The sequence below is a fragment of the Microtus oregoni genome, unplaced genomic scaffold (assembly GCF_018167655.1).
Source record: "Microtus oregoni isolate MIOR12 unplaced genomic scaffold, Mior012 000032F_ref0000030, whole genome shotgun sequence".
NCBI classification, from domain to species: domain Eukaryota; kingdom Metazoa; phylum Chordata; class Mammalia; order Rodentia; family Cricetidae; genus Microtus; species Microtus oregoni.
Window position 1 is genome coordinate 6,869,342 of NW_024543091.1, and position 288,358 is coordinate 7,157,699.

General features: G+C 41.2%; 2 protein-coding genes across 6 annotated transcripts; one reads left to right on the forward strand and one right to left on the reverse strand.

Moving 5' to 3' along the window:
- Positions 1-443: 443 nt before the first annotated feature.
- On the forward strand, positions 444-136,037 carry Impg1 (interphotoreceptor matrix proteoglycan 1). Its single transcript, XM_041679368.1, has 18 exons — positions 444-525; positions 836-925; positions 20,713-20,943; positions 29,083-29,249; positions 29,510-29,538; positions 31,931-31,995; positions 40,047-40,150; positions 42,916-43,068; positions 49,949-50,007; positions 55,146-55,166; positions 56,875-57,119; positions 58,739-58,815; positions 59,731-59,809; positions 105,806-106,338; positions 109,458-109,677; positions 127,359-127,554; positions 134,108-134,174; positions 135,832-136,037. Exons 1-18 carry the CDS (start codon positions 444-446, stop codon positions 135,907-135,909), a joined length of 2,496 nt encoding a protein of 831 aa, XP_041535302.1. The 3' UTR covers positions 135,910-136,037.
- A 6,531-nt stretch (positions 136,038-142,568) lies between these two features.
- Myo6 (myosin VI) lies at positions 142,569-275,404 on the reverse strand. Of its 5 annotated transcripts, XM_041679383.1 has the most exons (36): positions 275,222-275,404; positions 222,229-222,370; positions 218,513-218,582; positions 214,463-214,536; positions 211,842-211,971; positions 204,416-204,521; positions 202,343-202,398; positions 201,784-201,881; positions 200,958-201,122; positions 198,429-198,509; positions 194,620-194,800; positions 191,209-191,353; positions 188,519-188,676; positions 187,191-187,282; positions 185,802-185,874; positions 183,500-183,627; positions 180,212-180,307; positions 179,756-179,929; positions 175,618-175,656; positions 172,546-172,639; positions 167,497-167,627; positions 167,326-167,403; positions 165,476-165,605; positions 163,098-163,188; positions 162,215-162,365; positions 160,582-160,790; positions 159,055-159,133; positions 157,523-157,683; positions 156,474-156,500; positions 156,044-156,073; positions 153,324-153,362; positions 151,790-151,893; positions 150,733-150,864; positions 147,786-147,812; positions 144,837-145,055; positions 142,569-144,328 (listed from the first exon to the last, which is right to left on the reverse strand). In XM_041679383.1, the coding sequence occupies exons 2-36, from the start codon at positions 222,343-222,345 to the stop codon at positions 144,129-144,131; spliced, it is 3,885 nt and encodes a 1,294-aa protein (XP_041535317.1). In that variant the 5' UTR covers positions 222,346-222,370; positions 275,222-275,404; the 3' UTR covers positions 142,569-144,128. The 5 variants fall into 5 exon arrangements, with proteins under 5 accessions (XP_041535317.1, XP_041535318.1, XP_041535319.1 ...); XM_041679384.1 differs by lacking the exon at positions 147,786-147,812; XM_041679385.1 differs by lacking the exons at positions 156,044-156,073; positions 156,474-156,500.
- Between the last annotated feature and the right edge of the window lie 12,954 nt (positions 275,405-288,358).

A 288,358-nucleotide genomic window follows, 5' to 3' on the forward strand; every position in this document is an offset into this window, starting at 1 on the left:
TTCTAGGACTAGATAGATGGCCCAGCAGTTAAGAGAGCTTACTGCTGTTCCAGAACTCTGCATCCATATCCGGCACTCACAACCACCTGTAATTCCAGTTCCAAAGAATATGATGTTCTCTTCTGAATTCAACGGGTACTGGTGCCCATCTGCATCCATCCCGCTGACATACACATGTAATTTTAAAAAAAATCAATATTTTTCAATATTTTTTCTTTGAACAGAGTCGGTAGAAGGCAGGTAGTTGCTCTTTGCAGGCCTTACAGAATTGTTTTGAGTCCTCAAATTTTGGTTCAGAGCAGATTTAAAATGAAATTTAAAAACCACCTGTATGTAATACCAAATATAAAATCTTCTAGAAAGCAGATTGAGAGGAGAATGGAGACACTCTAATGTCTGTCGAGAACAGCCTGTGCTAAACACCTTACACTCCAGGAGTAGCAATGAAGCCCTCAGCAGCACTCAACTCTCAGTATCTTCTGCTTTTGGAAGGACTTCCCAGAGCTCTCTGCATCGCTATAAAGGGTAAGTGAGAGGGAATTTGTCTGAGAACATGGTGGCATTCTGGGTCCTGGAGCAGACTGGCAGATATTCCTCCAGGGGTCAGCAAAGTAAGGGCTACTCCCCCTGGCCCCTGAGCAGGGATTACACCTGAGGGGAAGATAAGAAGATTATTCCAGACCCAGGACTGCTTCAGGATCTTAGCGAATTAGCACCTGCTGTAGGATACCAGGGAGGTCATCCACACTCAGCAGGCACCTAGATTTAATGATTTCCCATATTTCAGTCATTTTGTTTCCTTAATGTGATTTGGTATTGTTCTGTGATCTTTCAGAGCTATCGGTGTACAAAACCAGAATGCATTTGGAAACGAAACACGCTATCATTGTTTTCTGGATTTTTCTCCACGCTCAAGGAACCAAAGGTAAGTTATTTAAGTGTTTGTATAGTTTTCAATTTTCTTTTCTAAATCCAGGCTTAGCAGTGTGTGCCTGTAATCCCAGCACCTTGGAAGACTGGGTCAGCAGAATTGAAAGTTTAAGGCCAGCCTGGGCAATTTAGTGAGACCCTATCTCAAAAGAAAAAGTAAAATGAATGATGATACAGCAAGTGGAAAGCCATATAATCATTTTGAAAAGCTCATAATACTGTTTAAGTATTAAAAATGCTTGATGATTATCTGATCGAATAAACGATTATCAGAAATAAAAGTCTAATAACTATTTTATATTATTGCACAGTTTTAAATGCAATTTATGTAATAAAATAGAAAAGATGAATGTAGCTTATTAGTTGTTCTAAAACATTTAATGGCAATTCTCATCATTAATAACAATACTAGTAGGCCCATGAAACCAATTCTTCAAATACAAATGCAGAGAGTAGAATCTAAAATCGAAATTGATGTTAAAGAGGATCTTGATGAGATCAAATATATTTCTTGCCGGGCGGTGGTGGCGCACGCCTTTAATCCCAGTACTCGGGAGGCAGAGGCAGGCGGATCTCTGTGAGTTCAAGGCCAGCCTGGTCTACAGAGCTAGTTCCAGGACAGGAACCAAAAGCTACAGAGAAACCCTGTCTCGAAAATTAATATATATTTCTTGCCTACACACAATTAAGCTAGAATCACCCCCCCCCCCCCCCGAAAAGCAGCAAGTGTCGTTTATCTCCAGTGTGCAAAGCCATCAGTTTGGGTGTTTGGTTGGTTTCGAGGTTGTGTCAGTTCCAGGCAATGTCAGTCCTTCTGCAGCCCTTCAACTGAGTCTGAAACTAAAGCAAGCTACAAAACAGGTTGATTTGGGAAGACAGTGCTTTCTTCTGGAAACCCGTTGAGGGACGTTTGTCTGTCTTAAGGACATGCCCAGTCACAGACACTCCATCTTTAGAAGTGGTTAGAAAAAAATGTTCGATTTTTGTTTCTTTAAGGATAAAATTAAAATATTTGGGCAGTGTATACTTTAATTGAAATCTGGTTTTAAGGTGTCTAGGGAATGAAGACATTAATAGTTATGTTTGTAAGGTGTAAAGCACCTGTGATCCTGCAAGTCATTGACAAATATACGACTTCTCAGGGGCTGGAGGTGGACATAGGAAAAAGAATCTGGGCAAAATGTGTACCAAAGTTTCCTTCATGTTTGGCTACCTAAAAGCAATTGGAGGTTAAAAAAAAAACAGGGGGTTGTTTATCTTTTCTTGCAGTATCAATCTATATAAATGTTTAAACTTACTTTAAAAGTTGTAATTAAAAATAAGTGATAATATTCCAACATAGTCTGAGCTTTATCTGGTGAAAACACACTGGCTTACCTGTTTGATAATCCTGACCAGACATATCAGCTCTGGGTTATGTTTATTTAATTATTTACACTTATTGATTAAACTTTTTTCTCACTTCATATACATCATGAATCAGCTATCACACACAATTACAAAGAATGTAATCATACGTAGCTAGTTAGTTGAAGCTATTTGTCCTATCCCTACCTCTGCGAAGCAGTGTGCTCTAACTATGTAGGAAATTATTTAACATGCTTCTAGCTTTGGACTCTTTTATTCCACAAGAACTTCATATATTTTGATAAGTGAGTTGTATCTCAACTGGAGTTTCTGTCTTCAGCTAATCTGGCTTTCTTTTAGTGACTCTTTAACCACCATGAGGATACTTACCTAAAGACGACTTGGGAAGAAAAGGGAAGGGTTCTGTTGTGATATAAGGACCTATGGGATGTTGTACTAAATTCAAGTTCCTTTATGAAGACAAGACAGCAATTGTAAAAATCAAAAATTTGTTTTTCTTTTTGTCATAAAAATGGATTGGTTTTTTGTTTGTTTGTTTGTTTGTTTTACTTTGTTTTTGGCAACCAGAGAGCCTCATGGGTCTGACTACTTTCTCAGCATTTATGTTACGGTTGCATATCCTGGAGTTCCTATGGTTCTACCACAGTGGAAATGGGGGTTATCTTTGACTCTTTTGCCTGATTTTGGACCCTTTTTCACCTATTGGGTTGCCTCATCCAACCTTAATATGAGGGAATGTGTTTAGTCCTACTGCAACTTGATTTGCCATGACTGGTTAATATCCCTGGGAGGCCTGCTGTTTTCTCAAGAGAAAAGAGGGGGAGTAGATCTGGCAAAGAGGGGATAGGGGAGCTGGGAAGGTAGGAGGGAAGAGAAACTGAGGTCAGGATATAACATATGAGAGAAAAATAAATTTTTAAAAATCTGTAATAAAAAAACAGAAAATAAGTTTTTTTCATACAGTTTTGATCATGGTTCTCTTCCCCTAACTCCTCCAAGATCCTCTCTACCACCTCCTTTCCCATCAGAATCCACATCTTTCTGTCTCTGGTCAAAAAATAATATAAAGGCCTCTAAAGAATAATAACAAAATAAAATGAGATAGAACAAAAGCAAAACACCAGAATAGGATAAAATAAGCAAACATATGGAAGAAAAGGAGCCACAGAAAAAAGCATAAGAAACAAATATAGACGAAGAGACACACACATTCACACACATAGGAATCCCATAAAGACACAAAACCATAAGCCATGATATATATGCAAAGGACCTGTAAGGTTACAAAATAAGCAAATAAATACATAAATGCCCTGACTTCCACTACATGCAATTTTATATCTGGTTTTTGGCAGCTTTATTAAAATGCATGTGTTTCTATATTACTATCTAGGTTTTGACTAGCCTTGCTTAAATGCCTACATAATGCTTCAATCGTTTTGGCAAGGTTTGCTTTCTTAAGTACCCAGCAAAGCAGAACCAAGTGTTTCTAATTATGTTATTACACAGAGGATGGCAATAAGTACCTTTGTATGTAAGTTACTTATTAAAGACTCAGTATAAATTCACTAAATAATATTATTGGTTCAAAAAAATATGAAAAGATTATGGCATTTGACTCCTGTCAACAAATAGCTTTTAAAGAGTTTTCTATACCCTCCAGTGAGTTTTTCAATTTCATTCCACAGTGTGTTCACCATGTGCTTAAAGATGTCGTAGAGACAAAATACACTCAAAAGCATACCTGTAGTTCAAAAGGATTCCTTGTAAGCCTTGCAGATTTTTCATATAGTTTTTCCACAGAAATAAAGAAAAATGGACGGGGGGGTGGTCTTCAAAATGTTCGCTAGCTGAAATTGTTTTAGCACAAAAGACCATTCAGTGTTTCAAAGACGAGTTGCTTCTATAGCATTAAGGATCCCTGACAGAGAGGGGGTGCAGATTCGTCTGACATATGCAAGGCACGCGTGGTGCACTCACCTTTTCATTTCACAGAAATAATTTCAATTCATCGCCTGTGACATTCAGTGTGTGGGAGGAAGGGGAGAGAAAAGCTTCCCTTGGCAAGTCCTAGAATGGAAATGGTGTTTATCTTAGCACATACCTTGCGCATCACATTTGATTGCATTAAATGAAACCTTTAACTAAGTTATTATTAGTCCACCAACGTAGGATAATTATTTTAGTTGCTGGAAATGTCAGGAAATTTGCATTGGAAGATACTCCACTCCTTGGTAATCCTGCACTACTGGGAACACTCTCATTTCATAAAATGATCCGGGAAGGCATTTTGCCTCCTTGGAACTCTATTAACAGAGAGCGTAGCATCATTTGTACTCCTGAGATGGCCTCCCTGTGGCAGTCACATTAACATCAGCTACCGTATTCTGTGTCTGTGTCCGGACAGTGGAACTCAAAAAGTTTCAAGGAAGACCTGCTTACTGTCCCTACTATCAAGGCTGTGCAAGCTGAAGGGGCTGAGGGTCAGCTGACCCAACAATGGTGGCACCTTTAAAACTGTTTACAAGATGATACGCTTGCTTTAAAAATATAAGGCAATAGATGCTGGCTGGCCCCTCACTTCGGAACCACTGATCACACTAGAGAACCACTGTACGTGGAAGCTAATTAGAGCCGACACCACCTGCTGTTTTGGAGTCATTGTAAACATCCATTCTGTTCACGGGCACTACTCATCCCTAGAAACTCAGATGCTATGGACCATGCTGCCGTGATCATTTTCACAAGTTTTATGCTGCTGTCAAATGATTCATGTCAGAAACAAAGTTTGCTTTCTTAGGACAGTTTCTAGGTTTCCATTATACTTCAGTAGCTGTGTTTGCAATAAGCATAAGGAAAGAACTGACCTCATTGTTGTACAATGAAGCCTCAGGCTGTTGAGTGACAGGTCTCACCCACACTGCCTGTTCTGGCTTAACGATAGGGCAGACATTTGTGCAGCTGTGCAAAGGGAGCTCAGATTTCAAACCCTCAGGAGAATTAATATAAATCAGTCTTTTGGTTTTCATTATTGTTATTGTTTTAGGTTGGTTGGTTGTTTTTGTTTGTTTTGGGTTTTTTGTTTGTTGGGGGGTATTTGGTTTTGTTGTTGTTGTTGTTGATGATGATGTTGCTGTTATTGGGGGAGGGTTGTGTGTGGATGAAAGGGAGAAAAGCTTCCAACCATGATGTGAGGTTTACCCTTCCAAAATGGACAGCCTCAGCAACCATGTAGCCTCAGGCTAAGAGTTTTCCACCCAAGACTAAATTCCAGCCTCACACAACAGGCGTGCCCAGTCAAGTGAGACTATATGGATGAGGGAAGATGGCATGTTCTTTGCTCTAGGCCTGCGGCAACCTGCACACAAAGGACATGTCACAGTGAGCTGGCAGGCATGACTGGCATAGTCATGGTAATGAGAATTCATTCACATATGGCGAGCTGCAATGCACCTTGCAACTGCAGCGTGCACTGCCGTTGTCCTTTATTGAGAAAGCTCTTTGCTCTGTCCTTTACTGCCAAGCACAGCTCAGACAGGAAGAACGTGAAAGAGCTAAGAACAGTAAGGCTGCTTCTAAGCATGGCCTTACACACACAGCCACGTAGCTCCCCATTTACGGTAAGTCAGTTTTGAGGAAACAACGTCTTTCCGTGCGCCTTTGCAAATCCATCTTAGCCCATTCTCATGTGGTTTTCTTTGTTTGTCCTCCTCCAGTTTCTTCACCACAGCCACTATCTTGTTCCCTATTTGTCCCAGAAGGATTAAGCCAAGCTAAGGGGAAAGAAATTTTGTGGCGAGAAGTCCAAACCTCAAATTCATGAAAAGTTTCTACATCAGAAGGGCTTTAATTTCACACATGCATTGGGCTAATGTGCCTGACTTCATGGTTGCCCTGCGGCATTACAAACAATTTGCATTCATTCAATAAGGCTGCGCTACAAGACAGACTGACACTGTGATTAACTCATGGCTTGCTCGGATCAGTTCAGGCCTGATCAAAACACTTTGCTGATAGTAACCACGCTAATAAATTTAGCTGTGACTTAGCCTTGCGGAATTATCGTCTAAGAGCTCACAGTGGTCTTAATTAGTCGTATTTTTTAGGAGTTCAGTGGGTACCAGGCAATGTGCTCATTTGCAGCTGGGAACCTAAGACGGATGCTAAGCAACATTCCTAAATTTATCTGATGTAAAAAAGATCAGAGCTGTGACCAGTCCTCTCTTGTGTCCATTTAGTTCAATGGTTGCTTTGCCACAACATGAAGAGTGGAACTAGTGGGTTTATTATTATTATTATTAATTCAAAAGCTGAATTTTCTCTTTTAAAATGAGCAGGTGGTTCTGAGTCATTTCTATCATCTGTTTTCACAACTAATCTTAAAAGGATGGTCACATCCTTCAGGCCCACTCATGGGCACATTCCTCAAGTCCACCTGAGGGTCACATCCTTCAAGTCTATTCTGATTGCGATATACTTCAGATTCACCCTGAACATGAAAGATCCTACCTTGGGACTCATTCTTTTTAAAGAATTGCAGTGTTTTGAATTCCTCAAAGAACAGTTCATAGTGCTATTTTAAATGCCTACAATAAAGTCTCAGCTAGTGCTAAGTGACTCACTTACATTGTGCCAAGGAGCTAAAGGTGGTGACTTGCCTGGAGGTATTAACACAACAGAAACAACTCTTTAAAACTCAAAATAACAGGATCCCTCCATCAGAATGCAAAAACTTCTCCGGGTTTACAATGTAGTTTTACTTCTGGAGATAGGAAATTCTGAAGTATTTCTTTTTAGTAATTTCTTTCTCTCTGCTGGAGTTCGTCAGTGTGCTTCACATGACCCCGATGCTCCAGACATCCCTTGCATCCTTCTCAACAGTCTTGTTCATGAAAGGGAAACTTACACTGACCTTCCAACCCATTTACTTCATTACCTCTCCTGGGAAAACATGTTCACCTTCTCCAGCTGGCCGTTGTTAGTAGAGAGGCCCACAATGTAGAAGACTTCCATGAAGTACACGCATGTGCTATTGCCCTATCTGGAACCAATAAGCTATCTCATCTTCGTGCTGCCTCTTATAGCCCTTAGCTTAGCAGTTCTCAACTTGTAAGTCATAATCCTATTGAGATAAAATGACCCTTTCATGGGAGTCACCTAAAACCATCAGAAATCACAGATATTTACCTCACAATTCATAACAGTAGCAAAACTACACTTCTGAAGCGGCAGTGAAATAATTGTATGGTTGGGGATCACCACAACATGAGGAACGGTATTAAAGGGTTGCAGCATTAGGAAGGTTGAGAACCACAGCCCTAGCCCAATTATGTTCAATCCTCCCTTTTACCCTGAGCCTTCAGCCTGCTGCCCCTCTTCCTCAGAAGCTGAGGTCACAGAGCAGTTAAGAGCAGAGTCCCTGAAGCAGAATGTGAGTCTTCCCAGACCAGCTCTGTTGCTCACTCCATGACCCAAGCAAACTGCTCAGGGTCGTGTGTTACTCACTTTTACAGTTTCCTCCTCCTACAAAACAGGAGCAATGACTACAGGGTCCGCTTCAAAGCGCAAAAGCTTTTAGCGCAGCATCTGCCGCAGCAACACTCACTAAAGACTAATTCTTAACACCACTTTGATGACTACCCCTTGCATCATACCCTCCTACCTGGTGAGAGGACTGATGTCATGACCTGTCTCTTCCTACTTCAAAGCGCCTCCGAATCCACCGACGGGCCTCCCATTCTCTTTTGTTTCAGGCAGAACTCAATCATTTCCAGGTTGCGCTAATGTGATTCTTGCCTACACCCTGTGTTTTCTAACTCCAGTTCCCCTAAGGCCTTATCCTGACATTCTCCCTTTTCTGGGCTAGTGCTCATCTAATGGTTTTCAGTAGTGGGGAAAGAAATAAGATCAATGCCAGCCTCAAGCTTTGAAGGTCCTGATTTCACTGGTTCAAGGTAGGCTCTAAGATGGAATAATTGTTCAAGCTATCTGGGTGGTTCACCTATACAACCAAGTTTAAGAAGCATGGCTTATTGATTTTCTGAAAGAACAAGCACATAAAAAAATCTGCTGTTTTTTATCAATCATATATTATGGCTTTTTTATTCATGACATACTACCTTCTCCAACTTCAAATTTAAAAAAAGAAAAGAAAAGAAAGATAGAACTTCCAAAGCCTTTGCAATGCATAAAGAATAAATGCCATGAGAGAAACTAACATGACCATGTCATAACAAGTATCCACATCCCTCTTTTGTCAGGACTATCCCTTGTACTCAAGAAATGAAAAATAAAAACAACCTATACGTCCATCAGTAGATGAGTACATGACAGAATACTATTCATCTGTACAAAGAGGAAAACCATGACATTTGCAACCACAGGGAGGAATCTGGAGAACACTGTGCTAAATGAAACAAGCCAGGCGTTGAAGTGTATATGTTTAGTGATCTGTGTGAAATCCAGAGGTAGATGCAAAACAGCAGTAAGCAGAGGCTGAGACATTTGGAGAGATCAGGGTAAAAGGAGATATGATTCAGGGACAGGACATAAATTTTCTGTTAGATATAAGGAATATATTTGAGAGACATAGTATGTGACTAAAGTTAAGATAACCTAGTTCTGAAAATTGCTAGAGATAGGTCTAAATGGTAACTATGTATTGTATTATGAGTTACCAATATTTAGTCAATCCACAGCATATAATCCTCCAAATACCACATTGTATATGACAAATACAGTCTTAACTGTCAGTTTAAAAATGTAACTGAGAAATAAATCCCCAAAATGTCATCTGAACACTTTATGTTGGGCCTCCTTCTTCCTTTCTAGTCCTACAGGCAGTTTGAGTTCCTGCTAGAGTCATTGTTTTATATAGGTCTTCTTATTGAGAAACTCACACCAAGGTTACATAAATCATTCTCATATTTATTTGTGTGTCATCCATAAATGTCTCCATGTGGGTCAACCCTCTTCCTTGGAAAGAACATTTTCAGGGAACCAGAAACAAAAGAAAGTAGAAAATGAATAGTAAAGTAGAAATAAATGCCTTTCTTTCGTTTCTTCTTCCTTCCTTCCTTCCTTTCTTTCTTTTTCACTTATTCTTTTTTCATACATTACATCAAGACTGCAGTTTCCCCTCCCTCCACTGCTCCTAGTCTTTCTCCTTCAACCTCCTCTCCCCCAGATCCACTCCATCTCTACTTCTTTCAGAAAAGAGCAGGCCTCCCAGGGATATCAATCAAACACAGCATAACAAGTTACAATAAGACTAGGCACAAACCATCATATCAAAGCTGGACAAGATGACCCAGTAGGAGGGAAAAGGGTCCTGAGCACAGGCAAAAGAGTCAGAGACAATCCCTACTCACACTGTTAGGAGTTCCATAAGAACACCACACTATACAAACATAAAATACATGTAGAGGACCTAGTTCAGACCCACCCAGGTTCCATGATCGCCTCTTCAGTTTCTGTGAGCCCCTATGAGCCCTGCTTAGTTGATTCTGTGGCCCATGTTCTCGTAGTGTCCTCCAACTCTCTGATTCCTACAATCCTTCCTCCCCTCTTCTGTGAGGTTCCCCTGGCTCCACCTAGTGCTTGGCTGTAGTTCTCTGCATCTGCCCCCATCAACTGACAGATGATGCCTCTCTGATGATATGGACACTGGCCTATGAGTATAGTAGAATATCATTAGGAATCCTGGGTCTCTGGGCTGTACTGCCTCTGGTTCCTAGCCATCCAGGCAGTGTCCTTTTCGTGGCACAGGCCTCAAGTTGGACCAGGCATTGGTTGGCTACTCCTAAGGTGCCTTTCTAAGAGTTCAAATGAATGTTACCATCACACAACCATCCTCAGAGACCACAGACCTACAAAATTAGTAAGATTGTCCATGAGGGTAGAGGCTGAAGTGAAATCTAAGAAATCTACTCAAAGGTTTTTCCAAAGAACATTAATAGTTTATCTTGCACTTCCAGTGTGCTTACCCATGAATGATTAGAGTTCTTAGCACCAAACCAACATTCTAGGACAAGATAAACAAGATCGAAGAAGTGAATTAAAAGGAGCTATGGTATTTGTGTCTTCTACAGAGGGGTCAAAGCCTATGAAGAGCTAGTCCCACAAGCTGAGATTGTACTCAAGAGGTAGCTGACCTTCATCTCATAGCACACAAAGGTCAACTCAAAGGTGCTAAAACCTTAAAAGATTTGAAGTATAAAATTATTGGAAGAAGGCATAACAGGAGACTCCTTGACCTTGTCTTAGCAAGGATTCTGATTTGGAAGGGGTCAGAAAAAAAATAGGATTACATCAACTTGGAAAGCAAAAGGAACAAGAGATTAACCTATGAACTGAAAAAAAAAGTATTAGCAAACCATACGTATAAAATAGATAAATATTTAAAGTTGTTAATGAACTTATACAACTCATTAGCAAAAAATTTTAAAACAGGAAAATGTCTGAATGGAAATATTTCCAAAGTCACTTAAATGACCATCATGAGGAAGAGCCCAACATCTCAGTGAGATAATACTCTATAAAAGTCCCATAACTGTCAAAAGAAGAAAAGACTTAACAAGTGCTGGTGAAGATGTGGAGAAAAGAGACCCTGATAGAAGGGTAAACTGGTACCAGCCATGAGAAAAACAGTACAGAGGTCAGGCAATGAGAAAAAAACAGAATTGCTGTAATCCAGTTATCCACAATAGCCAAGGCATGGACACAAGTTAAGTGTCCATCAGCAGATGAATAAAGAAATTGATAAGGAAAACATGGGAGATGTATATCACATTGTGACACAAGTTTATGTAAATGCATATGCATATATATATACATATATATATATATATATACAGCCTTTAAAATAAGAACCTACCATTTACAACATGAATGAATTTAGAGAACCACTAGGATGTATGTAGGATACAAAAAATATTGGTGGTTTCCAGCGTCAGAGGAAAGACTCAAAACACACAAAATTGCAGTTCTGTGGTATGAATTGGGCCAGAGGTCTAATACACAGTAAGATAAAGTAGTTAATAATTTTGTATTATATAAACTTTATTTATGAATACATTTTACATATTCTTAGCACAAAGCAAAAAATTAAATAATAACTCTGGAAAAAATGATTATTTTCTTTTTCTTGACTGTAATAATCACTGCACTATATATATAACATTTACATTTTGCCTCTTAATTATTTATAGTGGAAAAGAAAATAATAAGCAACAAGCAGTAAATATGGATAAATCTAAATAATGTTAATAAATAAAGCAATAAATAATGCATGACAAAGATGTTGTTAGAGGAGTACCAGACATAATTTTGCTTGGCATGGATATACTGCATGTTCATTCTCCTGTTGATGAGATTCGCTGTCACACACAACACTGGCATAAACTCCCTTGTCTGCATTCCCTCACACAGGCAAAAGCCTCTCTTGCAATGTGTCCCTGGGAGGAGCTGCTGAGACAGAGATCTGTATAGTTCCATTGCTGTAGTGAAAGCCAAACTGTTTTCCTAAATCTGTACCATTTATAAGCCCAGTTGCAGCCCAAGAGTTCTTTTTGTTCCAAATTCCTGTCCACATTTGGAACTGTCTGGTTTATTTTAAATTTTAACAAATAAAATGTCTTATTTTATTAAAACTAATGTGAGGGGATGAAGTGGTGTAAATGCAGCTTCTCTTGTTCTTTAAGTTTGCTTTTCTGGTTACTGATGAGATCTGCCGTGTTTTCGTGCACTGGCTCGGTTGTTTGTCCTTGCTGAGGAAGTACCTGCTCATTTTTAACTAGGATGTTTGGGTTGTTTGCCTTGTTAAAAAATATCTATTTATTTTAATTTTATATGTTTTGCTGTTTGGCCTACATGTGTGTAAGGGTCCTCTATGTGTAACTGTGGATCCCCTATGGAGCTACAGACTATTGTGAGCCAATATGTGGGTGCTGAAAACTTGAATCCAGGTCCCCTGCGAGAACAGCCATTTTTCTTAAGCATTGAACCATCTCTCCAACCCATCTTTTTTCATTGAGGAATTTTTTTAACATTCCTTTATAGTCACTTATCTTTCAAATATTACCTCAGTTTGTAGCATTTTTTCTACTCTCTCAAGGATATTCTTTCATGAGCAAACACATATGAATTCCAAAGCCTTTTAATTTGATGTTTGAGGTATTATTGTGTTTGGTGTTGCTTTGGTTATAAAGTCACAAAATTACCCTCAAATATTTTCTTAGAAAGTTGTTTAAGGGCTGAAGAGACAGTTCAGTGGTCAAGAGCACTGGCTGCTCTTTCAGAAGACCCAAATTTAATTTCCAGCACACCTAAATGGTTGTTCACACTATCTGTAACTCCAGGCCCAAGGAATCTGATACCCTCTTTCTTACCTCCACAGGTACCAGGCACATAACTGATGTACAGACGAACATGCAGGCAAAACGTCCATATAATTTGTCTTCCCTCTCCCTCTCCCCCCCACTCTTTCATGTGTGTGTGAGCACATGCACATGCGTGCGCCCACAGACTGATGCAAAGTAAAATAATTTTTGATGTTCATAATCATTTGTTTTAGCCTCATATATTGGGAAGTGTCTGCTCTCTTCTCTGCTCTCTGTCTCATCTGTCACTATGTGTCTGCCCAAGCTATCCAATACAGGTTATTACCCTGGTCTAAAACAACATTGCTGTAGCTGGCACAAGCTTCTAACTCATGCATAGATATTCTGCAGAGCACATTTTTCGCTTTGCTTTCCTTCTATGGAAGTGTTTAAGCATCTCTTGACCGTAGCTCTTAAATAGACATCCCTGTGATACCTTTAGACATTACTTCAACCTGCAGGTTTTACGATGTAGTAGTTTTATCTTCTAATAAAAGAATTTTCTAGAGATGGAGAGATGGTGGCTAGAACATGTATTGCTTTTACAGAGGACCTGGGTTTGGTTCCAAGCGCTCATATCAGGTGACTCACAACCACCTGTAGCTCCAGTCTGGGAGAGCAATGCCCTTTCAGGCCTCCTTGGGCTCCTACACATATGTGATGAATACAAATGCATCTCAAAAAAAAAAGATTCATAGTATGATTAAAGGTATTTTCTTTAACAATAACCACAAGAGTTTCTCAGTGTGAAAGGTATTGCTGGCTCTGCCTGGGGACTGTTTTTTCTTTAATTGAAAGGATAGAGTTATTGCCAGTTCTCATTTTTTTAAAGGAGTCTGCTAATTCCATGAAGTTATGACTATTACTTTACCTGCAAATGAGGCCCTTAGGAATTAAGTATAAAATATGACTTCCATCACAACTGGAGAGTGATCTGCATTGGAATATGACTGAATAAATAGTTGATAATACTTCACAAGATTTGGGGTATTTTTTTTTCTTTTTAAACACCCCTTTTACACACTACAAATAAATAATTGATGATTTAGCTTCTTACATTCCTTATGTGGTACCAAAAATGACAATTCCCAGGAATCGTCCCCACCCCCCACCCCTGTCACACCATTGAATGCAGCATCTTTCGGGGTGATAGACTCTAAAGGAAGACAGGATTTCAGCCTCTGCGTGTACTGGCCTGAGAAGAAAGAGCACATCATCCAAGCCACAGTCATCACATCACCTGTCACCTTCACACAGACACCGCAGCCTGGTGAAAGCTTCGATGACAAAAGGAGCTTTTTCTGAACACTCTAGGGTCTGTTCATTTCACCTACTCTTCCCAGTTCTGACTACCAAAACTTCTGATGGCTTCTCCCACTTAGTTCCTACGGTTCTCACCTGGGGATGAAAGACCAGGAACAAAGAAAAAGATGACCCCACCTCGAATTGCCTTCAATGCTTCTTCTTTGATATCGTTTAAGAAAGTCCAAGCTGGTCACAGCAGTCCAGCAAGAAGCATCTGATGACATCATGTTAGAACCCTGTATCCTGCTTTTCATTTTTTTATTGATAAAAAAAATCATACAATATATTTTGATCATTTTTTCCCCTTCTCTAATTTTTCCCAAGTGTTTTTTCGTCTGAAGCTGCCCCATCAAAGTTTCAGAGAGCTTGAATGCACAAAATAGGGGCTTGTGGTTTTGGTGACTTCTCCATCTCCAATACCTAAATCAAGAAGTCTAGGAGTTTTTCAGACAGAATTAATTTGAAGTAGTCCCTCAAGTTAATCGGGTGACACTCAAACACTTAGCCGCTTCCTAAAAACCCACTGATAATGCCTAGACATAAGTAAGCTGAAGAGATAATACAAAAAAAAATGATATATATAGTTGGATAATTAGCTAGTCAGACTATCTGTCATTTTTAATGGAAGTAATTATGAGCAAAGACAGACTGGAGTGATTCCACAATTTCTCTCTGTTGTACCCACTGCTGGGTCTCCTTCCCTCTTCCTGGAGCCACTGTTGGTCCAGGCTTCTAATCATTAATATTGTAGTAAGTGCACAGATGGAGCCAGCATTGTGTGAGAAGATATGTGGATGTGTTAAAGAATGTCAAAAAAAAAAACCCAGCTGCTGTAAGAAGCCCAGGATTCCTACCCTCAGCTTCTAAATACTAGCCAGTCATGTGTGAGACATTCACTCAGACAGCTGGCAGTTTTACCATGTTCCTAGCCTTACTCGGCCTCTCTGCTTACTTCATCTCAGCCCCAGCGTTAAGCCAACTCCTTACACCTGCAATTAACTGTAGTGGATAGTGGTACCCCATTCTTTAGAATTCCATACTGGCTCATGTGTGAGCGGAAAGGCTGTTTTTCAAGCTTGCACATGCAGTCATATGAAAAATTACGCAGTCATATGAAAAAACATCTTACAACGTTTGCTAAATTGAGTAAGTTTAACATTCACTCCATGAAGAAGCAGCACAATGAAGCTATGAGACTAGAATACATGTGCCCTTACTTGAGAGCCAAAGGCATTCCCAGTTTTTAGAGGTTCACTTCAGCACCTGAACTGGAAGTCATATGCATGCATGTGTGTGTGCATGTGCGTGTGAGGACCTCAACCAAAGGTTCTATTTTACAAGACCTCAGAGGAAGCCAGCTATGTACTTCACCTTGTCACCACGCTCAATGACAAGTGTCTTCAGAGTGATTTTCTCCTTTTTCAGGGCTTAGAGGAGTCAGTAAACTTTGAGAACACCCCTCACATTCCCAATACGCCCAGCCTTGTCCCCTACTAAGGAACTAGAGAGCTCTCACGCATTTCATTCTAGATCTAGTTGTGACAGAGCTCTCTGAAACATTTGCTGCTTCATTTCATGAATCAGACAAACTGTTGAGTGAACCTGGACAAAGTCTCATGTCTTCTAGACACAAAGAGGAAGCTGCCTTTCTTCTTCCTACCACTTGCTTGCTCTGACTTCGGTTCTGTTCCTGCCCACTTACCAGCACGGTATGATTGTAGGACCTCTGGCTTTACACCTCAGGATTCCCAGCATCTCACTTAGAGAACTGTTTCTCCCTCTCTGTTAAAGTGCAGTGGGGTAAAACGGAGGCTTGAGACAGGTACGTGAACAGAAAGAAAATCGTTACCTTCTGATGTCCTGACCACTTTCCTAATGACACAGCAAGTTAATAGATAAATCTAATTTCATAATAAAGAGAAAGATAATGCAGTCCCTCTAAGTCTTTGAAGGAGAGTCAGTGGGAAGTGCAATTGCTAAACAAGTGCCAGTTTCAACAGTGAGAAAGGTTGCCATGACATTTTCACAAGTTTCACAGGGGGAACGAAGGCAGCATCTATGCCATGCATCATTGATAATCCGCCTGCATGCTGACAACTGGAAATGCTTAGTTACTCCATAATTCATTAAAGGAAACAACTGGATGCTTCCTTAGCTTCCATCATTCTTCCATTCTGTCATTTATACCCACATATTTTGACACTCAGGTCACGGAGCAGGACTCTCATTGTATAGGGCTATTGGCAACTGGAGGGGGGAGAACAGAAAACACAGAAAGTTGTAGAAGCCTTCATTCTCTACATGACCATTCAGAAAACAGTGTTTAACGTTGAGACATCTTTCCAATCGGATGATACATATTCAGGTATATTGAAAGTGAGATGTATTTAACTGCCTTTGCTCTTTGGAAATTTGGTTATGCAATTAAGAATCTACTAATGAAGGAAGATGACCTGGATAAAATGGATTCCAAAAAAACAAGTCTGGTATTTTGTAAAGCCTGACGCCCCTCGCTCTTTTCAGTGACTTCCTTTCTAAAACCTTCCCATTACTGCTTGAGGCCTGCACTGTCGTCAACTTTATCTCTGTCGAGTTCTGTTCTTCAAATGGAGACTATGTTCTGTCTAAATTCCAGGAAATTTTATCTCAACTCCCATTAGTTTATTCATTAAGACACGGGTGCTTTTCCCCGAGGAAAGCATAATGGGTTTTCTAAGTGCAAGCGGCTGCTGTTTTCATTGCAAGGTAGCTGCAGAAGCCCACTCTCCTTCCTACTCCTGTTATCGCTGCTGCCTCTGTATGTATAATGCAAGCCTATTGTAGAAGCCTGGAGGAATGGACAGATGAAAGCATTTCTCTAGAAGACTTTGGTAAGGAGTAGCCCACCAGCCTTCAGATTAGCTAGTAGACATCCTTGTGCAACTCAATTGGAGAGAGTGCCTATAGAAAAAAAACAATATTTCTTAAAATCCCTATGTACTATTGAATAATTTTGAACACATAATCAAGGAAGATACTATTCTATACACAACCCAGAACCTGAAAAGAAAATTTGTCAGCAGTAACTAAAAACCAACATTCTGTAGGCAGCAGGGAAATGAGTCCTTCCGTGACAGGAAAATGACAAAGGTTATCATGGACTCCAGATGTTGCAAAATATTTGTTTAACTATGCAAAGATGTGTTGCAATTATGTAACTATATAAAGATGTGTTGCTGTTTAACTTGCCTGCCTAAGGCCCCTGATTGGTCTAATAAAAAAGCTGAACAGCTAGGGAAGAGGTCTAGGCAGGACTTGCAGGCAGAAGAGTAAGTAGGAGGAGGAATTTAGGCTTGGGAAGGAAAGAAAAGGAGACAACAGGGGCCAGACAGTCAGACATGGAAGAAGCAGGAAAATAGTACACACAGAATGAAAGAAAAGTAAAAAGCCCTGAGGTAAAATGTAGATGAATAGAAACAGCTTAAATTAAGTTAAAAGAGTTAGTGGGACAAGCTTAAGCTAAGGATAGGCATTCATAATTAATAATAAGTCTCCATGTCTTTATTTGAGAACTGGTTAGCAGCCCAAAGAAAATTATAACTAAATCCAAGGTCAACCTTGAGGTCACATGGCATTCATCTAAATTCTGCATTGGAAAAAAATGTCCTTGGTTTCAGGGTTTCCTTTACATTAGGAGGAGATGTAATTGTGTAACTCAAACATAATTATAAAAAGGAAACAAAAAATAAAAACATAAAGAAACAAAAGGTCAAATGCCCCTGCAATAAAGTAATGTTTAAAGTCATTGTTTATGTTTATTGATAGGTTCTTTAATTTATCTTTCTATATATTTACAATCTTCCAAGTATGCCATAGCCATATTGGTTTGAAGAATCTGGTCAAGTACAGAACATAGTAGCTAGAGAGAAGAAAAGCCCTCCACAACTGAAGCTTTTGTGCTGACGGTTTTCCTTAGTCTGCTAGGACTGTGGACATGCTGTTCTCCCTTCCCACCCAAGCGTTTTCATTCATTTCATGAGAATCTCCCAGCTCAAGCAGAACCTATCTTTCCATGATAATCTTAGCTCTTCCCTCAACTAATATTAATATCCAACCCTTAGAAGTGATCACAGGAGCTGTGTTTTACAACATTGTATCTCGATATGCTCCAGTCCTCCCTTATCCATGGTTTTGCTTTCTAAGATTTCAGTTTCCTACCAACCAGTCCACTGTGTTTAAATGAGCAGATGTATAACATGGGAAACAATTTCAAAGTTTCGATACACAAGTGCACACAAAAGAGCTTTACTCCATCCATCCTGCTCTGTTGTGCTGAGGATGCCAGGCATCTGTTCGTCAAGAGAATCCACACTGTATATGTACCTACCCTTCAATCAGTGACTCTTGACTGTTGCAGTATTCCAGTGTTCTTGCTCAAGTAGCACTTATTTCACTTAATAAAGCCCAATACCGGCAATTCAGACATGGTAGAGAAAATCCAGAAAGTGCTTCCATTAAGTGACAAACAAAAACATCTTGACCTAAGGAAAGAAAAAAGCAATCATGTGATAAGATTGCTAAGACCCACATATAGTAAGAGTAGATCTATGAAAGAAAGAGAAATTTTCCCTGATTCTGCTCTCATACCTCAACACAAAACTTAGAGTCACTGTATGTAAGCGATTCTTGTGGATTTAAATGTAAAAGATGCAGTGTGGTTAGGGTACGGTTATATCAAAGGTTTCAAGCATCCATTGGTGGTCTTTGAGCCTGTCTCCACTGCTCACATATATAAAGAACTGCTGTATCATGCAGATTGCAGCATCACTGTGAGGTGTCGCATTAGCAAACAAAGTACAAACAGCACAATACACTCATGACTTCATCACAGTACTAAAATTGAAAAAAAAACAGAATAAAGAAAGCATGAAGAGAGAGGAAGAGGTATATGTGGTATTAGAAACCTCATTAGTGACAGGCAGTGTTGGTGCACATCTTTAATCCCAGAACTCAGGAGCAGAGGCAGGCAGATCTCTTAGTCGAGGCCAGTCTGGTCTACAGAGCAAGTTCCAGAACAGCCAAGGCTACACAGAAAAACTCTGTCTCAAAGAAAAGAGAGAGAGAGGGAGGGAGGGAGGGAAGGAGGGAGGAAGGAAGTACACAGATATACATACAGGCTACACACTTATACACATGGTATTAAAATAATAAATATTTTAAAACTACAATAACAGTAAGTTCCAATCTTCTGGGGTTATGGCTTTAGCATGAATAACGCCCTGGGTTTGATTCACATTTTTATAAAAACTGGGTGTAGTAGCTTCCACCAGTCATTCCACTCAGGAGGCTAAGGCAGGAGGATCAGAATTTCAAGGCCATCCTGCTTACATAGGGAGTTTGGACTAGAAACCTTATATCAAAATTTATTTTTCCAGTCATTTATTAAATATGCTACCTTTTTAATCTTCAGGTATCAACTGATTTGCATTAAACTTTTACCTATTTTCTAAATATTTACATCAATGAAAAATATCAAAGTTATGGAAGCACACCCAAATAATCTTCACAAGCTCAATATTCACCTTATCACTTATGAGGCAATGAAGAGAATCGTCTTACTTGAACTAGCTGCCTCACTAGAGAGCAACTTCGTTAGCCCTTATGGGATCGTTTTGGTCGTTTTGTTTTTACTTCACTTAAACATGTAACATTCATGTTTCAATTCCTTTTATTCTTTCTTTTGTCATTTTATTAAACAATTTGAAACCCTTAGAAAGGGAACATTTAGGTTGTGTCAGTATGACCTGCCCAACAAAAAATCCTTAGACTGGAGTTCAAATTCCCTAGTATCAGAGGTCTTGCCCAGCACTGATCGGAGAAGAAACACAGACAAAGGGTTGTGGCTTAAGCAATAGCTATAATATTAACATAGACAAGATGGAGAAGAATGCTTAGCTTTGCCCCAGTATTGACTGATCATCTTCCACTTAGCCAAGCCACCAGTTTGACTCAGGTTGACTCCACCACGCAGGCTCAGAAATACTTGGCTGATCCAGGTATTCCCAGGCCAATAACATATCCCATGACTATTAGTCTTGGTCCAGAAACACTGTCTAACTCAGACTGCCTTAAGAGACAAGCTAATCTTCAGCACGAACAAGGGGAAGAATGTTGCTCCCTGCTCACCGCCCCCACCTCTGCCACTCATAAAACGCCAAGCTTCCTGTGTGAATGCTGTTAAAGACCACCCATGCCCTCAGTCAGATCGCTACCTTCTGAACCCTGACCTCCAGAAATCCTAGGGCTGCCCATTAAAGGCAGGCGGGCTTTGCTGTTGGGGTTTTTCTCTGAGGTTTTCAGAAGCACTCCACTTCCTCATCAGGACTACACCTCTGGGTACCACAGTGCTTTCCCATTCCCCGCCTTGAGTAGTGTCCCTTGAGAGGCTTGAGCACGGAGTAGGGAGTGAGTTTCAGAGCGATGTGTAGGAAGTGGTTTTGATATTTGTCACTTCCTAAAGGCAAGGTGATTCGAGAGGTTGGTAATAAAAATACATATATACTTGACCAGCTCATTAGACTGTTCCCTTATTTCTGAAACTGCCTTGTCATTGACGTATTGAAGTTGTCAGCTGTACAAGTAGAAATGCCATAAACCAGAGGGCTTTTGTTTATTTCATTCATCTATCCACATATGGAGCCTGTACACTTGAGTATATATATTCACCATGAAATCCACTTTTCTCTTACAGATACGTCCATGCAAATATACATTTCTGAAGCTAAAATTACAGAAAAAACTCCAGGAATCGAAACAATAGAAAGCACAACAAAACTGCACAAAGCATCAACCATGAGACAAATATTCAATTTGGCAAAGCTTCGAACCAAAAGATCAGCGCTTTTCCCAGCTGTTAACATCTGTCCACAGGAATCCTTGAGAGAGATTTTAGCAAGTCTCCAAGCTTATTATAGACTGAGAGGTAAGGACAACAATGAGACCCATTAGCCCTTTGTTCTGTTTATCCTCTCTCCTTCTCACCCACAGATAGCTTCAGCCCCTAACAATTCAAGGTCTCTCATTCCTCCACGAGAACTGTAGACATCAGCCCGTGAACATGATAGAATAATGGGCCATAAACCTACAAAATTGTGATGTTTCTGGGCACTTAAGATTTAAAGTAATTAATTCATCATGCTACATGAAACTATTGGGGCCCTGGGAAAATCATTTTTTTAAAAAAAGCCTTGCTGTACAGGATTTAAATGTTTTGCTTTTTCCAAAGTCCACTCTTGAGTTTTAATGTTCTTAAGAAGTAAAATGTCTATGACAGTTGCAATCTCAGGAAACTGAGCAAGCTGATTTATGATTTAGGATTTTTTTCTTCAAAAGAACATTATAGCCCATATCCTTTCTCTTTCAATAATAAGTTTGTTTACTTATTGTTGATTCAGGAAGGAAAATACACGGAAAGTTTAGAAACCTGGAAGCAGGGGCACAGAGGGGACCGAAATTACAAATGGCTTCCATAGTATTTTATACTTAGACAACATAGCAGGGAGCATTGCAATTCTTGAAAATCATTAAGGAATTAAATCCACAAACAGCTGCCAGCAGCTGTCCTGCTCATTTCATTTACCTAAAATGGATTAAGAAATCACATGCTGTAGTACTTTGAAGGGAAATGGCCCCAGAAGGGAGTGGCACGATTAGGAGGTGTAACCTTGTGAAGTAGGTGAGGCCTTGTTGGAGGAAGTGTGTCACTGTGGAGGCAGGCTTTGAGGTCTCATACAGGCTCAACATACTGCCCAGTGTCTCAGACCACTTCTTGTTGCCTTCTCAAGGTTTAGCCAGCACCTTGTCTGCCTGCACACTGACATGATGATAGTGAACAAAACTTCTGCAAATGTAAGCCACCTCAATTAAATGTTTTTCTTTTATAAAAGATGCCATGGTCATGGTACCAGTTCAGAGCAATAGAAATCCTAACTAAGGCACAGGGCTTCTCCTTTAAAATAAAAAAAAAAATAGATTTTTAGTTGGTGTTCTGTCCCCTAAGTATCTACAAAAGAGCCAAATATTTTGTCTCTCTGGGCTAAGATGTTCTTGCATGTCAAAGTTGAGTGGACTGTCATTTTCCCACCCTTACAATCCCAGATGTTTTAGTTTCTATACCAAAACATGCATCTTCCTGCTCTGTTGAAAGCTGAGTTACAGGAGCAACTGGTTCAGTTCTAGCCTGTGTTGGGATGGGTCTCCTGACAGTTGAGAACAAATTTGTAGTCCTGACATCCAGAGAACCTCTTTGATGTCTACACCCATCTGTAGGGGGCAATGGGACTCAATTCAGACTAAGAGTTCTTATTGAGTTTTGTTTTAATTTCATTTTTATTTTACATTCCAACCACAGTTCTCGCCCCACTCCTCCTCCTGACCCTTTCTCCCCTCCTCCCAGTTCATCCCTCACTCATTCCTCCCGACAAAGTCCATGGCAAGTCAAAAAGTCAAATAGTAAGTCAACAAAATCTGACCCATTAAGTTGGGGCAGGACCAAGCCTCTCCCAGCTGCATTAAGGCTGAGCATGGCATCCCACCATAGGGAATGGGCTCCAACAAGCTAGCTCTTGCACCAGGAATAGACCCTGGTGCTACTAGCAGGTGCCTCAAAAATAGTCCAAGCTTCACCACTGTCTCCCATCGTCTCCCACCTATGGAGAGCCTAGTTCGGTCCCATGGAAGTTGCGCAGCTGTTGGTCTAGAGTTCATGAGTTTCAATGAGCTTGGTTCAGCTGTCTCTGTAGATCTCTCCATCATGATCTTGACCTCCCTTGCTCATATATTCCCTTCTCCCTCTGTTCAATTGAATTCCCAGAGCTCAGCCTGGGGCTTGGTTGTGTATCTCTACATTTGGTTCCATCAGTTGCTGAATGAAGGTTCTATGTTGATAATTGGGATAGTCATCAATCTGATTACAGGGGAAGGCCATTTCTGGTTCCCTCTAGACTATTGCTAGGAGTCTTAGCTGGGGTCATCCTTGTGGATTCTTGGGACAATCCCTCACACCAGGTTTCTCCCTAGTCTCATAGGAGTTCTCTCTATCTCTTTCATTGCTCTCCCACTCCATCCCTCTCCCCTTTGACAAGTCAGTTTCCTCATGTTTCCATCTCTGATTCCCTCCTCACCCCATTTACCCAGGTGATCTCATCTAATTATCCTTCCCTGGGCCACCCATGTCTCCCTCTTAGGGTTTTCCTTATTTCCTAGCTTCTCTGGAGTTGTAGCTTGTAATCTGGTTGCCCTTTGCTTTCCATCTAATATCCTTATATGAGTTAGTATATACTGTGTCTTTCTGAGTCTTGGTCACCTCACTCAGGATGTTTTTTTTTCTTTGTTTCATCCATGCCCCTGCAAATTCCATGACATCATTGCTTTTTACATCTGAGTAATACTCCATTGTGTAAATGTGCCACATTTTCTTTATCCATTCTTCAGTTGAGGGGCAGCTAGGTTCTTTTCGGGCTCTGACTACTGCGAATAATACTACAATGCATGTTGTTGAGCTAGTGTCCTTGTGGTATGATTAAGTATCCTTCGGGTATATGCCCAGGAGTAGTATCTCTGGGTCTTGAGGTAGATTGAATCCCCTCATGCTGATTTCCAAAGTGACTGTACACGTTTGCACTCCCATGAGCAGTGGAGGAGTGATCCCCTGCCACCACATCATCTCCAACATAAGAGTTCTTATTGGGTTTTAACTAAGGGCTTCAAAAATAGCAAGCCCTCTGTTCCTACATGTCTAATTGTGTGTGAGGGTAAAAGGGTATCTGCTTTCTGACAGACATCTTAGCCATGGGAAAATGGAAAGTACTTAAAAGAAAGGCCCAAATCATAGACATGAGAGCTCTAAGATCCTAGCACATTCTCTTCACAAAAGTTTCTAGTAAAATGCCTGCTGAGGGATATGGGAAGCAAACATCCCATTCATCAGCAATGCAAAGAAAAGACAGTGATGTGTGTATTATTTACACTGGGTGTGCCTACACATTGATCAGCTAACAATGCCTGCAAGTTCGCTCGTGTGTGTGTGTGTGTGTGTGTGTGTGTGTGTGTGTGTGTGTGCGGGCACACACACACAATTACTACTTACTCTTTTTGTATAAAATCTAATTCTTCACAACACTGACATATAATTCACCAGAGGTATTTGTGGAATACACTATTGCTATGCCCAAACTTTGAATTCTGAATTTTAATGCGTAGCTCTTTATTGTTGATTAGGTTTGCCTCTTTCATTCTTGTTCCCCTGAACAAAACAAAACACTGTTTTTCTCGCCACAGCAAATGACAGTCCATTATCTTTATGGCTGCCTCTGGGTGATATGAAATTTTACTATTCATCAGTGTGTGTTTCTTAAGTCTAAAAAAATGGTTCACAAAGAAACAAGAAACCACAAAGCCATGTTCCTTTGATGGAGTGACCCACTTACTGTCCTCATCACTGCCTTTACAAAATGGTCTGATGACATCTTCCAGCAGACTCGGGGTAGAAAACTCCCCATTCTGACATCAAATAGAAATAGCGAGCTCCCCACCCCCCTGCAATACTTAGAGCACCACAAGTGCAGTATAGAGAGCTTTGTGTGGAATCACTAAGACCCCCTTCTGAAGCACAGATGCAAACAGGGAGAGTTTGTTTCTGGCAGTCTCAAGGGATGCTCCCTCAAAGATGATGACCCTCACCTTCCCCACCACCCTGCAGCCCAAGGCTCTCCTTCTCTTTTCCCTCTTTGCTCTTATTCAGTCCCAACATCAAGTCATAGTTTGGGTTTTCCAGATAGCTCAGCAGGCAAAAGGACTTGCCACTAAGCCTGAGGATGTGATTCGCGTTTCCAAAACCAATATGGTAAAAGGAGAAAACAGACCTGACTACCACAAGTTGTCCTCTGACCTCCACACACACACATACACACACACATACACATACACACACACACATACACACACATACACACACACATACACACACACATACACACACATACACACACATACACACACACACATACACACATACACACACACATACACACATACACACACATACACACACACATACACACATACACACACATACACACACACATACACACATACACACACATACACACACACATACACACATACACACAGACATACACAAACACATACACACATACACACACATACACACACACATACACACACACATACACACACACACACACACACACATACACACACACATACACACACACATACACACACATACACACACACATACACACATACACACACACACATACACACACACATACACACACACATACACACACACATACACACACATACACACACATACACACACACACATACACACACATACACACACACATACACACACACACACATACACATACACACACACACATATACATACACACATACACACACACATACACACACATACACACACACATACACACACACATACACACACACACATACACACACACACATACACACACACATACACACACACACATACACACACATACACACACACACATACACACACATACACACACACACATACACACACACATACACACACACACATACACACACATACACACACACACATACACACACACACATACACACACACACATACACACACATACACACACACACACACATACACACACACACACACACTCAGAAAGAAAACTCATTAGCTCTAGTTTTGACTGGTTGCTTTCTTTGTGGCTGTGATAAAACCCCTGACAACTTAAAGCAGGAAGGATGTGTTCGCTCTTGGAAGACAGAGTCCATCCCTGCAGGGAGGATGCTGCAGTGGAAGAAGGGGGTGCCTGATAACATTGCTCTCCCATTGGGAAAGCAGAGAAAATAGAGTGCTTTGGTCCCTTTCTCCTTCACACAGCCTGAGACCTGAACCAAGGAAACGGTGCTTCCCACATTTAGCGAAAGTCTTCTACCTCAATCAAGTTTAGAAAAGCTCACAGACATGCCTACAGGTTTGTTTCCATGGTGATACTGAATCCTGTCAAGTTGATAATCATGATTATCATGATTAAACACCATGAGTTTCATCCTTAATATGAAGGTCCTTATAAACTGCAATGCCCCTGGCAGATAAATCATTAAGTAGCTTCCTTGGGCTTCAATAATAAATGATTCTTCTCTCAGTGTCTTTATGAAAAGCAGGTACTGATGTCTATGGGGGAACGTTCAACAAGGGAAGAGGGAGGAAAAGAATGACACAGACTCCATAAACAAAGTTCAGCCTCAGTCTCCCTGTGTGACAGGGCACTACCTGCAGAGATCTGTCTTGAGGCTGCAGAGCACTCGGGAAAATGGATATACACACACAATGCACACACAGAGGCATGTATGCATATATATATACATATATATATACATTGTACACATGCATACATATAATATACATACACATACACATCTAAGAAGCCTGCAAGTTTGAGTTTAGGCTCAACATGGAATAGCTCATAAGATAAACTCAGAAAAAAATTAGTCCAAACCTTAAAGTAGACTAAAATAAAATGAAAACAGTGTGTGTCCAAAAGCAACATGCCCAAGGCTGTACCTATCTGGTCATGAGAAGGGACTTTTGAATCATGGCTTCCCTGATGTTTATGGGTATTATCCATGAAAGGCACTGATACTAAGCCTCAAAGGCAGTGACAGTTTCTTTTGTGGATTATTGCATCTCTGAGGGTGGTTGGGTAGGGTTTGAACTAAACTACCAGGTACCCTGCGGGGAAAGGCCTCAGCAGACAGACACATCCCTAAAGACAGATGGGGCATAAGGGCTAGGAGGTCAGCAAGGGCAGTCAGTTTGCTCAGACTGGACCTCCAACTATCAGGGTTTGGACAAATCTGCAAATTTCCTAGCGCATTTTTTCCTTGAGTGCTGAGGAGATGAAGGTTGCTGTGTGCTCCAAGCAGCGGTGTCAGGACTCCACTGTGGTCTTGGCAGGCAGTAGAGAGGTCACATTGCAAAGCGTATTTTCTATGTGGGGCTCCTGCCCTGCTTTCCTGTGGCTTCACTCAGAGTGAGAGGTGAGCTGTGTTGAGTAGCAAGACTGCTCTCTTACTGCCTCTGGGATTTCCTGTGAAGAGATCGGCTACCCTGAAGATTCTGGTCAGACGCTGCTGGCTAATGGTCTGGGCTTCCATTGATCTGAAGTCCTCTTTGCCTCTGAGAACAGGAAGTGTAGAAAAATGCAGTCATGGCGTGAGTTGGGAGGTGGGACGTAATACACAGGGGTAAGATTCCAAACTGTTTTTTTCTCATCTTCTTCCTCTTAGAATCATTAGTCTTTACAAAGTCAGATGATGTCAACTTCTCCACAATTTTTAAGACGAAAGTAAATAATTAATGAATAATTAATGAACAATTATGTTACTGACAGTGAAAATCTGCCGATATATCTTATTAACCTCCAATGCTAACATCTCATCTATGTACCCTTAACACATTGTTCAATGGACATCTCAAGTTTTCCATCATTAACTTAAATAATAAGGATGCTGCTTTTGTTGAGCTAAATATTAAATATTAATACTTAAAATAAGAGTCAGAACATTCTGTGGTTCAGTAGATTCTGCCACACCCTCTGATTATTGAGCCATCAAGTTCTTTTAGCAAATAGATTAACCAGCTGTTCTTAAGAGTGGGGTGCGTGGGGGAGCACTGGGGGTGTGGTTCAGTGGTTAAATACTTCTCTGGCATTGGTGAGCTCTGGGTTCAATCACCAGCACTGTGTGGGGAGGTGATGGAAGCTGAATGGTGACAGCAAGTTTTCAGAAAACCAAACTCTGAATTAGGTTGTAGGGTACAGTGGTAGAGCCTGCCAAGCATGGCCAATGTCTGTTCAAGAAGTAGGAAATGCCACATTTCCTGCTCCACACACCCACATTTCCTTTGCATATCTCTTTGAATCTCTTCTCTGTGTAATTTATGTTCATGCTTTGGTAAGATACCTGCCCTCCCTGGTACAGGTTTCCATGTGAATGTGAGGGCCATCCATTCATACCTTGTTCCCCATTGTCTTCCCCTAAGCACATAATAGGTGCTCAAATGGTTTAGGTGATTTAATTTCCATGGTCTGTTGTCTGAGTTTATTTCTCTGGCATTGTGATAAAATACCCAAATAAAGGCAATTTAAAGTTATGCATTGGTTTTGGTTTTGTTTGTTTGTTTGTTTGTTCATCAATGTGATATAAACTAGGGTCATCCGGGAAGAGAGTACTTAAGAAATACTTCCATTAAAAAACTGGCCTGTAGACATGTCTGTGGGGCATTTTCTTGAGTAATGATTGGTGTGGAAGGGTTCAGCCCACTGTGGGCAGTGCCACCCTTGAGTAGGTCATCCTAGGTTATATAAGAATGTACGATGAGCAAGTCATGGGGAAGCAAGCACTCTTCTATGGCCTCGGTACAATTCCTGCTTCTAGGTTCCTGCCCTGACTGAGTTCCTCCCTTGGCTTCCCTCAGTGATGGGCTGTGAACAGGATGTATAAGTCAAATAAATCTTTTCCTCCCCATTTCTCTTGGTCATGATCTTTACCACAGCAATGAAAAACAAATTAGAACAAGGGATAAAGGGTTTATATGGCTAAATTCTATGTAATAGTTTATCATGGCAGAGATGATGGATTTGAGAATTATGGTCGCAGAAAAGGACTTAAGAAAACTGTTAATATTATGTCCATGTTCAGAAGAAAAGAGCAATAAATTAATGTGTGCACACTAGTACTATACTCAGCTTCTCCATTTTTACTGGATCCCAGTCACTGAATGGTGAGCGGGTCGTTCCTACCTCAATTATATAATCAAAATACCCCCCCACAGATATGCCCATTGGTCAATATGATGTCAACAAGACAATCCCTCCTGTCCGTTGACAAATAACACTGACTATCACAGCTACAAACTGCTGTGCCAGTGTAAGCTTGAAACCACTTTCTGTATTATGAGACTGTGCGTTTGTGGGAAAGTGGCTCTCCATTCTGTACCCCTAACTGCTGTGTATTACAGTGTGTCAAGAAATAGTGTGGGAAGCCTATCGGGTCTTTCTGGATCGCATTCCAGACATGGAGGAATATCGAGAGTGGGTCAACATCTGCCAGAAGGAGACCTTCTGTCTCTTTGACATTGGGAAAAACTTCAGCACTTCCCAGGAGCACTTGGATTTACTTCAGCAGGTGAGCCTGCACAATGCCGCAGCAGTAGCCAGGCCTCCGGCCCCTGGCCCTTTGAAATGGTCTCCAAGGCATGAAAGTTACTTGACAAAATACTTAGAGCAAGCTAATAAGACAGGTAGGAATTTTATTTCTGCAAAATAATATTGCACAGGCAGGTTGAAGTGGAGGTGAAGTCAGAGGGAATGAAAATAGACTTTAGCTCTTCAGTTGGCATTATCTCTGGGTAAAATTACTTTTTATCTTTCTTTTTTTTTTTTCAGAGAATAAAACAGAGAAGCTTCCCTGGGAGGTAAGTACCCAAAATAGAGTTCGGGATGTTCTTGACGTTCAAAAGATCATATAATAGAGTGCAACGAACCTACTGTGCCTTAATTATTTGTCAGCCACCAGGATCTGTTTAGGCTGTGCTGATAGACAATGTCTGCATATACTGCACTGAAGATAAATGCACGCACGCAGGGAAAGGGGAGAGACCCGACAGACTGAAATAGATGTTTGTAGGACAATGGAATTCCTCCCTCTGTGATATACATCTACTGTGTATCTTCACTTAAAAGATCTACAGCAATTAAAAGTTTAATTTTTAGAATTTACAGCACACTGTTAGTTACATCAGGAAAATACGTAACACGATCAGTAAGCAACCTGAATTTTGAACTCTCGTTTGGTATTCTGTAAAGTGTTAGTATTTCTCAGACTAAATCACTGAAGCACTGAGCTACATCCTCAACAAGAATTGAATATCAAATAAGAAAATTTAGCTACACACACACACACAGAGAGAGAGAGAGAGAGAGAGAGAGAGAGAGAGAGAGAAGGAGAGAGAGAGAGAGAGAGAGAGAGAGGAGAAAGAGAGAGAAGGAGAGAGAAAGAGAGAGAGAGAGCATTAGCTAAAATGATTAAAGAAGAGAGATTCTGTTGCCAAATTCAGGACTCACAACTCACACCCAGTTGATGACATATTAAAATCATACACATTTCGGCATATAGGCTACAGGAAATACTTCGAAATGCCTTTCACGTTTGTTACTTTATTTCTTGTCTCTTTGCCACCAACCAGTTCCAAAGCTGTCTGCTTACTCTGGGGGGGGGGGGATAATAGATATTCTGACCTCTAATTTTTTTCCTCTTATAACTATGTTTAGATTAATAAATCTGAAATATTTCTTTTGTACGTTGAATCCTGTTTGATTCCACTCAATATATTCCTGCCTTGCCCCTCATTGCCTTCTGCACACCCCAATTTCTGTCTCTCCACCCCAAGTCTGCACACAAGCAGCTGCATGGTAAGGACTGCATCCATGGCATCTCTTGGTCTCTGGGTAGGACCAACCAATGAAGAGAGCAGAATGGTGTATGGTGTGTGTATGTGTGTGTGTGCACATATGCATGTGTGTGTGTGAGAGTGTATGTGTGCATGCATGTGTGTGTGAATGTATGCATGTGCGCATGTGTGGGCAGGTGTGCTTACCTGTACTATACATGTTAGAGGCTAGAGGTCAATGTCATTGTCTTCCACCATCATTCTCTATTTTCCTTTACTTTTTAAACATGGTCTCACTGAAAATAGAGTTCTCTTTTCTGCTAAGTGGTCAGGCTAGTGAGCCCACTAGATCCACCTGTCTCCAACACCCAGTGCTGGGATTACAGACTCATAGCTCTGCATACATATTTTATGTGGATTCTTGGGCGAGTATGGGGGGAGTCCAAGTGCAGATCTCATGCTCTCATGGCAAGTGTTTACCCACTAACCCATCTCCCACATTCAAACATCTATTTCTATTGGTCAGAGAGCATGACAGAAGAGCTGATACTATATGAAACATTACACTTTCTAGCATTGTGGAAACTGTTGACCTGGCAGAGGTGTATAGCTGGTGGTATTGTCTCTGTCCAGTCCAGATTACTCTAAGAACAGAACACTGGCCATTTCTTTACATCTCTGTCAACATGATCCACAGAAAATTATATATTATGCTAAAACATAGGTCTTAGAGAAACAAATCTTTCCATTAGAGCCAAAAGCTTATCACTCCCACAATTCCTTTCTGCTGTTTCCCATCAAGAAAGGGCTGGTGCTGAATATGCAGACGGCTCTGACCCTAGAAACTCTCCCACATTGCCATCCAAGGATCTGAAGTCTTACCCCCTAACTCTCTGGCTGGCTATCACTGTGCACAACTGTTGCGAAAAGAACACAGACTTAGCAATCCTGTGCTATTCTCTCCCGTTCCTTTAAGCCCAGCCATTCTTTGTTGGGCAAGCATACTCACAGGAGTCTGAGGTTTGGAAAGAATATTCCGATGTCCAGTTATGTCATCCATTGCCTTTTATATCAGTGTATGAGCAATGGGACAATAGGAAGTAGGAGTCATATTAAGTTCCGTTTTGCTTACTGTAGAAATGGCCCCCTGAGACCACATAAAGCCAAGAGGCTGAGAGAAAGACCAGGAGTCAGGCATAAACATTACAAAAGGTTGTTTGAATTTTTCTACAATGATATAGATGTATATATAAAGAGACATATTCAAGCATCACTGCAGTAGTAAAAAATAGATAAACCTAGACTAAAATATGCTTTTTCTCTAATATTTAGTCTAACTACTGTGGACAATCTCAAATATAGGATTCCTATCATTAATTACTCTTTACCTCTTCTTCCTTTTCTTTTGTGCTAATAGAAAAGATGAAATAGCCCCAGAGGAGACACTGTCAGAGCCTACCAAAACCCCTCTGTTATCCACAGGTAAGCTTAGATCTCATTTCATGTTCTCCCAACTGTTAATTCAAAGCATCATGAAGAAAGTATTTACAAAGCACTCCTTGACAAAAGCTGGTACAATTTATGGTTAACTTTCTCATTTCCAGAAGTTTGGGTTCCCTTGTGGAATATCTATGTACATAACAAATACTGTTTGGTCAATACATTTAAGCCTAAATACCTTTCAAATCACTAATTTCCCGATGGACATTGCTAAATCGAAAACTGGTTTCTGGTACTAGTGACATCACTCTCTGGAGAGTGTTTGCCTAGCTTGAGGCACTGAGTTCAATCTCTGCACTAAGGGGAAAAATAATACAGAATTTCTATTTTCATAAATTTTTCCCAAATGTCTTCCTGAACTGTTATTATAATTTAAATAAGTCACTGGTCAAAATGACAACACCTGTCTCAATGCACATTTGCAAATACTGAATATAAAGTTTTAGCTTTACGTTTTTAGCATTTTATTAATGTGTTGGTGTGTATGTCTGAGTGCAGGCATGTACATGTGGTGGTCAGAGGGTAACTGTGGAGTGGGTGCCCTCCTCTCTCTATCATGGGCTCCAGGGATCACACACAGGTCGTCAGACCTGTACAGCAAGGAGCTTTAGTTGTGGGCTCCAGGGATTACACACAGGTCATCAGACCTGTACAGCAAGGAGCTTTAGTTGTAGAGTCATTTCAACAGCCCTGAACATAGAATTTTAATGTTTCCAAGAAAAAGAGATATTAATTTTCTGTTTACTAGATGTTTGAAATTTCTATTTCATGTATTTTATTAAGTCAGTCTTATCATTTTCCCTCATAATTTAATAATACTTTTAGTGAGGATGATGGATGGCACATGCCTATAATCCCATTACTCAGGAAATTGAGGCCAAAAGATCAGGAGTTTGAGGCCATACTGTGTACCAAATATAAAATATATATCATATGCCTTTTAAAATGTTTATTTTATTTTATGTGCATGAATATTTTGCCTACATGTGTGTACAAGTACCACATGTATACAGTGCCATTAAGAGCTTAAAATAAGGTATTAGATCTCCTGGGACTAGAGTTACAGATGGTTGTGAGCCTCCATTTGGGGGCCGGGAACCAAACACAAGTCCTCTACAAGAGCATCAAATGCTCTTAACCACTTGCTATCTCTCTAGTCCCATTTTATACATACTTTCAAGTATATAAAACTATTGAACTTCTAGACAGTATTTTTTTCTCATTTGATTTGATTTTTAAAATGTTAATAATGTTTTCTAAAAAGCAAATTTTGGAGCTGGGGGATGGAGCTCAATAGAGAGCTTCCCTAGCATACATAAATCTCCAGGTTCAGTCCACAACATGACTTACATGGATGGGGCAGTATATGCCTATAATCCCAGTGCTCAGAAAATGCAGGCAGGAGGGTCAAAAGTTCAGAGTATTTGGCAACACAGTAAGTTTGAAGCTATAGTCAGTTTATATAAGATCTTGTCTCGATTTTTTTTTTCAAAAAAGACAGGTGAAGGATGTTCCTTTAAAACTGTGCATTTAAAAAAACAGATTTTTAGACAATGATAATCAAGTTCACATATTTATTTCCTGACATTCAGAGGAGTTTCTGGGATTTCATTTTTATACTTCTTCTAAGTCAAAATAATTTACCATTTCTAGGCTTACATAGCTAATAATGCAGAAAGGCTGGTTCAGTTTCACTTACAAAAAAATAGTGAGATATTCTTTAACAAAAAAAATCAGAAAGTTGTGCAGTTGCTAATTCCTCTTATAAATGATGAAATTTGACCTGTGATTCCTAATATCAAGATGTATTTGGAAAAGTATTGTTTACAGGAAGCATTTGTTAAAAGACACTTCATGCTACTTTCTTTTAGACAGTAAAAAACAATAAAATTAATAGCATTAAATTTTGTTTTTCTGATTTTTAAACAGGATGTTTTATCTGCTAAGAACCTTCATAGCAAAATTAAATTCATTAAATAAAGACTAAATTGAAACTACTTTTTATGACTGGGGTAGTCTCGGGATTTGCAGGTGAAATCAGCAGTACTCAGACTCCTGTGGAAACCACATGGGCATCACTGAAGCTTCAGTCCTCACTATGGCCTCACTGACAGCCACTTCATTACTATAGAGGAAAGGAGGACAACCAAAAGGGCTAGTTTTGAAAGTGAGTTTATCCATTAGTTTGGGGTGAGTCTGTAAGTAGTAATTAACCCTCAGAGTATGGCTGTAGTTTGTGCCCAGTGACTTGAGTACACTGGCTGAGGTTTAGCTATTAAACTATACATAGCCAATGAAGAGGACTAATACCTCAACCCCACTACAACCTAATCCCAGTTGAACACTCCAAGTACTTCAACTGAAGACTATCAGTAATCCAAATATCCAGCCAATGACCAATATCAGAGATGCATGTGTTTCACTGAAGAAACATATGAAACATGACCATTAAAATTAAAGTCAAATAAAGGCACCCTGTCTTCTCTAAAAATTTCCAATTCCATGGTAATGTATTCTAATAAAAGTAAGTTAGGTGAAACCCAACAAAAGAATTCAAAGAATGGTTATAAGAATGGAGAATTTGATCAGTGCGTTTATTTTCTCTATGGTGTCCTCAAAAAGCCTGGGATAAAACCAGACTCGCAAACATAGCGGACAATGAGGACTACTGAGAACTCAAGAACAATGGCAATGGGTTTTTGATCCTACTGCATGTACTGGCTTTGTGGGAGCCTAGGCAGTTTGGATGCTCACCTTACTAGACCTGCATGGAGGTGGGTGGTCCTTGGGGTCCCACAGGGCAGGGATCCCTGATTGCTCTTTGGGTTGACGAGGGAGAGGGACTTGATTGGGGGAGGGAAACAGGAGGCGGTGGCGGGGAAGAGACAGAAATCATAAATAAATAAATAAATAAATAATGGAGAATTTGGAGCTGGAGAGACAGCTCAGTGGTTAAGAGCAGTGACTGCTCTTCCAGAGGACCTGGGTTCAATTTCCCGCATACACATGGTAGCTCACAACTATAATATCCCTCTGTACGCTGTGATTACCATTGAGAAATAAAGAAACTGCTTAGGACCTACAGCAGAGTTATAGGGGAACAGAGCTAGGTGGGGAAAACTAAGCTGAATGCTAGGAGAGAGAAGGCAGAGTCAAAAAAAGCCATGGAGCCATTGCCAGAGACAGATGTGCTGAAACTTTGCTGGTAGGCCATGACCTGGTGGTGATACACAGATTAATGGAAATGGGTTAAATTAAATTGTAAGAGTTAGCCAATAAGAAGCTAGAGCTAGTGGGTCAAGTGGTGATTTAATTAATATAACATCCGGGAACTAATAAGCGGTCTCCTTACAACAACTGTCTGTATCTCTAGTTCCAGGAGATCCAACACCTTCACACAGATGCCCATGCAGGCAAACACCAATACATATAAAATTTTAAAAATAAAATAAGAGTGGATAATTCAAAGGAAAGCTTAAAAACAATCAAATTGAAACTATGAAAATAAAAATTTTCAAAAGATCAAATAAAACCTCAGTGGAAAGTCTTGCCAATAGACTGACCAAGTGGGGGCAGAATATCAAAGCTTGAATGCATAGTTATGAATTATAACATTCAGACAATGTGAGATGTTGTCATGAAAGAGAACAAATAAAACATGTGAGACACCATTAAAAATGAAATTTATGAATCATGAACATAGAATCAAGAGAAGTAGTGTGTGTGTGTGAGGGGGGTGATAGGAAATACAACCGATTATAATTATAGCAGAAAATTGCCTAACTCTAAGGAAAGAGATGATGATCCAGACACAGGAGGCATTAGAATGACAGATACAAGATCAGAAAAGAACCGCCTATGTCAACAGTAGAGTTAAAACAATAAGTCTGCAGAAGAAAGAAAGAAAGAAAGAAAGAAAGAAAGAAAGAAAGAAAGAAGTGTGAGAGAGGATTAACAGTCAAACAGAAAAGCAAACCCAGGAAAGTGGCAGAAACTCTAAAAGCAAAGGCATGGAGTGATGTGTTCCATGCCCTGAAAGACAATAGCTGCCCATACACATTACTATATCCAACAAAACTGTTTTTCATAATTGAAGGAAAAACTAAAAATATCCCATGATAAACACAAATTAAAGAAACTAAGGACATGAGCCAGCCCTCGAAAACTACTACACATTGAGCAGAGTAGACCTATGAGGCCATAGAAAAACTAAACCACATGTAATAGTAATAAGCCAAGGAGGACTGGGAAGGCTCCACATATCACAAACACAGCAGAATAACAGGAATTAATATCCATATATCAATAATATTTCTGTTAGTAGTTTCAATTCTGCAATCAAAAGACACATGCTAACAACCTGGATTTAAAAACAAGGACTCTTCATTTGTTGTCTGTAATAAACACAATGACAAACCATACTTAGGGTGAAAGAATGGGAAAATATATTTGAAACAAATGGAACTAGAAAGCAAACGTGTGAATATATAAATATCTAACAAAATAGACATCAAGAGTAGTCAGGAGAGATAAAAGAAGTCACTTCTCACTGATTGAGAAAAAAATCATCAAAATGATATTACGATCTCAAGCATATGTACTCAAAACATCTGATACCTAATTTTATAAAAAACAAACATCATTGGATATAAAGGTGCAGATTGCCTCAACACAGTTACAGTGTGTGACTCCACTATCCAGCTCTCATACAGAAATGGGTTATTTAGACAAACGACTCAAAAAACAACATTATAATTAAAATATCATATACTTCAAATGGACATAATAATCATATACAGGATATTTTAACAAACACTACAGAAGCCATATAAGCAGCCACAAAGCTTTCTATAAAACTGACGCTTTAGGATCCAAAGCAAGTCTTCAAACAAACACAAAGAATTGTGCTATCTAATTACAATGAATAAAACTAGAAATTGATTTTAAAAAAAACTACAGTGTGTGTGTGTGTGTGTGTGTGTGTGTGTGTGTGCGCGCGCGCGCGTGTGTGTGTGTTTTGTGGGATATTTGATCACTCAGTGAACCCCAAGATTGCATTCTTTCCCGGAAAAACCTGCTTCTAGCTGTGGTGTGGTTCAGTCCTATCACACACCTTTATCCAAGAGCATTCTGCTTGAATGGTGTAAACAGGATTGAATAAAGTCAACCATAGGTTATGAGGAAGAACAAGCAACCAGTTGACAGGAAAAAAACATACGGAGTAAGAGGAAGTCGGGAGGACAGATAGAGAGCGGCACAGGAAGTAGAAGCAAGGACATTCAGTTTGTCGGGTTTTGTTTGAAACAGCAGAGGAGAAAATGAGTTTTTTGGGGGACATCTGTAGAGGAGGAATATCAGCTGAGAGCATTCTCGGCCTCTCTGAGCTAGCAGGTTTTCACTCCAGCATCTGGATTCCAACTCTTCATTGGTAAAATCAAACAATTGAGATTTTGTTAAAAAATAACATGTGTGTGTGAGTGTGTATCTGTGTGTGTAATATGTGTGTTAATTGCATTGAGCAGAGTAGACCTATGAGGCCATTATTTCACTGAATATATATTAATAGTTGTTAAGAAGAATGACAACTGAATTAACCGGAAAAGAGAAGTAGAAGACCAATATTCATAAAAATTAATGAAGTTAGGTCATTTGCAGTACAATGGATACAACTGGAGATAATTTTATCAGACAAATTAACATAGTTTCAGAGAGACAAACATCATGTTTTCTCTCATTTTCAGTTCCAACCTACCACAGAAGTTAGGATTTGGTGAGAAGTATTACCAGGCACCTTAGGTGTGAAGCAAGAGAGGATAGTCTTCAAATGTACTAAAAGATGAGACTGTACCCTGATAATTGGTCCCAATATTTTTTCTTCATGACAACAAACTAGAACAATCAAATAGGAACATTTTTCATCTAGTTTAATTGCTAAGCTATTTTTATTGGAATGAAAACGAGGTATAACCAATTTGTTATAATAAAGTTTGGGTAGTTTGAATTGTTCACCCAGGGTGGAGTGTCGTGGAATATTACTTTACTTTACTTTAGCTATGTAAATATGAGTATTTGTTTATGTTGCCTTTGTTTAATTATGTAACGATGTGTTGCTGTTTTACCTTTCTGCCTTAGACATCTGACTTATCTAATAAAAAGCTGAATGGCCAAGAGCTAGGCAGTAGAGGGATAGGCAAGGCTGGCAGGCAGAGAGAACAAGGAGGAAGAGGAATCTAGGGCCAGGAGGAGAAAATGAGGGAGAGAGACATGCCCAGGGCCAGCTAGTCAGGCAGTCCCAGAGAGAAAGACTTGAAGTGGAGAAGTAGAATATGCAGAATGAAAAAAAAAAACCTGAAGCAAAATGTAGATGAAGAGAAGAAACAGGTTAAAGTAAGTTATAAAAGCTAGTGGGACAAGCCTAAACTAAGGCTAAGCATTCATAACTAATAACAAGTCTCCATGACATGCTTTGAGGACTGGCGGCCCAAGGAAGCCAGCTCCATGAAGAATTTCTCCAGCTCAAGGGCTGGCAGCAGGCTGTTCAGCTACAGCTATAAAGGAAGATATCAGAGATACCATCCTTCCTGATCCTAATCAACCAAATGACAAGGACAATTTTACCCCAAAGTATCACCTTTTCCAAACTCTGTCCCACAGTAAGGTTACTCTATGACTAATCATAAATTACTGTGTATTTAAAATGAATGGTTTTGATTCTCACGAAGAAATGATAAATGTTTAAGGAAGGAGATGTAGATAATTTGACATTACATAATGGTGGCCTGCAACAATCTGTAACTCCAGTCCCAGGGAGTCCATTACCCTCTTGTGACCTCTGCAGGCACCAGTCACACATGAATGCATAGGACATACATGTAGGCAAAACACCCATACACATGAAACAATAAAACAAATTTATGTGTGGGTGTGTGTGAGCTTTAAGTCATTTCTCCAAATAATTCAATAAGACCCACAATTCCACACTAAGTGCAAGGACCTCATAGAATCTCACAGAGCTAAAGAATACTTTTAAAAGTTCTTAAGGGGGAATGAAGAAAGAACAAATTTTTTAAATTGATATATCTTGTTTCCTAAGGCTCAAAACTAAAGCAATACATACTATGTTTTTTGCCCAATATAAAGGAAAGCAATTTCTGACTAAATATAAACTAATAATCATAACACTATTTTCCTTGAACATTTCTAAAAAATAATTATAATCTATATTAGAAATAATAATACACATAGGTTAAAATGATTTACTCTTTGATTAGAACCTAGACTCCCATTACTTGGTACTTTTAAATGTTTCTAATTTTTTCCAGGGGTCTGAAATGATTTTTGATAGTCGTTTTAAAAGGGATGCTTTACAGGGTGTCTTGTGGGGTTGGAGAGATAGCTCAGTGGTTGAGAGAGCATGCTGCTCTGACACAGGAAGTAGCCTGGGTTCATAACACTCACATGGTAACCCACAGCCCTCTGGAACTCCAGCTCCAGAGGGGCCAAAGCCCTCCTCCGCCCTCTGGGAGCAAAAGCGCACATACATAAATAACTAAAAAAGAAAGAAAGAAATGAAAACTCAAAGGGTGATTGATGGCATCTTACTGTTTTTTCATCTCTTGGAGTCCATAATCTAAATTTTTAAGCATTAAAATTTACTGACTGCCAAAGCAACCTAGACTTTAAAGACCTGGTTAATGTTCTCAGATAATGTCCAAAAGAACAGATTCTATAAAAACACTTGTCTTAACATCCTTTAAATAATCACAAAGGGAAACATTAATCAAGTCTCATTAGATAAATCATTTAACTGTACAACATATAGTGGAACCCCAAATTTTGGTCCCAGAAGGAATAACTTAATGGACCTTGAAAGTATGACCTCATAGTTTGTTCAAAGACATATGTATGGGATCTTTGAAAAGTGAGTTCAGAATGCATTTATCTGACATATGGAATTGTGGAAATTTGACCTTGCTCTAATTTAAATTCTGTTAGTTTTATTTTTGTGCCTGAAATCTTCCTAATTTCTACAGATGTTGCCAGCATGTCGCGGGGGCCCTTCCCACTCCCTCTTGATGACACACATCTCAACGAGATTCTCAATGACACTCTCAAAGACATCCAGAAGCCCACAACAGTAAGAAGTTTTGAGTTGCTAATTTTTAATGCGTGTCTGATCTTTTCTTTTTGTTATTTTTTCTCCTATTTATGAGTATGTGATGTGTATACATATGTGTCTGCATGTTCACATGTATGTGGGTACATGTGTGCTAGGATTATAGGCAGGTTTCTATGCACTTTTGACTTTTTTATGGATTTTGGGAGCCAGAGCCTCAGTCTTGTACAGCAAGCCCTTAACAGTTAGTTGTATTTCCAGTCTTGGGGAAAGGTGAAAGGTTGGGTGGATGAGACACTCAACATTCTTATACTGTGTTTCCATCACTCTACAATCTCAGTGACTTTATTGTATTCACTATTATTACTGACTGAGGGAATAAATAGGTTGAGGATTAGGATAAAAATTGGGGGAATTACAAGAGGCAAGCAAAAACCCTTCTCCCCAGTACAAAACAGATAATAGTGCTTCCCAAGAATTAAAATCAATCAATCGCAATCACTCACACTCCACTAAAATATAAGCCTTGTTGGTAGCAAGAGTCAAGTATTAGTGTCTGACACGGACAGTACAAGTACATCAAATGTATCAAATCCTCCACATCAACACAAGGGAAAACAGAAACAGTGGCCTAAGGCTAAGAGATTCACTAGTCACCGCATGGGCTGGTACAGCTGTGAGAGTAGAGAAGCACTGATCCTTCCCAGAAGCCTAGCTCCAGACAGTGCCGAAGCAGAGAACATTGCCCTCATTGCTCATGAGAAGTGGACTTGGCAGTGCAGAGAAAAACAAGCCAGAACTCCCCATCCTCTGACTGTTGCTGCAGCCACGCCTACTCTCCCCTGGAATCTAAGAGATGTTTTCCCCTGCCTCCATCCTTTCAATTTCTCTCCAAAGTGCAAGACAAAATGAGGGCAAAGAACTCCATCTTACCAGCCCTGCATGAGAAGTCCTGATGAGCATCCTGCTGGCTATTCTATGTGTCCTTCAGGCAAGATGGCAGTAGGTACAGCTGAACTATTGCTGTGAATAAAAACAATGTGCTTTTCTGGAAACTTCTGCCCCACCAACAGGCAAAGTGCTATTGGGAAAAAAAAAGTTTTTTATCATCCAAAATATTTAGCACAAAATTTGTAGGACGCCTAGTCTTTGTTTCCTCTTTCTTTGCATTGTGTGTGTCGCATTTCCTTCGATATCTGGTGTAGGTACCTCCCTCTGTGTAAATATCCCCACACATTTCATCTGACATCTGCCATACCCCTGATGAGCAGCCTCTACCGTTTTTATCTATGCTCCCTTCTTTCACTCAGCATATTTTACTCAAGTCAATGATTTGCCAAGACTAGGGATGTACATCAAATATCCCAAGATAAGCAAGACAGATCCTGCACCAAAGAACATGTATGCAATTACGTATGACAGAACACTCTGAGTGCTATGATTAAGGGTGACTGGGACGAAATGATAAGCCAGGACAGGTTATAGGAGGTACATTCCTTACACTTGCATACTTCTTAAGTTTAATATATAAACAGCTTCTTGTTTTGGCTTTGGGGCGGGTGGTTGTATGGCAGAGAATTGTGTGGACCAACAAGACTTGCAGATAGAGAGGAGATAAGAGGCAAGTACATGAGCAGGTACCAAACAGGAACTGCAATGCCAATCAATGCCATGGAGTTCAGGGGAGACGAAGGTTTCTAGACTCCAGGTAGGGGAAATAGGATTTCAGACAAAACGTAGAATGAGTAAAATGTGGGGGGGGGGGGACAGAGAGAGAGGAAAGGGGTGGGGAGAACTGCTATGGAGGTGGAAGCATCTTAAGACGACTCTTCGGGAGGAGAAAAGCAGAAGAATGTGGCCTTTTATTAATCCAGCAATCCGTGCTGCAGAGTGAAAATGAATAAGACTCTGGGAAACATTAATTGTGCAGAAAAAGAGTCTAGGTTCTAACCACAACTCATAGGGAGTCTCTGAAGGCACTAGGTGAGGGATATTTTTTAAATCTGGTTTTTTTACTTGTGGACTCTCAATAGAGCAATCCCTCAGAGTCCAGAGGAGGAGAGAATGTGAACACTGAACCAAAGGGTACGGATTCCAGTAAAACCTGAAGAATCATCAGTGAGCTGTTAAACAGAATGTGAAATGATAAGGGAAAACACGTTATATACCTCCAAGTTGCTAGGAGAAAAGATTCTAACGTTTTCAACATACACCCAAGAAGATGCTTTTTTTTAAATTTGAGGTGCTGAATATATTAACAACCCTGGCACAACCTCTCCAGATTATAAACATGTATCAAGACATCACATTGTACTCTATAAGTATAGACAGTTATCATGTGTTATTTGAACATATGCTGAAGCTGAATGATAGCACTGGAGGGCAGAGGCAGGAGGATCAAGGGTTCAAGACCAGACTTAACTATATAGCAAGTTTAATAATAGCTTGGGCAACAATGAGACTCTGACTCAAAATAAGTAAAACAATAAAATCTGAGGACTGACTGAAATTCAAATCCAGCCTGGACTACAGAGTGAGACTGCCTCAAATAAGTGCATAAAGAACCAACCCAATGGAGCGCCCGTAGTGTCTTTCTTTGTCTGTCACAAAAATTCAGAAGCAACTCTTTATTAATAGGATTTCTAGTCCAAAACTGCTTGGACCTTCACAGGCCAAGTCTTGATGCAATAGCAACACATATTATGTAATATAGTGGATTGTGTGTGGTTTACCTTAATAGAGGCCTTTTTGGTTTTGTGTATTTGTTTTTGTTTTCTTTAACCTAGAAAAGCAAAACAGAACCCACTCATGTGTCTGAAATCTCACCAGAAGAGAAGGTGGAGTTCAGCATCTCTCTGCCAAACCACAGGTTCAAGTCAGAGCTCACCAACTCTAGGTCCCCGTACTACCAGGAGCTGGCGAAACAGTCCCAACTGCAGGTGAGTGGACCCTGCCTGCATACCCACACCCAAGTCATGGCACTGACTGGGAGTCAACAGAATATTATGCCTCCTTTGGCTATTAGCTCCAACTTTTTGTGACCAGGCATCCATTGTTAACCATACTAAGTTCTAAAATATTCGGGCAATTGTCCAGACCAGCTTTTCATAGGTCAACGTTATTTATGTTTAAATTATCTTTGATTTTTAGTAAGCTTCTAACTCATTTAACTAAAATCCATAAATATTCTGTATGTGTAAATTGTCATTATGGTAATGCCTCATAAGTATACACTTTTCCAAAAATTCATCAAGGTGTATATTAAATGCTTTAGTCTTTTTGTATGTCAATTATATATCAGTAAAACTGATTAAAATTTTAGAAGATTAAAATAAAATGATCACCTATGCACTAACTAGAGAATCTAATTATGTAAATTTTCAATTCAAAATGTTATATTCCTATTAATATTTCCACTCCTGCAATTTGAAAGAAATCTATATTTACTACCACATCACTAATGCTATCTTTGCAATTTGATGCAATTTAAACATCTGACCTTAAGTAGACATAATTATACTGTTTATTCATCAATTACTAGAGCAGGAGTTGATCTAAGATAACTTTTCTGGCATTGAGCATTGTCTTATCTCTTTGTCTTTGGCGGAATTCAAATGGTCTTTAACTCTCTGCAGGATAAATCTAACTATGTTGTTGAATGCAGCATATGAATGCTAGGAGCAGCATGGGAAAGGGGGTGGGGAGACAAAAACGGTTGCAGACATGACCAGGGCTGGTACAAAGTGTACACCTGGTATAGTGAGTCTGTTACAAAGACGCCAAATCCATAATGATGCACAGAACTTTCTTCTTTATTTATGTTATTTTATTTATATTTTTTAAAAGAAAACAAACTATCTTTTTTCATTATACATACCAGTTCAAGTTCCCACTACCTCCCCTTTTTCCATTCCTTCCACTTACTCCCTACCTCACTCCCCATCCACTCCATAGAGAGGGTAAGGCACAATGCTTTGGGGAAGGTCCAAGGCCCTCCTTGCTAAGTCCGGCTAAGCAAGATATCCGTTTAAAGAGAATAGGTTCCCAAAAAAGCCAGTACAAGCAGTAGGACTAAATCCTGATACCACTGCCAGTGGCCCCTCAGTCTGCTCCAGTCATGCAACTGTCAACCACATTCAGAGAGACTAGTTTGTCCTATGCTTGTTCCTTCCATGTATGGCTGGAGTTGGTGAGCTCCCATTAGTTCAGGTAGACTGTTTCAGCAGGTGTACCCATCGTGGACTTGACCTCTTTGCTCATATTCTCATTCCTCCCACTCTTCAACTAAACTTTGGGAGCTCAGTTCAGTGCTCCAATGTTGGTCTCTGCCTCTGTTTCCATCAGCTGCTGGATGAAGGTTCTATGGTGGTATGTAAGATGGTCATCAGTCTGGTTACAGGGCAAGGCCAGTTTGAGCACCTTCTCCTCTATTGCTTAGGGTCTTAGCTGGGGTAATCCCTGGGAATTTCTCTAGAGCCAGGTTTCTTGCTAGGCCCATAATGGCTCCCTCAATCAAGATATCACTTTCCTTGCTCTCATTTCTGTCCTTCCTCCATCTTGGCTACCCCATTCCCTCAAGTTCTCCTCCTCTCTCCCCATTCTCCCTTCCTCTTTCCCTTCCACCTTCCCTTCTCCCTCCTACCACCATGTTCCCAATCTTACCTGTTTTGATTTTCCAGGTAGATCTATATATGTTTTTCTTAGGGTTCACCTTTACTTAGCTTCTCTAAGATCATGAACTATAGCTTCAATACCTATTGTTTATACCTAGTGTCCGCTTATGAGTGAGTACATACCATATTCATCTTTTTGGGTCTGGGTTGCCTCACTCAGAATGGTACTTTCTAGTTCCATCCATTTGCATGCAAAATTCAAGATGTCATTGTTTTTTTACCACTGAGTAGTACTCTAATGTGTAAATGTGCCAAATTTTCTTTATCCATTCTTTGGTTGAGGGGCTTCTAGGTTATTTCCAGGTTCTGGTTATTACAAATAATGCTGCTATGAACATATTTGAAAACATGTCCTTGTAGTATGATTGAGTGTCCTTTGGGTACATATCCAGCAGTGGTATTGCTGGGTCTTAGGGTAAATTGTTTCCTAATTTTCTAAGAAATCGCTATATTAATTTCCAAAGTGGCTGTACCAGTTTGCACTCCCACCAGCAATGGATGAGTGTTCCCTTTACCCCACAGCCTCTCTAGCAGCATAAGCTGTCATCAGTGCTTTTGATCTTGGCCATTCTGACAGGTATAAGATATAATCTCAAAGTTGTTTTAATTTTCATTTCTCTCATGGCTAAGGATATTGAGCATTTCCTTAAGTGTCTTTCAGCCATTTGAGATTCGCCTGTTGAAGGTTTTCTGTTTAGGTCTGTACTAATTTTTTTATTGGATTATTTGTTCTTTGGATGACCAATTTCTTGTGTTCTTTGTATACTTTGGATATCAATCCTCTACCCAAAGTGGGGTTGGTGAAGATCTTTTCCCATTCTGTAGGCTGTCGTTTTGTCTTGTTGACCTTGTTCTTTGCTTTAAAGAAGCTTCTCAGTTTCAGAAGGTCCCATTGACTAGTTGTTGGCTCTCAGTGTCTTTGTGACTGGGGTTGTCCTACAGCGCAGTCTTCTGGAAACATTTTCTCAATTGAGGCTCGTTCCTCTCTGACAACTCTAGCTTGTGTCAAGTGGAGATAAAACTAGACAGTACAGTAAGTATCATTTTGTTGGAGAAGGCTGCTTGTTCGTTCCTGGCTGCTTAGCCCTGAAATAATCACACCGAAGCTATATTAATTAAATCACTGTTTGGCCCATTAGTTCTAGCTTCTTATAGGCTAACTTTTACATATTAATTTAATCCATTTCCATTAATCTGTGTATTGCCACGTGGCTGTGGCTTACCGCGTAAAGTTCCCAGTATCTATCTCTGGAGTTGGCTCCATGGCTTCTCTCTGACTCCACCCACCTTCCTCCCAGTAATCAGCTTAGTTTTTCCCACCTACCTAATTTCTGCCCTGCTATAGGTCCAGCGCAGTTTCTTTATTCATTAATGGTAATCACAGCACACAAAGGGAAATCCCACATCATCATCTCCCATTTAATGGATGAGGAAACTGAAGAACACGGAGACAAATTAACATCCCTAGCCAACACAGCCAGTACCTGGCAAAGAAAAGATTCCAACCCAGGTAGTCAAGCCTTGCTCCTTCAACACTACTGTAAGGCTTTCTATTTTTCCCAATGAATGTTTATGTATAAAGGGTAACTGTTACATCTACCTAGTTACCCTCTAGTCCTTGAAAAGTTTACTAACAAAGAAACCCATGTCTTGTCCAATTCTTCTCCAAAGAGTATCACATCAATACTGCTGACTCTTTCAGCAAAGTCTGCCACTACGGATGGCATAGTCTTCTGTAGCTCCTGTCCCCTCACTGGCTCCTGAGCAGGACCCCTGCAAAAACTGCCTTAGAAACCCAATCAGTGTGCTCCACCCATAGTCTGTATTAGTAGTCATTTGGGCCTAATTAGAAATTAATGGACAGTGCTTTGCAGCGATTTAATTTCCACAATAAAACTAATGAGCAATTTAGTACAAATGTCAAAAGGAATCACTTGGTTGTTGTCCGAATGCTTTCTCCTGTGCAAACAATCAGTGAAACTCAGCTGTAGCTATTTTTTTTAGCCCGTTAGCATGCATTCTGGCAGAATCAGGGAGACCCCTGTGCATTTAGCATTATTAATAAGGTTAAGTGGGCACTTAATTAGCAATTTAGTGGCTAGTGCTTCATGATGGGAAGGCCCCCGCTAGATTACTTAGCAGAATTAACTGAAGGCTTTTGTCATCATGTCCCTAGACACCATCTACATCCTGTGATGCAAAGCTGATTCTTAACCAGACTCAGACAGGTTCACAAAGAGGGCATGAACACACACACACACACACACACACACACACACACACACACACATCTCCTACATAAATGCTTTTGTTGTGGAGCACTCCAAGAATGGAGGGAAGATTGTTATCATTTATAAACAGATGGTGAGGGAACCTGTCCCATGAAGTGCAGCCACGGGTCCCCAGAGGCCTCAGTTGGTCCCCTTGATGGGAGACCACAGCAAGTGAGGGACAGACAGATACGCCATGCAAAAAGAGTTTGGGTGTAGAGTTTATTTAGTGGGTTGTAAGGGGGGAGGGAAGGAAGAAGTAGGGAAAGGGAGAAGGGAGGAGAAGAAACAGAGATCCTATGCTTGCCTCAGTGGAAGGTGAGGGTTGGGAGTGGACTGGGCTTGTCTCTTAAAGGGACAGGGTACCCAGGTGACAGACCAGGCCAGCAGATTATAACAAAGATAGCCCCTCTGAAGTACCAGAGGAGCCTCCACACTTCCTCTAACTGCTTGCACAGTAGTCTAGAGTCTCTGTGAGGAAAATACTTCAGAATCATTGTGCCTTGCTCCAAACTCTATAGCACACACTTGAGCCTTCACCCCCCAAATTCACTGTGGACCCAAAGCTGCTCTCACAAGACACAAGTGCAGGCCTGAAGGATGTACAAGGACCTTTCCTGTGTGCTCCCAACTAAAGCCCAGCTCTGCAGAACCTAACCTCTCCTTTCCTGTGCTTCTTCTCTGTTTAGCTCTTTACAGAATAGGGGAGAGACACAGAAGCTTATTTCCCCAGGCCTCCTTCCCCCAACACCACAGTGGGAACCCTCCATCTGCCCTCCTCTGGTGAATCTTTTGAAAAAGCTGTGTAAAAGCTGGGTCTGACCTTGTTGAATCCACACTTGGGGGTGGGAGGGAGTTGTAAAGGGGGGTGGGGATTGAGACACTCAGGGAGCTAGTAACCAAGGTAGAAAAGTACAAAACAAAAAATAATAATAACAAATTATAAAAGTCACTAACTGAGGGCCAGGCATGCATTGCTTTTTTTTTTTTTTTTCTCATACCTTACTGGTACCCTGTGGCATGGATAGCGTCCCATTTTGATCAAAAGACCATGACTCAGATGAAGCAATAAACTCAGGAGTTTGCACTAGAAAGTAATAGCACCAATATTTAAACCCAGCCCTGTGCAGTATCTTCTTATCACCCAGACTAAGCCGCTTTCATCGCCAGAGTTCCTATAGGTTCAGGAAATGAAAACTATTTTTAATATTGGCACAAGAAAATATAATTAGAAGGTAAATCAGTCTGCTGGAAAAAAAATTCCGTGATGCAGCCCAAAAGCCCCAGAGGAGATTGGGGATTATCTATCTGTGTATCACTGCTACTAGTCCTTGGTGCTGGAGCTGCAGAGTGGCGGTGGTTTCAGACACCGTGACAAAGCAGGGGCATGTTGATGAGTCTGGAGAATGAAGAGATGAACTCAACTCATCAAGCAATATTGTTAATGTTGTGTAGATAGCAATTCAGGGCATTCCAAGAGCAAGGGAGATAAAGACAAATAAAGAGAACTCCAACCCTAGACCAAAGGGCATGGACCTCCTAGAATTTAGATGGTACATGTCTGGAACTCTCCCTTTTCAGTAGACAAAGGCTCAGTGGAAGCATCCAGTGAACAGAACACGGAGGATGCTGTGTTGTGGGTCGAGGGAAAACAATCCATGGAGCTCTGGAGAAATAGAAGTGCATGGGTCATCTTCAGTTCACTGGAAGGCCAGCTATAGGCCTCTTGTAATTGAAATAACAACAGAAAGGAGTATGTCTAACTTTTCTCTCACTGTGGGCACCATGACAAAGGCAATTTATTAAAGAAAGTGTTCAGTTGGGACCTTCCAAGCTTGTCTGACATGGGGGAGTCTGGAAGTAAAGACTGGGAGAAGAAAATGATCCTTGTATGGAGAACTGAAGACTGGGTATAAGGAGATTGATGGATCATTGAAGCTATGGGAGAAAATCAGATTTCCCTTCGGGGATGGGGATGACGATCAGAGAGAGGCAGGGATGGAACGACAAGGCTAGCCTCGCTTGTCCCTGGTATCCCACTTGAGCCGGACAATTGTTAGCTCCTTTAATAACTGGCTTTGCCTTCCTCTCAGACCCTCTTGTCTTGTAGCCTTCCCCCAGGAAAGCTGAGATGGGCCAGGTTATGGAAGAAGTGAGTTGAGAAGGCTGGGGCTGGGAACTTGCAGTGTTTTAACACTTAAAGAAAGACAAAAATCTGACGGAACATAGAAAACTGAAGAGTGAAAAGGAAAGAAAAGGAAGTCAGCCAAAGAAGGCCACTGTGGAGGAATATTTAGAGAGAACTACCCATTCCCTGGGAACCTGGAGGCTCTGAGATGGAGCCTAGAGAGGAGCCAGGAAGACTGTTCTGAAAACAAGCCTTGCTAACAAACACATACTGAGGAAACCTGTGAAATTCACGCAGGTCTAAGAACAAATCTAATCGATCAGCTATTTTGCATTGAATACCTTTAGTGTTATATTTTCCAAATCCTCTAATTCAATTCAGGGAACATCATTAGTTTCTCCTTAGCTACATAGACAAAAAGTGGTATTACTCTACGTAGATGAAAATGCTATAGTTAAGAAGGTTCCCTCCAAATGCCATCTTAAAGATATTACATATTTTATATAAAATAAATATTTCAAGCATCTCAGAGCTATTCGTATATAGCTTTTAAGCTAATAGCAAAACACTCTGTGGGCTTCAGAAATATCTGTGAATGGAGGGAGTTGGACATGTTTTATTTCAGCTTTCCGTTTCAAATGTCCCCTAACCGACTCATCAAAATTGTTTAGAGGTTTCGTTTGTTTGTTGTTTGTTTGGTAACATCTGAGCCAGAAGCACCAATAAGTACATTTCTTTCTCTCTGCAGTTGCAAAAGATATTTAAGAACCTTCCAGGCTTCGAAGAAATCCATGTGCTAGGATTTGGGTAAGTAAGAGAATTAGACTGTTCTCATCTTTTAAATCACTTCCTCCCTGGCCTGCCTTAGAAGTGACATCCTGAGGATTAGAAGGTCCCTTTTCCCTGGGTTGTTTAGCTGAATCTAGTCCTGTAGACTGGATACTTCAGAGACAATGGAGTTCTAATTAGAACAGAAAACTGAGCTGCTGGGGTGAGAGCTTAGGATCTGCAATGCTGCTCCCTCTGGAAACTGGAAATCCTGCCCTCCCCAGAGCACCTGGCAGTTGTCCTTGGCAATGTCATTAGCAAATCTCTGAGAAACACCTCAGTGAAGACAGATAAAAACGTGTGACAATTAATTGCCTTCTACTGGGTTGCCTCATGTCCTCCCCAAGGTCAAATCCCATCCCTGTTGGCATAACTCATGTTAGCCAAAAGACAGGTGAATCTGAATTTTTTTTTAAGTAGCTTTTATGGGGGGAGGGATTGAAGGAATGGAATTCACAGGGGCAAAAGCAAGACTTCACAAAATATATGGGTTTTTTTATTCTATTAGTGTATGGACTAAAGCAATGTTGTATGGTTCAAAAAGTAATGACTTGAAATGTTAAGCAGATAAAATAATGCCGTGTTAAATAAAGCCGGGTGGCATCACACCCCAGCGGAAGCGCGTCTGTAGCCATCTGCACTCGATAACGCAGGTTCACGGGTGGAACAAAAATTTTTGCTTCATTTAAAAATTCTCCTTAGTTCAGACATCTTCAGGCAAAACCGCTAGCTGGCACTTTTTAACCATGTGCTGTGGGGCGCAACAACAGCCCTGGCAGAAGCAGGATGAACTTCCACGCCTAAGGAGGTAGGAGGTGACTTGGCAAGATCAGGCAGTGGCCCTGCCACTCTACCTGGTCCTGGAGCAGAAGGAACCCTGGGAAAGAGCAGTTGGTGCCTGGAGATGAGGGCTTGGGAGATGTGAGCAGCTCTGCCTCCCAGGGCTGTCAGGCCTCCTCTGATTTGCATCACTCCAGCAGAGGGAAACACTGGACAGGGAGAGTGATCAAAGATGAAAGTCCTAATATTTACCAAAGCAAACTGGCTTAGCTCTGTGTCAAGATCCGCTCTGCGGTATGCGACGTGCAGTCAGATGGATGAGCGGATAATGAAAGGCGATAGGCTCATATTTTGCATAGATGGCGCAGTCTTCGGGATAAAGTACTACAGTTAAAGAGCCAATTTTTAATCTACAGCTTCAGGAAATTATGGAAATGCTTCTCCTGGTGAGTGATTAAATGTGTGTTATTTCCTCCTTTCAACAAATGAAAATCTAATTGTAAAAAAAAAAAAAAATCTACTTCAGAGGAAAATCACAATGTTGGGCAGTGAAATTTTCCAAGGTAAAACTTTTAAAGAGGCATGCCTGGAAACGGAACCTTCCCCAAGTGTTTGTCCCTGTAAGGATTTATTCCTGTTTCTGCCAAATATGCTTAGAAAATAAGTTTAGTTGCATTTTTGTCAATAGTTTTCCTTCTGTTATAAGGAAAGTATGTGGGCTCCTGAGTTCAATAAATAATATGCTTCTGAGCAGCCCAAACCTCTGGCCATTGATCCCAATGCTGGGGATATTGTCGAATTAACTTTCTATGAAGGATAGTACTTTTGTTCCGGAGCCAGATACCCACAGATGAGTCAGCCCTATCAGTCACATACCTTGTCTTTCCTTTTTACCATTTATAGAAAAGCTTCTTTATGACTTCACAAATGGCTTGATAGGAACAGCCTCACCTGATTCTCTCAACACAACCGGAAAATTGTTAGGACCCCATTATTACTACAGTTGTACGGATTAACAGTTAAATCACAATTTAGAGTTATTGCTTCATCCCAAAAAGCAAGTGTGAGGAACTTAGCAGTCACACGAACTAGTGGAGTAGAGTACTTCAGTCTCGTGCATAAGCTTCCATAGCATCTCTATCTTTAATAGCCCCAAACTGGAACCATCAGCAACCAACCATCAACAGAGCAATAGACAATTCCAGAATGTGCTCAGTCTAGACACTTTTCTTGACAAAGAAATAACAATTTTGACATATGTGACAACGTGAATGTCCCTCAAAATAGCTGTGCTGAGTGAAAGACCAGACAAAGGTGCATTACGTTCTATTTATATTAAATTCCAGAAAACAGAAACTCATCTACAGTGACAGAAAACATAGCAGCAGTTGCTTGGAGATGGTGAAGCAGAGTGTGAAAGGGAAGGATCACAAAGAGGCAGGATACAGTGTTGACGAAGGCCAATGTGCTCCATGCCTTGATTGTGGTGATAAACAGTTTTTCTTTGAGATTTACATTTGCTTGTGCAAGGTAATGTCAACAAAGCAATTTTTAATTGGCAGGAATAAGGTATTGGCCCAGGAAGTATGGCCTCTCTCCTTGATTTCATGGGTTACGAATTACAAAGGAGCAAGAGACAGGCCATGGATGGATGTCTGGTAGAGAGGCAATCTCTCCTCACAGAGCAGTGCTGCTTCAAAGGACAGCAGGTTCTCCGTGTAGGCTGATTTTTCTGTCCCAGACAGCTCCCAAACAACCACATGGAGACTTCTTATTAATTATGAAAATTTGGCCAATAGCTTAGGCTTGTTTCTAACTAGTTCTTATAACTTAAATCAATCAATTGTATTAATCTACTTTCTTCTACCTCATGGCTTTATTACCCCTCCTCTGTACTATCCATGCTGTTTTTCTGGTTTCTCCATCTCTGGCTGGCTACTCTGCCTTCTTCCTCCCAGCATTCTCTCTGCTTCTAAAATCCTGCCTAGGCTATTTGCTGTTCAGCTTTTTATTAAATCAGTCAGACTGACACATATTCGCAGAGTACAAAATGATTATTCCAGAAAGAACAAGTCTGTAACATATCCACTGTGGCCGTGTTGTATCAAATAAGTGAAACGAACTTGTAGCTCAGGTAGAAATGCCGGTGACATTAATCCTATCACATATATAGACTGTCTTTATTAGTAACTGTCATTCAAAACATAGAGAACACTGAATATAGCTGAAAAGTTTTGGGGACATTATAAACCTCTCTGTCAATGCAATAATTCAAATCAGACCAAATCAAACCAAATTAGAAAAAGCCCAGGTTTAATGGGTACCAATGATCCTGAGTGGCTTTCAGGCTCCCCCTTAGCCCCCCCAGAGAGGATGTGGGGAAGGAAGATGGAAAACCATGTGTTTTTCTTTGGTGGGTAGTTTAAATACCCTACGGAAGTGGTCTTGATCCTCTATGGGGAGGGGTGACCCTTTGGCAGGCTTTCTTGGAGGTGGAGTCTGGACTAAGGCAACTCCCAAGGGAGGGAGCTTGGGATGAACTTCTATCCAAACATTCCAGAGTCTTTGGATATATGGGTACCAGGGGCTGGGGTGACACTTCCAACCAAACATCCCAGACTGAATGCCAAGGGTTGAGGTGAACCTTCCACCCAAACAATAGCTTCTAAACTAGATTCTAAAATGTATTGTTACACCCAACGTTCAAAACCTCAAAACACCACCAAGAGACTAAATCTAATGCTAAAGCAAAGAGTCTTTAATGCGAGTTAACTGTCCATCTGGAGGAGGAGCAGCAGAAGCAGCAGCAGCAGCGGTGGCAGTGGTCAGGGGCAGAGCACCTAGGCCAGGAGCAGCAAGCAGAGCAGGGGAGACCCCAAGTAGTGTGAAGAGGGTTTTTAGTGTCCAGGCAAAGAGGAGAAGGCTGGAGGAATTCCAAACCTATACAGTTACAGACTTGTGATTGGATGCTCCCTATGGGGTGAGGAGTTGCCTGCTGCTGATTGGCTCCTCCCATAAAGGAGGAGGAGCCATTGGGTTCAGGGGTCAGGGAGAGGTCACGCCTCTAGACTGAAGGCAGCTACTTCTCTGGGCTAAGGTCCAGAAAAGGTCATGGCCTGTCTCTAGGCTAAGGTTACTACTACTCTCCTATTTCCCTGGATTGAGGGTCAGAAAGGTTATGCATCTAAACTAAAGATTACTACTTCCTTACTCAGGGAGTGGTTGGTTTTCCCTGCTCTGGGATTGGTTGGTTTTGTGTCAGGGGCAGAGGTGGCTCTGATTTCAGGGCCAAACTGTGTTTCTCTGTTCCTTTTTATCTTTTAGGCTCTAATTTTAGAGCCAGGACAAATTCCTTTAACAGGCTCTGGTTCTAGGAACAAAGCGTGTTCCTTTGACTCTGGTTTCAGGGTCAGGGTGTTTTCTCTGGCTCTGGGTTCAGGGATAAAATGTTTCTTTCACCGGCTCAGGTCCCAGATCCAGGGTGTGTTTCTTTTACTGACTCTGGATTCAGCGCCAGGGTGTTCAGGGATTGTACTAGAACTATGGATCTGCTAGAGCCTGGGTCTCTCAGTGTCTGCAATTTTGGTTCTCAGGTATACACCAGTAGATGAGGTGACAAAATGAAACCAAGGTTCAGGAGAGACAACCCCAAGTTCAAATCCTGCCTCTGCTGGGTCCAATTCACTCTGTCTCCCTCTGCTGCTGTAGTGCCTGTGAAATGAGGATTCTGTTATGGTAAACATTAAATAAAAATACACATGAAATGCTTGGTGCATAGCACCCTCTCCGCAAACGGGTGTTGTTTTTTCTCACAAGTTTTCATGGTGAATCGAACCAGTCCCGGAAAGGGTAAAAGCCATTCAAGAAGAAATCGGCAAGACACTAGTTCCCAGGGTCAATCTCTGACAAGTTACCTCTGAGAATAAACAAATCCCTCAATGGCATTCAGGAAGTAAGGAACCTGTTTGCAAAATACTTTTTAAAAACATCCTGGCAGTTGCTACCCAAATATAAGATGCATAGCATATATTTGCAGCCTCTTTGAAGATATCAACTAATTTTAAAAAAAAGACAGTAAATGCACAGACATCTTTGGACTAAGGCTCAAACCCTGATCGGAAACTGTGTGTAATGACATTTACATCCTGAGACCCATGATTCTTCAAGATACCATTCAAAGTCTGGTAGCACTTTGTATGCTTCTCCAAAGCTCTAGGCAAACACGAAGGACAACATACAAGCATTTTTGTGTATAAAATAATACACTGATTGCTTAAATAAATCTTATCAAAATTCTTTCTCCTTTACATGCTTTCATGGTGTGTGATGAAATGAAGACCAAAGAAAGAAAGAGATGGGTAATTCTGATTAATTTTATGTTTTAAAATATAGCATACTTTCTTCCACAAATGTTTTGGGGTGGGGTGGGGGGCTTTTTTGTTTGTTTGTTTGGTTGGTTGGTTGGTTAGTTGGTTTTTGCTTTGCTTGGGTTTTGTTTTTTTTTTCTCCAGACATGATTTCTCCATGTAGCCCTGACTGTCTTGGAAATTTCTGTGTAGACCAGGCTAGTTCAGAGATCTGCCTGCCTCTGCCTCTGCCTCTGCCTCCGAAGTGCTATGATTAAAAGCATGCGCCACTATCATTCAACATAAGTTGTTTTTTTAAAAATAATTTCACATGTAATACCTTGAATAAGCCAATATTTTTGGTATTTTTATTTAACGGAATTAATTATCATTAGTAATTTTTGAAACCCTCTAGTCAAATTACTTTGTGAGATTACCAGGTAACATTGACTTGACCGTTGAAATGCATTCTATTAAAAAAACTACAGCTCTAATTAGAAAAAAATGTGAGAATACAGATGTTTTATGCCAGCATCATGATTTAACTAATTCTAATATATTTGCAATGGGAGATTGGCTGGCTGCCTTCACACTCATGAGTACATCCAACTGAAGCTTAGAATAAAGGAGAGAAACCAATTTGCTCCTCAGCCCCAAGGTCAGTTTGAGGTGGGGAAATGACCCACTACACCTTGGAGAGATCAGTAATGAGAATCTGGCTTTGGTTCCTGCAATTGACTAGTGAAATAATGAACTGTAGTCGCTGACTGATTGTGTGGTCTGAAGAGCTGCCAAGAATACACATTATCAGCTTCTGAGGCCTTTAAAAACACTTCTGCACTGCTCTGTGTAGATTTATGGCGTGAAACAAAAAGTAACACTTTATTCTCAAGGACAGAGCTGTAAAGAATTTTCTTTGGGGTTGCATGCTGAAAGATACTGTATTAATAAATACAGTAGTAAATACAGTTAATCATACATTGTGTACTGCTTTCCTTCCCCTTTTCTTACATCTTTTATTATTTTGTTTCCTTGCATTTCAAGTTTTTCGTCTTTTTTTTTATTTAAAAAATATTTTGTGGCCAGGTGTGGATGGTATGTGCCTTTAATTTAAGCACTTGGGAGGCAGAGGCAGGTGGATCTGTGTGAGTATGAGGCTAGTCTGATCTACAATGCAAATTCCAGGTCAGCCAGAGCTGTTACACAGAGAAACCCTGTCTCGAAAAAAACAAAATTACTTTGTGAAAAAGAATGGAAGATAAAAAGGCCTTAAGAACTGAAGATCCACTTGGTCATAGCATACATAGCCAGTCATGCCTCTGCTACACTGTGCATGCTCTTCCATAGATCTTAAAGAAGGTGTCTTGTAGAAAAGGGGCCAATTTATCTCTTTCTGATTGGCACTGCATGGCTTTAAGACCACCAAGAACACTAATTAATTAACGATGAACCATTAGCCCTTTTTTCGTAGTATGGAACCAGTTTACAGTCTCTTTTCAAACTAGACTTCTCCAGGCTTTACTTTACTTTAAAATGATGTATCTGTCCATATGCTAAATTTTTCCATATGCTAAATTTCTGACAAATATTGAAGTGTTCTAAGTTGCATATCCTTTAAGAGCCTATCAGAAAAGAAGTTAAATTTTCCTGAAGGCTTGTAGCAATATAGAAACTCTCTAGTCTTGTAACAATGGATTTGGATGTCCTCTACTCTCCACAGTTCAAGCTCCACAGAAATACAACTTACGGCCATCTTTAAAAACGACCACAAGGAAGTACAAAGCCCTGAAAGCCATCTCCTGACCCTTGACTCGAACACAATTGCAAGGGAAAGAATCCATCCTGGAACCATAGAAGACAAGCAACCAGAAATCTACCTCCCAACTTTGGACCTCAAAAAACTCATCCTCCAGCTACTAGATGGAGACCATTCCTTGGATGTGGGGACGATTCAGTTCAGTGATGGTCAGTTGGTAATGCCGTGGTTCTGAATTTATCCTCATTCTAACAGAGAAACTAGGAATGATGATGTCATTTTAACTTAGGCCCTGGAGAGTCAGTCGTTACTATGACAGGTACATCATGGATAGTACTATTTCTGTCTCTCTTCACTCCCTCCTGCGTTTCATCTAATCAGCCCCTGGTGATCACTTTGCACCAAAGAGAAGTCTCAGAGCACACTGTAGTTTCAGTTCAGTCAGACTAATGTGTTCAGTCAGTCGGGAGAACACTTGGAGACTCCCATCTATCTGTCATAGATTACACATATCTTCTCATCCAGTTAACTGTCAGGCTTCATAAGAAAACAGATGGCATATTCAAATGAGGATAATTTGAAAAGAGATAGAGGAACTGACCATGAAAATTTCTTTAACTCAAAGAAATGGAATAGTCTCATAAGGCTATAAGTAGCATGACCTCACTGCTACTTCTAGGCCTGAGAGTTGCCCAGTGACGCAACTGACCCCAGGGAGGAGGGTAAGGAACCACTGATACAACCCCTATAGGTCAACTTTCAATGGGTCCAAAGACATAAACAGGATAATAAGACATGCTTGAGACCTTTAGAGGATGCTGCAGGGGGACCCAGGAGCCTGAAACTCAAAGATACTGCAGCTAGTAGAATAGATAGACAACGGAAAGGCCATTTCAGCACAAGATGGCGTGAAACTGCCATTGTCTGGCACTTTTGTCATCTGATCTCGATCAACAAATCATTATCTCTGGAAATTGGGAGGGAGGTTATGGAGCCTCTGAAGCAACAAGCAAACAACTTCAGAACAGTCTCCAAGACGTTTGTTACTCTGGGCTTGTGTCCTTGTTGAGCTGTTGGGGTGTTCTGAGAAGCAGAAGGAGGGATGGAGTTGAACTCCGCTGATGCCCCTATTTTACAATGTTGATACTAGCCAATTCTTTCTTTGCCAGCTAAGTTACAGTCTTATCCCCATTTGCCTAGCCAACCAGCCTGACTACTTGATCTGAGTCTGTAGACAAAGGCTGGGGACCCTAAAAATCTCTAAACTACTATTCTTTTGTAATTGTTCTTATTATGTAATTGGCACATCATAATTACACACACTCTTAGGCTATAAAATTATGATTAGATACATGTGTATATCACATAATGATCAAAGCAGTGTAATTATTACATCTATCACTTTATTCTGTATCATTTCTTTGTGATGAGAAAATTCAAAACTCCTCTTAAAGCAATTATGAAATAAACAATACATTATCGTTAACTATAATCACCCCTCTGAGCAATATAATCCCAGTACTTATTCCTTCTGTCGACTTACACTGATCATTGTGCCCATTACCCAACCTCTCCCACTTTTTCATCCTGTTCTTAGTAAGTCCCCTCGCACAAGCATGCAAGATGCAGCCCTGGAACTGCCCTTCAGTGGGCCTCATTCAAATTAGTGACCATTAGTCTGTAGCTCCAATGTCGTAATGCAGTAATAGTAGTAGTATTCCTTAAGAATTGACTAGTACCACATTTTAGGAGCTTACCTGGTTTATTGCCTAACTCATACAAGAAAAAAAGAAACATTTTAGCCTTGTGATTTTTTTTTTCCCCTCAGAAGTTGCTGGCTCATTGTCAGTCTCCAAACCTGCCATCCAATCAGGGCTGCCCACGCCCCTTGCTGACATCACTGAGGTAAGTGAGTTTCTTGTCCTTCTGTTTAAAGCCCTCCAGTAAAATAATCAGTTTCACAGACGGAATAGAAGAAAATACTCTTTGCAATGCTATGTATTTTTGTGCATAAAGCTATGTACATAAACTTTATGTTTTTAGGTCTGTAACTGGGAACCCATTTCCAATAACTACATTAACAAAAATGAATTCACATTGCATTCCCAGTGTTATAAAATTCAGTTTCCTTGGATTCAGTTAGATATTTGCTTCATTTTGAGTCAGGTTGTGCTCTATGTTTAATAAGACACACTTTGACTTTTTTTTATTTTTGCATTCCTTTATTTACTGGAAGAAGAAGAGGAGACACAGGCATGCCCCAGCAAGCGTGTGGAAGTTAGAGGATAAAGTGCAAAAGCTGCTTCTCTCCTTCCACTCTGTGGGTCCCAGGGATTAAACTCAGACCATCAGGCATAGTGGCCAGAGTCTCTTCCTGCTGAATTATCTTCCAGCCAGATATAAAAGATTTTTATGAACTAAAATGACTAATTAAAGCAAAATATAATACTTAACTTTTATTTTTCAGGAATACTTTTATAAGTTTATTTTTAATTCCTATGAGCTTACCAACATTTCTATTTGTGGGAGGTGGTAGAACAAATTAATATATTGGAAACTAAAAGAACTTGATGTAGTAGTCATTTTTGTATTTAACTTAAAGCTCTGTCAATTTCAGTGTTCTACGATTTTTACGGGAGTGTTCATAAGCAGAAACTCTGAGTCAGCCCCATGCCTTCTTTGCTCCATAGGAAAGTCATGCTGGCAACAAAAATTCTTTGCTTAAATTTAAGTAACACTATTAAAAATGTAAGTATAACCCTTCTCATGAACAGAGAAACATCCCCTCTTGACATCTGTCTTTCTAAATTCCTTCTTCAGTATGCTACCCTGACTCCAGAACTTCTGCCCAGTGAACCTGGACTTGAGGCAGTGGACAGAAAAGGACCTGACCTGCTTGGTGAGTTTCCTCCCGTATAGTCAATGTTTGATGACAACATTCTCTGACGACCATTATGCTCTTCCTCTAACCCCTGAAAAAGTCTTCTCTACCCTGAAAAAGTTTGCCTCACCAGTATCACAACACTGAGGAACTTCTGAGGAACATGAACCCCTCTAACCTATCATCCTTCCCTCATGTCTAGTCACCAAGCCTCCCGGAAATGCTGGCTCCCCTTCCTGGGTGTAGTGAGAGGTATGGAAGCCAAAGCTTCACCTACAAAAATCTCTTCCAGCCTTTGAAACAGAGTCCATTAAAACAAAGGAGCTCATGAGGCCTAAATCCTTGACCCAGGGGTGTGGCTACAGAGGGTTGAACGTTTACTCCAGTACATCACCCATGCAAGCCACTAACAGTCTGTCTGTTCCCTCTTAAGTGCTTCCTTGTGTCTCATTTTCGAGACAGAATTTCTCTATGTGACTCAGACTCCTGAATGCCAGGCTTTCAGACATGATCTACCCCAGCTCATGTGTGCTTTTTAGTGTGAATTACACAAGAAAATCACCAAACACTGACGTCTTATTGATTGATTGTTTTCCTTTAATAGTTATTTTTAATTTTTACTATTTTGTTTTCTTAGAGCCAAGTTCTTATTATGGAGCCTCAGCTCCCAATACATAGAGGCTGGCCTCCATCATGTGGCAGCCTCCTTTCCACTCTGTAGGTTGTCTGGTGACACAAGTCTGGAGGTCTGAAGTTGCTCAGCTGGCACTGCAGTTCTAAACACAAACGCCTCTGGAGCTGTGTTATGGCTGGGCTTTCCAAAGGTGCTGTTGCTTTTATAGTTGGGAGGACTCCTTATGAAATATTTCCTTGGTGCTAATTTCCTCATCAATTGTATTCAGCAGGTAGGTAGAGAATCACAAAGCATGGGGTTTCCAAGAACGCTTGTATTGCCATGATAGCAGAGCTTGCTGTACAAACTGAACATAGTTTATGTGGTTACTGACAAGAAGGTCTTCATTTCACGGCAGTTGTCTGTCGTATAACTAAAATCAGTGGCTAAGAAGAGTCACTTATTTCCTGTAGATCTGAAATTTGGGCAGTGGTTGGTGGAGACAGCTCTGCTCTACATGTGCCAACGGGCAGAGTTCAACTGGTACGGAAGATCCATTTTCACGGTGACTTTGGCACTTTACTGAAGAATCAGTGCCTAGCCAGAGCTGTTCGCTAGAGACGCCATTCCGCAGTATGTGGACCTCCCCCACAAGGAGGCTCGGGCTTCCTCATGGTTTTCTGGCCGTGTTGACAGAGGCAGTATTCTGATCACTTGTGAGTCCAGGAACATCGCCATTTCTCTTCTTCTGATATCTAAGCAATCACAGAGACTCAAGCAGTAAAAAATATAGGTTTTAATTGTCAATGAAAGAAGTAGCAAGGAATTTTGGCCTTTTTATAATCAACCACTATAGGTAGATTTTTCTTCCCGACCTCCAGCTTCGAAATAAACCACAAGGAGACTTATTATTAAATATATAGGCTCGGCCATAGCTTAGGCATGTTCCTAACTAGCTCTTATAATTTAATTATATATATTATATATAATCTACATTCTACTACGTGGCTTTTACCTCTATCCCTTTCTGTGTGTCTGACTTCTTATGAATCTATCTGGCTTCTCCTCACAACTCTGCCCTTCTTCTTTACAGCATTCCCCTGCCTCGAAAATCCTGCCTAGCTATTGGCTGTTTAGCTTTTTATTAAACGAATCCAAGTGACATTTCTTCACAGTGTACAAAAAGATTATCCCACAACAAACCACAATGGATATCAACCATCATTTTGACCTTAAAATCATCTGAGAGTTGGTTGTATATAACAAAACATAACTTTTGGTAAAATGGTTAATGCTGTCTCTATATTATTTTCTTTCATTATAAGAACAGAAACACTTATAAAACTGGAATTTTAGGTAGACTAATAAAAATTATTATATATCTGTGACAAATGCATTATTATACTTTCAAGTTGCTTTACTGTTCTTATATAAGAATACAGCATAGAACACTAAAGCTCAAAAGATTCTAAAAAGCTAAAAAGATAATTTGGTTAAGCCTCTGTGCTTCAAAAATGAGGAAAGCAAAGCTAGCAACAGGAAATGATTCGCACAAGGTCAGGATCAGGACCATTGTTAAGTTTTCTCCAGACTATACTGTATTTGCCTGGGAGCAGACGTATTCTTTAAAAAAAAAAAAAGTTATTTTCACTCTGATCAGATATCTCAACAGGAAAAAAAAACACTGGCTGTACTAGCTTGCCAACCTCATTTCAATCCCTTAGACCCACAGAAAGCTGAAGCAATAGCTCAGATCTGTAATCCCAGCACTCCTATGTGAGATTTGAGGAAGAGACAAGAGAATCACATAGAAGATCACAGGTCACGTAGTGTGGGGTGTGAAAAGAGACAGAAACAAAAGAAGCCCTGCCTCAACAAGATGGAAGGAAAGAACTAGAACTATCTCCCAAACATTGTCTCTGGATCTCGCTGCACTTATACAAACACAACACACACACAATAAAAATAGTAATTTTTAGAATATCTTTATTTATCATCTGATAATTTCATATACTCACATGTATATGAACATGGGTCCTCTACAAGAACAACACATATGTAGCATCCCAGATACATGTATATGTAGTATCTTGATCACACACATCCCCAGTTGCCCCTTCCCATTCCCTTGAACATTTTCCAACACATTCCCTGTCAGCTTTTCAGTCAACCTGTGCAGACCTTGTCTGCTAGACCTGGCAAATGAGGACCGGAAAGAATGGGGCAGACTTCAGTAAAATGCTGCCGACAACTTACTTCAGTTTCAATGTGCTTTTATATACAAATGAAACAAAGAAATCAATGATCTAAGGAAAGACTTTTGAGCTCAGAAAAACATGCAAATAAATGGCAGTAAGCACATACTACATGTTAAGAGAGCAGCCTTTTCCCAGAACTTCTCAGGACAGAGCAATTTAAGCACTGTGCCTGGCACTTACTATAGATTACATCTGGGAAAGCATGAGATCAGGGCCATATCCAGATTCAGGGCACACTGAGCAGACTGAGGTCTGTAGCTATGTTCTGCCTCCAACAAGAATAAACATGTCTTATAAATTGGATGTAAATGTTTGTCACAAGAAGCAAGAAATCGTGTCAAAGAAAAATCCAGGGAACAAAGTGCACCCAAGATAAAAAGGCCCTCTGCCTTACTTCCTGGAGCCTCTCTCACTGTTCCCCAAGGCATTGATCACCATGTGTCATTCTTTTGACCGTGTTGCCACAATCCTCCTCTTACCTTCATATCCTCTTTTTGTTTCTTTTCTTTTTTTAATCCTACTGATTTTCCTTAGTGCCAACTGCTAAAATGTTGACTCATCTTGTTGGCTTAATCCTGTGCAGGTCTTATTCAGGTAACCATGGCTGCAGTGAATCCAAGACCACAAGGCCAAGTCAGTATCCCACAGCATCCTCTCCAGCATCCTGCTCTTGCTTTCTTTCCTCCTATTTTCTGTGATGTTCTCTGAGCCTTGGGGATAGAGCTGATATAGATGTCCCAGTTAAGGCTCGGCACTCAGCCGTCTCTTATTCTCAGCACTCTGACATTTCTGAGTCCCTGGATTAACTGCTACCCCCTCAAAAAGAAGTGTCTCTGGCCAGTGTTGAGAGAAACACAATCTATGACTCTAAACATAAATATTTAGAAGGCAGTTTCACAGCATGACTGTTTAGCAAAGCAACAGTCCACTGGGGTCTATAATCTTTCCAGTCATGAGATGTTGCCCAAGATATGGTCTCATGAGTGAAATCCTTCCTGAGAAGCAGGTCTCATATTCGACCAGAAAATGTTTCATCGCCCCCATAGCCATCATAGCACTATTGCACCAGTGCACTGGGATAGTATTTTATTGGCTTGGTTTCTTGAAAATTTCTTGAGTTCTTTGAATATTCTAGATACTAATCCACTGTGAAATATATAGCTAGGAAATTTGTTCTTCCATTCTGTAGGCTGTCTCTTCATTTGATTGACGGTTATCTTTATTACACAAAGCTTTCCAATTTTATGAGATCCCATTTGTTAATTGTTGGTCTTTTTTCCCCTCCTGAGCCATCAGAATCGTATTCAGAAAGTCCTTACCTGAGTCTATACCTTGAAGTGTGTTTCAAACTTCTCCCTATGACAGCTCCAGGGTTTAATTATATTGAGGTCCTTTTAAAGTTTAGTTTTAAGCAGGGGGAGAAGTAAGTGTTTCATTTTTCTAAACGTAGATATCCAGTTTTCCTAGCACCATTGTTGTTGTATTTTCTTTAGCATTTATTTTGGCACCTTTGTCAGATATCAGGTTAAAGCAGCCTGGGGTACCAGCTCCCAGGACGGCACTCAGGGTAGCAAAAAGAATGCCTTCAGAGTAGCTGGGACTTAGAAAAAAATTCCTCTCTATCTGAGGGATAGACTTTCCTATCTGAGAGTAAATAAGGAAACACACATGCTTTCTGATGGTAACTTTCTCTTTTACTTCATCTTGAAAATCTCTCTGTCGCCACATAGTTACATCTTTTTACATACAGCTACATTATCTCCCTTTACATACATACATCTCTCTTCTACATAGCCATACATCTTTATACATAATTACATCTATTTTACACAGCTACATTCTCCACACAGATACGGACCTTCACACTTCTTTACACAGCCACATCTTGCTCTACACAGTTGGATTCTTCCCACAGCCACATACTTGTAGATAGCTATACATTTCATCTACATGGCTCTCTCACCATACAACCACATCTCTTCTATACCCATATCTCTCCTACACACTTCCCTCTTCAATACAGCTACATCTCTTCTCTCTTCCTACATTTCTCACACTTCCCTCTCTGCCCATTGAGCTATATCTCCCTTTCAGCGTGCGCACACACACACATACACACACACACACACACACACACACACACCTCACATTTCTCTCCCCTACAGCAAAGCCTCTGGACAAATATGCGTCACCTTTGCAGGGTCACATAGCTCTTCTTGAGTAAACAATAAGAAACAGAGCCATGCTGGTCACACATTTTTTCTCAGGCTAGGGAGGTCGCACTGAGTGGGCATGGTGAGTAGCATGTAGCTCTGAGAGGTCAGGGTGCCCAGACAGAAAGAGACATTGAAATTCAGAACTTAAATACTAAACAGTTAGTTGGCTCAACCTTGAGGTTAGGAGCACATACAGAAGGTCCATGACTGCAGGGGTTTTGTCTACCAAAGTTACTTCATGCCTGACCTTGAATCAACAATAAACACCTGGAAACTTGACCTTTTGAATTCATGCACCAGGGGCAACCAGTTTGCTTTGAATTTGTTCTGAAGTCTAAAATTAACTGTCTTTTTTTTTCTGAGAATACTATTACTTTCCTTTGTCTATCTGAGTAAAGAAAAATATCCTTGTATAATTTCTGTTCATAAGAATTATACAAACCGGGCGGTGGTGGCTCACGCCTTTAATCCCAGCACTCGGGAGGCAGAGGCAGGCGGATCTCTGTGAGTTTGAGACCAGCCTGGTCTACAGAGCTAGTTCCAGGACAGGCTCCAAAACCACAGAGAAACCCTGTCTCGAAAAACCAAAAAAAAAAAAAAAAAAAGAATTATACAGATTAAGCGGAAATCATCTTCCTGACCAGTAGATGGAATATTTTAACAAGATAAACACACAAGCAGTGAGAAAAATACCCATAGCTGTTATTAGGGAAGGAATTTTTTATTCATGAGAAAAGTTACAGATAGAAGCAACCAGTCAGGGACCCCATTGTCTTGGCCAAGTGGAACTCCCCATCAGAAAGTTATTCATCTGGTTGGTCAACCTGTAGAATATTAGCTGTCACCCGTGGTACACTCTCAGTGGTCTCTGGTAAAGCCATTTCTACCAGCAGCTCTCAGCATCAGGTGGGATTGCCTTGTGACTGGGTATTCCTGTCTATTCCACTGATCAATGTGTCTGGATTTGTGCTGAAATGTGTCTTTATTACTATGGCTCTATACTATAATTTAAAATCAGATATAGTGATACATCCAGCAGTATTATTTTTGCTTTGGGTTGTTTTGGCAGTATGAGGGTAAGCACTCTTAGTCACTGAGCAATCTTTAATCACTAAGGCACATCTTTAAGAGTTTTTTGTTTTAAATTGAGTATGTCTGTGTATGTGTGTTGTGTTGTGTAGTGTATGCACTGATGCTCACAGTCAAATCTTCCTGGAACTGAAGTTACAGGTATTTGTGAACCACTCAACATGGGCCTTCCGATTTGAACTTGGGTCCTCTGTAAGAGTAGCACATGTTCCTAACCACTGAGACACCTCTCCAGTAGAAGTCTGGTTTTTTGTTTTTGTTTTTTGTGACTGCTGAAATATCATTGGTTGTCATAAATCTGTTTAAATTGCTTATTTTATCTTGGTTTAATATGACTAAGTCATATATATCTAGAAATTTCTCTATTTATTTTATATTTTTCAGTTATATGAAATAAATGGTTTCAGAATAAGAACTGGTAATTTATGAAATAGAGTAGTACCTGTTTTAATATTTCTTTTCATCTCTAATTCAATTAATTTGAGTCTTCTCACTTTCTTTTGATTAGTTTGGCCAAGAATTATCAATCTTATTTATCTTTCTAAATAATCAACCTTTGCTTCATGGATTCTAAAATAAATACCTTTCAAAAATTATCTTTAAACTTGCGTTGCCCTAAAATTTTAAGTACTTTTTTATCTCGCTATTCTGTACATTTTTGTAAATAACCAACCCTTCCAAATCTCCATTGGGTCACCTGCTAGGCATCACAGGACCACAGGCTAGCAGACTTGTTTCTATCTTTACTTTACTGGACATTGCTAGCAAGTGGCTCTCAGGGACCATATCACCATGATGCTCCCTGCACTTATTTTGTGAGTGTGTGTGTGTGTGTGTTCTGTACTCCTTCTTGGTTTCCTGTACTCGACTTGCTTTATGTTCTTTTGTGTGTTTATTAAAATCCTGCTTCATATTAAAAACACATGGTGACTTGAAAACATACACAATACAATCAGGTTTTGTTTGAAAGAGTCAAAAGGAAAAACTGTAAAATCACCACTTTTGCTGAGGTGGTAAAGCTTTGAAACTAAGTGAGCACTGTGAGTGTGTTTCACACCACTGAATATTCACATTAAATGCTTGATTTTTATATTGCGTTATATTGAGCTTAATCTCAATAACTTGTTAAAGAAGTCAGATGACTGTAGACAAAATCATATTTAAATAGAAATCATGTTTGTCTGAAATATGGCTCAGCTGGTAAAGGACTTGTCTGGTATACACAAAGTCCTGGGTTTGTTCTTCAGCACATAATATAACTGGATGTGGAAGTCTGGGGTGTATGATACACTTTCTAAAATCAAGCAAAAAATGGACATCATAAAGTTCTCTAAATTTGCCTGAGGTGGTTTGTAGATTTGATGCCAAGTTTCTGAGCAAGCTGTGCAAGAGGAAAAACATAATCCATCACGTAGTTTGGATCTGCACACTTACAGCATGGAAACTGCCTTCTCCTGAGAGTCCTCATCAAGGAGACAGTCTGGATCTCATGAACCGTGTCCTATTTTCATCAACATCCCCAGCAAGTAAGGCCGGCCTCAGGTGTTCCCCTCATGGCCTGGGCTGGGGATCTGCAGTGAGTGCCAAGCCTACTTCATTACAGCAGAGGGAGATATTCTGACAGTCTGTGTAATTCAGTGACTGATCTCAGAAGGTCTAGAGGAGGGAGTGCACTGCCTGGCTTTCAGTCAATGATCTGTAAGTAAAATTATATCTCATAACTGGGCGTTTGATTAATATTGAACAAGAAGAATTATATCTGCTGACACGGGCCCAGTGTGCAAATATTCTTATGTTGCCAATTAAGGACAAATCCTTGTACATTCATCACCAGCCAAGCTGGGACTAGCAATGACAGCACTTAAAGAGAAAGGGAACCTTTAGCTAGGAAACCTTCCTGGTAAAAGGATGCCCAACCTGTCTACTCATAGAAACACATGGAAAAGAACAAAAAAGAAAGTCACAAAAGTTAGAGAGTGCTCTGAGCAAAACCAAAGCTCACACCCATCATAAAACAATCATCTCTACCAAGATTCTCAGAGAGAAATCTCTGAACTGAGAAACAGTATTCTGTCCCTCGTTCTGACCTCACCATCACTAAAAATACCACCCGTTGTCCTGAGTTTGCCCTTTCTGCCTATAAAATCCTGTTCTCTTAGCCTCATGACCTGCTGTCTGTCCCCTAATGATGGGGACTCTGATGAGCTGCCTGCAGCTGTTTCCTGAAGAGTGTTCATCGAAATCACCTGCTCCTTGGCTCCTCGACAAAAAGTCACATGCTCACCGCTCGGACATAGTGTTGAAGTGATTGAGGTGCATGTCTGGGATCTGTCCCACACTGAATTCGTAGAGCGAAAGGATGTGTTCTTGCTCCTTTTCTGTAGACTCCTGAGCAAAGCAGTGTCTCACACAGAACTGCGGCTTCATGACCCTTCGTCATCGCTGTCCATATTGTCATCGTTAGTCTCAGTCACCTCCTGAAGGACAGTCCTTCTTTTTGCCAGTCCTCTTGTGGGGCCACAGACCCTCTCACGTACTGAACAACATTCCTTACTGGTAAACGCTTTTGTCCAAATATGAATGTTGAAGACCACTGACCAGCTCCATCTCGTGCGATTTAAGAACACCCGTGCTGATGATCGTGGATGGAAAGCTTGAAATTTGTGATAAGGCACTTTCCCAGTCAAAAAGAAAAAAATATTCACCTATCCTGATGCTCCATCAGAAAGGCCAGGCAAGGGCACCACTTAGCTTGCTCTACTTTAAAACAAAAGGACCATAGGGAGGTTTGAAACTTTCATAAGAAGATTCAGTGGAACCTTTAAGCCACTGGGGTCAATATTTTTGCATTTCTCTATCAGAAAGTATGGTCTTCTTGAATGAGTGAACTATCACAAATTTTACAGAGCTAGGGCTGTGACTCGATGGTAAAATTTATATTTCGCATGCCCAGGGCCATAGGCATGATCTGAAGCACCAAAAATAAATAACTAGCCTGATTCATAGAGATCTGTAAGAGAAATGCCGTCTAAAGGGAAAAAAAGGACTGCCGTTCTGCACGCATGCGCAATTACACTCCATCCCCGGATACCATCTCCACAGCGCCCAGAAGATGAGAAGTAAATTGAAGTTCTTCTAACTCCCAAACACCACACTTCTAGATTTGACCTAGATATCAGTGAAATAGTAGTATTCAGGGGAAAATCAGCGGCAAATGTACTGGCCTGCCCCAAATTGGCTTTTCCTAAGAAAATGCTTATTGCGGCTCTGTGCCCTCTGCTGAGCTGACATTCTTCGTCTCCCTCTCCGACTCTGCTCTCCTGTCACGTGAAGGTCAGCAGTCTGGGCCTCCCAGATCATTCCTCTTCGCCTTTTGTAGAAGATGAAAAGGGAAGGAGGAAGTCACTGCAAGTAGACTGAAGGCTCCATCTCAACTAATCAGCTACACCCTTTCTAGAAACTTCCTCTAGTCAAACGACCTTGACCATCCCTTGCTGTCCAACAGTGCCACACCCGGACTCCCTGAGATTCTACTTATGACTACTCCTAATTTATTTTCCAAGTTGTGGCCCATTTTCTTACAGAGTAGTCTATTCACTCTCCTTCCAACCTTGCTGAACAGAGACCACATTTTTAGGACAAAATTCTGCTGCTTTTTCAGGGACAAAGGCTGTTAGGGACCACTGTCTTTAGCCTTTCTCTTTCTTCCACAGTGACTCTCCTTCAGGAGAGCCACTCACACACGCACGTGTTCGCGCAAACACACACACGCGCACACACACACGCACATTCAAATGATTCTATGCATCAGTTTGCAGGAATTCTTAGACACTTCATCTCCCATTAATGCCATCGTTTCTCTTTCTTTCTTTTTGTAGAGTACCCTTTTCCTCCTCCCATGCAGGTTAGGAGACTGGTTCATCATAGGTAAATTCCAGAGGCTTTGTATGCCACAAATGCGCAAGAACGGAACAAAAGAGACCTTTATGATTTCACTTAATTTGTAGCAGCTTCCTGGGCTGTTGTCCATATTTATACATTTATTAAGTATTTATTCATATATTTAAGAATGCATGCTTGGAATGCACAGACAGAAAAAAGTGAACAAAACAGATAGAACTTATAGCTCAAGGTTTGCTTCCCCTGAAAACAGATCATAGGACAAGAATTCTATTGTACTGAGTTTATTTCAGAGCTGCTCCCAGGACACTTGATGAGTGGGTGGGAAAGTGAATCGGAGAATAAAAGGAACCAAGACAGAAAGTTATCCTGAACTACTGGAACTGAGCACTGGTGTGCTAATAAATCATAATGTTCTCAACAACAAAAAGTGCTATATGGAAGCATAGGAAAATTAATTATAAAAATTTTATAGAGCCAAGCTTGGTGGCATATGCCTGTAATGCTGGCACACCAAAGGCTGAGACAGAAGGATTGCCAGTTCCCTGATCATCTCCATCACATAGTGAGACGCTGTCTCAAAAGAAAAAAAAATTGATGATAACTAGTTGCATACAATTTACAAGTAATAATATCGATATAGTCTTCATTATCAGCCTGCATCACTATCGGTTGCTAATACAGTAATGCTTAAACTCAGGTAAAATAGCAGGAAGGCAGCAGGAAGGCTGAAAAGTAGTGGACAGTGTCTGGGGCACTGGGAACTAACTAGCGGAAAGCAGAGCGTGTGTCATGTTGAAAAGAGTAAAGAGACCGAGGTGAGCCAGAGGAGTCAGAAAACATTAGTGAGCCAATGATGAAAGTCTGGAAACACAGAGCGTTGCCAGCCCTGTCTGGCGGCATTAAAGGGTTTGGAGCAAAGTGCTGGCACATCATATATGTGTTTAAATACCTCGTGGCTGTGTGAGGAGAACAAGCCAGACGTGGGCAAAAACAGACAGACAACTGAAAACATCCTAACAGTCATCCAGGGTAACAATCTTGATGTCTAGACTTGCATAAAAGGCAGGGGAGAAAAGTGAGTTGATCTGAGAGATATTTGTGAGATAAAACAATTATGAGAGTCCTGGGCCTTGAACGGACTCAGCAAGGCAGGCTAGCTGAATGGGCTGTCATCTCTGGGCTTATTAGTGGTAAGCAGTAACCTAAAACAACAGCTACTGCTCAACTCCACAGACTTCCCACTGCCCATGCACTGTGGGCATCCATATCGTGTCTGTCCACTGCCTCCTTTGAGTCCATCCTCAGGGACTCCAGCCTTTACTAGTCAATCATTATCGCCACATCGATCCAATTTTGTTGGTTTACATTGTTTGTTTGTTTGTTTGGGGGGGTTTGAAGACAGAGTCACACTATCTATAAGGTCCAAACTACCCTCTCTATTCTCTTGACTCAGCTTCCTGAGAATTACAGGTATACACCTCCATGCCCAGCTTATTGGTTTACATTTACATAAAGAGAAAGATTGACAAGTACCCATTCTGGTAATGCTTTTAATTGATTTTGACAAAGACTGAAAAGAAGTCATTAACTGCAGGAAGTAGAATGGGTGAGCAGAAAGACTCCTAGAAGCCAGGCTTCCCCTTCAAAGCCTTTGCAATGCTCTTACAAAACTACTGTAAATCCACAGCGCTGTAGGGCTGCCTCTAACGATACCCTAATTTAGTCATTGAGCTCAGTGGTCCAGGGGGAGCTTGCTTTGTTGTTTCCATTTTAATTTTGTGTGTCTGCTGTCTTTTAACCTTTAGTTTAAGCATCTGCAATCTAGCCTTCTAGTCTCCTGCAGTAACTACTAACGTGCTGCAGGAGTCTCGTTTGCATCTAACCCTAGCTGACAACCAGGGCCCGGCGACCATGCACTCCCAGCACGTGACACCTCTGCACACACTAGACAAGAAGATGCATTGCTACCTTACCAAGGTCTCCGCACATGAGGCAGGAGGCATGCATGGCCTTATTAGGCTCTCCGTATGCTCTCTACATGGGAGCCTCTGTTTCCTTTCCTACTTGGAGGCAATGGAACACTTAGAATAACCCTGCTGAGATGGTCGCTGGTGAACAGATTCATGACAAGGGAAGTGACTCTACATAAATAAACTTTTATATGCATCACAGAAATTAAACCATTATGACAACTTCAACAGAAATCTTAGCTTAAAAGCATGCTATACAGTTACTTCGTGTTCAACAACTGGAAAGAAGTTTAAGGTTTACCATAAAGCTTAAGGAAGAAAGATTGGCATGTTATTACATGGGGAAAATATTGAAAAAAAACTACATCACTGTTGCTATAGCCTGAACATTTGCAGCCAACTATTTAAGTTTATACTTGGAAGATTAAATCTCCATGGTGACAATTTAGAGGTAGAGTCCTTTTGGGAATGCTATATCCTCAATTCTGAGTATGCCATGACCATTGCCTTCTTGAGCTCTCCGTAGCTTATTGCCCACAGGAGACCTTCAAAAATTGGGCCCATTGTGGGTGTGGGTACTCACAAGACTCCACTCCTCCTCAAGAACGTATAGACAGTTAACTGATGCTAAAGGGAGGGGTTTACCCTTCCCTGAGAATATTTAAGTGGTTAACAGTTTTTGGGGCGAGACGGACTATTTCTTTTTTTCCATGCCCATGCTCCTGTAAATGATCCTAATTGAACTCATAGAATCATCAAGCTAGACTTGGATATCTTATCTGGAATGAGTAGACGTTGGTTTGTTCATGTCCCCAGGAAATGTTCACACAACCAGAAGTAATCTGGTTATAAAGACAGGTCAGCAATCTCTCTCATCACCCCACCTCCTCCCTTTCTGTCTTTCTATCTCTTCTCTCTCTTTCCCTCTCCCTCCCCCATCCATCCATCCATCCTTCTGCAAATCAGAATGTTTTCCCTGGATATTGATTACACTCCACAATGCCAAGAACTTATGGCCTCTGATGTTGTAAGAAATGCATTTCTGCTATGTTGCCAAGCAGTCGGGTATACTGTCAGGCCATCTAACAAAGACTCAGTCTTGTCTACAGAGTAGATTACACTGTTGCATATGCCTGTAATGTTTCCAAGGTCCAGATTTGGGTGCTAATTAGAACTTCATGCTATAGAACTCTTCATTATAACAATGCCAGAGACTTCGACTGGCTGATCAATGGTCACAGAGAAAGGGTAAAGGGAAGATTGGGTTAAACTGGACACGATGCACTTTTCACCCATTGCCTTCACTGGAGGCTAACATACAGGAAATAGTGAACAATGTAAGATTTGTATCAATGAGATGTAAAGACATATACAGGCAAAGCTTGTGTGTTCAAAGTATCTTAGGTGAGAGGAGAAGGGAAAAAAGGAGAACACAGTGAAAAGGATGGATGCACAGACGTGGGCTGGAAATGAGGACAGACATCGCTGATGAGACGGAGAGGAGCTGCCAGGTAGAACCAGTAGAGGAGCAAGAATGCAAAGCACTGAGGGGGTTTTGGAGAAGAATGCAGAGAACCAGATAAAGAAGAATTCAGATCAAGCACAACCTTAGAACAGAAAAGGGAGGACTGGCGGTGGTGGCGCACACCTTTAATCCCAGCACTTGGGAGGCAGAGGCAGGCGGATCTCTGTGAGTTCGAGGCCAGCCTGGTCTAAAACAGCTAGTTCCAGGACAGGAACCAAAAGCTACAGAGAAACCCTGTCTCGAAAATCAAAAAAAAAAAAAAAAAAAAGAAAAAGAAAAGAAAAGGGAGTTTGCTTTGGATGTTCAGGAAGTAGAGAGTGGTAACAGTGGGGCTTAGGGAAGCTAGAATGGCTTCCATGTGGTGGGTGGATGAAGGAGCGTGGAATAACTTGTCCTGCACTTGCTCTGGGTGAAAGCATGGACAGGAAATATGTAAGATTTTCAAAGAGTTTGGATAAGGAAAAGACAAGTTTGAATAATGGTGGATGGAAGAGGGTGAATCAGAGAATCAGGTCACCTGTGTAGAAGGGGAGACAACAAATTTCTTCCCGCCCAGGGGTTAAATTTAATGGATTATAATGAAGAACAAATTCTCTGACAAGCTGGAAATCTAGGCATGAGTTTTACTTGTTGCCTGCGAATGGCAGAATTCCATTGTCCAAGGAGCTCAATCTCCCTTTTGTTGGTTCGACTGAGTAGATGGAAAGGAATCGCCTTTCCCCAAAGTCCATCAATTTAAACTCTAATTTCATCTTCCCAGAAACATCTAGAATAATTGTCCAAATATCTGTGTATGCTAATGTGGCCTAATCAAAATGATACATAAAATTCATCAGCACAGTATGTCTTGAATGAGCTCAAGATAGCCAGTAAAGACAGTTTGTACATCACAATCACAGAAAAGATGTAAAGGCAGGATTAGAACAAACAAAAGATCAGAGAGTAATTCAACAATTCATCTACTGAGAGGAAAAAGTGGCTTTGCCTGATGGAACAACCTTGGCCATAGCTAACGATGTTTGTCATTAATGGAGATAGGTGTCAACACTTAGGGATTGAAAAAAAGTCATTTGCTAAGAGGAGGCAAAAAGTATGCTCTCATCAGGGTGAGAAAACAGAAAGCTGTCCAGAGGAAAGCCAAGCCACAAAGCTGGGCACTTCATGTGTAGTCCAATGTTCCCCACCTGTCAATTTTCATGTGACCATCATCGGACCTGCAATTCTACAAGGATTACTGCCCTGAGTCTCTTAGCATGATCTGCATCACATAATATCAGGATTAGATGAGAAAGGAGGTATTTTTTTTACCCATTTTGTTCAGGCTATGAAATACCAGTCATGTACTTAAAATAAGTTTAAAAGCAGAGATCATAGGAAAGCAAAGTTGCTTTGGGGCCTGTTATGGAGAACTACATAAGGTCATGTACCATATGGTTGACTTCAAAGAGGAGGCACTACCATGAGGACAAGTGTCCTCCTCTTAGCAGTCCTACAAATGGGAAGAACAAAGGCATTTATGTCAGGTTGAGGAGCATGGACCAAAAAAAATCCATGAATGGTTTCCTTTCTTTTTAAAGTTTTAAAAATGCAAAACACATTTATGTAAGCATCTACAGATTACAAGTTACACACAGTGATTAATTATAGAAAGATTATACACAGGCAACTGAGCAACTCCCTGCAAATGTCATAGACACTTTTGCCAAAGCCATGCATGGGTCATGTCATCCACCTGGCTTTCAAAATGTAAATGTCAGAAAAAATGAGATCTTTGTCTTTCAATGCATCTCACTAATCTAAGAGCATTTAGCACACTGTGAACACTGAGTGAAGCCAGTTGAAATTCAACTGCCTCCCTCTTCTCACTTGGCAAGAATGGCAGAGAAGCAGCAGCTCTCCATTGCTTGCTGGCAAGTCATCTGTGTTGCCAGAATCCACCGTATATTCATTGGCTTTATCCTCTTTGAAATGTTAAAATAAGTACTAATCCACAAGACTTTAATGAAATGCTTGGTAAATATCAGCCAAAGTCACCCTTCCCAAAACTCACCAGGCTTCATTCACAGAATGAAAGAACAAATGAAAGCATCTATAAAGAGAAAAGCAAATACCACCATTTGTATCTAGAAGTTGGTTTGTTTAGGATAAGCATAGTTTTGGGAACGGGGTTAAATAAGAAGTACACATATATCTAAGGTACAAAGCATGGTTCTTAACATACGTGAGAACAGTCAGCTGGTTACTCTAAGCAAGCTAATTAAGATTTCTGCTCTTAGGTTTTATGTGCATGCGTGATAAGCACACACGCTCTACCTATGCTTGGAATTCATGAAAAGTTAGCTCTTAAGCTTTTTAAATCAATCATTCTGCAGTATGGCACATTTCCCACTGATCTGGGGCTTTCCATGAAAGGTTGCAAGGTCTGTACAATTGTATATTTGTCACATTTTTATATGATCTTTTTGTGGATTTCTTCAATTTTTCAAAGCTGGGGTATCTCAAAATGGTGCACTAATTTTTTTTGAGTCATCAATAAACACTTATTTGCCTTTGGTAGTGTACCAACAAGGGACTGAAGTAGCCATTTTACCAGAGTTCAGATTGGTTAACCAATGAATGTACTGGGCTTACTTATAAAAATATAGGTGAAAGGGTACTCACTGAAGTGGGAATGATCCTCCCCAAAAAATATTGCCAAAACACTTCAGCCTGGCATGGATGATGACTTCCCTAAAGATAAATAAATGGAGTTAAGCCTACCCTTTACTAAACTTCCACAGCTTGTATACCTGAAACTGCTCAAACCACAGGCAGCGGGAGCAGGATTACACAGGGCAATAGTTCTCAACCTTCCTAACCCAGTTCCTCATGTTGTGGTGAGCCCCAACCACCAAATTAATTTCATTGCTACTTCATAACTGTAATTTTGCTACTGTTATAAATCATGTTTTAAATATTTGTGTTTTCTGAAAGTCTTAGGCAACCCCTGTGAAAGAGTCTTCAAGGCCTCCACACACACGGGGGTATCTACCCACACGGAGGGGTGGGGGTCTCTACCCACAAGTTGAGAACCGCCGACACAGAGCTTGGAGGAAAGTGTGGAAAGAAGTGTCCAAAATCTCAGATGAGAGTCTAATGACTCTTCCCACCCCTTGCTATGAGGGAACAATGTGGACCGGCCCTGTCTTATAAGGGTCTCGAGTGAGGAGCCGCAGCTGTTATGATTGCGATCCTGATAGCTGCTGTACTTGGAGGACAGATTCACAGCACAAAGGAACTCAGGAAAATTCCCATTTTCCTTTAAGCATCTTCAGTGTGCCAAATTTAGGTACACAATTCCTCTTGTGATCAAGTACCCCCCCCCAAAAAAAGGAATGTTTAAGGAAGTAGGCAGTAGATGAAAGAAGAGGAAAAGATTGTGAACTAGCAAAAATAAAAACAGAATAGTTCAAAGGATCTTTCATGGCGAGACATATATTAGAAGCAGAGGGTGTGGGAGGCCGAAGAAGAGAAACCATACATGCTAAAGAAACTGGAAATAAAGCCTGAGCATGGTGGTGCATGCCTTTAATTCCAGCACTCAAGAGATAGAGGCAAGTGAGTCTCTGTGAGTTCAAGGCCAGGGTGAGTTTGAGGCCAGCGTGAGTTTTGATGCTAGCATGAGTTCAAGGCCAGTGTGGTCTACAAAGCAAGTTCCAGGACAGTTACATAGAGAAATCCTGTCTCAGGGAGGAAAAAGAAAGGGAAGGGAAGTGGAAGGAAAAAAGGAAGGGAGGGAGGGAGGGAGGGAGGGAGGGAGGGAGGGAGGGAGGGAGGGAAGAAGGGAGGGAGGGGGGAGAGAAGGAGGGAGGGAGGGAGGGTTGGAGGGAGGGAGGGGGGAACTGAATTAGGCCAAGTACTGAGCAGGACATCCAAGATTGTGGATATATCCATGCTGGGAATGGAATTTCCTACAAGGGAAGCTATGACTTGGCTGTGACTTAATAATCTCCCTGTGAGAACCAACTTCAAAGAACATTTCCTTTGGAAACTAAAGTATGGAAGAACACACACTCAGTCATGGAGGAAAGTCAGAATTCATTAGCAGATGTCCATTCCCAATGCACACTGGACAAAACTAGCTGCTGCTACTCCATAGACCTCTGACTTGATAATTCTCTCATAAACTGAACTGGTGATTTTAGAGTTTCTCTAGGAGGCTATAAGTGGCTTCCCAAAGAAGTGAGAGAGAAAGCAGTTAAGCAACAACACGAGTATCAGGCTGAAGTCCAAAGGCCCTCATCATCTCCCTGGGAGATGACAAGATGAAGAAGGTGGGAGACCTTTGGTAGCGCTTGTTTGTATTTCATCCCAGGTGAATCTGGTCCTATAAGGCATCCCTAGTGGCATGACTTCCTTGCTGGGAAAAGAGTTCCTTAGGACTAGCCAAGGGAACCTGGACAGCAGCAATGCTGCTGACCCTCCATCTTTATTGGCATCATGTGGAATGGAGGCTTCAACGCCGTGATCATGTTAATTCCCCGCTAAAGCACTTTCCTGAGATTTACATGCTTTATTTATGGAATAGTTTGACCGCTGTTCATTAAATATAAAATGTATATCTCCTATTGTTTTGTTATATATGAAAAATAGATCTCCTATTTCCCATTGCTGCTTGTTTGATTTTTAAGTTTGTAGCCTTCATACATAAACTATTATATTTCCCAGTTCATTTTCCCTGGGAAATCTCATTTTCTGTCCTCGCTGTTAACTTTTTCTACTTGCTCCTTTGAGACATATGTTAGGCAAGATATCCCCCTTGATATTTTAGCATTTTTGCAGTCATATCTTTGTAATAGCATGTGTCATCCCTCATTGTTAGTAACTCCTCTACTTGGTAAGGACAGGTTGTCTTGTGTCATTCATCCCCTGTACTTAAAGCCCATTTTTTTAAGCCTTTCTTTGCAAACTCATGATCTGCCATGAGGCCTCTCTATCGAGAGCCCCAGCTGGGTCTGAGCCTTGAGTAATCTCATCAGTTCTAGGTCCATTTGCCCAGAATTGGGTAAACCTAGAATTTTCTATCAGACTTCATTATATAATAAAATCTACAGGGAGGTCTTTTTCAACACCCTAGAGTCTTCCTGTAAAGATTTCTCCATCGTTTTCTTGACATTTGTCCTCCCCAAATCTCAGCATACCTTCTGACCTTGTGTGGTATGAAGCACCCAGGGGGAGAGCCAAGTTAGCGTGCTGGGAGTGAGACCGCAACCTGGCCTGTCCCGGTTAAGAGGTGTCATGCAATTATTCAGAAATGAAGATAATATTTAAATGTGGTATTTCAAAAATAAATAAAGTCAGTGCAAAGAATTGATGATACAGAACTAGCCAAATTGTAGGTACAGATATCCTGTTGCTTGTTTCACGGTCCTGCTGCAGTAGCAACAGTCCTTTCCAGTCTGCTCGCAGCTTCCGGCCCACAAGGGCCTGCAAGCAGGCTTATGACGGTTGCCATGAAAGCAAACAGATTGGGCATCGTGGGGCTTCAAATATAGTCATTTTCTTACTGTGCAGATTTTATTAACATTTTTATTTTGGGTTCAAAGTGTGGAAAGCTATTTTGTTAAGTGTCTACAGGAGCGCACGTTTCCTGTATAGCTTCAGGATATAATCTGGCTCCATAGAAACAGAACTGAGTCATGATCCCAAAAATCTGTCCCCTCTAAGTGGAGACTTGATGCTTAATAAGGAATTAGTAAGGTGAACTGTCCCACATGACATTGCAAGTGGTATTCATGAAGACGGCGAAGTTATCACTATAAGTCACTAAAACATTATGTTAGGTGAGAAAGATATTAATCTTTCATGTATTCACTGAGGTAAAATTAGTTTCCATGACGTTCTCTTTTCTCTTCTCTAATGACTTCAATCAGACTATTTAAGGCTGTAGTCTAGTCTTATCCCACCTGGAAAACGCTGGCCACCTGAGCACACTGCCTGCATTGGTAGATGGTTCTGCCTGCGTCTCTTGACTTGCTCACCAGCCCAGCTCTGGGACCTAGCCCACCATCATTCCTATGCCTGGGCCAGCGTTTGAAAGTCTCTTTCTAGTATGTCAGGTCCCTTTCCTAGTTGACCCATAACAGCCAGAACATAACCAGACAAACAAAACATTTTCAAGCATTCATTTGGCATTTTTCAAAGTCCAAAAGAGTCCAATTTCAGCAATTTCTAATGGTTGAAAAATTATTTACAAGAAATATTTCTTTCCACTCCTATAGGAAATAGGAATCCTAGATATAGAAGGACAAAAACCCAAGAGGGAGGTTAGAGAGATGGCTTAGAGGTTAAGAACACTGGCTGTTCTTTCAGAGGTCCTGAGTTCAATTCCCAGCAACCACATGGTGGGTGGTTCAAGAAGCATCTGTAGTGGGGTCTGATGCCCTCTTCTGCATAAGGGCATACATGTAGACAGAATACTCATATACACAAAATAAGTGAATAATTTTTTTAAACGGACAGAAGGGCTACCCAGTGATAACAAGAGTGTGGAATGGGTTGTTGGTTGTTTTTTACTCTTTGCCCTTAAGGGAAGGCACACCACCCAGCTCTCAAATAATCACAGAGAAGCTTAGTTTTACTTCTAAATGCCTTACCTTAGCTTGGCTTGTTTCCAGACAGCTTTTCTTAGCTTAGTCTGTCTTCCTTTTGCCTCTGGGCTTTTCCCTTTCTCTATTCTATATGCCTTTCTTCCTTTTCTCTCCATTGCTGGTTGTGTAGCTGGGTGGCTGGCCCCTGGTGTCCTCCTCTCCTTCTTTTTTTCTGTTCCTTCCTTTCACATTCTCCTCCTTCTATTTATTCTCTCTGCCTTCGGCCCCGCCTATCCCTTCTCCTGCCTCACTGTTGACAGTTCAGCTCTTTATTAGACCAATCAAGTGCTTCAAACAGGCCAAGTTACACAGCTTCACAGAGTTAAACAATTACAACAGAAAAGAATGCAAAACATCTTTGCATCATTAAAACACATATTCCAGTTGCTGAGGAATCCCATCAGGACGGGTGAGTGTGTGCTATCCAGGGGCGGCTGTCCCGGAAGAGAGCACAAACCCCCTCCCCCAGCTCCTTCTGCAGGGCTGTCTTTCTTTCGCACGATCCAGCACCCCCAGCACCCCTCCCCAACCCTGCCCTGCTGTATGCTAGGACCAGTGCTCAACTACAGTCTTAAGCTCCTAAACTAAGGCGACCCACCCAGAGCGGTGAGTGCCTGCCTACCGGGCAGGCCTCAGGGTCCCCTGTAAGGGAGCCAGGCACCTTCAGCTCCGGCGCCAGGCTTCCTGCGCGCTCCTGGATACCACCCCCCCCCACCCCCCCACTTGCTCTATTCATCCGGTTGGCCCTGGATCATTGGGCTACCAGCGGCCCTGTTTAGTTGCTGAGGAATCCCATCAGGACGGTTGCTGAGGAATCCCATCTGGACGGGAACGGTTCCTGCTTCTACACTGAAGAGATATACCCTGAGAGTCAATCACAGCAAAGACTGGACCAAGAGACCAGGCCTCTCCTGGCTCCATTTGAAGGAAGAGATGGGAAGGCGCCAATACAAGAATTCCTCCAACAATCTGAAAGGCAACATGACACCACCAGAAACCAGGGATCCCGAAATAAGAAGAATTGTACACCCTACTCCTGAAGAAATAGAAGAAATCGACTCAAAAGTGAACTATATGAAAATAATAGAGGACCTTAAACAGGAGGTGAAAAACTGCCATAAACAATTAGAGATTACAAACAAAAAGGTAGAGGAAATGAATAAATCGCTCAAAGACACGCAAGAAAACCAAGAGAAACAAGAAAAAGCAATCAAACAGGTTAGGGAAGCGGTTCAAGACATGAAGAATGAAATGGAAGCAATGAAGAAAGCACAAACCGAGGGAAGAATGGAGATGGAAAATCTGGGTAAACGAACAGGAATGACAGAAACAAGTACTAACAACAGATTACAAGAGATAGAAGAGAGACTATCAGACACTGAAGATACCATAGAGAAAATAAACACACTGATCAAAGAAAACAGCAAAACCAACAAATTCTCATCACAAAACATTCAGGAAATTTGGGACACAATAAAAAGACCAAACCTAAGAATAATTGGAGTAGAAGAAGGAGAAGAAGTGCAGCTCAACGGTACAGAAAATATACTTAATAAAATTATAGAAGAAAACTTTCCCAACCTGAAGAAAGAGGTACCTATGAAGGTTCAAGAAGCATACAGAACACCAAATAGGCTGGATCAAAAAAAAACATCCCCTCGCCATATAATAATCAAAACACAAAATATACAGAATAAAGAAAGAATATTAAGAGCCGCAAAGGAAAAAGGCCAAGTTACTTATAAAGGTAAACCTATCAGACTTACACCTGACTTCTCTATGGAAACCATGAAAGCCAGAAGGTCCTGGATAGATGTACTGCAAAAACTAAGAGATCATGGATGCAAGCCCAGACTACTATATCCAGCCAAGCTTTCGTTCACTATAAATGGAGAAAACAAAATTTTCCAGGATAAAAACAAATTCAAACAATACGTAGCCACAAATCCAGCCTTACAGAAAATTATAGAAGGAAAATCACTAACCAAGGAGTCCAACAATGCCCACAATAACTCAGTCATCTAGAGACCTTTCACCAGCGCAACTCAAAGAAGGGAAACACACAAACCCTACTACTAAAAAAGTGACCGGAGTTAACAACCACTGGTCATTAATATCACTTAATGTCAATGGGCTCAACTCACCTATAAAAAGGCACAGGCTAAGGGATTGGATACGAAAACAGGATCCAACGTTCTGCTGTCTACAAGAAACACACCTCAACCACAAAGACAGGCACCTACTCAGAGTAAAGGGCTGGGAAAAGGCTTATCAAGCAAATGGACCTAAGAAACAAGCAGGTGTGGCCATACTAATTTCTAACAAAGTTGACTTCAAACTTAAATCAATCAGAAGAGATGGAGAGGGACATTTTATACTCATAACAGGAGCAATTCATCAGGATGCAGTCTCAATCCTGAATATCTATGCCCCGAATATAAAAGCACCCACGTATGTAAAAGAAACATTACTAAAACTCAAGGCAGCCATCAAACCACACACACTAATAGTAGGAGACTTCAACACTCCTCTCTCACCAATGGACAGGTCAATCAAACAGAAACCTAACAGAGAAATTAGAGAATTAATGGAGGTAATGAAGCAAATGGACTTAACAGACATCTATAGATTATTCCACCCAAAGAGGAAAGAATATACCTTCTTCTCTGCAGCTCATGGAACCTTCTCGAAAATTGACCACATACTCGGTAACAAAGCTAACTTACACAGTTACAAAAAAATATTAGTAACCACCTGTGTCTTATCAGATCACCATGGATTAAAGTTAGAATTCAACAACAATGCTACCCCCAGAAAGCCTAAAAAGTCATGGAAACTGAACAGTCAACTTCTGAACCATACCTGGATTAAGGAAGAAATAAAGAAAGAAATTAAAGTCTTCCTTGAATTCAATGAAAATAAAGAAACAACATACTCGAACTTATGGGACACTATGAAAGCAGTGCTAAGAGAAAGTTCATCGCACTAAGTGCCCACTTAAAGAAAACAGAGAAAGCACATATTGGAGACTTAACAGCCCACCTGAAAGCTCTAGAAAAAAAAGAAGCAGACTCACCTAGGAGGAGTAGAAGATTGGAAATAATCAAACTGAGGGCTGAAATCAACAAAATAGAAACACAGAAAACAATCCAAAGAATCAATGAAACAAAAAGCTGGTTCCTGGAGAAAATCAACAAGATTGATAAACCCCTATCCAAACTAATCAAACGGCAGAGAGAGAATACGCAAATTAATAAGATCAGTAATGAAAAGGGGGACATAACCACAGACACAGAGGAAATTCAGAGAATCATCAGATCATATTACAAAAGCCTGTATAACACAAAACTGGAAAATGTAAAAGAAATGGACACTTTTTTAGATAAATACCATGTACCAAAGTTACACCAGGACCAGGTGAACAATCTAAACAGACCTGTTGGTCGCGAAGAATTAGAAGCTGTTATCAAAAACCTCCCTACCAAAAAAAGCCCAGGACCAGATGGTTTCAATGCGGAATTCTACCAGAACTTCCAAGAAGAGCTAATACCCATACTCCTTAATGTATTCCACAATATAGAAACAGAAGGGTCATTACCTAATTCCTTTTATGAAGCTACAGTTACTCTGATACCAAAACCACACAAAGACTCAACCAGGAAAGAGAATTACAGGCCAATCTCACTCATGAACATCGACGCAAAAATCCTCAACAAAATACTGGCAAGCCGAATCCAAGAACACATGAGGAAAATTATCCATTATGATCAAGTAGGCTTCATTCCTGAGATGCAGGGCTGGTTCAACATACGAAAATCTATCAATGTAATCCAGCATATAAATAAACTGAAAGAAAATAACCATATGATCATCTCATTAGATGCTGAAAAAGCATTTGACAAAATTCAACATCCATTTATGTTAAAAGTCTTGGAGAGATTAGGGATACAAGGGTCATACCTAAATATAATAAAAGCTATATACAGCAAGCCGACAGCTAACATCAAATTAAACGGAGAGAAACTCAAAGCCATCCCGCTTAACTCAGGAACACGACAAGGATGTCCACTCTCTCCATACCTCTTCAATATAGTACTTGAAGTTCTAGCAATAGCAATAAGACAACATAATGGGATCAAGGGGATTCGAATTGGAAAGGAAGAAGTTAAACTTTCGTTATTCGCAGATGATATGATAGTGTACATAAGCGACCCCCAAAACTCCACCAAAGAACTTTTACAGCTGATAAACACCTTTAGTAATGTGGCAGGATACAAGATCAACTCCAAAAAATCAGTCGCCCTCTTATACACAAAGGATAGGGAAGCAGAGAGGGAAATCAGAGAAGCTTCACCATTCACGATAGCCACAAACAGCATTAAATATCTTGGGGTAAATCTAACCAAGGAAGTGAAAGATCTATTTGACAAGAACTTTAAGGCATTGAAGAAAGAAATTGAAGAGGATACCAAAAAATGGATGGATCTACCTTGCTCTTGGATTGGGAGGATCAACATAGTAAAAATGGCAATTCTACCTAAGGCAATTTATAGATTCAATGCAATCCCCATCAAGATCCCATCAAAATTCTTCACAGATCTGGAGAGGACAATAATCAACTTTATATGGAAAAACAAAAAACCCAGGATAGCCAAAACAATCCTATACAATAAAGGATCTTCTGGAGGCATTACCATCCCTGACTTCAAACTCTATTACAGAGCTACAGTAATGAAAACAGTGTGGTACTGGCATAAAAACAGAGAAGTCGACCAATGGAATCGTATAGAAGACCCGGATTTTAACCCTCAAACCTATGAACACCTCATTTTTGATAAAGGAGCTAAAAGTATACGATGGAAGAAAGAAAGCATCTTCAACAAATGGTGCTGGCACAACTGGATGTCAACCTGTAGAAGAATGAAAATAGACCCACATCTTTCACCATGCACAAAACTCAAGTCCAAATGGATTAAAGACCTCAATATCAGCCCGAACACACTGAAAAGGATAGAAGAGAAAGTGGGAAATACCCTACAACAGATGGGCACAGGAGATCGCTTCCTATGTATAACCCCAGAAGCACAGACATTAAGAGCAACATTGAATAAATGGGACCTACTAAAACTGAGAAGCTTCTGCAAAGCAAAGGACACTGTCACTAAGACACAAAGGCAACCTACTGACTGGGAGAAGATCTTCACAAACCCCGCAACAGACAAAGGTCTGATCTCCAAAATATATAGAGAACTCAAGTAACTAGACTTTAAAATGCTAATTAACCCAATTAAAAAAATGGGGCACTGATCTGAACAGAGAATTCTCAACAGAAGAAGTTCAAATGGCCAAAAGACACTTAAGGTCATGCTCAACTTCCTTAGCAATCAGGGAAATGCAAATCAAAACAACTTTGAGATATCATCTTACACCTGTGAGAATGGCTAAAGTCAAAAACACCAACGATAACCTTTGCTGGAGAGGTTGTGGAGGAAGGGGTACCCTCATCCATTGCTGGTGGGAATGCAATCTTGTGCAACCACTATGGAAGTCAGTGTTTCGGTTTCTTAGGAAATTCGGGATCAACCTACCCCTGGACCCAGCAATAACACTCTTGGGAATATACCCAAGAGATGCCCTATCATATGACAAAAGCATTTGTTCAACTATGTTCATAGCAGTATTATTTGTCATAGCCAGAACCTGGAAACAACCTAGATGCCCTTCAATGGAAGAATGGATGAAGAAAGTATGGAATATATACATGCTAGAGTACTACGCTGCGGTAAAAAACAATGACTTCTCGAAATTTGCATGCAAATGGATGGAAATAGAAAACACTATCCTGAGTGAGGTATCCCAGACCCAAAAAGATGAACATGGGATGTACTCACTCATAATTGGTTTCTAACCATAAATAAGGGTCACGGAGTCTACAATAGGTGAATCTAAAGAAGCTAAGTAAGAAGGGGAACCCAAGGAAAAACATATAGTTATCCTCTTGGCTAAGGGAAGTAGACAAAATTGCCGGGGAGAAAATTGGGATCTTGGGGTGGGGTGGGTTGGGGGTAAGGGGAGATGGGGAGAGAAAAGTTAGAAGGGAAGGAGGTCGGGCCTTGGGAAAGCAGGAGGATTGGGATAAAGGAAGGTTGGACAGGGGAGCACGGAACCACAATTCTTAGTTAAGGGAACCACTTTAGGGTTGGCAAGAGACCTGACCCTAGAGGGGCTCCCAGGTGCCCAAGCTGAGGTCCCCAGTTAGTTCCTTGGGCAGTTGAGAATAGGGAACCTGAAATGACCCTATCCTTGAGCAATACTGACGAATATCTTGCATATCATCATAGAACCTTCATCTGGTGATGGATGGAGATAGAGACAGAGACCCACACTGGAGCACTGGACTGAGCTCCCAAAGTCCCAATGAGGAGCAGAAGGATGGAGAACATGAGCAAAGAAGTCGGGACCACGAGGGATGCACCCACCCACTGAGACAGTGGAGCTGATCTATTGAGAGCTCACCAAGACCGGCTGGACTGTGACTGTAAAAGCATGGGATAAAACTGGACTCTCTGAACATGGCGAACAATGAGGGCTGATGAGACGCAAAGGACAATGGCACGGGGGTTTGATCCTATGTAATGTGATGGCTTTGTGGGAGCCCAGCCAGTTTGGATGTTCACCTTCCTAGATATGGACGGAGGTGGGAGGTCCTAGGTCTTACCACAGGGCAGAAAACCCTGACTGCTCTTTGGACTGGAGAGGGAGGGGGAAAGGAGTGGGGGGAGGGGAGAAGGGTGGGAGGAGGGGGCGTAGGGGGGGAGGAGGGGGAGGGAAATGGGAGGCTGGGAGGAGGTGGAAACTTGTTTTTTTTTTCTCCTTTTCTCAATAAAAAAAGAAAAAAAAAATCAAAAAAAAAAGTATGGCTCTTCAAATTAAAAAGGCAGGAGATAAAGTTATGACTTTCAAATTGAAATGACTTATTCTGTGGCTGTACTCTCATATGTCAAAATATGCTGAATGAAAGAGAGATACATTTATGAATTTTAAACTATCTTGAAATAAGAGATAATAAAAGTCTTCAAATGAGTCAATGATTCAACATGCAATGCATTAGTACTAAATTTTTTCATCTGATCTAAAATATTATATAGTAAATATTTTGCTATACAAAAAAAACACATATTCCACGGAAAAAACAAATGTAATGCATCTTAAACTAATATCGCACAGCAGAGATGCTGCTGCTTCCCATAGGCTAGGAAGATAGAGTAGTGTCAGAGTCCAGAGCCAGCTGGCCTGAAGGAAGCCGGGTGCCTGGAACAATTAGCCAGCAGGAGCTGGAACCCCAGAGGAAAGAGACTTTTCCCAAAATAGCAACTTGGCACACAGAGAAAAGAGGATAAACATCCTCCCAGCTAGTGCTCCACACAGGCTAAACCCATCCAGAATCCAGGTTATACAGAAGTATTTAAATATAATATGCAAAGGTCCACGCATCCCCACCTGAAGGGCAGCAGAGCAGAGGAAGTGCGGGAGTGGCTCAGAGGGAATCTAAGCCCAGGAATAGAGCAGTCCCCACATAAGACACTGCTTACTCTGCACGGCTTACTCTTGCAACCTTGTCTCACAATTTCCAGTACCATGGAGGATGCAAACCATAAAGTCATAGTGCTTCAAAACTAACTCTTTTAACTGTGCTTGTCTTAAAAAGCAAGAGGTGTTCTCTCTCTGTTTTAAGCATCTAAAGCAGCTAAAGAATCGTTTCTTTCCATGGGGAAATAACTCCTGTGCGCCACATGTATCCGTCTTAATGAAGTAATAAATAGCGTGATCAACTGAAATCGTTCCGACTTCGTGCTAGCATCTCCTTGATGTGGTTGTCCACCTTAGCTGCCCTTGAACTGAGGTCATTTTACTCCATCTTTTTACACTAATTCTTATCACTTTCTTGCTTTCTTCTGCCCCAAGGCTAACCACAACATGAATGAATGAATAAATGTGTGCTTAAATGGACAGAGATGGCTGATGGGCAGCTGCTACTTGTAAAAATTATTTCCACGATGGAAAAGTTCCTGAGCTGGGTTTTTTTTTGTTTGTTTGTTTGTTTGTTTGTTTTTTGTGATAGCAGAGAACACAAAGTGCTCATGTTGCAAAATGGGGTCCTCCTCCGTGTCATATCTCATCTTAAAACCATACTTAAAGTGACTGATTTGATCAGAAAGAGAACTGTCATTGGGGCATACTCCATCGCAGATAAGGACAGGGGTTTAGATATATCTTCTTTCCTAGGTAGTAAGTAATAAGCTACTGTTTAAATCAGTCACATTTTCTCCTTAGTGTTCACCTTGCTTTTGCATTCAGCATTTGAAATAGCCACATACTCACACTCACACACACACACACACACACACACACACACACACCATCACCCTATGATTTGTCCTATAGATTTGAACTCTTATCACTTAATGCATAATTAGTCTTAGATTCCTTAATGCAGTTCATTTTCCTTAATAAATCTTACAAACCCTTTGAAATATTTTACAAAATAAAAGATGAAATACCATATTTTATGACTAGTGAACCAGTATCAAATGTATGAAATTAATCAAACACTCACTGCACCAAAGGTAGTTCAAAACCTTTTGCCAACCACTTGGAGATGAGCAGTGCTTCGAAATCTGTTTGAAATCGCTCCAAATGGAACTGTTGCAGTATCCCCAAAAAGTTCACGCTTCAAAACTAGTTTTTAAAAATAGCGTTTGAGGACCAGTATTTTACATTCTTTCCTTCTTTGCACATAAAGGTCCCTGCCAACTAGAATTGTTATGCCATATTAATATCTTCAAATATGTATTTATAAGAGTTATAGTATACTTACCATAGATAGATAAGTAGATGATAGGTAGATGATAGATACATACATACATATGTAGATGATAGATAGATATATAGATGATAAATATGTATAAATGGATGATAGATACATAGATTATAAATACATAGATCAATCATAGGTACATAGATGGCGGATAGATAGATGATAGACAGACAGATAAATAGATTAACATTTGCAGAACTTCATCTCAGAATCCTTTGAGGCAGGAAATAATTGTCTTGGGAGACTGAAATACAAATATCTTTCGCAAATATAACTTGGCAAAGCCACAAAAAGCTATCATACCAGTTTTCTTTCTAAGAGACATATATCCTTACATTCCAGAAAGATGTAAGCAAAGATGAATGTTAACCAAGTTAGACTGACAACAGCCTAGAAAGTCAAATACGCTTTTCAACCTTCATTTTCTTAATGAATTCTTTAGCTATACAGTGGAAAATGTCATTTATTTTTCCAAAATGACATCTGTCAATATAAAAGTCATTATAAACATAACACAGAAGGATGTGTCTAGAGGCTGCTCATTGTGATGACTTCGTTTCTTGCTCATCAAAGCACAAAGCTATTGCTCAAATTTGATTTTTTTTTCCTTTAATTAACTTGCCTCTCAAGCAGTTTTCCCTGCGTGGGCTTCACTGGATTTTTGTATTAAGCACAAATTTCTGGAGAGCTCTACTGGCCCAAGTCTTTATCGGTTTAATATAATAAAGAGGAGCCTGTTCGTGAAGTGGGAACCAAGGGGATTGACTTAAAGAAAAAATGTCTTACATCATCCAGGGATGGGGTCAGGTTGGGGCTGAGCTCACCAGGGATCTCCATTCCACTGATGTTACCCATAGTGGATTAGAGGACTATTCTTCTACCCTTACCCTTACTCCCAGACTTTTCTATGAATCAGAATTTCTTCTGGGGAGCCTCACAGAGCATCACAGATTCTGGATACCTAGAGCATGGCAAGTTCCCATGTCTTACAAACTCATGACACAAATCTGCTTCCAGGAGAGGAAAGGCTTGAAAAATTGTGGCTTTCCAGTAATACATACTTTGTATACTTGGGCTTTAAGAGTTCAAAGCTTCTCTGTGAGTTTAATTTCATTAATCTATTTCCACATCAATCCATAAGATGCAAAAGATAGTTATTCTTGCAGAGTTATTTGTGAGGAATATTATGGGTTTTCATTCTGTATTGGTCATTCCAGCTGAAAGTGCCCCCAACAGAAACCTAGACACTGTCCAGGACGCCCCTTCATACCCCTCACCTCCAGGTGTCACCCAGTCTTCCACCTTTATTTTGTATTATAGGTTCTGGCTCTTTGCACTTCTGTGCCCTTCCACCTACGTCCTTCTGACATTCCCTCATTCTTGGGATTGATACTTTCTAGGAAACTGTTTCCTAGAACTTAATGTACAGCCAGTTAGAATGGGTTCTCACCCCCACACACACACCCCCTGCCAGCCAGCTAGAATGGGTTGTCTCCCCGCCCTTTTTAGCATTCTCAAATCCAGTTTCTCCTTCAAATGTGCATGTTTGAGACAATCCTTCCATACTTTGTAGTAGTAGGAGCGGTGGGGCTGCGTCCCCAGCACCCCGGCCGCCTGCTAGCTTATGCCCCGAAATAATTACATGGACACTGTATTCTTTTAAACACTGCTTGGCCCATTAACTCTAGCCCTTACAGGCTAATTCTCATATCCCGATCAACCCATCTCTAATAATCTATGTAGCATCAGTCTTACCGGGAAAGATTCAGCATGTCTGACCTGGCAGCTTGCTTCATGGCGTCTGCCCAGGAGAGCGGAGCATGGTGTCTCTGTATGGCGGCAGGAATCCGCCATGCTCTCCCGCCTGCCTAAGCCTGATTCGGCCATCTGCCCAGGTGCAGGCGGGGAGCGCTGTCTGAGGTGCGTTAGGCACAGTGGGAAGAGCTGCTCTTCGGGTGAGACATAAGTCTTCAATCTCCCAATGCACTGATGGGATTGGACTCCCGTTTTCTCGTTGATTTAACCTGCTCCTCCTTTCTCAAGCTCTCCACTCTTCAGTCCTCCAGTTTCTCCACGGGGCTCATTAATTTCAGCACCGGCCCCATCGGGATACCGGGTCTAACAGTGTGAGCTGATCTATTGAATAAACTTCATTGCTAGTAAATACAATTATGCTTTTGGGATGAAATTTTATGCGGGACATAAAGTAGGCTTTTGCTAAGTTGCCAGGCTCGCTGGTGTTAAATGCACCTAATACAATCCCTGACTCGAATTGTCTACAGTTGGTGCGTTCGTCATTCAAAGGGGGTGAGGGAACTCCCCTGAACTCTTTGCTTGGTTGATGCTCAGAGTTCAGCTTCCAAGCTCTTCCTAACAACATCAGGGGGAGGCAGGGTCTGACTGGCAAATCTGCTTCCCCCAGCTCCTCATCCAAAACTCTGGAATGCTCTGAGGAAGCAGAAAATCAAAGCCCTTCAGTTATTAGGATTGCTACATCTTTACCCCACCTCAAATGACTTGTATAGTGAAGGGAGATTTAAATAAATTAAATGTATGCTTAATTCTCAAGCAATATTCTTGAAGCCAAGTACCAAGCGATAAGAAAAATTGCAAAAGCACAATTAAATCTATGTAGATCGCCTTTTTTTTTTAACCTGATGGCTTATACTAAGAGTATCACACACATTATTTGTAATATGTCAGGAGTTCTGTCCATGTTATCATGTTTTATATCTTTAAATACAATTTACTTTTGATATATCAAAAAGAAGTTAAAGCTACTACCTTCTCGGGACCGGAATTTCAGTGCCTTAGAATGATCTGGAAATCTTTTCAGACGTGCCTACATAAGGTCCCTCTCCTGCTAACCAACTTCAGTTCTTTTCCAGAAGGTCCCATGTCATAGAAAAATCCTGAGGACTCCACAGGACTTTAATGTTGAAGTTCTGTGTTTTGATTCATCATCTCCAAATATCTCAAGCAGATTTTATTTATTTGCTTTGGGAAATGTTAAGAGTTTTTATTAGCGATGCTAAGAATCAAAGCCTGGACTTCATCCATGCTACGCTAGCACTCTACCACGGAAGCGCTTCCGTAGCAACGAGAACCATTCTTAAAGGAGACATAGACATGACTCATAGAAATTCAAGATAGATTCATGTTGAATATTTTATTTGCTTTATTAAATAAGAAGATACTACCATCAGTTAAAGAGAATTTGTAGAACAGACCAAATATAAGTAAAGGGTTGGGTGAGCTGTGCCTCTGTGTTCACACGCTGACTGCCGCCTGGCTTTGTACTCTCTGTAAACCAGGAAATTTTATACGTTTATAAATGGCTGGAAAAGACTTTTAAAGATAATATTTGTGACATACAGAAATTATATCCAACTCAACTTTAGGCTCCATAAATAAAGTTTTATTGAATGCTATCATGTCTTTCCATGCACACTGTGTATTTAGTAGTGGGTCTGGAGTCTATACGGCCTGTTTTGATTAAATATTTGCTAGCTGGCCAGTTTCAAAAATCATTTGCTTTTTGCCAAATCCGTGAGGCAATCAGAAATGCTGACAAAACAATTGCAAATTAATGCAAAACCAGTAAAAATCTATGCAACGATAAACGCAGTGTTGGAAGCGCTCTTTCCCAGGGAAAAATAATGTCGTCTTCGTCATATAAAGTTGGCTCACTTCTCTATGGACCGGAAGTATTTGCATTACCATTATTTTTCTTCAGATTATGGAGGCAAAAAATGGCTCTGTCAGAAACAGTTAAATGTCCAGCCCCGTCGGACACTAAATGGTCCTCATCATGCTGCCCAGTGCTGCTCAGCACTTCACCAAGCAGATGCTAACCTTTTAAACTCATATTTTTTTTTCACAGTTTTTCCCCGACACGAACTAAGCTCCTTTAACTTTTTGGGTATTTCAGAGACAGACTCCAACCAGAGTTCATTTCGTTCTAACTGCACTTGGGACGCGGCCAGGTCCCCTATTCGCTTTATATCACATCTTCTCTGCTTGCTGGGGGAACTTGGCACACACCACTGACTGACTGCTACCGTGCTAACTGAACCCTAGCTCCTGTGTGGAGCTCACTGGCAGCCCAACACAGCTCTTAGTGGACACGCTGCACTGCAGTGACTGAAACATGCTACCCACGGACTATCCCGGCTCTGCTCTGGGGCAGCACACATGCTAACACGGGCACAGCCAACAGGGGTGTTTCATGGAGGACTGACCCATTTCTGAGCTTACAGCTTCCTACCTTCCAAAAGTAAATTCATCACTCTTCAAAATGTTTACTTGTATTGATTTTCTTTCATTTACTATTAAAATACTTTTAAAAAATTCGCAAATATCAGAATTGCTGGGTATCCTCTGAAGAGCTGGATAGTCAACTTTATGTTCATGTAAACTATTATTTCTTGCAATTAAGGCAACTCTCATTAAATATGAATTCAATATTTTTCATGATAATTTGATGAAAACCTTTTGTGAAGTAAATAGTTTCCGAATTTGTAGAAAATGTTTGGATTTTCTTAAAATCAGCTCTTTGGAATTCATAGTCAAACTACGCATAGGTGTTTTCTGAGAAGTGTTTCCAGAAGGCACCTCCAACATAGGTTGTTGGAGTTTTACAGCTGATCACAGCTTGTCTTTCTTTGAGACATAAAGAACTGCCCTTGCGAAAACTTTTGATTTCTTTTTCTCATATTCAGCTTTATTTAGTGATCCTCTAAAGAAAACCGGGCACATCTTGTCAGTTTCCTTTCCCAATCACACAGTCTTCCCGTATGCACCCCAAAGCCCCTACATACTCCTTTTGCAGAACTTCATACACTATCTATCCGATGAGTAACGCTTGAAGTTGAGGGTCCCTGAAGACACACGCTCTCTCTGTTACATAACCCACTGGAGCCGCCACAGTGTAGAGGTGGGCAATTAAATCCAAGCTTGAGCACTAACAAACTGGGCCTATAACTGAGATCTGTGCCTCAGTTTTCCATCTTTGAAATGGTACTTTATCTCAAAAGGATCTTGGAAAGGCTGGTTGAATTCGTGAGATGATTACAACTGGCATGTTCCAAGTACTTAAAAATGAGAGCTATTTGTGTGATCTAGTGCAGCTGTTATACAAAGTCACCGGGAAATACATAGTTGTCAAATGAATAGATGAATGGCCGAGTGAAATAAAGGCAGGAAATGAGTCAGATAGCCCAAGTGTTTTATTTTGTTTTCTGTTCAATGCTCTCTTGAATGTACAGAAAGTTTAATTTTAGAAAGAAAAATAAAAGCAACAATATTATACCACACTTCTAAACACTGAGTCTCTGTAGAAATGACCCTGGATTAAATGAAAAAATTTGTCTTCTCAGGTTCTCACCCCACTCCTTGGTCTTACTTTAAGCTAGGTGTCTATACAATAACTCTAAACAGAGATCCTACAGTTGATTTAAATTACCATTTTATTCCAAAACACAGTAGGTGTTCAATAAATGATTAGTTTAGATATTAAGGATGTAGATGGGGGGCAGGAGCTAAAAGCTATTCTTAGCTTTTCTTGCAAAGGATCTGGGTATATTCAGTTCCCAGCACCCATCAGCATCTGAACAACTTCAGGAACTCCTGTTCCACATGTCCTAATGCCCTCTTCTGACCACCATGGATACTGCATTCATGTGATACACATACATTTATGGTGGCAAATCTCAAACACTGTAGAAAAAAAAATGTGGTTAGTGTAGCAAAAGGTCTGCCAATTTTGCTTACTTTAGAAAAAAGTCTTTTTTGGTTTGAGTTTTATATATTTCTGCTCTGGTTATTTTGCGTTTTTCCCTCTAATGTTGGATTTGGTTTATGTTGGCCTTACTGGGCCTGAGGTATATTGTTATTTCCCTAGCTTTTGATGATGAACTTATTACTGTAACTTTAAATCTTAACATGCCTTTTCTGTATTGCACAGATTTTGATGTTTTTACTTGTATTTGTTTCAAGGACAGCAAATCATTCCATCCTAATTTGTTCATTGGTCATTTCAAAGCAGGTTGCCTAAATACTATGTGTATCTGTTCTTATAGGATTTTAGTTTTGTTCTATAGTGGTCTAAAAAGATACATAATATTATTTCAACTTTTTTTTAAATTCACTGAGTTTTGATTTGTGGCCTAATGTGTAGCTTCATCCTGGAAGACATTCCATGTGCCTCTGAGAGGAATTCATATTCTACTGTTGTTAGTCTCCTCTGCTTTACAGCAGCCTACCAGACATTCACATAGATGAGAATAGAAACTACAAATGTCAACACCTAGACCTCTCTTAAAGTAGAAATTTATTAAAATTTTAAAAATAAAAACCATTCTCATATAATAAAAGATTAATAGTCCAAGGGTTACATTTAACACATTAATTAATAAGGAAGTGAGATGTTATGAGCAGCTCAGAAGAGAATTTAAAACACACAGTTACCATTCACAAACGAGGAAATGAATGGACAAATAGACATTAAACTTCTCAATACCTACAGAGAAATAATGATTTATATTCCCTTTGATGAAAATCCTCTGTATTATATGAACAAAAATATCAGCAAGCCTTCTTAACTGATACCTTGCAAAGACAACAGAAAGCGCAGGACCCGTCAATCAGATAACCTTGACGATGCCCTAGAAAGACACGTAAGGCATTCATGCTTTCTCAATGCTCATTTTTAATTTAAGTAGAGTTTGCAAGGTATGCTTTACCGCTTTTTAATTAACTTTGAATTTTCTAGCAATACAACTAATTGGTAGATTAAAGACAGATTATGCTTTGTGTTGTATGAATTTTTGTGAAAGTTAACCAACATTTCAACACGCTACTGACTTCTCTTCAAATGGAGTCAAGACATTTCTGTGGTCCTGCAGCATTGAAACAGGACGACTCCCAGCTTTGGAGTTTACGGTGATCCTGAAGATGTTCACATCACATACAAATGTGAGAGCAGAGAGCAGGCATTCACCTGTAACGCTAGCCGCATGTTCAAGGTCACCCTGTGCTGCTGAGAAAACCACGTCTCAAAAATAAACAGAAAAGTGTCAACAGACTTTATTGCTTCTTATGGCATTATAATGCCTTTTAAAACATACACTCTACTTTTATAAATTATTTTCCTTTTATTTCTTCTTTATGTTGTACCACTGCATAACCGATTTTGAAAATGTGTATTAATAAAGTCATATTCTTGATTAAGTTCATTTCAGGATAGTAAATGAAATATTATAAAATATTTTGTATGAAAAAGAAGTACTGGTTCGTTGGGATGGAAACGTCAGGCATAGAGATTAGGTCAGTGCAAGCTGGAGTGGCAGCCCCATGGGGACTTACACTCCTTCCTGAAGGAGTCCTGCTTCCTACTTAATAAATGCAATAAATGCAAACATGTTTCCTGTTCCAAATGCTTCCCTATAAACAGGAAACTGACAACTAATATCCCCACTGGATCTCAGAATGCTGATGTCATCCATTTTAGCATATTGTCTATAAATTCTACTGTGTTCCTATCATATAAGCATGTTTCAAATTAACTATTCTAAACCCATAGTCAAATTCTTTCTTTACTATAGTAAAAGCCAGAGACAAAATCTGGCAACACAAAGCCCTCTTTCATTGATCTTAATGGTGTTTGTGTGGAGTGGTTATCCCCACTGCACATAAAATGCCTCTGAATTTGATGACTTAGAGCAACGACAACAACAAAAATATATCTTTCAGTTTCTATAGAAACCTAGGAGTGACTAGTTATGGCTTAGGGCCTCACATTGGCTTGATGTCAAGATATCAGTGAAGGCTACACTCCTCTTAAATCTTGATATATATGCTCTGATGACATCACTGCTGAAATGACTTTCTGAGTTAGTCAAAGGCTCAGGCCTTTCTCAAATGGCTTCTGTGGTGGTTTGAAAGAAAATGGCCACCAAAGGGAGTGGAATTACTAGGAGGTGGGGCCTTGTTGGAGTAGGTGTGATCTTATTGGAGGAAGTGTGATGCTGTGGAGGTGGGCTTTGAGGTCTCATATATGCTCAAGCCATGCCCAGTGAGACAAACAACTTCCTGTTGCCTGCACAAGATGTATATTCTCAGCTACCTCTACGGCACCATACTGACCTGCATGACACCATGCTCACCATGACGATAATGGACTGAACCTCTGAACCATAAGTGAGGCACCCCAGTTAAATGATTTCTTTTATATGAGTTGTTGTGGTCATGGGGTCTTTTCATAGCAGTAAAAACCCCAAGGCAGAAATTGGTACCAGTGAAGTGAGATATTGCCATCACAGACCTGACCACGTTTTGGGGAGGTAGTGGAAAGACTTTGGGGATAGAAGAGCCATTGAGTGTTAAGAGCGCTATGGGATGTTCTGTGAGAGCTTGGACGATAAGAATGTTGAGAGCAGTGTAAAGGATGGATGCCTACCACGTTTTGGGGAGGTAGTGGAATGACTTTGGGGATAGAAGAGCCATTGAATGTTAAGAGCGCTATGGGATGTTCTGTGAGATCTTGGACGATAAGAATGTTGAGAGCAGTGCAAAGGATGGATGCCTGGCTTGTGAAGTTGTGGGGGGAAGTTTAAAGACTCTCTCGGGGCCATTTGTTATCGTGAATTAAGATCCTGTGGCTCTGGTTAGCTGGAGCTGAAGAGTCAGCTGTGATAAACAAGATGCCAGAACTACTGAAGCGAACTTTGTTTTACTGGGACACTTGACGCTGGTCAGCTGGAGCTAAGAAATTAGTGGTGATTAAGAAACCAGCCAGAAGTCTTAGCTGAAGTCAGGTAGCCTGAACTGGCTGTCTTCTGTAATCAGATTGGTGACTACCCTAATTGTCAGCAAAGAGCCTTTGTGTAGTAACTGATGGAAGTAGGTGCAGAGAGCCACAGCCAAGCACTGGGTCAAGTTCTGGGGAGCCTGTTGAATAGAAGGAAGAAGGATTGTATGAGCCGAAGGGCGTCAAGGTCATCACAAGGGAATTCACAGAGACAACTAACCTGGGTTCTTAGATACTGGACCAACTGCTAAGGAGTTTGCATGGGACCAACCTAGGCCCTCAACATACGTATAACAGTTGTGTAGTTTGGTCTACTTGTGGGACTCCAGCAGCAGGAGTGGGAACTGTCCCTGACACTTTGGCAGGCTTTGGGAAATGTATTCCCCATACTGGGTTGCCTTCTCGAGTCTTAATAGGAAGGGAGGAGCTTAGTCCTACCTCAACTTGATTTGCAATACTTTGTTGACCCCCTTTGAGTTCCTGTCCTGACTTCCTTCAATAAGAACAGCAATGTGGAAGTGTAAGCCAAATAAACTAGCCTTTTGGTCATGGTGTTTCATTGCAGCAATAGAAATCCTAACTAAGACAAATGCCTCCCGCCAGGCAGCTTGGGGTTCCCATGCTGTGACAGCTCACTTTATCCAGAGTTATTATTGACCCAAGAGAGATGAATGGAAAGACTGATACCTTCTACACCTACGATTATTAATTTGTTGTTATTGTTGTTGCCCTAACTGGCCTTAAATTCACAAAGCAGGCTGGGGCACACCTCTGTGATTCTGAAAGGACAGTCCTGAGAGAATTAACTGACAGGGCAATGAAGCACATTAATAAAAACTCTGAGAAATTAGGGTTCAACCTGAAGATCTGAAAAGCAAAGCAGCCAGCCACTGGCTTTTACCTCAGCCTCAGTCCGAAAATGGTGATCCTGCCTCCAGGAATCTCAGAAAGACACTTTATGTTGAGAGCTGTTTCCTCATGTTTTATAATCCTCTCTAGGGCTGGGATTACAGGTGTGCACCACTGGGATTAAAGGCATACAACATCCCGTTTCTATAGCAACTAGTGCAGTTACTAGGATTAAAGGTGTGTGTTATTGAGGCCTGGTCTGTAAGGCTGGCCTGTGTGGCTGTTTTACTTTTCTTATACTCAGGCAAGTTTTATTAATTAAAATACAAGTGGAATACCACTACAGGGCAAGGTCCACCATGAGTGGGATAACAGAATTGCTCGGAACCCAGATGGAATACAAAAGGAAGCAGGGTCATAAGCAGGCTGCTGCTGGCCTTCCCCTTTTCCCTGCTGCCTCTCTCCACAGCTGCATGGTCTTGCTGCCATGACATTCTTCTGCCTCACAGAGAGCCAAGGGGCCATACCCTAAATCTCAGAAACCACAAGCCAAAAGAAAGTATTCCTTCCAGTTCTTTCTGTTGGTTACTTGTTTATGTCAAAGACAAACTCAATCTCTTACAATGCCTGCGCCTCGGAACCACGTGACACTTCTGTAGGACTTTTAAGAAATCGTCCCTGTGAAGTGTGGAAAAGGGAGGGAGGGGCATGGACCTCATGGGAAAGGACCGTCAGTGCCATCTTGGAAGATGACTACCACATTTTTTTCCCACTCTAACTCCCAAATGATCCCACACATGGAGGCTTATTCTTACTTTATCATGCCCAGCCTGAGCTTGGCTAATTTCTAGCCAGCTTTTCTTAACTTAACCCTTCTACCTTTTGCATCTGGGTTTTTAACTTTCTCTGTTTCTGCATATCTTTTCTTTCCTTATTCTGTGTCTGGCTGGGTAGCTGGGAGGCTGGCCCCTACTTTTCTCGCTCCTTCACCCTCTTCCCAGATTCTTCTTCTATTTAGTCTCTTTGCCTGAGAGCCCTACCTGTCCTTTCTCCTGCCTAGCTATTGGCCATTCAGCTCTTTATTAGACCATCAGGCATTTTAGACAGGCCAAATAACACAGCTTCACAGAGTTAAACTAATGCAAAATAAAAAAAAATGCAACACATCTTTGCAACATTAAAACTAATGTTTTCAAAATAAACAAATGTAACATACCTTAAAATATTATTCCACAACACCACCTTTTAATATTTTTGCACTTTTCATGTTAATGGATTCAGATTTTGTTTAATATTAACCATTATTATTTTTATAGATGCATATGAAGTTACAAATAGAAAATGTCTGATCATTTTACTTAGAGCTGGAGGGGGCTAGAGAAATGGCTCTGTGGGTAAGAGCATTTGCTGCTCTCACAAAGGACTTGGGTTTGGTTCTCATTACCCACGTGATGGCTCATAACCATCCATAACTCCAGTTCCATGGAATTCAATACCTTCTCACCTCTTTGGGTGCCATGAATATGGCACACATACATGCATGCAGAAAATTAAAATAAACAAGTAAATATTTTTAAAAGAAAATTAGAGCTTAAAAAAAGGACAGACAAGAGTTGTACCATGACTATATTCTTTAAAATGACTTCAGTGCAGATCAATTCTATGGTACAATTGCTTAATTTGTTCCTAAATATTTATTTCTTCCCGGAAAAAAAATTGTCAGACCACCCACAAATCAGGAAAAGGCATAGCTGACTCTTCTTCCAAATGCACACAGTTTCCGTATATGGGCTGATTCTAAACTGAAAACAGGTAGAGACCAAGACCTCCAGACTGAAGACAGAAAAGAAGCTATTCTGTGGCTCTGGGCTCTGCAGCATCCATCGCTTTATGAGGCGGTGTTGACCAGGATTTCAAGGTTCCAGCACTTCTATTAGTGAGAGGAATGAGAAAAAACTAACTTTTGATTGATGGTTTAAGAATTAGAATTCAGCCTGTTTTTTTAAGAAGGAAAGAAAGTGTATGTTTGTATTTTATTCTCCTGAAGATCGCTGCATCCTCTGTCTGTTCGATCACATAGGGAACAGACAACGAAACCAATGCTTCAAGAATTAAGTAATTTGTATCATCAGAAGTACAAAGAATATAATCAGAGTGGAGTTTATAAAATGCCCAAGGACAAGTGAAAAATGATCCAAAATTCTTTGTAGAGCACCTATCACCCAGCAGGGGTCAAATCAACAATTCTTGCTGTCCCAGCCCCAACCCCATCGTCCTTCAGGTACAGACACCTGACTAAAGGGGTGGAAAAGTAGATCTCCGGGGTTTAGGATGAAATCTTGAGCTTATTAAGTTGACTTTAGGATATTGCATCTGGCCCTGCTCAGAGCCTTTATGGGCAAATAGAACTGCATACATTTATCATGAATAATGTGACATTTAAATATATTTATACACACACACATATACAAACACTGTTCTGTCAGGGGTATGAAAGAAGACATAACATAAGATTAAAGCTATGCATTCTGCTGAAGTTGTAAAACCTGATTGCATGGGAAATCCAAGACAGTCAAGTTAGTTGCATTGTTCTCTCTTTTTTTTTGTTGTTTGTTTGTTTCTTTTGTTTTTGTTGTTTTGTTTGTTTTTTTGTTTTTGTTTTTTGGGACAGGGTTTCTCTGTGGCTTTGGAGCCTGTCCTGGAACTAGCTCTTGTAGACCAGGCTGGCCTCAAACTCACAGAGATCCTCCTGTCTCTGCCTCTCGAGTGCTGGGATTAAAGGCGTGCGACACTACCACCAGGCATTGTTCTCTTAAAGTCAGGCTAAACTACACAAGCTGGGCACACAGAAGAAGAAGCAGGGTAAGTACATAGCCTTAAGTGACCTCAAACATATTATTAACTTGCCTGTAAAGCCTGGAAAAAATCTTTTTCTTTGGGGTCAAAAGATATTTTCAGAAAAATGTTATCACCACACTGAGTTACTCCATTTATGTAAAATGGATTTATGTAAACTGAAAAAAATTACATAAATGGAAAACAAATTAGTAGTTGCTGAATGTTGAGGAGGGGATGGAAGGGAAGTTGGAACTAAAACAGAGTGGCTTAGTGGTGATTTCCGTCGTATTAATGTGTTAGTTGACACTGTATGCTGATTTGGAAAGATTGTCATTAGACCCGAGGGGACGGGAACATGAGATCTCGTGTGTTACTATCTCCTTTACTGTAATAAAATTCAGTGTCATAGTCATCTTTCAATAGACAATTCGGTGGTTTTGAGCATATTCATGTTGTACAGTCGCACCTCTGGTTAAGTGCAGAACTATTTCATCACTGCGAAAGGACCCCTGTCAGATAAGGCAGCCGCCTCTGTGCGAGGGGTCTGGCTTTCTGCCTGCATTAGAGAAGTCCCTGTGAGTTTATGTCCTTCTCAGAGCAGGCACGCTAAGCCCTGAGCCTGTGGGCGACCTTCTCCACTTTTCTTCTCCACGGGACAGAGCTGTTCCTCAAAGCGATTCTTCCTCTGCAATTTTTCTCCAAAGTTTGGCTAGTGGGCTGCTCTGCCGGCTGGTGCCACTGCCTGGCAAAGCAGAAATTAGTACGTGTGCCTGTGTGGTTTCAACAGGCACCCCGCTGGCAGCCTCTTCAGCCTCAGGAGAGCTCTGCTAGGAAGGGAAAAGGCAGGCTTTGGAGTCTGGCTTCCAGGGAGTCAAAAGACAGGTCAAAACAAATAATTACTCTTCTTTCTTCGGTCGGTCCATTTTGCTTGCGAAGTCCTGGTACTGAGGGTCAGGGCTGCTGTTTCCCAGACTACCGCCGAGCCTCATAACACAGGGAAACAGGAAAAGCAAAAACTGCCACACAGTCCTCGTGAGCGCCGAGATCCAGCCTGGTTTTCTTAATTAAGCATCCCCATGATTACTAACTAACCATTTCCAGTCAATTTCTAGAGTTTTGAGAAAATCCGTTCTGACAGCCCACCAGCCTTATGTCGCTGCCCTGAAGGAGCAGAACAGTGGAGGCTCTTGTGAGAGCATCAGTGAGAGCCTGGGCTAGTTTCTAGATCGTAAGAAAGGATGTCTGTGTTTGAAAATGTGTTCAACTGCCATTGACCATTGGCAGATTGCAGCATTCAGTGGGGTCACACTGTCCCCAAGCTAGCAGTCCCCCCGCCCCGTTTTTGCTACATGCTTCTCCTTTGCGTGAGTGAATCAAGACTGATTCCCTCGCCTGGTTCTGTTTCCAGAGCACCCATCTTCCACAGACATCACGTATCTTCTGATGTGTTGGAGGATTACGGTTCAGGCTTCCTCCACTACACGGTGTACACATGGAGACTGACAGCTCTTTTGTTCACTGATTTGTCTGAGCGCCTGGACTAGCAAATGGGAGGCTATTGGTATCTGTTCAGTCACTGAACAAATTGATAAAAAAAAATTTATAATATGAAAAGTATTATAGCTAACGAGTGGTTTTCATATAAAAGAGGGTGTTGGCTACGCCAACTGAAGATGTAACGGGTATTAGAAAACCTCTCCTACGCCTGTTTCAGTAGGAACTGGGCAGCTGCTTGAGGCTTATGCCCCGTAGGACAGGTACGATCCTCAGCCTTCTCCCTTCCCCTTTGTCTTCTTTCAGCTACCAGCATGTTTGATGACCCCACCCCTACCAGTCCCAACTTCTGCTCTTGACTTCTCTCACTTTGGGCTTCAGCTGCCCTGTGTTCAGCTGCCCTTCAGCTTTCGGTTGGGCTACTTTAACTGTGGCCTTGACTTTGAGCAGATCTCCTGCCTGGAATGTTTCCTCTCTGCCTAGGAGCTGGGATTTCTGCTGGTGCCCCTCCGCACACAAACACATTACACCTTTGTAGGACCCACACACACTCTAACGCAGTTATTTTCAGTCTTTTATTTTTCACATTCCATGATGAAATGAGTGGCCTTGGCTTTTAGCACTTGAGTTCCCATTGTGGAATCTGATAAAAGCATAACTGGCTAAATTAGAAGTCATGGCAAGGCTTGAATAATTCTTTTCCAGAGAACCAACTATTGCTTCAGTAGCTTCAATCTTGAGAAAGAAAAAGAAAAAAAAAATAAGCAAACAAAAATAGAAGAATTTTTATTTTTCTTTTATTTTTGAGATCAGGAGAATTTTTTAAAGCAAATTTAAATAGAGTTCCTAAATTTGGCAAAAAAAATAAAAATAAAAGATTGTAGTCAAATTTGAATATCCCATAAACACAAGAATAAATGTTTTAATATTCAGTTGTTTTTTTTTTAGTTGGTGCTTTATATACTACCAAGCAGCCCTACAGATCAAGAGCCACTTGCTATGCCAATGAAATTGCCCAGGAAAGTTTGCTGTGGACCTGAGGAGCTTGTCTGAAGATGCCGCAGATGGAGGAGGGTGGAAATTCCCTGACTGATGACTTATAGCGCGGCCTGTTTTCAGCTGGTTAAAGTCTATACAGTGGGAAAGGTGGAGGTGATGAAAGACTGGCCCCGGAGCAGACATGAGACATCCATCATGGTGCTGCCTGCCTGGGTTCCTAATGCTTAACATTGGTAGGAGCGCAGAGTGCACACCCCAGGAGCGCAGACTCAAATGCATGGCACCAAGAAGTCAGAGCAAAGCCCAGGCAGCACTGCAACGCTTTCTGGTTACTTCCCGTGCCTGACAAGATGTCTTAGCACAAGCGCTCACAAAAGTCCGCAGCGTGCTGATGGAATTAAGCAATAGAAGTGTACTTTTGCAGTTCTAATGTTAGGGAAGTCCAAAATCAAGCTACTGCTGACAGAGTTGGGTCCTGGGGACGGCACTTTTTCTGGGCTGCACATGGAAGCCTTCTATAGTCTCACTTTGCAAAATCAGATCATCCCTCTCATATCTGTCCAGATGAGGGTCCAGGGCCATCCTATCTAACAAGGGCTCAGTCTCACGGCCTCCCTCCCTCCCTATGGCCTCCTCGCCAGACATTATCACATTGTGGGATAGGGGTTCTCAACATGAATTTGGGGGGTACACAAGCATTCAGCTCATAATCAAAGAATATTTGAATATAATCTCAGTTTATACGCACAGAGATCATAGACGTCAGCAGATATCTCTGGCAGTTGAGTGAATTTTGGTTGGACATATCTTGGCACTCTGGAATAGGGACAAGGGATGAGAGTCCCGCTCCTGGATGTAAGCATAACTCATCAACAGCCAAGTTTTATTTGAAGAAAGTAATAAAGCTGATAAGATTTTTTTCAGAGATGTTTATGTTTCAGTTTTGGCGATTGCGCTGTGGTAAATGAACTGACTGCAAGTCCGAAGATTCGATCTGCATCCAGACAGACCATTCATCATACTTAGCACGCAGGATTCAGGAGAACTTTCCCACACATTTGCCAAAGCGCCCCTGGAAGTAATCATAGAAAATTGCCAGCTTTGTCTGCCTGCTCCCTTAAATGGAATCAGTGGCTCTGGATTTAGGTTTATTGGGCTACTTTAATAACCCATCAATCTCACTCTCTGAAAGGTTCATATAACTACTTTCTCAGTTCATAAATACTTACAGTTTTTAATTTGGTACCAAAAATGGAATGGACTTCAGTAGTCCTATGTGAAAGCAATGAAATGGTTTGAAATATTACTAAATACTTACCAAGTTGAATGTTCAATATAAAGCCCAAAGAATACATCAACCACACATTTACATCCTCAGTAGCATTTTGTAAATTATTCAATCTGAATATCCAGTTCTGAAAGAGTGCCATTGAAATTTAGATGATGACGCTACCAAAATATGATGATTGAATCCCCCAAAAAGTTCAGTTTTGCAAAATTCGAGTTTGCAATATTGGAAAGTGAATAATATATCTGAACCAACATTCTGCAGCAGGTTATCTAAGAGTTACATGTGAGGGTGTGGTTTTAAGTCTAGGCCAGTGCCAGCTGGGGTTTGTAATCCAACATTGGTCTAGTGATGACTACTCATTCTTTTATCTATTATGCAGGTTTGCTAAGTCTACCTGGACGGTTATGCCAGAAAGTCTAACTAAATGATACACTCTTTTCATCTCAAATATGTAAAATTTGGGGCCTGGATAAAAAGATCTCAGGGACCCACCTTTTGCCTTCCTAGGTTTGGAAGCAGCATTGTTTTCCTCTTTCTATACCAATCTCTCCTTTTTAAAAATGGTTGAAACTGCTGATGAAAATTAAAGTTGATTACTTTTTTTCATTTTCTCTCCGGGTGGAAATAATTGGACACAATGAAAACGGTGTCAGGCGTGTCCTCCAAAGACAGCTCCTGGTCTCCGCCTGAAACAGCCTCAACTTTCCTATCGGAAAATCTACCTTCCTTTACCATGCCTAGCATCATCTCTCCAGCTGATCAAAGCACTCCTTTGAGGACCACTGGCCAAACAATACTCGTCCCTGGGCTCCCTCTTCCCATGAGTGATTCTCCCATCAGCCAGTTGCCGCTAGAAATGTCACATCGGCCTGCATCTTCCAGCGAGCTGATTGCAAGCAGCCAAGATGCAATCAGAGACCTAGAGGAAATGGATGTATCTGACATCCCTACCTTGTCAGAAGTATCAGGACTGAGTGGACATAATTCTGCCCTGGATCATTTTCTTGAGATAACCACACCCACCCCATTACAGTATATCACCACCAGCTCTGAGACCATTGCCACCCAGGGCCACGAGTTAGTGGTATTCTTCAGTCTTCGAGTGGCTAACATGCCTTTCTCCTACGACCTGTTCAACAAGAGTTCTCTGGAGTATCAAGCCCTGGAACAACGATTCACAGACCTGGTGAGTGAGTATGGCTTGCCTTTCTCCACTTGCTGCGTCTCCTCTTTCTTTTTTGCCGTTGCTTTGTGATTATAGCATAATTGCTGCTCATCTTGTGCAGGGCAGGTTAGGAAGAGATGAGCATGTGAGGCAGCTGTGCTGTTGCAGAAGGCGTTCAGCTAGAATTTTAGGTGATTTCAATCCAACCAGGGAAATGAGTTCTATGCTGGGCAATCAGAGAAGACACTACCACCACCCAGCTTCATGGGAATCAGTTTATCCTTCAATTCTCCTCATTATGGTTCTCCCTAAATAATTTTACCCGAATTCTATACAGAAACACTGCAGTACAGAGCTTGGAACCTAAAGGCAGTATAAATTAACTTTCTCTAAGCTGCCCAGAGAAAGCACAGAGCCATGATACCCAGTAGAGATGAGGAAGAGCCTTCAGATACAAAAGCCCCCTTTCCCAGCCCCTTACTTTACTGCAAATGGCTATACAACTTGTCGTTTCTGATCCTTGACATATAAAGTGAGAAGATTTACACGATGGATACACTTTGATAACAGACACACGCAAACTTGCATTTTAATTTATTTCTACACGTGTAATAAGAAACATATGTACAGGCATAAATATTGAATTCTGTGATGGCTTTAGCAGTCATGTCTGATTAAATAAATTATAAAATGCATATCACACACAGGATTTCTGACAATCTCAGAAAAATATATATGCTTTTTCTAAGTTAAATTTTCAAATAACTTGAATTTTTTTTCAAGTTTGACTCTCTGCTCTACAAAGACACACACACACATGTACATGCATGCACGTGCATACACATACACACACACACACACACACACTCCATGAGTATTGGGACTGTGCTGGGGAACAAAGTGCCAGTGAGCCTTATCTCATACCCCAGTGTCCTCATTAGAGTTTGTGATAGGCTACCACAACAAAGGTATTAAGAACACTTAAATCAGATGCAGGATTAGTTCTTCTTGATAGGTAGGCAGGGATGTTCTAGCATCACCTTGCAAACCACATTTCTTCCACATGTGGCCCTAAGAATGTTTCCTCCTTTGCAGAGTTACTGCTGAGTAACTGCTCCCTCCTGGCTGTCACCTGCGAGAAGAGAGCGATCGAGGGAGAGCAGTTTGTCCACAGATGACAAAGAAGCAGCATCCCCTACACATTGTGTAGTGATGAGCTAGTCACATAACCAGGTCTGGCAATGTGGACGCTGGAAAAATATCAACTGTAACTATTCATCTTCTTTTCCATCACACTCTGCAAATTAATTTGGGAGACAAGGCAGATAATTGTCTGTGTACAAGATGAAAACAGAAGACTCCTACCCCAGGCCAATCATAGAGCTGACTCAAGAATGGACTTGGTAGAGTAGTAGGACAAATCAGGACAGAGCACAGTGAACAAACTCCCAACACTAATACAGAATTTCATTTTTTTTTCAAGATAACAGTGTCTTCCACTTTGCTTCTGTAGGCAAATGCTGCTCATTTGTTTCCCGAATGCCCAGAGCTGAAATAATTACACAGAAACTATATTACTTACAATACTGTTTGGCCAGTAACTTATGCATATTTCTAGCACTCTTATATCTTAAATTTACTCATTTCTATTAATCTGTGTATCACCACATGACTGTGGCCTACCGGCAAGGCTCCATCCAATGTCCAGTGTCTGTCTCCTGTAGCAGCGACATGGCTTCTCTCTGCTTCTGTGTTCTTTCTTCCTCTATCTGCTTGGAATTCCTGCCTTGCTCTATTCTGCTAAACTACTGTCTGGAACAGCTTTATTCATTGGCCAAGGGTATTCACAGAACACAGAGGGGAATCCCACATCAGGCTTCTCTGTTGCCATGATAAACAGCATTAACAAAATCAGCATGGGAAGTAAATGGTTTACCTGACCTTACAGATTACAGTTTATCATCCAGGGACTCCAGGCAGGAACTTAAGACAGAAGCTAGAAGCAGAAACCCCAGAGGAATGTTGCTTACAGGACTGCTCCTCATGGCTTATTCAGCCTGTCTTCTTGTGTAAAACAGAATCACCCGCCAAGGGGTAGCAGAGCCCATCATGAACCAGGCCCTCCCACATCAATTGTTAGTCAAGAAAACACGACACAGACAGACTGTGGGCCAATCTGATGAAGGCCATTCCTAACTGAGGTCCCTTTGTCCCCTAATTTGTGCCCAGTTCACTTAGCAGACCAGCACACCTTGTGAGACAAGGCCAAGGTCAGCATTCCAGAGATACAGACAGGGTGAGAAAGAGCAAGCGGTCTGAGGCTAGCCCTGAAGCTTGTGGCTTGAACCTTGGTGTTGTCCATATTTATAGGGCTGTCGTTCACAAACCTCCCTAGAGTCAGGAAATGAGATTCAAACGTTTCTGGACAATAACCTTCAAGATGGCCGTGGCGCATAAGAGACAGGTGTGAACACAAGGGAAACACAATGTCCCACGAATGCTTTTGAGATTATTAAATCGTGTTTGGAAAGAAATCCCTGGGGAGCCACCCTTGCTCTCCCACAAGGCAGATGAGCCCACAGTTCCACAAGGTATTGCATTGCATTGCTCGGTGAAGGCCACTCAACTGGTTGGAACCAGCTTCAGTAGCCGCACCCAGACGTCCTGATTGTCACTTCCCTTCTGCATGCTATGAAGTTTCACTAAAGATACATCAGGTTTGGGTATTTTGATTTCAGTGGGTCATTTCAGATTTCATATTTCACAGTTCCATTTACACAGACATAGGTTGATTGGCTCCTGGACTCAATTTGGAATGGTAACTTAAAAAAATTAGTAAGCTGACATTCCTTGGCTGATAGCATTGGCTTGAGTTAAAAAAAAAAAAAAAATCTGTTCTTACAAGGCATGAAGAAATCCCTACCCATCTACCTCAGTGCAGGCAGAAGGGTGGAAATGTGTACATATTTACTATAAACAGATCACTGAGGGTTGGGGTGTTCTGGTCTCACACCCAGCAACAAAACCATCAATGACGAAGGGAAATGTGTGCCTCAGGTAATGGAGAGAGAGCATAAACAGAACCGGCAGTGACTGAGTTAGGAATAAACAAGTATGGTTTGGTTTGGTTTCTTTTGCAGCTGGTTCCCTACCTGCGATCCAACCTTACAGGGTTTAAGCACCTGGAAATCCTCAGCTTCAGGAACGGGAGTGTGATTGTGAACAGCAGAGTGCGCTTTGCAAAAGTGGTCCCCTACAACCTCACCCAGGCGGTGCGTGGGGTCTTGGAGGATCTCCGAGCCACTGCAGCGCGGCAACTCCATCTGGAAATTGACAGCAACTCTCTCAACGTGGAACTAGGTAGGTGAGGTCAACAATGAAAGCCCGGGGGACTTTTGGGTTCATTCTGTTTTGCTTTTAAGCATGCTGATCAACTGGTCAAATCACAAAAACGAAATGAAGTTACAAGTAACAAGACAAGCGTTTAGAACTCTGTGATTAAGAGAGGCGGGTCTTTAACCTGCAGGCTCAAGTGTTGCTACTTAGAAAAGCAAAGGGTATGGGCACCCCCAACCGCATGGTCTGATAGCTTTCGTTTCCTCACAGTACTAAACTTTTGCTAGACTGAGACTTTTTAAAATGTAGCCCCAAACCAAGTTAGTTTGCCTTCTGCCGGAAGACAAAGCACTTTCTAAAAAACTGCAGCAACCTAGGCCTCCTGCTTCAGAAACCTATGGCCTCAGTGAACTATCAGAACAGTCTTTTTCATAAGAAACTTCGGGATAAAACTTAGATCAAATCCTGAGGAGAGGGAGAAAATTAGATCAAAATTCAAACTTGGAGAAATTAACCAAACAAGAAAGTCATGCCCCTCTCCCACTTGCACACCCTAGTGCTGTGCCCATGTGTGTAAAACAGTAACCAGAAAGCGAATGCTTGCTCCAACAATGAAGAATGTATGCCACTGTCATGGGCCAGGCCTGAATTGAGGACTATTTTCACCTTGTACTTCTAAATTGTTCTCTAACTGCAGAAAGGTTTTTAATCCCCCGGAGCGCAGGACAGGAGGGCTCTATCCCACTGCCAAAGCAACCTTCCAGTCAAATTCAAAACAAAGTTTCCTAATTGGCTATGAATTAGTGAAGTGGATCTTTAACGCTCTCTCTGGCTCTCTGTGGACTAACTATGAAGACAGAGGGAAAAGGCCTTGGGCAAAACTGCAAGCCAAAAAAGCTCAGTAGGAAACATTTATCTTTGACAGAGCAGGCTTTGGAGCAATCCTACGAAAATTGCTTCAGTGCCTTGGTAAACAGCATCATTAAAAAGACAGCCCAGCCTTGGGCGCTGAGCAGGGGAGTAGTTACCTCCAAACAGGAGCTGCCTAAGGAAGCCTTCTAGATCCCCTGAGCAATCAAAGACCACCTAAACATCAGGGAAAGACGGACTGCCTCTATCCACAGAAGGTACCCAGAGCTGAGGCTGTTCTTTACAGTTGGATGGTAAAAGTAACAGGAAAACTAGGGAGCACAGGGGAGGTGAGAGCCTCGGCCCCTGCCTTCCTCCACCCCTCAGTCAGTAGGCAGTTAGGAGCCCACTCAGTACAAAAAAAAAATATGTCCGTGGAAGGGCCAGGTCAAGACTGGGGAATGCCTGAATGTATGCCTCTGAGAACAGTTTCAACATTAGGGACCACTTGATAAATGCCTTAGAAAGGCGCCGGAGGCGAGTACTGTCATGCTATGACTGAGCTGGGGCCATTGCTGATGCTTGAAAGAAACACAACATAGCCCATGGACTCGGGAACCCAGCCCTGAATGTGAATCCTGTGTGTTAATAGCAGCACCCAATTTCCACAGTAAAATGTTATTAAAATTCCTTCCCTGAGAGAGACAATGGCAACCCCTTCACCTAAGGTCCCAGTGACAAACTGAGATACACATCCACCAACACTAACTCTGGAGAACCATTGGATTTATTAGGCTTACTTATAGAGAAATGAGTAGAGGGCATGATTGGGAGCATGCGTATCATTGAAGCAGCCACACTGCAAGGTCTGTACCCAGTATTAATGATGACTCCCTTGCGGGCCATGTAGATAGAGCTCTCTCCCAAGTCCTCTGCAACCTAACTTTGTTAGTCTCTATCTGAGGTTACATTAAATTAGGGAAGAATTGCATGCAACTTGTTGGTGGGAATGGCTGAATAATGACACAGTGCTCCCATGACCCTTCCCATCCCTCCTTCTGTGAGGGACCATCAACAGTCAACAAGCCCAGTTGTGTTATCTTTTTCAAACAGGCACAACCAAATTCATGAAGATGATGGCAGTTTGGTTTGGAGGACAGTCCTGTACCACACTAGGGAACATTCTAAGAGCATGAGAATTAATAAGAAGGGTACTTTTAGTCTCCAGCATAGTGTTTGACACATTATAGTTGCCTAATAAATGTTAATAGTTAGTATTACAACATTGGCATAATTGACTTGACTATTAATTTATGACCTGCACAGGGTACCATAAAGAGTGATTAAGAGCTAGCATGGCAAGGTATTAGTGAAGCAACTGGGGCTGAAGCTATTTTCGTTGTTACCCTGTGAACCAGTATGGGGTGTAGCCTTTCCTCTAGGCAGCTGGTAGAAGTGAGAGGCTACTGACATCAGCTATAGTTCCTGCTAGAGTCAAATTTATGTTGAGATACCTAAGATAAAATTGCCTCAAGCTTCCCAGTGTTCTTGGGTGCATACCCAACTTGAGAGATTCAATAAGGGAAGAACAGAGGGGGCCAATTGAATGGTCTGTCTGCTCGCCACAACCCTAGGAGCAGCTCAGGAACTTCCAGAGAAGCAGATGTCGTGTGTCCAGCAATGAATATGAATGAAACAGCTGAATGAATGAATGAATGAATGAGTGAATGACCACTCGGTATCCACTGGGAGATGTTTTGCAGAAGTTACTGGACTGTTTTGTTACTCTGAGCTTTGGGGTAAAATAGTTCTCCATATTCTGTTCTTTACTAAATACCTAGAGATAGAAAATCTGCCTTTATTGCAGAGAAAAATAATGAAATAATGAATGAAGGACAAAAATTAATTAATGTTAGAAGTCTGGCAGGAAATGGCTATGGAGAGCCTGTTAAAACATTAGCAATGCTCCAGACAGAAGAGCTGAGGGCAGGGAGATCAGGACATTAGAGATGGCTTCATAAAAGTTTTAAAAATGAGAATGGTTTCTTCTACATAAATCAAGAATTATATACACCCCTCTACTAACAAGAGAGTCTAGTTTCACTGTGCTGTGTACAGGCTGAAGCCACGGCTCCAAACTGCACTTAAAAGTTTTCCTTCTCATCAACGATAATGCAGATGGACAAAGACAGGAGCAGTCTTGGGGGACCAGCCCTGCCTGAGCCAGTGGACTCCCTTGCTCATAGCTGTGGATCCTCAACAATCTCGTCACAGGCAAAGAGCAGATTCACGGAGGGAACCAGCAAGCGTGCATTTGAGTGGCTCACCAGACCTTGAACACCATCTCTGAACTAGTGAGCATCCATCCGCCTTCACATGACTGTCTACGTTTGACAAGCCCTGCCCAAAGGAACTGTGGAGAAAGGACATCTTTAAACTATGTTGGCATCAAAAATAGGTCTTTTGAGTTCAAACATGCCTTTTAATGGCCATTTTCTTATGTAGCAGATTTCAAACAAGTTTCTATGGGCTTGGCTTGGTGCCAGACAAAGAGAACTATGATTCCTTTTAAATCTCTGCTCACTGAGACCCGACCACCTGAGCAGGAGGGAATGTAGGACTAGATTCAGAGACCTCTGAAGCCTCTACATTGACAAACTGGCCAATGAGTGGGCTGATAGCCGTGCCTGAGCAGCTAGAAACAGCGAGGGCCAGGGCTGGGGAGACCCACACTGCAATGACACAGGAGGACAGACTGTCACTGGATGTGGCAGATGTTAGGAAAGAGCCAAAAGCAAGTGGCAACTAGGTCCACACTTTGACAGACACACAAAGACCACCCTCGTTCACATGTGACCCTCCCCTCCTGCCCATTTACAGCTTAGTTTCAATATAGAACACAGAAATAGTTCTCCGAAAACCCCAAAACTCAACATTAATTTTTTTAATTCCGTGAATTTGTATGTCCTATAAAAACATAAAACATGAAGACTAAAACATTGTTCTTTTAAAAAAAAAAAAGTCCAGTTCTATTGTAAGTAAAGCATCTTATCAGTAGCCTCCTGTACAGTTTTAGTTTGGGGAAATAAACAAATATTTTTATTATAATTTATTATAATTTGTCGTGCTGCGGACAGAAGCCAGAGGCGATGTTATATTCCCCCTCCCATTTCTATTAAGAAATAAATAAATGTCTACATTTTTGAAAGAGTAGAGAAAGCGTGCAGTGGAATTCGCCAATCACTTTCTTTCTCATCTAGCAGTATGGCAGCTCTTTGCCCCTAGTTTTACAGAATGACTAGCTAAGCCAGGTTTGCGCCTTTCAGCGATGTATTTGAGCAGAAGCTGTCCTGGTGACTGACAGGCGAGCAAATCATAGTATCCTCCTCTTACACCCAGCTGCGGCTATCTCACAGACAATGCTCCTGAATGAAGACAAGTGTAAATGGGGCTTGGATTCCCACTCACCTGGCTGGACTGCTCGTGTGGTCTGTTCAGGTAGACAAGGCCAGCTGACAGGCAAGAGTGTTGGTCCAGGAGCTTGAAGGGAGAAAGGCCTGCAAGCACTGACAAGCAAAGGCCCTAATGATTCCAGATCGCATTTGGCAAATAAAGGAGACCCCTTTGCTTCTATTCTTGATCATTTGAGCATTCGCTGGGAGGTAGAAAAGGCATCCTGTGAGTCTAAACTGTTCCCAGGCAAGACAGCCCGACACTCCGTAACAACACTGAGTTTCTGAATTTCTATCCCCTTTCCCCTCCCTCCACTATCTTGTTGAGAAAAGTCATATATAAGCCAGTTCTATATACAGCCAGGCTTTCCCACCCTGCTAAGGTGGCTTCAAAAACCACCTGACCTACCCTGCCTCTCCCACCTGCACCAAGAGTCTCCCTCAAAACATAAAAGCCATAATTGCCATACAAAGAGATAGGGAGCATGCGCTAAAGTTTCATTTAACTTCGGAGAGAGTCATTAGGCTGGCAAGGCTTGTGGAGAGAGGCTATTGAAACAGATTTTCTACAGCCAGGGAACAAAAGAGAATGTGAAAATAAGACTGTAACTATAAACCAGAAAGTGAACCGCTGTAGCTTTATGGTCCTCGATGTGTTAACTTCTAACTTTACAGAGCTGTAAAATGTCTAGGCCGTAATCAATAGTAAATAGTGAGTCAAACAAAGTAACTGTCTTCCACACACTAGCAAAGTTTGTCTCCAGGAGCCAGAGAATAAACATTTTCAGCTTTGCAAGCCAAAAGGAAACACTGAAAGTATTATGTAAGTACTTACATAACTACTTAGAATCTAACCATTTAGAAATGTTTAAAGAACTAAACATCCCTGCCTTGCAGGCTGTACAAAGGCGGACATCTAACGGGGTGGGGCCTGGCAGCTCTGCCCGGCTTCTCACACAGTCCTGAAGGTCAGGTTGCCACTTCTCTCCATTCCCAAACATTGAGTAACTTTTCCAAACCCATCAGCAGTTATGCAACCTCTTACGCCCTCCGGCCCTTTTCTTGCCTATTACGGAAAAGTAAGTAAATGCTTCTGTAAGCAAGACATGGGTTCCTGTCCTTCCACACACTCAGAAACAACTGCAAGTTATCTGTCAAGAGCCCGACGCTCTTAGGGAGACCAAGATCTAAAGGGGAATTAACTCCATCTCTTCCATCAAAGAGCCAACTACCTACCAAGAGACATAGAAACAAATACAAAAAGGTTTACTAGAAACTGGTAGGAACCATAATCTGGATGTTAACAGTGCAGAAGGACAAAGAAAAATGAAGGACAGAGACAAGGGAGAAACCTGACTCTACAGAGGTTCAGGAAACAGAGTGGAATCAAGAGTCACAATACAGAAAAGAGCTGGGTTCTACGATGTGAGCAATCCACACAAAGGAGGGACGGAGGGACTATTTCAGACGGACGGGAGGAAAGTGCAGACATGTCTGGTAGACTCAGGGTACTACTGCTACTCCAGTATGGTGGCAGCTGTGGTACAGAGGAGAGAGAAAGGGGGACTCTGGCTAGAAGGAACAGAAAGTGAGGTCACCTCAGAGCCCTGTCAGATCGGCCTGAATCCATGTTGGTATCGTACCTTTTTCTTCGTGCCCAGACTCTCCCTGTATATAAAGTCTTTTAGAGTTAAACTTTAACACATTTTGGAACACTCAAATGTCTGTGAAGTACCAAACAGTCCTCTGAGTATGCTAAAGGCAGTCTATCATTCGCAAAATGCTACGTTTTTGAAAAGTATTTAACAAAAATACATAGCTACAAAGAGCGGTGCCTACGGTGAGTTTTTTTAAATTTAAATACAAAAGGAAATACAAAACTAATAAGATCCCTTGGGATTAAGGAAGCAAAGTTTAAAAAAAAGATAGTGAGTGAGTGTTTTCCAGTGCTAAGGAAATGGGAATTAGGTGAACCGACCGCTCCCTAGGGAAAGCCGTCTTCTAGGGGTCAGGAAAGAGGCTCAGCCTGGCAGTGCACACATGGGAAGCAGTGCCAGCAAACAGGTAAAGCAGAACCAGGGCAAGGAGTGCCCTGAGAGGAAAAGAAAACTAGCAATGAGCAGTGAGAAACTGTGATGGGGCAATGAGATCGCGAGCAAAGAAAGAGCAGGAGGTACAGCCCCTGCCTCAAACCCAGCACCACACAAAGGAGAGCGGGAGGGAGGCCAGAAGGAAGCAAGGGGATGCTGTTGGTGGGAGCAGTGGCAGCAGCTGTGGTCATGTAAGGGAACAGGTCAGTGGTCATCCAAACACTTGGCAAAAGCAGGCTAATGGTTTAGCCGTGTCAGAGGCACAACTTTGGTGAGGTTGGGGGGAAAGGGGAGCATCAACATCATCCACAGGGTTCTTCTACTCTTTCCCTCTGAAGTGAGTGACTTCCCCACCTTCCCAGAGTGAGTTTGAGACCAACCTAAATGAAGTGAGACAACAGCAGCCTGAAGATTCCCACGTGCTACTCGCCGGCCTGGTACTCCATATTCAAATCAGTCCATGCTCTCTGAAAAAGAGGCACTCCGTGAGACCAAATTCATAGCTAACACTACTGTGACTGTGTTTGGCCTTGCTATTCCCCTCTGAAAACTTTCCAAATAAATGGGTCAGTGATTCATAAAAGTATCTGTGATTTATAAACTGAAAAACAGAATAAATCACAGATTGCTCTGTATTCTGCCAGCATCTCCAGCAAAGAGAGTCGCCTTTTATTTCGGCAGCTATGAAAATTCCTCAGAAGCATGTAGGGCTTTTATACCAATTGATTGTGCCAGTTGAAGATCTCAGGAATGCAGAAACCATATACAACTCCCCACCCCCTTGAATTTCTAAGAAGGCTCCTCACATCCAGGCAGACCTCGAGGCTGGCAAATGGCAAATGTCAGAATTAATTACAGGCTGCCATCCAAGATGCTTTCAGCTAAACTGTGGATCAACAAACTCCCGCTCACAATAAAATGCGCTGCTTGCCAGATTCCTGCTCAGTAGTCACCACTGAGAAGGAGGTAGGTGACACTCAACACAACAAAGACAATAAAACCCATACTAATCGCAAGTACTAATTGACACTGTTTTTTAATCTTAATAAATACACAGAGTAGGCATAATCCCTATACTCCTTTATTATTGTTGGAGAAACTGTGTAGGGGAAAAAATAATAAGAGCCTGTCACAAAATGACCCAATTGCATAGTGGCTGGAATTTAAAGACAGTCCGTGTGCACCCTTTGTCTGTAGCCTACTCTACAGAATGGACTCTTGGGAAGTCGTCTACTGACCACGCTGCAGTATAATCCTCCGTGAACTCTACTAAAGCCCACACTTCTCCGAATGCAATTCCCTATATCACTGTGCCATAATTTTAGATTGAAAACGAAAATTGGTTACTTTCGGGAACCAAATTCACAACCTAGTGAGCCCTACTATGAAAGGACTTGCCTCCTGTGAGCTTGACCCTGTTTCCTGGGATCACGCAGAGCGTCCCTTGCCTCCTGAGATGATTTTCCACTGAACTCTTTCCTGTTGGGGCCCCCCACCCCGCACTGTCTGCTCTGCCAAACACATCCGAGACCACTTCAGTTTCAATCTGTGCCGCCCATTCCACACACCAACCATCTCATGAACATCAAGACATTCCTTTTCCCATCCCCCAAGGTCAGTCAGGCCTAAAAATAGGCTCTCCCACCCTCCGCTAATTCTTGGTCTCTCACTGCAACCCAGAAAGGCTCAACAGGACTCTGCCCTCCGAAGGTACAGACTACCCTATAGTGTCCTCAAGTCGGGCCTGTGTCAGGAGGTAGGAACGCCACCACCGTATCTCAGACCTTAGCTGGAGAGATTTATCTGCTGTACTAGCCACTAAGCCCCGAGCTTTGACAAAGGGACAGAATACAGAGAATTCATTAGGATTTCCTTTAGACTTGATGAATATTAACACTAAGTAATAAGGGCTTTTAGAATTACATGTAAAAATTCATGGATCTGGAGTTGAATATCACCCGGCCTGGGTTTATTGGTTTTACTCTAATTTGAAAGACAATTATTATCTTCGTTCATCCCAAAAGTATTGAGGGCCGCGGTGGTGCCGACTGCAGTTTGGAGGTGGCTCCAAGCTCTGGGTCTCAACTTGCTCTCTCAGACCCAGGCTGGGGAGATCACGCTGCAAGGGATCCAGAAAAAGGAACAGACGGCCCTGGGAGTGTGCACTGCATCCCCGAGTCAGGTGTCCATGGAAATCCCGGAGCAGCGATAGCCCCATAAGCATCCCTGGAGCCGGTATGCCACCCCACGCGCTCCTGGAGTCTCCGCGTCTCTCCACCGCTCCCCACCGCGCGGAGCTGGTTTTAAAAAGAGAAAAATCACTTTGGTCGCTTCCATTTCATTACTTCTTTTGCTTTTGAGCGCCATCTAGTGAGCACTGTATTTTATGGCTTTGAAGGGAGAAAAATGAACCAAGCCAATACAAGAGAAACCTGGTTCCTTCCCTTCCCTTCCTTCCTTCCTTTCTTTCTTCCTTCCTTCCTTCCTTCCTTCCTTCCTTCCTTTTTTCTTGCCTTTCTTTTTCTTCTTCTCTTCGTCTCTTCCTTCTTTTCTTTCTTTCTATATGGTTTTCTTGTTATTGTTTTTAATTTTTTATTTTTTTATTGAGAAAAAAAAAGTTTCCGCCTCCTCCCGCCGGTCTCCCCCTCCCCCACTCCTCTCCCCCTCCCTCTCAAGTCTGAAGAGCAGTCAGGGTTCCCTGCCCTGTGGAAAGTCCAAGGTCCTCCCCCCTCCGTCCATGTCTAGGAAGGTGAACATCCAAACTGGCTAGGCTCCCACAAAGCCAGAACATGAAGTAGGATCAAAACCCCCTTTCCCCCATACCTCTCCTCCCTCCATCTCTCCATCTCTATCCATGTACCCACTTGTTCCCTTTTAAAATAACGGCCTTGGGTACAGAATGGTGTCATAGATGTGTCTGTTAAGGCTGACACACGACAGTTGGTTATTCTCTTTTGACTGCGTGTGGACTTTTGCAATGGTCTCTATTGACTGCAAAGAGGAGAGTTTCTTTGATGAGGGGTGAGAGCCAAAATAAGTGTATCTTTTTTTTTTTTCTTTTGTTTTTTTGAGATGGGTTTCTCTGTGTAATAGCGCTGGCTGTCCTTGAAATCACTGTAGACCAGACTGACCTGGGAATCGCAGAGATCCGCCTACCTCTGCCTCCTGAATGCTGGGATTAACGGCTCGTGCCACCACTGCCCAACAAATAAGTATATCTCCATACACATATCTGTGTCCATAAAGATAGGTATTTTGAATGCATTTGGGAGTTATATTGATGTAGGAAAGTAATAGTAATAGGATCGCCTCTAAGACCCACAGCCTCTCTGGTCGTGTGTAGTTCGCTAGGTGTCTAATACAAGCACAGTTTCCCTTCTGTCAGCAGGCTTTGAGTCCAATCAGAGAGCTATTGGTCACCACCAAGATATGAATGCCGTTGTCTTTCACCCTTTCAGGAATCCTGCCGTGCTGGTCGTTGTGGTTCATAGGTGCCAAGCTGGGTAGAACTGTTGATGGTTCTTTCCCAGAGGAGCTTAGACAGAACCTTCGAGGGCTATGAGAGTCCTCAGGGAGAAGATTTGCAGAGCAGATCCAGTTTAGATCCTCCAGATTTCATGTCCAATGACTCTGGTGTCTTTAGCAATAGAGACTATCTTCAACTTCTGGGAGGCGACCAAGAGCAACAGCAATAGCCCATGCTGTTTGAGGAGTCTCTTGAACTCCCTTGGCCAACAACTAGAAAAAGGATTCCTCATGCTTGGTATGTGTGGTTTTGTTAGATAGTCTAAGGCTCTTTGGGGAAGTAAGCCCGAGAAGAAGGACTTCATTTAAACTCTATATGTATACATACAGACTTACATGAAGGATGTCCTTACTGTTATTTCTCTTCCTCCCTCCCTTTTTTCTATAATGACCTCTCCCATCCCCCACTAAGCTCCCCCTCTTGTTTTGTCTATTTCCCCAGAGATGAGAGTAATGGACTACTAAGGCTGACTTTTTTCCAGCTGAAATCTCACCCTGAATCTGGCCCAAAAGACAATGCCTTGCTTTCTACCCAGCATGCATGTGTCATGACAACAAGGCAGTGCTTTTGTAAATTCTGGGAAGAGAAAGATGGTCAGTACTAAATAAGGCAAACAGGATGTCCTGGAGGTGGCAGGATGCAATGGAAGCCCTCTGGAGGCCTGAGTGGTGAAAGATCCTCGGGGGCCAGGGGAAGCAGGAAAACTCTATTTTAAGATCTGAAGAATATGAATGAACTCACTTGAGGCCAGTAAGAAACTTGAAAAAAGAGAGTCTTGGACCATTAAGGACCTGTGATCTTCATGAAGACACAAATATTCCGTGCTTTTTAAAATTTAAAAGTGTTTTAGCTGTATTTATCTTATACGTATGAATGTTTGGCTTACATTATATGAATGTGTACCAGATGGCATACCTAGTGCCCTAGGAAGTCAGAAGAAGGCATGGGACTCCTTGAAACTGGAATAATGGATGTTTGTGAGCCACAAGGTACTGGAAACTGAACCCAGGATCTCTGGAAGCGTGGCAAATGCTCTTACCAGCTGACCAATAGCTGCCCTCCAGCCCTATCATCCTTAATCTTCTAAACACGAAGTGTAAAATGCTTCAAAGTGTTCTAGGCAGTAGAGAACACTCAGGTGGTTTTGCTTGCATAATGAAGAGGCAGGAGGCATCTCCTCACCAAGCAGGTTGGGGGAGCTTTTCAGGATCTTTGAAGTGCATACAAAGTACATTATGTAAGCAAATCCAGGGAACTGATACAGAAAATATGCTTAAACCAACAAGCTCAGAAGATAGGAATATTTCCAGGTCCTGCACAGCAGTGCACCCATTCAAACTGTGTTCATTGCTGCCATGCGAAACAGATGAAAAGAAAATGGAGCTTTCATGCTTCCTACGAGAAATGGTCTACCTCATGACAGAGTGTGGCAGCCTGGCAAGCTACCGTTTAGTTGGGGAGTCTTTTTTCAACAGAAGTATTCGCAAAAGCCCGAATCAGCCAGTGAGAGGAGGTGCTGATGCAGAGGGGGCTCCTCTCCACACTCACACATTCTCAACTCCATGGGGCCTTGAAGCATGTGCCACAGAAGCCCTGCATTTGAGCCACTTGAACAATATAGAAAACCAAATGTTATAGAGATGGATCTTGCTGTTGGCACATGCTTGCTGACTGAAGTATGAAAGTAGTGTCAGAGCCAGGCATGATGGGTCACACCTATAAGCCTGGCACTCAGGAGGTTCAGGCAGGGGGATTGCCACGTTCTATAAAACCCTGAACTACGCAGGGAAAGGGGGAATTGAGAGAGGAGAATATCATATATATATATATATATATATATATATATAGAGAGAGAGAGAGAGAGAGAGAGAGAGAGAGAGTTGTTGCAAGTATTAATAAAGATGTCAAAAGTGCTTGGAACAGTGCCAATTCCGTTATGTGTCTTGACAATGTATGCTTCTGCTCCGGAGGTAGCTAGAGGTTCCAGGTCATGATCTCTGTGTTCTTAAACAATGGCATGAGTGTTCTCTGCCTATGGTGAGAATCCACATGGGATGTTAAACACTAGGTCAAACCCTCAAGGTGCCTAGATGGATCTGAACATTCACTGCACACGCATAGCTACCGACACTCTCACCTGGACTGCCTCCGTTGAGAGGTTAGCATATGTGCACAGAAGAACCATCCACACTGGGTAAAGATAGACTATTAACACATTTTGCCATCGAGAAATTATACCTCAAGACAATGGATTCTAGGTTGCTGCTACACATGTATGATTATCCTTGGGATGATGCTTTAAAGATGATGCAGTGGAAGGAGCTGTGAGAACTGCTTCTGAAATTAGTCTTGTGTGCATAATCTCTCTGTTGGGAGACTAATTAACTGTGATTGCCAACATCTGCCATATGAGCAAATTCCCCAACATCTGCCTCGGGGCTGCGCCCTTCCTTGGATCATGTCACACAGTCCACGAGGTGACAGAGTTGAGAACCACTTAGAGACCTAAGCACAAACAGGCATGCTCTCAGGAACATCCAACTTCACTAAGTCTCGGCGTCTTCAGTTGCTAAGTGACCAAGTTAGTCTAGAAAGTCTCTAACATACATTCTGTCTTCAAAATTCTACCTGAGATGTAAATGTTTTATATGAGCAAAATAAAAATTGTTTATTATCCCAGTTGGGGTTTCTATTGCTGCCTTGAAACACCATGGAAACACCATGACCAAAGCAAGTTGTGGTGGAGCGATGTGGGGAGGGGAAAGTGTTTGATTTATACCTCATGTCACTGTTCATTGATGAAGGAAGTCAGGAACTCAAACACAGCAGGAACTTAGAGGCAGGAGTTGATGCAGAGGCAGAGGTCATGGAGGGGTGCTGCTTACTGGCTTGCTTCTCATGGCTTGCCTGCTTTCTTATAGAACCCAGGACCACCAGCCCAGGAATGGCCGTACCCACAATGGGCTGGGCCCTCTCCCATCAATCACTAAGAAAATGCCCTGCAGACCTGCCTAACCTGATCTTCCAGGGGCATTTTCTTATTTGAGGTTCTCTCAGATGACTTTAGCTTGTGTCAAGTTGACAGAAAACTATCCATACCAATTCTTAGTGCTGAATGTTTTGAAAGACCACATTGATATTTGTCAAATAAATGGGTATTATCTCAGTATCTAGGAAGGTATATACTGCAACAAAACCTAAGCTTGGCGACTTCCTCTCTGTTGACTAGTCCTGAATAAATAACACGAGGATACCAAATAATTTATAAAATGGTTTTATTCCCCCCTCATGTCTGATTCGGGAACCCCAACTTTGGCTAAAGCCATTGCCCCAATGCTGCCTGTACATCTTTAATGATACATAGGCTCTGCCTGGTAGGACAAAAGGAAATTATGGCAAAAAATAAGAAGAGACATTTCTTTTATAGGCACACTCTTTGGTTATCACACCTTTGCTATTGGCCTCAGAGGGGAAGCGCCTCTTCTTTTTCGGGTCAACTTTCTAAGTTAAATATCTATGGCCGAGAAAGAAGCAGAGCCTCCAAGACCCCGCCCCATCCCCACTGGCTTCTGTTTTCAAGCACACAATGCATGGAAAGTTGCTGGCATTTGTGATTTATTAAAGCAGGTCCTGGATATATAATCATCTGGGTTGTCAGTGGAAATTCGAGTTATTGCCTCAACAGTGACACCGTTCCGTAACACGTTAGCCTTGAGAAGCACAAGACAGGAAAGCTAGTTTGCATGTGACATCTGAAAGCTACAGAGCTGAACGACCTCACACTTCAGCAGCCTGCATTGCTGGGAGACTCAAATCATGTTTTGTTTTGTTTTGTTTTGTTTTGTTTTGTTTTGTTTTAAGGGCGTTCTCTTATCCAAACATCTGGGTTGGTCACATTCATCTTCCTCGCTCAGAGCCTCCCAGCACAAGGGGGTGTTAGGCAGGAACCCAGAGACTAGAGCATCCTGATTCTCAACCCACCCACCTTCACAGCTTCTTGTTCTGCTAATTGCTAGTTACTGAAGAGTTACAGTAACAGCAGACACAGTCTATTGATGACCTGTGAGGTTTAGAAAGTAGAAAGCAAAAATAGAAAGGGGTGATACAAGATAAAAGAGAATGCGGGAGCTGTTATTTATTGTGTAAAATACTTTTGTTCTAACTTCTTTTTTATTGCTTTTTTTTAAAGATGGGGGTCTCACTGTGTTATCCAGGCTGGTCTCAAAATCCTGAGTTTAAGTAAAACCTCACAAGTGGCTAGGAGTGCCGGTGCATGCCACTGTATCCCTATTTTATTTTTGGCTGACATATAGTAATTGTCCATATTTACTGACACAATGTACTCTTTCAGCATATGTATGTATGTATGTGTGTGTGTGTATGTGTGTATAGTTCTTATCAAGACAATTAATATACCCATTATCTTAAACATTTATTGTTTATTCATGACAAGAATATTAGAAATATTCTTTTAGCTATTTTGAGAGACAAAATAGTCACAGGACTGTGTCATAAGACAGAATTTTCTCCTCTCATCTGACTGCAACTTAGCACCTATGAACCAATCTCTCCCCGCCCCTCCCTCTGACCTACCATTCCCAGAATCTCTGCGATCGTTGCTTTACTCTCAAGATCAATGCTTTTAAGCCCCATGGGTAAGTAGGATGACGCAGTATTTGTCTTTCTGTGCCTGGTTATTTTACTTAACATAATGTCCTCCAGGTTTGATCATGTGTTACAAATGAAAGGACTTCTTGGATTTCGTGTGTTTTTTAGTTTTTTACTGAGAGAGAGAGAGAGAGAGAGAGAGAGAGAGAGAGAGAGAGAGGGCAGAGAGCAGGTGCCCACAGAGGCTCCTAGAGGGCATCAGATCTGTTGGAGCTATGGTTATAGGTGGTGATGAGCCACCCAGTGTGGGTGCTGGGAAATGACCTCAGGTCCTCTGCAAAAGTAGCATTTGTTTTTAAGACCTAAACCATATCTCCAGACTAATTTCTTGTTTTTACATCTGAATAGTATTCCATCTGTGTGTGAGAGAGAATGTATGTATGAATGTGTATGTGCGTGTGTGAGAGTGTGTGTGTGTGTGTGAGTGTGTGTGTGTGAGAGAGAGAGTGTATATGTGTTGTGTGAGAGAGAGTCTGTGTGGGAGAGTGTGTGTGTGTGAGAGAGAGAGAGTGTGTGTGTGTGTGTGTAAGTGTGTGAGTGTGTGTGTGTGTGTGAAAGAGTGTGTGAGTGTGTGTGTGGTGTGTGTGTGTGTGTGTGTGTTTACTGCTCTATTCATCAGTTGATGGACACTTAGGTTGCACACTGTAAATAGTGCTGCAATAAATGTGCAGTTGCCGATGTCTCTTCAATATACTGACTTCATTTTCTTTGGGTACTGTCTTAGTGTAATGAAGAGACACCAGGACCAAGGCAAATCTTATAAAAGAAAGCACTTAACTGAGGTCTTGCTCCCAGCTTCAGAGGCTTAGTCCTCTCTCTTCATTTCAGAGAATACGGCAGCATGTAGGCAAACATGGTGCTGGAGAAGGAGCTGAGAGCTTCACATAGTGATCCATAGGCAGCAGGCAGAGAGAGAGACCCTGAGCCTGGTGGGGGCTTTCCTGAAACTTCAAAACCCACTCCCAGTGACACACTTCCTCCAACAAGGCCAACCGACTCCAAAAAGGCCACACCCCCGCTCCTTCTAATCCTTTCAAACAGCTCCCTTCCCTGGTGACTAAGCATTCTAATATATAAGCCTGTAGGGACCAAACCACCACATACAAACACGAGAAATGGTATTGCTGGGTCATTGATGGTTCTATTTTTAATTGGAAGGGGGCTGCCAACATTCTGTTTTGCATAATGACTGCACAAATTTACATTCCCATCAATAGTCATATAGCTTTTCTAAAAATCTTATTTCGCCAGCATGACTCTTTTTAGTATAAAGTATATTGAATCCTGATTCAGCAGGATTCAATATATGTTAATATAAATGTTCCCATTGGGGAAATATTAGACCAGAGGGTTTCTGAAGGCATGCATAAAAGTTCCAATTCTTCATATTCTACTGTGCATTTCTGATCATAGTCTGTTGTAAACCACACATTGGGGTGACATCTGTTAGGGTTCACACATTCCAGGGTAGGAGCATGAGGATTAGAATTATTTAGCAAAAGGAACAGAGATATGGGAGAAATAAAAGACAGAAACACAGAACAGCATTGAGAGGGAAATTCAGTGAATATTGAAATCACCCATGTTTATTTTCCACATGCTTGTACACTCCACTCCAAAAGAGGAGAGGAGAGGTAACAGACTTCATTAACATGATATAAGGAATAGACTAAGAGCTTTGCAGGTTGTCACTCCCTGCCAATCTCCTTGAAAAAAAGCAGGAAAAGGCTTAAGTTGTCTGACCTCTGATCAAGGTGATGCGAATCCACCTCTAAACTCAAAATATTAACTAACCACACCCTAGGTCAGGATCTCTTCATTATAGCCACACCTGTTGTCAACAACTTTGAAAGAGCAAAAATAAGCCCAAACTCTCTGACCTTCAGTAAAGGTGGAGCAGGATTCACATTGCGGGCCCTGGCAATACTCTTCCCTTGGGCAAAAGCATTCTGTGGATCCCCCGAGTGCCTAAAATGTGCAAATACCTAAGGTCACAGACAGAGACAATGGGGAAGTGGCTTCTTAAAAAGTCCAGACACCTTAGTGTGGCATTCAGAAATGATGTTAAAATGCCTTCTCTGGCTTAACCCTAATCCCTTCCACTCACAAGCCTCTCCTTGTTAACTGGGTTTCCTGCTCTCCTCCTCTCTCTCTGTTTCTGCCAGTCCTGCTGTCTCTGATGGGCACATCTCTCCCAGTCATAAACATGCAAGAGAAACTAGTTTTAATTCTTTTCTGTAACATTTTATTTATATGTATGTATACTGGGGGGGGGGGGGGAATGTATGCTGTGGCGCCCGTAGAGGTCGAGCTGAAGACCTAGGAGAGTCAGTACTCCCCTCCTACCACGTGAATCCAGGGACTTGACCTTGGGTCACTGGGCTTGGGGCAGGTGCTTTTCTCACTGAGTCATCTCCTGGGCCCTCATTTTAAACCTTCAGGTCAAAACCAATCCTGAGAGGTTGACTTGGCTCCAAATTCATCTTCACTTTTAAACTCATAGTGGACTACAAATTGGGTTTCTTATATAGAATTAACTGTGTAAATTATTTTCCAGGACTTCGGGAAAGAGTGGTTTCACACATGGCTGCCTGCCCTGGGCTCGTTCGTGTACATAATGGACACAGTAATAGGATTAAAAAGAAATCCCTTTCAATGGAGAAAGAACAGCAATCTGATGGCTGCCTGCAGCTCTGTCGCCAGTATTTGGGGACTCTGACCATTTGTCCTTTTGGTGTGGGCTCAGGGTCAGGTCTATAGGAGCAAAGGGCGGGCTGATAGGGCCAGTGTGCTCCCAGATTGAAGCATCCTGAGATATTCTCGATTTATAATTCCTCTTCTGAAGGAATCTCTCTGAACAAGGCCTCCAGATGACTTTGCTGTGCTCCAAAGTCTGCACATAATTATAGTGAAGCTAAATATATTATCACCCTGGTCTAGATTCATTTATCAAAGATACAAAGTGTATTTCTCATTTTCCTCCAGCCTAATTACCATTACAGTGCAGCCCACTCCAAGATGGAGCAATGGTAAATACAACTGGTCTCTCACCTTTAACTGCTGCTAGCCATGCTACTTAGATACCCATGCATTTACCAAAATCTGCCCTGTCTCTGGCAGCTGATCAAGCGGATCCCTGCAGATTCCTGGACTGTGGCAAATTTGCCTGGTGTGTAAAGAATGAGTGGACACAGGAAGCAGAGTGTCGCTGCAGACAGGGCCATGAGAGCCAAGGGACCCTGGACTACCAAGACCTGAATCTCTGTCCCCCTGGAAAGGCTTGCGAGGTCAGCCGAGGACAGACAGCTCCTTGCAGGTAGGTCAAGCAAGTAGACCACAGACCCACTCAGAATCCATTGCTCAGAGTATGAGAAAGCTACCGTGTGGATAAATTCATGTGCTCCTCTAGGCCACCAATCACAGGTTTTCTTTTGGATATTTGGAGGTAGATTATTTATGTGTAAAACAAAACAGGGATCCTACTAGTGAAGAGCTTCCTTCATGTGTCCTCATTATAAATGTGAATGCATTGCACCTAAGAAGGCCAAATGATGCTATTGCAGGGCTGTGTGTGCTGTTAGTGAGAGAGAAGAGACTTTTTTGTAGGTGAAGGAGGAAATCAGAAACATACTTCTCTCACCTTTCTCTGTCCTGCCTCTGACTCAGAGGTGGGGCAGGGACAAGAACAGTTGGGGCTGCATTTCAAGTGTCACACTTGAGCCCTGTACAGGGAAACAAGAAAGACCTGAGCTGTCTTACTGCCTTCAACACGCATGTGTACGTGTGTGTGCGCATGCACGTGTGTGTGTGTGAGAGAGAGAGAGACAGAGAGAGACGTGGGGCATTCTGTTTACACGTGCAACAGCATTCATCTATCCTAATAAATCTAAACAACCTACAAAGTTAGAAGTCAGGGTACAGCACCGCTCATCACATCATGTGTTCTCTCTTGGTGTCCATATTTATGTTAAATCATTTTAAGAATTTTTTTTAACAAAACATGGAACCAGATTGACTTGTTTTTCCATATAAAGTTGATTATTGTTCTTTCAAGGTCTTTGAAGAATTTTTCTGGGATTGTGATGAGCAGTGTAGTGAATCTGTAGATTGCATTTGGTAAGATTGCCATTTTTACTGTTAATTCTACCTACCCAAGAGCATGAGAGATCTTTTCATTTTCTGGTGTCTCCTTTAATTTCTTTCTTCAAAGATTTACAGTTCTTTTCATACAGTTCTTCCACTTGTTTGGTTACAGTTACTCCAAGATATTTTATGCTATTTGTAGCTATTGTGAAGGATGTGGGGTTCCCCTTTGTATGCTGTGAATACCATTGGTTAATAAAGAAGATGGCTTGGCCTGATAGGTCAGAGTAGAGGTAGGCAGGGAAATCTAAACTGAATGCTGGAAGAAAGAAGGTGGAGTCAGAGAGAAGCCATGTAGCCCCACCAGAGACAGATGCCAGAACTTTACCCAGTAAGCCACAACCTTGTGGCAATACACAGATTAATAGAGATTGATTAATTTAAGATATGAGTTAGTCAGAAATATTCTTAAGCTATTGGCCAAACAGTATTGCAACTAATATGGTTTCTGTATGATTATTTCAGGGCTGAGCAGCTGGAAACAAACAAGTATCCTCCTACAACAGATACTTCTCTAATTTCTTTCTCAGCCCATTTATCATCTGTGTAAAGGAGGGCTTTTTTTTTTAGTTAATCTTGTATCCTGCTACATTACTGAAGGTGTTTATGAGTTGTAGAAGTTCCTTGGTAGAATTTTTGGGGTCACTTATGTAAACTACCATATAATCACCAAACAGTGACAGTTTGACTTCTTCTTTTCTAATTTGTAGCCCCTTGAACTCCTTTTGTTGTCTCATTGATCTAGCAAGAACATCAAGTATTATATATATCAAATAGATATGGAGAGAGTGGACAACCTTGTCTTGTTTCTGATTTCAGTGGGGTCGCTTTGAGTTTCTCTCCATTTAGGTTGATGTTGGCTGTTGGTTTGCTGCATATTGTCTTTATTATGTTTAGGTTTGTTCCTTGTACTCCTGCTTTCTCCAAGACCTTTATCATGAAGGGATGTGTATTTTGTTCAAAGCTTTTAAAGCATCTAATGTGATCGTGTGTTTGTTTAGTTGTGTCCAGTTTGTTTTTATGTTTACATTGACTGATTTTCCTGTGTTAGGCCATCCCTTCATCTCTGGGATAAAGGTGACTTGATCATAGTGGATGATTTTTCTGATGTGTTCTTAGATTCCTTTTGCCAGTATTTTATTGAGTATTTTTGCATCAGTGTTCATGAGTGAGATTGACCTGTTGTTCTCTTTCTTAGTAATGTCTTTATGTGATTTGGGTATCAGGGTAATTGTAGCCTCATAAAAAGAGTTCGGCAATATTCCTTCTGTTTCTATTGTGTGGAACAATTTAAGGAGTATTTGGGATTAGTTCTTCTTTGAAAATCTTGTAGAATTCTGCGCTGAAACCATCTGGCCCTGGGGATGTTATGGTTGAAAGACTTTTGATGACTATTTCTATTTCTTTAGCAGTTATAGGTCTATTTAATTTGCTTATCTGGTCTTGATTTAATTTTGGTAAGTGATATTTATCCAGAGAACTGTGCTGTTCCCTTAGGTTTTCCAATTTTGTAGAGTACATCTTTTGAATATGACCTGATGATTCTCTGGATTTCCTCCATGTCTGTTGTTATGTCCCTCTTTTCATTTCTGATTTTGTTAATTTGGATATTCTCTCTCTGCCTTTTGGTTAGTTTGGACAAAGTTTTGTAGTGATGAGGCGAGCAGGCCTGCTTTTCGTCCAGCCTGGCTCCAGCACAGCTAGCTTTACACCTGAAATAACAACACACAAATTGTATTCATTTAAACACTGCCTGGCCCATTAGCTCTAGCCTCTAACTGGCTAACTCTCACATCTTGATTAACCCATTCCTATTAATGTATATTGCTGCTTGACTGTGGCTTACCAGCATGAGTCTAACCACCATCTGTCTTGGGTAGGAGAAGCATGGTGTCTGCCTGACTCTGCTTTCTTCCTCCCAGAATTCTGTTCTGTCTACTCCACCCACCTAAGGGCTGGCCTATCAAAAGGCCAAGGCAGTTTCTTTATTGACCAATGAAAGTAGCACATAGACAGATGACCCTCCTACATCAAAGGCTTGTATATTTTGTTGATTTTCTCGAAGAAACAATTCTTTGTCTCATTGATTCTTTGTATTTTTTTCTTTGTTTCAATTTTGTTAATTTCAGCTCTCAATTTGATTGTTTCCTGCCATCTAGTCCTCCTGGGCAAGTTTGCTTCTTTTTGTTCTAGAGTTTTCAGGTGTTCTGTTAACTCACTAGTGTAGGATTTTTCCAGCTTCTTTATGTAGACATTTAGTGTTATAAACTTTCCTCTTAACACTGTTTTCATTGTGTCCCATAAATTTCAGTATATTGTGTGGTCATTTTTCTTGAATTTTAGGAAGTTTTTAAAAATCATGGTTATGAGTCTTTATTTCTCCCTTGACCCATTGATGATTCAGGTGAGCATTGTTTAATTTCCATGTATTTGTGGTCTTTCTGAAATTAGGGTTGCTGTTGAATTCTAATTTTAAGCCATGATGATCTGATAAGATACATGGGGTTATTCCAATTTTTGTTGAGGTTTGCTTTGTTACCTAGTATGTGGTCAATTTTTGAGAAGTTTCCATGAGATGCTGAGAAGAGGGTATATTCTTTTATGTTTGGATGGAATGTTCTATAGATGTCTGTTAAGTCCATTTGAATCGTAAAATCTGTTAGTACCCTTATTTCTCTGTTAATTTCCTGTCTGAGTGACCTGTCTAGTGGTGAGAGTGCAGTGTTGAAGTGTTTCACTATTAGTGTATGGGGTTTAATGTATGATTTAATCGGCTTGGTTTTTAACCCCAAGTGTTTCCTCCTGTCATAAGGTATTTTCTATGGTATTATTTTTAATGATTACAGTAGTCCATTCTTTGTAAGTGTTGTAATGTGATTTCTACCTGAATCAGAATGCATCAGGAAGTTCTTCAGTGGGCATGAGAAGGGACTAAAATATGATCAGATATCAATGTATGTTTAGGAGAAATCAGGACACACAAGGGTGTCTAGTGATACCCAGAAAAGCTCTGCGAAGCAACCTCTGCTCTCAAGGGCTTCCGTATAGGCCAGTCACAGGCCACTTTCAGGAACACAGCCAGCCTTTCTCAACCACAGCCTCCAGATACACAACTAAATGCTGGTTATCAATGTGTGAGATGGCTAGCAGGTGGCTCTGGTTTCCTCACCCCCCCTTTGCTCTCTCAAGTGGCTACCAGGGCTACCAGGGCACATGGCCATCTAATGCCCAGAACTCCATCTGCAAGAAACTAGAGAGATTCTTCACTTCTTTAATAATCCTCACCCTGTTCCATTAGGAACAGCAACACTTTTAAAATAAGTACCTGAACTTGACTAGGAAGCAATGTCCTGGGGTCAGATCATGGTTAAGAGTACACTTTAGTAATTGAGTTAGAAATGGCAAGAGATCATGCATGTCTTCCTTGTTGGGGGATAAGACTGAAAGAGACCACCCATGAGGTTACTGAGACCATGAAGTACTATCACAAAGTTTCCCCCCAAGAACAGGCAGCGCAGGGTATCCACCCATAGAAGTGAAGCTGATGATACTCTATTGCTGTCTGTGTTCACTAAAGATGAGGCACAAACACGGTTTCCTATGGGCTTGACATTCTGTTTCTAAAGCTCCTTTGGAAATGAGAACGTGTAAGAGAAGAAAGATGGGAAAATACAGCAATGTGTGTTTCTCTGTAGAATAGCAAACTGACAAGAAACAATATTTGCGACACCAAGATGGGTGATAACAGAACAAAGGCAACTTCCAAAAAGATCCTTTTACACCAGGGAGTTTCAATTAGTAACCAGTACAGATCAACAAGGGAGGAATGAACAATCCGCTCAGGCCTCAAGTACAGCTGCTTCCCATTTACATAAGCAGAGCTATCTAAGCATGGAAAAATATGTTTTTAATAACTTTTGAAGCAGGTATGGTGGCGCAGCACTTCAGAGGCCAAGTCAGAGGACCACTGCAAGTTCAAGACTAGCCAATTCTAGTTCCCAGACTCCCTCCCTATAAATCAAAATGAATTTCTATATTCTAAAAAGGCCATGCTAACTAGATACCAACCCCAGAAGACATTACTATTTCCCTGGACAATAGGCAAGGAAGGGTCAAAAATGAAATTAACAGACAATAAGAATAAGGAAAAATATAGACTAGACTATAGACAAGTTACTGTCTATTTTAATGTGACTCAGAGTGTCAATAAAAGACTAACATCCTAATGATAAAATGAGCAATGGATACAGAATTGCTGATCACAGAAGAAATCCAAAGACCACTTACAGAGGATGCTCAGTCTTGCTGTGGGCAGGGATGACCAAGCACTGTTAGGATCCTATGTGTTGCCCACGAGTTTGGCAGGAAGGTTGATGATGCCCAGTGCAGATAATATGGAGCAGAGGGCAGCAGATGAATCTGCACTTCAGTAACATCCCTGTCCAAGAAAAGCTTGACAGCATCTCTAGGAATTTCAGTTTGACTCAGGCACTCTACTTTTAAAGTTGCACCTATTCACTAAGAATTGTACACACTGATGTTTACATCGTTGTTTTCATTATTGGTGTTTATGGTCTGGGCCAGGCGCTTCTAGGTTCTTGGGCTCTTACCAAAACAGTTGGGAATAAGCGTTCACATAGACTTACAGAAGGTAATGCAACTGTGTGACTTAGAGGGATACACTGTTAAAATGGACAATGGGTTGCATGAATGAGCTTACTCAAGGCTCTCTGGCTATAGCCTGAGCCTCTTCTTATGGAATCCAAGATAAGAGCTGGCAACTAAGGGGCATAGTTTGGGTGGTTCTCTATCTTGACTGAAAGATTGGGTTATATAATTTTACTTTTCCTACTATGCATGTCCCATCTCATCTGATTTTAATCATATGCACACCTAATTATGCATAAGATGGTAAGAAGGAGATTATCTCTGAAGATGTACCAGAGGACACAATTTCACCTTACCAATGTGCACCCAAAACAAGTTTAGACCAGATCAGCCTCTCTACTTTCTATACCCAGATACATTGGGCACACTCCTGAAAAAGAACTATCAAAATGTGATTTTCACCAAGGGTGAGAAAACATATCATTGCTCAGGGATGGAGGGGTTTCATCAGAAAGGGGGGGACATGGACAGGAGGACAGAGGGTGACAGGTACAAAACTCTGTTTTACAATGCTATAAGCTGTCAAAAAATTTTAAAAAAAATTAAAATAAAGAAATGAAGCAAAGCATATACATATTTTAAAAGATTAGAAGAAATAAATGTCTACTTTTAAGGGAACCTACATAGAAATATGTCCTCCAGGTAGTGTACCCCATTTTATGATGAAAAATATAAAGTGAAAATATATACTATGAATGGAAATTGCATAATCTAATAAAGTCTGGAATTATATACAGTAGTTACAATCAATTCTTTCTTAAACAGCATTGTGAACAAAATGCTCTGAGTACTTAGAGCAGTCACAATTCAGAGCTGGACTTGAATAACTGCCCTGTGCATGAAGAATTTATTCTCCTATCTTTTTCATGAACTTCCGTCAACCCTTCTGAGATCAGCGCCCCCAAAATAAGCCATCTGTAAGGCAACACTCCAGTGACTGCACCTGCAAGGTCATACTAGCTGTTTATGCTGGTTACAATTTCAAATCCAAAACAGCAGGGGAAGGTAGCTGCTCTCACTGTGGACGCAGGGGATCACACTGTTGCTTTCTCTTGCAGGCCACCAGATCACTTTACAAATCAAGCCCACCAACTTACCGTCAAAAAGCTACGTAAGAAAAACAAGGTAAAATTGTACTTTCTTTTTTACATGTTGGTTTGAAGAAGTCTGAATTTTGAGGAAAAAAAAATAGAACCAGTTCTGTACCTTTTTAGAAAAAATTTAATGGAGATACATAATGCATCTATTCTTTATTTGGTAGCCTTTCAAAATTTAATGTGGGTGGGAGGAGGTATTTCCCTGGTGCAAGGAGAGAGACAGAACACTCATCAACTGGAATGTGCAGACAAAATAAGGAAATTACAGGAATAAACTAAGTATTTTATAATATTCCCAATCTTGTCTTGAAAAAAAAATGGATCGGTAATCTGTTGTTTTGCAAAACTGAAATTTTCAGAGTAATATTTGTGTCACTGAGTAATTTCATCTAAGTTATTCTTACATTCCTTTTTTTCTGTTGTGAAATAAGCTATACAGCACAGATCGGTCTTAGCTTTTCATCCTCTTGCCTCAGCCTCTAGAGTGCTAGGATGGTACGCAACAGTCGCCGCTGGTTTCATTTTCTTTTTATTTCAAATAACAATCACCCAAAGTAAAAAAAAAAAAGAAAAATATGTAGAAGCAGCCTTATTTGTGAAATGTGAGCTACTTCAGAAAGTCTTCAAAAACTTGTCTCTTTTATAAAATACAAGCCGTTTTATCAAGATCATTTTATTTAAAAAAAGTGATCTAGTCTGGTCATCCACAATCTACAGAACATTCCTTTTATAAAAAAAAAAAACTTTGAGGGGACAGATATTGGAAATTTTTATTCCCAAGTTACCTATTTTTAAAAATTATACAAAGTCTTGGATATTAATCAGTGAAAGCAACCAGTGCTCACTTTAGAGACAATCAATAACACCTATTCCTCAGGCCTGCACCTGCAGTGCTTTCCAGCTGACATGCAATCAAGGACGCTGTAGCAATAAGACTAGGAGGAATAATAATTTTTATTCACTTGCACACTGGGAATGAGGAGTGTCATCTGAATTTTTGAAACCAGGAAAATTAAAGAAACAGAACAAGTTCAGATAAGCGCCACAAAATGACGACAGGATATAGGATCTGATATTGATAAAATCTGATGCTACTTTGAGAGGTGATTTGCTTTCCTACGGGAAACTGTATTCAACTGTCAACCTCCTGAGAATAGAGCTAACATCAAGAAAAAAACATGTTTCTTCCAGGATGAAGCAAACACCAATTAAATCTTAAAATACCAGAGAGCATTAAGGGCCATATGTCAAATGAAGGCTCCCAGGGAATAAAAGAAACTGAGTTTTCACAGTTAAAAAAAAAAAGTAGATGAACAGTAACAACAAACATGAAGCATCAATGCTGTTTCTCCAAGGTTACGGCATTGTGGTTGCTGAAGGACGTATATGTTCCTTAAGGAAAAATTGCTGTACTAGATTAGTGCTGTCCTCTGTAAATGGGAAGAACCGGGGTGAAGTTCCTGCACAGACTATTCGCCATCTCTGCTCCAAAAGATGCTCATCCTGGCAATGAAGGAATGTAGTCCCAGGGGGCTTTAAAGTTGATAATAAACAGAAGCCATTCTGACCCTTCAAAGATTTCCTAAATGACAAGCCCACCCTCTCACCCACTTATGAAAGTTGAACCAAAATTAACTGTTGACTTGACCTTGCATGACTCTTAAAATACAACTCTTTTCTTCCAGGTAGCCAAGAAAAGAAATTCTGACCTAACTGCTATAGGACTTGAAGAATCTGACCATCAGGATTGGGAAGGAAATTAAAGCCTGAAAACATATATATTATATTTTAGAGTATGTTGGAAGGCAACTTTCTTCCTTAAAGAGAAGTGCATCCATTCTGTTAGCTCCTGAAAAATGGGGGCAGATATGTTCATTGGAAGCTAGGCATGTAGATAACACTGAGAAGCAACATGCTTCAACTATAATAGTCATGCATTTGATAATTGATTAAATGGGCGGGGCATTATTTTAGTCAAAACTCAAAGCAATCATGGAACACATTTTGACTATTTTTGGATGGTACTCAAATTGAAAGAACAAAAAAACAGGTTGGTGTCTTTCTGTCTCTAAATTATTAATTAAAGCTTATTTCCAACAAGTGCACCTTGTTTTATGGCTTGTGAAGTTTCAGGCATCAGGCAGGCTCTTTTACACATTAGAATATACATTTAAAAGATTGTCATTTGGGCTAGAGAAATAGCAAAATGGTTAAAAGTGTATACTGCTCTTTCAGAGGACCTGAGTTTAGATCCCAACACCGACATTGAGTGGCTGACATACATGGGCAGCTCAAGCTCCAGAGAACCCAAACACCCTCTTCTGGCCTTTGTACTCATGTGCACATAACCACATCATGTCATTTTTTTTTTAATTGGGGGTGAGGGCAGACTGGAGAGATGACTCAGTGGTTAAGAACACTTGTTGCTATAGCTCAATAAAAACAATTGGTTTTCCGGAGGACTCAGGTTCAGTTCCCAGCACCCACAAGACGGCTCACAACTCTTTATAATTTCAGTTCCGGGGATCCAACACCCTTTTCGAATTGATTACGGCAGGCACCAGGCAGGCAAGTGGTCTGCATACATGAAGGCAGGCAAAACACTCATACACATAAAATTTTCAACCTAAATGTTGAAAGTATTCTAATTTTAAAGATGATCACTGTGTGAGGGCTGGGTTTCTCATGCATGAATGTAGGCTCAGGCACTGTGAAGAGTACATTTGTGATCTACACTACAGTTCCTCCCTCCTTCCCTCCCTCCCCCATGTGTGTTTCTCCCTCTCTCACTCTACCCCCCCCCCACGCACCCAGCTCGCTCCAGTTTTTAGGCATTCTGGTTTTGTTAATTAAGCAGTTCTTGCTAATGTAGCAGATTTCTGAATTGCTCTTCAAAAGAAAGAGAAAGTGAGGCTCAGGTATGCACACGATGGGAAAACCTTACTCTTCTTGTTGCCACCCAAAAGAGGGTTCTGAAGGAAAACAGTACACTGGTGAGAAGCTAAAGAGGGAGGATGCGTGCTAAGACATAATGTGCCTGGTTGCCACCAATGAACGATGTCTTCAAACTGTCACGCATGCATCTATATTGGCACCACTGAAATACAGCTCGACATTCAATGTGCTACTTGATGAAAAATTCATATCTCCACATCTCTTTCAAATGTCCCGTTGTCAGATATATGTGGGGAAAAATCTTAAGTTTAATAATGTAAGTACTATATTTACTCATAGATTTATAGTAAAATGAATCTGTATGACATTGATCATTCCATGGATTTGATAAAATGATTTAAGTGAGTTATTTTAGTACTGCTAAGACAACAAAACAACAGACACTGATAACAATATTTAACAAGAAGCTGCCAAACCAAAATCAAAATGCTTCTTATAATGACGATAGTATTTTGAAAAGAGGCACTCTCCCATGGAGAAGGAATACAGGTTTTTTTTTTTTTTACTGCTTTTTATAAAACAATCCTATTTTACATAGTAATATCAGTTCCCACTCCCCCCACCTTTTCCCCAGCCCACGCCCCCATCCACTCCTCAGAGAAAGTGAGGCCTCCCATGGGGAGTCAACAAAGTCTGTCACATCACTTGAGACAGGACCAAGGTCCTCCCCACTGTACCTAGGCTGAGCAAGGGATCCCTCCACAGGGAATGGGCTCCAAAGAGCCAGTTCATGCACTCGGGATAAATACTGCCAGAGGGCCCCACAAACTGCCCAAGTCACACAACTGTCACCCACATTCAGGGGGCCTAAAGTGGTCTTAGGCAAGTTCCCCAACTGTCAGTCAGGAGTCAGTGAGCTCCCACTTACTTGGGTCACCAATTTCTGTGGGTTTCCCCACGATGGTCTTGGTCCCTTTGCACATATTGTTCCTCCCTCTCTACGACTGGACTCCAGGAGTTGGGCCCAGGGCTTAGCTGTGGATCTCTACATCTGCTTCCATCAGTTACTAGATGAAGGTGCTATGATGACAATTAAGGTATCATCAATCTGATTACAGGGAATGGTAGTTAAGGTACCCTCTCCACTATTACTTAGATTCTTAGCTTGGGTCATCCTTGTGGATTCCTGGGGATTTCCTTAGTGCCTGGTTTCTCACTAACCCCATAATGGCCCTCTTTTTCAAGGTATTTCTTCCTTGTTCTCCCTCTCTGTCCTTTACCCAACCCGACCTTTCTGATCACTCATGTTCTTCTCTCCGCTCCCCTTCTCTCCTCTGCACTCCCCAACACCCTCTCCCCTCCCCCCATGCTGCTAATTTACTAAGGAGGTCTTGTCTACTTCCCCTCCCCAGGGGTGGTCCTTGTATGTCTCTTTTAGGGTTCTTATTGTTCCCTGTCTTCTCTGGGGTTGTGGACTGTAGGCTGGTTATCCTTTGCTTTATGTCTAATATCCACTTATGAGTGAGTACATACCATGTTTGCCTTTCTGTGTCTGGGTCACCAAATAATCCAATTAAAAATGGGGTACAGAACTAAACAGAGAATTCTTAACAGAAGAATCTCAAATGGCTGAAAGGCACTTAAGGGAATGTTCAACATTCATAGCCATCAGGGAAATGCAAATCAAAAAACTCTGAGATTCCATATTACACCTGTCAGAATAGTTAAGATCAAAAACACTGATGACAGCATATGCTGGAGAGGATGTGGAGAAAGGGGAACACTCCTCCATTGCTGGTGGAAGTGCAAACTTGTACAGACCCTTTGGAAATCAATATGGCTGTTTCTCAGAAAATTGGGGATCAATCTACCTCAAGATCCAACAATACCACTCTTGGGCATATAACCAAAGGACGAGCAATCATACCACAAGGACATTTGCTCAACTGTATTCACCGCAGCATTAGTAATAACCAGAACCTAGAAACAACCTAGATACCCCTTGACTGAAGAACAAAGAAAATTGGTACATTTACAAAATGGAGTACTACTCAGCGGAAAAAAAAAAAAACCAACATCGTGAAATTTGCAGGCAAGTGGATGCAACTAGGGATACAGGACTTTCAATTTCCTTCCTGTGGCCTCAGAAATGAGGAGTTTTCATCCCATCCAGACTCCAGTCTCCCCACAACCAAAGATATGTTACCTGGATAAGAATGTCAAATTGCCAGGTGTTGCCAAGGTCACAGAGTGAAGAATAATGGAAGGATAGACTGACCCAGTCCCATATCCCCAAAAATCCCAAATGCAAACAGAACTGTAAAAAGCAAGAGAAAGACTTACATAAGGAGAATTATCTACCCCTTCCTATCCTAACCTGCTTATCCACATTTTAGTCCTATGCTAAGCAGTGTAGGACAGGTTTTTAGAGAAAAGCTAAGTAGGTAAGACATTCTATACAATGTGAGGAAGCATCCCATTTTAGGCTAAATGCTCCTTACTCTGTATATCAACCATCTTTTGGCATCTGGGAAAAAAGCAGTGAAGACAGACATTAGTCTACTTCCCTTTCAGAAACCCAGTAGGTACATGAAGACTCCTCACTCCTCATGGAGTTATACAGACCGGGATCCAGGGGGAGCAAGAAAGGTTCTGCACTCCTCGTAAAGACATACAGGCCGGTGTTCAGAACCGTAGGGAGGATTCTTCGCTGGGCCACCAGATTTTACAAACTTTCTCTTCTCATACGTTCGTCAGAGTCTGGGGTGAGACATCCAAGGCTCAAATGGGCTCTATCTCCTGGAGTGCCTGCCTGTCCGTGTAGTCACCCAGTTAGGGCTTTGTCCCCAACACAACATGCCTGAGAGTTACCAACAGTGTGGTATTTCATACCCTGTATTAACAGCACACAATACACAAGGATGTTCTACATAGAAGGCATTTATTCGAGTTTCCGGAATATCAGTATTTTAAGAAACTATTAAACACACACTTTTCATGAAGAAAAATTAACAATTACAAATAGACAAATTTCCAGAAGTGAAAAGAAGAGAGGCCACTTAATAAGCCTGTTTGTAGTTTCTATATTGATGAAAATTAAGATTAAAGATTATGCAATCTGGGATGTGCATTAATTTTTCCTAATTATCTACCGGGAAACTTCCAAGAATCAAAGTTGCTTCAGACATAGGCTACTGCTGGGGGAAGAAGACACTGATTGGGTTGCAGCAAATACTCAAAAGCTGTAGCTTCGACTCAGGCAGACTCTCTCCCTACCCTCGCTCGGGGCACACAGGAAGCCAGGGTTTTTCCTGGGCACCTCCGGTTCAGCTGCACCGTCCTTACCTGCTAAGATCTACACACCAGGCGACTCAACATCCAGCTTTACTAACCTTAATTTCCGTTCCTAACCTGTACAAAATGCCTCCTACACTTCAGCAAGGACCCAGGAGTGTTTCTCAGTGTTTCCCAATTGAGGTGCAGTCTTCAGGGGACGCACGATTTCCCTTCTCTTGCACTTCGGCTCATCTCTGCCCTCATGGCTACCACTGTTCCCACACCCTATCTGTACCCTCATTGTTAAATGTCCTCTGCCCTTTCTTCCCCCGCTGTTAGTGTATCTCTGGGAGAAATTAAAACTCAATCCTTCCAATTTTAGTATATGTGCTGCACGTACTGGCTTTGTGGGAGCCTAGGCAGTTTGGATGCTCACCTTACTAGACCTGGATGGAGGTGGGTGTTCCTTGGACTTCCCACAGGGCAGGGAACCCTGATTGCTCTTTGGGCTGACGAGGGAGGGGGACTTGATTGGGGGAGGGGGAGGGAAATGGGAGGTGGTGGCGGGGAGGAGGCAGAAATCTTTAATAAATAAATAAATTTAAAAAAAAAATAAAAACACACACACACAAAAAAAAAACCTCAATCCTTATTTACCGGTGGTAAGGATAAGCAGGGAAGTACAGGAACAACCCTTTGCAAGTTTTCCAGGACTGGTTGAGCAAACAAAACATTGCTTTCACTGTTTTTGCTACATAGCTGGAGCAAAGGCATTTATATCTTTTTCATGGTCTGGCAATAAATTTTATGATGTCCCTGGCTTTCTACAACTTTTTTCCACATAAGAAAGTAAGATTAGCATTAACTTAGCATTAACTGACTGATTAGTTCAATAACTATTCTGCTGGTCCAAGTATCTTAAAGCTATTTTAAGAAGCCAAAGGTCTACATATTTGAACCCCCTGAGAACCATATTAATAACCTGTGAGTAAAAGTGTCTCGAAAGGCCAGAGAGGTGCCTCTGTGGCAGAGTCTCACCTGCAGGAAGCCCGGGGTTCAATCCCCACCATGGAAAAAGCAACCTAATTCATAAAGATCACATGGAGTAAATATCTACTATTATTATTATTATTTTGCCTGTGTTTTCTACTGTCTAAATCTCACAAGCATCTCCTAGTGTTGCCTTGAGCTGTTTCCTTGGCTGCTCGTGAAACAAAAGGGTTCAAGGCCTGTAAAGAGTTTCTTCCAGGTCAGAGGAGAACCTGTCTCACTATAACACCTTTAGGGCAGGCTGATCCCGGCTAGTTTGCTTCTTTACATAGTCCTGTTCAGGGGTGGTCTCCCTGACAGTGAAGGGGCTGCAGCTTCTGAACATACCAGGCCTCTAGACACTCGCTGTTCTCACTGAGAGCACAGCTCCCCACTAACACACATCTCATCGGTGCTGCTGGCACGGGGCATTGTGTCACAGCTGAATTCAACAGGAAACACCCACCATCGATGCTTTACATTCTGTTAAAATGTACACACACTGTGGAAGAAACTAGAACTGAAAAGCATTCGAGAAATTAGTTCTTTGTGTTAAGTGTACTGGTTTAAAGTTGTAATTTTAAATGGTTGGCTAAAATAAGAGTTAATTGACCTGGATACCCTCAGTTCTTGCCCAGCCTTTGTGGATCTTAATCTACAAAACACAGATGAAATGCTGGGTCAGTGTCTTATAGAACACTGTTTCTGCTGTGTCCCCAAAAATGATGTCCTAAGGTTTTCCTGGAAACATCTAAGTACTGTGCTGTGACCTGTGGAAAGATCACACTTGCCCGAATTAGGGCAGTTCTCCTTCTTGATAAAATTAACTCGGGAGACTACTTGAAACAGATAAATTGTAGGAAATCTGGGTGACATAATTAGGAAGAAAGTGGTTTCACAATTAACTGTAGCATTATCAAAGTCAAAAACCACACACACACAAAGACTTTCAAAAATGCTTTGCTGTCCTGTATTTCCTCTAAATTCTTTAAATTTTAAAGTTCTGTCATAATAATTTCCACTTCTTGATTAATTTTTCATCTATTGCTTATGCATGGATTCGGAAGACACATAAAAGTGCTTCAGAAAATAGTGCTGAGCAGACAAGTGACTAAACAATTAGAACCTAGGTTTATTTTCAAGGACTATATTCATTGATAATTAGGAAATAACGCTTATTTTCTATCTTGCACAAATAAAGACACCAATCAAAAAAGAGAGATGAAAGAGAAACAACAGGTTGTTTATTTCGGTAACTACTCCTTCTGCCACCAATCACCGAATGACTGGACGGTGGGTGAGTGTAAGCAGTAAGACAACCTCCAATCCCATTCACATTTTCAATTATTAGCACAGGTGGGGCCATTTCATTTCCTTATCACAAACCATCACTCCCACAGTATCATAATAAATAAGTACTTCCGTACTAAAGCATTCTGAGAGGAGCAACTGTGACAGCAGAATCTGAGGCTTCTAAACATTAATCCCATCAGCTGGCAAGTATTTCCTAACTGAGATATCTGTCTAAGGAAAAAAAAACCCTAAAACTTCAAAGGTTAGGGTGTTTAAAAACAAAGGGAGTGTAGAGAATAGTTTTACTTTCTACTTTTATTCTAGAATACAAACAAAGACTCCTTTGGGCGTCACCGTAACTCCGTGATGTAGTTTTGTCTCTAAGGTCCTAACAGCCAAGTCCTAAGCATCAGCTCCAGCAGCTGACACCTGATCGGGAAGAAGGGCACACAAAAGGAGTGTTTTAAAAACCACCTGCAGCAGGAACAAGCTCGGCCTAAGCACAAGGGAGTCCGAGTTACGAAGTTTACAGAACGGCTCGACAGCGACCACATTTCAAAGACCAAGACAGATTTTTTGGGAAGGGGGCAGGAGAGATGTCTGAAGCAGCACACCAGCTTAAATCACATGAAATATCTTGGACAAGGTTTAAACTGAGAAATCACAATTGAGATGAAGTGAGGAAGGATTTGAATTGAGTCCAGTGAAGTCACAGCACCATCACAACCCTGTGTCCCTTCCAAGAGGAAACAAGGCTACATCAGAACTTCCAGTCACCCGAGTGATCTGGATTTCCTTTACTCTGCCATGAATTAGGGAGAGGAGATTACAGGAGTAACACAGAGCTCGGGAGAAAAGCGCCCTGTGTCCACTCGTATCTGCCCAGCACCTCTTCTGCACATGATACCTCCTATACACTAAAGCTCTTTCCAGAATCCCAGAACATGGCCTTCATCAAGCCTAAGCACACTACAAAAAGGAGTAAGTCCATTTCTATGGATTTCTGAAAAGGCAGACAAAATACAGCTTTTTAGACCAAAAAAAAATCTGTTCCCTAATCATTTTAAGTACCTTAATTCTTGCTCCAAATAAGCTAAGATTTCATTATTCCGGTTATAAAGGCACTGTACCATCCTTTAAAAAGAAAATAAAATATTTGAAATAAAAAAAAAAGCTCTTGTCCTTGAGAATAGTCACCGTGGACTTAAGGTGGTCAGTGTGCAGAACTTGAGAAGGACAGACTCTCTCAGGGGGCTGAAAGCATCAGAACAATGGGGGGGGGGGGGTCACTGCTGGGACCAGGACTATTCTGTTTCTAGGTCCTTAATCCACTACTTCAACCTTAATTAACCTTGAACAAATTAACAAATCGCATGATTAATAAAATCTGTTCACTTTGCATAAGGCGTTCTACCAGGAGCGAGGAAATGGTGAGCCTTCTGCCCGCCTCCCTGCCCGAGCTGGCCAGGCCAGGCTGGAGGCCTGCACCCTACTTGAGCAGGTTCTGCAGCATGGCCGTGGCATAGGTGGGCCGGGCCTGCCTGCTCTCGATGGCGCTCTGAAGGTACTGGATGCCTCCGCAGCGCTCCCAGATCTCTTCGAACTGCCTGGGCAGGATCTCAGCCCCGCGCTTCCGAGTCAGACCCGTCTCCTCGAGATTCAGCTCGCACATCTCCATGTCATCCTTGCCTGCAGACGGGAGACGTCACAAAATTACCATCTCTCTGCACAGAACTTTCCTGCGTGCTACTCTGGGAACACCCAACAATTCTCACAGCTTTCAGAACCTATAACTGTTTCTCTAAGCTGCAAATCGTATTCAGTTCTCCAGAAATCACCTAAATTTGCCCCCACGAAGGATTCTCAAAAATTTAAGACCCTACCATGGATCAAAGAAGTCATCAGGGTTAATAGGAATCCTGTGTGCCCTCGGAGCACACAGACAGAATTAAACACCAGTGACAGGTTTCTTAGGACATAGTTTTATGTTCTCTAAACAGGCATAACAACAATTTTGCTTTGTAAATCAATTAGTCAATTTTCCATCACCTGGAAATGGAACTGAATTGCAAAGCTCTGTCATTCAACTCTGAAACGCAGGGACTGACTTTATTATGTTGCATTATATATTAGAACGTTTCATCCAAGGCTTTGCAATCCTTTTTTGATTTTTTTTTTCTTGCGAATTTATACACACCAGCTACAAGAAGGATGGGTGGTTTGTCAGGGTGGAGTTCCATCTGCCGAGCAATCCAGGGTCCGTCGAAATGGGCATACCACCAGCCCTTTTTCTTGTTCTGAGGATCTTTGTACTGGTCAGCAGGGCGGATGAATGGGATGCGGAAGAAACGCTGCTGTCGGTTCATCTCAAGCTCCTGCTGCCTGGCAGAAAGCTGAGCTGCAGGGTTCTGCTGAGCTATTACACAGAACAGGCAATGTTACACCAGCCGCCCGTGGGAAAAGAAAACAGACATCATTCCTAAAATACACCAAGAATTTTAAAGGGGTGGGGGGAGAACAGAGGTTCCCACTAGTAAGTACATTTAAAATGCCAGCACTAGCTACCTCTTCGTGACTCAGATTCAGAGTGGGATTTCTTAGAATTGTCTTTGCTGAAAGATGTTTCTTGGCACTATGAATGTACACATATTCACAGACACACCCAAGCACTGTGTATATGCACAGTGCACACACGCATACTCAATTATTGTGCATATGTAACACATGGTATATATACACACATAGCCAGGCATGGGCAATGCACAGTACACACGCGCTCAAGTACTATGCACATACATGATACATAGACGCACACCCTCAAGCACTGTGCACACATAGCACACACACATTTAGGCATTATATACATGAATGGTATACAAACACATACTCAAAGATTGTGCACACATTTATGCATTGTGTATATGCATGGTATACATACATACACTCAAGCACTGCTCATACATGTTATACACATTCCATCATTGTGTACACACAAAAGTATGGTACATACACACACACACATACACACACAGGGGTTGCCGCCACCACCACCACCACCACCACCACCACCACCTCCACCACTGGCAACAAAACCCTTGCCTGGTTACCACAAATGACTTATTAGTAACCCCAAATTAATTCACATAGCAGGCAAGCAGTCTAGTACTGTTTTTTCTATAGGATTTCAGTTTAAAGCTGAAGAATAACTTATATTTAACAACTTAAAACTAAGTAAACAGTAATCTTTAAATTAGAAAGATTTGTTCATTTAATTATATTTTCCTCAAAAGGAGAAACCCATTCAAATTTTTTTTTTCTTTTACCCACTTTGGGCTTTTTAAAGACCAAAATAGCACAGATAACAGCATTTAGAGAAACATGCTCCCCCCAAAACCTACTTATAACAGGAAGCATGACCCTTTCCTCAAAAATATTTACTTTGAATGAGATTTCTCTTGGCAAAAAAAGCCCACTGAAATAAGTGGAAAGTGTATCCTATACAGGTTTCCTTGCCAATAGAAAGGAAAAACATCTTCCTTTTTACTAGTCCTAGCCCTTGCTCCATTCACACTGAAGGACTGGGCTTTTATTTAACGTGCAGATGTAAACACATTCCTAAAGTAATGGCTTTACATCCTGAGCAGCGTAATTCTGACGAATTACATAAAGCTGTTCGTATGCTTTATGTCTTAGCTTTGAAAGCAGAGGAACAATTCACTGCAGCTCTAAGACCTCAATGTGAAGATCAAAGAGAGTCCACGAAGGAGTACAGAACACAGAAAAGCCACACACAGCCATGTGGCTTTTCTAAGAACTTGCAAAAAACACCAAAAGAATGAAAATATTCCTGCTCTAGATTTTGCCCCGAGAAACAGCAACCGCTCATGGAAAGTTAGATTTAGTGAGGTGCAAATCAGAGAAAGCAAAAAAGCACATGAGGAGGCCACACACACCTACGGAAGAATGAGGGGCCAGTTTTGTTAGGGACATTAGGGCCCACATGGCCTTCAGCACAGAAATGGAGATTGGGTTTGTTTTCTTGTTTCTGTTCCATCCATCATACTTGGCAGCTCAGTGATCACACCTGAAGTTTAAAAGCTCTGGCTTTAGGCCAGCCAGGGGGACAGAAGGAGACCCCACCTCAAAAATTAAATAAAATTTAAATAAAATAAAATTTGAAAACAGCAACCTTTCTGGGTAGTGAATGAGTGATTGGAATTTTACCAGAGCATTGACAGTCCATTCACTGTTTTCTAAAATAACTGCCTCTCGAAGTTAATACCCTGAGTACAGTTATAAAACTAAACTTTATGGTAGCCTTATCTAGTAACATGAGACTTGAATTTTGTTGAGAAGAGCAAAGAACTTCCGTCAAGTTAAAAATCACCAGACATTAAAATCTTGAAACTAATATTCTCAACAGCTTGCTTTCCTCCAACTGTGTTCACTTTATAGGTCAGAGGGAAAGAAACAAGCCCTGGCCCTGGAGGGCTGAGGCCAGTCTGGGAGAGCTACACACTGAGATGATGCCTCGAACAACGAAACAAAAATATCAATTATAAGAAGCACTTAGAAAAACAGGCCCAACCAGCTGGCAAATGAACAGTACTTCTCAACTCTAGGAACTTACTATAGGCCAAGGTGACCCACAGGTTCTATGGACGGAAGGAAATGGGCATCCCAGGAAGTTATCTCCCTCTTCCTGTTAGCAGGTGTCATTATTAAATTTATGCATATTACTACACAGATCTCCTCAAATCTCCTTGGACAGAAACACAGTGCATCACAGTGTAGCATGTGCAACCAGCACCTGAGAGTTTTTTTTCTTTCCCCCGAGGTCAGCTGGGAAGGGAAGACAGCGTTTCGCTACAGTAAGAGGCGTACACACCCAGTTTTAAACGCATGAAATTTGGCAGATGGTACCATCGTGTAGTCAATCGTTGTTCTGCATACATGTTTTGGATTGATTTGAGAAAAATGCAGCATATCTCGTGTTAAGATATATCTTAATGTAGGCAGTTGTCTTTAATATACGGCAACTCCACTTACAACGTAGCAAAACGGTGTTTGGCAGAAAGTTGTTAGTACACTATAAAGGCATTTAGCCCTCTTCCGGTTAGCTCATGAGGCACCACCCTTGACTTACGTGAACTGTTCAAAAATGGCGCAAAATCTGTGAACAAATATTGTATGTTGAAGAGAAGATAACAACGCCAACGCTAAATGAGCATTTTTCTGACTTATAAATCTGTCCAGTCAATTGAGGTGGTGACCAGCATGCAAATATTCTGTCTGTAGCAAAGAACTCAAAGACTTGTCTATAAGACACGGTGTTTTGATTTTAAAAATGGTTTTAGAAAGCATAGAAAAAAAGATGGAAGGAAGGAGGGAGGGAGGGAGGGAGGGAGGGAGGGAGGAAGGGAGGGAGGAGGAAGGAAGAGAGAGAGGGAAGGAAGCTACTTTAATAATATTTTAGAAAATTCTGATTCAGGCACAAGAAAAGTACCAAAACTGAAAAATTATACTTCATTTATAATCTTGGCGCACAAAAACCTAACTCATAATAATAAATGCTACTGTTTTTAGACAGTCGAGATATTTTAATTTCTTCAGATTCCTTAAATCTTAAACTTGTGCCATTTTTATTTTAGAAACTTGGATTAACTGATTCCCAAAGTCATGGTTTGAAGAAACTATAAATATTCTCTGAGTGATCTGCACTGTCCAAAATTATTTTTGAAAATCTCTTCGTGTGATGAATGAGACAAGAGCATGCTCAGTCACCCAAGGAAGGAGACTAGAGCTCCTTATTCGCTGCTGCAGAAACTTCATAGTTTATCAACATATTACTCTCGTACTCGGGGACATCAAGTCTTGTTTTGGGGAATTATAAAGTGTCCTCATTTCATATTTTCAAGTGAATCCCAATACTTCTAAATATAAAGACCACACCACACAGAATTTTCTCCATTAGCCTGTGAAGCATCTGGATGCCTCCCGCCCCTTCCAGCACATTCCCCCATCAGACTGAATGTTACATGAGAAAAATACATGGAGAAAGGCAAGAAAAATACTTTAAAGGCAGAAGTAAATTTTTTGTTCTGAAAATGGTTCATAATTAATTTTTCTGAATGTTAACATATTGATTGTATTTGCATAAAATTCTTAAGTTTGTTTTTACTCCTGGATAGGACTCTTAAGAAATTTCGCTAACCTGATACTTACAGCAGCAAAATGCTATTTGCTTCATTTGGGAACAAGAATAGATTTTTTTTTAAAAAGTATCAAAGTTCAATTCAAAACTCCATGAAGTATTAGCAAACCTCCTTCCTTTGTGGTGCTCAGACTCAGATGTGTACATTTTACCAGACAATGAAAATCTGCCAAGGGGAAGGTAATCATAAAACATTTGCAGCAAAGAATAGGCAAGCTAAAGGAAGAGCCCATTGCTTTTCGGGGGCGGGGGGAGCGTTATATGCAAAACAAACAAGTTTTGCAGCAAAATCTTAATATGTAAACAATGAACAGGTCACAGAGCCATGCGCTCATTTTCTTTTTTTTTTTTTTTTTTTTGGTTTTTTGAGACAGGGTTTCTCTGTGGCTTTGGAGCCTGTCCTGGCACTAGCTCTTGTAGACCAGGCTGGTCTCGAACTCACAGAGATCCGCCTGCCTCTGCCTCCCGAGTGCTGGGATTAAAGGCATGCGCCACCACCGCCCGGCTCGCTCATTTTCAATACACAGAGCAAACACTGAAGGAGACTGTTGAACTCCATGCTCACTGGGGCTTCCACCTTTCCAAATTTACAATATCTCCGCTACAGATGGTCCCCACGCCCTCATCCTATTACGATTTGCTGAAAACTGCCCCAAACAATCACCAGCACTGTCTCCCTTGTAAGCAATACTGACCTCAATAACTCCTTGCAAGACCTGAGAAACACTGAGGCCCTACTAGTTAACTGAATTTTGCTAAATATTGCTTTTATTTCCTTGGAAAGTAGTGAGAATTTAAAACTATCCTCAAGAACTCAAGCTCAAAACATTGCTAAAGCCACATGGTCAAGTGTTGACTTTGATGCTAATCTGAATTAAGAACAACTATGATGGTATAAAAGCACCAAAGTGACAAATGAAATTAGTTAGTGCCTTAAATTTTCAAAAGCCGCACTGAAGAGATGGCTTGATGGATAAAAGCACTGGCTGCAGACCCAGGTTCAATACCCAGCCTACACAGAGCAACCAGCAGCCATCTGTAACTCCAGTTCCAGGGGATCCAATGCCTTCTTCTGGCCTCTACACCTGTGCACACACATACATCCAGAAAAAACACCCATATACAAGATAAAAACAATTTTAAAAACCTGAAGCTCTAGCTCCTATTACAGGTCCTCTGAGTCACTGGGACAGTCTGCTGAGCTCTGGTGAGGCTGCCCTGCCCCACTTTCTGGCTCAGGTGAACACTGGGTTCCTGCATCTAGGTGAAACTCATAGTACTATAAAATAAAATTTGCAGTGAACAGTTTTTAAATAGGACAATCAGGATGGTGTTAGAGAAACAAGAACCAGTTCTTTCCTTTCCTAGTCACCTGTAGGTATATATACCTCCATATTAAAAATACAAGTATATTTGATTATTTGAGGAACTATTCTAAAATCCAAGCTAAATTAAATTTCAAAATAAATTTTAGAAAATAATGTTGGTTAGCAACATTAAAATGCTAATTTTCATAGGTAAACTCATGAGCATCCAGAGTCAGCTGACCACAGTAACCTTGACATTTTCACATGTGACTGTTTTTGTGTGTGTTTGGGCTTTGCAATGCGGAGAACATCACATGCCAGGCAAGCACTGGACCCAGCATGTCACCAGCCTTCCACACAACATACGAATGTGTTTGTATGTGTTTATATGTGGAACTATGTACTTAGTATTGGATAACTCCTTATCAGACAGGTAATGATGGCTGTATCATGTTCACTAGATCACAATATAAGAAATTTATGTTGGCTATTTTACCCAAAAAATCACGTATAGCGACACACATTGCTATATGATCGACTTGGAACACTGAAAAGTACAGATTGGTTTTTACCGTAATCGGTAACAGACTTGGGAGCGCGCTGCTCCGTTTCGGTGTTTCGCTTCTTGTTCTTGGATTTCCAAGCGTGATACACTTTCAGTCTCCTGTGAAACTCTTCTCTGCACGCAGCCAGGAGCTCGATGTCTATTGATCACAGAGGAAGAAAAAATTAACACCTTGAATTATTCATCTGACATAATTATTCCATAGCATAAAGAGGTGTGTATGACAGGTTTGGGATTTTAACATATAGTGCGGGACGAAAAGTAAGCTAAAGGTGAGCATTTCACAGTCTTTCTCAATTATAGATTATTACTCACATAATATTACTATCCTATAACATCTGCTCAACTCAAGAACTCTAGACTAAATTGGTCTTTTTTATATGAAGAAGAAATTGAATCAGAAAGGTTTTTCCAATGTAAGGAATGAGAAAAATGTATCTAATTTAGTAATAATGCTGGATGGTTCGTTTTCATTGTCAACAGAAGATAATGTAGAATTTCATGGGAAAGAGTCTCAGCGAGGCACTGTCTAGATGAGGCTAGCCCATCTGTGGACATCTGTGGGAGACTGTCCTAACGGTGCTGACTGAAGTGAGAAGGTACAGTGTGCCACAGTCAGCCACATTCCCTGTGTGACACCAGGGCTAAGGAAGAGTGGACAGGCAAGGTAAGTACAACGTGTGCATCTGTTCTTTCTGCTCCTGGTGGTGGGTGTGATGTGACCAGTCGCTCTAGCCTCCTTGTCCTGCATCCTGATAGCCTGTGGCCAGGAACTATGAGTTACAACAAACCCTTTCCCCCTGATGTCCTTTTTGGCAGGGCCTTTTATCACAGCAAGAGGAAGGGAACTAGAACACATATCTTTCTTTCCATTTCGTGACTAAATTATGTCGTCATTTTCAAGGGAACAAAGAATAACAAATATATGGGCGTGGGGACTTTTTACACACACACATACATGTGTGCACACAGGTACACATATATGCACCCCACCCCAAACCTAGGTATTTCTCTTACTGGCATTGGTATTGGGCCCCTCTTTGTCACCTTCTCTATGCACTTACCACAAGAAGTATTGATTGTATCACGGAGCTCTGCATACTTCCATTTACTGAGATCATGTTTCTTGGTACCAGCAGCTGCCTTGGTAGCTTGTACAGCAGGACCTCTGTAATCATAAATTTTACATATATAAACAAGAAATACACTGACCAAGAGGCAGGCACTCAGAATCAACCTTCACAATTTATTTTAAGCTCAATGTAACAAAGAAAGAGGTTAGACCAATCAGACTTCATAACATAAAAAGAAGGAACACAGGTGTTATGGGAAACAAAGGCTGAGGAGCTAAAATCCTACCTCTTGGGTATCACACAAGTAAAGGCCAAGCCCATCCCTACCATCTTCTACCTGGAAAACTTCCCTCTTTAAAAGGACAATGAAGGCAAACTACCTGAGAGCAAGTGTGTAGTCTCTCACCATTTTTACACTTTGAAAGAATAACAGTCCCAGCAAACAGTCAAGATAGAGACATTTTATATGACTAGCATTATTGAAAAACCATCTTTGGAAATACATAATCCTTTTTGTGCCTGTTCTTGAGCTCTTTTCTTTCAGCTTGTTTGTTTTGTTTTATCTTATCAATTACATTATCAGTAATTGAAAATTATTATGAGTTTTCTGTTTTCTTTTGTTTTGAAAAGTCAACTTACATAATATATAGTTTGATAATCAGATATACATAAGATACCAGTACACGCATATGTGTGCACATGTATATCATGCTTTGATACATTCTGAGGATAATACTGGATTAAAATTTTATTGTATAAAACAAAACAACCACTTTTTATTCCTATTACTAACCCTGGTAAAAATGTATTTGGAGTTAGAAGTAGTAAATGAACTCAGTGCATGGAAATGTCTCCTTTCCCATCTCTGTATTATTAAAATAGTTAAACAAGAGTATAATCGACTGATTAACCTTATCATAAAGACAATCATACAAACATTAAAACAGTAATAGAATTTACCTGGTTTTTAAGACCTACTAACTTAGCACTTTATTTAACTTTGAAACTTTAAAGTTGACAAAATATTATTGATTCAAATGTACTTTTTAAAAAATATGGACTAGAGCTGGAAAGATGGTGCAGTCATTAAAGGCTAGGATCACAACCAAAAGAAATATGAACTAGATAGTAACAGGAGGTTCTTATCTAGAAATTCAACTCACACCAGTGGTTTTGAAGTAGTGTTAATGCTGCAGATCCACTCTTACTCCCCATCCCCCTCAGCCAGGCAATGTGGCTCCGGAATGAGGGAGAACACTCCCAGCCCCCGGGGAGATGAGGGAGAGTGAGACCCAGCACCAGTGAAGACTCGCCCCATCTAAAATGCCCCTGTGCCCCCAGTGAGAAACACGGGTTAGAAGAAAGCTGCTTTCTTCTGTGTTAAAATGGTATTTCTCAAACAGAAATGTTACATGGGAAGTTAGTGAGCCATTCATACAACAGATTCTAGTCCAAATAATCAAAAGGAATTTAAAAGTATGATTTTTGTAGTAAATATTTATTTCTGTAAACACACTGCACTAACCTACTCAAAATTTCTGACATTTCTTTGGCCATTTGTTCCCTACAAGAAAAAAAAATGATAATATAATACAATTATATACATAAGGCATAGCACATAAATTGCTTAAAATATATGAAAATACAATTAAGTTTTAATATTACCAATACTGTAAAACTCTTTACTTTGTAAGGTATCTAGTAATGACTCATAATTCTACCCATAAAACATGACAAGATCTTAGAGTTTAGAATTATTTGAGCACATCTCTAACACTGCGTAAAAATTTTCAGATAGAATTTCATGAGGACCATGCTTCGGTGGTATTTTTTATGTGCAGAATATAAATAGCATGCTCTAAATGTGCGCAGGAAACTTGGCAGGATATAGATGCTGTACCAGGAGTTTTGCAGCAAAGATGCTCAGTGCATCTCCGTTAGTCTGACAAAGCTTCATGGTGGTAAACCGAGCTGATGTGCTCAGATAACAGTCTGGAGATCTTTAGCCCCAAACCAAAGTATATATTTAAAAAAGGGAAGGAGAAGATCGATACAAAGCACTTGTTAAGGGAAATGCCTGATGTGATCTGACCTTGAAGGAGAAGTACGTCTGCACGCAAACGCTGCTATGTCTTTAATTACTCGGCAGACTGGCACTTCTCTCGGCATGTGCTAAATTCTGTGAAGCAGACTGACAGTTTCACTGGGTTCAAGAAACCAGCACTGTCTTGATTCCATTTCATCTCTGTCCTTTGCTTTTTTTCCCCTTCATAATGAATCATTTTCATATATGTTCTATTCATCCAATTCTAGCAACCACAAACACTTCAGGAAAAAAACAAAAATCACAAGTTAAGAAGATGGATGTGTTGCCTGAGGGGACAGTTTCCTAGATGCCTGCCTGCAAGCAGCTGGAACTCTGATTGAGGGGCAGAGGTCTGCAATTGTGTGTGTGTGTGTGTGTGTGTGTGTGTGTGTGTGTGTACATATAATTAAATATATGTAATTCAATATGTTTGTATATATATATATATATATATATATATATATATATATATGCAACGCTTGGTATTTCTGGATAGTTGCCCAAGCAAGCACAGTAGAAGAAACTCCACCTGCGGAAGCTGACTAGCCCAGATAAAACCCACAAAGTAAACTATGGAAGCGTAATCTAATAAAATTATCTTTTGGCAATACACAATACTCTATCCATCTCTACTTATATATCAACTTTTCAGAATTTTGTAACTCTCTAAAAGTATAATTTTTAAAGTATTTGCAATTCTACCATCTCTCTGCCTCAGTTCCAGTCTGGTTTTAACCACCTCCTTCTCCTAAAGTGCTTCCGCCTGTTCCCCACAGCAGGCTCCTGAGGAGTCAAATCACTTTCCCAAGCTCTTGATCACTTGGTCTGCTGGTCATATAGAGATGTCTCCTAAAGTTTCAGCACCAGGAGACAACTTCTACCAAGTCACTCTCCTCTCTAACGCTCACCAACATTCTACACCAGATTCTACACCAACTCCAGGAGTTTCGCTGAGCCAAACCAGGCCCTGCACCTAGGTGCTTCCGCCTTCTGCATATGCTGAGCTACCTGCAAATGTTTACAATGTCACCTTAGACATCAATACAGAGTTTACTTAACAAACTCAAATGACAACTCTAAAGTGGTTGTTCTAATAGAAGAAAGTAGACGGCGGCTTCTCACCAACTACTCTACGTTTCTGGTTGGTGCTAAGGTAATAACAGTGCTGCAAGCTTGTGCTCCTGGTGCCTGCTGAGGTGTTGGGTGTCCTGTACAGGAACTGTCCCCTGATCCACATCAGATAAACATGTATGCCACATACATAAATGTGAAGCATACACACAAAAATACATTTTACATGTAAATTGTTTTAATGTTAATAATGTATTTCTACACAGTTTTAATGTACAATGTATATTTTTAACATACAGCTTTTATGCAGCTGCAAGCCTTGTGTAACTGAGAGGAGGTGAAGCCTCATTTTGCGTGAAACTCTGAAGAGCACTGTTCTCGAAGCTGTGGCTTTAGAGCTCGTGAGGGTCTCCTGACAGCTCGCACTCCTAGCTATCGTGTTCATGGTGGCTCTCAAAGCAAACACATCTGGTTATGGATCGTGTCTTCTATGGCGACTATGCAGCTCCACAGTTAACGTTTCATCATGAATGGCTGTCCTTGCCCCCTTACGTGGATTTCCCGGGGAGCTGTTGCTACAGCCCCTGCTGGTTACGACACACCTGCTCATGAGGCTACTGCCTGACAGTTGACAGCTGCCTTAATCCTGCTAAAATTCAGGCTGTGTAACTATCCTCAGATGAATACGGTATGTCCTGCTATTTCCCAGTGTCACTGAGAAAACCGACAGTGAAAGAAGCATCGCACATAGCCCTCAGACGAGACCCAGTCTGCGGGTTAGCAGATCAAGCATCACACACACGGAAAACTCAGCCTTTTACTTATTCTTCCTCCTCCACACCTGCTATGAGGAGTGAGTTCACAACACATGAAACAATTTGGTATTAAAGTGGAAACAACAGAAGAATGGGGAAGCCAGTCCCGAACTCCCATGGCTGCATTTAAACCTTTCCCTAGGCAAGAAAAAGGGGGGGGAAATGATTTCATTGTCTTTAATAAAAGGAAGCAACTTAAAATGCATTTCAAGGAGGAGATGACTTCTCACAAAATAAACCAAATCTTTAAAGAGACGAGGAAGAATGACATACGGTGTCATATGCGGTCTTGCTCCATTAGGTCTGTAAAAAGAATATGATTTGGTTACTGTCGCCACCAGGTCTGAACTGTGAAAATCTGAATTGTGTGAATTTGTGTTCTAATTACTTATTGATTTCAAAATACAAGTTATCTTTGATCTACATAAGATCATTGAGACTTTAATGTGTTTTTAAAATACTCATTGGGATTGAGAAACAATAAATTAATGGAATTAGTAACAAATTAAAAAGCAAATATATTAATATTGGAAAATTCAGACATTCATGACATTCATACGCTGTGAGATTAGGTGTTAATAGAAATTTGAATTTCTCTACAATTTCATGTGATTTGTAGTTATCAGTTTGCATCAAGGATCATAAGTGTAATGGATTAGGATGATATTGGAAAATGTATTTCATGTGTGCAAATAAATCTTACTTAGAAGTTGCTGGACAGGAACTTAGGCTGAAAAAGTAACTTGGAAACATTTAGTACAGCAGAAGCCATGTATTACAACACACCTAACTGATGCACGGTCCTAGGCTGCTCACACACAATTCATACACTTTCATATACGGTTCAGACTCCAAAGCTTTTCAAATAACCACACAGGAAAAACTAGTGACGGCAAATGAGCACAACCCATCTTTGCAGTTAAGTAAACTCTAACCACCTGGATGGAACTGCCTTTTCCTTTAACAAGCAAATAGCGCCATCGTGTGGTCAAAATTGAATATACCCTGACACTTCTGAAAACTAAGACTGTGTATGTCTGTCTATTCACGCCTCTCAGGATGGAGAAAGCATATACCCCTCACAGATTTGTTTTGGATTTTTACATGAATAATAAAAACACGTGTTTCTGTATTCTTAAACGATAAATGTTAACTTTTTTGCAACTTGATGCCAAATATTAAGAACTTCCATACTGCTCCAAACTCCACCATAATATCTAGACATAAGTCAGAATCTAAGGAACCAAAACATTTCTGCAAGGTTAGTTTTCATCCTTGTAAATGAATCGTTCTGATTTTGAGACACGGGGGAGGGCCAACTGCACCTCACTGCAAGTGTTAAGAATGTGGTGAGTTGTTTCAAATTTATGTTAGGAAACTAAAGACTCCCTGCTTTATAAGTATCGGGTTGCATTATAATTATAATATAGTCACTAACGTCTATGTCAGTATTTAACAAGTATTTAGAAGCTAAATTTCTACCCAGTACACAATATCCTTAAACAATTTCAGCAATCAAGCAGAGTTTTGTTCTTAACAGAACAACCATTAACTGAAAATTGGGGTTTTATGTTTTAACCGTTCAATAACTAAATGGAAAATCAATTGTTACATTCATTTGAATGCAAAAGCAAATCTAACTAATTTTAAAATGCTTTTACTTCAAATATGTCAAAACCTCCGCCTCTCTCCTAGTCCTCTTCAAACAGACATAAGAAAGCCCAGGTCAGGGCGGACCCAGAGCCCCAGTACCTTCGGAGCGCCAGATCACTCTGCGCCTCGTCACTGATGAGCTCGGACTCATTCTGGGCGATGCGCAGGGCCAGTTCCCTGTCCCTGCACTCCTGCGCCAGGACCGCCTGCTGCTGGGACTCCTCCTCCCGCTGTCTGGCCAGCTGCGCTTCCACCTCAGCCTGCAGCACAAAGAGCCAAACCTAGCAAGAGCTTTTCGTTCCCAAAACTATTACCTCAAACAAAAGGAACTTAGAGGCCTAGGCCAGATTCTCTGCTAACAGACACTGCTTAAACCCAAGTCTCTCGCTCTCCCAGCCCCCCCCCCGCCCCCTCACACATATTATCATTAATGCTTCACTTTCCCAATGCCAAAAGAAAGGAGACACGGTGGCTCCACCATTCTGTGACCACAGTGTGAGTATCCCCAGGGCCACAGAAGCATCCGGGCGCTAACACCTATACATACGCAGTGGATACAGGACTGATGACGGACTTACAAGTCCATACTATGAAAGCAAAATAAGTGAAACATACCAATCATCTCAGCCAGGAATCTAAAAGCTGGGAATTGGGGGCCAGGTGGTCGTAACACAGGCCTTTAATCCCAATACTTGAAATACTTGATAGGCAGAGGCAAGTGGAACTCGGTGAGTTCAAAGCCAGCCTGGTCTACAGAGCAGTTCCAGAACTGCCAGGACTACACAGAGAAACCCCCCTCTTAAAAACAAAAACGAACAAATAAAACAAACAAACTGGGAGTTGAGGACTTTCTTAAGCCTAACTCATTAATACAAGTATCTATAGTTATAAAATAACACTGCAGAAACTGAAGTTGTTTTTAAGAAACAACGTTTCTAATTTTAAAAATATATTTAACTAAATGTTATTACATCACTTCCCCCTTGCCTTTCCACTCTCCTTCTAACTCCTCCTATGTCTCCCCACGCTCAAATTAATACTCTCTTTTTCTTTGACTAGCTTGTATTACTATGAAGTAATAGATCTCCGTATGGGATTTTTATACATAGTTCACTTGGGGTGACTTCTCCATCCCTACCTCATCTCTCTGCCCCCTTTCCCACTGCACCCTCTCTCCCCATGATTCTCCCTTCTACTTTGTTCCATTGTCTTCCTCTCTCCCTTAACATCTCTTCTTTACATCTCATGGTCCCTCGATTACCTCACAAAAACATAAAGTTTTCTGGTTCCCAAAGTTATGTTTTAAGAGAATGCTAATCTGAATTTCCCTTAATAGAGTAACAATAATAATGATTACCGTGCTAGGAATTGTTCTACAAGCTTTAATATGTGGCAACTCATTTAATAAAACTATTATTTATCCCCGCTCTACAAAGAGATTCGTGGTGATATATAATGTCACCATTTCTGTTGGTGACAAAGCCTGGGAACTCCCTTCCCTAGCACCAAGCCCCACCTCACACTCCCTTCAGGATCAGCCTTTCACCCCTAGGTAAACCAATGAGTTTTCTTCAGCTTTTTCATGACTTGTGGCTTCTATCTGATAGGAATACAGTCCAGTGAACACACACCTGGATCCGTTTCTCATCGTCTTCCCTCTTCTTCCTTTCCTCCTCTTCTTGTTTTCTTTTTGCTTCCATCTCAAGTTTCCTGAGAATGGGAGAGAGAACTCTTCAAATTTTTAACTATGAGAAATCCTTCAGAAGACAAACGAGCTATAGGTTAACAGGCACCACAGAGCAGGATGGACCCAAGCTAGTCTCAGGCCACACGCAGCAACGACTTGGTTCAACTATCATAAGATTTAACTCCCCCCCTAAACAATTCTAAATAAAGCAAACACAGTCGTCTTCCATAACGTAAAGCACTTCTAGATAAACTTGGTAACGATGAGTTCACAGACGGAGGAAATGTGGTTGGCGTAGAAAAGGGCAATGCATGCCGAGCTTATAGAAGCATCCTGTATTACAGAATACATCCTGTATTATTATCCACAATAACTAGGATGTAGAATCAGCCAGGAGTACAGCAAGGGATAAAGAATAATCCTGCCATCTGCAGCACAATGGATGGAAGTGGAGGATGTCGTGTTAAGTGAAATAAGCCAGGAAAGGAAACGCGGCAACCATGTGTTCTCACTTATGGGAATTAAGGAAAAGAGAGAACTCCATCTGAAAGCACAGCAGTGATTTCCAGGGATGCTGAGGAGTGCTCGCCAGGTGAGGAGTGTGTGGATGTGCCAAATGCACGCTACACATGGATGTGAGTATCACATGAACCCCACTAATAGATATAAGTTAATATGTTTTAAAACAAAATAAAAATTTTCTGGGCAGGTTGGCTCATGCCTGTAAACACAGCACCAAGAGGCATTGGTAAGAAGATTGTCACAAGTTTGAGGACATCCTGATTTATCTAGCAAAATGCGGATCAGCAGGGCCCAAAGACCGTCTCCAAAAGCCATCAGGAATGAAGTAAAGCTGGACTGTATTAAATTAAGTTGTTGTGCTTCCACTCACTCACAAAGTTTCCGACTTTAGGGTGAACAAGATGGCTCAGATGGTAAAGGCGCTCACCACCAGACTGACCCCATGGATCCCAAGAAGCCACGTGGTGAGAGAGAGAGCCGGTCCACAAGTGGCTGACTTCCATGTGCACCCATGGAGAACCGGTCCACAAGTGGCTGACTTCCATGTGCACACATGGAGAACTGGTCCACAAGTGGCTGACTTCCATGTGCACCCATGGCAAAGAAGCAGCGCGTGCGAGCACACATACATGGAATAAAAATGTTCAGACTGTAGCTTTTCTCAGTTTTTAGATTTGTAGACTAGAAGCATCCAATCTATGGTTAACAACTGCATATAACTATATACAATGAGCATTACTTCCTTCTCAAACTCATTGTAAAATTGTTTGATGTTAGTGTGTTAAGTATAAAGCTCACTCAGACGGCTGCAGCAGGAAGATGAGAATTCCAGGCCAGCCTGCGCTACACTCTGAATCCCTGTCACAAAGAATATGAATCAATAAATATCATCAGAACAGCCACCCCCATCAACCTGAGGGCTTCTCGTCAGAACAACACAAAGCCTTACATCCGCCTCTCCTCCTCCTCCTTCCGCCGACGCTTTTCGTCCTCTTCGCGTCTCTTCCTTTCTTTCTCCATCTCCTCTTGAATGCGCCGCAGCCTCTCCGCCTCCTCCTGCTGCTGCTTCTTCTTCTGCAGGGCACTGAGGAGGTCTTCTGAGCTTTTAACAAGCGCATCATACTCTTTCTGTATTTGCTCCCTCGTCATCATGGTCGACTTAAAAGGTCAAACAATAAACATGTACTTAAGTTATGTCCTCCACACAACACGGCTATGCTTAGCGCAACTGAACCACATGCTTTAAACCGGTTACAATGATAAATTCAGTGTTTTGTGGGTTTCCACATTTAAAAAAAAAAAAAGAACTCTAAGAAACATAAAAACGGGTGGCAAAACTTACCAACAAATCCATGTTCATATCTTTTTTTGAAACAGAATTTCACATAGCCCAGGGTAACCCTTACCTAGCGATGAAGCTGAGGAGCCTCACAAATGGAATGACTATCTTATTTAGCCCAAGTCTGTTTTCCTTACTTATAACATTCAGTCACCACCTACAGAGCGTTGGGAAATTACACCTGAACATGTCGGATGATTTTCCTGGGTTCATTTTGATTGATGATGATAACCTTATAAACCAGTCCCAACTGTGATCTGTAAAATCAGCTAAGTCTACTGTAGCATTTTCATCCTTTTCTTCATGTTTTTTTTTTCCTTTCTGCCTCTAATATTTATCTTGTCTACCAGAACTACAAAAGGCTTAATCTAAGTGCATTGTCTTCTGAGTGCTCCCTAGGAAAAGCCTGTAAAAACCTAACCTAGAATTGAGGAAACGGAAAGAGATTAAATATGATAACAAAGATTACAGAAAATATTTTCAGTCACATTAATAATCAAGCAATTGAAAATGAAGTCAAAATAGTCCCTTGAAAAATGAAGAAAATTAATTGCTACTTTTTAGATAGCTGAGCAAACTCTGAAGATAATGTATTAACCACGACAAATCATGTAACCTAACAGCAGAGGAACAAAAGGACACGCATGACTATGACAGAGAACTATGTAAAAACGTGTGCTTACAAAGTATGATTAAGTGGTCAATACAAATATGTATTCGCTGAATGCTTAGTATGGTGCTAGAAAAGAGTGCTGGGTGATATTCTTTCCATTTTCAACCATGACACATTACTTTTATAATTTAGCAGTTTCATTTCTGGAGCTCAGTAGAAGAGTATCTGCTGGCCATACTCAATGTACTTTGTTCAATCCCAAGCACCACCAGAACGAAAAATAAACACAGTGGAATAAAAATTGGTTTTGGAAAGTAGAAAAGCATAAAACAAATTAATTCACATTAACCCTGTCTGAATCATGACTGTAAAAGCTTGACAACAAAGTTTAGTATTTTAGTTACTCTCTAGAGGGTAGTATTTTGCAACAGATAAAAAAATCACATAAAGATTATCTTTTTAATATAAAATTTTTCAGATATTGAGAAAAGATTAACATGGGTATCCACTTGCTAATGCTTCATATCTTGAATAAATAATGTTATTTTCCTATACAAGTTCAATACCAATAACAAAAACAGCAAATTACACACACACAAAAAAAAAGGAAGCTGGGTTAAAACGACCCACCTTAATTTTGGCCATCAAGGCATCAATGGAAATCTCCAGGTCTTTGATCTGCCTGTTCACCTCCGGCTTTCCATCTTTCAGCGCACTTACGACTTCATTGAACTTGTCAAGTCGTTTCTTCAGTGTGCCCACCTTGACCAGGCCATCGATGCTGCAACAGGAAGGCATCATCAGATAGTTGCCTCCCAGCTAACGGTCTAGGAGAGCTCTCGTGGAAACTCGAAAGTGAACACTGCGGCTAAACGGCAGGTCACTTCTGTCTGCAGTGTTGTTTAGTAATCTGTTTGGGTCTCTCATTAAGTATAAAAAGAACCAAGTACACGTATGAAGAGCACCAAACAAACGAATGAGCAGCACTGATGACTGTCAATAAGATTGAGGGCAACCATGTTCAGACTGGAAAATCAGGGTTCAACTTATCAAACTCAAAGGACCCAGCACCTCAATGAAAAGGTGTGCCGTCAACAGCCATTCAAACTTTCCAAGTTTAAAAAGTAACTTGGTAACACACGTTTTTAAATAAGATGAAAAGGAAATACATACAGCAAAATGATACACGAACAAAACTAGATCATTTTATGAACATTCTTGAAAATTACAATCAGGCTATTGAGCATCTTCCAAAATAGCGTTTAACTTGGCATCATCGAGAAACTCAAACCATCCAGTAACCAGAATAGCCGTCTTGCTCAGTCTGTCATTCCAACCTCTTAGTGCTCACATTTCTGCCAGTCACTCAAACCTTTGGTAGCACCAAGCGAAGTAACGCACGCAGCACAAACAAGCCATTTCCAGGCAGGACAGGACCCAGATGCTCTTCATCATGACGCACCGCCATTTATACTGTAGTGCTGTAGAGCTCCGCAGACACTGTTCACCTTACCGTGGTTTGTGTCTCCTTTTGCACAGCCACATTCGAATGGTTTTCTGCATTTTAATGCAGGCTTCAGCTCGATATCTTATTTTGTTTTTCACTATGTGTAAGAGTAAAATAAAATGACAGAAAATTTTGGTTTAAACAGGACATAAATTTAAAACGCATTCATTTCCACAAAGCAATTCTCATAAAATCTTGATGAATATGTTATTCGCTCATCAAAATTGAGAAGTCTAATGTTTCTTTAACTTCTTAAAAGTTATTTTAAAAAATGATTGATGCGGCTAGCATTATATTTCAAATGTATTCTGCAGTATACAACACTACTATTAACAAACTGTCCTGGGCCATATTTCTGTTAAATGTCTATTAAATATTATGTCTTTTAAAAAGTTAACCTGCCAAATGAGTTTAAGAAACACAGTTTACCTCCTTCTGGAAATCCACACTGAACATTATAGGTATGGTATCTAAGAGTCCTACAGGAAAATAATCTTTCAGCTGCTGGTATCTAGAATTTCCTAGCACACTTGTGGTGTGCAATTCCCCTCTGTGTGCTGTGAATACTATTGGTTAAAGAAACTGGCTTGGCCTGATAGGGTAGAACAGAGCTAGACAGGGAAAACTAAACTGAATGCTGGGAGAAAGAAGGGCGGAGTCAGAGAGAAGCCATGTAGCCCAGCCAGAGACAGATGCCAGAACTTTAGCAGGTAAGCCACAGCTACATGGCAATACATAGATTAACAGAAATGGATTAAATTAATATGTAAGAGTTAGCCAATAAGAAGCTAGAACTAATGGGCCAAGCAGTGATTTAAATAATATAGTTTCTTTATGATTATTTCGGGAGTCTGAGTATCTGGGAAACAAAAAAAGCAGCCTCCTACAACAGGAAACATTTATATTTTCCTTATGATATTTTTTTATAAATATGCACTATTGTCTAACAAAAAGTCTTAAGAATAATGCCAAACTCCTTTGTGTTAGACCAAGTGAATTTTACTCTTGCATTAGTAAAGATTTCTCTACTAAATCCTACCACATCCACAGCACTATTTTAAGTGTTCTGGCATAGGGAGCATGGTGACTGATCGTCATATAGTTCCCAACACTAAATTTTCATCAAGTAATCCAAAATACTCTGCACTCACTCATGTTTCAGACCAGAGGGAAGTAGCTGCTACAGCCTAGCAGAGCTACACTCAAACGCAGCTTGGTCCAGCATGCTGAGAGTGAGTTTCAGAGGGGAGGGACAGGAGACGGTGCAAAGACAAACCAAAACCCCAGCTATAGCCTAGAAAGAAAGTCTAGGAATTCGAACCTTGCCAACTATTCAAGGAGGGCTAGGAAAGTCTCCTGGTTTAAAAATACAAGTGGGGCAGGGAGCTAGTAAGCAATTTTTGGAGCTAACAAAGTTATTGTGTAGTGATAAAGAGTTGTATTAAAGTATTGACAATGAAGATAAAGGATTATACTATCCGAAGGCAAAATCCACATAATTTGATAACTAATGAGATTTCATGAATAAGAAAAGAGAGACAATACCCAAGGATGTAGCTTGCTTAGCATTTGGAAGGCCCAGAGTTCAATACACAGCACTTCAAGTTAAATAGACTTGGGGTGGGGGATGATAAGAGATAGAGACAAAACACAGATCATCTACTGAGAATACCTAATATAGGTGCCATTTAGGCAGAGGGAAAAAAGCTTTAGTTAAAACTAGAAGAAATGGGACAGGGTTGAGAGTCAAAGAGCTAAAGAGGAAAAAGAAGGGAGTAAATTCTGTATTGCTTAGGACATGATGAAATTAACACTCCTAGAATATATCTCAGATAGTAAACGTCAGACCTTTAATATAATAAAATATAATAAATAAAAATAAGTCTACAAATGCTGACTGATGTATTGGGGGACCATTCCACCAGACACAACAGGAACCAAAGTTGCAGCATCCCTCAAACCATCTCACTGCCAAAATAACGAATCTTGATGTGAACTAGAACAGTTTGGTAAGCACTTGGATTTGGTTGTTATGAGACAGAGTCTCACTATGTACACCAGGAAGGCCTTGAACTTTCTTTTTTCTTTAATTTTCCTTTGTGTGCGGATGCTTTGCCTGCCTTAATGTCTGAGTCACATACATGCAATGCCTGCAGAGGCCAGAAGAGGGCATGGGATCCCCTAGAATGGCACTGCACACAGCTGTGAGCTGCCATGTGGGTGCTGGGAATCAAACCCAGTTCTTCTAGAAAAGCAGCCATGCTCTTCACCACTGAGCCATCTCTCCAACCCTGAGGCCATGAACTCTTGGTTCTTCTACAGGAACCTGCCGAGCAGCGCTGGGATTAAAGAACGTGACACTACGCCAGAGAGAGAATACTCACGTTTGATGACTGACAGGGAACACCACTGGACTTTCTTCCAGCGACTACAGACTAGCCAAAGATTGACTCTCTTTACCAACTCCGCTAAGTGATCAGGGTCAGACTTCATAATCTGATCAAATTCTGCAAACTAGGAGTAAGATAACTTAGCGTCAGCATTAAATGGTAAACGTGTTCAAACGGAGAAAACAAAATGCATGGAGGTCAAGTCCCAGGTTTAACTTCCTGAAAATCACTAAAGGCCAACTCCAACAGGGCAAACAGAGAACTTAAACTTGCTTGGCCACATTTCATAGCCCTTTTCTTGTGTCCTTCAGCAATTTTTGGAGCTTAGGAAGGTTACTTATTCCTAAAAGGCACCAAAAATAGGAATAGGAAAAGCTCTTAAATGAGTAATTACTGAGACATCTGAGGGGAAATGTTGATAGGGGCTAACGTGTCTCAGCCAGTTCATCTGCATTCTCATACACACATAGCTCTTGACAGTAATGGCCATCTATAACAGGAAAGTCACCAAAAGTATTATCTCTCCCAACACCTACCCTGATTTTAGACAAGAATAAGAAATTGAACTAAGAGACAGACCACACAAAGGCAATGCATATTTGGCTACCAATGAATGAAATGTACGATTTCTGCTATTTACTACCAAATTCCAGAATTATTCCCATTCTTCACCAAATATCACACTGAAGTATTAAAGTTTCTTAATCATGAAAAAATTAAAGATATAACAAGACTACACATCTCTGAATCAGCTTCCTTTAAACTTTCAACAACCCCTTTTCATTTTTCTGGAGGTAAATAATCCAAGTCCTTTCTCTATCCAGATATTAACTAAATAGTGACTATACCTCTGAAATAGGAGAAGTGTTGAATTTATGATAAATACTACTAAAGCAAAGCCAACTAGGAACATCCATCTTTCCTTTTTTTCTTAATTCTTTATGGGGAATGGTGTGGGTTTCATGACAAAGACACCACAGAGAAAAACCCTTACTTAGTCATGCAAACACACATCTCATGCTCAAAAGTGTGACATCAGATTTATTATAATTACTTTATCCTCAAGACACTATAGATACTTGATAGTATAATTGGCTATTTAGCTGCAATACAATTACATTTACAATGATGAGGATGTAATAATTAAGTCAGTATTTAAATACTAGGAATGTGGAAATGCTATTATTAACACGGGTGAACAGTGTTAATAATAACACTTAAGTGTTTGTGTACAGAATACAGTTAGCTATGAAGTATTCTACAGTCAGTGAATGCCTCAATGAAGTACTATGTCAGCCAAAAAATACAACCTAATATATGCGGTGTTTATACACTCCTTCACTGAAAATTTGGCAGCAGTCAGTACAAACTCCAGTCCAATTTCATATGCCTTATATGTCTACCACACTCGAGGGAAACTCTCTCAGAGTGAAGACTCCGACATACTATGAAATCTCACCATGCAAAGCGGCACATGCTTATAATCCCAGCATTTTGGAGCCTGGGACAATCAGACAAATCCAGGCCAGTTTCAGTTACATGCTGAGCTACCTAACTGGCTCATAAATTAAAATAGTCTAGAAATGCTTTTAACTTATAAATAGTAGAGGTATTTGGTTATTCCCTATTTAACAAAAAAAAAAATTAAACAATGCTCTGATTCCAACACTGATGAAAACTAAAATTTAAACTCCGAATATGAAACACCCCCAAACAGGAAAACTGTGGGAAATGAAACATAATTTCACACTGTTGTATGCAATGTAATAATAACATCAATTCCTAATAAGAAAATACATACCAAGCCCAACTACCATATGCTAAAGTTTAAAATACAGATTTACCTTGCCAGGTCTGAAAAATACTTTCGTTAGCCCAAACTTGTAGTCAACTTCATTTAATCCCAAAGCTTTAAAAAGAGCCTGAAAAAGAAGTTTAAAAAAAAATGAGCTCCAACTAGAAATTAATAGAAAAGGTTTGTTGCTGAGAAATTTGTATTGAAGCAGCATCTATACCTTACAAAATAGCCTTGGATCCAATCTTGCAAGTTTGTCTGGCATGTACTTCTTGTACATATTATAGAGTTCATGAAATGAGGCTCTTGAAGGGAAACCTCCTTGCATTAAGTCCAGCACCGACACCATACCTAGAGTCATGAGCACAGATAATTCTCAGTCACAATACAAAAGGGCAGGGTAACTCATCTATGTTACAGTGTGCGTTTATGAAAAGATAACTTATAGGGAGAGAATACCACGGTGAGACACGGGGCAGGAAGCACACCTCCAGTCAGTATGCTCAACTTATTCAACACTTTAAAACAGCCAAAATGAAATCCCATGTAAAATCAGCACAGTGATCATTCCACAGAGGCATCCCATCTAGAAGGTTCCAGTATCATGTCTTTTTTATTTTTGCTGCTCAATTTTTTTTACTGATTTTTATTGAGCTCTACATTTTTTTTCTCTGCTCCCTTCCCTGCCTCTCCCTTCCCCTTCAACCCTCCCCCAAGGTTCCCATGCTCCCAATTTATAGAAAGCAAAATTCTGTATTTGGCCACTCTCTCCATTTCTATAGTTTCCCCAGAACTAATACAAAAGAGAATTTATTATTTAAACATTATGTGTAATATAACATATACAATATCTCTCTCTCTCTCTCTCTCTCTCTCACACACACACACGTACGCATGCACACACACACACCCTTCTACCAATTTGGGACTGTGGCTCTCAAGGAGAACACTAACCTTGCATGTCCAAGGCCCTAGGTTCTAGCCCCAGCCTCAAAATAAGACCTCTTCTACTAAAGAAACGAATCTATTGGTTGGGAAGCTGAGTCTACAGGATAAAATAAAATTATTACATTTTAATTGAATGTTAATAAATGGTCAGTCTAAGCCTTGGGTTGACATGAGCTTTTCTGGTCAGAGTTACAGAGAAAGGAAGCCCGCCTTTTTTCATCATCCCTATGCGCTCCTGACATTCACCTGATAGGAATATTAGTAGAACGGTTTCTGTGCTGGGTGGGTTTTTGTCAACTTGAAATAAACTTAAGTCATCAGGGAAGGGAGGACACCCGTTGATAAAATGGCCTCAACTGGCCTGTGGGCAAATCCGTGAGGCACTTTCTTACTGAATGACAGATGTGGAGGGCCCAGCCCACTGTGGTGCCACCCCTGGGCAGTTGGTTTGGGGTCTTGGATTGTATAAGAAAGGTAGCTGAGAAAGCCAGTGACGTGTTCCTCCAGCCTGTCCTTCGGTTTCTGCCTCCAGGTTCCCACCCTGACTTCCAGTCCTGACGTCCCTCAGTGACGGAGCTTGACTCCAGGGTTGTGAAATGAAAGAAAGCAAACTAGGAGAGTGTCTTAAATTAATTATCCTCAAAAAAGAAAAAAACCAAACAAAACAAAAAGCCTAAATGGGAAGGTAAAATAGAATCTATATCTTAAACGTCACACAGAGAAAAACATTCAACCACTTTCACACCCTCAGACTTGGTGCACAGACTCAGGGTCACACAGTCAACAGGCAGGAGGACTATTTAATAAAAAATACTGTGCTGGGAGACAGGGGTGTGGCCCAGCAGTGGGGCACATAGCTCGTGCTCGCGGGGCCTCGGGTTCCAGCTCTAACACCACAAAACCAAAATCCAAGTAAAAGTTACTACAATGAATGGTCATTTTGGTGATTGCATTAGTGTGAGTGCTTATTTAACTATAATAGTAACTACTTAAATTATTCAGATGCAGTTATTAAATCAATATTAAAGAAATTAGGAGTGGTAAGAATATGAATATGTGGAAAACAAAACTGAAAATATATCCTTTCTTTATTCCAAATGCCAAAATGAATTTCAGTTAGACAAATTAAAATGTAAAAAATAAAATTTTCAATAAGTGTATTTTTTAATTGTAACATAATGTAGGGAAGGCAGCCCTTCTATACAGATTGAATACTAGCCTATTGGACTGCAAAAAGAATAAAATCTCTGTGAGAGAGTATGGCAAGGCAATAGCTTTAGATGGCAACTTGGAAACATTCACCTTTTATATAATTTCTACTTTTATAAATCTAAATTACAATTTTCTCACTTATGGACAAAGCCATGTGGAGATATCCACAGTCATTACTTACAGCAGGAAAACAGACAAACAAGCAAAAAAAAAAAAAAACAGAAATAAAGACCCATTCATCAAAATTGTATTACACTCATAAAATAATGCACTGATTAGGGTCCTGGAATTTATCTAACCAGTATAAAAATACATCTAAGGCATAGTGTATACTGATTAAATGAACACATGGAGGCCATTGCTTTTTTCCTGGCAGTTCTGAGGGCTGAACCAGGACTTCTCGTGTGCTAAAACAAGTATTCTACCACTGGACTGAGCTACAGTCCCAGCACTCGGGCTATGTAGTTCAGGCTGGCTTTGAACTCATGAATGGCCAGAACAAGATTTAGTTCTCAGAGCTGCTAGTAGGGGAGAAAAAGTAAGGTTTGGTTATCACTATCACAGTTTGGACAATAAAATGGAGTCACCTGTTAAACTACAACCTAGCTGACCATGTTAAAATGCATTCTTGTGTGAAGGAGGAATCCCACCAACTCGCCAGAAAGCTCACAGTCTGCTAATCTGAACACACAACTGCAGCTCCACACGCTTTACACGCTAGACGCTTGCTTGGAGAGAAGTACGTTACGCTAAAAATCCAGGGAAAAAAGTCAAAATCGAGGCGATGAAAATCACCCTTAAAGGCAGTATACAAAATACATCACTATTGCATTTTTCAGAATATTATCTGTTATTAACACCTGGGGAAGAGCATGCTAGAAACTGGACTCATCTGTAATGTACATGCAAAGGGTTTCAAATAAACGCAGTTACTGAGCAAAAAGAGTCCCTCATTATTATATGCAGAAGTATATTAGTTGGCTTTCTAGTATTTGTTTAAAATTAATCACAAATAAAGTTTTATATCTGATAGATTGTGTATTCCAGTCAATGATGAATTAGTTTAATACACACTAGAGAGACCAGGACTTTGAGGAAGCCAAAACATAGTTCCTAGAAGGAAACTTTAAATAATTGTATAATATACATATATGTGTGTGTGTGTGTGCATGTATTATATATAACAATTATACTAGTAGACACAGTAGACAGCTCATCAATCTCATGAAGAACTATACAAGTATACATAAAATCTGCAACTGTGGCTGTGAAATTAAAGATGCCAGACCTCAGCACCATGAACAAAGTCCCCTTCGGAGCCAGGATCAAGGCTGGCTTTCACAGTAAGTAGTCACTAAGCCGACATATGCAGGATGAAGGAATGATGTCCTGACAGGAAGTAGCATGTACAAAGACCCCGCGATGGGAAGGAACGGAGCACTAAGAGCAAGTCTGTGTAGCTGGAGCACAGCAGAAGGAATGGGAAGAGGGGCGCCATACACAGGGCAGAGGCTGGCACCAGGATTGCACTCTTCACCCCATGGTCATCGGGAGCCATCAAGAGTGTGTAAGCAGGAAGAAGGAAGACTTGTCAGAGTTGAACTGTGGAGTGACGATGTCACACATGTCTCCAATGCATTGAGCAGATGCAAGGGTACACGGGCGATGGCAGCAAGAAAGCCAGCGACAGAAGGCGTCAGCTTCGGTTGGGAAGCAACAGCATTCACTGTAGGAGATCACAGGAACGAGACAGAACGTGTCCTGCACTACCCAACAGGACAGCCATACTAGCCACGGGTCCTTAGGGACACCAGGCACACATAGCTTCTTATGTTTTAGTACTAAAACAAATTTAATCCTTTCTACAGGAGTCCCGTCCGCATAGTGGCATCAATCTCCTGGCTACCATAGTGGGTAACACCAGGAGTTACAAAGGGAATGGAAGGAGGAAGCAGAGAAATCCAAAGGAGAGTGACAGAGAGAAAGATCTAGTAAAATAGGAAGAAGGAGATCCGTGAAGGAGAAGCCATGTGAGTGACAGTGGGAGCCCAGTGTGTCTTAGTGGATTGGGGGCAGAGTCCCACGGGGCCTGGCCTGCACTTAATCATCACTGCTGACTCAGGAGAGGCAGGAAGGGACTACAGCAGGGACCGGAGATTCCTGTTTTAACAGGCCAGAAGCGGGTGAGGGGGTGCAGACTAGCAGAAGTATTTGGCAGCGTCCAGGGGGCACTAGCTTGCAGGCTTTAGTAAGAGAAGAGGCCTTCTGCTGGCAGAGCTCTAAGGGAGCGGGTGACCTGGGGCAGGGGGCTGGCTCTGCTGAAATGTGTGGAGCAGGGAAACTAGGCAGGAGAGGTTTGAGAGCCCCAAAAGGTCAGTGACCATGAATTTAAGTGGTGCCAACCTGGCTGGCCTACCGGCCCTGTAAAAACAAGGAGAGCTCCAGTTTAGAGAGAAGAGTTAGAGCTAGATCCTGACGTCAGGAAAACTGAAGCTTGCCTCGTCTGGGAGGACTCTGCAATACAAAGTTAAGTACAGGGCTCTGAAGCCTCGCTCCAAGTCGTCCTCTGCGAGGACCAGGATGAGGTCAGAGAATAGCGGGTTGGAGAGACAGCAGGGCCTGAGCTAGACCAAACTGAGCAGCAGAAAGAGCAGGGCAGCATCCACGGCTGGGATGCAGAAAGGGCAGGGCAGCAGCTAAAGCTGGGATGCTTGTGCACCAAGAGTCAGTGCCTGAGGCTTCTGCGACTGGGTGAAGTCAGGGCTGGGGCTGGAGGTGACTGATTAATCAATTCATGAAAGTGCCACAGAGCCCAAAGGCTTCATCCTGTTTAAATTCCCACCCCAAGTGGTGGAGGAGAAGCAAGGACTCCAACCCCCCAGTTAACCCAGTTGTGTGGGGAATGGGGACCAGTGTGGGCTGCCGCTGCCAGAAGCAGCCGGCGTGGAGATCCGGGTTTTCCAAGAACAAGTTCTTTATATGTGTTTTACTTCACAAAAAGGAGAAGTCGATGTTGCTCATATCGGCCTCCTGTGCTTTGCTCAGAATTAAGGGATGGTGAGCTGTCTGCTTGCAGAGATTGTGACAGACCCTGAAACTATGGAAATACCTGAACACTGCAGTTGAGACAGAATTTGGGCGCCTTCAAAGTGGTGGCTTGTCATCTTTAAGTTGGGTTTGATGCAGCGAATGAAGCTTGCTCCCTGAAAGAACAGGAAACACGGCTTTTTAAGATAGTACATACAGCATCTATATGTTCCTATTATCTTTGAATACCATGAACTTCCACAGCATACTAATGTTAATGACACAAAATAATTAGGAATTTAGAATTTTATCATATTTCTATAATTTGAACCTTAAAATTAATGACTATATTGACTAAATATTAGCAAGGTGAAGTTTTAGTTTTGACTGTCAAAAATCATTTTGTAAAAAGTCTTTCAGTGCAAAGCATAGGCTTAACTATCTTCTCATAGAAGGTTTGGCTTTTTGTTTTTCAGGGCTATGCCTTGCACACACAGACAAACATCCTACTGCTTAACTAGAAGCCTCTATAGAGGCTGCGAAGGGAATTTCGGCCAAAATGTAAGCAAACAAAACATGAACGTAAGTCACTATTTTCATTCAACTTCAAAAAGACAAGGCCCTGAACTGCACCACTATGTTTGCTTGTTAAGCAGTGTTTTTAAAAGCTTAAGGGCTTCCATGTGGTGACCATATTTTGCTGAATGAGGCAGAGGGAATACTGTTTGTATCACAGTGCAAGTGCTGTGTACGAAGATAAAGTAAAAGACATCCAAACAGATGCTTCTCTTCAAAGTGGCCACCATAGAACCCTGAATAGTTATTTCAACAACGATGACCACCACGGACACTTGGATGGCATGTTTCTACAAACCACAACCACCTCATGATTTTAGAGCAGCCCAGTGTTTGGGGAGTGAAAATAAAACAGCCTCCCCATCAGACGGCATTTAAAGATGCCTGGCTGGTAAGGAATAGTGAGGGGGAATTCCATCAAATACATTATACACTTGTACAAAATTTTCAAAGAAAAAGATATTGTATTTTTTTTAACAAAATGCTTAGCTCTTAAGAGTCAAATATTTTAGACTCAGAAACTTCACGATTTTCTGGGTGGTTCCAAAGGCAAACTCATCAGCAAGTAAAGCAGTAACCGTGGGACAGAATGGACATTTGGCTGTTGGAAATGACTGGTCCTTAAAGGGAAAAGCATGAAGTTCAACTCTGCGGTTTATATAAAAACTAAGACTTTCCTTGGAATTATAATTTTTCTATAACCCACATATCCACTGCCTTTCTTTTTCATTTTGCGTTATAAAGACAGGCTCTCACTATGCAAGCCAAGGTGGCCTCAAAATTAAGAGCCTCTTGCCTCAACTTCCCAAATTCTGGGATTGCCACCACACTCAACAATTAGGACTTCTCTCTAGATGGGTTTTGTTTTTCAGTTCAAACACTGGGGTGAACCCCAGTATAGGGAGTCACACCTGTATTCCCCGGGACACTGCGGCAAAGACAGGCTAATTGTAAGTTCAGGGCTAGCCTGAACTGTATGAGGAAACACTATCTAAAAATGTAAGAAAAAAACCAGCCAAGGGCCAGCTGTGCTGCTGAGTGGCAGAGCATTTGTGTAGCGTGTGCAAGATCCTAAGTTCAATGCCAACACCACCGAAACACAACTAGAAAAACAATATCAAGGTGAATCAACAAAATGTAGTTAGAAGATGAACTTGTAGTAAGTTTGACATTTATCATTTATAAAGGACAGAAAAATATCAAGGTCATTTTTGTCTGCAGCACACTGCCCTGTCTGAAGAGTATCACTATAATAAATTGCATGTCTTATCTTTAATATTAAAATATTTGCTCTTTTTTATAGTAATTATTTTCACTTTTGTGAAATCTTCATTTATTAACAACAAAAACTTCCAAATAATTTCACTTCACATACATTCTTGGCCTTTCTTAAAAAAAACTAATAATAAACACCTTACCATCTCAAAAGCTGACAGTGTGGCTGTGTGGTGTGGCTGAGGCGTGGGGGGGTTTGGGGTGTGGGTGTAACTGGGTGTTGTTGTGCGTGTGCACTGGGGCTGGCATCCCGAGCATCATAATTACCAGGTAAAAGTCTACCACTGAGCTAAAATTCCAGCCCTCTAAAAATCAACTTCTTTTTGAAAGAAAATGTGGTTTAAAAGATACCTCTCATTATCCCAGGGTTACTGTGCTTACTTGGATAACCACTAATAGTTGTTTCAGAAGACCATTTTAAAAACATACTTTCTTCAAATAATCCAATTAAAAAAAATGGGGTACAGGCCTAAACAGAGAACTGTCAACAGATGAATCTAAAACGGCTGAAAGACACTTAAGGAAATGCTCAACATCCTTAGCTATCAGAGAAATGCAAATCAAAACAACTCTTACACCTGTAAGAACGGCCAAGATCAAAAACACTGATGACAACTTATGCTGGAGAGGATGTGGGGAAAAGGGAACACTCGTTCATTGCTGATGGGAATGCAAGCTGGTACACCCCCTTTGGAAATCAGTACGGTGATTTCTTAGAAAATTAGGAAACAACCTTCCTCAAGACCCAACAATATCACTTTTGGGTATATACCCAAAGGATGCTCAATTGTGCCACAAGGATATGTGCTCAGCTATGTTAATAGCAGGCAGCATTGTTTGTCATAGCCAGAACCTGGAAAAAAATCTAAATACCCCTCAATCGAAGAATGGATAAAAAAGATGTGATACATTTACACAATGGGAAAAAATGACATCTTGAAATTTGCTGGCAAACAGATGGATCTAAAAACAGCATATTGAGTGAGGTAACCCAGACCCAGAAAGACAAACACTATAGGTACTCACTTGTAAGTGACTTTTAGACATAAAGCAAAAAATACCAGCCTACAATTCACAACTGCAGAGAACCTAGACAACAATGAGGACACTAAGAGAGACATACATGGATCTAATCTACATGGAAAGTAGAAAAAGACAGGATCTCCTGAGTAAATTAGGAGCGTGGGGATCATGGGAGAAGGTAGAAGGGGAGGGGGAAAGGACGGAGGGGAGCAGAGAAAAATAATAAAAACAATAAAAAGTTTAAAAAAAAAAGCCCTGCTTTCTTATTAAATATACTCACAGTACTTCGCAGTTTATCCAGAAGCAAATTTAACTGTGTCTAGGAAAGAAAGAAGATAAGATTATTTCAAAAAAGTCAAATAGCACAATGGAAATGAGTTAATATTAACTCTCCAATATGAGACTAAAATAACATGCAAAAACATCCACATGTAACATATTATAATAACCTCCTGGCACACAAACTCTGTAACAGGCAACGTCATGCAAAATGGCTAATAAAATGTCAAGGACAATAACTTCCATTACTAACACAGAACTCATATAATTAAGGCTGGAAATGAGCGGCACATTCACAAATGAGATGAATAAGGGAAATTACACAAGCCATGAGTGAGCGCATGTGACGATACTGGGGGTGTACTCAGCATCAACGTTGCAGTACAGTATCTGAGCATGTGGCAAACAAGACACGACCGTGTCACATACTGTGAAGGCTGAGATGTTTAAAACGAGCACGATGTGCACACCAGCATTAATTAGTGCATGCAGCACAGCAAAACAAAACTGTTGTATCTAGCTTCAGAAACCCTCTTCCCTAGTTTAAAATGTTATCTATTTCAAGGGCCTTTAGAACTCAAACAGTTTCCTGAAACTATTTTTCACAATGAATACAGTTAACCACGCTTTCCTAGTGTCACAATGCTGATTATAATTTACCCTGGCTCAGTGTGCTAAAATTATGTTTGTTTTGCTAGTATGCAAAGCAATTTTACACGGAAATGCTTATTATTGCTACTTGGAAAATACAAATTAAGATGTTAATTCTCAAATTAACATATTGTGTTCAGCATAGCTATAATTAATAGCAACATGGAGGCTTTGCTGAATGCTCTTCCGTGAGCAGGGCGATGTTCGAAGACAGCTTTTCATGAGCAATGTTATATTTAATCCAATGAATAACACAGCACGATGAACCTAAGGATAGATTATTAGCCTCGTGATACAGGTATTAAGACCTAGGGATGAAAACTGATGGGTCTGAGAACACGGAGCTAGTAATAGCAAATCCCTGAGATCAACATTCTTTCTCTTGCCATGAGTAAACTTGTCACTAGAATTTTAAAAAAGTTATCATGGCATTGACTGAAGACTACAGTCACATGCACAAAACTAGCTGACAGAAGCCAACCTCAGTGTGTACCCCAGACAACTGAAAAGCACATCAACAGCCTCTTTGGGGAGAAAGCAACCGTTATAAATCCCCTCATTTTAATCCAGAGACAGAATTCACTGTTTTGCTCCCCAAAATGGGCATAAGTCAGAAGAGTAGAAGGAAAAATTACAGAGCATCAGCTGAGCAAACAGAAAAGAACGTCCATTAACACAAGCCAAAGACGGGGGGCAGGAAGCACCCTTGGCAAATCAGGCTTCGCATGGATTTTTATTTAATTGTTTTTAGATTTGATGTTAATTATTCGTGTGTGCATGTTGCAGTTACCCTCAGAGGCTTCAGATTCCCTGGGACTAGAGTTACAGGGGCACGTATATCACCCGATGTGGGTACTGGGAACAGAACTTGGGTCCTCTGCAAGAGTAGTACACACTCAGCCTCTCAGCTGTCTCTCTAACTCTTTATATTTTATTTTTAAAGACGCAAATATTTGTGCTTATAATTGAGTAAGATTTCCAACAAAAAATATTGCTCTTCCTAAAGCACCACAAAGTAAGTGGTGGAACATGTTTGGTCCCCATACGCTGGCTAATTAAAGTGTTACTGAACTGGAATCTGGATAACTGAATTGCTGCTGAAGTGGAACCTGGATAACTGGAGTGCTACTGAAATGGAGTCTGGATAACTGAAGTGCTGCTGAAATGGAGTCTGCTTTGTGTTTATCTTACACAACTCACTTATAATTTAATGAACTATTGAAGTATGTTTAAAGTTGAGTCCTATTAAGATTTCATACCACCCCAGAATGACAACACACGCCTTTAATCCCAGCACTCAGGAGGCAGAGGCGTGCGGATTTTTGTGAGTTCAAGGACAGCCTGGTATATACTGTGAATTCCAGATCAGTCAGGGCTACATAATGAGAGCCTGTTTCAAAGTAAAAATGATACTAAAGAGACTTCATTTTGAAGCATATCAGAGAAAAACTTATGTGGAATATTTTATTCCTATCACTCAAGAGTTTTTGCAGTCAATGCAAAAAGTAGATATTGTTATGGATAAACAGTTACAAGATATTAAATTCCTCCAGTTAAAGGTTATTTATGCTGCCTATCATTTTAAATACGCTTTTACTGGCAATAACACTATATTTATATGAGATGTTGTGTTGTGTTTTCTGAGGAGGGGTCAGATGGTTATGTTGCCCAGCCTGGCCCCGAATGCCCAGGCTCAAGTGATCCCTCGTTTGTCAGGCTCCTGAGTCACCTGGGACCGCAGGAGCCATGACGCCACATCTAGCCCAGGCGCTGTTTTCAAACCAACTATGCTATAAAATGTTTAATCTGGAATGGAAAAATACCAAATAAAAATATTGCTCACTGAGTAAATCAAGAACTTATATAATTAATATATCTTAAACAAAATTCAAACCTTCAAATTCAGCTACCTAAAAATGTTTTAGATTTTTCTTCAATATTTATATTCTGAAGCTTTAAAAAGAAACTTAGCTTTTAGATATCAAGTTAGAGATGCGGGATTCATACCAATTCTTCCTCTTTTTTGTTGTTGTTGTTGTTGTTGTTGTTGTTGTTTGTTTTGTTTGTCTGGTTTGGTTTTTGGCTTTGAGACAGGGTCTCACACAGCTTGAGCTGATCTTGATCCAGGTACCAGAGACTAGCCTTGAACTCCTGATCCTCCTCGTCCTAATTACCCGGGTCTGGGATTACAGGAATGTGTCACCAAACCCAGGTTAGGGCCCATTTCAACCCAGAAAGGATTTGAGAAGTTTGTGCTACTAGTTAGCACCCCAGTCTTCTTGACACAAGCAGTTTTCAACCTGTAGGTTATGATCCCTCTGGGGTTGAGTGACCCTTTCACAGAGGTCACATGTCAGATAGTCTGCACATCATATATTTACATTATGATTCATAACAATAGCAAAATTACAGTTATGAAGTAGCAATGAAAATAATTTTATGCTTAGGTTCACCACACATAAGGAACTGTAGTAAAGGGTCACAGCATTAGGAAGGTTGAAAACCACTGCTTTATAGAAACACTGTTCTTAATTATATCACTCTTAATATTGAAAGTATGCATTTCAAAAGGCAAAATGCAGTTTTATAGGAAATACAATGATACTTACTGAAAATATATAGAAAATTTAATTATATTTCTTTGTTCTATACATTACAATTATTTATTAAAGGGTTTTTAATTTTTATACCTATGCAATAAATATAAGCAATATTGAACAATAATTTCAAGCAATTAGTAGCATTCTATCACTAAAACACACCTTGTTTTAAAACATTCCTTGTTAGATTTTAAAGAATTAATTTCTGATTCAAAATTAATAAAATAAATTATTCTTTAACATGAGATAAGCGAATTGAAGAGTCTGCCACCCCAGAGCGCTTCTCTTTTATAGAAGTTATCCAAAGCTTTAACTAAAGTTTACTGTAACACACATGCCCATGATGCCATGAGAGGAAATGAGTTGACAATGAATCACAAGCTGAACCGTGAACTTGAGACGGGCACTTTAACATAGCAGCCATGCTGTGCACAGAAGTCTGTGAAGGTGATCATTTACCTGAAGCCCCGGATGTGCCTGCTTTTCCTCTCAACTCACCTAGTCCTCTCTAGCCATCCCGAGCTGAACTACTGCAGCTAAACAAAACTGCTGAATGAGGAAGGAAACAGAAAACACGTGGGAAAGAGAAGATTGCAGGTCACCCAGGCAGTATGCAGAAGCAAGACCATTAGGAGGATTAATCAGATAGGCTGTGTGCAAACACAGTCTGAAAATATAAGCCTTTCTGTATACTCCGTTACTACAAGCACAATTAGATCGTACATACAAGCGTTGATAAGGCAGGGTTGTCTCTTGAGACACGCCTGTGGCACTTCCATCATCTACATTATCCATGTCACAATACAAAACAATGGTTTTTATTTGAAATACAACCCAAACACACAGCAAAAACCAAAAACCCTTCAATGAGTTATTTAGCACAAATACCTTAAACTTGTTTCCCACGCTGATGAAGCTGAGTTTTCCTGCCTTTTGTTTTGTATCTTTGCTGTTATTGGTGGATGATTCGAATAAGGCCCGTATAAACTTATCCCTGGATTCGCAAATCAAGGATTCAAGAGACATATGTAGTGCGTCATTATTTTTCTCCACAAACTGGGTCTGAAAAAAAAATCAAATAAAGTGTTTCCATCTGCCTTGTGATAAACATCCCCTAACTGAGTTCTGTCCTATGGAATTTTCTAAGAAAACGAAAATATTCCCTTTCCCCACCGACCAAGAGAGCCCGCCACTTCAGTTTGGGTATTTCGCACTTTGAGGGTGACTAGCGCATCAAGGAACTGAATTTCAGAAGCTGTTCAGGTTTAAATGCCCAGAGCCTACCCCAGGGCAGTGTGGCTCAGTGTCAGCTGCTTTCTCCCCGAGCAATAAGGCCATACTCACCGTCTCGTAGCACACTGCCCCCGCGAAGTGCCTGATGATGAAACCCTCGTCATCTCTCAGGTTCCTGTGAACGGCCAGCTTAGACTTCCTGGGAATCTAAGGGAAGAGTACAGAGAGAAGTCACCGCTTCACCAAAACAGTCAGTCACTTTCCTTAGACAATGCCAGATACAGAGTACCAAAAGAAATAAAAGAATTTCACATTATTCATAATTACACTACTTTTAAACGACAAATACACTTTAAAGTACTTGTGGGATTTACTCAACAGTTGCTTATGCCTTAGTGAAAAAAATTGTTATAATATCAAAACGTACAAATATTTACACCTGCTCTACAGGAAACATACACACATGCCTTTCACAATAAAACATACACACATGTACAACTCCTATACGCAAAACATACATGCACACTGGCCACACCTACAATATATGTACGCATGCCTGCAACAAACAGACATATGCATACCTCCTGCACACAAAATATACACTCACATACCTGCCATACAAAAAACATACACGCATGCATACTTGCCACACACAAAACATATACATGTACACTTGTCACATACAAAACATATATACATGCATGCCTGTCACGCACAAGACATACAAACATGTATGAATGCCACACATAAAGCATATGCACACACCTGCCACACAAAAAAATATACACACGTGCGACACACAAAACATATATTCATGCATGAATGCCATACACAAAATATACACATATGGATGAATTCCACATACAAAACAAATACACATTCATGCCTGCCTCACACAAAAACTTGGTTAACGGTGCTTCCTCTCCTTCCAGAGGACTTGAGTGTGGCTTCCGGCACCCATGTCTGGCAGCCCAAAACCACTGCATCTCTATGTGATCTGACATCTTTTTCTGGACTCTGCAGGCGCTACCCCGATGTGCACGTATTCACCCAGGGACACATATAAAAATAAAATCTTTTTAAAAGTAAAAGTTTATTTGAAAGCAGACACCAAACAGAGTTGCAAATTTTCTAAAATTAGCCACCTGCTTCTAAAGCTCAGTCTTCATACTCATCAGAATCAACTCAGGGGATCTAAAGCTCCCTTTCCCCATGGTATTTAGATAGGCTGATTCTGAAGTGTGGCCAGGAAGAAAACCACGAGGTCAGCACAGGACCCTTCTGGTGTCTCAAACCAACCATCCTAACACTCCACACAGTGAGCCCAGAACCACTTCAATGAAACTATGACATTTTAGGACGGTAGCATTTAACTACAGTATCGCATATTTGAATTATTTAAACTTTCCAAACTACTTCCACATATGTGATCACATCTGTCTCTAAAACTAACCCAAGGGGAAGGAGACCATGCCATTTAGAATAGACAGACTAAGCCGTGGACCCGACCGAGGTCAGAGCCCTTAGAAGAGAGAACGGGCAATCACTCAGGAGCCAGAATGGAGGTTCTGCTGCTATACCACCTTGCCTGCCTCCTAAGCCGCCAAGCCTCACATGCCACCAAGGCATGCCGTCCACCTCCCTCATCTGTCTCTCATCTGTAGTATAAGGATACTAATAGGATTAAATAAAGTCATTCAAGTAAAAGCACTGGGACAATGCATATAGTGTTCCATGAATGGCCATCACATCACACTTAGTTCAAAAACCCAGCAAAACTAATGGCCTATGTAAATCAGGATTTATTGCTGTGTTCTTGCTTGTTCTCCCTGAGAAAAGCAGCCGGGCCTCATTCCTGATGCTTGAGCTTGCCGTCTTTAAGTTACACACCTCTAGGATTACACTGGGCACAGTTATACTGGCCGAGATCAGCACTCTTGGTGAGGCAACCATGCATCATAGACCATACACCAAACAGCCATAAACACACAAGACTGGCTACGCAGCTTCAATATTAGCCAAAGTTTTGTCAAGGAGACATATTGTTCTGCTGCCTCCCACCAAAGCACTAGAAGCAGGCTGCCCATTATGCTAACTCCTGGGGACATGTAAGAGATAATACATGTGGGCTAATAGAAAAGGTGGTTCTGAGGACCTGAACATGTATTTTTCCAGTAAGCCATTGAATCTATATCCCACTGATGTTTTGTCAATTTTTTATTGGATTTTAAATTGTCTTTGCCTCTCTTTTAACATATTAATGGGCTGCAGTAACATTTGGTGTGTACATGCACTGTCATTCTGCTAATAAGGAACACAAATGAGCATCTTTGTTACCATTCATTTAAGCAGCTTGACTCATCAAAGCAGTGACCACTATACGATTTCACAACTTCAAAACACACAGGATGAGTGGCTACACTTGCGAAGTTGTGCCCTAAGCCCTAAGCAACTCTAAGCAGCTTCTCTCGTTTCTTTTTCTGTCTTCTTTTGAGGAAGTGGGGAGAGCCCTGCTGCTCTTCTCCCTGCCACGAAGCAGCATCTACCTTCATGACTGGAACTCCAGTCAGCAATTCTGTGCGGGTCGGGCTTTGTGCACTCAGGGTGAAGCTATGTCTGCCTTGTCTCAGGAGATGATGGATGAGTGGAGGGACAAGCACAGTGTTGGAGGAACACAGAACACTGTCTAAACAGCCACAAATGCCAGGGTCACAGAGAACAGCTCCACTTGCACTCCAAAAAGACTCAAGAGCCAATAGCAGTTCAGCAACCTGGGCACTTATGTGTATTGCTGGCTTTGTTTCTTCTTCTCTCTGCACTACCTGATCTTCCTACCAATGCAGTATCATTCCCCCTCTGGGTGCATGAGCTACCGCACTCAGCTAAAGCTTTACTCTCACATACGTGTGTGGACCACATGTGCGCACGCACACACATACTTTTTTTTAATTTATTTATTTATTAAAGATTTCTGTCTCTTCCCCACCACCGCCTCCCATTTCCCTCCCCCTCCCCCAATTAAGTCCCCCCCCCTCCGTCCTCAGCCCGAAAAGCAATCAGGGTTCCCTGTCCTGTGGGAAGTCCAAGGAACCCCCACCTCCATCCAGGTCTAGTAAGTTGAGCATCCAAACTGCCTAGGCTCCCACAAAGCCAGTGCGTGCAGTAGGATCAGAAACCCATTGCCATTGTTCTTGAGTTCTCAGTAGTCCTCACTGTCCGCTATGTGCACACATATACTTTTATCACTATCTATAGGAAATGTTTGCTGGTTATAACCTACTTGTTGTAGTTGTTATAATTTTTGACTCTAGCTATTAGCAATATCTGAAATCTAGTGCAGCTATTTGCTTAAAGACTTCTTTTCCCAGTAGAAGCTCCATTTTGGAATGGCACACTCACAGAGAGTCGGAAATGGTCCTTGTGCTTCTGGTGGACCGCTGATGTGAAGTGCTGGTCACTCGGCTGGGGGAGACGATTTTCTTCATCCAGAATATCCAGGATTCCCACCAATTTCACTTCAATTAAATCTATTTCAAGATATCAAAACAGTCATAGTGTGAATCAATACTTTAAAAAATATTTACTCCACTTTGAAAAGCATTTGGAAACAAGGTAAGAGTGAATGATGAACACATTCTATTGAGGGCTGTCTAGAAATGGGAGAGTTTTCATTTCAAATAGAACCTTTTATTTAAAGGTAATATCATAGTTTTTAATACAAGTTTTGGAAAAACAACTTCACAAAGAAAGTGACCATTCAGCTCCTGTATCTATGGCCCCAAGAATGTCACAGAGGGGGTGAGGGACTGTAAGAGTCAGAATGCCAGGAAGTCTGCTGTGAAGCTGTCTCTCCTAGAAATGGCTACATAAACAAGACCTGAACAGTAGCAATATCAACAGATACATTAACAACGTGGAAGGGGGAAATCCTTGTGTGGTTCCACCGCTAGACAAAGAACTACAGACAGCTAATGAGTTCCGGAAGAAGGAATATATATATAAAACAAAATGGACTAGCAGCTTGTGTATGTATGTGTGTGTGTGTGTGTGTGTGTGTGTGTGTAGATGTAGATGTATAACAATAATAGAGAAAAAGTTTATCAACTTGGAAAAAACATGGAAGAAGTTTCAGGGAAGGTGGTTGGAAGGGTTGGAGGGAGGAAAGGGAAAGGGGAAAGTGATGTAACTACTCCAATCTAAAAATTTTTAATTCTTTTCAAAGAAAGTAACTGATACCATAAGCATTCTTTGTGTACACTAGGGTAACAGTCTAAGGTCCCAGAACCTTACCCTTTTCCAGATGACATCTACATTCAAGCTCAAAAGTACAGAAGTTTTTGCATACAGAGTTTCTTTTCAAAAACTGATTTTAAAACTTTCAAACATAATTTTTAGTAATGATATATTTTTATGCTCCACCCTTTATGTTGGTTAGATTTTTCTGCCTAACCAAAATAACTATATATTTTAAACATCTTAAATAAAATAATATATGTATACACACCCACATATATATGTGTGGATGTGGGGGGGTTGGAATACAGTTCCAGAATACAGAAAGAGAAATCAAGGTTCCCATTGCATCAAACAGAAAAAGATACCTCTTTGAAATTTGGTGATGAAGGAGGATGAACAAACTCAACTAAGCTATGCATGAAAGTATCCCAGTAGGGAACTGAATGAGACAGAAGAGGGACAAAGGAACAACAGAGGGGGAGAAACTCCAGCAAGATAAACAACCCCCACAGCCAAGGGTCAGAGATGAGAAAAGCAGTGACTAAAGGATACTGAGTAGACCAGGGTAGACCAGGGTAGACCAGGAAAGCCTTTGAAAGGCTACTGTGATATAAAGTGATACGGCTACTATATTGTGTTGTCAAAATCTAGCATATGAGCTATTGACTGGACTATCAAATTGGGTTTTCAACTCCCAGACTTGCCCAGCACTTGATTTTAGAGATGGGGTGGGAGAGAAAAGAAAGAGGAAAGGAGAGAGGGGGATGGCCCGGTGACCTGGGATGGTGGGTGACCTGGGACCTGGGTTCAATTCCCAGCACCCACCAGCAGCTTACAACTTTAACTCTAGTCCTAGGGATCAGATGCCCTTTTTTGGCCTCTGTGGACACCAGGCTTGAATGTGGTTCACAGACATACAAGCAGGCAAAACATTCATGCAAATAAATATAAATAAATAAATAACAGACAAAGGGGTAGCTGGAAGGCAATAGGGTAAGTTTCTTTATTGACAAACTCAAAGAAAAGCAGAGGTCTTGTTCTATAATAGTATCTAGAGTTAACATGGAATGTCTAAAGTCAACTTGCAACCAGTGAGAGAATCAGCCAGTCCACAGAAGACAGAACCAAGTGACCCAGACAAACCTCACCAAACTAAGTACTTCCTCATTGGAGCTAACTTAGTTGTCAGCTTGCCCCCTGAGGAGTGGAGCTCCCCTTACCCAGTTCACAATACAGCCTTCTAACTAATAAAATACATATCACAATAAACAGAGATTTTAAGAAAATTTTCAACAATGCTGATCAAAGTGCCTTGCCAAGAAGAGTACTAAAAAGTTGGCCTCTCCAAGGTCACAGTCGCAAGTCCTGTAACTAATGTCTAAACCACAGAACACAGAGATGTTCCCAGGAAAGGCATTCGTGGTCTCTCCCATACCCCACAAAGGCAAAATAACAGTACCCGTACCTATGCAGTCCTGATTGTCCACATAATGCACTTCATTAACACCCAGGCCCTCTTTCTGATAGAGTTCTTGCTCCTGTAAATCAAATGGAATAGTCATCAACATGGAAATACACTGTGACATAAAATGCCACTGCTGTCATTCCTACACAACAGTTACTGGTTAAAAGGTAAAAATTTTACCCACAGGTATAGCCCTAAATGACTTCCTCAAGATGAAACCAAGTTTGAATGCTTTTAGCCAAACACCGAAATCAGGAAATAGCACAAAACTATAAATGGATGCAGAGACTCCACAGCAAAATAACATAAATAATTTGGAAGAATGTTATACCAATAATATCTCAATGAAAATATACTCTCTATTTATAAGGTCAGTATCTTCTTAAAATAATTTTTGAAGATTTTTTATCATATGAGTAGCTTATACATAGAACTTAAGCCAAGTTCTAATATTGCTTTTCCCTCAATGGTTAAATATTTCTCCTCACAACCTATACCAGAGAAGTGTCCTCACATTCTAGAAGGTACTATTAACTTTGACCCAATACGAATTTAAAATTAATGTGTATGCTTAAATGACTGTAATAAAAGCAAGCATAAAGATGGTGCACCCTGTTTACATGGTTTCTCTTTCTACACAGAACAATGTAGGGCTGCCTTGGAGAAACTTTCTAGTCCCTCTCTTCTAGCATCTTCAATCAGCACAGCCTGTCTCAGATGGTACAGAAGGAGGAAAACAAAGGCATTGGTAGAAAAGATTGGAGAAGAAAATAATGAGCCTTTGAACAAATCAATCTATCCAAAGCTAACCTTGCTTGACTAAACTGTAAAGAATCATAAAATAACTTCTGCTAGTATATTCTGAACATCCGCCATGCCCAGAGTTACATTCTGAGGGAAGAGGAAGGAAGATCCTTCCTGGAGAAGAAATGGCAGCCCATCAAAGACAGCCCACAGAAGGAGAAGAGCCAGAGGGACTCCTGGCCAGTGGCTGCTCAGAATCTCCTGACTGGTGGCTGTGTGGCGCATAGGGAGAGGACGAACCAGTGGCAGAGCCAACAGAAGCAGACACTGAGAGGACCGCAGAGGCCAAGGCCAGAGATTAGAGCAGGCAGCTGTTTAGCAGTGGCAGGAATAGAGACGGCAGATCAGGATGAAAAACACAAGCTAAAGAAAGTCACTGGTAAGAAATCACAGACACCCGGTTCTGCGATGCTGTCGACTAATTCCTCCAACGAGACCAAACTTCAGCTGAGCTGCTAGTGCCTGCAGGACCACCAGGCCACCCCACACCAGACCCCATCAGTCAGGGTAATTGCAGCATGACTGTCTTCCTTGAGATTTAGGTAGTTTAAAGCAGGTCTTAATCTAAGTGATGACGGTACTCACCTCCTTCAGGATCCTTTCGTTAAAAAACTGTTGGAGTTTCTCATTGCAATAGTTAATACAAAACTGTTCAAAGCTGTTGTGCTCAAAGTACTCTGAAAACATAAAACCAGAGCAGAGTTGTCACCACCCAACAACGACGCTCACTAACTTATCCCAGGATAAAGTGTAGAAACTCTGTCGATGCTTTGATTTAAAATTGGGTTTGCAAAATACATAAAATTCTTTGTCCTGTGTCAGTCCCCAAAAATGTCCTCAAGACATAGTTTATGTACTATACTCAGAAATACCTTGTTCTGCCAGAACCAAAACGTGTCTAACGACACAAATGTTTATAGTGAAAAATTAAAACGTTAGAACTCTCTCTAACATAAATTTCTACAGCATAGGTACTAAAACAACCTAAAGTATAAATGTGATTTAAAATCCTGTGTGCTAGGAGATATTATTCCTGCTTAATCCATTACCCAAAAATGTTATGATCATAATTTTTCTTCAAGTTAAAGGTTGGATTATGTCTAGAATCCACAAGACAACAAGTGCAACGGGGGGGAGGGGGAAAATCAGAAATCTACCAAATATAGTCATATCCTCCGCTTCCCCTTATCCTTCTTCTTTTCCCTCTCCTCCTGGCCTTCAAATGGGGAGCCTCTCTATTCCACCATTGTGAACTGAAAACTCTGAACCCTCAAACCAGGATAAACACTGCCTTCTTTTGCTTCTCCCTGCTGTTGGGTCATAGCAATGGGAAAGGCTAACACGACAGCTTTAGAGAAAACATTTTTATATTTGTAAAAAATATCAAAGTCAAATGTGAGGGCCCACAGTTTTGTTGTCTTCCATCTCGGCTAAAGGTCAGGAGAGTACACGCCTATTCTTGCTCCACAAGATGGACAAGCTGTTCCACCAAAGGCGTGGCTACTGGATGCCCTACTCTTCAAAGGCCAGTCAACAGGATGTTTTGACTTAGGGAGTGGTTACTAGGTGTTCCGAGATGTAAAGAGGTAATTACGATTTATGCTTGCTGGCTCTTTGTATCATGGGAGTCTTGTGCCCCACCCCTTCTGTTAGGGGTATATAAGGACTGAGAATATTAAACTTGGGGCTTTTTGGATTTTTTGGCTTTTTGCTTTTGACCACAGTATTTACTGGAAGCCCTTCCAACTCTATCAGTTGTCTCTTGTCTATTTCGTTCCTCAATTCACATTCCCCTCCTCTGGAACGTAGAGACCCATCGGGCAGGACACAACAGGTGTCTCCTCAACATGGGACCTGAAAACGGGGGATTGGAGTGAAGGTCCTGACATACAAATTAAGAAAGGAAATTATACCAAAACCAGCAATATCCAGGACTCCAATAAAATAGGACGACGTTTCAAAAGGAAAACACTGATTCACTCTGTTGACCACGTGATCAAAAAGATGGCTGTAGACAGTCTTTGCCAGAGCATCGCGGGCATTGTTTGCTTGCTCCACTTTCAGAGGAACCCTAGCGGGGAAAGGAATATTCCAATGAAAAGTCCTTAAAGTGACAGACTGTGACAATAAAGCCAGATACATAAAGTCAAAGTGTATCTCACACATTGGCTATGAGAAACAGCTGCTAAGCTTCCGGTGAACAGGTAGAGTTAAAATAAGGACAAAATTACAAGAGACAAACTAAAACTCTTAATTAAACTTAGACTAAAATATACTATAGGGCAAAAAATGCCTTAAAAACCATTTTAACCTTCATCTACACTCCACTTTATATACTAAAATAATTTTCATATTTCACTTTTCTAATACATGAAACAGATTATGTATAATTCAGGGAAACTTTAAAGTTTGGTAACTTATTTAACAAAAAAATACTGAATCTTAAATTTTGAATTTTCCAATTACTCCTGTATGTAGCAGCTATATGGATGATGACATTCGACACTGTAGACACACATGCAAACTATTTTTCTCAATAAAATTAGAATCTAATAAAAAGAGAATATTGTAGAGAACTTCCAAATGCTAAGCTTGGCCCTAAATACTGAATAAGTACTGGGAAAACACAAAAAAATGACCAATTTTTTTAGTATCTTTAGGAATTATTCAAGTACGAGCTGGACAGTGCTGGCGCACACCTTTTATCCCAGCACTGGAGAGGCAGAGGCAGGTGGATCTCTGTGAGTTCGAGGCCAGCCTGGTCTACAGAGTAAGATCCTCTGGTCAGAGTTCTCCTCTGACCTCCACACATGTCCCACGCACACATACTTCTCCCCATAACACACACAAAATTAATAAAATAAAAATATCAGACAAAGCATCTGGATAATCAGAGCTGTCAGTGTGACCGCATCTGGGATCAACTACAGCATGAGCTGGGGGGCACCCTTCAGGGATTTTACTGGTGAGATTATTTAATCAGGAAGACCCACCCTAAATGGCGGTGATACTAAAACTTAATTCATTGACTAATTCATTAATTTAAAATACTGTATCACAAGGAAAAAATGTTTTGTAATTTTTGGTTGTTGTTGGGTTTTGAGACAGGGTCTTTCTATGTATCAGGCTGGACTCATGATGTCATCTTCCTGTCTCAACCCATCAAATGCTAGGATTACAGGCTTGTGTCTCCATGCCCGGCTTTGTTTTAACTGTTAAATACTTTTCTGAGTAAGTCACCTGAGCTCATTGCTGCTATATTAAGAAAAGGATAGAGACTTGACTTTTTCCTCAGAAGTAAAGACCTCGCATTACAGTACCTGAGAATGGTAAGCCTAGACGTCAATTTTATTCTACAGTATCCAAAACTAAAATTCACAAAATATACGTTAGTAAGCTAAAACTGTACAATTTTGCACAATCTTGAGTTTTTAAAAGTCTTAGCAGGGGGCTAGCTGAGATCATCAGCATGCATGTACAGGCTGAGTGTGGTGACTGCATTCACGACCCCACTGTGGACAGTCTAGGCCTCACGGAGCAGCATGCACGGGTGTGGTAACTGCATCCGCGACCCCACTGTGGAAAGAATCTCTAGTCCTTAGTGAGCAGCATGTACAGGTGTGGTGACTGCATCTGCAACCTCACTGTGGAGAGAGTCTCTAGGCCTCGCTGAGCAGCATGCACGGGTGTGGTGACCACATCTGTGACCCCACAGTGGAGAGAGTCTCTCGGCCTCGCTGAGCAGCATGCACGGGTGTGGTGACCACATCTGTGACCCCACTGTGGAGAGAGTCTCTAGGCCTCGCTGAGCAGCATGCACGGGTGTGGTGACCACATCTGTGACCCCACTGTGGAGAGAGTCTCTCGGCCTCACTGAGCAGCCAGCCCAGCCCAATTGATGAGCTCTAGGCTTAATGAGGAACCCTGTTTCAAAAGACGAGGTAGCTAATGATTGAGAAAGATACCCGAGCCAGCCTCTAGCCTCCACACACACAAGTACACAGGTACCAAGTGCACACACTCTGTACACAGCCGCCCTCACATGTGCAAACATCACACTCATACATAACACAACTTGAATAAATACTTCCTGGGGACAAGAAATTAATACAAAAACTTGGCTAGAGCCTTATTTCTTTCACTTGCAACCTCCTCTATATGCAAAACTAAATGCAAAGTGCAGCTCTGCTTCCTGGACATTTCATAGACGAATTACACTCAGGAGGAGCGCAAGCACACACCATTTACATGGAAAACCACTTTTGAAGAAAATGATCTCTTGCCTCAAACAATCAGATATTTTAAACCCAACTCACATTTTTACAGCTGTGCCAAAGCAAACCTCCCTTGCCTAATCAATTCCATATTTGTGTCCTGCAGAATATTTGCCAGAAACAGCTCCACGCTGTGCAAACCCCCACTTATTTGCGTGGTGATCTGCAGTCGCTGGCGGCACAGAATTTTGATCCATCAAGCACAGCTTGAACATTGAAATGGGAAGAATGAATGATGCATAAACATTGACCTTACATCTCAGTGTTTGCAAAACACACACGGTTTCCCTTGACACGCCACAAGGCAGGAGCCATGTGCTAGAACTCACTTTATAACCGTTCCTTTGGTGCCCCCTGCTGTGGTGAGCATGACTCTCGTGGTTAAACTGACTCGCAGATCATCCTGGTCCAACCCCAGCAGTTCAGCACAATATTCCAAGGACGGGGCAGATTTGTTCTTCAGATTACAGCCACCTAATGGGAACGTTTCAGTGTGAAATTAACAAGCACTAAACAAGATTACCTAGATTCATTTCTCAGGATTTTATTCACTTATGTAATATTATGGGATAGACGAGGCTTACTCCAAACTTTCAAACACAGCTTTTTTTTTTTTTATTTATCCTTGTTAGATGCCCCTACCAACAAGATAAACAGGAAATCATAACCTGGCAAAGCCGCGGGATGAATGACCCTTCCTGCCATCAGAGTCACCCACCCTTTCTGCTACCTGCTGCCATCTGGAGGCAAAGCTATTCTGGAAAGGTCCAGAAATAAACAATTCCTAAGTTTTAACTTGTGCATTCTTCTGAACAGTGACATAGAATCTCCTGCCATCCTGCCAGGACTATAATCCCTGTCTCTGACACAGTGGCCACCAGGATTCCATTAGTTGACTTAAATGTTTCTTCTTTTTTTACCATATCACAGCATTTTTACAAGAACTAGGTAGTTAACATAAGGAATCCTTTTTTAATCTTGGAAAAATATAAAATAATACAGAGCACTCATGTCACTCCCTAAAAACATCCTCTAAATGTTTTTATTACTGTTATGTTGCTTATTGTGATATTGTTACTGTTATGACATACTTGTTACATGGGATTTTTAAAACATAGGCAGTCCTAACAGGAATTTTCTACACCACTAAATAAAACAGTTTTATAACATTGGGGAGCTTTACAAACATTTATTGGAAAATGAACTTTATGATAAAACCATTATGAAAGTACTGGGTTTCTGTGCAAGTCACTATGACAATCCTACACTGAATTTTCTAGAAGGAAAGACAAAAAGAACATCTCATTTTAAATTAGCAACAAATGACTTAGATCCAAGGGAAGTCACAGAAAAAAATGAGGATTGATACAACAAAGGTTTAGCTATGAAAATAAAAATGATCTAATGCCTATCTCACCCCAGTCTCCCCTGCATTTTGTTTTCTCTAGCAACAGAAAGAATTTTTTTTAAGTAGGAGAGAAAACAAGCACACACTATGTCCCTTTTGGTCACTTAGCATGCTCCAGCTGGTCCCATGATGCTTGGGATATTCTATATAGCTACATGTTCGTCCTCGGGGCAGCGATAAAAGACAGGAAAGTGCCACTTACCACACTTCTAACATCCACATGTACATCGACTATTCTACACTTAATTTTTGTATATTATTTAGCCTCTCCCACAGCTCCCTTCCTGAAACAATGCTAAAATACAAACAAAATATATGATGCAATATATTTTCAAAGGAAATTTTCCAATTCCTCTCTTTAAAAAAAAAAACTCTAAAGGTTATTCATACATATTCCAAGTACCTAATTTTTAATGCATCTTCATTTCAGTGAGTAATCATCTGTACATTGTTGGATTTATTCACTTACTATCCACCAAACACCAGTATTCAAACATCTTGTAAATACTTGTGGCTACTATCTCTTTATAGTGAGGAAATGAAGACCCAGAATGGGCAAGGTCATACAAGCAGATAGCACATGATGAAAGAATTCGATTGATGGCCATGTGCCCAGGCATTACACTATGTTGTGTCTAAAATTATTGACTTCACAGATCACAGGACAACAGAGCTGAAAGTCTTTGAAGACTGTCCATCCTAGTCTGCTCACTCACAGATGGCAAGGCTCAGTGGCCCAAAGGTAATGAGAGACAGTTATGACCATCTACCGAGCCAGTCAGACATGAATACAACCAGGTTCTCCCGCCTATGACTTCATTAGTAGCCATGCTCAGTACCACTGTGCAGGTTCCATATCTGCAAAATGGAGGCACCTCCTATCTCATCATATGTTTCAGTTATGATTATGAAGGATCTTATGCACAGAAGACATCTTCCCCCCAAGTGCTTGGGATCACACTTAGGGCCTCAAAAAGGCTAAGAAAGCTGGGTATCATGGCACACACCTGTTACCCCAGAACTTGGGGGGTGGAGGCTGGACAATCACCTTGAGGTCAGCCTAGACTATATGAGACCTGTCTCCAAAAGGGGGAGAAAGGTTGCTGGAGAATCAGCTCAATAATTAAGAGCACTTTCTGTTCTTGCAGCAAACCCAGGTTCAGTTTCCAGCACCCACAAAGTGGCTCACAACTGCCTGTAATTCCAGTTCCATCGGATCTATCACCCTCTTATGGCTCCTATAGGTACCAGGCACATACGTAGTGTACATACACTCATACATTTAAAAAAAACACTTCAAATTTTAAAAATAGGGAGAGATGGAAAAAGGTGAGGGCTGGGGAAGTACTCCATCTACACTGAGGTAATCATGAATCCAACACATTGTTTCTTTAATGGTCTTTCCTGCTTTCTCTAAGGCCCCATATATATATATATATATATATATATATATATATATATATATATATATACACACTATTACTAGGAATTGTACTTTTTAAAAGCACTTATAGATTATCTCATTTTGCAAATGAATTCAGCAGTGGGATCTGACACCAAAGCCCATAGTATTGGCTGCTGTGTTAAGTGGTGCTTCAGGCTCTTAAGGCATCCTTGGTATAAGTTTCAAGCAAAATGTATTCATGCAGGGCTAGTAAATGTTTTATTCTACATGAGAAAGTCATAAGTCTTTTGGTTTCATATGGCAAAGTCCCCGAGAAGCACAGCTTTACCCTGGAGCATGCATGCTGGCACAGACAATACACAGACAATGGGAGGAGCCATATTCCACTAAAATTTTACTTACAAAAACAAGTGATGGGCAAGATTTGTCAATTCTATATTCAGGTATCAAACTTGTAATTATATAAAAAGACTTATTGTTTCTATAGAAATGGAAACATTAAAACTAAAAAGTTACTATCTTGGTTGAATTTAAATACTTTTCAGCTTCCATAAGAATAAAACTTTTATTTTTATCTCCGACTAGAGAATAGGCTGTTGTATATTAAATTACCCCAATTAACTTATTCAAGCTTAGATCTATGAAACAGAGAGAGTAAAAACATGTATTAAGAGACAAAAAAAATATTCCATTAAGTATGAAAAGTACAATATTAGCTGGAAATTTTTAAGTACAAATCACATAATAGCTACTAATTTGTTCAGAACAACTTCTTCATCTGCCAGATCACCACATAACAGAGGATGTCCCAGAAATTTGTTCTAATTTCAACAAACCTACACACAAAGGACTGAACATTCATATGGCTAGGAAATGACAAACATTATACTCAATTTTATTCCTTAGTTAAAAATGTAAAGAAACAACCTGAAGTGCTTCCGGCTTCCTCAAAATCAATATTTCCAAGGTGCAGGACACCAGCTACGACTCGGAACAGATCAAGCTTTTCTTCGTCATCCAAACCAATCTTTTTCATGGCTGTGCACATCCTAATAAAATCTCCATGGTCATCTAACAGAGGGTCTTTCAGGGAACCTGCCTTAACATACTATAAAGCAAGAGGGTATCAACTGACGGGTCTTTATGTGATTCAGGTAAACTACAAGCTACAACAGAAGGTCTGTTAACGCAATATACAACATGCAAAAATAAAATCTGTCAACAGAAAAATGTAAGCATTTGAGCACATTCAAAAACAGAATGGTATATAAAGGGTATGCAAGAGCTCTCTGTACTATTTCTTAAAACTTGATGTGAACCTACAGTTTTTTTCAATGGAAGAAGATGCTTTGCAGCTAAAGGAGGATGCTAAGGCTGATGTATTCTAAGTCGAGGATATGAGATAAATACAAATTAGTGAAAAGGGAAAGAATGCTGACTGAAATGAAGCAACAGCCTCAGATCAAAAAAAAAGAAATAAAATAGTAATAAATATGCTCACTCATCTGACTGTTAATGCACAATTTACACAATGAGAAAGTGTTCCATGATAACCCATGTAGGTTACAAATATATGCAATTTTGTCAATTAAAAATAAGTATGAAAAATAGGGCAAGTGAAAAGAATTATAAAAAATAATTTAATGTGCCAATAAGCATGCCACTATGTTAACTACTGACAATTATATCATATAAACAGGCAAATCGAGACAAGGCAACAGCATCTCCACGTCCTGAAAAATAGTCCTGTAATTTTTCTATATTGTATGTATGAGATGAGGTGAGTTACTGCACATTAGAATAATGGAATGGTTTTCTGAAGGAGAGAGAGAGAGAGAGAGAGAGAGAGAGAGAGAGAGAGAGAGAAATCTGTTTTCTCTCCTAAAAAAATTTGCATCTCAAGTATTCCTATGTTAGGATCTAGCAAACTCAGACAGAGAATGAAGAAAGTTAGACCTGCAAAGCAAAAAAGATGTAACAAAAAGAGAAGTTACTAGACACAGAAAAACTGATCTAGGAATTTTCCAGAACTTGAGCATTAAAAGCTAAGACTAAAATATGGAAACTTAGCATCAGAATTAACGAGAATTAAAGCTGTCTGATGTTTTCTTCTCCCAGCATGCAACTGCTTCTCGTGTCCCAGCATGCAACTATTTCTCGAGTTAACAGTCTGCCTGCTTTTCATAAGGTAGGTGCTTTAGATGTCTGATAGTGTGCCAGATTTCCGGAAAATGTCTAGAAAAGGAAATTCTATTTCATTCTTTAAAAGAAGCAAAAACAACAACCACATGCAGAGTTTAAAGAAACACTATCATGCAGAATTTTTAGTCTCACAGCTGAGCATCTGCATCATTTAAATACTGTTTTCTAATCAAATCTTCAGGAACATATTGACTTCACAGCAGACTGAAAATCCTGCATTCTCCTAAAATTTGCACACAGCACAAAGACACCCAGACAGAATGGAGCAAAGCATTTAATTAGTCAAAATGATCACCTCGTCCTCCTGACAAAGAAGACATAAAAAGTAATTTAGATATATTAATACACTGTTCACCTTTATATATTATACACATGCACATTTCTCTCAGTGATGTAAGACTTCTGATAAAGCATTCTCACTCTAAAACATGGAAAGATGATGTTTTCCTCCCTGCAGAGTGCCTTCTACTCTCTGGAGGGTAAGTATGGGCTTTCTCTTCTCGCTCCTGCTTTTTCCTATGCCCTAGCATTTTTTTATTTGTTTTCCCTGCAGGACCACTGCAATTGTCCTGAATGTGTTTTGATTATCTTAGTAGAAAGACTACAACTTATATATCTTGATGGCATCTTATAAAAACATAGTCTTTTAAGATGCAGTAAAGTAAATGCTATAATAAGTGTTGATGTTGCTTCCAAAAGTCTCAGCCATGGCTGTAACATAAAGTTTACCCAGAACTCAGATGTCTATGTCTAAAACAACATGTCAAGTATTAAACTAAACAAGTATTAACTACAGTTTCATGTGTTCATAATTTGAAATGAGAATTGTATTTTCTTTCTTTCTATACATTTATAGTAATGTATTTTACACATAATTTATCTTACCCAGCCTGAGTAAAGTCAAAACATCTGATTGGAAAGTGTAGAACCATTAAAAACTGCTAAGCGTAAAAAGGTACTCAGCTGACATAAATATTTTTAAAAATAATAGAGTCAAGATTAACTAGTACCAATAACCAATCCTGATTTACTTTTCATACTTAAGTGCATGGTTTAGACACAATACAACTTACTACATGAATTTGTGGCTGAAAATGCATAAAAGTTTAAAATTCTTAAACATTTAATGTTTTTAAAATAATAATTACATAATTCTTAGATTATTTAGTGAGACCAAAATATGTGGTTGATACAACAAAACTATAATATGTGAACAGCCTTTCACAAGAATGCTTAAGGTATTTACTATTTCAACTCTTTCTTCTGTAGACAATGAATTAAAAAGCATACTTTATGTTTTCTATTGGGATGTTCCTGCAAAGGCTCATGTTCCCAAGGCAGCACTATTCAGAGGATGGCTTTGGGGAAGCGACTGGATCATGAAGACTCTGTCCATGCCAGGAGATTGATTAATCCATTGGTGGGCTCAAAATGTGATGAGCTAAACTTGGCTGACTGAAGTAGAGGGCTTGTGGTCTTTACCTTGTCCCTGACACACACTCTCTTTCCTCTACTCACCTCCCACTCACTTTTGGCCACCAGGAGGTGAGCAGTTTTACCTAACCACCTGCCCTCTGCTGTGAATTCTGCCTCCCCATGGCCTAGAATCATGGCGATTACTAACTTGTTGTGAAATTATGTACTTGTTTGTTTAATTATGTACAGCTGTGTTACATTTCTTTATGCTGCATTTGTTTAATTACGTAAAGATGTGTTGTTTTTAGGTTGCATTTTTTAATTATGTAAAGATGTGTTGCTGTTTCACCTTGCCTGCCTAAGACACCTGATTGGTCTAATATAAAACTGGGTGGCCAATAGCTAGGCAGTAGAGGAAGAGGCAGGGCTGGAAGGCAGAGAGAAAATGTAGGAGGAATCTAGGCCCTGGAGAAGAGGGAGAAAAGAAATCGAAAAAGAAAGAAAGGGACACACCTGGGGCCAGACATCCAGGCAGCTGACAGACAGACATGGAGGAAGCAGGAAAGTAGGACACAGAGAATGAAAGAAAGGTCAAATGAAGAGAAACAGATTAATGTAAGTTAAAAGAGCAAGTGGGACAAGCACAAGCTAAGGCCAAGGACTCACAACTAATATTAAGTCTTTGTATCATGGGTTGGGACCTGTTTGGTGGACCAAAGAAAGCCTGTTAAAACTAGCCATGGACTGAAATAGAAAATCGTGAGCAAAAATAAATCTTTCCCACTGTAATTTGCTCATATAGTTTGTCACAACAGTAGAAATCTTACATATAAATATTCTTAATTAGTAATAGTAATATCAGAGTAGGTTACTAAAATATGGTGATTCCTAGAAAATTTCATAGCATAGAAATTCAAAAAAAGAACATGAGGAAAGCAATGCATTTTGGCCCAAAGAAAACAGGAGCCTGCTGTTCTATATATGACAGGTTTAGAGAGAGAATTGTATCACCATTCAATTTTAAAACATAAACCTGAAACAAGAAGTTCCAAAATAAAGACATATCCATTAGCAAATATTTTTACATTAAAGATTTTAATTAAAATAATCTACTGTACCTCAGGGCTTTTTCGGTTCTGTAAAATCTGCTTGTCAGTTTCTTTGTTAGCGAAGTACCTAGTGCAGCCTCTGTTTAAATACTATAACAAAGAATTGATGGTACAATTAACATGGGATCCACTGGGAAAGAACAGGACTACCTAGTGAATTCAAGGTCAGCCTGGGCTACATAATAAACCTCTGCCTTGAGGAAACAAACAAAAACTAAAGACCTGAAGGTGAAATTCAGCAACTCGGGATTAACCTACTAAGCAGCACAAGGACCTGGGGTTAATCTCAAGAATGTGAAGATCTAGGAAAGGGACGATTTCTTCCAACTTTGCAATGGCAAGAGTCAGTACCTATCCTTGCCATCTATTGTCATTCTATGCCAATTTTCTTAATATTCCAGGATTTTTGCCTGATTGCACCAAATGCTTCCAGAAAGTACATAAAAGTATTTTTAAATTTATAATAATGTTGAGCATTTTTAACTTTATTTTGCAGGATACACGCATATTTCATACAAATATGTTAAGCCAGTAAATCTCTAAATTATGAATCCGTTTGGATAAAGTAATGACAAAATGAAATTCGACCATTTTGAAACCATTCATGCTACGCCTTTGTGTTTATAATTTGATCAGTAAATTATAAGGACAGACTATTTTTTTAAAAAACCTGATGAAATTATCAAAACACCTTCATATAATTTATAGTGAATATACATTTGGGGAATGGGATAAAGGTATGGTTGTTTGTAACATGACACCTGCCACCACTGGGACTGCCCTAGAGGAGATGAAACCCATCCTGGTGGTCCATACTACAAAGGCAGGAAAGCCTGTGGTTGCTTTTGGTAGCTGCCCTTGCAGGATGCCCTCCCTGTGCAGGGAAAGGCTGCAACTTCTGAGCCTGAAATGGTACGCTCCCAAGTCTCCACGCAAAAGGAAATACTGCATTAAAGCCATAGCCGTCACTTGACTTTCTGACCAGCTAAGAGTTGGCAAAATCTAGACATATATCATAATTCATGGGATTTCTAGAAACTTGTATTTCTTTTTTTCTTAAAAAGTCAAAAAAAAAATGCCTTGTCTGTTTTCATGAAGAGATGATAAGCAATTAACTTCAAATTCCAATTAAGTTGAGAATCAGAGGTCAGAGGAGGAAGGGTGTCAAATCCCCTCAGACTGGCATTACAGATGGCTGTGAGCCATCATGTGGATGCTGGGAGCTGAACCCAGGTCCTCTGCAACAGCAGTCAGTGCTCCTAACCATAGAGCAGCCTCTCAAGCCCTCCCCCCCACCACACTATCAAGCATCATTTTTTCCACCAGGATTTTCAAACCCCTAATTATCACAGCATTGGGGTGGGGCAGGCATGTATAGTTTCTTACAATCCATAACCATAGAGCAGCCTCTCAAGCCCTCCCCGCTACCACACTATCAAGCATCATTTTTTCCACCAGGATTTTCAAACCCCTAATTATCACAGCATTGGGGTGGGGCAGGCATGTATAGTTTCTTACCATCCATCATAACAGTCAGACAGTGTGGGCATTTCCACCACATTCTAAGTTGCCCAGGAACAGGATAATGCCTTGTTTATCTTTTAATCCTGGCATGATGTCTAGCACCCAATAATCAGCAATAAGTATTTATTGCTGAATTATAGTAAGGGGTATAATGATGCTTTCTTTATTAACATTGGTTCAGTGATCACAGTTGTTACAGCTACATTAAAGATAATTTTAAGGCTAGAATTACAGAACCTTATAAATTTGTAATTGGGTTTAAATTAATAAGGTTTTAAACATCTGTCCTTTTACTTACTGAATTACATATATTGTTATACATGTTGAGAATCACTTATCTCAAGTATTGTGAAAAGTGATTGAGATTTCAGAGTTGCTTACACTTTAAAGTATTTGCATAAGCTATCATTTTCCAACTGAGCATCACAGATCTAAGACTACAAAGACCAGTGCTTGAGATTTGGGGATTTCATATGAGAGATACTGAACTCAAATAGACTTCCAAATCTCAATAGAGATCTCATTGGCAAGACTATAGTTCTAACACATCATCTAGTTACATTTCAGGTATCCATGGGAGGTGCAGGGAATCGATGCCTTGGCGCCTTCTGGATACTAGATACCAAAGTTTACAAACCCCTTAAAACAGCATCACACTTGTACATGATCTACATATACACAGCCTATCAAAAACTTTATATTACATGAAAACTGTTTATAATCCTTACTACAATATAAATGCTCTGTGAGGGAATATTATCCCTTGTTGTTTAGTAAAAATAATAATGAACTAATACAAGCTCAGTATAGATGTATTCTTTATCATCCCAAGTATTTTCAATTCATGATTAGTTAAGCCTAAGATGTAAAATCTGCAGATTCAGAAGCCCACTGTATTTCATTTACTGTAAGTTAGGTACAAATACAACTAGGTATCAAAATACAGTGAGTTTTAGCACTGAGAGGGTAAACAATTTACAAACTTCATGTGAAATTTATTTTCCTTCAACTTACCCGAAAATTATCTGGGGAACTCAAGTGCAGCTTCTCCCTAATGTCTTCTGAAGCCCCAGCGCACAACCTGTAGAATATATGGTAATTGCGCTCCTCTTTGCCTTGAACACAGATCCTAGACTTCTCTAGGAGATAGTGAGAAACAAATCCTCCAACGACTGAGCTCTAAAAGTCAAGAGAGAAAAAAGATTCTTGCATTTATGGGATTGAAATACAACTTAATGTTCATTTTATCTTTTCTAATAAACATTTGCTTGTCAAATAAGTTAAAATATTTAGCAAATACTGCAAAGAAATATCTAATGAGTATTTCTGCAGTTCATCCTTCATTTTAAACACTGTTCCCCAGTCTCCATCCTGATCCTTTAGCTTTGGAGCCTCTGCAGCATCCGAACTGACTATGTGGTGGGCCCAGTGTCCACAGCAGCCCACAGATGGATGCCGAAGGCTCTCATATTGCATCACCCTCACCTCATGCTGAGAAGACACTAACTGCCCTGACGTCATCGTTATAGACCACACAGACCCACAAATACACGCATCACTATATCATGCTGCACCCCATGAACACATACATTATCCCGTATCAAAACAACAAAAGGATCAAATATGAAAAAATAACTACAAAGCTATGATTGATAATGCAGCCAAATTCAATATTTTGATTTTAAACTGATAGACATTCTGAAGTCATTCTAAATACACACACACTAATAATTACAATAATAATATTCTCAGAAAGGACTGTACTAATTAAATTCTAATAAGACCCTTACACTTGCCACAAACATTTCCCAAATGTATCCCACACGCAGCTTTCATTTACCTTTTCATTGAAATGAATTTCCACGAATTTCCCAAATCGACTGCTGTTATTGTTACGAACAGTCTTTGCGTTTCCAAAAGCTTCCAATAGTGGGTTAGCTATCCAAAAAGAAAAGAAAATGTTTCATCAAAAACATCACAAGAAAGGCATGAGGAAAAACTATGGAGCGACATACATATTACATCTCCACAGGGAAAAAAAATGGGAGGAATCGATGAATAAATGCTTTTAGAAATATTAATATGGAAGAACTATCAAGTAATGTCAAATTCCACAAGTGTTAAATGTTCACCCAATGTCCTGGTTTTACTTTTGATTGACAAGTGGACAGGATCTAGGGTCATCTAGGAGAAAAAGCCTCTGGCAGAGAGAAAGACAATAGGTTAGTTACCAGATCAGTATGAAGACATACTGATAGTTAATCATAGCTGGGCAAAGATTTATAGAAGATGGAAAGGTTCTTCCACCTCTAGAAGAAAAGCACTGTAGACCACAGATAAGAAGATTCTTCTAAGTTAACTTCAGATATATCTAATTAAAAAATAAAAATCAACAATACCTTCAACAATTCTATCATCAATATCTTGACCAGTGCCATAAGATTCTGTCAGGTATCTATTTAAAATACAAGATTAAAAAAAACTTGAATAATAACTGAGTACAATATATTTATAAATTTACTATGTAATACATACCAAACTGAAACATGGGTCATCATTGTAACTGCTTAGTTATTTTTAATTTTGATTACATTTTTATTTATGTTTCTGTATGTGTCTTGTGTGGGCATATGCAGGTCATGGAATTATATTTTTAAGCTTTTTGGAAATATTCTGATTTTTAACAAATTTTCAACTAGGTTTACATAAGTATCTTAATTAACTATTTAACTTAATAACTATATACATTTACATAACAAATAGAAACTTTCATATCCACCATGAAAAAACTAAGAACTGTAATAGATTAAAAATAACATTGATAAAAAACAATTCATGATGTGCTGGTTCTAGCAGTATCTTCACCACTAAATTTAACTTTCTTGAGTTTGTGTGGTGATACACATTGATCACCAACTCCATAGGACCTGGAATCATCTAGAAAGCAGGTCCATGGCCATGTCTGTGAGGGATGGATTGGTTAGATAACTGAAGTGGGAAGACCCACCCTGGACGTGAGTGACAACATTCCATGTGCTGGGATCCTGGACCACATAGAGAAGATCCAAAAGGCTAGGCATAGCACTCATTCATCCCTCCCTGCTCCCCGACTGTGGATGCAATGTGACCAGCTTCTGCCAGCATGCCTTCTCCACCGTGGTGTATTTGAACCCTTGAACCAAGAACCAACATGAACCTTTCTTCTCTTAACTCCTTCTCATCTGATTTTTTGTCACAGCAATGAGATGATTTACAGTATTTAAATTGAAAGAATGAAACTATAGTCCTGAGGTAATGTTCCCTCCTCTCTTAAAATGTTATGATTGTACACCAAATGTTGAGAGTTTTATATGATGGCAGAAAAGGGGATCTGATGAGAGAAGGTATAAGAGAAAGTCTAAACAAAAAGTTGTTTCAAAGATATTTCATAGCATCAACATTGAGAATAGAATGTCCACTTGGATTCTGAAGGAATACTCTTAGGTTTCTCATTGCCTAGCCAGCACTAACTTCTTAGAGAATCCTCCAAAACATAATACACCACAGCCAGCTTCCTACAACATAGAGATTGCCTTCCATATAAGATGTTTATTTCTTCCAAACTATTCCATAAGGAATGCAATGGTATTAAAAGTCAATCTGCTTAAATACCCTGTCATTACCCCCTACTGACTCTCTCTCCCTCTCTCTCAAAACTGCACTATTCACAATAGCCAATAGACAGAAACAATCCAACTGCCTATCAACACATGTACAAATGCAGCAAATACAATAGTTCCCTGCAATGAAATTTATTCAGCCCTAAAATTCATGAAGGAAATTCTAATGCATACTATAACATAGAACACATATTATAACATGGATTATATATATATATATTTTAAGAGACAGGGTCTTACTAAGTTTTCTTAGCTCCCATTCCCTTGAAAGGAAAGTGATCTTCCTGCCTCAATCTCTCAAGAAGCTGAGTGTGTGCGTCTGTGTGTATGTGTGTAGACATATAGGCAGGCACATGTCACTATAACCAGCTCAAACATGAGTGAATCACATATTGAACTAAATGAAATAAGGAAGTCACTGAAAGATTAATACTATATGATGCCACTTAAACCAAGTACTTAGAGAAATGCATAGAAACCCAAAAGAGAACAATGGTTCTGGGGAAGTACTATTTTATTTATGTACTTTTTATAAAAATTACAGCATCTGGGGAGTACTATTTTATTTATGCACTATTTATTGAGTACAGCATCTGGAGAGTACTATTTTATTTATGTACTATTTAATGAGTGCAGCTCCCATTTTGTGAGATGAGGAACATAAACAACACAATGACACGGATGTGATGACATGAATGTCCCTCATGCTGCTGAACTTCAAAACGGGTACTTGGCAAACTCAGTGTTACACATTTTTTACTATGAAAATAATGTCAGACTGCTCAAAACACTGCAGATTAGCTAAATACTCACCTTAGAACAAACTTTGTATTTTCTGTTTTGCCAGCTCCCGATTCTCCAGACACAATGATAGACTGGCTCATCTTGAGCACCTTCATGTCTCGAAAAGCCTTATCAGCTGCAGGCAAAGCAATACAGTAATATAGCAAGCTAAGTTATTGGCAAGAGTTTACTCTAGGGGCCTTTACTCCTAAAGAAGTCATGAATGTGTGTTCAAAGATAAAGTCATCCAAAAGGTTTCTGTATTTACTTGTAAGGTTCCTAACAGCTAAGTAATAAAAAATCCAAACATCTCAAGATTGTGCTAGATTGTCTCCACACTGAGTTTTGGCTCAGCTCAAATACCAGAGTAGAGCTGCAGAGAGACAGGAAATGCTCAGTGCACATAGATAATGAGGTCTCCAGTGAAAAGCAAGAAGGAATGAGCTTCCAATTAGAAATTTGGCAACTGTACCCATTGTGAGAGAGAAAAACAACTGAAAAATAAATCTAGGGAATGATATTTTCAGCTCCATCCACTGACCTGAAAATTTTATAAATGCATTTCCATTCACAGCTGAGTGAGGAAACCCAGACCCAGAGAGAACATCACATGATTTCTTTCATTTGTGGGTGTTAACCTTGAATCTCCAGATGTGTGTGTGTGTCTCATTTGCAATAACCACAGCAGTCAAAAAATTAGTAGGGAATCATCAGGAAGTGGGGCTTTCAGGGGAGGGAAAATATGATGCAGTAACATAAAGGGGAATGGATGGAACAAGGATGGTTAAATGGGGGTAAGGAATGGGAGGGAGCATAAAAGCGGAAATAGGGGAGAGGGTAGGGAGTGGGAGGGCAGGGTAAAGGAGAGAATATGGGGAGAGATAACACACTAAAGACCTTCTAAAAGCAGTCATGAAAATCTTCCTAGAAGCTTCCTAGAATATAAACATACACATATAAGAAGAGCTTAAATGGAGTTACCCTCTAATGGGGCAACAATGCCCTATTAGATACGATAGGCTAACAAATTAAAAGCCCGAAGTCAGAATATGTTACCTCATTGTTGGCCATTGAAGTCCCAAAGACTCCAAATATTGCCTGAAAATTCTTATTACTCCAGACCTTGACAGTAAAGACCCTTATCACATACCTGAGTCAGAAAATATGAAGAAATCAAGCTGGTACTGCCTTGGATGAAAGCTTCATCCCTATTGGCTAACATTCTTAGGTCTGGGAGGTGCTAAGGAATCCAAGCTTATGCAGATGTGAACCCTGCAAACATCAATGACAATGTGCCTGGCAAGACAGGCCCACTGGTGCAGCAGTGGCATGGAAGTCATAAAAGTAACAAACCATTTTCTGCTTGGACTAAAGGCGCTCAGCACCAGATGAAACCCATAGCTGGCGCAATTATCAGGACCAAGAACCTGTGGCTATGCAGATCATAGGACCTAGCGAGTAATCTACTCCTGTTACTCTGCTAATAAGAGATAATATTTTTTAAAAGATATAATATACCAACCCCTAACTACTTCTCATTATATCCACAGATTACTGCAGCTCTCAAGATTCATCAGAAAAGGTTCTTTTTTAAAAAATCCTATATATTTTTATCTTATGTGTATTGATGTTTTGACTGAATATATGTTAAGTGTGCCACATATGTATGTGCCTACAGAGACCAGAAGAGGGCATCAGATCCCTCTAGAACAATAGTTTACAGGTGTTTGTGAGCTACCATGTGGGTGCTTGGAGCCAAACAAGGGTCAGCAAGGCTCTTAACCACTGGTCTATCTTCCCAGCTCAAGAAGTTTCTTTTGGCATTCGATGGTGATTAACACAGATTGCCACAATTGGTCAAGGTTCAGAGAGTAATGATTGTGGAAGTCTCAGCCCTAAGTAGAGCAACTATATCACAACCCCATCCTCCCAAGGCTCAGGGATCACTGCAGAAGAGGAGGCAGAAAGGGTGCAATAGCAAAGGCAGCAGCAGATGACTATAAGGTCATAACAGTGTTGGATACAAGAGGAGAAATTGTGGAGCACACACAAGACCTGTGCAAGCTCGGCCCAGACAGAATCCCAGTGTGGAGGGGGAGAGGTGGGCGCGAAGTTCCATCACTAGCTGAGGAGCTGCTGGTAATTCATGGCTGCCAGAAGAGGGAGAGCTGACTTCTTGAAAGGTATGTCCCTTGTAGGTCTAACATGCTCCAGAAGGTGGCCACATGCCTAAGAGTGGAGGGCCAGCACTAACGGCGCTTAGTGTAGCTTTACAAAGAAAAAGAATGAAGACACAAGTAGGGTGGGGATGGAATTGGGGAACTGATCTGGGAGGAGAGGAGTGAGGGTGGTGAATCTGAACAAAACACAAAGTACAAAATCTCAGAACTAATAAAAATATTTAAAAACTAAACCTATGCAATTTTGCTCTCTGTACTATTAAATTTAAAAATTGTACAGAATGTGTTAACATTTCTAAGATAGGCAAAATTAAATTGCTTTAAGCCTCCCTAACTTAGTATTATTTATATAGAATCTTCAGCTATCTTCCTTACACTACAAGAAATGAAGCTGTAGGGCTGGAGAGATGGCTCAGAGGGTAAGAGCACTGGCTGCTCTTCCAGAGGACCTGAGTTCAATTCCCAGCAACCACATGGTGGCTCACAGCCATCTGTAATGAGATCTGGTGCCCTATTCTGGCCTGCAGGTGTACATGGAAGGAATGTTGTATACGTAATAAATAATCTTTTCAAAAAAAAAAACAAGAAATGAAGCTGTAATGGCTTAAATGTTTAGATTACACAAACTAAGCACAATGAATTCTGTCGCTGTGACTAAACAGAAAATGAAGTCAAAAATTAGTTCCCCCAGAGGTCTTCTGAGCAAAATTAGTTACTCTCTGAAGGGTAAATATCACATTTTCCCTCATGTGACTTGAAAGCAAAAGGGAGACTAACTTGGAAAGAGGAGGGATCAGCAAGAAAGGAGAGAGGGACAACAAGGGATAAAGAAGAGGAGACCATGAGAAAAAATACATGGTATAATTTCCTTTGAAAATGTCACCATGAACTGATTTTTACACAGTGAACGTTAAAAAAAAAAAATAGTTCCAAAGCAAGTTGGCTCAAGAAGACAACTTGTGCTTCCCATACAAACAAAAATAGCTTTACAAATGGATTTTACTCTAAGAATAATCTACAAACAGTGTTGCGTGGGTATTCCCACCAGTCCACTGTGATCGAAGCATCTGCCTGCAGAGAAATGCTGCTGGCAGGCAGAAGGACATTTGGGAAGGAGGACCCAGTACGAGGCCCTTGGGTAACTAGGGATATACTCTGAGGAATTCCCCTAAGCTTGCTTAAAAGGAGCCTGCGAGCTTCTCTTGGGGTTGCCATTTGCTTATTTGCTGTTTGACCTCTTGCATTCCTGTGAAAATAAATAAATGCTCCTGTTGATTGCATACATGCCTGGTGGTCTTTTGTGGGACTTCACGTGGACCCTAACACTGGTTATATCTGACTACAAAGGCTTTGCCAACATATCCTGAATTTGTCAGGATACGGGTAGAACATAAGCTCTAATTTCTGATCATCCACTCCGCCCCTCTGCACCTCCAAACCAGGGTCTTCAGGATGAGGGCTGAGAAGGTCAAGACAGACACTATTGTTCTCCCACTTAAGCTCCTCAGTCATTTGAAATTCTGCCATTTTACATAAAAAGCTATGGAGCAAGATAATGCAAAGAAGAAGCCTGCTATAACAGCTCTTCGAGTCTTGCCATGCCATGATAGCACACGCCTTTCCCAGCACTCAGGAGGCAGAAGTAGGTGGATCTCTGAGTTCAAGGCCAGCCTGGTCTACAGCGTGAGTTCCAGGACAGCTAAGGCTGTTACACAGAAAAACATTTGTCTCAAAAAAGAACAATAACAAAAACAAAACCAGAAACAAACAAAAATCCCTAGTTCCAGTCTGGCTCAGGTAACATATTTACAAGCGATGCCCAAGCTAAGACAGAAGGAGGCCTTGTCTCAGAGCTGTAAAGGAGACCACCTTGGAGATGCACTTGATCATAAGGATTGAAACATACCATTAGAACCAGGCCTGATGACACACCAGCAATCCCAGAACTCAGAAGGAAGAGGCAGAAAGATCAGGATTCCAAAGCTAGCCTGGTGTCTCTGTCTCTCTCTCTCTCTCTCTCTCTCTCTCTCTCTCTCTCTCTCTCTCTCTTCCTCTCAAAAAAAAAGTACTATTAAGTTGTCTTCTATTATGCCTACTTTCAATGGGGCAGACACACCTCAGAGGCCACAGGCATTTGATAAATAATGCATGGCTGGCCCATGAGTTGCCTGCAAAAATATTAGATCCTCCCTGAGTAGGATACATGCTCAAACAACACTAACACCCAAAAGGCATACATGTCTTGCAAAATATGTATTCAATGCATGGTATCTTTCATTAAATAATAAACTAACTAGGAGAACAGCATTTGCAACCTGGCACCTGAAGGACTGGCCAGGCATGTGACCAGTATCTGTGACCTGACCCATGAAGGACTACCCAGGGGTGTGCCAGGAATCTGAGAGCCTGGGAAGAAACACTGCCACCAACGCTAGGGAGAGTACACTCAGACTTTATCCCCACCCAGTTCTCTCCCCTGTGTATCTGTCCTTCTTCTCTGTTTAGCAGCCACTCTACCAGACAGCTCTGCTCTCTTATCTTTCCCATCTCTTTCCATCTCCCTCTTTCTTCCCCTTCTCTTCTTTTGTTTTCCTTTAACCATCCCTTTCCCTCTTTTGTTTTCCTTCTGATTGTCTTTCCCACACACCATGTGCTAGCCTAATGTGTGGGTCTCCACGCCTCAGCCACTTTAGGCTGGAACTCTTTTAGGTTATTTGATAGCTGTATTCCCCTCTCTTTTCATTCTATCTGTAAGCCTGCAAGCATTTCTGCTACAATCAAGACCAAGGCAAGAGTTTCCACTTTCTCCACTCTTATCAATATAGTGCTTCAAGTCTTGGTTATAGAAATAACACAAGAGAAAGAAACAAAAGAAACATAAATAGAAACATTAGTCAGCATTAACAAATGATACGACAGTATAGGAAACCCTAGAGCATGCTGCAGAAAACTCCTGGGGCACTTTCAGAAATGTGACAGGACATAAAATAAACATACAAAACTCAGTAACCTTTTCATACACCAATAACAAGCATGCTGAGAAATAAATCAAGGAAATAATTCCCTGTGTAGTTGCCTTGAAGAATAAAATAAAATGCCTAGGACAGACAGGACAAACCTAACTAAGGCAGTGAAAACTTTCCAACCTGAGAAGACATTGAAAAGGGTACCAGAAGAGTGGAAAGACCTCCCATGCTCACAGATGGTAACAATCATATTATGAATATGGCTATACTCCCAAAATCAATCAACAGATTTAAAGCAATATTTATAAAATGACATTCTTCGCATAAGTAGAAAAGAAATCTTAAAATTCATATAGGAATACAAAACATTCCAGATAAATAAATCAATCTTAGGCAAGAACAATAGTTGAGACCATCATATTTGATTTCAAGTTGTATTACAGACTAATAATAATAATAATAACAAAAGACAGCATAGTACAGGCACATAGATCAATAGAATAGAATGCAGAACCCAGATACAAACCACCTAATTTTTTTTTATAAAGGTGCCAAAAATATACCCTGGAGAAAAAGACAGTCCCTCATTCACATGTAGAAGAATGAAGCCCAATCCTTATTTCTCACCCCATTCAAAAATCAGGTCTAAATATATGAAAACTCTTAGTGTGAGACCTGAAAGTCTGAAGCTGTTAGAGGAAAAGGCCAACCAAACACAAGATATGGCACAGGCAGAGGCTTTCTGAGTGGTCCCGAAGCAGTCTCCAGTCACTTCCAGTCACTCGGGAATTAATGCCAACAACTGGCAAATATGATCCCGTGAGCTCAATGAGCTTCTTCTACATGTCAAAGGAAACACTGATTAGGTGAAGAGACAGCCAACACAGCGGGATGAGATCTTTTCCAGCTAGATATATAAATAATAGATAGACTATACAAAGATCTTAAGGAAGGGGGCAGAAAGAACGTAAGGGCCAGGAAAAAAGATGGGGAGAAAAGTGGAATGCTGACTGCCGGGCATGAAGGACATGGCTGTCCCAATCCTGAACCCATACCAGTTATGATTAACGGCACAACACGGAGCTGTTAAAAACACCCTCTCATGGAAGGGAAAGAACTCCCAGAGCTCCACCTCTTCCTAAGGATTTACACACAGTCAATGGTTGCTGCGGAGGCAGAGACATTTTTTCTAGTAATATAGCCATGATAAGGTGCCCACGCTCCTATAAACAAAACTAATTAAATCCATTGGGTCACACACAAAAAAGGGTGAGATTGGAACAGGAAGAAGATTAGTGGGAGTGGTAATGGGTGAGTATCATCAAAATACAATATGCACACATATATGAAAACATCATAATGAAAAAATTAAGTACACTTAATATATGCAAACAAAAAGGAAACACTTAAACACTGCTGGTGGGAATGTCAACTAGTACAGCCTCTATGGAAATCAGTATAACAGTTCCTCAAAAAAATAAAAAATAAACAAGTAAAGCTATTACCATAGCTCAGTAAAGTACTTGCCATGCAAGCCCAGCAACCTGAGTTTGATCCCTAGAACACATGTAAAAGTAGAAGAGAAACAAATTGACCTCCACACATGACCCACTCCAAGTTATCCTCTGACCTCCACACATGCACCTTGCCACACGCAACCTTGCATGTGCACACGTGTGCGTGTACACACACACACACACACACACACACACATACAGTTTTTTAAAAAATAAAAACAACAGTAGATTTACCAATCCTGGGTGTTTACCCAAGAGACTCCAAGTCAAGAGATCACAGAGTTACTTGCACACCAGTGTTTACCAGAGCCCAATTCACAACACCTAAGTTCTTTTACTAACCTAGGTGTCCACAACATAGAATAGATAAGGAAAATGTGCTATGGAAAATTTTCCAGCCATAAAGAAAAACAAAATTACATCATTTGCAGGAAAACAGATTTAACTGGAGATCATCAAAGTAAGCAAAACTGAGGCAGTCTCGTGTTCTCTCTCCTATGCGGTTTCTATGTTACACAGATACAGAAAATCACATAGGCAGACATTATATCAAAGCAGAGGTGAAGCTCTCTAGGGAACAAAGTGGACTAACAAAAGGAGGAGGGTAGAGAAGGGGCGAGTGCGGGGTGTGAGGGAGGGTGGAGGAAGGGTGCATATATCCAACAAACAGTAAACAGCTGCATAAAAACATCCTGATATAGCACAGTAACATTACAATGAATCTCAAAACAACTGAAAAATCAAGTAAATTTGTATGATATGAGAAAAGACAAGAATTAAAAATATAACTTACCAATTGCAAAGACATGAGGTGGCATCGTCCCAAGAGATTTTCCTTGATAGGACTTTATTGTATCTGAAGAATATATTTTAGGAATATCAAAGTATGGATTCACTGCAATCAGAATGTTGGCGACATATGTCTAAGTAGGAAAAGCAGAAAAAGGAAATTTCCATGTATTACTTTCCTTCAAAACTAAACAAGGCAAACAGGAGAAATATTCAATGGACAGAAACCTTCAATTCTCATACAAACAAGACTTCGCAATCTACATTTCTAGCCCTAAGTTAAATATTTTCTGATTTTACAGAGTCCACTATTTCTCAAGTTCCAAAGAAATACTTAATTCCAAATAAATGTCCTTATGCTGTCATTCAACAGTCATTTCAAAGTCAACACCTTAAAAAAAAAAAGATTATACTTTACCATGTCCCTATGACTCATTAAAAAAAAAAAAATACCTTCCCATCATTCTCCCGGGTGATGGCTTCACCACATACTGAATCTACCTAGAGTCCACAAGCTGGGTCCCACAGCTCATCTCAGGCCACAGGTATCCTCAGACTATTCACCACAACACTAAAGCATTTAAACGATCTTCTAGCTCAGTCTGAGCCTCCCTGTCAATGAATGCTTGGGAGTGAAACAGCTCTGATGTGACCACTTGGTCATGGGAGTTCTGCAGAACACCACACGCTAACCACTGGCGGGTAACTGTTCCATGAGCAACTTCAACTTCCTTTTAAAATTGAAATTTAATTTGGTATTTAAAGGCCATAATAATGTACTAATAGAATTTATAAAACTTCTACTTGGGGAGATAGAGAGTTGTAGCTTAGTAACACTGGCAAAACCGAGGCATACAAGGCCCTACTTCTCTCCTTTCTTTCCAACTGTGGAAGAGAAGTGCTGTAAAAATCCTGCGTTCTCAAACTGCTAAATGCACACAAAGTCCCCAAAGATGCTTCCTGGAGACGAGTGGTGATGAGGACAGAAGGGACTGGAGAGCTGGCTCAGCACTGTCTGCTCAAACAAAGGAGCCAGATTTGGCTCCCAGAAGCCTCTTCGGACCTCCACAGGCACTAGTCACATACAGGCTGCACATACATACAATCAGGAAAAACACACATACACATAAAATAAAAAAGAAATAAATCCCTAAAAATGATGACAAAAAGTTTGATCAGAGATTTCAGTAACATGAAAATGTTAAATGAGGCTCAACTATTGTTTTAATCAAATCTAACTACCAAAAAAGCTTAAATTATTACTCTAAATTGCTTCCTTCCCATAATTATGCATCTATATAAATATCAATTGATACATTTATTTAGATTTTATAATAATAACAGATTCATTTATGGGTTGCCCACCATCTCATGATTTTATAACCAAAAGGTCTAACTGGCTAGGAGAAGAGGACATGCCACTCCTGACTTCAGGCTACCTGACAACTCTGGTCCTCACGCTCTACTCAGAAGAGGCAGTCCCCAGTTATATCCAAATTGATTTTCACTGATTTACAAGTTAAACCGTTTCAACAGGCTTTAAAATTTTGCTGCTTCAATATCTAAAACAACACTCAGTGAACGTTAGAGTCTGTTCAATCACAAGTTATAAACAGAATAAACTTCACCTCTGAAAACACTTCTACCCAAGAATACCTATATTCACACCTAAACTGACTCTTTAGTCAGTTGAACGTATGGGGTAAAATGGAAGGAAGTGGAGTCTTAGCATGCACAGCCAGGAGACAAGCAGATTCTTTGGAAAAGACCACGCTAGTTCTATTTCCAAGCTGTCACTACTTGGACAGATGGCAAAGACTAGATGTAATTTAGTCAGAATTAAGTAAGTACAATTAGGCAAATTGATAGTGATATAAAAGATTAAGACTGTCATTTGATCTTGTAAGTGTCAAAGAAGCCATGTGCATCCTTCGTTCAAAAATAATGAAGCCCATCTTTATAACAGGATACCAGAGTGTGGTAATCCATCTCCAGCCAACAAAAGAATCTACAACCAGGTCAGAACATTATAAAATCTCATCTGTGCCCAATGAATAATGATAATTAAAACACAGTAGCTAAATATCCATCTGAATTATCGGAGACTAACTACTTACAACAGAAGCATTGTCTTTCTTTGTGTTTAATGGTCTGTACATTTAAGAACCAGAATGTAAGGAATAATGAAATCCTACAGTTATTTAGGCTCCATGATCAGCATTCTTGTCTATCTGATACTTCTTCAGCTACTGCCTTCTATTGAACTTACTTAATTTTCCTCATTTAGCTTTCTTTTTAACTTCAGTACATATATGTCGCCTTAAATTCTCTGCACGGTGTAAAAAGTGAAATTAAACAGATGTGTAAACATATACCAAAAATAAACTCTAAAATAGTTTTAACCACTCAAATTGAACCTTTGTAAGTCCAATAATTGGTTCTCTGAATTCATTATCTTATTCTGTAAACTGTATTAAGTACCCACTGTGTACCAGGTTCATGGGAGCTCTGTTTGGAGAGCATGCATTAGAACTCTCATGTACACTCAGACCACGCAGGGAAAAAGTAAATGTTCCATGTGAGACAATTACCCACAAAAACTAAAGTCATTGGTTAAATACTTACATAGATTCTGTCTTTACTGTACCGAACTTTGACATTATGGAGGAGTGTGGCTTCATTTAAGTACATCAGTGAACCTAAGAGAAAATTTTAGAGAGTTGAAATAAAGATTAAAAATAAAGCTCATTACACATAATCACTCTGATTCCCATTTAAAATTCACTTGTTAGGGTAGATTTAATATAGTGTTTTTTAGAACACAGGTACACATAAACCCCATGGGCTAGTACAAAACAAATCCATCTGGGGTACGTTGCATTGGTAGAACATTTGCCTAAAATAAATCTTGTTCATTACATCTGTAAGAATTATAGACGATACATTCCAGCTAGGGGAGTTACATATAGTGAGTACCAGTGATATATTCTGCTGAGGTCAAGTTTAAATGTCAACTATCAATCAAGTGGAAAGAACTACTGTATCCATTTAGGACCCTACAAAGTGAGCTACTAATCCAGTTCAATGCTAGAAGCTTACCGATAAAAGAGAAACCATACTGATTTAGAATAATAAGAATAATAGAATAATAAGGGTCATTTGGATATCATGATGACTGATAAAAGGAGAGTCAGGCCAAAGAGATATCATGCATCCAGCATATTTATGAGTTAAGTTCAAAATCAGAACAAACACCTTGTTCTCTGTTCTGTTGCAGCGATCCATCCCAAGTTCTTCCCTACCTAGTCCCTATGCACTCCCATCTCCTATGCTTCATTTCCACGACAAGCCAGAGCAGAACGTACGCTCATTGGCTTGCTGTTGCGACCACAATTCTATCAGTTATCCAAACTGAAAACAGTAGTCAACATCAGAGCTATCTCTTCTTTCTCCCACTTGAAGTCAGTTTCTAAATCTCCACATCACATAAAGAAAGATACAACCCACAGCCAGATTCATGGTAAGTATCCTACTGTTAACACAACCTGAATCCCTGACTTGTCTCTCCCTCCTTGTCTACAGCCCCATTGCTGTGCAGGATGGCTGTGAAGGTCACCCTACCTCTTTCGTAGTTAGAGTGACTTCTATTTGTCTATGGCTTTCATCTCTATTCTCCCTAGTCCAGACTGTGGAGTGCATTAAGTAGACTAGAGCACTAACTAAATCTCTCTCCATCTCAGAGAACACTGCTGGGGCTCAACTACAAACATTCACCTTAAACTCCATATAAAGCTGTTATTAAACATGCATTCAAATGGTCATTTTTATGATTTTCTATAACCTTTTCTAATATCTAACTTGTACACAACATTTTTATGATTTTCTATAACCTGTTTTAATACCTAACTTGTACATAGATAGCTATTTATCAAACCCACAATCTATGCATACATTGTGTCTGCCTACAACATCCTCTCTATCTATCTATCTATCTATCATATATATATATATATATATATATATATATATATATATATATATTTCCTTTAAAGTCACTTCTCAAAATGATGCTTTGAGATAGATACAGACCTATCTCAAAATGATACTTCTCCAACCTCACCACCTCCAGAGCTAGTCCCTTCTTTCCTAATCTGTCAGGATTAGGATGATAATTTTATACTTCTGGTTTCAGTTACGAAGCCAAGTACTTGAGGGCGAGACGCTGCAGACTTCCCTTGTTTTACAGGTCCTCACTTAAGACATAGCACGTGTTCAGTACCTGTATCCCCAGTATACAAGTCAACAGTGCCTACAAGAGCCTCTTGCTAGACCTTCCTGGCAAAGAACAGCCATGTTTCTGCATTTAGACAATGAAGTCAGCTCACTTTTGAAGGGCCTCATTGCCTTCTGATGCCCCCGAAAGCAGAGCAGGAGAGTGAGCAGTAGGATGGGGCTCTTCACAGTTGAGTTGTAACTTTCCTTTGAACTGAGGAAGGATTGGAAGGGCTCCGCCTTCATTCCTGCTCTTCTCCCACCTTCATTCCCTGCAAGCCCGATCTACATGTTGCTGCTTCTCTATTCAGCATTCTGCTGAGCCTCTCCCCACATCTCACTTTCCTCTGAACACCTGCCTACACACTAGCATCTGCTCCCTCGAAGGGACAATCACTGATAGCACAGCGTGCAGACCGGGTCAAAGCCAGCCATGTAACCTGATACTGACATGTGGATGGCTGCTAACTCTATTCTCCTCACCCCAGTCCTTACTCCCCACCTGCCTTCTCAAAGATATCTGTTCATCCAGCCAAATAAACTCCTAACAGGCATGATATCTGTCAAAGGCAGAAGGACCTTCAGTCACACTGATCAGGCTATTCCATTTTCATGGGGGAAAAAATCTGCTGTGTGTCAAAGTGGGAAAGGTTAAGTTTCAACCACCTCCCTAGTAGTGTTCCCAAGGGTCCCAGAAACACCTAATTTCATGCGACCCCCTTCTGGTAGCCAGCCCTATAGTTACTTAGCTTGGCTATTTACAATACTTTATATGGACTGCCTACTTTTAATGTCTAGGTATTTAGAAATTTAACTATAGTCAAAAGAACAACAATATTTTTTTTTGAAACAGGGTCTCACTATGCATCTCTGACTGGCCTGAGACCAGGCTGGCCTTGAACTCACAGAGATCTGCCTGTTTCCACTTCCCAAGAGCTATGATTAAAGGTGAGCCCCACCACACCTCGAAGAACATTTATTTTAGTGCATGTACATTTAGTGATGGGGCATGCATGGCATGGCACTGAGTGGGTACGAAGACAACTCTGTGGAGCTGTTCTCAGCATCCACCTGTACATGGACCAGGGAAATGGAATTCAGGATGCCGAGCTTGCACTGAAGGCACCTTTACCAGCTGAGCCATGCATGTCACTGGCCCGAATGCATCCCCTCTAAGCACACAATGTACATAACTACTTCTACATTGCATATGAACTTCCCAAAAGAGAAGCAACGTGGCCTATAGGCACATCAGCTTGCAAGCTGAAGTCAGAATCAAAACCCATGATGGTCTCCCCATCAGCCCACAGTGCCCCCAACAACAGCACTATTCACAACACCTGTATCTATATATGTGGTCTTTCAGGCTTACTCAATTTTAAACACCAGTGAAAAACAGTAAGAATAAACCTGTATTTTTCTCTTGTCCTCTTTTCTGGAGACTACTAAGTCAGATACTTCTAAGAAAATCCATGGTAACTAGAAATGATCCTAATATACCACACTTGCCCCCACTACAGTTTTGATCTAGAATGTTCTCCGAAGACACCTCTGTTAAGGCCTGGAGCTTCAGTTGGAGCTGTTGGAAGATGATGGGAACTTTAAGAGGTGAGGCTGGCACTGGGGTGTGCCTTAAAGGAATGATAGCGACAGGGAATTTTCTTAGCTCTCTTTGCTTCCTGGCTTCAGTGAAGTAAATGACTTCCTGCCATAATGCACACCAAAGGCACAAATGGAGGTGTCAAATAACCAGAGACAGAAACCTCCCAATCTAGAAACCAAACAGGCCTCCCTGCTCCTTTCAAATTAATTCAGATATTTTGTTACAGTGATGAAAATCCAAAACAACTAAAATGTGACTATCTCTAACTGTTGAAATAGAAAATAAATACGCCCTGTTCAATGAATAAAGAAATTTTCACCAAGTATTTTAAGGTCTCTATAAAGCAAATCAATACTATGTTTTAACATAATGCTCTTAGATAAACGTGTTAACTTTAAATTATTCAGCAATGTTGTTTGTTTTGTTCAATAGTAGTTTGCCATATCCAAAGAGTGATATTAAATGACTCTTGCTGTCAGCTTCCAAATTAGTATGAATTCATCCCCCACTACAAGGTTTGGAATAACTTTAGAGACAACTAAGATGAGCCTTCAGTTAAAACCTCACACTGCGTCATCACCCTTTCCACACAACTGAAACGGCAATAGGAGACACTCAAGAGACCCTCACAGACTGCACATGGGATCAGGAATGAACTTAGGCCTTCCAAGCTCCCAGGGGCTCTTATCAAGCCTGTGTGTTCTGACCCAGTCTCCTGTACTAGTAACATAACCACTAACTGACTTTCTGGAAGCAGATACTTCTATGGATGAAGAAGTAACTTTGAAATTCATACTTACAGTTATCTTCCACATCTTTTTTACTGTCCTCTTCTGCAGGGAACACTTGGTTTATAGGAGCCAAAAATGTCTAGCAAACAAACAAAAAATTGTAAATGTAGATAGTAAAAAAGACAAGGAGTTCAACTGGTTGCATATATTGTAATGATAGCAACGATACATTCTCTATTAGAGTCTAACACAGATTCTACTACTTAACTAAGCACTCTTTCAAAAGACAATAACTTCCACCAAAAACTGTGTCCACTACCAATGAATCAACAATAGCAATTACCAAGTAAGTATCCCAGGTTCTCACACCCACAGGGAGACAAAATAACAGACACACTAATCCTAACAAAGTAACAAAGACACCAATCCTAAATTTCTGCTTAGAGGCATGCTAGTTATCAAAAATCAAAAGCACTTTAATATTTGCATATAAACAATTTTATTGTTTTGAAACAGAAACATTCATAATCATTTACATATAGCATAAACAAACTACTACTACTGCTATTTGAGAAATATATTTGATATCAATTCCTACATAAAAATATGTCAAGAATATAAGAATATCTGATCCATATAATTAAAAGTACCCACAAAAAACTGGGTGTGGTGGCACGTGCCTGCAATCCTAGCACTTGTGAGGTGCAAGGAGGGGGAATCAGGAATTCAAGGTCACGCTTGACAACATAATGATTAAAGCCAGGCAAAGCTAAGATTCTGTCTCAACAAAAAATTAACCCAAAAAGAAACTTGCATTCTTTCATCACTTAAAATGCTATGTGAGACACTGCAGAATTAAGATAGCATCTTGTAACAGAGAACAAATGGTCTCAAATTACATCTAAAGAGAATTAAATTTTAATCCATGCTGTCTTAACAGTTATTTATAAATTTATACCTCTAAATAATTACAATTAACTCTTCCAGTTGACATTTCCAACTGTACCAAATTAAACACTTCAAAAAAAAATGGCCTGGTTCTTTTACAATAATATCGGCATCTGCAAGGCTGAAGGGTTAGCTCAGTGGTAGCGTTTATGCTCAGCATGTGCAAAGACCCAGACCTGATCTCCAGTACCAAAACCGAAAACAATTTGAAACTCTATGTGTGCAAGGATACTGTATACAATAAGGTGATCATAGTTTATGAAGTAAAATTCAGGCTTCACAGATGATTCCAATTTAAAGGTATAACCAAGTTGGTGGTGCGGGGATTGCTCAGTGGTAAAGAAAGCTCTTGGGTAAAATATGCGATGCTCTGAATGCAATCTCTAGTGCCACGAACACAAAACAACAACAACATCGTCATACCCAACTTAGAATACTGTTAAACTCAACACTCAGAAAGCTAATTCTTTGCAATCTAATGCATATGTTCTCAATGTTATAAATTTAGATGGTTTGGAGGCTATTCTTTCAAAAGTGAACTTGGATCAGTATGAACTAGTGAACAGTATGTAGAAGAAGACAGCATAAAACAATCAATTCATAGCAATGGTTCTGTAGGAAAATCCGTTCTGCAATAGCTGCTAATACCACAGAACTGTTGCCATGGCAACAGAGGGCATGGTCCTAACCTGGCAGGAACTATAGCCAATGAAAAAGACTCCAGATGAGAAATGAATGCTGCAGGGGAGGAGCAACTGAGCTCCTTAAATAAGAAGGTTAACGGCAAGCTAAGACCAGTCCAGAAGTCTCTCTCCCTCTTCCTTCAGACTCCCAAATTAACAATTAACCTCTATTTTCTCTACTCTCAATAAAACAAAATATCTCATTTAAAAAAATCCATCAAAAAGTTTTTATTTTTATGTTAGGGAAGTTTTTCCATTATCAGAAGAAAACCAGGGCCCAGCAAGATGGCGCAGTAGATAATGGCACCTGCCATTAAGCCTGGGGACCTGAGCTTAACTTCCTAGGACCCATGGAATGAAGAAAGAGACCACTTCCCGCAGGTTGTCCTCTGATCTCTACTCAAAAAGATTGTGCACAACAACACACACACACTAAAAATAACTTTCTGTAAAGGTAGTGGCTTAAGCCTCCATAATATTTTTTAGAAAATTTAGACTTTAGTTCATAGGAATATTTGTAGATCTATAAAATTTATGTGATTCCATCATTTAAACTAAGCCTCCAGGCTGGCAAGATGACTCAGCCATGAAGATTGAGATCTTGAGCTCAATCCTTGGGACCCACAGGATGGAAGGAGAGAACCAATGCTCTCAAATTAGTCTCTTGCTTTCACATGCACATATGCACATGTGCACACAAACACACACACAACAAATAAACAAATGCCCCCAAAATGACTGAACTAAACTGCACTTCGATTGGTTCTAGATACATATATATATACACCTTAGGAACACTAACATGACATAGTTCAAACACTCTGAAATATATAAAATATTTTACAAAAGCCCATCCCCTTAAATCAAGTTTCTTTTACTCTTGAACTGAATTACTCTGTCACCTACAGAGGTGACAAACCTCAGCGGAACAGACTCGGGACGTACAACCCTCACTTCTGGCCTTTAGCTTACTGAGCTTATGAAACACGTTAAGCAAAAGGCAAAGGCTATCAAAATTTATTGTATGTGAACTTTTAAAAAGCCACTTTTTAAAAAGGCGGTGTGGCCGACAGCACACACAGGCACTGCTAATGAGGGAAAACGAGAACACTTTATCTTTCCTTTCCTGAAGGCATCTTTAATTGGCCTCCACTAACATGGCACAATATATATTAGGCATTCTGGTTCCTGGGTTGTTTACAGTAACAGAACAGTCCTCTCTCTGAAGAGACCTCATGAGAGATCCACCTTGTTTTTCTAGGGTTCCCAGAAGGATGGCAGTCATATGGCCTTAGCTTAACCATGTAGCGGTAGAACATAAATTATTCATGGATATTTGCAGAGCTTGAAGTAAACAGAAATTATATCCGCATATTTAGTCAGAAAAAAAATGTTTAGTAGGATTATTTGTTAAACTTAAAACTGTGAGACTGTGGTCCAAAAGACTGAAACACACATGTCTATACTGGGGGCTCTGGCTGTAAGCAAATCAAAACTCCTGGTCACTCTCCCCCAAGGTCCACTTAGGAATCTTGACTAGTCTATGTCTAAGACTTTACAAAAGGAAGTAAATAATATATGTACAGAATTAAAGTATATTTTACACTACTATCATAAAAATAACAATATATGGGAGGTTTAAGAGTCAAATATCTTTCCTTAATAGAAAGATATTTACCCAAACCCCACATTATATAAGTTTATGTAAATGAAATGGAAAAAAAAAAAGGAAAAGGAGATGCCAAAGCTGAAGCTCCCAGCAGAGCTTGACCTCAGAGCAGCACCCACATGGTCCACATTCACTTGGTAAAACGCCGACTCCATCACAGCCATACCAGTGATCATAACAGTCTGGTATATAGGATAAAGATGCTGCCACTGAGTGCATTCTCTCACACAACTAAGAGTGTTGGTTCTGAATCACAGGATCCTACTTCCTCACAGTGCACACTTCCCAGCTAAACAAGGAAGTCAGCCCAAAACTTCGATGGCATTGTCGGGCATTTGTTTCTGCCACTATAGCAGGAATGTCGACTTCATTTTCACCTTTCATGGGGAAGAATTTATATGTGTGTACACACACACACACACACACACACACACACAGCTGTATCTGAAAGAGATCACATTTCGAAATCTCTATGAGACACTCACCTTGCCTTTTTGGTTCAAGGGTTCAATAGTTAGGCTGTCAGGGCCAATATCCACAATGTTGCCCATCTGAAATCCATCTGTGGGGTGGGGAGCCCAAACGGGCTTTCCATCTTCCATTTTGAAGGAGGTTCTCCACTATCTCCTGTTCAGAGGAACAAATAAAGCAACATGAATAACTGTGGAGATGTCTTCAAATTGTTTCTCCTTTACCCATGTAAATAAATCTCAAGTCATAAAAAACGCCTGCTCCCTCTCCTCTGCATCCTGCTACCTCTTGCTGTCTGTCCACCTTAGATAATGAAGGCAGAGGCTGCTCCACCCTTAGGAATTCCTGTAACCTGCCTGCTTCAGCCGTGAGTATACGGGAGTACATTTCGGGATGGAAATGCTCACAGTTCCTACCTTTCATCAGAAGACAATTTAGAATTCTACCTCAAGGAATCTGAGTGGCTCATTCATCTTGTAAGAATAGACATCTATGGTGCAAAGTTAACAGAGTGTAAAAAGGACTCATTTTGGTCCTGAAGGGTTGCGGGGCTGGGGGGGGGGGGGGTCTTTCCTGTGGGCTCCCTGAGTCTGAGACAGCAGGCATGTACTCCGCAGGCTCATTCCCACACAACTGCTCAGCATATGTTCCCATTTTCCTACCTTGCTGTTCATTTGAAGCTCACAGTGAAGTGAACAAATCTAAATACGCACGTTAATGAATTTGGACAGATGAATGCCCCCTCTAAGGAGCACCCTCCTCGGTTCACAGAGCATCTCTACCGGTTCCCACGCCTCCCTGTCATCTCCGCTGTCCTCAGTTTTTGCCTGTTCTTGAACTTCATATAAATGAGATCATACCGACTGCATTCTTTTGTGTCTGGCTTTCTTCATTTAAAAGCATTTCTATATGCAGCCCAGTCAACCATATTGCCGTGTGGGTCTACTGAACAATGAACTGTTTACCTGTTGTCTCGTATTTGAATGGTTTCCAGGTAGTGCCCACTGAAGACATCCCATTCTCAACTGTCCCTATGAGGCTTTCACGCTTGGCATTCTGAAACGTTAACATTTATAATTCTGTCTACTGAGCAACCAAAGGGCCACAAGCTATCCAAAATGCTTTTTTAAAGGAGCTCCTATGCTATAAGACTAATGTGTGATTCAATCTGCCAGCAAGTTGAACCTAGATATTCTACTTTCAGTATCTCAATGGGAACCTAATTCTTCCACTATTCACCTGTACTTAAAGAGCAGGCGATTTATGTAACATACTGTTTGTTATGCATGCCTAGGAACTCCACTGAAGATCCCATGACCTCAGGACTTTGAGATGCAGTCCCTCCCAAGAGCCACACAGAGACACACAGTTCAGTTGAAAACGGCTCACGTGCGGGCATCTTGCAGTGTGTTTGGTGGCTAATCTTTCCTATGCAGTGGTTGCAGAATGAGCTACCTTCTCTATGCAGCTCCTATATGTACATGTAACTCTTAAGTTAACAAACGAAACAAAGATTCTCCACAGACAGTAAACCGGTAACTCTGCACTCTGCATTAGGCTTCCTCTGCTGCATATGCGTGCCTGCTTTCCCTATAACGGCAGCCACTCTCACGGCTTCACATGCCATCTGTGTGTGAGGGATGCTCAAGCTTCTCTCATCATCCCAGATCCCCATGAAATTCCCAGATGTTTACCTGCCTGCTGGAACCTAACACAACAACGAACAGACACATTGTCATCATTATTCTGGTCTGCACCCCGCCTTGTTCTGCCCTGCACTAGTAAAGGCAGCATCAATCAGTTCAAATCCCACCTGGAGTCATCCTCAACTCTTCCGGCTCCTTCCGAATTCTCATCACCCTTTAATTAACTTCACCAGCTCTCCCTGCAGAGACACCTCATACCCACCCACTCTTCTGCATCTCCTCTGCTATCTCAATCCAAGGCTTCCGCAGTGGCTTACATCCCTGCTTCTACTCTTGCTGATCTTCAGATCAGCACTAATCCCGCTAAAACACACATCCCATTGTGCCACTGTTATCCATCGGGGCACAGACCCCTTATTTCCTGCTTGCTCCTAAGGCCTAACACGATATACACAACTGACAGTCCCTGGTGCATGAATGAACTGCTCACACCGTCCTGGGGAGTAAGCAGAGACGACAGACTAGAACGAGTTGGATTCTCTTAAAACCGAGGCTTGAAACTCTGCCCCACCACTGACTGCTCTGAGCAGGTTGACTCCCTGATCGTATCTTTACCTTTATCTCAGTGGTGGGATAGTCTCGCTTACCTTACAGAATTGCTGTGGAGATTAAGTGACATAAAACTGAGATCACCGCTCTAATAGACCATAGTCACACCTCTCCCTACCCCCTGCATCCTTCCATTGAAACCACTAATAATTTGATGGCAATCTTCTATACACAAAGAGAAATGGACAGTAATGATAGTTTAGGGGATAATTATCCTTTTAAAAATTCTGAAAATGTCAACCTCATACAGCAAAGCACAACCCCCCAATCCAAAAAAAAAAAAAAGTAAATCAAATTATCCAATTGGTTTCTCAATTTAAACCATGAAGTGCAACTTTTCAATGAAGTGGGCAAAGTTCAAGGCACACATCTAACCTTGCTTCTTCAGCACAGCCCTAAATCTACAATGACGTAATTCTCAGAAAATCTGTCAGGGCTGTTGAGACGGCGCAGTAAGTAAAGGTGCTTGCTACCAAAGGTGACAATCACAGTTCAACACTCACAACCCACACTGTGGAAGAAGGTGAGACCCGGGTTCTGAAATTGTCCTCTGACCTCCACATGCAGGCCGTGGCACATGTACGTGCATGCACAGACAGACTACATACACATTAAATGAATAAATAAAGAGGTGTAAGAGAAACTCTTTCAGGAAACCCTTCCCGTCAAACCTCATTCTTACTAAGCATGTCCACATATGCAGAGTACCTCAAGGCATTGTACGCCATGCAAGGTGGCTCACAGCTATAATCCCAGCACTCAGGGGCTGAGGCAGGACAATTGCTACAAGCTCACATCCAGTCTGAGCTATATAACAAGACCTTTCTCAATAAAATAAAATAAATAAACAAACAAAAGACAAAAAAAAAAAAAACAAGGTGAGCCATTAAAGGGCAGACTCGGTTCCCAGGGCTACCACACTAGATGCTTTGAACCCCATGGAAGGCTGGCTGCAGAAATACTGAGCGGAAAAAAACGTCACTAAGTTTTGCTGGGATTCACTGCGGAGGTCGAAAGCTGTCAGCATCCCCAAAAGTCACTGCTGGAAGACCCCACTAGTAACTGAAAACTGTGTAGTTATGAAGACCATGCTGGGATCAAGCCCAGGGCCTCACACTGCCTAGGCAAATCCTCCACTCAGCTGGGTCCCCAATCTGCTTTCCTTCCTGTCTGTTAAGTAAGCAAGCCAGGAACACTAGAAGCAATGCAGAGAAGCGGGAAGGAGCTACAGGGGTCACTCCTGGCCTTTCTCCGTTGAAAGGCAAATAAGGCATCACCTGGAGACTCCCTAGGAAACAACTTGCTGTACATTAGGAATGAGAAACAAGAACACATCCACATTCGTCTTCCTCTGGACTAGCGATGACTCCAGCAGTGTCCACGTGCCAAGTGCAAAATGAGTAGATTCAGGCTACAAAATGTGAGCCACTACCCGCATGCGCCAATGCCTTCAAAATGATCCCCAAGAGCCGAGCTGGGAGGCATAACAACGTCTTCTGTTTTCTTAGCTAGTCATTACACATTAAGCAGCAGCTACCGGTATTTTAAGGCTGAACTGAAAGACCCAAATAACTAAAAAGGAAGAAAGACAAATTAAGCAGAACAAACAGAAACCCCTAGGCCTGCTTACACTTCATTTTTTCTGTTTCTTTTTATTAGTGTCACAGACAGCTAGGTGCTCAGACTAGAACACTGAACAAGGAGGACAACGTCTGGCCTCAGGGAATTGCTAGCTGGAAAACGACTAGGGAGAAGAAAGATAACCAAGAGGGTGCACCAGTGCGGCAGCCGACCTTGGTGGGGGCAGTGGGAAGAGAAGACAGATGTATCAAATTTGCAATTTGAAGAGATTACTCTTTATCTGGTAGCCCCTGGCACACACCTTTGGTACAAAGCTGCCCACTGGCTGCTTCTCACCTGTATCAGTGTACCCCAGGGCTATTAGCTTCCTGGTGCCCAGACACCGTGAGAAAACTGGGCACTAGCTAACAGTTGGCCACAGCTGGTGTGGGTTGCATATACCCAATGTTGTCTTCCACCAGGTATTTCTGTCCCACAAGCGATTATTTGTACACTAAAATTCCTTAATTCATTTAAGCAAGATTCCCTTTTCTTACTAAACTGCCTCTGAAAACACCTTTAGAAAAAGTATTTTCAGGTTATTTTTCTTCAGTTAGTTACAGAAAAATATGGGTTTTTTATTATTATAATATGGAATCATAAATTAATAAATTAATGATGGCATTTACTATAAACACATTGGTTTGCTAAAAAATAAAAATCATAGATAGAAAACACTATTAAATCCAGATAAGGACAAAAAATAAGAAAACATCTCAAGATTAACAAGCTTCAAAAATGATATCAATTGAATGAAGAATTTGAATTTTTACTCATTTATTCATATTTTTCATAAACATGTATGAGTATTAGGTTATGATGGAAAATACAGAGGCCAACTGTTTTTCAGTGTGAGACATAAAAAGAGAGAAAGATCTACAACAGTCTTCGTGCAGTTCTGCTGGCAGTGGTAGATACTGGTCCAGGTGACTGACCACTGAGACCCTGCAGAGCATCACTCAATGTCTAAAGTTAAGTCTGTGACCACTTCATGCAGAGAGCTCTGACCAAGACTACCTGACACCATTTGAAAAATCACTACAAATACTATACAACCTGAATTATTAACATTGGTTATTGGATTTTTCTTACAGATTTTCAAAGACAAGATCACAAGTCATATTTTAGATATAAACTCCTGCATGAATTGCTCCACAGAACAGGCTTGAAGTCGGACAGCAACCAAGTTCTCTCATAACTCATAAGATTAAGATGCTTTTCAACTCTACTAAGTTGGGTGTGAGTATGGGTTTGCATGCACACAGCAGATAAAAACAGGAAATAAAACAACTTTTTCCTCACAACTGGCATCTAGCTAACTAGAGAAAACCAAATCATATGCATCAATAACCCTGCACCACATCCTAGACATTACAGTAAGACACTGCCTTGAAGTAGGGCTGATGTACCCAGTACACTCCATTAGAAAAACATGTGCTTTTCCCTCTCCTACCAAGTATCAATTGCAAATAGTTTCTTCGATAGGGAAGGATTCTGTATTCACTTCTGCCTTTTAGTGCTGGATTTTTTTCTGTCTTGAACCTGTGCAGGTTTTGTGGGTGCTGGCCCAGGCGCTGTATAAGTTTATATGAGCATTAGTCCTGCTGTATCTGGAAGACACTATTTCCTTGAAGTCATTCACGACCTCTAACTCTTAGAAGGCTTCCGCCTCCTCTTCTGAATTGACCCCAGAGCCCCAAGGGCAGGTATCTGCTGAAGACATCCCATTTACAGTTGAGTGCTCCAGAGTCTCTCCACCTCTGCACATTGTTCAGTTGGGGGTCCCATTTACTGCAAGAAGGTTCTCTGATGAAGGTTATAGCAATCTGTCATTAGGAGCCGTGTTATTGCTATGTTCCTTTAGCAGGATGATATTATGTTCTCCCCTAGGCCTACGACCTACCTAGTCTCAAGGTCCTTGGTCACTTTAGCAGTGTCAGATATAAATTTAGTCTCATAGATTGTGCCTTAGATCTAATCTAAAGGTGATTGGTTACCACACTGAACCTCATAGAAGAGAAAGTGGGAAGTACACTTGAACACATTGGCACAGGAGACCACTTCCTAAATAGAACCCCAGCAGCACAGACACTGAGAGAAACAACTAAGAAATGGGACCTCCTGAAACTGAGAAGCCTCTGTAAAGCAAAGGACATGGTCAACAAGACAATACAGCAGCCTACAAAATGGGAAAAGATCTTCACCAACCCCACATCAGACAGAGGACTGATCTCTAAAATATATAAAGAACTCAAGAAATTGGACATCAAAAGAACAAATAACCCAATAAAACAATGAGGTATAGACCTAAATAGAGAACTCTCAACAGAGGAATCTAAAATGGCTGAAAGACACTTAAGACATTAAGGAAATGCTCAACATCCTTAGCCATCAGAGAAATGCAAATCAAAACAACTCTGAGATTCCATCTTACACCTGTAAGAATGGCCAAGATCAAAAACACTGATGACAGCTTATGCTGGAGAGGACATGGGGTAAAGGGAACACTCGTTCATTGCTGGTGGGAATGCAAGCTGGTACAGCCACTTTGGATATCAGTGTGACAATTTCTCAGAAAATTAGGAAACAACCTTCCTCAAGACCCCAGCAATACCACTTTTGGGTATATACCCAGAGGATGCTCAGTTGTACCACAAGGATATGTGCTCAACTATGTTCATAGCAGCATTGTTTGTCATAGACAGAACCAGGAAACAACCTAAATGCTTTTCCACTAAAGAATGGATAAGATGTAGTACATTTATACAATGGAGTATTACATAGCAGAAAAAAATAATGACATCTTGAAATTTGCAGGCAAATGGATGGATCTAGAAAACAGCACATTGAGTGAGGTAACCCAGACCCAGAAAGACAAATATCATATGTACTCACTCATAAGTGACTTTTAGACATAAAGCAAAGGAAACAACTCACAATCCCGGAGAACCTAGACAACAATGAGAACCCTAAACGAGACATACATGAATCTAATCTACATAGGAAGTAGAAAAAGACAAGATTTCCTGAGAAAATTGGAAGCATGGGGATCATGGGGAAGGACAAAAGAGGAGTGGGGAGGAAGGGAGGGGAGCAGGAAAAAATATATAGCTCAATAAAAACAATTTTTTAAAAAAGTGTTGGGTACACCCATAGCATTTATGCCACTATTGTACCAGTGTATCTTGAAGGCAGGTCACTGTTGTAGGTCACAAGGTTTGTGGCTGGGTAGTATGGACGACTACCTTTCTCCTCTGGTAGAAGTACATTCCAGAGCTATGAATGCTAGTCAATATGAGTGAAGTGAATGTTTTATCTCACTTAACTATTAAATCTCTGCCAGGTTAGTTATTATCCATTTTTATAAGAAATTGAGGTTTGGAGGTTTAGATATTTGTCCAAACAGAGATAACTAAGAAAGATTTGCAGAAAGGACCACTGAATACTGAGTATGTGTCCTTAGTATGCTTTCTGTTTCTGTGATCAAACCCTCTGATCAAATGCATCTTGGAGAGGACAGGGTTTGTTTGACTTACAGTGCCAGATCACACTCCATCATTGAGAGACGTCAAGGCAGGCATTCAAGAAGAAACAGAGCAGAACCACAAAGAATGCTGCTTGTTGACTGGCTAGTTCTCAGCCAGCATCTTATACAACCTGCCAAGGGGTGGCACTGTCCACAGTGGTCAGAGTTCTTCCAACATCACTTAGCAATTAAGAAAATGCCTCACAGGCTTGCCCATGGGCCAGTCTGATTGCGTCAATTCTTCAGTTGAGGCTCCCTCTTCCCAGATGATTCTAGATTTGTCAAATTGATAGCTAACAATGACCCAAATCCGACTCCTAGTCATTGTACTACATGGCTTCGTTTAAGGGAGCTTCCTGTCTGCATCAGTGGTTAATGTCACTATAATGAAAAAAAATTTTTTTTATGTAATATAACATTGTTCCCTACTTTAAGTCATAACAATAAAAAATACACAACAAGTACTGTGTCAAGAAACAATAAACTGCCCACGACAGCTCCTCATGTCAAGTTCCAATTATAAGGAGTTACCCTTATAATTTCCTCATTCCTGCCTACCATACCTCTGGAGGGTTAATGCTTGCTAATGCCTGTCTTTTTATTGATTTACAGCACACCGAAGTCAAAGAGAACACAGACAGACCTTCTCTTCCTGAGCAAAACCTGGCCCCAAGTTATCAGAGAAGGTTACACCCAGAAGTGTGCTGCCAGAGGCACCAACACAACCAGACACAAGCCTCTGTTGCCAACACAGTGACTGACCTAAGTGAGCAAGAGGGGATGTGTGGGGCTCGTCCTCCAGAGGCCTTGTTTAGAAACAATGGACAACTAAGGCAGCCCACCTGTCTGGAACCCCCATACCTTCCTTTAAAATTTCCTACAAAACATTCTCCCTTGGGGCAAAGGACAAGATGCTCACTGCGAAGACAAGAGCCTGTATATTCCAACAGCCAGCTTGTTGTCAATAAAGCCCTTTCTTCCGTGGTCACTCTGCCTCTGGGTTCACTGACTCCATCAGGTGGCGGTGTTTACCCTTGTTCTTACATCACATACAACAAAAAAGACTCCTGTGGCCTAAAAAGGTGCTGAGACTCACGCCACCAGACAACAAGGCTATCAGTTCTGCAGCAGTAAACGCCTGCTGGACACCCACGAGTTCCATTCACTTCTGACTCTGCCTGCCTAGAGTTACAAGGCACAGAACAAACATTTGAGATGCCATTTGCCCTAGATTGTATAGATGATGCTTCTAACATTCTGGCTATAAAATGGAGTTCCCAAAACACCCTCGGGTTCTTCATTTGTTCATCAGCTCATGTAACCCAAGGGAGTACTGAATTACACATGAAGCTTTATAAAATATGTTACAGAGGGCCAATAAAATAACTCACAGGGCAAAGTGTCCACTGCTCAAGAATAAACTCAGTTTGGATTCCCAGTACCCGTGGAAAAGCCTGGAGTGGAGGTTCACAAGTATAACCCCAGTTCTGGGGATGGGAGATGAGGAAAGTAGGGAGATTTCTGAAACTCGCTGGCCGGTCAGTCTTGTCAAACTTGAGAGTCCCAGGCTCAGTGACAGATTTTAGCACTGATTAATTAATTAATTAATTAATTAGAAAATAAAGGTGAAGCATGATGATATGGACCTCACAAGCACACCTGAATACACACATATCCCACCGTCAGGCAGAGAGTATGGACATAGAGAAAATGAGGTATCAGGTGAGGTGTGAGAGTCTCCTTGGCCCTTTGGGCTTTTTTAGAGGCTTACCATCAGCATGACTGCAGTAAGGCATGCAATAAAAACATGATTAGACTGAAGGGTATGGCCCAAAGCTAAGGGACTAGCTGGAGAACATCAGCAGAGCCAGCTGGCTGCTGCATTCACCTGGCCTCTTGTGCAGTGTTCTGCCCTGCAGGACACAGGGCAGGATGCCCTGGATAAGGGTATTACCCCTAGAAGAAGAGAAATCTGGCTCCTATTGTCTACACAAAAACCAAAGTACATACAACATATACACATGTGTAACATGAATGTGCATCATGTATGTCCTACGTCATATCACAAATATGTTCAGATACCATACAAAACAAGAAACTTAAAACTATCTTTTCAAATTTCTTTTTTTTTAATATTTTATTTATTTATTATGTATACAGTGTTCTGTCTGTGTGTATGCCTGCAGGCCAGAAGAGGGCACCAGACCCCATTACAGATGGTTGTGAGCCACCATGTGGTTGCTGGGAATTGAACTCAGGACCTTTGGAAGAGCAGGCAACGCTCTTAACCACTGAGCCATCTCTCCAGCCCTCAAATTTCTTTTCAGAGGCCCTTTGATTTATTTTTAACCCCACTATGTAGCATCCATTGAAACAATATTAAGCAAGGTCTAAAACTGCAATTTTTCTGCTTTAAAAATAATTAAATATTCCTCAAGCTCTCATAACACTATATACTGATTAACATAGATGTATGCCATATATTCAAACTTCCTGTTCTATTACTAGTGCCAAGTCATTCTTAGAGATCTTCTAAGACCCCATCTCTTCATCCACTCTACTTAACCTACCACCTCCCCGTCACAAAGGGAAGCCTCAGTCCATACCAGCCAGTCTCATGCTTTCCCTTCTCCTTTCCCTCTTCTCTCCTCCTTTCCTCTTGTCCAACATCACATGGTCAATCTTTCTTCTTACTATTGGGCTGTTTCATAAACTTCTATACCACTATCCCTATTTTCTCACTCATCACCTTCTCTTAAACCCCTTCCTGTCCAATGTACACTTCAACCTCTCAAGATGACCAATGACGATCGCTTAATCATATGGTCAAGTTTTGATCTTGAATATGAGGCATTACCTGACAAGCGAATACTGCTCTCCTTGAAGCAGGTTGTCATTTACTTGACTCTTCAGGTTTCATTCCTACTCTACTTCAACTCCTTTTTTTTTTTTTTTTTTTGGTTTCCTTGGCCAAAATCTTCCTTCATTCCTTACCTGTTCGTCTCTTCCTGGTCTTCCTGATCTGCTCAAGTCAGAACTCGTTAAGACTGAGTTCTTGGGACTTTTCTTCCATCCACTCTCATTTTTCACTTTAAAAATCTCATCTAGTCTTAAAACGTTGAACCTTCTGACCAATAACAGCATTAATCGTATTAAATATATCTAATAATGGTACTAGGGAGATGGCTTACAGCTAAGAACATTTGCTGCTCTTGCAAAAAACACAGATTCTATTTTTAGGAGCCAAACTCCAGTTCCAGGGAATACAACTTGCCACTAAGCAAATTGTAGCACTCTGCTCACAGACCCCATTTAAGTGCTCCATAGCCAGACCTCTTGAAAGAGACAGTGCTGTTTGCGCCAGTACAAACCAGGAAGCTGTTTTTGTTGTTGTTGTTGTTGTTGTTGTTTTTCCCCTTAGGAGCCACACCTCTGCTTGTGGCCAGCAAACAAAGCCTTTCTGAAAATAATGCAGCTATAAAGAAGCTGCACTTGGCTCCTGTTTCTGTGGGTCTAGAAGCGCTCTTTTTAAGCTTTCTTAGGCTTTATGTGGATGTACATTGCCGAACGTTCGGGCGTCATTTTGTACATGGAGACTGTTCGTTCATTTCCCACAGCTGCTCATGTCAAAAACTCTGACGCCATCTTGACTTCCACCTGCATCACCTACATCCAGTCTTTGAGCAAACCCTGTTGCCTCTGTCTTCCAATTTGATCCAGAACCTGACTTAATATCAGGATAACCAATTCTTACCAGGCCCTAGTCCGTAACTCTTCTCCAAAATAATGAGAATGGCTCTGCCTGGTTTCCCTGCTTCCTCCCTTAGCTATTCACAGCCAGCCCTGAGAACATTGGTCAGTTTTGACTCCTTCGTCACCTAAATCATGTCACATTTTGCTTTTACCCCTTCCACAATGCTACTCACATAAAAGCCTAACTCTGCTGTGGTCCATACATACACCTTTCACCCATGCTGCCTCTTGTTCATAACCCCTCTGATGTCCACAGCTTCTCCTCCTCCTGAGCTTCACCCATGATGGCTCCTTGCTGTTCCCTGAACACACAGTAGTGCATCCTCTCCAGAGCTCTTCCACGGAAAGTTATCCTGTGCCTGATGATACCAACACAGTTTACTCCTTATCTTCTGCAGATCTTTCCAAAGGATTATAACGCACCAGCAGAGATGGGCAGACTAGGCTGACAGTAACAAGCTTCCTCAGAACAATGAAGATTTGCATTTGCAGTAAAGGCCATTGCTGCCAAGTCTGACAACCCGCGTTCAATCCCTGAGACCCACGTATGTGCCATGCATGGTACATATGCACCTCCCCATCCCCCAAACACAAATAATAAATAAATGTAATTAAATATTTACAAAAGAAAGGAACCTGCGGTGATAAGATCAAAACAGTTACTCAAGGAAGAATGGAAAAATCCTGTCCTGTTTACAGCAGGCTGGTCGAAGCCTCTGGACGGTGAAGCTGAGCTAGGCTAACAGTTCCCTACTGTGCATATCTCAAATGAGAAAAGGAGAATAAAGCTTCATCTCTGGGCAATTTGGCTTTCACTGGGCCTTTCTTACCCCTCAAAGACATCCAGATGTGAACTCTCTACTTTGTTTCTACTGAGGGCACTTGAATTTAATTCTATAGTGTGTGTTCACAAAAATTGCTTTTGTATATTTCTATTGTATCATTTTTGTCTGTCTCTAAAACAGCACGGGGCAAAACTCAGCCCAAACTCAGAATTTCCAAACATAATGGGGCCGCAGAATCTGTGGCTACTTACTTCACATTTACATATTTTAGATTACTGTAAGCTAAATTACTATTCTTGGCATGCCCAGCTTAAAACGTCTGTGTGCCGAAATGCAGACATTTATAGGGTAAATTTTAACTCAGCGATGCTATGTGTAGAAGCTATTGCCTTTCTTCAAATGGTCTCAGCCTCACACAAAGCACATGCGTACACACACCACTACTACCTCTTTAAACCATATTTATCGTGGCCATTTCTAAGTAAGATGCAGACATTTAGGATCTAACTGCCAAGGTTTGGGACAAAAGAATCAAAAAGTGGCCACTTTAGAACCAAGTCCTTGCTTCCCGATCAGCCTACTTAGAGGTTTACAAAATATATCACGTGGGCAGGTGGCACTAATATATTTCATTCTGTCATAAACATGATTTAGATCCAGGTCCCTTTTACACTGCATTTAGGCAATAGTTAATCTTCGTCTTTTCTGTGTAATAGCTAATTTTAACTGTCAATTTGATACAGCCCAGAATTACCTAGGAAACACAGTTATAATGAGGAACTATGAAGACATTTAGCCTTTGGGCATGTCCCTGGGAGGTTGTCTTGGTGGTTAATTGGGGTAGAAAGACCCACCAGGAATGTGGGTGGCAACACGGGCTGTGCTCTCAACTGTAGAAGAGTGCAAACCCAGCTGAGAAGCAAGCAACCATGGGTTTAACATTCTCTGCCCTTGACTGTGGGTGGAATACTTCAAGTTCCTGCCTTGACTTCCCTGAAATTCGTAGCCAAATAACCATTTCTTCCCAAAGTTGCTTTTATGAAAGTGAAGGAAAGGACACAAACATAAAATAAGGGCAGGGGCACCGGGCTTGCATCCTGCCTTTGCTTGAAGAACAAGTAGAAATACCATGAGGGATAATGATATGTTTTACCTGTGTTTCAAATATAAACCCTTTACAAAAGTTATAAGCACAAAATATATTGATTTTAGAAAGGTTAAAAGAGAAAAGAAACACTTTTTAGGTGGCAAATTTTAGCTGATAAATTACCTTTATCCAAAGGTAAGGGATTGCTCCAAAGTGGAGACAGGAAGAAGTGAGGATAAAGCCAGAAGCCTTAAGCATTATCACAGATCTAAGCATAACGAAGTCTAGAAAAGATAAAACGTTTAAAAAGATGCTGCATATGTATGTGAGTGTGGGGGAGGTGAGTGTGTGTGTGTGTGTGTGTGTGTGTGTGTATCTGTGTGTATCTGTGTGGTGCACATATGTGTATGATTAAGTGTACTGTAACTGAATATATTTTATAAATCTTATAGTCAGATACTGCTAGATACTTATTTAATAAGTCAGCATGGTACAAACATTAGGAGGATGCTACAGAAGAAAGAAGCAGGACTCCAGAAACTTCAAGTAATCTTTTAAATCTACCTTGTAGAGTTTTCAACAATTGAAACTAAATATAGACCAAAAGACCAAGGGAAACGTGATTATAACAAACAAATAAATAAATGCCATCTGACAGCCTTAGCCTTGAGGGATAATACTTTGACTTGCCACCTGAGAGAAGTCAGGGAGACAAGACAGAATTCTAAAGAATGCCAGCCACAGCTTCAGATGATCAGGTCACAAGGCAAGAACTGCTCTCAATGGAGTTCTATAAAAACAGGGCTTTACCCCTTCTCCGAGGAGGGAATCCGCCTAAATGAGGGTTACCCACCCAGAACTCTGAAGTTGACTGTGCTGAGTGGGCCCACAGTTAAACACAAGCCTCTTCCACAGGAGCAGGCCACCCACAGAGGTACAGACAAGAATGGCTGGTACACAGGAGAGCCTAGATACTGTTGTACAAAGCAGGCTCCTAAAACAATATTAAAGGACGTCACAGCTTGTGGCTCTGCAAAAGACAGACATTAACTGTTTAGTTCTTTACTTATGTCTTAGTAAAGGAGAAAAAGGACTGTGACAGCCACAATTCAAAAGGCTTTCAGGCCTGTTTGTTCTCTCTCTATGATGACCTCGCAGGTAGAACTCAGCCACCATCTTCCCATGACCTAGCATAAAGACAGGAACATTCAGAGAAAAGCACAGACAATAAGACTCCACTCGGTGGTGTTTGCTGACACTTTTTCACGGTATGTAGAAGCCGGTCCCACCCAGATAGAAAGAACCCAGGGTTATTCATTAGATTAGAAGAAGCTCTGCCTTCCAAATCTCCACAGCCTCAAGAACATCTTAGAGACAATGCTGTTCACAGACACAAAATTTAAAAGACTTCAAAGCAGCTGGAGAGATGGTTCATCAGTTAAAAGCATGTACTGCTCCTGCAGAGGACCTGAGTTCAGTTCCCAGCACTCGCATCGGTGGGTTCAAAGTCAGCTAGCTGTAACTCTAGTTCCGGGGAGTCTGATGTCCTCCTCTGGCCTCCCTGGGCACCTGCACACATGCAGCATATGCAAACACACTTTTTTAAAAAAAAAAATTTAAATTAGCCAGGTGGTGGTACACACCTTTATATGGCCATCGGTATTCCTTTTAACAGCCCAAGGGACCTGACTCTTAAACTCCGAAGTTAAGATGATGAGGGTAGCTGTATACAATACCTGAGGGTACCGAACACGCTAACAGCAATGCCAGGGGGAACACACCTAAAGCTCAGAAAGAAAGGCTGTTTGGAGGTCAACACAGCCAGACAGCAACTCTAAAACAAGCTCCTTGTGCTACAGCCATTCTAGCTACTCCTGTTAGGTGACCCAATCTACCTTTCCAGCCACGAGAGGGGTCAGGAGGACCGTTCTGAGGTCCTCAGACAAAGGCTGCACTCCTCAGCAGATTGCCGTGATTACAGAGATTGTCACCATCCCCAAGCCAAGAGTGTATGTGGGGGAGGACGGTGGCTTACACAAAACCTTGAAAAATTAGCAAAGAAGACACCTGGAAATCTACACCAAGCCTGACCGTGAGCAGCAAGGAAAAGCGCAAAGACTCATGCACAGCTCATCACAATCCTAAACCACACAGCTGTGGGAGGAGACGCCCATGTGGCACGTGACTTTGCATGTAGGAGTACATGTAACAGATCCTGTTGCTATGTGGCACCATTCTGTCCAACAGCAAGAGTGAAAGCCTCGTGAAACAATGAAGTAAATAAACTTCATGGATCTGGGGAAGCTGAAACTTAACAAGATCCACAAAGACCTCTTCCTGAGGCTGTGGAAGTGGTAAAGAGCTGCTTTGGGAGGAGACTCTCAGACACTGGTAAGTTATGCAGAGAAGCCCAGCTCTCTACTGCTTCCACAAACACAAACACATACATACACATACACATACAAACACACACACGCTTTAAAAATAAACTAAAATTCAAATACCCTTCAAGTCAAACTCACCCATTGCTTGTTAGACAACGAAACATTTCCCATTAATGTGTTGAATTAAAAAAAATTAAGGAAATAAGTATAATAAGAGATTCTAAAAACACATAAAAACACAAACTTGAGTCTAACTTTAGGTAAGTTGTTAGGCTTTGCTCTGTTTTCCAGTAGGCTTATACACAGCTCCACTTCTGTGCCAAGACAGCCAAGCACTACCATAGGAATTTCCATGAGCGGAATAACCTGCCTGGATGTCTGACTTCCGTAGAACTCGACACAAACACGATGTGTATATCATTCTGATCCTCCCTAACAGTGAGTTCTTAGGAAACCATGAGAGTTTCATCAAATCACAAAGTTGTTGAGATAGTAATGTCTTAAAATGAGAAATTATCCCAGTAAAATACAAAAACTGATTATATGGTCAACTCTTGACTTCCTAGCTCACGGGACACAGCAACAGCGAAATGGAAAGCTGCATGAAGGCTTTAAGGGGCTTCAAGTTCCCCAAACCCGATCAAAAGCAAGGTGCCTACTTGCCGTTTCCTTCAGCACATTCCCAGTGAAAACTTCCCCGGCCGTGCTGTGGGCACTTTGCCTTCCCTTCTAACTGCCAATCCAGCTGTGCCCGACTTCCTTTAGGGCAGTTCCCTGTCACACACACCAAAGTCCAGTTGGAGTCCTTACGTTGGCAACTTTACTGAAAGCTCCTAGTTGTAGAGGTGAGCTAAATCAAACACTGAATCTGACCAGTTCAATGGCCTCGTTACAGTTTCACATCCCCGCCATTCTTAGACGTATTTACACACGATAACTCAGCAATTAAAATTCAACTCAGCTACAGTTTGGCCTCAATTCACAGGACTTACCATCCTGGAATAGACTGTTAGAACTGCTAAGTAACTCTTTCTGAAAGAAGACATTTTCATTCGGTGATGGAGCCTGTGTTTCTGCAGCTTAGTTAATTCACATTAAAGTAGCATCCCCAACTCCCTTACAAGAACCTTTCCTGCTGATGGTGCCCTTTAAAGCTGCAATATCACACCAGTTTTTGATTAAGTCAGTATAGAAACATACTTTATTTTGTTAACCATTCAAGGGTAGCAATCTTTAAAGCTTGTCTAAGCAGACACAGGGCTGCGCCCTCCTTCCCGGATGCATTCTGGAGCTGCTGGGACCTGCCTTCCCTGCTCTCCACTAAACACATATTTAAGACCCTGCAGGGCCAACAGGTTCCTTCTCCTACTTCTCATTGAGACGATAGATTGGACACAAATGCATACATTTATTAAATATACAATTTACTCCAGGCTGAAAGATACTTTCCTTCAGGACTTTAAGGGCACACTCGAGAAAAAATAAGTCATACCTATGAAACACAGATACTGAGTTATCAGTCTTTCAGAGAGAGACTGCTGAGTTACCGTGCCTGTAGGCTCCATCCTTTGCATCACCCGTTTCTGCCCTGAGACCAAGAAGCTAGGAGGACCTTGAAGGGTCCGGTCTTGATCTTGGGTGTTCGCAGCTCCCATAATAACACAGCTCAGTAGTCACTGCTGGACTTCACTGTGGCACACACTGTTTTGTTTTGCTTTCCCTTGGAGTTTTTGGACAGATTTGCTAGGATTATAGATTACACCATCATCCTGACTCATTGTTCTACACACTCTGGGGGCTCAGTCAGTATGGAAGCACACCCGTGCCACTGAGAAATGTCTTTATATTATTTCTTTTCTTTCATCTTATATTTTCTGTTCTCTCTGAAAGACTGATAACTCAGTATCTGTGTTTCATATGTATGACTTATTTTTTCTCTTTTCTATTATCCAGTTTATCTTTTTATTAGTCTAACCTTGCAGGCAATGTCTTCCACTTGGCTTTCTAATCTTCTATTTTAATAGTTTGTTTCTGTGATCACACTTTCAGTTTCCCTCTCTGATCTGCTTCCTCCTGACTATCTGTTATTACTGCCTATCTGTTCTCCTTGCTGGGAAGGCATCCCCCAGCGTACATAGTTTGCCACTCCCATTCCGCTTACTACAACACAGCTGAATGGCTCGATGCTCAGGTAACTGGGCAGGGCCTGTCACATTGTTCAGAGGCTTCCAACTGTTAAGATACGTGGTCCTTCCTCTTTCCACACAGGTTCTTGAGATAAAAAATGGTTTCACAGAGAGGTTAGAAAAGCTGTGCAAAGACATCAAAAATGAAAAGGCACAATAATGGAAAAGGACACAAAACTATCAAAACCATGGCTGTCCATAATTCCGAAAGTGTTAACATCCAACACATGACTTAAATCCCATACTTGTTTAATTTATTATTTTTGCTTTATTTGGGTAAGCCATAAGTACTAAGCTATAAATAAAAGATTATGGAACGTTTCACATAGCTACATAGAATCCTCAGCACAATATAAAACCAAGGAAGGTGGTACCTACTTAAAATCCCAGATTCAAGAATAGGAAGCTAGAAAATCAGGATTCAATCATCCTGACAGCAAGTTCAAGGCCAGCCTGTGATAAATGAGACCCTGTGTCATAGGAAGGAGATTCAAATACCACAGACTACAATAAATATTTTAGAAAATGATCTGAAATTGGAATTAGTTAGCTCAAAAGTGAACTTTGACAATGCTTCCTCCAGAGCCCAGGACGTGGCTCAGTGGACAAAGTACTTCTGCCAAGCTTGACAAACCCCCTGACCTCTACATATGCACCACATACCCAGAACACATACACACACATGAATAGGAAGGGCCTGTCTCAAAATTCTTTTTAAAAATCTATTATGAAACTGTAAGAGAAAAAGTTAATCTAGTAATTAAAGTTGTCATAACAACTACATAATTACACCTATAATTAATTCACTGCTTATTTTTATCCACAAAAAGTGCCAGATAATCATGCAGCAATGACAGACTCCTATAAAAATTACTGTCATCAAGTGTCTAATCTAACTAATAATTATTTTAAAATGAGATACTTTTTGCCTACAGAAATAGAAAAACATACTTCAGTATGTATTGCTAATAAAAGCATAGTCATGAAATGTGAGCTGGAAAAACAGTTTGGAAAGCAAACTGCCACTAAAATGGAATGGCACATATCTTTAATCCCAGCACTCGGGAGACAGAGGCAAGAGGATCTCCGTGAGTTCCAAGCCAGCCTGGTCTACACAGAGAGTTAGTTCCAAGCTAGGGCTACACAGTGAGACCCTGTCTCAAAACACAGAAAGAAAAAAACAAACACAAAAACCTACAGTACCAAGTAATTCAGATTTGAAGAATCAAAAATAAAAGGTTTCATTAGTAAGCACTACTTTGAAAAGCCAGGATATAGGACAGGCAGCCCCTACACAAAACTGGGGGAGAAGTAGGCCACCACCTGTCTCAGCCATTCAACTGTGTGTTTTTCCATGCTAACATGTTTAAAATTAGACTGCACTTAACAGCTAATTGGCAGTGATTCTTCTTCCTAGAAGCACATAACTGTGCACCTGAGTGTCAATAGTCTCTGGACTCAGTGGAATGTGGCAGTGGACTGAGGCGAACAGCACAGATTTGAAAAGCACAGAACACTTGGCAGACAGGGACCTGCAGGAGTGACTGAGAAAGGAAGCTGGAGACTTCTCAGCATCTTCCTTTACTCTGCTGGTTGTGCCTCCTTGCAAAGGTCAGAATAACATTATCATTTTTAGCTAAGGTATAGGTTGTATATAAAGAACAGCATATAATATCATATTGTCCCCTTTTGATAGGGTGTCATTGTATAGTGCAAGGTGGCCTAAAACTCAAAATCCTCCTGTCTCAGGGTCCTGAGTGCTAGTTTTGTGTCTCCATACCCAGCCCTGAATGTTTGTTTAATTTTTAGCACTTACAAATGTGTTTGGGGAGAGTGTGTGAAGGTCAGAGGAAACTCACCCCAGTCAGCAGGTGATTCCTTCTACATCGTGGGTCCTGGGGATTGAACTCAAGTCCTTGGGCTTGGCATCAAGCCACTTTTGCCCACTGAGCCATTTCACCAGTCCAAGCCTTTTTAAAAATCATGTAATAGCATGCTTACATCTTTTCCCTTTCTTCTGAAGTCCACACTTTCCCCACTCTTAACCACTACAGGTTATCCCAAGTACCTCGAGATGACTTCCACTGACAAAAGCACTCCCCAAACGAGTTCTGGCAACAGTTTTCTCCAAGCTTCTCGTGGGCCAGCCAGATCTCCCCCTCGACACCCTTTCTCACCTTTGCTCACTCTCTATGGCACATATACACCCAGAAGATGTGGCTACTGCTGCCTAACCAGGATCTTCCCACTACACAGAAGACCCTGGCCATGGGGACATCTGAGCCTGCATACATCCTTAAGCCAATGACACAGCAACCTCCCCACAAGTGCTGAATGCTCCAGTGGATAGAGAGTGGGCCACACACATGCAGAAAAAATATTGGCAGAAAAACACTTGCTAGATCCTATATGCTTCCTCCAGAAAGTGTGAACATATATATATATGTGTGTGTATATATATATATATGTATATATATGCGCCAATATATTTTCAAGAGAAAATGGCTAAGCAACTAATACTGCTACTCTAATATACCATTTTGCTATACATAATCTGGAAATAGATGTTTCCTAAAGTCTGCTATAAAACTATCTTGTATTTCTACTAAAATAGTTTGTGATTTTGAAAAGTCTGAAAAGACTTTTGAGACTGCTATTAGAGGAAGTATTTTATCTGATAATACAAACATTGAAACTAGCAAATAGTAATGCCCACTTACTAAATATTATGCAAATGTTTTTTCATGAAAAATATTCAAGTAGCCTTAGGTAACATATAGCAAAGGAGTTGATGGGAGAATCACACTTTTTTCATAGTTGTCCTTTACCAAAGAATCTGACTTAGGGGTAAAGAAAAAAAGATTTGGTCAAAAAAATAGACATTCCTCATTGGAATGTAATGGAGATACACTGTATCAAAGTCTGAGGGCATATATACATGACGCTACCATAATGAAACTTGATGGTATGTATCCAGACCTGAATGAAACAATGACAAGAGATTTTCCATGGCAACCGAGTAAAATGTCTAAATTATAAACCCGCCCAATTTATAACCTCGCAAAGCAGCTTGTGAAGGCATGACAGCAAATACCTGTGGTCTCAGCTACCTTGGAGGCTGAGTCAGGAGAACCTCTCAAACCTTTAAACATTTTTAAATTATTACTTTAAAATTTAAATGTAGGTCAGCATCCTCCAAAGTGATTCCTAGCTTCAAAGCAATTTCAAACTGATTTTGTTTTGTTTGTTTTGTTTTGTTTTAGAAAGATAAAAGTTCTCAAAATTTATGCAGAAATGCAGGGTCAACAGTAGTCAAGATGTTCTTAGAGAATAACTAGACAGGACGCTAAGATGCACTGTAAAGTGTTAATAAGACAGTGTGCTGGTGATGTATGGACAGACCTACAGTCAGGATCCACACACAGAGACTTTCTGACTGCTTGACAACAAAAGCAGGCAATACCCAATAATGAAGAAAGATAAACCATCAAATGCTGCCAAGAAAATGGGATATGAGTTTGGTAGAAAGACAACAAATGTGAGCCCCACGTCATATAGCTGCATCCAGCAGTTACACAGATGAGTTATAAGCCTACACGGGAGAGAAAAAGACAGTTAAAGCCTCCATAAATCCATACAGAACATTCCATTTATGACTTCAAACTGGAGAGATTAAAATAGGATCTAAAACAACATTATCCACAAAGAGAAAAATAATTCACAAATCTCAGAAGCTCTTGGATGTATGTTTCTAGGAGCGAGTGGAGCTTTTTATACACTTGGTCATCATGTGTGTTTTCTTCTGAAAATAATGTTTGTATGGGCCATTTTATCTATTTATTAGCCATTTTATTTGACTTTCCACTGTTGAATATTAGTCCCCTGTGAACAACAGCCAACCAGTGTGTTCTCCATTCTCTCGGCTGTCTCTTTACTCTAGTGGTTGATTCCTGCGCTGAGAAGAAGCTGTTTGGTTGATGTTATTTCATTCCTGCCTGTGCGGTGGGAGGGTTTTGTCCAGAAGAAGCTTTGCTTATACCAATGTCTGAAGAGTCTGTTGTCTTTTAATAGTTCATTCACCTCGCTTTGTATACTACAGTAAAAATTAAATAATAAAATAAAATAACAAATGCTGAGTGGTGATTAGAAAAAAAACTCCAAGCAAAACTTCTATATGCTCACAGTATTCCAGAGCTGGGTATGGGCACAGACTTAGAGGAGACCTTAGCCCTGCCCACATTTGTCGATGCTGCAGTCACAGTAGCCATCCTAGGTGCTCATCAGCAGATTAACTGATGAAAAAGTGTGCATTGAGCTTTAGTCATCCATAATGAAAAATGAAATCATGTCATTTGCAGGAAAGTATGTGTAACTGGAGATTATCTCAGTGAATGAAATAAGCCAGTTTCACAAATACAAGCATGGCATGTCCTCAGGGAGAGGAGAAAGGTGTGTGACAGGAGAAAGACAGGTGGGAAGGGTAAGCGGCGAGAGACTGAAGAACATCATACACCTGCAAGGAACCATCATCATGAAGCGCCTTTCTTCGCTCAGTTAATGTCACTTTTTTTTTTAATGGCACATTAACACAATGGGGCAGTGTACAGCGTGGAAAGAAAAGGAAATCCTGTCACTATGGCAGTGTGGGTTGTGTAGGGAGATGAGTCGACTACAGAGACACTGATCATGTATGTCCTCGCTCATCTTTCTACAAAAACGATCACATAGGAGTACAGAACAAATCTGTAACCCTAGAGGTTTAGGAAGGACAGGAAGGAGTGATTGAACAGGGATCCAAAGATAGCTAAACAGGAGGCATCAGTTCAAACAATTCCACAGCACAATAGGGTAACAAGAGACAACAATGACTAAACATTCCAACATAACTGGAGAATCCAAAGTCTCCCAATACACAGAAATAATTCTATCTAAGAAGGGGAAATGCTAAACTACGCCTGTGCACGTGCATTAAATCATCTCATCATACCATCCAATCAAGAGCTAAAAGTGCATGTCAGTTTACAAGAGAAAGAGAGTAAAGGAGGAGAGGAGAGAAAGAGGAATTCAAAGCAGGGTATGGACTCATGCCTCTGATCCCAGTACACAGCAAGCTAAAACAAGAGGACTGTGTGGTTGAAACCACCAGTCTGAACTATACAGGAAAATCCTGTCTCAGAAACCTAAAAAAGGAAAAACGCACAGGCCAAGGGATGGAAAGCAGGGGGGAGAAGGGATGGAAAGCAGGGGGAATATATTAAACTGACAAATTTGCTGCTGTGTTCTTATTTATACACTGCTTCCCCCACTGGAATGCACCTCAGCAGAAATGCCAGCTTCACTTGCAGTCTGCTTGCTGACATAACTGCTTTGATATGAGAAAGCTTGTTGCTTTGTGCTTAGAACCATCAACCTGGGGAAACTCATATGAACCACTGCAACTGCATAGCATGCTGGACGCATTCCCGTGTCTATGTGAACTACAACACAATCCCTGCTCCTGCGTCCAGAGACTCGCATGGAGTTGGCACCCAATAAAACACCCAGGGAATGAATGGCTCAAATCCGTCGTGAAAAGCAGAGTATGCAGAATAAGCCTATAAAGTTGAAAGAAATAGAAGGTGTGCCTTTTAAATACGACTTATCTACCAAGTGGCCCCTTGCCCCTACTGCACAGGGCCTTACTCTGCTAACTGCAGGGATTACAGTGAATGAGGCAAGTGCAGCAGAGCTGGAAGCAGCGGCAGCCTTCATCACCAGCGTGGGCTCTGTTCCACTGCACTACTCTCCTTTTCCTGTCCTCAGATACAGATTTCCCTTCCACTCTGCTCTGCTCCACTCAGCTGCCATGATAAACGGTCTGTTCAGTTTTGGCAACCTGGTTCCATTCCACAGAACAGACAGCTGCTTGTGTCCTGCTTTGTGTGCAATTCTGGTTATTTCAAACTTCCCTTCCCACACTCGGCCATTTCATAGTCTCTCTAAGGCCATTCCATGAGTACTCTGAAAACAAACTCTGAAGACTAAGTCTATCCAAGAGCTTACGCCTATATCACAGCACTCAAGAGAAAGAGGCAGGTGAATCCCTTGTTGAGTTCAAAGCTAGCCTGGCCCATGTAGTGAGTTCCAGACAACCAGGGAAACACAGACAGTGAGACCCCATCTCAAAGACAGACAGACAGGGAATGGTATACATGCTGTAGAGATGGCACAGTGATTAAGAGCATGTGCTGCTATTCCGGAAGACCAGAGTTCCATTCCTAGCACCTGTATGGTGACTCACACAGCCTGTAACTCCAGCTCCAGGACTGTGATGCCTCTTTTGGACTCTTTGGGCAGTGCACACACATGGTGCCCAGGCATATATGTAGGCAAAACAGCCATACACATAAATTTTAAAATAGTAAAAAGTATATCCAACCTTCTAATCATCCCTAACCTTAAGGCAGAAATCAGACTTATCTCTAAAACTTAGCCTATATTTTATCTTAGAACCCTACTTGTTCAAGAGTCATAATAAAAGCAAAAATAATATCTGTGTTTCTATTTAAATGATACAATTCTAACCCTTCTAATAAGAGAAAACACTGGATGACCACAAGAGATGAGCAGGATTTTGGCAAAGGGTTCTTGACTTCGTTGTCAAAACAATCAATCGATTGACTCCTAAAAGTGCTCCAATTCCCATCTTGGAGGTAAAAATCAACCAACACCTCTATAAAATAATTCATTACTACAATAAATAACTGCATCCTACAAGCTGTCACCTGAATACAGAGAAGAATGCTGGAGTTTCCATCTAATGAGCTGGTCCTAATTTTATGGGTTGGGTTTCTGGAGCAGCCCAACCATGTGATTCCTGTAACACTTCCCACCCAAAACCAAAACAAGACCTTATGCCTGCCAGGATGTGGAAAATAAAAACCTTAGAAGAAAGCTAGGAAAGCTGAAGAAGGTGGCCTAAAAGCTATCTGGGGATATCAAAGACTATTGTCTGTTCCTTGGTGAAAAGCTAAATTTGCAGTGGGTGGATTTCAGGGAGGTCCATGAAGGCAGAATTCCTGGCCAAACAGAGAATTTGGTTTCAGTTTAAGAAAAATCCTAATCACAAAAAATAACCAATATGGGCATGGAAAGAAGCACAGGCAGAAACAGCCAGAAAGGGAAGAGCGGAGGAGGAAGGTGATGTGAATATTGGGATGGATACTAGTGCCCAGGATGGAAGTGTAACAGCCAGACCAGCAACAGGTTAGGAAGCCACGAGATTCTCACGCAATACACCAAGGGCAGCAGGCAACTAGTGAGAAAAACACTCATCTTTTCTACTTTCACTAGTAGCTAATTATAGAAAAAAATAAAAGCTTTGTGGGAGCAACAATAAGACACTGTAACCTTGTACGCAGAGGTAAGAGATGAGAAACAAGATAAACCCAGACCAACATCAAGACGTTCAAACTATCCACACAAATGCACAACACTTAAGCCCGAAGCAGACACTCCCATGAATTTCTGAGTTCTACTTAATCCAACGTTCGCCAGCTTTCCCCAAAGCTTTGGAACTTGTACTTCTATAAAAACTAATGACTCAGAACCGTAAAACGATGCCTTTGTTCCGTATTTCATTAAACAAACTGTTTTATCAAGTTTCGGAATGTTCCTCCAAGGCCTCAGCCTTCAAGTTTTCTGATTCTGCAAACTGAAGAGCAATGAATTCTTTTCCTCTGAATTACTCGGAAAATTTTATTAGATAAGTCTAATTAAAACTGAGATGATTTGGGGGAGGGAATCAAGTGTTTCTTCATAAACATCACAAAACAGCTTTATCTTGAACCTTTCAAATATAAAATCTGCTTTAAAAGAACCAACAAGGTTATGTAAGGACTATGCTCCTAACTAGGCTTTATCCGTCTTTTTTATTAAATTCTGATATTTGCCTTATGAAAGATATTATATATATATATATGTATGTATGTATGTATATATATACATATATATAAATTCACTTAAACAATTCAATACTTTTTTCTCCCACTGTAGTAATAAGAACCAAATGACTGTGAACACACTGACTTTTTCTTGCTCTAAGGAACAAGACTGGTGAGGCCTGGACATCAGCACCTCCATTACCACACAGTTAAAAAGAAAAGGCAGAAGCTATCTGAGGGGAGGGTTTAACAACTGCACTGCATCTGGACTCCAGAGCACCCTGCAACACCTACAACCAGGTAGACAGCTGTCTGCTTTAACTGCCCTAGCCTGGTCCAGAATTTTTATTTGAAGAAGACATTCTATTTTTAAATAAACTGACACTATGATCACAACTGAATTTCTAACAAGATCATTTACTGAGTCAACATTTACTGAGCATCTTCTAGAGCATGGCAAAGTATTAGACCCCAAAGGCACAAGAACAAAAGCTTCCTAAGCCATAGAACAAGCTCACTACAGGGTGGATGGTACCATTTAAAATGCTGATGCAGAAACAGGAAGGTGGCTCAGCAGTTAAGACCACTTGATGCTTTTCCAAAGATCCAGGTTCAATTCTCAGCACCCACATGGTGACTCACAACGATGTATCCCCAATCTCAGAGGATGGATCAGACGCCCTCTTCTGACCTCCATGGGCACTGCACACGCACATGGTGCACATACATACATGTAGGCAAAACACTCTTACACGTAAACATAAAATAATAAAATAAAATCTGAAATGCTGACACAAAGTACTCATGCTGGGGGCAGGGAACACAGGACCAGGACAGATGGCAAAGGAATTGCTCTCTACTGAGTTCTGATTAGTACAGTGAATTCTTAAAGCCATGACAGGCTACACATTCCGTGAATATAAAACTCTGTATTTTTGCATGTCAGGATTCAAACTACCTTGTAAATGTTCCTAATTCTCCCAGCCACCTCCGCTAAAAAGCTACTGTCCGTTCCTTTAAAAGAACATTATGACCACTGACTTGACCCTTATTTTCTCCAATACATCACTAGTGGCTAGGCACCAAAATTAGTAACAATGACATAATATTAAACAAATAGCTGAAAAAAAAAAACTCAAGATTTGAATGGCCTCATTGGGAGAGGTAAGAATTCTGCTGATAGTCTGCAAACAGCCTGACTCATGTCTGGCAGCCTGCTCCCCGCCTGTCAACAGAGAAGCGCCAGGCTCTCAAGGCTGGAGACCGATCTCTCAGCAAACAAGCACGTGGGCGCTGCTATTCCATACACTGCCCTCAGACAGGCCCAGCTACCCCTGCAACCTGAGAGAGTGTATTTCCAATCTGGACACCCGCCAATGTGCCTCACACAAAGCACCCAGGGACAAGGGCCAGCCCAGCACCCCAGGCTGGAGCCAACGCAGTAGCACCTTGTGTTCCCGAGACCCAGAGGTGACCCGCGATCTTTCTCCCACACCTGTTACTAGACACAAAAGAACTGGAGCCCAGTTACTAAGCAGACTCTAACCTTACCAGTGGCAGCACAGTCACCGCAGCCTCGAGTTCTGAAAGCGGATCATATTCAGCAGAAGGTCTGCGGGGATATGACTACACCATGCAAGAGCCTTCTTCACAGTGTGTAAACAATAATATCAAAGTGTGGTCTTGGATAGAAGACAAATAACGCTATCTAAATGACCCCAAATTTTCAGCACCACTTCACAAAATGGGGAGGGATTAAAAGATTATGAGACTTGATTTCCATGGTTTTCCTAAGGAAAGTTTCTAAGAAATATATCACAAAATTGTAAATATTACTTAGGAACCCAGTTGAACTGATGTAATCCCAGCACTCAGAAGGCAGAGACAGGCCGCTCTCTTTGAGGACAGCCCGGCCTACAAAGCAAGTTCCTGACCAGCCAGGGTTGCATCTTTTTTCCTCAATAAAATAAAATAAAAAGTCACATGAAACTACATCCATTCTCTGACAGAGGTGGGGGAAAAGCCCAGTGGAAACTAAGAGGGTCAGTAATTTCTTCTAAACTAGAAATGTCTGTCCTTCTGGATAACCTCCATGCGGACAGAAGCCTTTATGCAGGCAGTTAGGGGAGAGAAGCTAGCAGTGGTCTTTCCCAGCTTGAGCCTTGCACGTTACAATACCAACTTGCTAATGTGTGCTAGTGACACATCACCAGGTAACCACTGGTTTGTCATTAGACGTGAGAGCCACTCTACAGGAGAGTTCATGCCTAGCTCTACAGACCTGATCAGAGGCCTGTGGCCGGCAAGGTTCTAGGCATAGAGACAAACCTATCACCATAGTTCTGCTAAGTGGATGTATTGTCCAACTGCCTCTTAAATATTGATACTCATAGACTAGTGCTGTCCTCGGCCTCGATCAAAACTTGTCTTTGCAGCAAACAGTGGTTAATGCAGAGCCTCATGGTTGCCCAAGGAGCTGAGAACAAGTGAGTGCTGTGTGCTCAGCATTAAAAGGAGACCTATATCACCCCCTTTCAAGGCCCAGGGAAGAGGGGGCAGAAAGAATGTAAAAGCCCAAAGACAGAGAGGGCTGTGAAATGCTGCTTTATCTACATGGCGTGGCCAAGGCACCCATGAGTTCCTAACAGCTGCAGTAGCCTCCATATGGCTTACACGAGGCAAAGCCAGCAATATTCAGTCATAGTGGAAGAGAGGCTCATGAGGTCCCACTCGGCCCACAGGAGCAACGGGAAGTCCAAAGCTGCGAGAATAAAGGAAGTTATTCGTTGCCTTGAGTGATTAGTCACTGGTGAATTACTCTTGTACGGATAAATAGCTTCATGCCTATGCCTAAACAAGTAACTTTTATCAAAACCCAGTGGTTCACAAAGTAAAAACAATGAAAAAAGGGAAAAAAGAAAGAGTTCATCAAGCTGGGGACTTGGTGGGAGAAGAGTGGGGGACAAAGAATGGGTAGAGGATAGGGAGGGTCAAAGGTCAAGTGTGACCAGAATGTATTCTCTACATGTATGAAATTAACAAAGAAAAATATCAATAGGGAAAGGAATGGAGGCCAGGGAGATGGTTCAGCAGGAAAAGGCTCTTGCTGCCAGGCCGGAATATGGCAGGAACTCAACTCCGGAGCCTGGAGGCAGGAATGAAGCTGGGGCTACAATATGACTCTGCTTACTGGTGGTCCCCTCACAGCTTGTTCAGGCTGCTTTCTTACTGCACACAGACCACCAGCACAGGAGTAGGACCCCCCACATCAATCAAGAATATGGACCACAGGCCAATCTAGTAGCATTTTCTCAGTTGAGGTTCCCTCTTCCAAAATGACCCTAGCCAGAACAGGATGCATGTATGTATGCTTGTGTGTGGACACACATGCCATGGAAAGCATACAGAAGTCTGTGAACCACTCCAGGGAGTCAGTTCTCACCTTCCAAGATGTGTGTCTCAGGATAAAACTCAGTTATCCATCTTGGCAGCAAGCACCGAAACCTGCTGAGCTATCTCGCTGATCACAAATATTCACTTCGTTTTGGTTATATTGAGTCTCCACAAGAACAAAAGCAAGTCAATGTTATAGTGTAGAGAGATTTTTTTTTAAGTATTGTATAAGCCCTTCTAATGTTTACCACCTATGTACGCCGTTCTTCACCACATGCTCTCGGAATCTCACAGGGCTTCCCTTCAAGATCTCACCGTGTGATAGCTTTTTGATGCCTGCCTCTCTTATGGAAACAAGGTTGATGACTGTATGTGTTCAGTAATGGTCAAGTAGCCCACATCTGTAGGTCGGACATGAAGAACTTTATGAACAAGCTACAGAAATGTCACCTCAGGAACTGCAGCTAAGAACAACAGATACAGAGAGGAGGCTTGGTGGTGAAGAACACTTTAATGACCTTGGACCTGGGTTCAGTTCCCAGCGCCCACGTGGTTCACAACCATGGCTGCAGTTCCAGGAAATCCAACATTCTCTTCTAACCTGAGGGCACGAGGCATGTATCTGGTGCACAGAGACATATACAGGCAAAGCCTTTAAATACATAAGGCAAAACAAGCAAATTTTAGAAGGTAAAATACCACTTAAAAATCAAAAGAATGGCAGAGCTATCGGGCATGGTGGCTCACACTTTTAAATACCAGAACGCAGGAGGTGGAAGCAGGCACATCTCTGTGAGTTTGAGGGCACCCCAATCTACATTGCAGGTTCCAAACCTGCAATCCTGCAAAGCCTCCAGAAAGAGATAGGGCGTGAATAACAGAAACCAGGTGTGGTGACACAAGGCCATCCCAGCTGTGCAGGCAGTGGGGACAGGAGTTCAAGGTCATTCTGAGCCACACTACCAGGGTGAGCATCTACTCTAATGTGTTGTTCTGGGTGTACCATCTGAATAATTTTAATAATTCTTTCATCTCCAACGTGAAATGTGGTCTATGTTTAACTATTTCAGCAGACAACACACACCTTGATAATTACCAGTTATCATTGAAGGTTTGTTACATTTCTCAGACATGTTATGCCCAAAAATGGTTTGAATTTATAATTTCAGAGGCGTGGAAATAATTGATTATAAGGTTTGGAATGTGAGCTATCTACAAAAATTGAATTTGTTAAACATTCCGGTCACCAATGGTTTTCTTAATACTCAACGGGAAGTTTTATTTACACAGATTTTTATAGAACAGCAGTAAGAGCTTGGAGTACAGCACAAAGCAGAACACGGGATTGGCACACCCATGGCGGTGGTGGTGGCACCACCAGGGCTGGAGAGAGCTGCCGCATATGACACAACACTCAGTTGGCATGCGCAGGTTCCTGGTCACGCCACCAACGAAGGCAAGAGCAAGGCACCGAGCAGGCGACAGGGAGGGAAACAACTGCCCCACATGCTGGAATCACAGGAGGCCATTTCAGAAAGTGCTAACATGGACGCTCTCATCCTCAGAGAACTGGGACCAAGGAGTCAGCCTACAGTGCACCCGTGACAACCGAGTCTTGTTCTCTGACTGATAGCAGCAGAAAAGGTTGATTCTATTGCGCTTACATTTGGACGGTAATTATTTGGAAATTCACTCCAAATTCTTTTACATTGGAGGAATAAGTAACAATACAAAATAGGTTAAACATACAAAACATACAGAGAAAGTGTGTCTGTCAAATGTTCAAATGAACAGGCCATAGCTGCTGGATCCTACGTAAAAGTTGCCAAAGAAAATGTGGACAATGGATGAGACACACACCAGTATGATATTTTCAACAGACCTTATGGACTCATGAAATCAGGCTCCATTAGAAGACTTCTACAAAAACCGTCTGCAAGAGAAAGCACTGCTAACATAAATGCATGTGTTTTACAACTTCATATTTACATTGATTTGTTTTTTGGGGGTCTTTTGTTTGTTTTGTTTTTGTTTTTTGGGTTTCTTTGGTTTTCTGAGATAAAGTCTCATTGTATAGCTCAGGTTGGCCTGGATCACACAGAGATTGGCCTGCTTCTGCCTCCCACGTGCTGGGATTAAAGGTGTGCACCACTATGCTTGCTCTCCATTTATTTCCTAAGGAATGGTATGTTGTGAACAACACAAAAATCCCTATCATGCCTCAAGACTCAGATAAATTGCTAGTTTGACGTCAATCAGTAAAGTCAAACCATCAAAAACATTTACCTTTCAAAACTACCAAGAGTTACTAGAAAATGCCTATAAAACTCAGAGCATGAGTGTACTTTAGAAATTAAATTATGAAATTCAGACAAAAATACATAAACCTTTACCATCAAGAAAGAGTAGAAAATTATGTCTTCAAATACATATCAAATACAAAGTAACTCATACATTTTATGAAATAATTTGCTTCCCCCCTTTGCTCACTACCAATCTCAATCCTTTGACAATCTAAAAGTAGTTTTATTTTTTTTTTTTTTTTTGGTTTTTCAAGACAGGGTTTCTCTGTGGTTTTGGAGCCTGTCCTGGAACTAGCTCTTGTAGACCAGGCTGGTCTCGAACTCACAGAGATCCGCCTGCCTCTGCCTCCCAAGTGCTGGGATTAAAGGCGTGCGCCACCACCGCCCGGCTTTTTTTTTTTAATAGTTGGAAAGAGACTATACTTTACAAAATGAAGACAACCTCTCCTATTCAAATTCACATCTAACTAGATCAGATTAGTGAAACCATATATTCTAAAAACCACAGATAAAAAAGAAAAAAGCTAAGCAGGACTTTAGTCCCAGCCCTCAGTAGGCAGGAGCGGACGCATCTCTATGAGGCCAGCCTGACCAGTCCAGTCTCCACAGAAAGTTCTATGTCGGTCAGGAGTACATAATGTGACCCTGTCTCAAAAACAAACAACAAAAGGCAGCAATATGGCTGCATATTTGCAACAGATAAACGCTGACAGTAGCATGTCTGAGCAAGTAAACTAGGGTTTTCCTAGTAAATTCACTCTTTAAGATGAAAAACATTTCCATCAGTTGTTTAGGTATGGAATTTGTAAATCACGTTGTTCTCTTTCAATTAGTCTCTGTATAACTCTGTGCATCCTCCTTCCATCTCCAATGGATGATGCCTCTTTTTACTAGGTTGTACGCCGAGGTTTTCTAAAACCAAAGTTATGCGCTACAAATGAACAACATACTAATTAAGTTGTTTATATTTACTTATTTTATGGATATGACTATTTTGCTGGCACGCATGTATGCATACTACATATATGCCTGTTGGATCCCTGGAATGTGGGTTTGGGGTGGCTGTGAGCCAGCAAGTGGGTGATAAGAATCAGACCCAGGTAGGTCCTATGCAAGAACAGCGAGTGCTCCTAACCACTGAACAGTGTCTCCAACCCTGAACTACATACTACTAATAGCTTCTAGTTTACAAAAGGATTAGTAAAGTAGCTTTTGCTGTTTCATTTATTTTCTATATTTTGACGCAGCATTTAAAGTTTCACTATCTCACTTGAGGAACCATACAATATATAGCTGAGTATGGCGGGGCATGGCGGATTGAGTAAAGACCATCAGGGGTTCAAGGCTAGCCGTGATGGCCAGTGATTTGTAGGCCAGCTTGAGGTACATGAGACATCACTCCATCACTCCACAATGAACTAAGGAAGAAAACTCAATAAAAATATTTTAGCCAAAACAAATGAGCAAACACGCCAAACTGAGGGAGTGCCCAACACTTTTTTGGATTTTTATCTCAAACTTTCAAGTCACTCTGATACCATGATTATTCATAGACAGGAAATAAAAAGCAGACTCAAGGACAGTTGGACCTGTAACTCTAGCTGTTGACTGTGGACACACATCACAATGTTTTACAATGCTCTAATGCACTCTGCTTTTCTAGTCGTGTAGGCCACAAACACTGAAAGATGACTGCACTTGGAAAGCTCTTTGTCGTTCTGGAGAAGTCATATTACAAAGCAGTGCCAATCACAGTCTTTGATGCTCTAGTTTGACACACACCTCCAGTTCTCTAATTTGAAGATGCTGCATTTGTGATTATTCCACATAAAAGATATAGCATCTGATCATTTTATTCTGCCTTATAGTACAAGTCTGTCAAAGCCTTCATCTACTAAAACATATCATTTAATATTTTAATCACTAAAGTCTGATGTGGTATTCCCCTCTGTAGGCTGTGAATACCATTGGTTAATAAAGAAGCTGTTTGGGGCCTGTGATAGGGTAGAGTAGAGCTAGGTAGGGAAAACTAAACTGAATGCTGGGAGAAAGGAGGCGGAGTCAGGAGAAGCTATGGAGCCGCCACTGGAAACAGGACATACTATAACCTTGCTGGCAGGCCACAAGCCTCATGGTAAAATATAAAATAATGGAGATAGGTTAATTCTAGATGTAAGAGCTAGGTAGCAATATGCTTAAGTAATTGGCCAAACAGTGATTTCATTTATACAGTTTCTGTGTGGTTATTTCAGGGCTGAGCAGCCTTGAACTAACTAGCGGTCTCCATACTACAAATGTCAAATAGTATGTATAACTTAATAACTTCCTTTTGTACATGGTCAATTTTTAGGATTACATGCATATGTATGTGCACAGATATACATAAAATACACATGCAGCTTTTGCTAATTTCGGTAGCATGAAGGGAAATAATAAAACAATAATTTTGAATGGAAGCACCAGGTCTGAGAGAATCGACAGCTAACAATGAAACTCCAAAACACAGCAGCTTAAATGAAGAGTGGGGAGCCAGGAAGAAAGTTTTAAATACCCTCCTCTAAACAAAAATGTTTACAGATGACAAAATTTTATGATACCTAAGATTTGATTCAAATTCATCTATGAGAAGCAAAAATAATTACAAAGAAAAAGGGAGACGTGGTGATTGAACTCCTGAACTCAAAGCAGCTCTGGTCACCTGCTAAGACCTGCACAAGATGGACCATCCCCTCCATCATAGATGGGGAGGCAAAGACCTGCACAAGATGGGACCATCCCTCCATCACAAATGGGGGAGGGACTTGTGAGCCCCACCCCTCCTTGAGGAGCTTTGGGCAACTAACAATTGCTGGCAGAGGGGATGTCATTTTCTTCAGTGGTGTAGCCACTGGGAAGTTGTACAAAGTACAGAAAACAATCCCAGCCATGTTCATGAAAGCATCCCAATCACACAGCAATGGATCACAAACGAAACAAAGATATGAAAGTAGAAGGCAGATTTGTGGGTAAAGAGTTTCAGCCACAGCGGGAGTGGGTGGAAGAGGGTAATATGGGGTGGAAGTGACCTAAAGACACTATTTACACAAATGAAGCTGTCAAAGAACTTTATTTGCTTTGAGGCGGGGTTTCTCTGTGGAGCCCTGGCTGTCCTGGAACTCGCTCTGTAGAACAGGCTGGCCTCAAACACCAGAGGTCAGTCTGCCTCTGCCCCACGAGTGCTGGGATTAAAGGGGTGCACCGCCACCACCAGGCATCAAAGAATTTTTTTAAAAAAATCTTTTTATAAAAAAACAAAATAAAGCAAGCTTGTCTCGAGTTGGTAACTTGAACCTGAGTAAGGAAAACACAGTGGGCCATACCCTCATCTTTCCTTTTCAGAATATACTTCAAACTTTCAACACTAAGATGATTTTTAGAGAATATTCTCTTGAGGTTGGAGAGACGGTGCAGTGGTTAGAGTCACTGGCTGCTTTTCCAGATGATCTGAGTTCAATTCTCAGCACCCACATCAGCCCACAAATGCCTATAAATCCATTTCCAAGGGATCCTGTGTTCTCTTCTGACCTCCACAGGCACCCAAGCACACGAGCACGCGTGCACACACACACAATACAAACACATGAACGCACACACACACACACATGAATAAAATTAAATCCTCAACAAAAAAGTTCTTTATTTAAAATGTTCAATGAAGGATTAAGTTGGTAGAGTGCTAAGCCCTGCTAAGTCCCTGAGTTAAATCTCTAACATCAAAAACAGTTTTTTCAGATAATTTTTACCTTTATGTATCGACATAAGCATCTCTCTCAAACACCCAGCTGATGGCATTTGCTTTTGCCAGGTGTACACTGATGTTTTCTACAGTCGAGGTCATGCAGTAAACGTCCAAGTATCCCGGAAGCTTATCATTTAATCTTTCACCTAATAGCAGCAAGCTGTTCACATCAGCAAGATAGAAGTGGAAGAACGTAGACATTGACCCTGGAGTTCTAGATAAGAGGTCAGAAGACTGTCCCGTGAGAGATCTGGACACTGGCTACCTCACAGCACAGGAAGGAAGTCATAGCTACGGCTTCATGAAAAGTGTGTCTGAAGTTACCTCTAAATTCAGTTCAGGCTGCCCTTGAACTGAAAGCAATCCTCCTGCCTCAGCTTCCCAAGTACTGAGATTACAGAGGTGACCCACCACAAGGGTTATTTTGCCTCAAAGTATTTTAACTACATATTCTGACAGAAACAAATGAATTGTGAGTCCCCACCAGGCCACCGGCCATCCTCAAGCCACTCTGAGCCCTCTGTTTCAATGACTCGGGAAGAAAGGAAGTGAATTCTGAGGCAAGGGGTCATAGCCCACTGTTGTCGGCTACACAGCTAGTCTTCATGATACCTGGACACAGCCACCACTGACTCAGTGGATAACTGCGTCAGAGTCATCAAAGTCAAACTGTCTTCATTCTGTGGGGTTTCTTCTGAACTAATGACGTAGCAGCTTGGGGGGTAAAACTGCGGCAGTGGCCAGCACCGCGCTGTCTAAGAATGACTTTGGGAAGCAATGAAAACTGTCGTCACATCCCAACCTGTGCTTGCTATTCCGTAGGATGGAATGGGAAGCACTCAGAGGCATATCTGCTTTGAGGGAAGGATTTGTGCGGATGTTTGGAGTCAAAAATAAATAAAGTCCTGTTAACCTTGATACCTGGCAAACTTAGAACTCCTTCACTGTCCTGCTCTTTATCCCGAGTAAAGCCTGTCACCCTAGGCAAAACAGTTGACTATGTTTACTGGCAATGACAAATTCAAGCATTCCAGGCAGTGAACAGCAGTTTTTCATACAACACAATTGAGAAAAATCTATATGCCGCAGTACAACATGTGCTCCCAGATGCACATCCACCATGCAACTAACTAACCCCGGGGAAAGAGCATTCCACATGCACATCAGACCAGTGGGCAGCACTGTGGCGAGCACAGAGAGGTCACAGCTGCTTCCGGGAGTCCCTCTCGGAATGGACGGAGCTAGCACTGGGTAGATTTTGGTGAAGGAGCAAAAAGAAAGCAGCTCTCCAAAGAAGTGAAAACCTTCCCTTCCCAGCGATGAGCGTGTGTAAGGCTGCATTTCCTTTCTATGGAATGCATCCACAGAAGCAGCGCGCCGCACCCGACTGAGAGCCTGAGCAGCCTCTCTTAAACTCTCTTACAGGAGAGACTCGCCAGGGTGGAAGACAATGCCATCGCCTCCATCCCCTACAAGTCATGTTTCCTAAATGTTATTTTCATCAATATACTCTATTACTGATATTTTAGCAAATTAAATAATTTAAAATTTTCTAAGTTTTAAATTTTTATGCAGTAAATACTAGACAGTCTACAAGCTTTGTGGTGTCCTCGATAATTTGTAAGGAGTGGAAAAGACTCCTGAGACCTAGGTGGCTCACACCTTCTAGTCACAATCTCTAGTAAGTGAGGGAGTCATTGGAGATACATGTTACATAATTGTCATTGATGCTATAGTATACTTATAACATAAACATATGCTTTTAAAGGATATTGGGGATTTTTATCAATAATGGGGAGTTTCTTTTTTCTTCATTTTTTTCATTTTTACTCTGATTTGTCAAGACGAGGTTTCCCTGTGTAACAGCTCTGGCTATCCTGGAACTGGCTTTGTAGATCAGGCTGCCCTCATACTCACAGAGAGATGCACCTGCCTCTGCCTCCCAAGTGCTAGGATTAAAGGTGCGTGCTACCAGCTCTCCCTGGTTTCAATACTGGGTATTTAGCCCATGGTCTCATATACGCTAGGCAGGCACATTACCACTGAACTAACCCAAAAGGCTACTTTCAAAGAAGTAATTGAAGCAAGTCCTAAAAGATGCATAAGACTGACTGATTCCAAACAAAGGGTCAGTTGGAACAATAGGAAGACATGTCTGGAGAACAGGTCCATGAGGCTAGGCCAAACACAGACAGGGGTGTGAGGCATGTTCCGGTGGAACAATAGATCAAGGGTCACGGAGAAACAAAGAGGGTTTGAAATCTGTTCTATGTTGCTTTCTGTTGCTGGAATAAACAATTTGAGGAAGACAGGGCTCATGTCAATGTACAGGTCACAGGCCATCATCCCCAGCAGACACTGCGCAGAGCTTGAAACCACGGAGGGACTTTGCTTACTGGTCTGCTCCCAGGCTCACCTCCAGCTGCCTTCTTATAGAGTCTGTCACATGTCCAGGGATGGTCTCGCCCCCACTGGGCTGGGCCATCCTACATCTAGTAACAAACAAGATGACCATAAGCCAATCTGCTGTGGGCAACTAATCAGCTGAAGTTCCTTCCTCCCAGATGTGTGGAACAGACACCCAAGATCAGGCATGACAATGCCCAGCTCCTCCAATGAGAGTCTGGATTGTGAAGATGGTTAATGAGCAGCCACTGGGGACTCTTACTGGGGAGGGGACTGACATCATCAGTTCCAGTTAGATGTAGAACCCTCTAAGGATAAAGCCAATCTGAGAGGAGGAGCCAACAGGGGTGATGTGGAATATTCCTTTACATTGTGTGAAGATATGTCACTGTTATTGGTTTAATAAAAAGCTAAATGACCAGTAGCTATGCAGGATTTTCAGGGCAGAGAGAATGCTGGGAAAAAGAAGGTGGAGTCATCCAGGAGATACAGAGGGAGCAAGACATGCTGGAGGACAGGTAAAGCCATGAGCCACGTGACAACACTTAGATTAATAGAAATGTGTTAATGAGTTGTAAGAGCTAGTTAGTAACAAGGCTAAGTCATGGCCGTCCTTTTATAATTAATAATAAGTCTCCATGGTATTTGTGAGCTGGCAGCCCAAAGAAAAAAAATCAGTCTGCAAGGTGAATCTCCCAGAGGCAGAACAGTGCTGGGCGACCACAAAATCTACCAACTGATGATGGGAAGGGTGGGGTAAATGTGAGTTCTGAACAGAAGCTCTGGGGCCAGAGCGGTGCCATGTAAGAAACAGAAGCATACTCTGTAAGGAACAGGTAAGGTTTGAAAAACTCATCAGTTTGAAAATACTGCCAAGAGGGAGGGAAATGGGAGGCAGTGGCAGGGAGAAAGCAGAAATCTTTAATAAATAAATAAAATAAAAATTAAAAAAAGACAAAAAAAATACTGCCAAGATGACACCAAAATAAATTCTTGAAAATTCTACATAAGGATGAGAGTGTGAGCAATGAGGCTAACATGACAACCGTAAGAAGAGGATGAGAGAACAAAGCGCCAAGTGCTGACTGCCAAGAGGATGAGAAGCAATGGGCTGGGAAGGAGAAACAAACAGGCAAAGTCAGAGGCCAGCAGGAGGGCAGGAGGGGGGAGTCTGCTTAACAACCAAAGAACTCCAAAAAGAAAAATCGTCCCAATAGGGCCACAGGATCTATTAATTAACAGCTTACAGAGTAGGCATTGTGAAGTGTGCAGGGAAGAATACAGATTGCAGTGAATCTGGGATCAAGGCCTCGTTAGCACGATATGAGGTCCAGAGAATATTCTACCAACAGCTATCTGAGAGTGTTCCAGACAACAGTTCATTTGCTTTTCAACTTGATAACTTCAAATAAATTATCTTCCAACACTTCTCCAGTTATCAGAAAATTTATTTCAGACATGGGAAACAGTGGCTTTCAAAAAAGCAGAACTCTACACCTTATGAATTTTTTTAAAAAAACACTTTGTTTTATGTTGTAATAGAAATGGCAGGGCTGCGTCCCCAGAACCCCGGCTGCCTGGCTAGTTTATGCCCTGAAATAACAACACACAAATTGTATTCTTTTAAACACTGCTTGGCCTCTTCTCGGCTAACTCTCGTACCTGGACTAGCCCATTTCTAATAATCTGTGTAGCCCACGAGGTGGCTTACCAGGGAGATTCTAGCCTACGTCCACCCTGGGTCGGAGCTTCATCGCGTGTGCCTGGGAGAGGGGAGCATGGCATCTGCTCCAAAGAGCAGAGCTGTCAAGTCGGAGCTCACTTCCTCTTCCTCCCAGCATTCTGTTCTGTTTACTCCTCCCACCTATGTTTTAACTTATGAGAGCCAAGCAGTTTCTTTATTATAATTAACCAATGACCTTCCTCCATCAGTTTTACCTATTATTTTTGCTTTGGGCATTATTATTACTACGCTGCTGTTGTTGCTGTTTAGACAGAGTGTCTCTGGTATGCAGATCTGACTGTTCCAGAGTTCACTATATAGAGGATGCTGGCCTTGAGCTCCCAGAGATCCCATCTGCCTCTGTTTCCTGAGATTAAAGGTGAGCACCATGATGCCCGACCTATTTAACGTGTGTGTGTGTGTGTGTGTGTGTGTGTGTGTGTGTGTGCGTGTCCCCTCAAACATATAGTTGTCATAGGACAACTGTTGGGACCCAATTTTCCAAATGGAATCCAAGGTTCAAACTCAGGTTGTCAGGCTTTCTTTTATCTCCTGAGCCATCTTGTAGGCCTAAAACTCAGGAATTTCACAACAGGAAAATAACTTATTACAGTGCCATATGCTGAAGCTCACACTACTGCTCAAAAGAGGGCTTCCTCCCATAGGTAGGCCCACTGAAGTGCACTTCAGTGTACAGTATCATCCAGCCATTCTTCAAGGAAAGTATGAAAAGCAAAATGAGACCAAATTTCATTTTGGCACTTTAAACCAAATGCACATATAGCTAGAACTGTGACTATACAAAAATAAAATGTAAGGATGCATTTATTAGTATAGTCTAGAAAACAATGATTTGTTTTCAAAAAGATTCTTCCCCTTACAAAATAAATCACTACTGAGTCCCTTTTTAAAAATGTATCCTTTGGGGGAGGCGGGTACAGGTGCCAGGTGCAAACCAGAGGCCCCTTGGTGAGTGGGTTCTCTCCTTCCATCTTCACATGGGTTCCAGGGATGGGATTCGGGTCACCAGGCTTGCACAGCAAGCACATTTACCCACTTTGCAGAGCCATCTTGTCAGCCGAGTCCTGGAATAAATGAGACTCCTCCCAAAGTAGCAAATATCACAGATCAGTTCATTTCCTTTACAGACAAGAAACAAGAAAACAACTGTCTAAAGGAGATACACCAAGTACATATTAAAATCGATACTTGGGAGGAATGGCTCCGTTTCTGTGTGTCTAGTTCTCCCCTATCTCACCAGCTGGCAGTGGAGGCTGGAGCTGGGAGGCAATGGAAACCTGAGGGGAAGTCCAGATTCAGCAGGAACATGGGTACTTAGGAGAGGTCTTGAAAGTGGGCAGCAGCCACAGGAATCAATCTGATCATCCCTTGTTGGGTATGTGTAAAGAACAGATTAACCTTGGGGGTGAGAGGGCAAATGTCTTTAATCCCAACACTCAGGAAACAGAGACAGGAGAATTTCTATGAGTTAGAAGCCAGGCTGATAAATAATTAAGTTCTAGGCCAACTAGATTTGCACAGTAAGACACACTCTCTAAAAAAAAAATTTTAAAAACTTAAAGAATTTTTCAGAGTTCCGTGTCTTTAAAAGAACACAAAGAAAGGTGAATTTAAGATTATAATTAGACAAAGATTCTGGAGCCAGCTCGGCTGAAGGCAGGCGTAGCTCTACACCTCACTTCTGTCCCTCAGCAAGTTACTCAGGCCTCAGCTCTCAGCTGCAAGGATAAATGCGAGCACAGTGAAGTCCACTCTGCAGTGTGTAATTGTGCAGCCCAAAAGTCCTGAAGCTGACCCAGGAGCCTAAAAGTCTTTCATTCGGGTAAGCAATAACTCTCCTGTGTTCTTCTGTTTCAAAGTACACAGTAATCCATTTCAATATGGCATGCCAAGGAACCAGGATCTAAAGATCCCGAAGGACCAAAGTCCATGAATCATGGCCCAGATCCAGAAACACTCCTTTAGCAAAGAGCGGCCTGCATTCCCATGCAGCATCATGCAAGCCAGCACTACATGCTCTCTATTTTTAACAGCTCATTAAAATTGCCAAATAAACAGCTTATTTCTAAATGCCTAATCTATGTGGTCTTCCTGGCTGAAAGAGAAGGAAAAAAGAAAAAAAAGGAAGGAATGTAGGGAGGGAGGAAAGAGAAGGAGGGAGGAAATTAGAATCTATTAGTAAATATCAAATTCTAATTGAAATGAACATACCATGAGTGAAGGTGCCAGCTACTGAGGCTGACAACCTGAGTTCGATCCCTGGGCCCCACCCATAAATTGCCCTCTGATACAAACACACACATATATTTATATACACTCCTCCACACATAAACAAAATAAGTGTAATAACAAAAATGTTTTTTTTTAAATAAAGGGTTTGTTACAAATACTTGACATTGCCTCTTTAAAATGGAAAAAAGAAAACCGCATTCAGAGAAAACACCTGAATATTCCAGTAATGAGCTGATCCCAAACCTTTTTCTCCTTTTGATGACACAGACCATAGAAAAAGAATTTTAAAAAAAGCTGAGAAAAGTATTTTTTAAAAACCTCAATGAAAGGTAGCCTTTATTTGTATGCAAAATTCTTGTAGTCAGATGTCTGACAAATTTTCTCAATACTAGGCAATCTGGCTATGATGGCTTTTTTTTTTTTTTTTGAGACAGGGTTTCTCTGTAGCTTTGGAGTCTGTCCTGAAACTAGCTCTTGTAGACCAGGCTGGCCTCGAACTCACAGAGATCCGCCTGCCTCTGCCTCCCAAGTGCTGGTATTAAAGGTGCGTGCCACCACCACCCAGCTAACGGCTAATCTTCACTGAACAATGACTGGATTGGGAGCTTGACAGACGGCTCAGAGGCTGCTCTTCCGAGAACCAGGGTTCGATTACCAGCACCCACATGGTGGCTTACAACCGTCTGTAAATTGAGTCCAAGGGGATAGAATGCTCTCTTCTGGATCCAAGTGCACACCATGAATGTGGTGCACAAAAACACATGCAGACAAAACACCCATACACATAAAAGTGAAGCAAAACAATGTTTTTATTTATTACTTCCTTTATAATCACCTCCCACAGACAGACACACTGCTGAGGTTTCTAAAACATTTCTAAAAGGTTTCATGGAGGAGGACGACTCATTACGAATAGGGCAGCGTCACTGCATGGACAAGGGTCTGGGACAGAATTTGAAGGGTAAACGGAGAAAGACAGCTGAGCACCAACACTCATCCCTCTACTCCTGACTGCAGAAGCAACGTGGCCAACTGCCTCACGCTCCCAGCACCACAGCTTCCATACAGTGGAATGTCTCCCCTCAAACTGCAAGCCAAAATAAACCCTTCCCTTACGTTGCTTCTGTCTGGCATTCTGTCACAGCCTTATGAAAAGTATCTAATACAGTTTTTTTTAATAAAAAAAATTGTATTTACTTAGAAGCATTCAGAATGTCAACAAAACAGCTGCAATTTTTTTTTGCAATTACAGAGTGGTATTCAGTTAACAGAACAACAATTATCTTCGTATAAGCTGCATCAGAGACAACTGAAGATGAAAAAAAAACAAAAAACAAACAAAAAAAAACTACCGTCCCCATATATAACTAATTTGTGCTGTGCACCAACAAGAACCTGCTTTAAATTTCCATGCCAATTTACAACCCCCAGACTGTACCAGGCAAGGTTAGTGGCTATTGAAAATACCACTAGGACAGGGCTATCTAAAGACACATTCGGTAGTGTGTTAACTATACAAAAAAAGACACTGTACAGTTTAAAAACAAATCTTACACAGCCTTACATTTCAATTTTTTTCTTTAAAAGGAGTGAGTTGTGTACAGGGGGGTTAAATGCTTTATAGACAAGAAAAAAAAACTGCGCTAGAACCAACTTATTCATCATCATCATCTTCTTCCTCATCTTCATCTAATACAGTTTTGAGAAAGCTATTGGACAGAGCTTCTCTGTCAGTGGACCCCTTGAGAGAAGAAAGGAAATGTGAATTATCTGTTATTTTGGAGGAAAATATTACTTGTATCCTAAGAGCCTTTGTACTATCTCTTTAAGTAGACAAATTTTCTTTAGTCCCTCTAGTCAATGTATCCAACGTAACAGACTTTTCTAGGATTAAGACTGGCTAAGGGGGAACAGTTGCCCTTGGCAAGTGTCTGGGTTCAGTCCCCAGGACACACAAACAATAGATCACTGGTGAAGCTGGAGTGGGCAGGAGGGATAACTTTTTGTTGCTTTACTTCTAGTAGCTGCTACTACATCAAGTGTTTTGCTACCAGAAAAGTCCAGGTGAAGCCATCTCACAGCTGTGATCTCCACAGGCAGGGAGAAACTCCAGAAGTTCCAGGACAGTCCCCGCGACACAGTGAAACCCTGACTCAAACTGCTGTCAGAGTTTTCTGTCCTGCCAGGTCCACAGCCATTTAGTCCCAAAGAAACACACAGAGGTCTACATTAATTATAAACTGGTTGGCCTAGCAACTCAGGCTTCTTATTAACTCGTATACCTTATATTAGCCCATAATTCTTGTCTGTTAGCCACGTGGCTTGGTACCTTTTTCCACAAGGCAGTCACATCTTGCTTGCTCTGTGTCCAGATGTCGGCGGCAGACTGAATCTTTCCTCTTCCCAGAATTCTCATCTCCCCGCCTCTACTTCCTGCCTGGTTGCCCCGCCCATACTTCCTGCTTGGCTGGTGGCCAATCAGCATTTATTTAAAATACAAGTTACAGAGTACAGACCATTGTCCCAAAGCATCAAACAAACAAACACTGGCCTAGTAAGTAAGAAATCAAAGTCAGAGCAATGACTCTGCAAATAATTTGTTTAGTTATTTAATTTTTTTTTTACAGAAACCCATCTATTTAACTAAACCAAGAATACCAAATGGTGAAAAATGGTATAGTAATGAAAAGTCTTTAACAGACATAGATTATATTTCTCACTGGGAAATATAATCTGTGCAGATAGCTAGGTAGAGAGAGAGAGATGATAGTTAGATGTAGATGATAGTTAGATGTTTAGTTAAATGAGAAAGTGAAGACATCTTCATTATGTCATATACAAATAATCCCACGCATTTTAGAGATCTATCACAATGCTAACAAGTTATTTAAAGTTCACCAAGAGAATGCTTCCAATTCCCAAGGGTTCTAATTAATCTCCCAGCTCTTCCCCATCTGCCCTCCCACAGCTGTGCAGCTTCTCTGCCGCTGTGGGGAGGAGCAGCCTGCAGAGTCGCTTAGCTCCCCAGCTAGGTTCTGCCAATGGAAGTCACAGGCCAAGGCCCGAGGCAGAAGTAAGGGGACCTCCCTTCCTCTAGCTCTGCCTCAAAGTCACAGCTCCCACTGGCCCTCCTCCACAGTGCCAGCTCTCAGCTCTGGTGATCTCCAGAGAACGGCCGCCTTCTCTGCTAGTCCCTCAATGCTTATGTACCCTTGTTTGCTCCCTAACTGCTGCAAACACCGCTGTCTTTTGCATCATCAAGAAGAGTCCTCTTTCCTATTGCTATTTTGCCTGGTATGACTAACACCACCGACTCTGCTCTTTATCAGTTTATGCTAAAAAAATCTAACTAAACCTTTTTAAAACTTTTTCCTTATGACCTGTACAAGCATATATTTATTCCTTTTATTTTTATGACAGTTTAAGAGTGACATATTAACTCGCTTCTAAACAAAAACAGTTAATGCTAAAAGTCATTATAATTTAATTTAGCTATGAAAATTAACACTGTATTATTCTGGCTCAATATAAATGCCGGAAGCTTCAAGTAAGATTAAAAAAAAAATCAGCGAAAGGATTCTGGTAGGGGAAATTTCACTTCCTTCTTCCTCACATCTCCGGCATAATACAAACCACTTGCTTTCTTGTTGAAGCCCTTCCTAAGAAGAGGGAGAAGAAAAGCTGTAAGCCAGCCCTTCTCAAATGTTGGTATGCCTGTAAATCAAAGGCAAGCTTATTAAAAGCTGACACTGGGCCCTGCCCTCACCTTCTTTGTGTTTTTACCAACTCCCAGGGTAATTCTGTTGCACAGCTAAATTTCAAAATGAACAGTAGCCACATTCGGGATTCTACCCAAGTCTCTAGCATATTCCTTTCTTACTCTTTGGGTGAAAAGTCCCCCATTACACATGACCAAAGGAAGATGAGATGATGATCAAGACGGGGACATTCTGAACCATTCTGTATCTGGACTGATGGCAATTGAAGAATCAGAGGTAAAGTCAATTAAATCTTAAGAAGAACAGAAGGAGGAGGAGCCTTGTCTCAATGCAACTTGATATACCTTGGCTGGCTGATATCCATCGTAGGTCTTCCTGATTCTGAGGAGAAACAGTGAAGGAGGGAGTGGATGGAAGTGGGGGATAAGAGGGAGGGTGGGAGGAGGAATTGGAAAGAGGGGAGGAATGGGAAATTTTGGTGGGATGTAAAAACAAAAAATTAAAAAGCAAAACAAAAATTAAATAAACAAACAGGCACTCCAGGTAAGCAGCATGGCCTCCACTTTACAATGAGAAAACTGAAACCCAAATAAATTAATTTGATGGAGTTAATGATTATAGGGGAAAAAAAAAAACCTCTTGGGTGTGCCTAGGGCCTCTTACCAGTGAAGGAGACCCATAAACATTCATGTTTAAAGGCCCCAGAGCTTCCACAGGAAGGCATAAACCTACCTAAGGGGCAAGCAGTTATCAAGGAATGCCCACCTACCTTCCCCCACTTCCTCCTCTCCCCACTCTCATCTGCTTCTCCAAGGCTTTTCCTTTTCACATTGTGCCGCACACAGAACAGAAGCCAGTGCTATGTATAAGCACTCTGTCCACGTAAGTACCTACTACAAGCTAAGGGGATCTGGATGTCGGCTGTGAGCTTGAGCAAATTCCGTGTCTCTGTCTCAGTTTCCCAATATGTAAAACGAGTCACGGTGCCAAGCCCCAATGGTGACACTGTGACTAACCAATATGACTCAATTACTCTTGTGGCATTGTACCTGGCACATAGTTAAAGCCCAGGAAGCCACAGCTACAATTTAAATTACACCAGCTCCTCTCCTACCAGCACAGGAGCCCTGTGTCCTGACACCATGATGAGCAATGAAACATCCTGGTATTTATGTGCAGAGAGATGAAACTGCTATAACCCGGCGCAGTGGGCGTCTCCGGGAGGAGAATATTTTAGGGCAAATAAGTCTTTCAGTAAGCCCTCAAATTACACTGCCTTGACAACTGTCTATTTCCCAACTTTAGAGTCTGCCCTGTTGATTACATACTGGAATGAAAAGTCCATAATTAACTTAATTCAAAACAACAATGAAATGTCACACAGCACAAGGACTTGGCCTCAGTATAATCATCGCATCCCCGGGGCTGAGAGCACTTCCTGGTCGCTAGTAAACACACAGAGGTTTAAGGTGTGTGTGTGAGAGAGAGAGAGACAGAGACAGAGACAGAGAGAAAAAGAGTGGCGGGATCATTTGTGTGCAGATGCCCTGAGGCCAAACACAGCACTGGATCTCCTGGAATTGGACTTGTAGGGACTTAAGGAGCTGCCCGGTGTGGGTGCTGGGAACTGAACTTGGGTCCTCTGAAAAAGCAGCCAGAGAGTGCTCTGAACTTGTGAATCGGTTCTCTAGCCCCGCAAACACTTGGTTAAATGAATGAAGGCATATTGGAACCATCCCACACAGACACAGTCTCCAAAGATTCCTTACCAAAGGACTGATGACCGTTGGATCAATACCAATACAGTAAGTAATAAAAGGTATTACCAAAATTTCTGCGGAGCATTTTTCTCCTTTGTGTCTAACCAGTTGTTTATTTCCCTGAAAAAGTCTCTAGCTAGAAAGTTCATTACCAACCTGTCTGTAGCTACAGCACAAGTATTAAAACTTTGTGTTCATCTACGTGCCATGAAAAACACACAAAAGAGACAGGCGGTGGTGGCGCTCGCCTTTAATCCCAGCACTTGGGAGGCAGAGGCAGGTGGATCTTTGTGAGTTCAAGGCCAGCCTGGTCTATAGAGCAATTTCCAGGACATCCAGGGTTACACAGAGAAACCCTTTCTCCCAAAAACAAAACAAAAAGACAAAACATACATGGGGGGAGGGAGTAAAACACACACACAATAGAGCCTGCAACCACAAAGCCTAGTGGTGCCAAAGGAGACTGTGGTAGGAGATTGGCAAATTAGAAAATTAGAGACCAGCCTGTTTACATGGCAAGACTCTCTCTCTCTCTCTCTCTCTCTCTCTCTCTCTCTCTCTCTCACACACACACACACACACACACACACACACACACAAAAAGGAGCAACAAAATTTAGTGTCCTTGATTTTGATTTTTCAGAATTCGAAGTGTCTGGATTAAAATCACAACATGAAGTAAGTTACTTGCTAACAGATTAATCCTAACACTCAGGAGTAGAGAAACACTGCTGGGGAGCCTACCATCTTAGGAAGACAGAGATGGTCCATCTTCAGAGATGCTTCTAAAGGACATTAAGTACTGGTTAAGGTTTTGAATCTTAATTTTCATACCTGCAAAACAAGAATAAATTTGCTGTGCCTGTTTTATCAAGTTGTTTTAAGAGAAAAATGCGTTTGAAATTATTTCCATATGTGTGGGGGGAGGGAGAGAGCATATGATAGTCACACAAGGAAGGCATTCCTTTTGACACTAATACCTTCAGATTTTAACCGGGGTGGGGGTCAAGGCCAGCCTCAAACTCCCAAGGGTCCTCCTGCCTCTGCTTCCTGAGTGCTGGGATTACAGAGAAGTACCACTACATCCAGTGTCACACAGTGTAGAAATCGGGTCCAGGACTCCATACATGTTAGGCTTTTTTTTTTTTTTTTGAGATGGGATCATGTCATAGTGCCTGGATTGGCTGTAAAACCATGAGTTCAATCTCCTGCCTCATCAGTCTCCCATATACCTGAACTACAGGGCCTGCCACTGGGTCTCTTTGTAGATTTTAAATGTCTCATTTCAATGTATCTTCCTAGACATCTGCCAATCTTGATATTTCCCAGATCCAAAGATCCATCATCACCAAAACTCTGCCACACAGAGCTCACCTTGTAAAGGTTAATCAGCTGATTACTTTCTTTAGAATAAAAAATAGTTTTATTTATTTGTATGTATCTGTGTAAGTATATGCTACATATGTGTGGGTGTCTGCAGAGGTTAGAAGAGGGCACACAAAATGCCCTGGAGTTGGATTTGTAGGTGATTGTGAGCCACCCAGCAAGGATGTTGGGGACCGAATTCTGGTCCTCTGGAAGAACAACAAGTGCCCTTAACCGATGAACCATCTCTCCAACCCCTGGTTACTTTCAAATACAATAACAAGTGACGTAACAGACACATACAAAAGATGCCTGTGTCTTTGCCGGGAGCTTCCCTGGTGCATATTAGTCAGCATGAACATAAGTATTCGCCCTATGTGAATAGACGCTGAAGGAATGTGCTTTGGTGTTTTGGTTTCACCTGACGCATGCTTTCTGCACAGCCAATTATCTCCTCTCTATTTAACACCAACAAGATTTCTAAAGATGCCAGAATTGTGAGCTGGGTTTATTTCCTAGGCTTCAGTACTCACAGAGAAAATTTTGGTGCATTTGTAGTGATTTCTCAAACCTTCATGTTATTGCTATACTAATATTTATGCTTTCACCTGCCCACTAAAATCTATCAAATAAAAGCATACAAAAGTTATAAATATAAAAGTTCCTGGTACCTCTAAACATTATCTAATGTCTCAATAATATGCTATTTTATACTAAGTTATTTTAAAACTAAGTTATGTAACTCTGGTTAGTTCTTAATTATCTGTACTCTCACCTCCTCCTAAAAGAAAAACAAAGCCTTTTACCAATCAAACATTAATGATTCATATTTAAACCATTGGATTATTTTTCATTTACATTAGAATATTAGTATCCTTGGATGCAAATTTCTAAGAGTTCCAATAAGAAAACCCCCTATACATGTGGCCCCAGTTCAGCTGTCCCTGTTTCCCTATACATCTATCCAAAAGGATCTTGCCATTTCATCCCTTTAGGTGTATTACAGCTCAAGGGATACTCTTGAAGCTTGAGGGAAAGGAAAGGAAAGGAAAGGAAAGGAAAGGAAAGGAGAGGAGAGGAGAGGAGAGGGGAGGGGAGGGGAGGGGAGGGGAGGGGAGGGGAGGGGAGGGGAGGGGAGGGGAGGAAAGGAAAGGAAAGGAAAGGAAAGGAAAGGAAAAAGGAAAGGAAGGGAAGGGAGGGGAGGGGAGGGGAGGGGAGGGGAGGGGAGGGGAGGAGAGGAGAGGAGAGGAAAGGAAAGGAAAGGAAAGGAAAAAGGAAAGGAAAGGAAAGGAAAGGAAAAAGGAAAGGAAGGAGGAAGGGAGAGAGGGAGGGAGGGAGGGAGGGAGGGAGGAAGGAAGGAAGGAAGGAAAAAGGTTTGAAGAGCTTGAGAGATGGCTCAGAGGATAAAAGCCCTTGCTGTTCTTCCAGAGGACTCAAGTTTAGTTCCTAGAACCCAAGATGGACAGCTCACAATCACTTCTAGCTCCAGGCCCATGCGGTATTATACCCTCTTCCGGTCTCTACATGCATCCATATGTATGCTTACACACACACACACACACACACACACACACACACACAAATAACAAATTTTCTTTAAAAAGCCACAAATCATTTTGATCAAAAAACACTGAATAAGCTAGGTATGATGGTATCTACCTTTAATTCCAGCACTCAGGAGGCAGAGATAAATGTGTCCCTGTGGATTAGAGGTCGATACAGTGAGTTCCAGACCAGTCAGGGCTACATAGTGAGACTAGTACCTACTAGTAAAACCCTACCTCAAAAGGGGAGGGGGGGCGTAGCAAGATGACTCAGCAGATAAAAAACACTTGGGATGCAACATGATGATCTGAGTTTGACCGAAACTAACCCCACAAAACTGTCCTTGGCTTTCATAGGTATTCTACGTGTGTACACCCAAATTATATACACACAACAACAGATAGACAGACAGACAGACACAGAGAGAGAGATAGAAAGATAAAATTTGTCCTGAACTAAAGATGTAGTTTCCCTGATGAACTGCCTGCCTAGCATGGAGGTAGGTTTGATACCAGCACCAAAAGCATAGGGTCTGAGCTGCAAGCATATATATATATATATATATATATATATATATATATATATATATCCCAAAACTCAGGAGGTGGAGGTAGGAGACTTTCTTAATCTTTATTTTTTATTTCTTAAATTATAATTATTTGTTTATGGCTATGTGACATGGTGTATGTATGGAAGTCAGAGGGCAATTCACAGAAGTTGTTTCTCATGAGCTCAAACTCGGCACCAGGGATGCAGACAAGTGCTTTTACCTGCTAAGCCAACTCGCAGGCCTGGATATCTTAATCCTGAAGCATGTTTCCCCGCCTACGATTAGAGTTAACTGAATAATATTTAAGAGACAGTTGCTGTATTTTGGAGCAACAATATAGTTCACATGAAGCAAAACCACTGAAGTTCTATCCTAAACAGAAACATCATATACTGCTCAGCTATACTGAAATCAATCCAGGATTAGATCGCAGTGTTAATTCCTATAAGCCTATCAAGATGAAAAGCACATAATACTTATTACATGCTGGAACTACCCCAGAAATGATGCCATAGCACCAGCTCACTGCTCAAGGCCTTGAGGAAAAAAAAGACACAGAATTTTCAATTCGTTCCAGACTCCATGCACGGATCCTCACCATCTTCAAATCTCCAGACCAGCTCTACAAAGGTCTCTCACTGGTTCACCAAGTGAACAGAAATTCAAAGCAACTTCTGGCAAAACAGGGCAGGGGACTTCACTGTCAGAAGACTACCAAGTATATGCAGAGTCCGGACTTTGTCCCCTCCAAAGCCACATGCAAGCATTTCCTTCCCTGAGCCTCTGTTTTCTCCTCTATAAAAGAACAAGGCCATCAACCCGGAAAATGATTTTGTAAATCAAACCTTCTGCTTGTGTGTGTTACACTGATATTAAATTGCCAGTTCAGAAACTAATAATCTCTTTCTTGGAATCCCCATTATACTGTGTGAGACTTACTCAAATTGTAATGCTTTTATCAATCCGTTATGTTTAAATAAGATGTTTTATTAAAACATTTTTACAGAAAAATAAAAAATTTAGTGCCCAGGGCCTCCCATACACTAGGCAAGGGTTCTACCCACTAAATTATACTCCCAAACCTGACTTTTTAAAACTTGCATTTTATGTACGCTAAGTGAAGCTTTAAGTACCAAGAGAAAGTTAAAAACTAGTGAATTTTTTAAATGTGGAGTGCTTATATATTTATCCAGCCCTTGCGTGGTGGAAATCTTTAAAACTGTTTAAAGGCAGCTGCTTTTCAGAACCCAGATACAGACCAGTTGTCTAAACAATAAATGATCCATCACAGACTCCAGGCAAAGCCACAACAGGATGAGAGAAGAGCCTTTGGCCGCTCTCAGATTTCCTGGCCACTGTTATTTTAAAACTTGATCGCATAAACAGGGGAAAATCCCTTTCAGATAAGCCCCTATGGACTATAATTTACCATCTTTGTTTTTAATATGTTGTTGTAGTTTCCATTAAATATCTTAGTTGTTCACTTTTTTTGCTCATGTGTCTAGGCGCGTATGCATATTCTAGATTGCATAGCTTTTTAACTATACATTTCATCACAACAGTCTTTGCTTAATGGTAGTATTAGGTCCCTGTCATTTACAAGTAACTTTACATAACTGGAAAAGAAGAAAAATAAACAGGTAACAGATCACATACACAAAATGAGCATCAGACTAAAATGACTTCTGTTTACCACAGTGCATGTTTACTCCTGCAACGGAAAACACCAAAAATGAGCTGACATTTAAAAGTCAATGAGCTATTCTGAAGAGCCACATTGTTTCTGGCTCTTCCTCCGGTTCCCTTGTAACATTTGTGACTATTTCTAAAATTAATGCTAGAGGGCACTAAGGTGACTTTTTTCACTAAACATTTCCCAGTTAGGAGGCCACAAACCAAAGACATCTTGAAGTTGAGTTAATTTGTACAGAAACGCTGCTGTTCAGAGGCCAACCTTTGTACCACGACCATTAAGACTCACATTTTACGGTGTGCAGATAGTTACAGCTGAGCCTCAAGGACTGCTGAAAGTCTTAAGGGGACAATATTCGAACATCCTACAACTGTACCAGAAGAGCAAACGAAGCTTTTTTTTCAGCACATATGAACTCGGAACAGCGTTTAGGTAGCGCCCCAACAATATCTCCACATTAGGATTTAAATAGTCCTGCCCTACATACTTTTTGCCAGATAAATGTGACTCTGTGTAAATATTCCTGACATAGATAATGTAAGAATGGCCTTATCAAATTATTTCCTATTTAAAAATACAATCCAGAGCTAGCGTGTTTAAATTAGTTTAAGGCGTTTTGGAATTAACTAACGAAGTTATTTTTTTTTTCCAGAAACCCATCCATAAAACTCACACTCAAGATACTAGACCGCTCAAGGACTAAAGTTCCAGCCCTGCAGAACGCAACCAAGGTCTTCGACACGGTTAAATTATTAATGGTATCATTTGATCTCTACTTCTGACAACAAACTAGTCTGTGTAGAATTTTCAGTGTGCTTCCAAAGGAGAAAATAAAACCACCTCGCAATGTCGGGTGGGACTCCCGGGACCGGGGACGCAGCAGCGTCAGATGACAGGCACCCCGGCGTCCCGGGAATGGGAAGCCAGCGCTCCGGTCCGCGCTCAGCCGAGCAGAGGCCAAGGCGGCAGGGACAAGCGGACGAGCAAGCTCACACACTCACCCGGCGAGGCAGGTGCGAAGGGTCGCGGCTGCGGAGAGGATGCCGGGCTGCGGGCACGAAGGGAGAGCGCGACGCCGCGGCAGAGAGCGAGCACCGGAGTCGTCGGCCTCCGGGATTGGCTTCCTGCTGGGACAGATCCCGGATCGGTCTCCGCCCGCTGGCCGGAGCCTTGCTGAGTGCCCAGCCCGCAGCCCACGTCACTTCTACGGAGCGCCCAAGGGGGCGGGAGGCGGGGGCGGGGCGTGACTTAGTGGCAGAGGGGCGGGGCGATTAGGGAAAGGGCGGGTCTTCATGGCCAAGAGGCGGAGCCGCTTAAGGGGCGGGGCCCTGAGGAGCGAGGTCTGAGAAGGGCGGAGCCCAAGGGAGGAGGGCGGGGCGGATTTGAAACGCGCGGGGTCTTAGGAATGAAGAAACGGAGGTGCGGGCCTCAAGACGTGTGGTGGGGAGATGGGGTGCATGAATTGAGAAGAGCGGGGTCCCTGCACGCCGGGTCCGGAGACCTGGGAAGGGGAGGCCTCGGAGAGCTTGTGGTGAAAGGGGCGGAACTTCAGGACTCGGGAATGCAACACAGGGAAGGGGCGGGGCTTAATGGCGAGCGACCTGGAAAGGGCGGGGCCGCAGGGTCGGGGAGGCACTGAGAGGCTCTGGGTGCGTCGCTGCTAGGAGCTTGCCGCAGGTGGTCACACGAAGTTCCCTTCGTCGCAGTAAAGGTTGCTCCCAGTCCCCCATCGCGGGGTCCTGTGCATCTGCACCGCAGAGTCAGCTAGAGGAAAGTCGAGAGTGAGCGGGGACGCACTCACGTGCGGGGCTCGGGGTGGCACAGCCTGATAGCTACTAGGCCTGTGCCCCCCACGCAGCTCTCCACGTGCCTGCGTCAACTTCCTGTTCGGCCCCCCGGAGGACTGGACCACAGAAGAAAGTTTGCCCTTCCCTGGCTGGCCTACCATGCCCATGTCACATTGACTTCTTGGAGCCCCTGAGTTTCCACCCCGCTCCTTTTGTTGTTGTTTATTTGGACTCTTGAGAGTCTCAGTGTGTAACCAGGCTGCCCTGGAACTTGCCTTGCAACCTGAGTTAGCCTCGAAATAGTGATAATCTTTGTGGGCTGGTTTTATAGGACTTAGCCAACTATCCCACTTTATCAGATTCTTTAATTTTACTGTCTTTATAAGGTCATATGAGTCATCTTTTTAAATTAAATATTACATTCCTGTGCAAACTTGAAAACAAACATCGCCTTTATAAGGAAAAGAAGCTACTAAGAAAACAAAATAAGGGGCTGGCCAGATGTTTCAGCCAGTAAAGACACTTGCAGCCCAGCCTGAAGCCCAGCTTTCCATCCCCAGAGCCCACACCGTTGAAGGGGAGAACTAACTCCTCAGACTGTCCTCTGACCACAGGGGGGCTGTCTGGAAGATTCTGAGAGAAGACAAGCTTCAAACGTTCAAGCTGGGACTGGTGCCTCATGCTTGTGATTCCTGATATTCTGAAGGATGCAAGTTCAATCCACACTGCCACAGAAATGGTGGCAGAGGGTCAGACATGCAGAGAGGACTCAGTTGGCTTGATGAAAAAGCAGGGTGGTGTGGCACATGTTTTTAATCCCAGCACTTCCGAGATAGAGGCAGGCAATCTCTGAGTTCTAGGCCAGCCTGGTCTACACAGCAAGTTCCAGGACTGTCAAGTCTACACAGAGAGATCCTGTCTTGAAAAACAAAACAAATGAAAAGAAGAAAAGAAGGAAGGAAAGAAGGGAGGGAGGGAAAAAGCTACCTTCCAGTGGGAACATTTCAAATTCATAAAACAGTAAAAGAGAAGTTAAAAAGAGGAAGAAAAACCACGAAAGGAAGTAATTTATAGCAATCACAAGAATTTAGCTCCAGATTGCCAAATATATATTATTTCAAATATATAAAAGATTGTAGAATGAACTAAAACCAGGGGCAGAGCTCATTTTCTATAAGCCGGGTGCTGGGATGAGACAGGAAGATGGAGGAAAGAGGAACCTTGGTTCACTGACCAGTCAGTCTAGCTACAATGGTGAGCTCCAGATTCAATGAGACAGACGCTGTTACAAAAACTAAAATGGTAAAAGGCTGAGGTTGTCTGTGTTGGTTAGTGTTTTTGGCAACTTCATGCAAGCTAGAGTCATCTGAGAGGGAACTTCAGAAAATCGCCCATCAGATTGGCCTGTAGGCAAGCCTGTTGGCCATTTTCTTGAAGTGGAAGGACCCGGGCAGGTAGTTCCGGTTATATAAGAAAGCGAACTGAACAAGCCACAGTGAATAACCCAGTAAGTAGGCATTCTCTGTTACCTCTGCATCAGCCCTGCCTTCAGGTTCTTGCCTTGAGTTACTGCACCGTCCTCCCTTGATGACGGACTGTGAGCTGAAAGATCGAATAACAGCTTTCCTCCCTGGGCTGCTTTTGGTTGATGTTTTACCACAATAATAGAGAGCAGACTAAGACAGTGCCTCAACGTAGACCTCTGACTGCTGCCCAAACACATCGCAGACATACAGGGTCCCTTATACTTTGATATATATATATATATATATATATATATATATATATATATATCGGCTTTTTTTTTTTTTTTTTTTTTTTTTGGTTTTTCGAGACAGGGTTTCTCTGTGGTTTTGGAGCCTGTCCTGGAACTAGCTCTTGTAGACCAGGCTGGTCTCGAACTCACAGAGATCCGCCTGCCTCTTAAAATGAAGAGCATGGAACTGGAGATGGCTCCCCAGTCAGGAGACATGGTGGCTAATAATGGTCTGTAACTCCATTTCCAGGGGGAATCTGCTGCCCTCTTCTGGCCTTCACAGGTATTGCATATATGTGGTACACAAATACATGCAAGCCCAGCACCCAAACACATAGAATAAGAATAGTAAGTCTCTTTAAAGGAAAAAACGAAGACCACTGTGTATTTTATTCACTGCCTTTACCTAATTTTGAATTTAACATAAAAATCTTTTTGCAAGCCCGTAGATGGCATTTGTTTACAGTTCCTTGTGACTAATGGTGTCTGTGAGCCTTTTCTACCTTTGTCCCCCCACCCACTTTAGCCTGTTAAATCTTTTGCTTCTAGCTCCATCTCTCTGCCCAGCTCCTCTTCTACCTACTACCGTTATCTTTTTTCCAGACCACCATCATTGCAGTTCTTTCATAACCATAACCACCAGTGCAGATTTAAAGCCCAACAGGGAATGGCTCTCCACTCCCCTTAGCATAGAGTCCAAACCCCTCAACATGTCTTCCCTGGACCCTCATGTGCTTGGAGAGTGAGGCTGTGGGCTGAAGCGTGCTAGGCCAGCCCATGAGAGCTGCTACCTCAGTGCTAAAAGGCCTTGTAAGCCCCTTTCACAAAACTGGTTGTTCTTGTCTGACTAGGGTAGTGGATTACTTCTTTTGCCTTTTCATTAATTATTTTTAAAAAAGACTTCTTACTGGTCATGTGATACCCAGTTGGTCACTGTGCTCAAGTCCACAAGCTGAGCCACTAGGTGTCTGTCCTAGGAATCATTGTCCTCTCCATGCTCAGCTGCCCAATCTCATTGCTACCAACAGCCTCCGTTTCTGGTACTTTACATTCAAGTCATTCTGAAGGGCTTTTGTGTCCCCAAACACACACTCTATGCTATTTACTACACTGGAGTACAGCCAGGCTAAACCTAATTATTCCTTCAGAACAAAGCCTATTTGTCCTCCCCAAGAATTTTCCCCAAACCCCCTGGTGGTAAATCCTAGGCATAATTCAGTTCTTTTCCCATCTTTCACTTAGCATCCGCTGTACAAATATCTCTTACAATACATACTGCACTATTACCACCTATACACTTAAGTGTATTCTCTAGTCTGCCTGTAAACTCTTTGAGGGCCCAGTAGACTTTGGATTCCTAGTGTCAAGCACAGTAGCTTTCTCGTTAAGTAGTGCCTTCAGGGCCAGGGATATAGCTCATTGGTAAAGTTCTTAATGTTAAATAAGTAACACCTACCATTAATATAACATTGAATAAAATAGAATGGAAGGGTGAACTGTGTATGCTGTCATCAAGTATAGTGGAAGTAGCTCTGTCTTTTTGACCCAAACTGATTCTGTATTTACATGTCTTAAGTTCTACAGCTTGTTTTGACCCTCCTCATCTCCCCTTTTTAGGCAGGCTCTCAAATATCACAGATGGGCCTGGAACTTGCTCATAGCTGAGGATAAGCTTGATTTTTGATTTAGTTAGTTCTTTTTAATTTAGTTAGTAAACAATCATTCTGAAGACTTTGAATTTCTCCCTCTGTCTCCTAGAGTGCTAAGATCATAGGCACTGGTACATGCAGTGCTGGGAATGAAACCCAGGGCCTGGTGCCTGTTAGGCAAGTCATCTACCAATCATAAAATAGTCCCAGCCTGGGTGTTTTGGTGCTATCCCCAGAATTATTTTATTTACTTTTTATTTTGACATTTATTAATTTTGTGCATATATGAGCAAGTAGAGAAGAGATAATAATGTGTGGAAGTTGATTCTCTCTCAAACTCGGGTCCCCAGACTTGATGATGATAAAACCTTTACCACTAAGCCCGCTTGGATCACACCCCAAGAATTTTTAACCTGAGATTTATCGATATCTTCTCATAGATGGGAATTCCATGAACTGCTCACTCCCAATCATATGCAAATTTTTTGAGTTTTGATTTGTGTGTGTGTGTTTACAGAAACTTAACGGTTTGTGAAGGTTTGCTTTTGTGTTGCAAACTCTAGAGTAATGCAGGCAGAGGAACTGCAGGGGTGATGCAGAAACTCATTATCTTTCCTCAATATGATTGGCATTACCAGCGCCTGTGCCCAGAAGCTGTAGGATTCCATTATCCAGGGCTCTTCTCTTCCTCCACCTTCAGAGTCACACAGTCCAGTTCATTCCACATCATAAATTATCCCCAAATTGATACTTCATTCCATCCTGGGATGCCCCATCCTCTTCCCTAATGTGAACTCCTGAAGTTGTTTCTACTCATCCCAGTCCATTCTCTCCTCCATTCCTAGAGTCACCTCCTCCCAAATCTGATGACAACACCCCATTTGCCATGTCCTCATACCTTCAGCAAATTTTTTTCAGCTGACCAAACTTGTTTTCTAAAATGTTTCCTACACCCAAATGTGTACTTCCTTGTGAAATAAGGTTTTGGCAAGAACCCTGACGAATTCTTCAGCAAGAAGCTCTGCCCCATGTTGCAGCCTACACCATCCCTCAGCCCATGTCTGGCTTGCCCTCAGCTAGCATCTTCTTTCCCCTGGTGTTGTCTTTTAGTCATTCTCTGCCCACTGACTTCACCTTGATCTTGGCTGTCAGTTCCCACTTGCAGTGAGTTCTGTGCAGAGCCAAATCTCTCATTCCCTTTTCAAAACTCTACTACCCGTGCCCCTAATCCAGCCATCAATGGCATGAATAAAGTCATAGTGATGCTACAGCAATACCACTGAATATTTTTGTTGTTGTCATTGTTGTTGGTTTTTTGGTTCTTTTTGTTGTTTTGTTTTGTTTTTGGATACCTTTCAAGTAACCTAAACTCACTGCTGACAGGTATGTGGAACCCTTCACAATCCCGAATCAACCCCAGACAAAGGGGCTGTGATGTTTTATTGTGTTCCTTAGTCTTCCAAAATACAAAAGCCAGCCATGTTGGCTCAAGCCAGGGAGACGAAGGCAAGAGGATCACAACAATTTCAAAGACAGACTGGAGCAACATTATGAATTCCAGGCCAGCCCAGATTACATTGTGAGACTGTCCATCCGTCTGACAAAAATCTTCAGTTGTCCCTGTCCTGATTTCTGGCACAAGAGTTTTTCTTTTATCTATTTTTCAGAGCATCCATTTCACAACCTTGTTATACCATTTGGCAAAAGGGTTTTAGATTTGTGTATTAATTTCTCCCTTTAATGGCATTTTAAAATACTGAATTTGGTTTAGAGCCTCAGAAGGGCTGGCACATGAACCCAATACCTCACCCATACAAAGCACACACTCTCCTGCTGAGATGCTCCATCCAACCCACAGTACTGAGCTTTAGTTCTGCTGCCCAGGTACAGTGGCGTTCACCTGCAGTTCCATCTGCTTGAGGGCTAGCCTCAGCAAAATAATGAGTCTACCTCAAAACAAAACAATTAGTAGCAGGAGAAATGGCTCAGTGGGGAAATGTGCCTGTTCCAAATCTAAAGACCTGAGTTCAGACTCCAGAACCTATATGGCAGAAGGAGGAAACACTTCCATACAGTGACCTCTAACTTCCACACTCACACCATAAGACTTCGCACACTCCACTCCATGTGCAAAGTAAATACATTTAAAAATGTAATTTTAAGAAAACACAACTGGCAGGCATGGTGGCTGCGAGGTAGAAACAAGCAGATCTCTGTGAGTTCAAGGCTAGCCTGGTCTCCATACTGAATTCCAGGACAACCAGCAGCCAGGTCTATGTAGAGATACCCTGTCTCCATAAAAAGAAAGAATAAGAAAATAAAACAGGTTATAGCCTTTTTTTCCTTGTTCCTGAAGATCAACAGACTGCACGTTCACCGCAAGGCTGCACCACACCAAGGACTTTAGAATGATTATAATCAAGACTATAGTGAGCATTTGGCCACCAGCTCTCGGAACTCCCATCCCTTTTGTGGAGAAGCCTTCGTTTTTATGTCTTGGAAGATGCTGAGACCTCCTTGCTTGGGAAAGTGATTTGGGCCCAAGTACTTCTCACCACCTGCAACGGGAGCCAGCACTGGCATTGGGCCCGGCCTAAGCCATCAGGAAACTTGGGCAAAGCAAGACAAAGCTTCAGAGACTGGGACAGATGACTCACAGCAGTGTGGACTTCTGTGTCAGCCAGGATTGCCAATGACTGCAGCAGTGACGTCCTAAGATGACCCTCACATCCTGCACACCTGGTTCTCCACTGTGCCCAGTGGTGCTGAGAATCCATGGGCTTCAGTCAAGCTTACAAATGTGATGATGGGCGAAATCTGGATGAAGTTGAAGTCAGATCATTACTCTGCGAATTCTGTAATGCTTTGTGCACTTCAGGCTGCTGCTAACTAGAGGAGAATATTTAACTCCAGTAGAGTCAATGAGGAACTTCCGGGGCAGTGGTTCCTTGATACTTCCTTGATCTATTTCAGTGCTTTTTATGATCTAGTGCTTTTTATGGAATCTATGCATTGCATACAGTGATGATGGGTTTCACAGGGAGAGAATCCTTTAAATGTCATGCACTTCTACTGTATGCGTCCATGCCTCTCTTTTTTCATTTTCCTCTTCCCTGTCTCCCTCTAATCATATATATGTATATATAAACATAAGATGTGTATGTATTTTTTTCTAAGTAACATTATTTTGCTAACCCATTAAAATTTCTTCTTAGATTTTATATGCCAGATAAAATAAAGATCTCAGTGACATAGACAACAAGCATTTGCTTTCCTCCTGAGACACTTGGGGAAACTGTAGTTCAAGTTGCTGGTCAATCCCATCTGTTTTAGGTGTCTCATTCCAGAGTTCAAGATAATGTCACAGTGGCTGTGTGGGAGGGTTCATGTGGTGCCATTTGAAGTCAGATGACCAAGGGCAGGATAAAAATTTATATCATAGATATGTGGATATCAAATATTGCCTGATAATTATAGCCCAGCAATCATATATCATATTATATGTGTGTGTGTGCGTGTGTGTATAAAATTCAAGTTGATTTTTTAAAAAGTTAGAATCCAAGCTATGGAGATGCAAATAAGAGCATTTGATGCAGAAACATAAGACCTGGGTTCAAATCTCCAGTGCCCAAGTAAAAATTAGCCATAATCTCATGTTTGCAACCCCAGAGTTGATGATGGCAGAAATGGGCAGATCCCAGGAGGTGACTGGCCAGTCAGTCTGCTCTCAATGCTGTGCTTCAGGTTCAGTGAAACACCTTGGCTCTAGGGAACAAGGCTGAGAGCAACAGAGCAAGACAGCCGACATCCTCCGCTGACCTCCACAGGCACATGGGTCTGTGGGCCAACACATAGGTGGATATCCACACAAACGGAAAACTGAAATAAAGAGCCGGTGAGGTGTTCATCAGGAAAAAGCACTGGCTGCAGGCCTGGGAACATGAGCTAGAACCCATGCGTAAAGCTGGGTGCAGTGGCTTGCATCTGAGATCCCAGCACTCCTCTAATGAGATGGGAGGCTGACACAGGAGACCATGGGCTCACTATACTGGAGTACATTGCATAGTGAAAGCAAGAACAACAAAAACCAGCAAGAAAGACCCTGCTTTACTTCACAAGGTATGAGGCTAGAATCAACCCTCCTAACATTGTACCGTGACATCCCCAGGCATGCTATGGCACATGCACCCCTGTGATGACATAACATATATTCTTCCCCAGCCAATACACATTCTAATAAAATTCAACTCTAAGCAAATAAAGTAGAATACATTTCCAAAAGGCATGTGGAAGACTTTCTAAATGTTGTTTGAGTGTGAAATGTTCCCCCCCCCACAGGCTCATGTTTCTATACTAGTGACAATATTTATAGAATATTGTTATGGAAACCTTAAGAGGCAGAGACTCACTGGAGGAGGAGGACCCTGCAGGCAGGTCTTTCAGGTTAATAGTCCTGCCCTATGTTTGGACGGCAGAGCTCCTGACTGCAGATGCCATGTGGTCATCCCCCTATTCCCTGCTGTCATGCCTTCCTCGTCATGATGGACTATATATCTCCTGTCTTCACATAAGTCGCTTCTTGTCAGGTATCTTGTCACTGAAGCCAAGAAAGCAACGAAGACACTAGATACTATTTCTTTTTTTTTTTTTAATCTGACAAGATGTTGCATGGGTGTGCTCACATTGTGACTTTTCATTGTGCTGTACATTATGTCTGTCTCTCCTTCTCTTGTCACATCCCTCCCTCTGTAGTTGGTTGGTTTTTTTTGTTTCTTTACTTTTTTGGCTATTTGTTCTTTTCAGGGGCTTCCACCCAACTCCCGAATAAATACACATGGAGACTTATTCTTTCTTATAAACGCCTGGCCTTAACATGGCTTGTTTCTAGCCAGCTTTTCTTAAATTATCCCATCTACATGTTCCCTCTGGGCTTTTATCTTTATCCTATATACCTTTCTTTACTTCTTACTCCATGACTTGCTGTGTGGCTGGGTGGCTGATCCCTGGAGTCTTCCTCCCCTCCTCTTTTTTGTTGTTGATCTCTTTTTTTTTTAGTATTTATTTATTATGTATACAATATTCTCTCTGTGTGTATGTCTGCAGGCCAGAAGAGGGCACCAGACCTCATTATAGATGGTTGTGAGCCACCATGTGGTTGCTGGGAATTGAATTCAGGACCTTTGGAAGAGCAGGCAATGCTCTTAAGCACTGAGCCATCTCTCCAGCCCCATTGTTGTTGATCTCTTGCTCCTTCTTTTCTTGCTCTTTTTCTCCTTCTGTTTATTCCGCCTGCCAGACCCGCCTATCCTTTCTCCGACCTTGCTATTGACTGTCCAGCTCTTTATTAGACCAATCAGGTGCTTTAGGCAGGCACAGAAACACAGCTTCACAGAGTTAAACGTATACAATATAAAAGAATGGAACACATCTTTGCATTATTAAACAAATGTTCCAGAGCATAAACAAATGTAGCATATCTTAAAATAATATTCCACAACATCCCTTCCTGCTCATCCCCTCTTTTTCTTTCTGTTTTCTGTTGTTTAGACAGGGTCTTGCTGTGTAGTCCTGCAACTTCTAGTGATCTGCCAGCCTCCATCCTTAGTGTTGGGATAAAGGTACATGCTATCATGACACAGTTGCTTCTTCTGTTTTAAAGAGATAGAATTTTGCTCTGTTGTTCAGACTAATCCCAGCTCCTGGGCCCAAGTGACCCTCCTTCCCTATCACCCTCTCAGTGAGAATTCCAACACTTGACCTGTTGGGAGACACTTTCAAATTGTGTGGCACATACCCTCTGTGATTTATAAATTCTTTTACCAACCCAGAGGCTTCTGGGACCTGAAGATTGGTTGTTTGTGAAAGCTTCATTTCATAGGCACAGTTCAGTCACTAGGTACTGGTAATGATGTCCAGCTATCTCCTCCTCTCTGGAGGTCTGGCTCTGAGATATAAGAATAAAAAGAAAGTCACAGTGAAAGTGACATCAGGAATATATTTAAAGATAGAGAGGAAGCCAGTATGAGCTTTGGTCACCTTGACCTTGACTGCAGGCATCTGACATGAACACAGTGTCCAGAAGCTCGGGATGCCTTCAGGAGGTTGTGCTCACGTGGATGCTTGCTAGGTGTGAGAGTTTGCATGTAATTGGCCCCCATAAGCTCATAGAGAGTGGCATTATTGGGAGGTGTGGTCTCATTGAAGAAAGTGTGTCACCGTAGAGGGCAGGCTTTGAGGTCTCTTGCTTACACTTTGTTCAGTGTCACAGACCATTTCCTATGGTCTCTGATCAATATGTAGGCAGCACCCTGTCTGCCTGCACAATGCCTGGCTCCCCACCATTGATGGAGGAAGGTCATTGGCTAATAAAGGCACTGCCCTGGCCCATTTTATTGGTTAGAGGATAGGTGGGAGGAGTAAACAGAACAGAACGCTGGGAGGAAGAGGAAGTGAGCTCAGAGTCTCCACAGCTCTCCTCTAGGGAGCAGAAGCCTGAGAGAGACGCCATGCCCTGCTCCCGGGATGAAGCTCGACCCAGGATGGACTAGGCTAGAATCTTCCCGGTAAGACCGGTGCTCACCGATTATTAGAGATGGGTTGATAGGGATATCAGAATTAGCCAGTAAGGGCTAGGGCAGAAGGGCCAAGCAGTGATTAAAAGAATACAGTGTCCGTGTAATTATTTCGGGGCATAAGCTAGCCGAGCAGGCGGCTGGGGTGCTGGGGACGAAGCCCCGCCGCCCTTATTACTACACATCATGATGATAATGGACTAAACTGAAAACTGTAAGTTGACACCTCAATTAAACGCTTTCCTTTATAAGAGGTGCCATGGTCATGGTGTCTCTTCACAGCAATAGGAACCTCAACTAAGACACTAGGCACCCAGCCCTCTCAGGCTGTGGCTTGACTAGTCACCCCAGCTCACAGGTTCCTTACTGCTTTATTGCTGCTGAGCTAATTAGGAATGGAGGAAGCTGGGCTGGTGACGTGCCCAGTGGGTAAAGGCACGCCCATGCAAACCTGAGAACTTGAATTCTGTCCTGGGATCCACGAGTCATTTCTGCGAGTTGTCTCTGACCTCTGTACACTCTCTCCACCACTAAAATACATAAACGTAGTATATGCCTGCTTCTGCCTCCTGAGTGCTGGGATTAAAGGTGTGTGCCACCACACCCAGCTAAAATTCTAATACAAACTACTATCGTCAAATGCAATTGTGTTAGCAAGGTTTACTGCTAGGAAAATATTAACATTTCTACAATATTGCCTTCCTGTTTAAAAACTGTCCTTCAATTTTTGTTGGGTTTTTTTTTTTTTTGGTTGTCAATATTATCTGTATTTTCTCTTTCAGTTAACAGACTTTTAGGAAGTTTTTTGGGTGGGTAGGGTGATACACCTGGCGATCAGAGAACTCGCAGGAGTCAGTTCTGGGGCTCAAACACCAGTTGTCAAACTTATCAGCAAGTACATTTACCCACTGAACCATCTTGCCAAGCCCAGCAACATGTTAGCTTTATTCATAATCTTGTTTAAAATTCTTTGCCACCAGTGTGAATATTTTTTCTTTTCCAATTATTTTTCTATTTTCTCATTGTCTGAATTAATTTTGGGTATATTCATTCAGGCACTTTATCTGATTTTCTCATTTGTTCTATTATTTTTTTTAAAAATGCGAATGGAAATGTTCCATTTTCTCCCTGAAAATTTTTTTCTTAGCACATTTGCAACAACTGTAAAAGACTACCTAATTTCTTTACATTGAGTTAAATGGTTTTAAGTGCTTTTATAATTTAGTACATCGTTACTTCTTTATATTCTCTCCTCTCCTTCCAGTGTCGGGAGCCCAGAGCTTCTCCTGTGCTTGGCAGCTGAACTACATCGCACTGTTTCCTTCCCTATGATCCCCACCTCCACTAGAACTCTGTTTTACAGGTAGATGGGTTTTTAAGTGAATTGGAGTATTCTAAAGGGCTCTATGGCCTGAAACAATTTGATGTTGCCTCAAAGTTCCAACAGATCTGATTTGCTTGGCGCATGTTTCTGGCATAGGGTCTTGACATTTTTGCCAGCATCTAAGTATGCAGGTTCTAGTCAAATTCTTGCTTCTTGAATCTGTTCTAATGCTTTCAAATTGTGTTCAGGTTGATGTCTCATTTTTAAGTTGCTTTTGTGTCTTAGACACAACTCTTTTCCTTTGAAATCAATTTTTTTTCACTAGGCTTAAGAACTTACTATGTATTTATCTTTTTAAAAAGCCGATTTGTGAGTTTGGGTGAATATGGTGGCATGGTGTATAACTTCCCATTCAAGGATTCTGTGTGATTTTCTACTTTGTTGAACAAAATACATTTGATTGTCCTATTTCTTATTTACTTTTTGGTTTTTCAAGACAAGGTTTCTCTGTGTAGCTCTAACTGTCCTGGAACTCGCTCTGTAGAGCAGACTGGCCTCAAACTCAAGAGATCCGCCTGCCTCTGCCTCCTTAGTGCTGGGGTTAAAGGCGTGAGTCTCCACTGTCCAGTGGACTGTCCTCCTTAGTGCTGGGGTTAAGGCGTGAGTCTCCACTGTCCAGTGGACTGTCTTCCTTAGTGCTGGGGTTAAGGCGTGCGTCTCCACTCTCCAGTGGACTGTCCTCCTTAGTGCTGGGGTTAAGGCGTGATTCTCCACTGTCCAGTGGACTGTCCTCCTTAGTGCTGGGGTTAAGGCATGCGTCTCCACTGTCCAGTGGACTGTCCTCCTTAGTGCTGGGGTTAAGGCGTGAGTCTCCACTGTCCAGTTGACTGTCCTACTTCAACACTAGTTTTCACCTCTCACTTTTTCATTCTTTGTTCAATAAAAGGATGTTTAAATCTATGACCTCCACTGCATTTTCTTTGTCTATAGCTACCCGGCTTAATGAAATGAATAGATGAAGTTTTAAAAGTAGACATTTGGGAAATCTCA

What these genes read in the sequence shown, in the direction of transcription:
- Impg1 (XM_041679368.1), top strand. Translation starts at nt 444, where the DNA reads ATGAAGCCCTCAGCAGCACTCAACTCTCAGTATCTTCTGCTTTTGGAA. An exon ending in AAAAGGACCTGACCTGCTTG is followed by an intron (nt 59,810 to 105,805) that starts GTGAGTTTCCTC and finishes AAACGGTGTCAG; the next exon opens with GCGTGTCCTCCAAAGACAGC. An exon ending in AGCTACGTAAGAAAAACAAG is followed by an intron (nt 134,175 to 135,831) that starts GTAAAATTGTAC and finishes CTTTTCTTCCAG; the next exon opens with GTAGCCAAGAAAAGAAATTC.
- Myo6 (XM_041679383.1), bottom strand. Translation starts at nt 222,345, where the DNA reads ATGGAAGATGGAAAGCCCGTTTGGGCTCCCCACCCCACAGATGGATTT. An exon ending in AATACAAAGTTTGTTCTAAG is followed by an intron (nt 202,399 to 204,415) that starts GTGAGTATTTAG and finishes TATTTTAAATAG; the next exon opens with ATACCTGACAGAATCTTATG. An exon ending in CCTTGATGGCCAAAATTAAG is followed by an intron (nt 160,791 to 162,214) that starts GTGGGTCGTTTT and finishes TGACCTTTTAAG; the next exon opens with TCGACCATGATGACGAGGGA.